Source organism: Sebastes fasciatus, chromosome 21 (genome assembly GCF_043250625.1).
Source record: "Sebastes fasciatus isolate fSebFas1 chromosome 21, fSebFas1.pri, whole genome shotgun sequence".
Classification (NCBI taxonomy): Eukaryota; Metazoa; Chordata; class Actinopteri; order Perciformes; family Sebastidae; genus Sebastes; species Sebastes fasciatus.
Genome location: NC_133815.1, coordinates 1,558,876 through 1,816,375, shown reverse-complemented (window position 1 = coordinate 1,816,375; position 257,500 = coordinate 1,558,876). Strand labels below are relative to the sequence as shown.

The following is a 257,500-nucleotide window of genomic DNA, read 5'->3' as shown; positions in this document are numbered from 1 at the left end:
CCTCTCCTCTTGTTTTGTTTTATAATTATACAAATTACAAAATGTCTGAAGGCCCTTTAAAGGGACTGTTTGTGACTTTCAGAAATGCTTGTTAACAGCGACACCTGTGGCCGTTAAGCCAACGAAAGTCAACGTCGGGCTCGCGCTTGCTCGCTCTACATAGACATGAAGGAGCATCGCTCAACACAGTGAGGCGACACACGTCAGCTAAAACCACAACATCACTCTATATTTCAGCTGCTTGGCAGTAATGTTAGCTGACCAGACCAAGGTCTCTCCATGAATCAATGCTGATCCTAGTGTTGGCTTTTCCTGCCTCAGCAGCGAGTAAAGTTATTGTCTCCACCCGCAGCCGGAGGGAAGAGAATATCTAGTGAATGCACAGTGGACGTTTGTGCAGAAATAACTGCTGCAGCTCCTCCAGACCAACAGAGGTTTCTCGTGTCTTGTGAAGTGACGGGGCTCCGCAGAGAGAAACATTATCGTCTCCGACCAAAACACCGGCGTCTCCCCCGTTCCCTCCGGCCGCGGTCGGGAGGCTGAGGCGGGAAAAGCCAACACTAGGATCAGCATTGATTCATGGAGAGACCTTGGTCTGGTCAGCTAACATTACTGCCAAGCAGCTGAAATATAGAGTGATGTTGTGCTTTTAGCTGACGTGTGTCTCCTCACTGTGTTGAGCGATGCTCCTTCATGTCTATGTAGAGCGAGCACAAGCGCGAACCCGACGCTGTCTTCCGTTGACTTAACGGCCACAGGTGTTGCTGTTAACAAGACATTTCTGATTCTTACAAACATGCTTTTAATGTGAAGAATGGGAGACATTTTTCATTTTTTTCTGTAAATGTAACGGATGTGACGCCATGCACGCTCACGAGTGCCTTTTAATTTTTCAGCTCCGCTTACAGGGCTAACGGTGTGCAACGATAGCTAATGTTTGGTTAGAAATGGAGTCCGTTAACACCAACAAACGACCAGCCTCCAACACAAACTGCATGGATATACGTGTAAAAACGTACATACAGTCCCTTTAAATTAATTTATAACTAAAAGAGTAATGTTAGCGGTTCATGAAACTGTCAGAAACAGTGAGAAAAAAATAATTAATTTATGAGTTTTGGTTTAATAATCATCAATAATTGTCTGCAGCTCGTCCGTCCTCAGTCTGCGTGGAATCGTGACTTCAGCTCAGCCGTTTCCTTCCTCCCAGCTTCCTCCTCTCACAGCTAAACTCTCAACTTTCAGTCCTCTCACTCTGCTTCATCCATCATGTTGAATGCCTCTTGTCTCTCCTCTCTTTGATCCTCTTCATCCTCTGTCATCTGCATACGTTACAGGCCGGCAGGTCTTTCATCCCTCCTCCTCCTCTCCTCCCTTTCCTCTCCCATCAGACCATCCTCTCACCCTGCTGGCTCTTTACCTTCCCTCACTCTCTCTGCATCTGCCTCATTTTCACCGTGTGTATTCGCGGGGCAGCTGACAACATCTGGGCTGGCACACTTTCTCCGTGGTTCCCCTCGGCAGCATCTGTCAGCGCTCCCCACCTGCAGACACGGAGAGCATTAGATGGTTAAAAGATGAGGCGTGTAATCAGCGGCTGCTCAACATCACAAGTCGCTGGCCGTTAAATATACTCTCTCTCTCTCTCTCTCCAGTCTGTCAACATCTGGATCTGCTCTCTGCCTCTGCTGACAGATGTGCAAGAGAGACGAGAAGACTTTATAGATACGAGAACAACAGTAAAGTCTGTTTCTAATGGTGGAGATTAACGGCAACTTCAGCTTTTATTTGGTGACAGAAGTAGAGTTTTAGTGAAAACAGATCTGGGCTCCATTTCAGTTAATCTTTCACTGCAATCGTTTAAGAGGGCTTCAACTCACGCTCTTAAATTTCTACTTACGTTTATATATTCAATTTAACAATGAAAAATGTTTGGCTCCGGCAGGTTCTTAAGATGCCCCTCGCCTCCTACGATCATCTACTGTCATTTCTAAAAGCATCTTAAATTACGATGCTTTGAATTTTTGGAAAATATACTTATTTACTTTCTTGCTCATAGTTAGATGAGAAGATTGATACCATTTTCATATATGAAAATGGTATCAATCTTCTCATTTAAAGCTGAAGTAGGCGAGATTGGAGCAAATATGATTAATATTTCACAGACCGGAGGAGAACAAGCAGTCAGAGCTGATCTGAGGTCTGCTGTCCATCTGCCGTCTATGTGAGCCGGCTGTCAATCACTCGCGAACTCCGACCAAACGGTCAAACTAGGCAGCGCTGATCAAATATGAATCAATATTCTGTTATGTTAATGCCTATTTCTCTCCTCAGATGTTCTCAGAATCATCTTGTAGTGCACTGTTTAGCTGTAAAATGAGAAAGTTTGTGACGTCGTCACCATTGTGAAATCTGGTGAAGGAACGCCAAGTTCTGGTCACATGACCGGAGCACAGCCAATAGGAACGCTCTCTCTCTGAAATGACCTGTGATTGGTCAAAGTCTCCCGTCACGGGCTAGATGTTCTAAAGCCTGTAAACAGAGCCATGAGGAGGAGCAGAAGTCTAGTTCTCTCTCAGAACACTTGAATTACAATATGCTGAAAGGTTATTATGGGATTTTTGCCCAATGATGCCAAAAAGATACTGACTACTGAAGCTTTAATTCTCAGCAAGAAAACAGTCAAAACAGTTTGGCGACACAAACAAGACCGAATCCAACTCCCCGTGCTGATCTGGCTGGTTAATCAGCCAGCTTTCCATTTGCAAATGACTTCATCAGCTGACGTTACGAAACAACCAACACCAGGTTCGTGCAGTTTAGCGTATTTTGCAAAAGGAACGCTAACTGATTTACCGACCACATCCGCCCAGAGAGTCTGTAATAACTAGTGGAAGTTATCCACTCAACTCAATATTAGTAGTATTAGCAACATTAGCCAGCTAAAACCATAATGTCACTGTATATTTCACATGCTTGGCAGTAATGTTAGCTGACCTGTCAACATTTCTGTTCGCTGGACGGGCTTCACTACATATAACTTTGTTTTGTTGTGCGTCCGTGGAGTCTGAGTTGTGGTGGCGGCTGGTTGTTCGTTAGCGTTAGCAGTTAGTTGCACACTGTTGGCCCTGTAGTGGAGCTGAAGAGCGTAAAGGCGCTCACAAGCGTCCGTGACGTCGCATCCGTTGGGTTTTCCTTGATGGACTTCAGTGTTTTAAAGTCCAGTTTATCTCTCGATGTGAATGGGAGCATCATTAAGACAAACAGCTGTCAGTTTGTACTAATATAAAAACTTTATTTAAACGTGTTAACACTCCAGAGCAGGTACCTCTCAGAAGTGTGTCACATGCACTAAATAAATAAATAACAATAATAAAGTGCAGATGTTTGCAGTGTGTTGGGTCCCTCTTGGCCACCGTACCCGTCCGCTGAGAGGAGTTCAGCTCAGTTAACGTGAACAAACTGCAGCCTCTTTAACGAACACGCTGCTGTGGAGCACAAATCAACTGTTATTTACAATGAGACAGTTTAGAAGCACAATCTGCTGTGACTGCTGCCAACAGCCGAGGACCTCCAATATGACCGACCTTTTCCAGTCCGCTGCTGCTTTGCTTTTATTTAATAAGTCCAGTATCAGACATGTAGTGACATACAGTTAACATGACGACACGGAGACACTGAGAAAGTCAACTAAAACTAAAAACGCTGTGTGTCTCAGGTAACATCAGCAGGAACTGCACAGAGAGAGGTTGGTCTGACGTCTACCCCGCCGTCACCATCGCCTGCTGGTCCGACATCACCGATGAACCCGGCGAGGTGAGTTCAGAGTCTGTTCACTTTCTGTGTGACGTTCTGTTTGTGCTGCATGGGTACAGTTAGTTACCGATGATGATGGTGAGTGTGTGCACGGTGCAGATTACCATCTGATCTGAGCTCTGTGTGTTCGGTTTCATCTCTGCTGTGAAGCTGCTGCAGAAACTTCAAGTTTCATGTCTGGTTGTGCAACAATACAAGCAGAGAACGTTTTAATAAGCTGCCTTTTTTATTAAGAGTTTGCAATTTTACAATACAGATAAAAAAACAGTTGATACAAAATGACCCATTAGTTTAGACCCAGTTTAGACCCCTACAAATCCAGTTTAATCATCATAAACCCAGTTAGGACTCCTACAAATCCAGTTTAATCATCATAAACCCAGTTAGGACTCCTACAAATCCAGTTTAATCATCATAAACCCAGTTAGGACTCCTACAAATCCAGTTTAATCATCATAAACCCAGTTAGGACTCCTACAAATCCAGTTTAATCATCATAAACCCAGTTAGGACTCCTACAAATCCAGTTAAATCATCATAAACCCAGTTAGGACTCCTACAAATCCAGTTAAATCATCATAAACCCAGTTTAGACCCCTACAAATCCAGTTTAATCATCATAAACCCAGTTTAGACCCCTACAAATCCAGTTTAATCATCATAAACCCAGTTAGGACTCCTACAAATCCAGTTTAATCATCATAAACCCAGTTAGGACTCCTACAAATCCAGTTTAATCATCATAAACCCAGTTAGGACTCCTACAAATCCAGTTAAATCATCATAAACCCAGTTAGGACTCCTACAAATCCAGTTTAATCATCATAAACCCAGTTTAGACCCCTACAAATCCAGTTAAATCATCATAAACCCAGTTTAGACCCCTACAAATCCAGTTAAACCATCATAAACCCAGTTTAGACCCCTACAAATCCAGTTAAATCATCATAAACCCAGTTTAGACCCCTACAAATCCAGTTAAATCATCATAAACCCAGTTAGGACCCCTACAAATCCAGTTTAATCATCATAAACCCAGTTTAGACCCCTACAAATCCAGTTTAATCATCATAAACCCAGTTAGGACTCCTACAAATCCAGTTTAATCATCATAAACCCAGTTAGGACTCCTACAAATCCAGTTTAATCATCATAAACCCAGTTAAGACCCCTACAAATCCAGTTTAATCATCATAAACCCAGTTTAGACCCCTACAAATCCAGTTTAATCATCATAAACCCAGTTAGGACTCCTACAAATCCAGTTTAATCATCATAAACCCAGTTAGGACTCCTACAAATCCAGTTTAATCATCATAAACCCAGTTAGGACTCCTACAAATCCAGTTAAATCATCATAAACCCAGTTAGGACTCCTACAAATCCAGTTTAATCATCATAAACCCAGTTAAGACCCCTACAAATCCAGTTTAATCATCATAAACCCAGTTTAGACCCCTACAAATCCAGTTTAATCATCATAAACCCAGTTAGGACTCCTACAAATCCAGTTTAATCATCATAAACCCAGTTAGGACTCCTACAAATCCAGTTTAATCATCATAAACCCAGTTAGGACTCCTACAAATCCAGTTAAATCATCATAAACCCAGTTAGGACTCCTACAAATCCAGTTTAATCATCATAAACCCAGTTTAGACCCCTACAAATCCAGTTAAATCATCATAAACCCAGTTTAGACCCCTACAAATCCAGTTAAACCATCATAAACCCAGTTAAGACCCCTACAAATCCAGTTAAACCATCATAAACCCAGTTTAGACCCCTACAAATCCAGTTTAATCATCATAAACCCAGTTTAGACCCCTACAAATCCAGTTTAATCATCATAAACCCAGTTAAGACTCCTACAAATCCAGTTTAATCATCATAAACCCAGTTAAGACTCCTTCAAGTCCAGTTAAACCATCATAAACCCAGTTAAGACCCCTACAAATCCAGTTAAACCATCATAAACCCAGTTTAGACCCCTACAAATCCAGTTTAATCATCATAAACCCAGTTAAGACTCCTTCAAGTCCAGTTAAATCTTCAGAAACCCAGTTAAAACTCCTATAAATCCAGTTTAATCATATTAAACACAGTTAAGAACCCTACAAATCCAGTTTAATCATCATAATCCCAGTTTAGACCCCTACAAATACAGTTAAATCATCAGAAACTGTGTTCAGGGTTTAATACCACGACGGTTTCCTTTCGTGTTTTCAATCAGAACAAGTGTACGTGCGAAGTCCCACGCAGCAGAGCAGGAAGTGCTCGCCTCCATATTCAGTCTGTGGTGTCGACACATCACCGGATCATATCTCTGTTTTGACCCACTTTAATCGCTTTGTTCAACAGAAACAACCACAGACCCAGATTAGATGATCTGATTTTAAAAAGTCAGTTTCAGAGAGTTTTTCTCAGTATTCTGCATTTATCAACACATTTTTTGCAACTTCATTTGAACTTTAAAAGAGGTCACAGGACTTTGAACTATTAAAGTTGTGTTGCCGTTAGCGGACGTCACATCTGTTGGATTTATCCGAAACTGGCCCGGCTTCTTCACACTAAAAGCCGTCTACAGGCTGATAGAAGAAACACAGACATTCGCGCAAGGTATCATTTTTTAGGTTCGGTTACAACCTGTTCACACGTTGGCAGTAAAAAGACGATTTATACGTGTAAAAAGTTACATACAGTCCCTTTTTAAATGTGAACATGTCCTTTAAAACTGAAGCTTTTACCATTTCAGCCTAGTGTGTCAGCATCTCTCAGCGTCTGTTTATCTGTTCAAAGAAGGCGCTCTGACAGAGATAAACGAAGAGGAAGGTCGGGGTTGAGAGAGGAGATCAGATGTGAGGAGAGAGAGAGAAGGAGAGTTTTTGGCTGACAGATCTCTGACCTCCAGCTGATCGCTCGGCTCGGCTCCTCTTTCTCTCCTCGGACCACCGTGAAATCGGTCTTTTCCTTCGTCGTGTCCTCGTTGTGTTTGTGTGTGTTTCTGCACTCAGAAGGACCGGCTTCTTGCATCTTTAAAGGGCCGGAGAAGACTCCTTTTATATCTGGCCTTGCAGATATTTTTGGTTTTATTTGTTTTAAGATGAGATTTCTGATTCTTACCCAAAACAACGGGAGTGGACTGAATGTAGTTTATGGCAGTCACAACTCATACCTAGTTCCAGCCCGGTTGCACCAAACGGAGTGTGAATGAAAGTAATTTGCAAGTAATTTTGCGTGCAATAAGAACGCCGCTCTTGCTTTTGGCGTGTCATTTGTAACCATTTACTGCAATGTAAGCACATCATAAATATGCTATGCTTAGAGCTAGTGACGTAGATGGGTCCAACAAACACAGGACTTTCAACCAGGAGATCGGTGTTCATGTCCCAAAGTGTTGTTGAGTTATTTTGAAGTACTTTCATGTAGTTTCCGTACATATTTGACCTAGTTTACGTACTTATTTTAAGCCCAGCCGTGATGTTTTCCTAAACCTAAGTAAGTGGTTTTGTGGCCGTTTCCGTAGTTTTTTTGCGTGGCGTAAAAATAACACGCGAAAAGGCTAAAAAGCGTTCTCATGACCCACGTTATGTCCTTGTAATGCGTGCTATTTATTCACCTTCCCATGAGATTGAGTTGTTAGTTCACACTACACAACGTTAGCCCTGATTGAACTGATGAATCGTGGACACATCCCAGATATCTAGCACGATAGACTAAATATAGAGCTGCAGGAATGAGTCCTAAAACCCCGAAATGAGTTAGCATTTTAGCACTTCCTGTTCCCTTGTCTGGAAGTCAATGGGTTTTTAGTTAGATGCCTGAAATAATGTCTGTGGTGAACACAAGCTGAAGAGATTTTAACGTTTTTCAAAAAGACGTCATCCCTGGAGCACTCTACACTCACCGGCCACTTTATTAGGCACACCTGTTCAATTGTTTGTTAACACAAATAGCTAATCAGCCAATCACATGGCAGCAACTCAATGCATTACGTCATCTAGACGTGGTGAAGACGACTTGCTGAAGTTCAAACCGAGCATCAGAATGGGGAAGAAAGGGGATTTAAGTGACTTTGAACGTGGCATGGTTGTTGGTGCCAGACGGGCTGGTCTGAGTATTTCAAAAACTGCTGATCTACTGGGATTTTCACGCACAACCATCTCTAGGGTTTACAGAGAATGGTCCCAACAAGAGAACAGATCCAGTGAGCGGCAGTTGTGTGGACGGAAATGCCTTGTTGATGTCAGAGGTCAGAGGAGAATGGGCAGAGTGGTTGGAGATGATAGAAAGGCAACAGTAACTCAAATAACCACTCGTTACAACCAAGGTATGCAGAATACCATCTCTGAACGCACAACACGTCCAACCTTGAAGCAGATGGGCTACAGCAGCAGAAGACCACCCGGTACTAGCACCGGCCACTTTATTAGGTACACCTTGTACCTAATAAAGTGGCCGGTGAGTGTATATCTGGTTAGGCTATAAACGAACTACACCACGGTCACATGAGCACGAGTATTCACAACGAGGCGGTAAAGGAGGACGAGTCGCCGTGATGACGTTTAGTCGTCTCATTTAGCCGCTTGTCAGCAACCGCCTTTTTTAATACAGGAGTATTTTCACAGTGTGGTATTAGTACTTGTTACTGCAGTAAAGGATCTGAATACTTCCTCCACCGCTGGAGAGCAGCTGAGTGTTCACAGTCTTGAACACAGCATCTTGTTGTGGCGAGACACCGGCTTAAACTCTCAGCTCCTCCAGCTGAGTTTTGGGGTTCAGCTGCTGGTCTTGGCGCTCTCTGCTCTCTAATCCGCCCTCGTCTGAAGGTAAACTGGAGGAATGTATTTCCCCTCGTCACAGGATCAGGAAGCAGAATGACAGAATAGTTAACCCTGTGAATGTTTCAACCACCAGACGGTCTTTTCTCTTTACAGTGAGCCTGTGTCGGTGTGTTTGTATCTGTGTGTGTTTTAACCCGAGGCGGCGTCCTCTGTGATGCCACGGAGCTTATACCTTCTGACCTTCCCAGTTATTGCTTGTAGTCGCGGCTGCATTCCAGGATCGGTTTATACTGATCTTTAAACAAGCAGGTAATATCCAGGTTTAAGAGAATATCCGGAACCATTATTGTGTCCACGCTGAATTCATGCCACACACTCCTCTGGAAGAAGAAGGGACCATTTTACTCTTGTATAAATGATAATTGTGATCATGTTTCCCAACCCAAGCAATAGCACTGTGTTCCCAGCCTGTGTTGAAAAGACATATTTAGTTAATTTAGTTGACTAATTGTTGTGATTGTTTTTATTTAATTGTATAGAAGTCTATGAGAAAATGAGCTTCTACTTCTCACTTGACTTATTATCTCAGTAAACATTGTAAACATGAGTTTATGGTCTCAGTCGCTAGTTTCAAGTCTTCTTCAATACAGCATGATGTTCATTTAGTAAATGATGGTCCCATTTAGAGTCAGATAGACCATAAAGCAGGGGATGCTTTAGGGCTTGGCAGTTCACTACCACGGCGTTGTCCGGTCTGGAAGTTGTCCGTGTTTTCACTTCATCAAAGTTAATTATAACATTTTGGTCGCCTAAAAATGTCTTATTCAGCGTTTGTTTGCACTTATCTCCACCCTCTCATGTCACTTCTCGTTGCAAAAAAAATAAATGACGACAGCCAAAACGTCAACGGCAAAAATGTCGAACTCAAGGCTTCAAAACCGTTGTCCACAAACTAAATCGGTGACGTCACCGTGACTACGTCCACTTCTTATATACAGTGTGTGGTTGAAGCACCAACCTGAGGGGCTGAGTAAGTTAACCTAACAGTAATTAAATAGTGCAGAAGCTAATAAATCATGTGCTGTACACTCATCTGAGCAGCTCGACAGAAAACAGCAGAACATAAAGATTTATGTTAACAGCACACACACACACACACACACACACACACACACACACACACACACACACACACACACACACACAGCTGGATTGTGATCCTCTCCAGAGCCCCTCAGGTGTGGGATCCCGCTCTCCGACTCCCAGTGAAGCTTCTATTTGTTTCCTGTGGAAGCGACGGAGGTTTTCCGTCTGGGAAACATTCAGCGGAGACCAGACGTCACCGCTGGCACTCGCACAGATACTCACACTTCACACACAGCTGATCGTCCTCTCTGAACGATGACCCTGTGACGACAGAACAGACCTTTGAATCAACAAACTTGAATGTCCCCGGTCACACATGTTGACTCAGGACATTTATTGTGAATTTAACCTCAAAAATGGACTCAAACGTGTCCTACGATCGATGTGGGGAAGTTGAGAAAGCTTTATGCAAATGTCCGTTAACACATGGAAGCGATAGACAAATCACATTTTATTTTGATTCGCTCGACAAGAGGCAGCGACTTGTTGAAACACATCGCTCAGAAAGTAATTTATTATGCACCAGTACGGTGTGGCAACATGAGAAACTGCCCAGTTTGAGCTGAAAAGAATGTAAATGATGCCAAACACACAGACAAGAGAGTCCCTGAACACATCGTTTGTCTTTTCTTCTTTACACAGCACATCTGTTAACACAACGAAACCTCTGTCGAATGTCTATGACACCCCGGAAAATCCACCTGGAGCAGTGTGGTTTATGAAAATACTGATAAAGGGAAAAACCTCTCAGGTAGCCAAACTGAGTCGGCCAAACATCTGCGTAAATCCAGCCAGACTTTTTTTTAACGTGAATTATTTTAGGTTGCTCACTCTAATTCACACACTTCGGCTGCAGTGAAATAAACCGCTGAAAGCACAACATTAAGAACCAAAATCAGGGCGCCGCTGAGATTAAGACGTCGACTATGAACCACAAGCCAAGGCTGTGTTACATCTCTCATCTCCCTCGTTTCCTGTCGTCTCTTCGCCATCTATCAGAATCAGAATCTGCTTTATTGGCTCAGTATGTGAACACATACCAGGAATCTGACTCCGGTTTTTCATTGCTCTAAATGTACTAACACAGAAATAGACATAGAGCTACAAACAAGGACAACAAAGCTGAGAAAAGATAACTATTATGTTCATACAAGTAAGTAAAAAATAAGATATATATATATAAAGCAACAATGAATAACAACATACCTTGTGTATATTCAACTGTTTCTGTAAATAGTAAACAAGAATAAAAATAGTGCAAAGAGTGCTGGACTAGATAATGAATTAATATAATATAACTATATAATATCTACTAAGCTGAAGCATAAAATAAAATGCACAAATCTAATTACTTTTTGCCAGGGCTAACACGATAATAAAGCGTTAACGCAAATTCGTTTTAACGCCACTAATTTCTTCAACGCATTAACGCAATCGATCTTCCAGATGTCATACTAGCTTGTTGAGAAAGGAGGTTAAATAACGCTCCAAACATACGCTACATTTTGGCGAGGAAAAACTGTCATGTCCATTTCCAAAGGGCTCCCTTGACCTCTGACCTCCAGATGTGTGAATGTAAATGGGTTCTATGGGTACCCACGAGTCTCCCCTTTACAGACAAGCCCACTTTATGATAATCACATGCAGTTTGGGGCAAGTCATAGTCAAGTCAGCACACTGACACACTGACAGCTGTTGTTGCCTGTTGGGCTGCAGTTTGCCATGTTATGATTGGAGCATATTGTTTTATGCTAAATGCAGTACCTGTGAGGGTTTCTGGATCAATATCTGTCATTGTTCTGTGTTGTTAATTGATTTCTAATAATAAATATATACATACATTTGCATAAAGCAGCAGATTTGTCCACTCCCATGTTGATAAGAGGATTAAATACTTGACAAATCTCCCTTTAAGGTTCATTTAGAACAGATAAAAAACTGTGTGATCAGTTTGTGATTAATCATTACTGACTATGGACAATCCTGGGATTAATTGTGATTAAATATTTGTATTGATATTGATTGTGCATCTACTTGTATTTGAATTTAAATTTGTGAATAATTTAGTCTTTCTTTTAAAATATTGGCAGATAAAAATTGTGTATTTTTAGCATTTTCAATCAATCAAGAACTTTATAGTCATTATGCAAGAATAACAAAGCTGCAGTTGCATCAACCTCAAATGGTGCATTATATTAAAAGACTTCACGCATATTTACAAGGAATAAATAAGACATGAATGAGATAAAAGATAATGATAAATATGAGCGATGAAAATACAGAATCTAAGACGCAGCACACGTGAGCATAAGATAAAGACAGTCCGCCAGATTTAGCCTTCTATCGTAGCCAGGAAGCCGTTCAGCCTAAAGTTCAGCATGGCTTTAATTCCCCGGTGTCAGAGAGGAAGACGGAAAGGGGCGAGCGAGCCACGAGTTTGTGGACGGAGATGCGTTTGGACATAGAAGGCAATGTGGCTGCAGCAGACCAGAGCCAGCAGGTCATCAGCTCCAGAAGGCCTGAGAGTCAAACTCAGGAATGACACTCTGATGCCAGGCTGTGACTGTCTGTGTATCCTCACATATTTGTCCTTGTGTATTTAGAGTGGACGGAGAGCGGTAGAAGAAGTACTCAAACACTTTACTGAAGTAAAAGTAGTAATTCTACAACGGAAAACTACTCAGGGAAAGTCCTGCATTCTGAAATCTCCAAACAGTTTGGGTTATTTTCCTTCTCTGCAGGATTTCTCAACGTCTGAATTAAAACTGTCAAGTCTGGTGAAACCACAGACACTCCTGATGTTTTAAACTCTAAATGATTAACAACTTCAAACTTTAACTTTCATTGTTGGGCATGTGGTGATGAATATTTCATATTATGGAGAATTATCTCAGCAAGATGGCGACGTGCAAAAAACAAGATGGCGTCGGCCAAAAACCAAGATGGCGATGGCCCAAAATCAAAAACCAAGATGGCTACGGCCAAAAAAACACGATGGCGACAGCCAACAACCACGATCGTGTCGGCCAAATACCAAGATGGTGACGGCCCAAAACCAAAAACCAAGATGGTGACGGCCCAAAACCAAAAACCAAGATGGCGACGGCCCAAAACCAAAAACCAAGATGGCGACGGCCCAAAACCAAAAACCAAATTGGCGACGGCCCAAAACCAAAAACCAAATTGGCGACGGCCCAAAACCAAAAACCAAAATGGTGATGGCCAAAAACCAAAAACCAAGATGGTGATGGCCAAAAACCAAGATGGCGACGGCCAAAAACAAAGACAGCAACGGGTTAAAACAAAGATGGCTACAGCCAAAAACCAAGATGGAAATGGCCAAAAACCAAAAACCAAGATGGCGATGGCAAAAAAAACAAGATGGCGACGGCCAACAACCACGATCGCATCGGCCAAAAACCAGGGTGGTGACGGCCAAAAACCAAGATGGTTTCACATTAAAGAGAATTATCTCAGATTTTAAACTTTGTTTTCAGAGACTTTAAGTAAAGAAATATACAGAAGTACAAAAACTCTTGTTACTTTTTGAGTGTCAATACACATGAAGAGCTTAAAACATCAATAAGGAAAATTAATTTGAAAACGTTGCTGTCAGAAGGAAAGAAAAGACGGAAGCAGGAAAAGACAGGAAAAAGGGAAAAAAGGACGGATAGAAGAATGGAACATGTGAAGAAAAGGAGAGAAAGATGAAAAGTAGGAACGAGAACAAAAAAGGAGGAAAGGTCGGAACTAAAGGGAGAAATGAGGGAAAATGAAGGAGAAAGTGAAGGATGAAAAAATAAATATGGAAAGAAGGACGGAGAGGAGAACGTCTCCAGAAATGGAAATCTTTAAGTAAAAGTGTGTCATTATAATGCTGAAGTACGGCAGCTGCACGAGTGACGTACAGCACTTTGCACGCCTGGATTATGCATTAGCATTATGTCAATTAGGGTCCTCACAAGTATAGCATTTGTAATGCGTACGTGCTCATTAGATGTATGTGTTGGTGTCCAAACCCCTACAGTATGTTATATATATATATAAACTGAGAGAGAGTGTGTGAATGTCCGGTTTATTACCAGATGGTATGTCAGACACGGGGAATGTTGTTTATAGATGACGAGAGAACGATGAACGCCAGGCACCGACGTGCACACACACACACACACACACACACACACACGCACACATAGTGGGCAGATCATCCCTGTCTGTCCAGAGTTTTTTGGAGAGTTTGTGTTGTTTTGAAACGAACCAGAGTCTCATCCTGACCCTGCTTTTATTGTGAAAGAGCCTCTCCACACTGTAAAAACACACTCAATGAGTGCTGTGTGTGTGTGGGGGGGACAACCTGGAAATAATAATAAACCTGAACCATCATCCTATCCACCTATCATCCAAAAATCTAACCAAACATACAAAGAAACACCGAAAAAAATCTTTATTATTAAGAGAATAAAGTCAGAAGTTTACGAGAAAAAAAGTCTTAATATTATGACTTTATTCTCGAAATCTCCGATTTTTTCCCCCCACAAAAATATAAAACTTTTGGGTCCAAACAATATACAAAACAAATAACTAAATATAATATACACAGTAAACCCATTAGTGAAAATAAATAACTATATTTTGGTAACTAAAGGTATTTTGTTGTGTGTTTGTGTGTCCAGCTGGTCTTCTACAGGGTGGTGAGGATCCTGTCCACTCTGGGCCACAGTCTGTCCCTCATCACTCTGCTCACCAGCACCATCATCATCTGTTTGTTCAGGTAAACACACACACACACACACACACACACACTCATCTGTCCACCAGTCACACAACCACACCAGTTAAACCAGTTAGACAAAACCTCTTAAGCATCTTCAGGTATCACAGTTTGATTTATTTAACCGACATAAGATGTTCAAAGCAACATGTGGGAGAGTTGATATTATGAATATAATATTATATAAATACCTGTTTATACCTGATACTTTTGTTTTTAGAATATTTTGTTTATTTTTGCATGTTTTTCAGTCAATGTGGATACATTTCTGACTAATATTTTGAGCTTTATGTCAAATAAATAAGCATGACGTGCACACTCAAAACATCTCTTTTGCCATGAAAGCAAGCTATAACTCTTTATATAACTAAATAAAACTTGAATTTCTGTGAATATGTATTTTACAAAAAATGAAAAACAGTCCACACATTTTTTTTTAAAGTTCATTTAAGTCTGACAAAGAATATTTACAGCTGTTAAACGGATGTGTTCAGGCCTCCATGGTTGTTCCAAAGTCTGCAAAATCTGACGTTTTATTGCAAATATCTGACCCACAACAAATGGTTGAATGTTGATGGATCTTTTTTAGTGAAATATACAGCTCAGAAAGTCAAAGTCACAGTTTTTCTACGTTAAAACTTCCGGCGGTGACGATTCTGTCGCTCCTGATGCGGGAAAAGAAAGAGTCAAAGAATGTATTTAAATGTCTTTTTTTATGTCAGTTCTGATTTAGTTTACTATAAATCATCTTGTGGAAGCGTTATCTTAAGCTCACGTATGTTTGAAGTCATAAATACGATCGCGGCAAAGAACTTCAGATTATTTTAATAGACATTTATGATGATGGTCGACAGTTTAGAGTCAAGAATGTGTGCGAGGCTCCAACATTTACTTTAACCTTCATAACCCTGGAACTTTAATCTCTCTATACATATATTAAGGATTACTGTCAGGATATATAATATAAACCTACAGTCTTAAACACACGTTTCCTAACACACAGAGCACTCAGGGTGATAACAGTATGTTGTAGAGAACGTGTGAGACCGATGAACGCTGGATCAACTCCAGCTGTTCACTCGGCTGCTATCAGCGTGTTTAGATACCACATCCTTCACTGGCTTCACACCACGACTCCCTCCATAAACACACTTCTCAACATTCCTCTGTGATTGTATATGTATATATATATATAAATATATATATGTGTGTGTATTTATATATGCATGCAGGAGGCTCCACTGCACGAGGAACTACATCCATCTGAACTTGTTTTTGTCGTTCATGCTGCGAGCCGCCGCCGTGCTGATCAAAGATGAGCTGCTCTTCTCAGACGACCAAAACACCGACTGCAGCACGCAACCCTCACTGGTGACTACATTTCTGTTTTTCTGTACTTAAAAGACCCCTTTTACATTTTGCAAACAATGATGACGTACGTAAGTGTAAGCATGAAAGTTTGGCAACGGAGGCAAAGAACGTATATTGATTAGAAGTGAAAGCCAATTGTTCGTCCAACTACCAAGATGGTGACGGGCAAAAACCAAGATGGCCGCAGGCAAAAACCAAGAAGGCGACGGGCAAAAACCAAGAAGACAACGGGCAAAGGCGACGGGCAAATACCAAGAAGGCGATTGCCAACTACCAAGATGGCAACGGCCATAAACCAATATGGCGAATGGCAAAAAAACCAAGATGGCAACGGGTAAAAACCAAGATGGAGACGGCCAACTACCAAGATAGCGATTGGCAAAAACCAAGATGGCAACGGGCAAAAACCAAGAAGGCGATGGCCAACTACCAAGATGGCAACGGCCATAAACCAATATGGCAACGGCCATAAACCAAGATGGCAACGGGCAAAAACCAAGATGGCAACGGGCTTAAACCAAGATGGCAACGGGCAAACACTAAGATGGCGATTGGCAAAAACCAAGATGGCGACGGCCAAACAACCAAGATGGCGACAGGCTATAACTGCACTTCATTGTGCGTTCCTGTATTGTGTGATGCCATTAAAGCTGAAACTTCAACTATATGTTTAAGGTTTCAGTTGCGTTGTAGTCGGACTATTTCTTTATATTTTTTAAACGGTATTCTTTCTGAAACCGATGTATTAGTACTTGCATTACATGTTTACGATACTGGTAGTACTGGTCAATTAGTTCTAGGAGATTTAATCTGTAAAATTACCTTTTTGTTTACTCTAATTGTTGTCTACATGTCTGTAATAAGGTGTGTTGTTGTAGGTGGGCTGTAAGGCCAGCCTGGTGTTCTTCAACTACTTCATCATGGCCAACTTCTTCTGGCTGCTGGTGGAGGGTCTTTACCTGCACACGCTGCTGCTCGTCATCCACATCTACTCCCCCCGCCTCTCCGCCTACATGCTCATCGGCTGGGGTACGCTGCACTACGACACCAGCACTTGTTGTATGTATTACTGCCGCGTTCTGTGAGGTAAAATTACTGTTTTTATGAATGTAGTCTGGTGGCTTTGAAGAGAGCGATATAACTGCTTCAGTTCCCCGTCAGAAAGCGGCTGGGTGCGAGAGCAGCAGAAAAACACGTTTTAGCCCCCTGAAAAAAAATCAATATCAGTTTGTGTGTACGCTATATTTAGAATATTTTCACTGCTTTACTTCGCCGTCAGACAGCCCGTTCTGACGGCGAACTGAAGCCGTTATAACGCTGTCTTCAAAGCCACCAGACTCCATTCACAAAAACAGCAATTGTACCTCTCAGAACACAGGAGTTGCTGGTCTACCACTGCATCCATCGCTTTGTTTGAGTTATTGTGTGACTTTCTGATCTGAACTAACGTGGCGTAAGTCCGCCCTTTAAAACTAGTCTCTGAAGACCAAACCTATTGCCTTTCTGCAGAAATTGTCTTGCAAAAACACAGACAGACATGCTGGTGAGGCGGACCAGTGTGCTTCATGAAAGGTCGGGTGGTAAACAGTCTCCTGGCTCCTCTCCTGTTGGCTCAGATCCGTTCTGCTGCCATGCAACACCTCCTTCCACCATCCATCACCACTTTACCAACACTTCCTCCCTAATGCATTAACATTTAGCCCCAGCTGTTTCATGTACATCTGTGTGTCTGTGTGTGTAGACGTCATGTTTCCTGCGTGGCACCTCGTGAATCTAAACAGACTTCCTGTCTCCTCTCGTCTCTCAGGAATCCCTTTTGTCTTCATGGTAGCGTGGATTATATGTCGGATAAACCTGGAGGACACCAGGTGAGTGTTTGTGTAGCATCTTAAAGGTCCCATATCGTGCTCATTTTCAGGTTCATACTTGTATTTTGTGTTTACATGCTGTAATGTTAAAAAAAAACTTTATTTTCCTCATACTGTCTGCCTGAATATACCTGTATTCACCCTCCGTCTGAAACGCTCCGTTTCAGCTCATTTCAACAGAATTGTGTTGCTAGGCAACAGTTTGGGTCCATGTTTACTTCCTGTCAGCTGATGTCATTCACATACACTGCAACAGGAAATAAACTGGGACACATTTAGAATGTTTACGTTTAAAACCGTGAAATGGTCTAAATATATTGTATATTTGTGACATCACAAATGGACAGAAATCCTAACGGCTTGTTTCAAACGCACAATTTCTGAATACGGGCTGTGTGTGTATTTCTCCGTATATTGAGCGTTTTGATAGTTTAACAGTATTTATATAGCACTTAAACCTGCCAAAAGACATGAAAATCTCACTTTTTTACAATATGGGACCTTTAATAAAATAAGACGACTGTCGGCCTCTAGTGGCGTCTACCAGCACCGCAGCAGTATTAACAGCAAAATGTAGTAAATCGAATTAGAAGAAATTACATAAAGTTAAATAATTAAATACAGGTTGGTTTTATTATGTCAAAAACAAGATATTTATTCTAATATTATTATTTATTTTTTATATATTTAATACTTTTATAATATGCATTGATTCTGGATTTTTGAATGATTTTTAATTTAATTTAAAAAAATATTTTTTTATGCTTTTTCATTGAACTTTTTTAGACACAAAGTATTATTCAAAGTAAAAAAAAATATTTTCATTTGTCTTAAAATATGCATAATATGTTTCTTGTAATATTATCTTGACTTCAGTGCCTTTCTTTTAGTTTGAAAAGAATCTCAACAGCTTTATTAGCATGAAAGCGTTCCTATTTGTTTGTTTGTTGTTCCCACATGAATCAGATTCCCAGTTTGAGAACCACAACTTTAACCATGAGGAACATTTATTTCCAAAAAAATAACATTCTGGTGAATGAGGTGGTCCTTTAGAGCAGCAGGTTTAGTAGCTCTGGTTTTAAAAATATATATTTTTCAAAAACTATAGAAACGTGACTGATTTATGTTCTTATTTTCAGTTGTTGGGAGATGAATGAAAACCCCATCCCAGAAAGAGTGATGAACTGGCCCATCATGGCGTCTGTCATTGTGAGTTCTGCACCAACAAGTTATTATAATGAGCTTTAACTTTTGTTTAGACCAGGGGTCAGCAACCTTTACTCTCTAAAGAGACATTTTAGGAAAAAAAAAAAATCTGTCTGGAGCCGCAAAACATTTGTTCATTGTGATGAAGGTAACACAGTTTATAGTCTAAGTATATCGTATATAAGTCTAATGCAATGATTGTGAATGTACTAAAGTGTAAATTTACTACGGAGTATTAGGGTCACATTGAGGGAAAAAACATCTGAGATTTCCAGAAAAAAGTCGTAATATTACGAGAATAAAGTCATAACTTAACGAGAAAAAAAGTCGTAACATTACGAGAATAAAGTCATAACTTAACGAGAAAAAAAGTCATATTACAAGAATAAAGTCATAATATTACGAGAAAAAAAGTTGTAATATAACGAGAATAAAGTCAAAACTTTACGAGAAAAAAAGTCGTAATATTACAAGAATAAAGGCATAACTTTACAAGAAAAAAAGTCGTAATATAACAAGAATAAAGTCATAATATTACGAGAAAAAAAGTTGTAATATAACGAGAATAAAGTCAAAACTTAACGAGAAAAAAAGTTGTAATATAACGAGAATAAAGTCAAAACTTTACGAGAAAAAAAGTCGTAATATTACAAGAATAAAGGCATAACTTTACGAGAAAAAAAGTTGTAATATAACGAGAATAAAGTCAAAACTTAACGAGAAAAAAAGTTGTAATATAACGAGAATAAAGTCATAACTATATGAGAAAAAAAGTCATAATATTACGAGTTACCACCACTGGAAACTACTGCCCACTATAGATACATGGTCAGTAGTAAACAGCCGCAAGTTCAGGTATTGGAATCGGTGTCGGGAAGTAAAAAATAGTATCGTAACATGTCTAGTTCGTAGCCGTACTGCTCTGCGATTTCACAGATTCTGATTTTGATTCTTTGTGGTTTTGAAGAACAAGCTTTATTCATCACCAGGTTCTCTGTGTCTTTGTGTTTCTCTAAAGATCAACTTCATCCTGTTCATCAGCATCATCCGCATCCTGGTGCAGAAACTGCGCTGCACTGACGTCGGAGGAAATGAGCAGTCGCAGTACAGGTACAGATTTTTACCTCTGACCTCTTACAGATTTAGATTTGTACATTTTAGAGAGCTTTCAGGTGACATAATGACTGCTATATTTTAGGTAACCTTAATTTTGAAGACAACAGAGCCAGTCCTGACCAATCTGGTGCCGTGGGCCAGATTTTAGCTGGTCCTCACCTCTTTTGGCCGTGTTATTTTTGTGCATACAGATGACATATAGCGTCTTAACCTGCTTATAATATAGCTAACATATTGACCTGGATTGTGAGACACCCCCCTTTCTTTCAAGGCTCCTTTTTTAAAAAGATTTGTTGACTTGTTTTGATAAAAAAAGAATTAAATCCGACCAGGATTCACCAGAACAAGGTAAACTAATATACAGTATATATTTTAAATGCTTCAATTTAAATCTTAGTTGAATTGGCCAAAAACTAAACCTATTGGTTGGCCTGTTTCTGACATAATTTAACCATCTAAAATTAGTTTATATTTTAATTAGACTTTTCCTGTCTCATTGATCACCGTGATCTTAAAATGGGAATTATTCTCCTCCTCAGTTCTTGGTTTACTTGGCCTAATGTTAACCCTCGGAAAATGATCTGACTAGCATTAACATTACTGTCAAGTAATGTCGTAAAAAAATCTTAATATTTTGAGAATAAAGTCAGAAGTTTACGAGAAAAAATGTCGTAATATTATGAGAATAAAATCAGAAGTTTAAGAGAAAAATGTCGTAATATTACGAGAATAAAGTCATTTTATTCTCGTAATATTAAGATTTTTTTCTCATAATATTATGACTTTATTCTCAAAATCTCAGACTTTTTTTTCCCTCAATGTGGCCCTAATACTCCATCGTGTAATAATGTAATGTTGCTGGTAGCGAAACGTTAATTCTCTTATAGCTATGTAGCAGGATTTTAAAGGCGCTATATATTAAAGGTATTGAGTGTGTGACTGTGTGCCCTCCAGACGTCTGGCTAAGTCCACCCTCCTGCTGATCCCTCTGTTTGGAATAAACTACGTGGTGTTCGTCTACCTGATGGAGCCGGCCGACAAAAACATGAAGCACATCAAGATCTTCTTTGAACTCGGCCTCGGGTCCTTCCAGGTGACATTTTATAACACATAAATATATTGTATACACGTGCACATTGTTGGATAAACGTCATACCGTGAATATTATTTTCATAATATTACGACTTTTTATGTTTGTTTGTTTTTCCTAAATTGGCTCTTTTGATAGTAAAGGTTGCTGACCCCTGAACTAAACCAACCAAATTGTTATATATCATACTTAAATTATACATAAATGTGGCTGCAGCCCTCTCTCTTTCTCTCATATATACACGTGTGTATGTGTTGATTTATATGATTAAGTTGTTATTTGTTTGTGTCTTCATCGTCCTTAAAACTTGGTCTTAACTCAAATTTGGTATTTTGTCTTGTATTCGATTTAAGGCTTTACTTCAGACCTAATCTCAAGCGCCGATGCCTAAAACACACAGCTTATGTCAGAAACCTTTTTGCTTGTACGGTACGCTAAATGCTGCTAATGCTAAATCAGTAACAGTTGTGTGTGTGTGTGTGTGTGTGTGTGTGTGTTTCAGGGTCTGATCGTGGCGGTCCTCTATTGTTTCCTTAACAGCGAGGTGAGTCTATACACACACACATGTTTCCACACATTAAATGAAATCATCCGCTCCACAGACACTGAATTCTTCCATGTTGGTGTATGAAAAGGTCCAGAGCGAGCTGAGGAGGACGTGGAGGAGTTTATCTCTCAAGCGTTACGTGGGGCGGGACTACCGGCTGCACGCCATGTCGGTCAGCCGCAACGGCGCCGAGTTCCCCAGAAACTCCCGAGCCCAGTCCATCCTGCAGACTGAGACCACCGTGCTCTGACAGAACTGATGCTCGTATTTACCCGGTACAGTCGTAAAGTCTTAAAGGACACTTTTACAGACATATCGTTTGCTCCTGCAGGGACTGAACCTGCAGAAGGTGAACGGCTGCTCGTTGAACCGTGTTTGCCTCTGGAAGCGTTTTATGAATTCATGACACACATGAAACAGAACAGAGACCTGCATCAACTAACTGAAACATTAAAGGCAGGGTTGACGATGTTCTCCAGGCTCCACTATTTGTTATATTGGTTGAAATGGTCTTTACACCTCGACAGCGATCCGTTACTGATGAGCTCTGAGAAAGGACCGGAAAAGAGCCGTCATCTGTAGCTGCTGTAATCCTCGCAGTCCGCTTGGAAAGAACCAATCAGATGCCTCCCTGCCTCCCTGCTCGTACTCTACCCTTGACGTACACCAGCCTGAACTCAAAGCGTGTCGCCGCCGCACGTTTCCTGGAGAATGGAAGAGAAAACTCAGCCCTGCAGTAGCACCGCTGCGGTTACTGGTCATGAGGTAGCGTTGTTGAGTTGAGGTCCTCTCTCCGCTCTGTGTCTGTGAAGTAGTTACGATGCGGCGGTGCTCGTGCATGTGTGTGTGTGTGGGGGGGGGGGGGCGTTGCCTTGGAAGGAGCCCCGAGGGGAGGGGGGCGGGGTTTAGACCAGGGGTCAGCAACCTGCGGCTCCGGAGCCTCATGCGGCTCTTCAGCTCCTCTCCAGCGGCTCCCGGTGGATTTTTTCAAAAATTAGTGGAAATGAATAACTGTTTTTTGTTTCCATTTTAATTTTTATGTATCATTGTTGTAGGTCTATGGTACGACGGTACGACGGAGTATTAGGGCCACATTGAGGAAAAAAAAAAAATCTGAGATTTCGAGAATAAAGTCATAATATTATAAAGTAGTAATTTTATGTGTTATTTTCTTTTTTCTCGTAAAGTTATGACTTTATTCTCGTAATATTATGACTATTCTCGTAAAGTTATGACTTTATTCTCGTAATATTACGACTTTTTTTTCTCGTTAAGTTATGACTTTATTCTCGTAATATTATGACTATTCTCGTAAAGTTATGACTTTATTCTCGTAATATTACGACTTTTTTTATCGTAATATTATGACTTTATTGTGTAAATCTCAGATGTTCTTTCCCTCAATGTGGCCCTAATACTCCGTAGTACATTGTCTCTTTGGCCCTCACTGCATTAGACTTATATACTATATACTTAGACTATAAACTGTGTTACCTTCATCACAATGATCACATGTTTTGCGGCTCCAGACAGATATCTAAAATGGATCTTTTGATAGTAAAGGTTGCTGACCACTGGTGTAGACGGAGCTCCTGAGGCTTTCCAACATCGTCGACCTTTAAGTCCTCCTTTCATGATTACACAAAATAAAGACCAAAATACTGCGTCAATAAATAAAAACACACTTCAATTCGACTGTTTTCAGCTCATTAAATGTGCGCCATCAGCTCAGACTGTCTATAGAGATGGATGACGCGTCTCTACTTCCTCCCGCTGTACAGACGTGAAGCCAAAATATCCCGGATACGGGAGATACCATCTTGATTTTTTGACGACATTTGATCAGGCGCTTTGGAGCCGCGGTATCGAGGTCACCCAGCCAGCCGAACCAGTCGTGAGCCGAGCACGGCTAACAGTAAAATAACTATTAACTAAGTTTAATTAACTATTAATTTACCATCTATAAATGATGGTTATTATAAAGTGTTACCTTTTATTTTTCATGTGTATTTTACTGCCAAAATGCAATCTTCAGAGTTTCCCACCAGAATTGTACTCTTCAGGATGGAACAGGATCCATCATCAGACACCAAAAACTATTCAATAAAAGAGAATTACTGCCTTTAAATGAAGTCAAATCTGCAGGAAAAAAAGGGGGTTAAGTTCTACTTGCCAAAAACATACTTTGCCTCTTACTGAGAACGACTGTTTTGTATTTTCTGTCTTTATGTCGAGTGTATTAATGTTGGTTATGTGCATGAGGTCGAGGGACATTTATAAGCTCTTGAACGCAACCTGTGACTCCGTATGTTTTATGTATAAAAGCTTTTTATCATTTAGGCTGAGTCATGTTTGCTCTTTTATCCCAGCACTCACATACACATTGTACGTATGTTCTAAAATATTATGTATATATTATAAAATACAGTTTTTTTTTTGCTGTTTTGTTAAGAACTAAAGCTCCGTCTAAACCCGGGGTCAGCAACATCGTCTCTTCAGCTCCTCTCCAGTGGCTCCCTGTGGAATTTTAAATATGGAAATGAATAACTGTTTTTTTGTTTACATTTTCATTTTTATTGATCATTGTAGTAGGTCTATGGTACGACGGTACGACGGAGTATTAGGGCCACATTGAGGAAAAAGTTATGACTTTATTCTCGTAATATTATGACTTTATTGTGTAAATCTCAGATGTTTTTTCCCTCAATGTGGCCCTTATACTCCGTAGTACATTGTCTCTTTGGCCCTCACTGCATTAGACTTATATACTATATACTTAGACTATAAACTGTGTTACCTTCATCACAATGATCACATGTTTTGTGGCTCCAGACAGATTTTTTTTTTTTTTTTTGCCTAAAATGTCTCTTTTGATAGTAAAGGTTGCTGAGCCCTGGTCTAGCCCTTTATTTTGTCCTCAATTTCTATCACTGAGAGTAGAAAAATATGGCATTCTGAGAAACACAAATACTTTTGTCTAATATTATTATTTATGGACACATTTTACTAAAAAAGGAAAATGTTTTGACTTTGTCATTTTATTTTTACTGGAGTCATTTCTACCACGAACTAAGAAAAGCACTCTATATGTGTGCTTATCTGGTGTGTATGTTTCCATCGGCGGTGGCGTAAAACCATCACCGCTGTGTGTTTATCTGCACTTGACAGCTCACGCTGACCCCTGCCGTCAGAGGTCGGAGGTCAACGAGGAAGAGAGCACGTTGCTCCACAGTGGTAAATAGAAGAAAACAAACTTGAGTGTGAGTCTAGTTTATTGTTGGGAGACTTTCTGTTTCTCCTGGGAGCGGTCATGTTTACTTTTCTGAGAGTTAGATGTTATCTCGTTGGTTAAAAGGTAAAACTTAAACACAGCCGAAGAAAAGAAAGACTCAAACCCGGCAAACCTGAATGGCAAGGAAGTTAACTGGAAATAAAAAAGGTTGGAGGAGAATTCATCCCGAGTCCTGCGGAAGAGTTTAACTGAGATTATTTCAGTTTCACTTCTATGAGATAAGAGAAGATGTTGAGCTGGATCTGTCGGGCCGAGCTTCCTCCTCTTTTACTCCTCGCCAGCGATTGTTCTTTGGCTCTATTCTTGCCTTATAGGCCTACAGAAAGGTTTACTTGGCTTGTAGTTGTGCTTACGTTTTGATAGAGTAGACTATTAAAGGGTGTGAGAGTTTATAAACGGATGTTTTGTAATAAATTTACTTCAATTCATCAAGATTTTTCTACGTTTTGGGATTCTCCGTTCACGGTGGAGGCATGCGAGGAAAAAACTAATTTCAATTATTATTTTTTATTTAATCATCCCAAAACATCAAGTCAAATAGCAAAAGAAGTCTCTTTATGTAATACACAAATCATTGGCTAAGTACTACAAGTTAAAGTATATAAAGTATACTTTCATAAACTAAACAGTGGGCTACAAATATATAATAACAATAGTTCATAATATAGTTGCAGTACAAAATACAACTTGGATGTAAGTTGTTTACTCGAAGTTTACTATTCTTACCCTTAAAAGTGTACTTAGAATTATACTTTTATAAACTAAAAAGTGGGCCAATTTAGTCCCAAGAAGTACTGACGTAGTACACTTACAAGTACACTACTAGTACATTGATATGACTTTATTCTCGTAATATTACGACTTTTTTTTTCTCGGAAAGTTATGACTTTATTGTGTAAATCTCAGATGTTTTTTCCCTCAATGTGGCCCTAATACTCCGTAGTACATTGTCTCTTTGGCCCTCACTGCATTAGACTTATATACTATATACTTAGACTATAAACTGTGTTACCTTCATCACAATGCTCAAATGTTTTGCAGCTCCAGACAGATTTTATTTTTTTCCCCTAAAATGTCTCTTTTGATAGTAAAGGTTGCAGACCCCTGATGTATGTGGTGTTTGGACTGTAACTGGAGTTAAATGTAATCATGGGTTAATATTGGTGCTCCAGGTTTTATATACACTCTTTGGTTTAATGCCTTTGCACTCGCAGCATCTGATTGGTTTGTAGCATGTGAGAAGTCCCGCCTACAAGACACCTGATTGGACAAGCCCCAACCAACTGCCGTCCTGTCAGCCAATCAGCTCGCAGCATTGGGAGCTCTGATGAAGGTCACCCTGAATTCAAACTTTCCCACTTCGACCACTGAGGTAAGAAACAACCGCGTAAATCACCATTTATACGAGTTAAAGTGAATATTACGACCATATTTTAATGGTGGTAAAACAACCTTGAACTCTAAAACCGGTTTACTTGAAGAATAGTTTTAATAACGGTTGCAAAATGTTAGCTAGCTAGCGAGCTAACGTTAGCCACTAGCTTGCTAGCTAGCTAGCATTTTGGAAATTAACACCAGAGACAGTTATTAATATATATGGTATATATATATGTATATATATGTATATATATATGGTATATATATACATATATACCATATATATAACATATTAATATATATTACTATATATGGTATATATATGGTATATATATACCATATATATAACATATTAATATATATTACTATATATGGTATATATGTATATATATACCATATATATTAATGTATGTTATATACATATATATATGGTATATATACATATATATGGTGTATATATATATATATATATACCATATATATATGTATATAACATATATATTAATATATATGTTATATATATATATATACCATATATATATATATATAACATATATTAATATATATATATCAATATATATATATTAATATATATGGTATATATGGCAAGCCGTTCAGGAAATTATTATATATATAATGTGAAATTTGAGAATATTGAATGAAACTCTGAATATATTGAATGAACTCTGAATATATGGAATGAAATCCTGAATATATTGAATGAACTCTGAATATATGGAATGAAATCCTGAATATATTGAATGAAATCCTGAATATATGGAATGAAATCCTGAATATATTGAATGAAATCCTGAATATATGGAATGAAATCCTGAATATATTGAATGAAATCCTGAATATATTGAATGAACTCTGAATATATGGAATGAAATCCTGAATATATTGAATGAAATCCTGAATATATTGAATGAAATCCTGAATATATTGAATGAACTCTGAATATATGGAATGAAATCCTGAATATATTGAATGAACTCTGAATATATGGAATGAAATCCTGAATATATTGAATGAAATCCTGAATATATTGAATGAAATCCTGAATATATTGAATGAACTCTGAATATATTGAATGAACTCTGAATATATGGAATGAAATCCTGAATATATTGAATGAACTCTGAATATATGGAATGAAATCCTGAATATATTGAATGAAATCCTGAATATATGGAATGAAATCCTGAATATATTGAATGAAATCCTGAATATATGGAATGAAATCCTGAATATATTGAATGAAATCCTGAATATATTGAATGAACTCTGAATATATGGAATGAAATCCTGAATATATTGAATGAAATCCTGAATATATTGAATGAAATCCTGAATATATTGAATGAACTCTGAATATATTGAATGAACTCTGAATATATGGAATGAAATCCTGAATATATTGAATGAACTCTGAATATATGGAATGAATCCTGAATATATTGAATGAATCCTGAATATATTGAATGAATCCTGAATATATTGAATGAAACTCTGAGAATATGGAATGAATCCTGAATATATTGAATGAATTCTGAATATATGGAATGAAACTCTGAGAATATGGAATGAAACTCTGAGAATATTGAATAAAATCCTGAATATATTGAATGAACCCTGAATATATTGAATGAAACTCTGAGAATATGGAATGAAACTCTGAGAATATGGAATGAAAGTCATGATATATTGACGGAAATTTGAGAATAATGAATGAAGTCTTGAGAAACCATAATCTATAGTCATATCCTGACATCAAAATAGATTTCAATAAATGAATGAAGATTGAATGAATTACAATCTAGTGGATGTTAAATTTTAGTTCAGTTGGCGAGTTATTACCATTGGCAGTAATTACGTTGTATTTGTTTTATTGTTTATTATTGTTTCAGTGATTTAAAGATGACTTCGGAGAGAATAATGGAACGGATTGGCTCTAGAGTAAATACTGACAGCACTGTACGCTTCAATATCATAAGAAGAAATGTGTGGGATGGAGCATGCAGAGCCATGGCCAGATCCAATTTTTCACCTGAGAAGAAGGTAGATGTCAAGTTTACTGATGACTATGGAATATCTGAGGGGGCTGTGGACAATGGAGGACCCACTCGGGAGTTTTTTCGACTCTGTCTACATGAAATCAAGGACAAAATTGGCATCTTTGAGGGTCCACCTAATGCTAAAGTCCTCACATGCAACTCCAAAGGTACTTATGGTTGGATTAATTAATATTGCTGTAAGAAGCCACTATTTGGATCAATACATTTTGTATCTACAATACTTTTTTGGAAAGGGAATTTTGCATAACAAATTAACCTGAGTTCTCTATTCTCACACAGATTGATGGCATTGTGACATAAACATTCTTTTTGATGTAACCATTTGACATGTGATGTGATGTGTGTTTAATTTCATTTGATAACAGCGATGAAAGACAATGGATACTTCTATGCTGGCCAGATCATGGCAATGTCAATTGCCCATGGGGGACAGAGTCCATGTTTCCTGTCTGAACTCTTGTATGAGTGTCTCCAAAAGGGTCCAGACAATGTGAAGGTCACAACTGAACATATTACTGATGAAGAAACAAGATCACAGGTGCAATCGGTGAGCATATTTTCCTTTGATTCTATCGTATTTAGAAACTTTTCATTTTGCATGCACCCATTAACACACAAGTTAAACAGTAAAGCTAACAATTGTATATCTTAATTCTAAATAATAGTCAGTAAAGATTTACTATCTTCATATCCTAATGTTATTTTGATATGTTTAGATCTTACAGGCTGAGACTGAATCACAACTGCAAGATGCAGTTGCACAGGCAGCCAGCTTGATCAGTCTGGCGGGTCACAATGTTCACATAACACTGGGAAACAAACAAGAGACTGCTTTGGACTTGGCTCACTGGTATGTCCTCCAGCGGACCCGAGCAGCTTTTGAAAGGTATGTTTATGTCCGAGCACATACCATAATTTTACCTTTGCATACAAACAAATGCTAGTTTTGTGGTGGTAACATGGTGGATATACAAGAGATGAAAGAGGAAAACGGATACAAGAAAAAAAGCTTAGTTTTGAGTTGCTACCACACAAACTATGTTACCACAGTATACGATCACATTTTATGATGGATGTAGAGTTCCATTTTTTAGTGCACCAGTGTAAGTGAAAGTATAATTTATTTTGTCTGGAATTCATTGTGGGTCCTCACTATATTAAACAAGGAAAAAACACCACAGTTTCTAATTCACTTGACCTACATATTACAATTTGTTTCCTTTTTACTAGGTTCAGAGATGGCTTAACGTCTCTAGGTGTCCTAGATGCTCTTCAGAGATACCCTCTACAGTTGAAGTGCCTTTTCGTGACTTCGTAGACGGTCCCTGACCACTCGTCTCACAGCCGGCCGTGCATACAGACCATGGATGTATTTGTTATGTGTCCTGCTCAGAGGACGGCTCATTATGATTAATATAATGACCTAAAACACAAGAAAGCAGAAGCGCCGTGATGACGTCAGATTCCATTCCATATTCTCAGAGTTTCATTCCATATATTCAGAGTTTCATTACATATATTCAGGATTTCATTCCATATATTCAAAGTTCATTCAATATATTCAGGATTTCATTCCATATATTCAAAGTTCATTCAATATATTCAGGATTTCATTCCATATTCTCAGAGTTTCATTCAATATATTCAGGATTTCATTCAATATATTCAAAGTTCATTCAATATATTCAGGATTTCATTCCATATATTCAAAGTTCATTCAATATATTCAGAGTTTCATTCAATATATTCAGGATTTCATTCCATATTCTCAAATTTCACATTATATATATAATAATTTCCTGAACGGCTTGCCATACATATATATACCATATATATATATATACCATATATATACCATATATATTAATGTATGTTATATACATATATATATGGTATATATATGTATACCATATATATACCATATATATATGTATATAACATATATATATTAATATATATGGTATATATATACCATATATATACACCATATATATATATAACATATATTAATATATATATATGGTATATATATAACATATATATATAACATATATATATATATATATAACATATTAATATATATATATAACATTAATATATATATATATATAACATATTAATATATATATATATAACATATTAATATATATATTAATATATATATGGTATATATATATACCATATATATATGTATATAACATATTAATATATATGGTGTATATATATGTTATATATATATGTTATATATATTAATATATATGGTATATACATATATATATGTATATACCATATATATATGTATATAACATTAATATATATATATTAATATATATATTATTGATATATATTAATATATATGTTATATATAAATATATTAATATATAGTAATATATATATTATATATATATATGTTATATATATATATTAATATATATGGTATATATATATATATATATATAACACATATATATAACATATATATATGTTATATATATACATATATAACATATATGTTTATTAATATATATAACATATATTAATATATATATTAATATATAACATATATTAATATATATGTATGTTATATATATTAATATAGATGATAGATAGATAGATACAGTAGATGGATAGATAGATATGTAGATATGTAGATTTATAGATAGATAGATACAATAGATAGATAGATAGATAGAAGCACCGAGATGCTAATTGCTTGGCAGCTCAGTTAAGGGTTCATTTCACCCTTTCTTTTAGTCTTGTTTGTGAAGTTTTAGCTGCCGCAGAAGCCGCACAATCCTTTTGTGAATTTGCCTCTCTGTGTATAAACATAGGGAGCATTACAGTTCTGTTTTTCACAGTTGCTTCACACCTGAAATTGCCACTAGATGGCACTGAAGTCCAGTTGAAAATTCAAGTTCAACCTGAGGCGGTGCTTCACAATTTCCCCATTTACTCTGGCAGCCTACTCTCTCAAAGTGTATTTACACGGTTCCCTTAAACCTAATTTAATGTTCACATTTTTGTGAAGTTTTTGTGCAACTGTGCCGCAGTGGTGAAGGAACTTTTGAGAACAAACAAAGAACTTTTAAAGCAACATTGTGCACCGTGGGGCAGATGTCAGGGAAGTTAGTTTACTGAGAGATAATTAGTTTTTTGACCCTCTGGAACCCACAATAGACCCATTTTTGTATTTTTTTATGGGGGACAGGGGATCCTTAGGGGGGGATGGCAGGAATTAATTAATTAAAATAAATAGTGAAAGTGTATAAGGGTTTAGAACATTATGATAGAAGTATATGATGGACATTCCCATGCTCTATTATGTCTCATAAGTTGTTGCAGCAAGTTTTGGGTTGATACCATTTGTGACACAGCTTTGGTGCTAAATTTAAAAAAATTTTACCACTGGAGAATTGATCAAAATTATCAATTATCCCCCATTCATAAGAAAATACCACTAATTTGTGAGGGAAATGTATTAATAAATAATTCAAACATTTCTATTGTATTAATTTTGAGATTTTCCAAATTAAAATTCCTTAGAAGTGTATGATTCAACTTTTTCCCATGGTCTAGTGTTAAAAAAGTAACAAAAAAATCACGATAAATTGTAATATCGTATCGCAATACTTAATAATCACAATACATATCGAATCGTCAAAAGATAGGCGAATCGCCCCAGCCCTAAAAGCTGGAGATATTTTAGGTTTTTGTTTGTAAAATCAACTGTGCTTTATTTCATCTCTCAATACTTTGACTTCTTGACCTTATTTGTGTCTCTCAGCCCCAGGCCCATCATTGGTTCGTACTGAAGTTTTAAGATTGGGTTGTGACTTAAGTCAATTAGCTTACCCTTCTCATCTCTGTTGCTTATGCAGGTTTCTGAAGTCAGTGTAAGTTGCAGATATAATGGCGTCATTTATCCTTTAAAGAACTCATTTACTTCCATAGAACAAGATAAAATGTATCACAGTTGGCATAAAATTTAAGTTTAACCCCATTTCATAGAGTCTGTATTGAGTTTTTTTGGTATTGTAGTTTCCGTTTTGCTTCCAGTCAGGAAGAAGTTAAATACCCCTCCAAAAACTCACAATATTCACATCGTCACATCCATCTCCTCTTTTTTATTTGCAGTGTCAGATAGCAGTTGATTTCAAACTTATAAGTTTGATATTAAGCAAAGTGACATGACCTTTAAGAAGACCGCGATAAGCAAAATATCTTGTTATGAATTAAGCATTAATTCAGAAGACAAACAGAAATGGTGTGGTATACTAAGTATATTAATTGCTACATGTTACATGTTCTGCAGATATATATGTTTGAGCTCGGTTGCAAGCATCCAGGTGTGCAGGTGTTTTCCTCAGACAGACGGCTTCGTCATTCTGGCAGTGACTTGAGAGAGAGAGAGACAAAAAAAGAGTATCAGTAAAATCTTTGTTTTTCTACATTACCTTAAACAGAGATTTGTCAAGTATTTAATACTCTTATCAACATGGTAGTGGACAAATATGCTGCTTTATGCCAATGTATGTATATATTTACTATTGTAAATCAATTAACAACACAAAACGATGACAGATATTGTCAAGAAACCCTCACAGGTACAGCTGTCAGTGTGTCAGTGTGCTGACTTGACTAGGACCTGTCCCCAAACTGCATGTGATTATCTTAAAGTGGGCATGTCTGTAAAGAGGAGACTCGTGGGTACCCATAGAACCCATTTACATTCACATATCTGGAGGTCAGAGGTCAAGGGACCCCTTTGAAAATGGACATGACAGTTTTTCCTCGCCAAAATTTAGCACAAGTTTGGAGCGTTATTTATCCTCCTTCATGACATGCTAGTATGACATGGTTGGTACCGATGGATTCATTAGGTTTTATAGTTCCATATGATACCAGTATCTTCACTCTAGGTTTAAAACTAAAAATCGCAAGTTGCGTTTTTGTGTTAAAGAAATTAGTGGCGTTAAAACAAATTTGCGTTAAGGCGTTATTTTCACGTTAACTTTGATGGCACTATTAAAATCTTTCAAAGTGATTTTTTAACATAAATAAAACATTAAAAGGGATTTGTTTATTTTATTTTAAAAAGTTTGAAATTGTATATGTTTGTTATTTATAATTTGCATGTCTTGTATGTATTGATTTTGATGTTAACAATGCAGCTAAGTTCAATGAAAATATATTTTTTTCTGTGTAAAAAGTAGCATTTGGTAAAAAAAAAAAAAAAAGCTAGACCCGGCCCTGCTATCTGGTACAGTCAGCATTAATACTAGCAAGGTTACGTCGTTGACTGCGGCTGTGGTGAGGTTAGAGGCCAGCGGTATGTGCTGTGTGTGTGTGTTTATGTCATGAGGGAGCTTTAATAAAAACTAATGTGCAGTCATTTTCATCGCCGTTCATTGTAACGTTAGCAGGGTATTTTTCTTTTAACGCTCGTCCCAATTTCATCCCCAAATCAATGTGTGTGTGTGTGTGCGTGTGCGTGTGCGTGCGTGTGTGTGTGCGCGCGCGCGTGTGTGTGTGTTGTTACAACTTACGTTTCTGGACCCATTTAGCGTTGGGATCAGCACATACTTTCCCTTGTGCTGTGGTGAAACTGGGGGGAAAAAAGGAAAATAATAGAGAATCTATGTGTGTAGTATGTTGGTGTGTCGGACAACATGTATAAACTTACATTATAGCCTCCACACAGCTGTTTTTGGCAGATTGTGCATGATATGTGTTCCGAGTCACGTCCTTGCTGATATCTTTAGTGGTGACGGCAGTGCAGCATTCAAAATATCTGGCAGGGTAGCGACCTGAGAAGGGCAGAGAGGACATGACAGATTGAGCATAATGTATTTTGTCTAAGCACAAAGTCCCATCAGAAGGAAAAAACATAAATCATTAGATTTGTAGCTAGAATCCTTTTTGGTTGTATTTATATCCCTCTGTATATTCTGGTAAAACCATGGTGGGAGCAGGTTGAGTGTCACTCTGTAACCATGTTTACACTCTGAAGAAGTAAAAGAGAGTTATCTAGATGATCTAAGTATATTAGAATATAGTGAGTTTATAGAAATATATGTGGTTAGTGAAGCAAGAAAAGTCTGTAATGTTCCCCAGAGGAGACCTGATCCAGGTGTTGCAGCGGCACAAGGTTGAATGATAGCAGAAATGCATAAAAAAATGTAAAAGAAAAATATGTAAAGAAAAGAATACAGAAAAGAATACAGAAATAATTACGTTTAGGGAATTAAGTACGGGGTGAAATGCAAAGGGAAAATTGTGCATGAATAAATAAATGCATAAATAGATCCGTACATTTAAAAATAAAGAGAAAATAAATAGAAAAATAAGTGCAAAAATAAATGTATACATTTTTAAATTAATACAAACTAAATAAATGCATAAATAGATAATATATTTAAAATTAATTAAATAAAAAATAGGTGCAAAAATAAATACATAAATTAATAAATTTTAAGATTAATAAAAAATAAATACATAAATAAATAAAAGGGAAAATTAAACAGAAAAGTCAATAAATAAGGGAATTTATACAAAGATAAATAAATAAAGAAGTAAATTAAAACAGAAATATCACATTATTTCACATTTTATCAATTCATTAATGGTTACATTTATTTTTTATATTATTTTTTGCTACATTCAATGACATATTTAATTATTTATCGAGTCATTTATTTATTTATTCAATAATTTTTGGCAGGTTCCGTCCTCCATATTTTAATGCATGTTGAATTGAGCTCAAATGAAGTTGGAAGAAGGTACTTTTTGAGCAGATAAAAAAATTAATGAATCGAGGTTAACTATGGACAATAATGTGATTAATCGTGATTCAATATTATTGACAGCCCTCATTAAAACAATGTAGGATAAACAGATCACATAGTTTGTCTTCCTCCACAAACAACTGGGAGCAACAATTACACAATGTTTTAATATCTGTTTGACGTAAATAAGAGATGAAAACGTTGGCTCAATATAATGAGTTAATGTGGTAATCATTTGGTACTTGCCTGCAGCGGAACTGAAGTACAGACACCCTGAAATCAGGAGGAGAGTGATGGACACGATCCTCAGGGACATTTTGACAGATGGACTCGCTGCTGGACGGGTTTACTGATCAACTACACGAGCTGACTGGACATTTATTGGTAAGTGCAGAACGATCACATCCTTGGGGGGAGGGGGGGGGGGCTTGGTTGAGATCAGTACTGATGACGTGTATATGTATTTGTGTATGTACTTGTGTGGTCGTCGTATTTTCACACCCCCGCCCTTCATCAGAGGATCTTTTTTACATCTTTCTGAGAAACAATCTGACACATGTTTGCACACACACACGCACACACTTATAAAGTGTGAAAAAGATTCACACAGTGGGGGTGGTTGACGTGACCTGTTTTGCACTGTCATGAGTGACATATTTACACAGCAGATGATTTTTGTTTTTTCCGTTATCTGGCTGATTTTCTTTAGTAATTTAAAAAAAAAAAAGACCCTGAAACCACACAAAGGCAGAACTACTTCTCTGGAAGTAATTAGATCATAATCATCGGAATCATTTCTCCACTCAGGTTGACCGTGGCTCAAATTCTGCAGTACTGTGATATATTTAACTCTCAGGGTGTTTTCACGAGCCAACATTTAGTCCGTTTTAATCGAACTCTGGTGTGGTTTGTTTGTTGTGAATGCAGTAACCGTACTATAATTCTGCTTGACATCTGGAGCAAAGAGAACATACAGAACACGCTAAATAAGTCCACAAAAATAGTGACGTTTATTGGAGATAAACTGGAGGAGAAGCGATTTGTGTGCACAGCCGATCAGTGCAGAGTCAAAGTGAAAACACTTCCACACAGACGTGGCAGCTCTCGAGACGAAAAAGATACATTTTCTCCTTTCTACACGCCCCTCAGCATCTTATCTTTTTATTTGGTCCTCTTCAATTTGTGCACTGTGAAACTGAACCAGACTAAATAGAAAACAAACCAAAATAATCAATTTCACTCTGATTCGGACTAGACAAAGCGCTCTTAAATACCTTAAACTTCACTTAAAGCTACTATGAGGAACCAGAGTCCCTTTAGAAAACCTCATTTGTCCCGCTCAGTCCTGGTTCTGGTTCTCCCATGCCTCCCTTCCCTCCAGCGGGCCAAGCAATACGGCCTGGGCCTCCAGCAGCGGAGTGTCGGTGTTGGTTTCCAGCGGGGACCGGCGGAGCAGCGAGGTCTGTCCACGGTGGGCTGGTCGCTGCTGGAGGCCCCGCTGGAAGCCCCGCTGGAGGCCCCGCTGGAGGCCCCGCTGAAGGAGTTTCTGGTCATTTTGTCTGATTTTTGTCCGACCCGCTGGCGCCGATGACGAGCATTAAGAATAACTATATGGAAATACCCTCACTGATGGTCTCATTTACTGATCTAGGTCATATGGAGGCATCAGTATTAAACTGAGACTGTTTCATAACCAGTTAAAAGTTCCTCACAGTAACTGTAAAGTGTAATGTTCATGGATTTAGTAGCTTTGACAGACAGAACACCATCATTATGGTGTGAATGTTTCTCTTCAATCTGAATTTACATTGATGATTTTCCTTCTTATTTGAGAGTATTTAAAGGGACTGTTTGTAACTTCTTACACGTATAAATCAATCCGGGTCGGTGTCTCATGTACGCTCGCGTGTGGCTACGCTGTTCAGACTCAGACTCCAACACAAATTATACGGAAGCACCAAAACCGCAAAGTTCTATCTAGTGAAGCCCGTCTGTTAAACAGTGTTGGAGGCGGTCGGAGGAGGCGGGGGAGACCGTAGCTTTGGTCTCCAGGACCCGAGTATCTGCTGTACTCTGCTCCTCTGCCTGCTTGCCTTCACTCACACACCGCGCTCGTATCGCTATTTCGCTCCACCTCATGTGCATGCGCGTCGGGAGGCTGAGGCAGGAAAAGCCAACGCTAGGATCAGCATTGATTCATGGAGAGACCTTCGTCTGGTCAGCTAACATTACTGCCAAGCAGCTGAAATATAGAGTGATATTGTGCTTTTAGCTGACGTGTGTCTCCTCACTGTTTTGACCGATGCTCGTTCATGTCTATGTAGAGCGAGCACAAGCGTGAGCCCAACGCTGACTTTCGTTGACTTAACGGCCACAGGTGTCGCTGTTAACAAGCATTTCTGATTCTTACTAACAGTCCCTTTAAGCAACCAATACGCTAACCCTGGAAAGTACTGGGTAATGAAACCATGAAATGAAATGATCCTGAGTTTATATTACGCTGTCTGCTGCTGAAAGCTAAAAATAAATTCTTTTTTGGGGGATTCTTGTTGCTGGATATAAGAGTCATTTACAGTCACAGCTCGTCTCATTCAGTCTTGTATTTCCTCTCTCACACTATTTAGTGCATTGAAGTTCAATTTGGTTTACCAGATGATCATATCAGATAAGTTTACCACACTTATCACGCATTATAGCTTCTTGCTTTTGCAGAGAAAATGTCAGAAAGAAGTCAGATAAGAAGCAGATAAACAGTCAAACAGATAAACACTGGATGCAGGATCACATGTGCAACGTTTATTTCAGACCAATTTCATGTTCTCACAAGTTTTCAAATAAATAAATAGCTCAAACTAATAATCATGAAGTTGTATACATTAACTTAAATACGCTTGGTAATAAATACATTAAATTAACTAATAAATAATTTCACTCCATTGAAATTTCACTTTCTTTCCTGTGAGGAAGAAAATAGAAGACAAAAAATATATGAGACCATACGTTTGGGAGTGAATGAATGAATGAAAGTGTAAATTAGAGCTGTCAAAGTTAACGCGATAATAATTTGTTTAAACGCCACTAATTTATTTTTTCGTTGCCTGTTGGGCTGCAGTTTGCCACGTTATGATGTGAGCATATTGTTTTATGCTAAATGCAGTACCTGTGAGGGTTTCTGGACAATATCTGTCATTGTTTTGTGTTAATTGATTTACAATAATAAATATATACATACATTTGCATAGAGCAGCATATTTGTCCACTCCCATGTTGATAAGAATATTAAATACTTGACAAGTCTCCCTTTTAAGGTTCATTTAGAACAGATAAAAAATGTGTGATTAATTTGCGATTAATCACGATTAAATATTTGAATCGATTGACAGCCCTAGTTTAGAATAAACAAATCTAAAAATTAAAAAAAACCAAATCTAAACCTTAATCTATGTGGAAATAATCAGTGATGTTTAACAATACCAAGGATATTTAAACCTGCGAAAACGTATCTTTTTGGCTACTTTGGGGCTGGACAAACACTCTTCTCCAGTGTATGATTAATTCTTGTAAACGTTGGGTTATAAGATACTTCAGGGTAAGAAAGGGAATATCCACAGCTTTAGTAATTCATGTAATGACACCATTGATAAAACACAAGTTTGTAAGTACAAGTAGGGCTGGGCGATATGGCCTAAAAATAATATTGCGATATTTTTAGGTAATATCGCGATACACAATATATATCGCGATATTTAATAATAATAATATCCTTTAAGCACTTCATAAATCCCTGATTTAACCCTTTGATGCATACAATCACACCAATATGATGATTCTTCCAGTCCCTGCAGTATATGTCTTCATTAAAACCTTCTTGTTTATATTTATTAGTGGTTTCTGTTGGAGCAATTTTAATCTTGCATGCAAAAAGGGAAATCACAAGTTAAATTTTAACAAAACAGTATTCAACAGTATTCACTTTAACCAAATAGTTATCTGGCAATAAATGCTTTCTATATTTAGATAAATACATAACACACTGGGGATATCACGAGGACCGATACGTTGGTACCAAGTCGATGCCCAAATTCTAAAAACGTGACGGTACTCTTTTTCTACAATACCGAAGGTAAGAAAAGAAAGACTCAAACCCGGCAAACCTGAATGGCAAGGAAGTTAACTGGAAATAAAAAAGGTTGGAGGAGAATTCATCCCGAGTCCTGCGGAAGAGTTTAACTGAGATTATTTCAGTTTCACTTCTATGAGATAAGAGAAGATGTTGAGCTGGATCTGTCGGGCCGAGCTTCCTCCTCTTTTACTCCTCGCCAGCGATTGTTCTTTGGCTCTATTCTTGCCTTATAGGCCTACAGAAAGGTTTACTTGGCTTGTAGTTGTGCTTACGTTTTGATAGAGTAGACTATTAAAGGGTGTGAGAGTTTATAAACGGATGTTTCGTAATAAATTTACTTCAATTCATCAAGATTTTTCTACGTTTTTGAATTCTCCGTTCACGGTGGAGGCATGCGAGGAAAAAACTAATTTCAATTATTATTTTTTATTTAATCATCCCAAAACATCAAGTCAAATAGCAAAAGAAGTCTCTTTATGTAATACACAAATCATTGGCTAAGTACTACAAGTTAAAGTATATAAAGTATACTTTCATAAACTAAAAAGTGGGCTACAAATATATAATAACTATAGTTCATAATATAGTTGCAGTACAAAATACAACTTGGATGTAAACTAGTTGTTTACTCGAAGTTTACTATTCTTACCCTTAAAAGTGTACTTAGAATTATACTTTTATAAACTAAAAAGTGGGCCAATTTAGTCCCAAGAAGTACTGACGTAGTACACTTACAAGTACACTACTAGTACATTGATATGACTTTATTCTCGTAATATTATGACTTTTTTTCCCGTTAAGTTATGACTTTATTCTCGTAATATTATGACTTTTTCTTGGAAAGTTATGACTTTATTCCCGTAATATTATGACTTTTTCTTCTCATAATATTATGACTTTTATGACTTTATTCTCGTAGTATTACAACTTTTTTTCTTGTAATATTATGACTTTATTCTCATAATATTACGACTTTTTTTTTCTCGGAAAGTTATGACTTTATTCTTGTAATATTATGACTTTTTTTCTCATAATATTATGACTTTTATGACTTTATTCTTGTAATATTATGACTTTTTTTCTCATAATATTATGACTTTTATGACTTTATTCTCGTAATATTACGACTTTTTTTTCTCATAATATTATGACTTTTACGACTTTATTGTGTAAATCTCAGATGTTTTTTCCCTCAATGTGGCCTTAATACTCCGTAGTACATTGTCTCTTTGGCCCTCACTGCATTAGACTTATATACTATATACTTAGACTATAAACTGTGTTACCTTCATCACAATGCTCAAATGTTTTGCAGCTCCAGACAGATTTTATTTTATTTTTTTCCCCTAAAATGTCTCTTTTGATAGTAAAGGTTGCAGACCCCTGATGTATGTGGTGTTTGGACTGTAACTGGAGTTAAATGTAATCATGGGTTAATATTGGTGCTCCAGGTTTTATATACACTCTTTGGTTTAATGCCTTTGCACTCGCAGCATCTGATTGGTTTGTAGCATGTGAGAAGTCCCGCCTACAAGACACCTGATTGGACAAGCCCCAACCAACTGCCGTCCTGTCAGCCAATCAGCTCGCAGCATTGGGAGCTCTGATGAAGGTCACCCTGAATTCAAACTTTCCCACTTCGACCACTGAGGTAAGAAACAACCGAGTAAATCACCATTTATACGAGTTAAAGTGAATATTACGACCATATTTTAATGGTGGTAAAACAACCTTGAACTCTAAAACCGGTTTACTTGAAGAATAGTTTTAATAACGGTTGCAAAATGTTAGCTAGCTAGCGAGCTAACGTTAGCCACTAGCTTGCTAGCTAGCTAGCATTTTGGAAATTAACACCAGAGACAGTTATTAATATATATGGTATATATATATGTATATATATGTATATATATATACCATATATATAACATATTAATATATATTACTATATATGGTATATATATACATATATACCATATATATAACATTAATATATATTACTATATATGGTGTATATATATAACATATATGTATATAACATATTAATATATATAACATATATGTTATATATATATATTAATATATGTTATATACATATATATATATATACCATATATATATATGTATATAACATTAATATATATATATTAATATATATGTATGTTATATATATTAATATAGATGATAGATAGATAGATACAGTAGATGGATAGATGGATATGTAGATATATAGATAGATAGATAGATAGATAGAAGCACCGAGATGCTAATTGCTTGGCAGCTCAGTTAGGGGTTCATTTCACCCTTTCTTTTAGTCTTGTTTGTGCAGTTTTAGCTGCCGCAGAAGCCGCACAATCCTTTTGTGAATTTGCCTCTCTGTGTATAAACATAGGGAGCATTACAGTTCTGTTTTTCACAGTTGCTTCACACCTGAAATTGCCACTAGATGGCACTGAAGTCCAGTTGAAAATTCAAGTTCAACCTGAGGCGGTGCTTCACAATTTCCCCATTTACTCTGGCAGCCTACTCTCTCAAAGTGTATTTACACGGTTCCCTTAAACCTAATTTAATGTTCACATTTTTGTGAAGTTTTTGTGCAACTGCCGCAGTGGTGAAGGAACTTTTGAGAACAAACAAAGAACTTTTAAAGCAACATTGTGCACCGTGGGGCAGATGTCAAGGAAGTTAGTTTACTGAGAGATAATTAGTTTTTTGACCCTCTGGAACCCACAATAGACCCATTTTTGTATTTTTTTATGGGGGACAGGGGATCCTTAGGGGGGGATGGCAGGAATTCATTAATTAAAATACATAGTTAAAGTGCATAAGGGTTTAGAACATTATGATAGAAGTATATGATGGACATTCCCATGCTCTATTATGTCTCATAAGTTGTTGCAGCAAGTTTTGGGTTGATACCATTTGTGACACAGCTTTGGTGCTAAATTTAAACATTTTTTACCACTGGAGAATTGATCAAAATTATCAATTATCCCCCATTCATAAGAAAATACCACTAATTTCTTTGGGAAATGTATTAATAAATAATTCAAACATTTCTATTGTATTAATTTAGATATTTTCCAAATTAAAAGTCCCTAGAAGTGTATGATTCAACTTTTTCCCATGGTCTAGTGTTAAAAAAGTTAACAAAAAAATCAAGATAAATTAATCGCAATACTTAATAATCACAATACATATCGAATCGTCAAAAGATAGGCGAATCGCCCCAGCCCTAAAAGCTGGAGATATTTTAGGTTTTTGTTTGTAAAATCAACTGTGCTTTATTTCATCTCTCAATACTTTGACTTCTTGACCTTATTTGTGTCTCTCAGCCCCAGGCCCATCATTGGTTCGCACTGAAGTTTTAAGATTGGGTTGTGACTTAAGTCAATTAGCTTACCCTTCTCATCTCTGTTGCTTATGCAGGTTTCTGAAGTCAGTGTAAGTTGCAGATATAATGGCGTCATTTATCCTTTAAAGAACTCATTTACTTCCATAGAACAAGATAAAATGTATCACAGTTGGCATAAAATTTAAGTTTAACCCCATTTCATAGAGTCTGTATTGAGTTTCTTTTGGTATTGTAGTTTCCGTTTTGCTTCCAGTCAGGAAGAAGTTAAATACCCCTCCAAAAACTCACAATATTCACATCGTCACATCCATCTCCTCTTTTTTATTTGCAGTGTCAGATAGCAGTTGATTTCAAACTTTTAGGTTTGATATTAAGCAAAGTGACATGACCTTTAAGAAGACCGCGATAAGCAAAATATCTTGTTATGAATTAAGCATTAATTCAGAAAACGAACAGAAATGGTGTGGTATACTAAGTATATTAATTGCTACATGTTACATGTTCTGCAGATATATATGTTTGAGCTCGGTTGCAAGCATCCAGGTGTGCAGGTGTTTTCCTCAGACAGACTTCCTCATATTGGCAGTGACTTGAGAGAGAGAGAGACAAAAAAAGAGTATCAGTATCAGTAAAATCTTTATTTTTCTAGATTATCATTAGTTCAAAAGGGCTGTCAATCGATTCAAATATTTAATCGTGATTAATCGCAAATTAATCGCACATTTTGTATCTGTTCAAAATGAACCGTAACGAGAGATTTGTCAAGTATTTAATACTCTTATCAACATGGTAGTGGACAAATATGCTGCTTTATGCAAATGTATGTGTATATTTACTAATGTAAATCAATTAACAACACAAAACGATGACAGATATTGTCCAGAAACCCTCACAGGTACTGCATTTAGCATAAAATATAATATGCTCCAATCATAACATGGCAAACTGCAGCCCAACAGGCAACAACAGCTGTCAGTGTGTCAGTGTGCTGACTTGACTATGACTTGCCCCAAACTGCATGTGATTATCATAAAGTGGGCATGTCTGTAAAGAGGAGACTCGTGGGTACCCATAGAACCCATTTACATTCACATATCTGGAGGTCAGAGGTCAAGGGACCCCTTTGAAAATGGACATGACAGTTTTTCCTCGCCAAAATTTAGCGCAAGTTTGGAGCGTTATTTAACCTCCTTCATGACGAGCTAGTATGACATGGTTGGTACCGATGGATTCATTAGGTTTTCTAGTTCCATATGATACCAGTATCTTCACTCCTAGCTTTAAAACTAAAACTCGCGAGTTGCGTTTTTGTGTTAAAGAAATTAGTGGCGTTAAAACAAATTTGCGTTAAGGCGTTATTTTCACGTTAACTTTGACGGCACTATTAAAATCTTTCAAAGTGATTTTTTAAGGGATTTGTTTATTTTATTTTAAAAAGTTTGAAATTGTACGTGTTTGTTATTTATAATTTGCATGTTTTGTATGTATTGATTTTGATGTTAACAATTCAGCATTAACACTAGCAAGGTTACGTCGTTGACTGCGGCTGTGGTGAGGTCAGAGGCCAGCGGTATGTGCTGTGTGTGTGTGTGTTTATGTCGTGAGGGAGCTTTAATAAAAACTAATGTGCAGTCATTTTCATCGCCGTTCATTGTAACGTTAGCAGGGTATTTTTCTTTTAACGCTCGTCCCAATTTCATCCCCAAATCAACGTGTGTGTGTGTGTGTGTTTTTACAACTTACGTGTCTGGACCCATTCAGTGTTGGGATCAACACAGACCTTCCCTTGTGCTGTGGTGAAACTGGAGGGAAAAAAGAAAAATAATAGAGAATCTATGTGTGTAGTATGTTGGTGCGTTGGACAACATGTATAAACTTACATTATAGCCTCCATACAGCGGTTTTTGGCAGATTGTGCACGATATGTGTTCCCAATCACGTCGTGGCTGATATCTTTAGTGGTGACGGCAGTGCAGCATGGAAAATATCTGTCAGGGTAGCGACCTGAGAAGGGCAGAGAGGACATGACAGATTGAGCATAATGTATTTTGTCTAAGCACAAAGTCCCATCAGAAGGAAAAAACATAAATCATTAGATTTGTAGCTAGAATCCTTTTTGGTTGTATTTATATCCCTTTATATATTCTGGTAAAACCATGGTGCATGGAGCAGGTTGAATGTCACTCTGTAACCATGTTTACACTCTGAAGAAGTAAAAGAGAGTTATCTAGATGATCTAAGTATATTAGAATATAGTGAGTTTATAGAAATATATGTGGTTAGTGAAGCAAGAAAAGTCTGTAATGATTAATTAAAATTAATAAAAAATATAAATGCATAAATAGATACATAAATTTAAAAATTAATATGAAATAAATTAAAAAATAAGTGCAAAAATAAATGAATACATTTTTAAATTAATAAAAAAATAAATGCATAAATAGATTCATACATTTAAAAATAAATAAAAATAAGTGCAAAAATTAATAAATTAATAAATTTAAAAAATAATAAAAATAAATAAATGCATAAATAGATAGATACATTTAAAAATAATTGTAAAAAAAAATCAATCAATTTTAAAATTAATTAAATATAAAATAAATAAAAAAAGGTGCAAAAATAAATACATAAATTAATACATTTTAAGATTATTAAAAAATAAATACATAAATAAATAAAAGGGAAAATTAAACAGAAGAGTAAATAAATAAGAGAATTAATACAAAGATAAATAAATAAAGAAGTAAATTAAAACAGAAATATCACATTATTTCACATTTTATCAATTCATTAATGGTTACATTTATCTTTTATATTATTTTTTGCTACATTCAATGACATATTTAATTATTTATCGAGTCATTTATTTATTTATTCAATAATTTTTGGCAGGTTCCTTCCTCCATATTTTAAAGCATGTTGAATTGAGCTCAAATGAAGTTGGAAGAAGGTACTTTTTGAGCAGATAAAATTTTTTTATTAATCGAGGTTAACTATGGACAATAATGTGATTAATCGCGATTCAATATGAGTTAATGTGGTAATCATTTGGTACTTGCCTGCAGCGGAACTGAAGTACAGACACCCTGAAATCAGGAGGAGAGTGATGGACACGATCCTCAGGGACATTTTGACAGATGGACTCGCTGCTGGACGGGTTTACTGATCAACTACACGAGCTGACTGGACATTTATTGGTAAGTGCAGAACGATCACATCCTTGGGGGGAGGGGGGGGGGCTTGGTTGAGATCAGTACTGATGACGTGTATATGTATTTGTGTATGTACTTGTGTGGTCGTCGTATTTTCACACCCCCGCCCTTCATCAGAGGATCTTTTTTACATCTTTCTGAGAAACAATCTGACACATGTTTGCACACACACACACACACACACACACACACACACTTATAAAGTGTGAAAAAGATTCACACAGTGGGGGTGGTTGACGTGACCTGTTTTGCACTGTCATGAGTGACATATTTACACAGCAGATGATTTTTGTTTTTTCCGTTATCTGGCTGATTTTCTTTAGTAATTAAAAAAAAAAAAAGACCCTGAAACCACACAAAGGCAGAACTACTTCTCTGGAAGTAATTAGATCATAATCATCGGAATCATTTCTCCACTCAGGTTGACCGTGGCTCAAATTCTGCAGTACTGTGATATATTTAACTCTCAGGGTGTTTTCACGAGCCAACATTTAGTCCGTTTTAATCGAACTCTGGTGTGGTTTGTTTGTTGTGAATGCAGTAACCGTACTCTGGTGCAGACCAAAACAACCGGACCGAGACCACCTCTCGCAAGAGAACATACAGAATGCACTAAATAAAATCCACAAAAATAGTGACGTTTATTGGAGATAAACTGGAGGAAGGGATTCGTGTGCACAGTCAATCAGCACTGAATCAAAGTGAAAACACTTCCACACAGAAGTGGTAGCTCTCGAGACGAAAAAGATAAATTTTCTCCTTCCTACACGCCTCTCAGCATCTTATCTTTTTATTTGGTCCTTTTTAATTTGTGCACTATGAATTCGGACTAGCCAAAGCACCCTTAAATACCTTAAACTTCACTTAAAGTTACTATGAGGAACTTTAATTTTGAGTTGATTTTGGTTCCTGTGGACAAAAGCGGTGTTTCCTTCCAATTCAATTCAATTCAATTTATTTTTATATAGCGTCAAATCATAACAGAAGTTATCTCGGGACGCTTTATATATAGAGCAGGTCAAGACCGTACTCGAGACCCAACAAGAGATCCCACCAAGAGCATTGCATTGAAGTGCGCTGTGGACAGGAAAAACTCCCCGTTTAGCCGGTAAAGAGAGAGAGAGCAACCACAATAATAGCACAGCAGCTGTAAGAACTAATACAAGTAGGACTAATAACAAAAATCAACAGCAGTGGATGTAAAAGAGTGATAATACAACTATCAGAATTAATAGCTGACTCTGGAGACTCTAGGAACCTCAAGTATCCCTGCTGCATTCTGGGAGCGCAGTGCTCTAGTGGGGTAGTAGGGTACTATGAGCTCTTTAAGATATGATGGGGCCTGACCGTTGAGCGCTTTGTAGGTGAGGAGGACGATTTTAAAATCTATTCTGGATTTTACAGGGAGCCAGTGTAGAGAAGCTAATACAGGAGTAATATGATCTCTTTTTCTAGTTCTTGTCAGTACACGTGCTGCAGCATTCTGGATCAACTGGAGAGTCTGTAGAGACTTATTGGAGCAGCCTGATAATAAGGAGTTGCAGTAATCTAGTCTAGAAGTAACGAATGCATGGACTAATTTTTCTGCATCGTTTTGAGACAGGATGTGCCTGATCTTTGCAATGTTACGTAGATGAAAGAAGGCTGTCCTTGAAGTTAAAGGACATATCCTGATCAAAGATAACTCCCAGATTCCTTACGATGGGGCTGGAGGCCAGGGCTATGCCATCTAGAGTAACTATGTCATTAGATAATGTGTTTCGGAGGCGAAGCACCAGATTCCCTTTAGAAAACATCTCATTTTACTGCAGCAGGCTCTGACAGTCTGTCCCGCTCAGTCCTGGTTCTGGTTCTCCCGTGCCTCCCTTCCCTCCAGCGGGACCAGCAATACGGCCTGGGCCTCCAGCAGCGGGGTGTCGGTGTTGACTCCCACCGGGGATCAGCAGAGCAACGAGGTCTGTCCACGGTGGGCTGGTCGCTGCTGGAGGCCCCGCTGAAGGAGTTTCTGGTAATTTTGTCTGATTTCGTGTGAAATCCGACCCGCTGGCGCCGATGCCGAGCATTAAGAATAACTATATGGAAATACCCTCACTGATGGTCTTGCTTTTGCAGAGAAAATGTCAGAAAGAAGTCAGATAAGAAGCAGATAAACAGTCAAACAGATAAACACTGGATGCAGGATCACATGTGCAACGTTTATTTCAGACCAATTTCATGTTCTCACAAGTTTTCAAATAAATAAATAGCTCAAACTAATAATCATGAAGTTGTATACATTAACTTAAATACGCTTGGTAATAAATACATGAGTACTTCTCTCAGCACTGGTCCATTAAATTAACTAATAAATTATTTCACTCCATTGAAAGAAACTAAATATTCAACATAATAATAATTTAACATAATACTGTTCTTTAAGTGCTTTTTCAAACATTAGTTGGTATCGCTGTCGAGGCCGTCATCGTGAACTTCTTGACAAATTCAGTGTTTTCATCGGCTGGAGGTGGAGAAGGTTTCACCAGCAGGCGTCTCGGATGTGGAGGAGGAGGAGGAGGAGGAGGAGGAAGGAGGGAGAGAAGAGGAGGAAGGAGTGAAAGAGGAGGAGGAGGAAGGAGTGAGAGAGGAGGAGGAAGGAGTGAAAGAGGAGGAGGAGGAGGAAGGAGTGAGAGAGGAGGAGGAGGAGGAAGGAGGGGAGGCAGTGGATGTGATGATGGAGAGGAGGGAGACGGGAGATGAAGGGAGCACAGATGAAGCAGCAGCGGCCTGAGCTCTTTCTTTCCTGTGAGGAAGAAAATAGAAGACAATATATGAGACCATACGTTTGGGAGTGAATGAATGAATGAAAATGTAAATTAGAGCTGTCAAAGTTAACGCGATAATAATTTGTTTAAACGCCACTAATTTCTTTTTCGTATCCTGTTGGGCTGCAGTTTGCCACGTTATGCTTTGAGCATATTGTTTTATGCTAAATGCAGTACCTGTGAGGGTTTCTGGACAATATCTGTCATTGTTTTGTGTTGTTAATTGATTTACAATAATAAATATATATATACATTTGCATAAAGCAGCATGTTTGTCCACTCCCATGTTGATAAGAATATTAAATACTTGACAAATCTCCCTTTAAGGTACATTTAGAACACATAAAAAATGTGTAATTAATTTGCGATTAATCACGATTAAATATGTTTAATTGATTGACAGCCCTGGTGTAAAGACATATGAGTAAATCAATAATATACTCACTGGATGGCAATGACCTTGCTGCGAACCCAGCGATCTCTCCCATACATGCAGAAAAGGCCCGACTTTGTTTGAAAGCTGCAGAAATGACAAACAAATGCAACATTAGTACCATCCATACTCTTTCTCCTAGAATACAAGCTGGCTTGGTTTAGTATTAATAGGCTAAGAAATTGATTAATAGATTGTTTTATCAAGTTAATTCAAAAGAACTGGAAATGGGTCTTTCTTTTCTCTACTTTGCCTATATTTGCAACAAACTTTACAAAGAAATAAAGTTGAAAAGCAAAGCTATTAATTAATTACATTAAATTAATTATTAAACATGTAAAAGAGCATTTCTTTAACACTTTTCAGACTGTATTCCTGTTATAGAAATTGTTATTTTATTTGCTTTTTGTACTTACATGACAGCATCGACACACGGAAGATCTTTTCGCTGGATCATGTAATCCAAGATTGGCTCGGTTATCTTCTGTCTGCTGACTGTCGTACAGCAGGATGCCAGCTTTTCTGCTAACGATGAATAGAAATAGATGAGAGTTAATTAAAAAAAATAAAATATGATTTTCTTTTTTTTAAATGGCTCACAGGAGGAAAAGCAATATCTTGTATTAATCTGAATCTTACCTGCCGATCCAGACTGAATCACAGCCATGATGACGATGACGACCAGCGCACTCTTCAACATGCTTCCACAGTTTTCCATCTTCATAAAAGGATGCTGGATATGAGATTAAATGGATAAATACTGAATGAATTAATCTCTGCTGGTCTTTCTTTTCCCTTTCGTCTCCAGAGAGCTTGGTGAACTGACAGACGTCTGTGAAGCGTCGGATACTTAAGGCCTGAAAAGCAGAAGCGGTCCCTCCGGTTAGTCATCTTCCTACTTTTTTCTTTCTCCATCCTCTCTATTCGTCTGAATGAATGACCCGCTCATGTGCGGGGGTTTCCATGAAATGACATCCTTCCAACAGGAAGCACTTTCATCATAGTGTTTAGTTTGGAAAAATTAAGTCATGGGTTTTCCTGATTATCTGTGTTAGGAATCCCTCTCAGGCCTAAGGTCATCCTAATGCTGCAGCTTCTTTTATCAGTACATTTATTAAAGCATTAGCAAAGAAAAAAGTTCTGAATTAATCGGCAAACTTAATATAAACTGGCCACTGTTTAGTGTAAATCTGCGTCGTGAAGAATTGAAGCTACCAAAAAATGGCTTCATTTTATCCTCCTCTGGTCAAATTAGGGCTGTCAAAGTTAACAACTTGCAATTTTCAGGTTGTAGAGGGCTCAGTTCTAAAGCTAGAGTGAAGATACTGGTATGGTATGAAACTAGAAAACCTAATAAACCAATTGGTACCAACCATGTCATACTAGCTTGTCATGAAGGAGGTTAAATAACGCTCCAAACTTACACTAAATGTTAACGAGGAAAAACTGTCATGTCTATTTTCAAAGGGGTCCCTTGACCTCTGACCTCCAGATCAGTGAATGTAAATGGGTTCTATGGGTACCCACGAGTCTTCCCTTTACAGGCATGCCCACTTTATGATAATCACATGCAGTTTGGGGCAAGTCATAGTCAAGTCAGCACACTGACACACTGACAGCTTTGCCACGTTATGATTGGAGCATATTGTTTTATGCTAAATGCAGTACCTGTGAGGGTTTCTGGACAATATCTGTCATTGTTTTGTGTTGTTAATTGATTTACAATAATAAATATATACATACATTTACATAAAGCAGCATATTTGTCCACTCCCATGTTGATAAGAGTATTAAATACTTGACAAATCTCCCTTTAAGGTACATTTTGAACAGATAAAAAATGTGAGATTAATTTGCGATTAATCGCTATTGACAGCCTTAGTTAAAATAAATGATAGATGAAAGATAAAAAGTCACTTTTGTGACATTTATGTCGTAAGGACTGTGGCAATAACTCTGGGCAGGACTTGCTTGTGACACTCAGACATGTCTCAACATGGACTGCTGAGCTCTACACGTAATATACTGTACAACATGCAGAAATAGTCACTATTCATATTAAGGGTGGGAAGAAATGATTCACCTATGTATCATGATTTTTTTTTTTTTTTACAATTTTGAAATTGATTCTTTAATGCCAGAATCGATTTAATTGCTTCATTTGAGTCTATGTGGAGGTAGAAGGAAGTTACCGCTTTTATTGTTGTAGTCTGAGTAACGTAACGTCAGATCCGTTCCGTATACGTCAACCAAAACAAACCTCAGCGAGCCGAAACGAGAAAGTATAAAACGTTGGAGGGTCGTCGTGGATACGACCTGCACCCTCCCATGTTAAATCCAGCGTGGTAAACACTACACATCCAGTAAAGGATGGAAACACTTTGGGTTTCACACATTGACAGGAAAAGCAGAGCTAGACAGAGCAGAGATAAAGCTGCATGCTAACTCTGTCACGGACAGGAAACGTTATCATATCGCGGTAACGTGGCGGTCGGGCCGGCCGTCGCTCTCGTCTCCGTGGTCAAATGGGCCGACGCCACGACTGTAGAGCACCCAGATACTGACATTTATGTTCTCTGCATTGAAACGGCCCCGATGGAGCTGACCATGGATGGATAAAGAGAACGGAGCTGACTGGAGAGCTAGAGACCACCTTGTAGAAGACACGTGGGATTACGTCCGCTTTTCAAAATAAAGTGTTAACAAAGGGAACTGTATATACAAAATACATCTATGGAAATAAGATTGATAGGATTATATTCACCAGAAGTATAAAACATTACATGTCTCTTATAGATTAAAAAGAAAATACCACTAATCTGTGAGGGAAATGTCTTTATTCTTTGATTTTTGGGTTGCTGGAAATAATAATTAATTCCTGACAATGACTGATATATTTGACTTCAAGACATCTCTTACTACATACATGCTGAAACTTAAACATTTTTACTGCATCAATTTAGATATTTTCCAAAGTAAAAGTCCCCAGAAGTGTGTGATTCAACTTTCCCCCATGGTCCAGTGTTAAAAAAGTTAACAAAAATCACAATAAATCTCAATATCAAATCGCAATACATATTGAAACGGCACCCAAGTATCGTGTTGGTATCGAATCAGGAGATAGACGTATCATTCCAGACCTAAACGCATATGTATGGACTTGTTTAAACTTGCAGCTTTTACTATTACAGCTGTAAAACTATGAAGCAGAGCAGCGGATGCAAACATCCAGACGCACACAAAACCGACACCCACATTTACTGAAACAGAACGTTCCACTCTCAGCAAACTTTCACTTTATTGTATTCTCGTAAGATCTAAATGTGAAAGTAAAAGCATGTTTGGGCTCACTGCTGTTACTAGAAAACTAAACCTAAAAGCCATGCAGCTCATTTAAAGTAGCATCAACCAAGTAACTAACTGAATTATATCCTTCAAGGTGCTTTAATGTTTCTGTTGTATTTGGTGTATCAGAAGATCAACTGGATAGTTGGTATGAGCCAAAGCGTTCACCCTGCTGACCATAGCTTTTTCTCGGTCATGACGTTGGTGATTAACATACGGATCTTGGTGACGGGACCTTTCTGAGAAACAAGTGTTGAGGGGGGGAGAGTTGGGTGGTGTTGCACTTACTGAAGCTGATAGCACTTTGGTGAGCTAATCATGTCAGCATGGAAAAAGTTAAGATTTAACAGTTTCATTTGAAGCTGTGAGCAGGCAGAGAAACAGGCTGAGGATATGAGTTTGAGGATATGAGATAAGTGTCTCTACATGCCCAAGCAGCAGCTCTCACTTAGCTCGGTGTTGACGGTAAAGAAGATGAAAATAAACCAAACTTCCTTCCTACTTTCCTTTCTCCCCACTTCTCATTCTTGGTTGCAACACGTGGGGTGTTTTTCACATGGCTTTACATGCAGAATGGAGTATTTATTCTTACCTGCAGAGAGTTTCCGACTTAAAAAAAAACATAATCTGGAAGGAAAATGTAGCTTTATTTCTCAGTGCGTGACTAAAACAAATTTATCTCAAAAATCTTAGTATTGTGTAAGCAATGAGCTGATAACAGAGGAGGAGTTGCATTTTTCAAACAGTGTCCTTTTTAAATGATGTGTGCTTATTAGGGATCGAATGGTTCGGGTAAAAAGTCCGAACCGTTCGGTTCACTAGTCACGGTTCGGGTCGTGTATGAATTGTTCGGTTCATTTGAAATAAGTTATGAGGCCTATTGTGTATTTTTCTGTAGAAATCAAGGCCTATTGAAGGAGGCTGGGACACGGGTGGACATGGGTCTTCAGGTATGGGGTTTAACATATGCGCAGTGTAACTGAAGCTGCGGTCGTGCGTTGCTATTGGCTCAATTTCGGCGAGTGCAGACCAGATTTTAGTTTAGGAAATGGCGAGTAGACACGATAAAGTCCAGTTAGAGGATCCACCAGCATCGTTTGGCTCTGCTGTATGGGAGCATTACAGATTTAGTGTTACCTATGAAAATGATGGAAAAAGTGGTGGATAAAACGTTGACTGTGTGTGAGCACTGTGCAACACGTGTGGTTTAAGCTAGCGGCAACACTTCGGGTAGGAAAGAGCAGCGGTGCCTTCTCCCCGCAGCATTTAAACAGCCTCTATATGCAGACTCAGACAGGGCAAAAAACACAACTACAGCATCGGGGAGGTTTATAGTGAAAGATATGCAGCCTTATGCAGTCGCGGAGGAAGTTGGATTTCAGCATATGATTAACGCAACGTTACTTGAGCCACGCTATACACTTAAGCAACACAGTAATTCCAGCAGCACAATCCCTGTAATGTGTTTTAGATCTATTAATTATTTTTAAATAACACAGTGGTACATAAATCCAACCGTATTCCTTTCCAAACACTGCACTTTTTGAGTGGAAAAACGAATCTTCAATTAAGAGCTGATAATCAGGGAATTGAGACATATGTTAAACTGTATAGTTCTGGTTGAGCTTATGCTTCAATTTATGTTGATGGCCTTAGTCGATATTACATCATATTTATATGAAAATTAAAAAGCAAGGCATGTTGAAATCAGAACATGATCTCCTCGCTGTAACATAAATGTACCAAACCTAACCGAAAACCGTGACCCCAAAACCGTGATATGAAACGAACCGTGAATTTTGTGAACCGTTCCACCCCTAGTGCTTATGTCAATATTAGGTACGGCTGTGGCTACTTTATCCTTAACTTACATTCAATTCAGGACATATTTTGACATAAGCAGCATGGAAGGAATGTGAAGCATTTGTTTGACACAGTTTCAAAAACTTATGTCGTTTGGACACAAAGGAATGCAATAAATATGAGTTAGAATCAGTTCATAGGCTGAAATTAGCACAAGAATGATATTTACTGATTATTTTTCATTGTCTTTGAAATCCACATTTCACTGCAGTGTCTCAACTAAGAAGATATACAGCTGCTTTTTTGCCTTTCTGAGTGAAACATGAGTTTGGAACATAGACTGTATATAAGAAGTGGACGTAGTCACCGTGACGTCACCCATTGGTTTGTGGACTGTTGTTTTGGAGCCTCCAGTTCGGCATCGTGGCCGTTGCCATCTTGGTTTTTGGCCGTCGCCATCTTGATTTTTGGCCGTTGCAATCTTGGTTTTTGGCTGTTGCCATCTTGGTTGGTTTTTGGCCTTCACCATCTTGGTTTTTAGCCGTTGTCATCTTGGTTTTTGGCCGTTGCCATCTTGGTTGGTTTTTGGCCGTTGCCATCTTGGTTTTTGTCTGTCGCCATCTTGGTTGGTTTTTGGCTGTTGCCATCTTGGCATTTGGCAGTTGCCATCTTGGTTGGTTTTTGGCCGTTGCCATCTTGGTATTTGGCAGTTGCCATCTTGGTTGGTTTTTGGCTGTTGCCATCTTGGTTGGTTTTTGGCTGTTGCCATCTTGGTTGGTTTTTGGCTGTTGCCATCTTGGCATTTGGCAGTTGCCATCTTGGTTGGTTTTTGGCCGTTGCCATCTTGGTATTTGGCAGTTGCCATCTTGGTTGGTATTTGGCAGTTGCCATCTTGGTTGGTTTTTGGCCGTTGCCATCTTGGTTGGTTTTTGGACGTTGCCATCTTGGTATTTGGCCGTTGCCATCTTGGTATTTGGCCGTTGCCATCTTGGTATTTGGCTGTTGCCATCTTGGTTGGTTTTTGGCCATTGCCATCTTGGTTTTTGGCTGTCGCCATCTTGGTATTTAGCCGTTGCCATCTTGGTAGGTTTTTGGCCATTGCCATCTTGGTATTTGGCCGCTGCCATCTTGGTTTTTGGCTGTTGCCATCTTGGTATTTGGACGTTGCCATCTTGGTTTTTGGCCGTCACCATCTTGGTTTTTGGCTGTTGCCATCTTGGTTGAGTTTTGGCCTTCGCCATCTTGGTTTTTGGCGTTGTCATCTTGGTATTTAGCCGTCGCCATCTTGGTTGGTCTTTGGCCATCGCCTTCTTGTTTCTTTTTTGCAACCAGAAGTGACAGGAGAGGATGGAGATAAGTTCAACCGAACACTGAATGGTGGTGACCAAAAGGTTCTACTTAACTTTCATGAAGTGAAAACACACTGTGAAAGGGTTAAAGTTGTAAGACGAAAACACGGACAACTCCCAGACCGGACAACGCCGTGGTAGCGACCTGTCAATCACAAGGTAGCCCCGCCCTAAAGCATCCCCTGCTTTATGGTCTATCTGGCTCTAAATGGGACCATAATTTACAAAATGAATATCATGCTGTATTGAAGAAGACTTGAAACTAGCGATTGAGACCATAAACTCATGTTTACAATGTTTACTGCGGTAATAAATCAAGAGAGAAGTAGGCTCATTTCCTCAGAGACTTCTATACAATCAGCATTTCTTTCCTCTTTTCAACAGCTTACATCCTCTGCAGGAAACCATCAACCACTTCCCCTTCTCTTCTTTAATCAATGCAGAGTGAATAACTGTAGCTGTCTGGCAAGACTTTGAGAAGCAAAACTGATTGCAACTATCAGAGCGACTATTTTAAACTGATACTTGACCAATTTTACATTTGTATATCCAGAATGGCAGCATTGACTTGGCATGAAACATTGTTTATTGATCTCATTAGTTTGCATAGACGAAATAGGAAGCATTACGAGCGGGTTGCATTTACTGTGTATACTGCTGACATTATTTCCTTTCCCGTCACATTCAGTATATTCACACATTTAGCATCCTCCATAGCTTGTGGTTTACCACGAGTGCAGAGTTGATACAAGAAGACGTTTGTAACGTGTTTTTTATTGACGTTTGTGTCGTGTTTTCTGCAGTTGTGTTACGTTGTTTCTGTACGTGTTTTACTTATTTTACTTACTTAATTTAGGTACAACCATGACGTTTTCCCTTACCCTAACGAAGTGGTTTTCTTGCCTAAACGGAACTGCGGTGTACAAATGACACGCGAAAAGTGGCATACCAAAAGACACTGGACTTTTAACCAAGAGACCCGTGTTCGAGACCGTTGACGGGTGTTTTGTTTTGTAATTTAGTGACTTTAGTGTTATTTGTCACAATTGTCACGTGACGTTTGTCACGTTTTTATTGACGTTTCTGACGTGTTTTCCGTAGTTGGGTTACGTTGTTTGCGATCTGAAAATGAGGCTTCTTTTATGAGACCTGTTAGATCATATTAACATCCAATTGTATGAAAGTGTTTCATAGATTAACAGTTAGACTACAGGAATTATGAATATAAATGGTTTTAGATGGAAGGTTTTGAAGAAAAAAAAGTCATTCTACAGTGGAAAATATGTGATTTCATGGTTTCCACATGAAAGGAATGACAATATTTCCTTGGAAACCCTCAATTGCTTCCTGCCCTCCTCCAATATCTGCTTTAAGCCGCATAAAATATAGAAAAGGGGAAGTGTTTATGCCACAAAAGAATGAGTTTCGGAAGGATGACTGGGTCATGTGCCAAACTGATCATACCTAGGTTAACGTTGATATCAGCATTCAGTGTCTTACTAATACTTTCGGTACAGAAGAAAGATGCTGTTTCATGCTCACACCTCTTTATCACAGGATGTGAGGAAATTTTGGTCAGTTTCTTGCTGCAACATGTCAGCAAATCACCATAACAACCAGACATAGTGTCTGCAGCAGGTTGAGCTGTGAAAGTAGCTACTGGATGTGGTCAGTAGACTAGTTTCCAGAACAAATAATACTGAACACATCAGCATGTTTCACATTTTTACAGTTTCTGCCGGTTGATCACATGTCTGATTCACACAATGGAAAAGAATATTTATGTCTTTTACAAAGATTTGCCTCTGTATCAGGGTTATTATATTAATCTAATACTGAAATGAAAATAAGCAGTGAAAAATATTTTTAGTAAACTGAAACTAAATCCTTTAAGAAAACCTAAACTGAAACGATATTGCCTGGGTAAAAAAAAAAATAGGATTAATAATAATTAAATAATTATTAATTAATAAAATAATAAAATAAAATAAAGTTAAATAAAATAAAATAATGTTTTATGCCTTCCGTTCTTGTTAAAGTGATATCTCACGAACACCTGGAGGGAATCTCTTCAAATTTAGCACAATTTAGCACAATTTCACACATGTGATGACATTTTGCACAGACATGGATGTAAACTGACACTTGACAGGTTGGTGGAGGCGTACAACCATGAGTCGGTAATTCTAGTTTAGCGCTAATACATCTACCAAAAAAAAGGAGACGGCATGAATTTTGGTAAACTCTTGTGACATTGAACCACAGACGTTTAACAGACTTGACCTTACAGGAGGTGGCGCTGCGCTGCAATTGTTTGACAGACACTAAAGTAGCTAAAAGGTTAAACATTAAACATTATGGCTATTCCTACACAGTTCTCCAACCATGAATTTTGTATGTACATACATGTAGCTACATCGCGGGCGATTGTGGAGCTTTTCAACTCCAAAAAGGCAGATAACCACAGGTTCCTGTTAATTTTATTATGGACATTTGTGTTGTGATATTTTAACAAACCATCCGTCAACAAGGAAATAAAAGCCTCTCATCTACAGACCGGTCTCTAGAGAGCTTCAGCTCATAGCGGTCTGTGAGCGTGACCGCCCTGCTGGCGAGGTAGTGACCCCGACAGGCGCTAGCTAGCTGTAACAGCAGTTTGTGGAGCTTCTAAACTCTGAAAATGTTGGAGCAAATGTTCAATTCACCATCCAATATCGTAAAACTGTCAATATTCAAAATCTATACAGTTGATTTCTTGCCTCAAAAATGTTCAGAAGTGAATTTAGTGATGAAATAGCGAAATATGTAAAAAAAAAACGAACTGTTTTGGGTGCTGTTGTTATTGTGACCATAGACTGTGCTGTTCCAGCGCTTTGCATTGTGGGATACAGTAGGCGAGGTAGACTGGTCCGATGCAAACTGGAGATTTTTTCCAAATCAGTAAGAGATCCGGGTATTTTTGGCATACTGGAGATTTTGCTTTTGTTTGCATACTGAATACTACATACTACATTTTGGCCAAATCAGTACGTACTACTAGTATAGTATGAGGTTGTACTACTAGTATAGTATGAGGTTGTACTACTAGTATAGTATGAGGTTGTACTGCTAGTATAGTATGAGGTTGTACTACTAGTATAGTATGAGGTTGTACTAGTATAGTATGAGGTTGTACTACTAGTATAGTATACGGTTGTACTACTAGTATAGTATGAGGCTGTTCTACTAGTATAGTATGAGGTTGTACTACTAGTATAGTATGAGGTTGTGCTACTAGTTTAGTATGAGGTTGTACTTCTAGTATAGTATGAGGTTGTACTGCTAGTATAGTATGAGGTTGTGCTACTAGTTTAGTATGAGGTTGTACTTCTAGTATAGTATGAGGTTGTACTACTAGTATAGTATGAGGTTGTACTACTAGTATAGTATGAGGTTGAAGCACTAGTATAGTATGAGGTTGTACTACTAATATAGTATGAGGTTGTACTACTAGTATAGTATGAGGTTGAAGCACTAGTATAGTATGAGGTTGTACTACTAATATAGTATGAGGTTGTACTACTAGTATAGTATGAGGTTGAAGCACTAGTATAGTATGAGGTTGAAGCACTAGTATAGTATGAGGTTGTACTACTAGTATAGTATGAGGTTGTACTACTAGTATAGTATGAGGTTGTGCTACTAGTATAGTATGAGGTTGTGCTACTAGTTTAGTATGAGGTTGTGCTACTAGTATAGTATGAGGTTGTACTACTAGTATAGTATGAGGTTGTACTACTAGTATAGTATGAGGTTGAAGCACTAGTATAGTATGAGGTTGTACTACTAATATAGTATGAGGTTGTACTACTAGTATAGTATGAGGTTGAAGCACTAGTATAGTAGGAGGTTGTACTACTAATATAGTATGAGGTTGTACTACTAGTATAGTATGAGGTTGAAGCACTAGTATAGTAGGAGGTTTTGAATACAGCCACTGACACGCTATCCTCTGGTGGATAGGCGGGTCTGAATTCTTTGTGGGTTAAACATGTTTTCTGTAAATCAACAAATAATTTCCAAGATGTCATTATGAATAACATGGTGGGTTTGAGCTGCAGTAGCTGTTACAGTATGTTCACACCTGCTGCTGTTGTCTCTTTCTGACTGTGATGACATGACAGTAAGTGACGAATGATAAGAATCAAACTGAAAACACTTCGACCACAACCACAGCTCCCCCCTCAGTAGTGATGCTGTGGCTGTAAGCAGCTTCCGATAAAGATCTCAGACTCTTATTTTGTAGTTTGTTTGTTTTGTGGCATTAATAGTTTGGATTCAGCCTTGTGATTGGCTGGTCCCCATCTAGGCCTGGGTATCAGTACTCAATACCTTTTAAGGTATTGAACCAAAATGACCAAGTACTAAGTAGTATCAAAACCTCTCCAAACGGTACCTGCATTTGATCCTTTTTGTACCCAGATCTATAAAAGCCCCTTGACTCTACGGTGCAGCCTTATAAATAAAGACCTGCTGACATTTGTGACAGTTTTATCTACAACTGTCTCGTGGAAGAAGCTAAAAAAACAATCAAGAAAAACGTCTTTTGAATCTTAACGGCACTTTTTATGAAATCTGATAGCACTCGTGTGGGTATTGTTTAGGATTTCAAGTCTCTCAAGGCCAGGCATGATATTTTTGTATTGCTGAATTACCAATTTTCTTGCCAAAACTTCCAAGTGTTGAGTGTTTCCCTCACACTTTCTCTTCTCCTCAGGAAGGAAAAACCTCTGAAGTTTCAGGTAACAACTAGACCGATGAGAATCAGCAGCTGAAACAGCACCTACACCGACCGTATACACCACCAATCTGGAGACCACAGGCAGCAGCGATGGTGCTCACAGGTCAGTGTTTATCACAACTTTGTCGCCATCAAGTGGGGAAAATACAACCTGCAGCCAAAATGTTCTAATTCAGAAAAAGGAGGGGGTTATAAGGACATTACGTCAAGCCAGCCAGTTGTTTCTGCTTTGCACAGAATGCATGCTGGGATACCATATAAGTGGAGATCTGCTTTGGGACCCCAGATTCAAGTCAATCGGTTTTGGTAATTTGATGAATTACAAGTTTGTGGCCCTGTTTTGTGAAGAAGACGTTTATTATTTTGATATTAAATTCTGCTCCCATGTAAGGCAAGGCAAGTTCCTAAAACATATTATTTAAAAAAGTTTAATCAAACTTGTGTCTTAAAAGGCATTGAATTCATTCATTCATCTAAAAATAAGGCCTTAATTGGTAATAAAACGCCTTAATTCAATATTTTAAAAGTCTTAAAAGCGCTAAGACATGGGAAGAAAGATTTTATGAATGTTTTTTTATGAGGTTGTACTACTAGTATAGTATGAGGTTGTATTACTAGTATAATATAGTATAGTACTACTAGTATAGTATGAGGTTGTATTACTAATATAATATAGTATAGTACTACTAGTATAGTATGAGGTTGTACTACTAGTATAGTATAGTACTACTAGTATAGTATGAGGTTGTACTACTAGTATAGTATGAGGTTGTACTGCTAGTATAGTATGAGGTTGTACTACTAGTATAGTATGAGGTTGTACTACTAGTATAGTATGAGGTTGTACTACTAGTATAGTATGAGGTTGTACTGCTAGTATAGTATGAGGTTGTACTACTAGTATAGTATGAGGTTGTACTACTAGTATAGTATGAGGTTGTACTACTAGTATAGTATGAGGTTGTACTACTAGTATAGTATGAGGTTGTACTGCTAGTATAGTATGAGGTTGTACTAGTAGTATAGTATGAGGTACTACTAGTATAGTATGAGGTTGTACTACTAGTATAGTATGAGGTTGTACTAGTAGTATAGTATGAGGTTGTACTACTAGTATAGTATGAGGTTGTACTAGTAGTATAGTATGAGGTTGAAGTACTAGTATAGTATGAGTTTGAATTACTAGTATAGTATGAGGTTGTACTACTAGTATAGTATGAGGTTGTACTACTAGTATAGTATGAGGTTGTACTACTAGTATAGTATGAGGTTGTACTACTAGTATAGTATGAGGTTGTATTACTAGTATAGTATGAGGTTGTACTACTAGTATAGTATGAGGTTGTACTACTAGTATAGTATGAGGTTGAACTACTCTACTACCCGCCCCTTCCGTTAGACCACCATGGGACCTTACTTCGTGGAAAAAACGGTAGTCAACGGCGACAAAAGTTGGTGTAACTTCGTAGCGTTAGTGAGCGTTCTTCCCAACAAGCTAGTATGACATGGTTGGTACCGATGGATTCATCAGGTTTTGTAGTTTCATATGATATCAGGTACTTCACTCTAGCTCTAAAACTGAGCCTCTGAAAAAAGTAAAGTCGGCCGAGAGCGCCGGCGCCATCGAGGAGTGGAAGAGGTTAACTATCTTAAAGAGGTTTATGGTTCACCGTATGGTCGGGGCAGCTGCTAATCGTGACATGACACAGTTAGTTGAAAGCAAAACAACTCATTGAATGCATACATGAACAGATGGAGACTTGTGTTTCTCAGATTTTAACATAAAACCAAGATATTATTATTTGGATTCTTACATTCTGAACACCTTTTCCCTTTGTCTTCCTTTAGGTTCAGTAAGATGCAGATTATAGATTATGATTCTGTGTTGACAACACGTTCATGCAAACAAACGTTAACATGAAGCAACTAGTTTTTGCAACACCTCTTCCTCTTTCTCGTTGCTTCATCTGTCCCGTAACCGTGACACAGTGTTTCTGTGGCTTCTCAGTTAACCTGTTTTTAGTGTTTGGGCATAGAAAGGCTCATATCATTCTGTAGCAATAACGGTTGATTAATACTTTTATCAGGTAGTTTTATCTGGCAGTTTGAAGACGGATCAACTGACAGGCGTCCCACCCCGATCAGAACCACCGATAAACAAACTGGAATGAGATGTCATTTTACATCGCTGCATTGCTTCACATCACGTTGCACAGTATCTTATGTTGTTATATTTTTCTAATGAACCTGGAAGAGCCTCGTCATTCTGTGTGTACAGATGGCCTGATGTGAAAACCACAGAAAACTTAAGAGAGATAATGAAATAATATAATAAACATGCTGTTTCAAATTCGTTTAACGCCACTAATTTCTTTAACGCATTAATGAAATCGATCTTCCGGAGGTTGTAGCAAGCTCAGTTTTACAGCTAGAGTGAATGAAAGCTACTATATAGAGTGAAGATTAAATGATTTGTTAATTAATCAATTAGTGAACTGATAGAAAACTATTTGTTTCAGTGATTTTCAAGCTAAAATGGCAAATATTCGCTGGCTCCAGGTTCTTCAATGCGAGAATTTGCTGCTTTTCTTCGTCGTATATGATGATAAACTGAGTATTTGGGGGTTTTTGGACTGTTCATCAGACAAAATAAGGAATTTTAAAATGTCCCATTGGGCTCTGAAAAATTATGACAAACATTTTTTTACAGTTTTCTGACATATAATCAGCAGATTAAATTCATGAAAATAAGCATTAGCTGCTAATTACAGACTGCAAATACACAGAATAACAAAAAAACAAAAAAAAGGGTTTGATATAATGACTTAAGTGGTAACAGTTGCATCAGTACTATATGAATGAAAGTCAACTTTTAACTACCTTTTATTTCGTACAATTTCAGTCTAGTTTATCTGGAATTTGTAAAATAAAAGAAAACAGAAAAGCGTCCTTAGTTTGTGACAGGCCGCCGTCTAGCCCGGCTGCTATTTGGTCTTTCGGAGGTTATAGCGGTCTCAGTTTTAAAGTTAGAGTGAAGATACTGGTATCATATGAAACTATAAAACCTGATGAATCCATCGGTACCAACCATGTCATACTAGCTTGTTGTGAAGGAGGTTAAATAACGCTCCACACTTGTGCTAAAGCAGCATATTTGGCCACTCCCATATTGATAGGAGTATTAAATACTTGACAAATCTCCCTTTAAGGTAAATTGAGAACAGATAAAAAGTGTGTGATTAATTTGGATAATAATAAATATGGTTAATAGATGAAAACCAAAGAACCATAATCTAATTATATGTGACTAAACTCAAAACATGAAATAAATGTACTGGAGATGATTAAACCAAACAAACAACAAAAAAAGTGAGATTTTCACAGTCTGATACTTTAAACAGTTTTACATCAAACTGAGACTTTCTTGACTTGAAAAATTATGTTTTAAATTGACAAACATCATGTGTGTGATTCATGGAGCAATGCATATATGTATATATATATGTATATATATATATATATATACATATATATATGTAACCGCATGTATAGTTTAGAATAGGGCTGTCAAAGTTAACGTGATAATAACATGTTAACGCAAATTCGTTTTAACACCACTAATTTCTTTAACGCATTAATGCAACTTGTAATTTTTAGGTTGTAGCGGCTCAGTTTTAAAGCTAGAGTGAAGATGCTGGTATCATAGTAAACTATAAAACCTGATGAATCCATCGGTACCAACCATGTCATACTAGCTTGTTATGAAGGAGGTTAAATAACGCTCCACTCTTAAATTTTGGCGATGAAAAATTGTCATGGCCATTTTCAAAGGGGTCCCTTGACCTCTGACCTCCAGATCAGTGAATGTAAATGTGTTCTATGGGTACCCACGAGTCTCCCCTTTACAGACATGCCCACTTTATGATAATCACATGCAGTTTGGGGCAAGTCATAGTCAAGTCAGCACACTGACACACTGACAGCTGTTGTTGCCTGTTGGGCTGCAGTTTGCCATGTTATGATTGGAGCATATTGTTTTATGCTAAATGCAGTACCTGTGAGGGTTTATGGATCAATATCTGTCATTGATTTGTGTTGTTAATTGATTTCCAATAATAAATATATACATACATTTGCATAAAGCAGCATATTTGTCCTCTCCCATGTTGATAAAAGTATTAAATACTTGACAAATCTCCCTTGAAGGTTCATTTTGAACTGATAAAAAAATTTGTGATTAATCGTGATTAAATATTTTAATTGATTGACATCTGTAGTTTAGAATAAAACAAATCCAAATATTAGAGAAAAAAAATAATATTTATATAATAAATTATCTTTTTGGCCACTTGGGGGCAGAACAAACACTCTTCTTCAGTGTAAAATGAATTCTTAAGTTATAAGATACTTCAGGGTAAGAAAGGGAATATCCACAGCGTTAGTAATTCATATAATGACACCATTGATGTATATCAGGACAAGTACACCCAGATGCATTCAGAGCGGATGTGGCCACTGCGGTCCAGACGTCTAGGAATAACCCTCAATGACTGATCACACATTTATTCATAGATTCACTGTTTCTATTTTGACTGCACAGAAATCCCCATTCATGCAGTTCCAGTATTACAGTATAGACCTTAAACATGAAGAAAATCAACATTCAGTCACATTTAAAATGTTTTATTTTTGCTTCATTTCCAAAAAAAAGATACAAACTCTCCCATAACTGTTTTTACCACTTTTCAAAAAGAATGCCAAAGATTGAAAGCCGTAGAAAATAATAGCAAAATAACTGACATTTTTAATAGATGTCTCAGTAAAAGCAATAAGTAGTAAATTATCAGAAGCTGTTCTCAGTCGCTGCTTCGCTGCATCAGTTCTTGCTATTCCAGATCATCTTCATCCAGGACTTCAAATCTCTTTCTCAGCTTTGTGATGGTGTATTCTGGAGGACACTGTAATGCTCCCTGTGGTGCAGAGGGAGCGAGAGAAAGGAAAATAAATTCATTATATCCTTGTGAATGTGTTTTAGTTGTGCTGCTAGACTTTTTAATGCTTCATGTGTGATCCTCAAAGAGACACCTGTACCTGAGCATTATTCAACAGATGTGCTGTAAGCATAAACTCACTTAAAGGGCGGGTCTATTATTATTTTGTTTAGGTTTTTATATTCTGTAGCTTATTTCTGCATGATGACGCTGCTACATGTACAGTATATATACATCCTTATAGTCAGTGTACTAATACAGTATATATACATCCTTATAGTCAGTGTATTAATACAGTATATATACATCCTTATAGTCAGTGTATTAATACAGTATATGTACATCCTTATAGTCAGTGTATTAATACAGTATATGTACATCCTTATAGTCAGTGTATTAATACAGTATATATACATCCTTATAGTCAGTGTATTAATACAGTATATATACATCCTTATAGTCAGTGTATTAATACAGTATATATACATCCTTATAGTCAGTGTATCAATACAGTATATATACATCCTTATAGTCAGTGTATTAATACAGTATATGTACATCCTTATAGGCAGTGTATCAATACAGTATATATACATCCTTATAGTCAGTGTATCAATACAGTATATGTACATCCTTATAGTCAGTGTATCAATACAGTATATATACATCCTTATAGTCAGTGTATCAATACAGTATATATACATCCTTATAGTCAGTGTATCAATACAGTATATGTACATCCTTATAGTCAGTGTATTAATACAGTATATATACATCCTTATAGTCAGTGTATCAATACAGTATATATACATCCTTATAGTCAGTGTATTAATACAGTATATATACATCCTTATAGTCAGTGTATTAATACAGTATATATACATCCTTATAGTCAGTGTATCAATACAGTATATATACATCCTTATAGTCAGTGTATTAATACAGTATATATACATCCTTATAGTCAGTGTATTAATACAGTATATATACATCCTTATAGTCAGTGTATCAATACAGTATATATACATCCTTATAGTCAGTGTATCAATACAGTATATATACATCCTTATAGTCAGTGTATCAATACATTGACTCAGATGGCGGTCGGCATGCTTCCAGTTTGGAGAAGCTGAGCAGACATTAACACTATCGGTTAAAACGGTTAAAAGAAATGTTAATAATTAATTTAAAAGCTGAGAAAAACTTGACAGGAGTACCGGCAGGAAGCTAAGCTAATGTCCTGCTGTGGACGCCACGTTAGTTCAGATCAGAAAGTCACACAACAACACAAACGATAGATGCAGAGGTAGACCAGCAACTCTCGTGTGTTCTGAGATGGAAAATTAAATTTTTTTTTAGTGGAGTCTGGTGGCTTTGAAGACAGAGTGATTTTCAGTTTTATTTCACTCTCAATTAGCATTGAAATGCTAAAACCTTATTGATTAGCTTACTGTGGTGTGCTTTTTGCAACGGCTGAGAAAAAAACCCCAGAACAGAACGCAGATGGACTCGCCCTTTAAATAGATCTTTTATCTCACGGAAATTGTTATTTTTCCCTAAATTTGGTACCAAGTTGCATCGTTCTCTCCAGGAAACTACCTGGGAAATCAATATGAAATTATCAGGAGCCTTTCCTCTTCATTACAGTATTTTGTCGTGTTCTCAGATCAAATTCACTAAAATCTACACCAGGTATGTTAATTATTAACCCTTTAACCATTAACCGACATTGAGCATATTAACCGATTAACACTATCGGTTAAAAGAAATGTTAATAATTAATTAAAAAGCGGAGAAAAACTCATCACTTTAAGGAGAAAAGCTGGTCCACCTTAAGAGAGTCTGAGCCGGCGTTACTGATACAGAAAGACGGCTCCCGTCTATAGCTCGCTTGAGCGGAGGAGTTGTAGCCTCGTAGCATTTATTCACCGACAAATAAAGTGTACACACACGGTCTGATACAGCTACGATCACAGCTAGAACGCCACCGACACACACACTGTCTGCTACAGCTACGATCACAGCTAGAACGCCACCGACACACACACTGTCTGCTACAGCTACGATCACAGCTAGAACGCCACCGACACACACACGGTCTGCTACAGCTACGATCACAGCTAGAACGCCACCGACACACACACTGTCTGCTACAGCTACGATCACAGCTAGAACGCCACCGACACACACACTGTCTGCTACAGCTACGATCACAGCTAGAACGCCACCGACACACACACTGTCTGCTACAGCTACGATCACAGCTAGAACGCCACCGACACACACACGGTCTGCTACAGCTACGATCACAGCTAGAACGCCACCGACACACACACTGTCTGCTACAGCTACGATCACAGCTAGAACGCCACCGACAACACACACTGTCTGCTACAGCTACGATCACAGCTAGAACGCCACCGACACACACACTGTCTGCTACAGCTACGATCACAGCTAGAACGCCACCGACAACACACACTGTCTGCTACAGCTACGATCACAGCTAGAACGCCACCGACAACACACACACAGTCTGTCGGAGACTCGTTGAAGTTACGCCGCGCTGACAGACCGTATGTGTGTGACTACGGGGAGCACGAAGCTACCAGCAGAGCTACAGATGCTCACGTAGCACAAACACACACAGTTTGTAGGTCGATCGCTATCGTTGATCCGGACAGACACACAGCTAACAACCTGCTAAACTAAACTAAACTAAGTGCGGTGGAGACTTTTACCGGGAACGTGGCTGCATGTCCGCGACAGTAACAGCAGCATCGTAGCTGCTAAGTTAACGCTCCCGAACGGTGAACTGGAGACTCAGCTGTCTGTTGTGTTCATACACTGCATCTTAATAATCGATTAACGAGGGTCGGTTATCGGTTATGAATCCCTAATCTACACACAAGCAAAACAGCAAAGTAATCAAAAGCATCTTCGGAAAGTCACAATCAGTTTTAATCGGACACATTTTGGAAAGCTGTCATTCTGCAGAGTTAGAAACTCTTTTCACTCTTCAAACCTCCTAACTGCTGCACATCATGTTAGTCAACCCAGACTGGTTTTTAACGGCTAATTCTCACCGTCTTTATAAGTTCTTTGAGCCACGGGGGAGTTGGTTTGACACAAAACGTCTTATGGCTGTTCGTCTTGATCCTAAAAACAGGAAACAGGGAAATAAAACAATTAGACATTTTCATTAATACCTGAGTGTTTTGTAATCTGGCTGACGTCGCAGAGGTTGCCCAGAGGTACGTCTACTCTAGTTTGATGTTTGATGACATCAGAGAGAGACGAATGCAGATATTTATTTCAGATTTATGTATGCTGAAAGACATTTTCAAAACTAGTTGCTGTACTTACACGAAGGCGTGGTGATGGCAGCCGGGTCGCGCTTTCTGTTCATAGCACTGCTTGATGTCCTCAATAGGCCCATGACCTTTGATTTTATTACAGCAGAACTCCGGTATAGTTATATGTGAATCAACTGTAACAGACAGAGAGAGAGATACTGTCATTATTCAATAATATTATTACATTTCGTCTCTATTCTTATTTCTGTTTTTCTTATAACTTATCTATGTTTATATATATTTTTATTCTAAAAATGGAACAACAGTTATATTGTTTTATGCTAAATGCAGTACCTGTGAGGGTTTCTGGACAATATCTGTCATTGTTTTGTGTTGTTAATTGATTAACAATAATAAACATATACATACATTTGCATAAAGCAGCATATTTGTCCACTCCCATGTTGATAAGAGGATTAAATACTGGACAAATCTCCCTTTAAGGTTCATTTCAACAGATAAAAAATGTGCGATTATTCTTGATTAAATATTTTAGTCGATTGACAGCCCTAATTAATACATTCTTACTCTATATTCAGAACAAAGCAAACACCTTGAATTTAAGAGCTTTACCTTCTGCTGCGGTGAAGAGCATCACAACAGTCAGGGTGAGCACACCGATCTTCACAGAGGGAGTCGTCCACATCTTCAGATCTTCAACCGGATTCAGGATCTCAGCTCTAAACTGCTTCTTTATTCAGTTCAACTCACCAACGTCTAATGAGGAGTGAACCACAGAGGTGTTGATCTTATATTTACTGCAGCTTCACGCTAAAAAGAGGAACCGTTGTTGTCATGCGCAGAGTTTCAGGAGTGTCGATCATGTCCATATATGTTCAGGTTCGTTGTGTACCAGGGTTCATCCTCTTCTGCACTACGCTCTCCAGCAGAATAATATATATTTCAACATCATCATCATTAAAAGCCAACTCTAGGAAAAAATGTGAAAGTTACAGGTGTTCATCCCTGAGAGGCTCCTCCCACCAGGTTATTTTGTCATTTCAAATTTCTTAGGTTGCACGATAGAAAAACTACATTAGACTTTTTTCCACTCAACAAATGAGATTATTTCTGCAGAGCAGTTTCACCTGTTGAGATTTTTTTTTATAAAAGGGACTGTTTGTAAGAATCAGAAAAGCTTGTTAACAGCGACACCTGTGGCCGTTAAATAAACGAAAGTCAGCGTCCTGTTGCTGGCGCTTGTGATCGCACTACGTAGACATGAACGAGCATCGCTCAACACAGTGAGGAGACACACGTCAGCTAAAAGCACAATATCACTCTATATTTCAGCTGCTTGGCAGTAATGTTAGCTGACCAGACCAAGGTCTCTCCATGAATCAATGCTGATCCTAGTGTTGGCTTTTCCTGCCTCAGCCTCCCGACCGCGGCCGGAGGGAACGGGGGAGACGCCGGAGTTTTGGTCAGAGACGATAACGTTTCTCTCTGCGGAGCCCCGTCACTTCACAAGACACGGGAAACCTCTGTTGGTCTGGAGGAGCTGCAGCAGTTATTTCTGCACAAACGTCCACTGTACATTCACTAGATATTCTCAGAGCTAAACTAACTCTTCTGCAGTGTGGAGTGAGCAGCATGCACGTGAGAGTGGAGCGAAAGAGAGAGAAGGAGCGCGGTGTGTGAGTGAAGGCAGGCAGAGGAGCAGAGGAGCAGAGGAGCAGAGGAGCAGAGACTCCGGTCCTGGAGACCAAAGCTACGGTCTCCTCCGCGTCCTCCGACCGCGGCCAACACTGTTTAACAGACGGGCTTCACTAGATACAACCAAGAGGTTTTGGTGCTTCACTGTAGTTTGTGTTGGAGTCTGAGTCTGAACAGCGTAGGACACCGACCCGCAATGTAAGAAGTTACAAACAGTCCCTTTAAACTAAATGCCAAGTCTTCCTTTGTCTTTAGAATGATTTGATCTGATAAGAAAAAGCTTTATGAACAAACATTGGACAGATTTTGTTTTCCAACTAATTAATAATAGAACATTTTCCTAGTGATTAACAGCCGTACCGTATACTGCGATAGCAACATCCCTGCTTTTATTACAGCTTGGGGATCTTTGTTGCATATAATTCCACAAATTTTTTTTTTTTCAATGTTCTTCTTTCCACTATTAAAGAAATACAAAAAAGCCTCCCAAAAATGTTTAAAAATAAGATAAATTGATGAATTATCTAATATTGACTTAATGTAGATTTTCCAACTCCCTGCAAAACATCCAGATCAATGAATGGAATTGATTTAAAGTAGTGTGTCAAAGTTAGAGACAATATCTGTCATTGTTTTGTGTTGTTAATTGATTTCCAATAATAAATATATACATACATTTCCATAAAGCAGCATATTTGTCCACGCCCATGTTCATAAGAGTATTAAATACTTGACTAATCTCCCTTTAAGGTACATTTTGAACAGGTAAAAAAATGTGTGATTCATTTGCGATTAAATATTTAAATGGATTGACACCCGTAGTTTTTATCTAACAAAATATTCTGTTTCTGTCCATATTTGTTGCCGTTTATCTTTTCAAAAACGTCTCTTTCACTGTTTACTCTCCATCATGCACCTGTATTAACGGGGCCGTCTAGTATAACAGACGTTCGAAGCATTTGATCGAGCAGTCGACTAATCACGCACATCCCGTTCACAAAGCCAGCTCCATAAAGACATGGTTGACCCAGTCTGGTGTGGAAGAACTTAACTGGCCTTCAGAGGACTCCTCCTGTGAGCCAGACCTTCATTCATGCACCATCTGACTGTCGTAATATCTGTATTTTAGCCCCTTTATTTATAGGGTAATATTTCCCAATTGATGCATTGAATCCCTGCTACACAACCAGGCATATGTGTGAAAAAACACGAGTCATTCATAAATCCATTCAACATGATTTATTTTAGGGTTCCAGGTTCAACTCCAAAAAAAGAACACTGTGACATCATTTTGTCAAAATGACTATAACAATAATAGCAAATATTAGAACATTTTAAATGGATGTTTTTATGAATGGGATAAATCAGCAGAACGTGTTCCAAGTAGCTCCTTTTGTCTTGACGTTTTGGTTACGCTGCAACATCTTCATCCAGGACTTCAAATCTGCGTTTTGCAGGCTGAAGAGCTGGAGGACATTTTAGTCCCTGTGAGGGAGGACAGAGAGAAAAGACACGTTAACTTGTTAGTGTGTTGTTAGTAGGGCTGTCAATAGATCACATGATCGTACATAGGTAATTATGATTAATCACACATGTTTTTTATCTGTTCTAAATGAACCTTAAAGGGAGATTTGTCAAGTATTTAATCCTCTTATCAACATGGGAGTGGACAAATATGCTGCTTTATGCAAATGTATGTATATATTTATTATTGTAAATCAATTAACAACACAAAACAATGACAGATGTTGATCCAGAAACCCTCACAGGTACTGCATTTAACATAAAACAATATGCTTTAATCACAACATGGCAAACTCAAATGGCAGCCCCAAACTGCATGTGATTATCATAAAGTGGGCATGTCTGTAAAGGGGAGACTCGTGGGTTCCCATAGAACTCATTTACATTCACACATCTGGAGGTCAGAGGTCAAGGGACCCCTTTGAATATGGCATGGACCAATTCTTTGGTTTATGTCTAAATCCCTGCAGAACTAATGACAATCCCATAACATTAGCACGTTAGCATTGTCTTTGTGAGCATGTTAGCGTGCTGGTGTCAGCATGAACTGAATGAAGTGCAGCCTCACAGAGCTGCTAGCACGGCTGCAGACCTCTCACCTTCTCCCGCTTCTTTTTGAGCCACCCGGAGTTTAGGTTGATACACTTCCAGTTTTTCCATCCAGTTCTAACCCTGGAAACAGGAAACAGAGGAATGAAACAATTAGACGTTTAATTACCTGGGCATCATTTGGCTGATGATCTTTTCCCAGAGCACCTCTAATTAAACATTTCAATTAGAGCGCAGCTCAGATTTCCTCTGTTGTTGTTGTCGTTAGCAAGATCTTAACATCGATCCTTTCAGATTATAACCAAGTGAAGGATCCAGTAGTGTACTGTGTTTGTATTTAATCAGCAATAATACTTTTATTTTCAATTTCAGGATGAAGGCTTCAGTGGAGGAAGAAGAAGGTCGTCACGGAGTGGTGTTCTGCTGTCATGAGGTAATCATCAAACAGTTCTTTAGCAGATTAAATGACACTGGAGAGAGGTTTTATTTGATCAGATTTAGTATTAAGTGAACATGTTCTTACAGGTAGCAATGTGTGCGGCAGTCCCATCTTGGTTTCTGTTCACGACACTCTGCGATTGTCCCTTTTGTCCTGTTGCTGCCTGTTTTACAGCATTTTAGATGTTTAAATGCATCCCCTGTGACGGACCAACACACAGACATAAAGAGAGAGAGATGCTGTCGTTAGTCAGCAATAATATTAGATTTTGATTTAACTTACTAGAAATCACGTTGAGTTTCTAATGTAATAAATATTGCTAACCCTTTACTATAATCTTTACTATTAAAGGTACTGGTCTTTACTGCTGTATCTTTAATGAATGTGTACTTATTTTAGGAGAACATTAACTGTAAATAAAAGCATGGATTCAGTTATTTTTCAAGTCTTCCAACCCGTAAAAAAACACCATAAATAAGACAGAGCAGCTTGTTTGTTACAAAGAGACACAAACGCCGGGCAAAACAGTATTGTTTTCATTTAATTTTTAATAATAATTATTATAATAATTATAATACAAGAGAAGTAATAATAAATATGGTAAATTAATGATAATGTTATCATAAAAGATTAAAACTTGGTTTAATTTCTTTACTACGGTTTAGATATCATATCTACGACGGAGTATTAGGGCCACATTGAGGGGGGAAAAAATCTGAGATTTTGAGAATAAAGTCAGAAGTTTAAGAGAAAAAAGTCGTAATATTACGAGAATAAAGTCATAACTTTATGAGAAAAAAATCGTAATATAACGAGACTAAAGTCATAACTTTACGAGAAAAACCTGTTACCTTATTCTCATAATAATACAACTTTTTTTCTCGTAAACCTATGACTTTATTCTGGTAATATGACTTTATTCTGGTAATATTATGACTTTATTCTGGTAATATTATGACTTTATTCTGGTAATATTATGACTTTATTCTGGTAATATTATGACTTTATTCTGGTAATATTATGACTTTATTCTGGTAATATTATGACTTTATTCTGGTAATATTATGACTTTATTCTCATAATATTATGACTTTATTCTGGTAATATTATGACTTTATTCTCATAATATTATGACTTTATTCTGGTAATATTATGACTTTATTCTCATAATATTATGACTTTATTCTGGTAATATTATGACTTTATTCTGGTAATATTATGACTTTATTCTCATAATATTATGACTTTATTCTCGAAATCTCAGATTTATTTATTTTTCCTCAATGTGGCCCTAACACTCCGTCGTACATGTCACCTAATCTTAATACTATTAAATGAAATGTAGGATACATGGTGTGTTGGACGGTTTAAACTAACTTCATGTATTAGTTATTAAACCGCACAAAACCAGAGATATTGTGCCTCATACTTTAAGGCCTGAGCTACAATCCCAATAAAGAACATCCCTCTATTGGCTGTTATTACTTTCTTACTCTATATTCAAAAAACCATGAATGAAGAGCTTTACCTTCTGCTGCGGAGAAGAGCATCACAACAGTCAGGCTGAGCACACTGAGAATCGTCCACATCTTCAAAACGCTGACTCAGTTACTAACAGCTCAACTCACCAACGTCTAATGAGGAGTGAGCCACAGAGGTGTTGATCTTATATGTTCTGCAGCTTCACGCTAAAAAAGAAGAACTGTTGTTATCACGTGCAGTGTTCCTGTATGTGAAATAATCCTGCTGAGGCGATGACGGTGCACAGCATGCACACTTTCACTCAGCCACAAGATAGCGGAGTCGATCATGTCCATATATGTTCAAGTTTGTGTATCTAGCGTTCATCCTCTTTTTCACCAGCTTGATAATGAACTCAAAAGTATGTCAACACCCAATTCAAATTCAGGGATATGTCAGACAATAGTGTGCTTCCAGCCTGGTGACAACAGTTTGTCCATAAAGAAATGGTTTTCCCAGTTTGGTGTGGAAGACTGTCCTGCAGCCTGGGAATCAAAGATCTGGTGGAAAGACTGAAACCAGACCAAGTAGAGGCTGTTAGAGCAGCACGTTAATGAACATGGCGTCTTCATCAACTATCACATATAGATGTAATGTTCCAGTGTCCACATACTTTTGGCCACATAGTGTTTGTATAGTGTAGGGATGTTCATAATTAACCGTTAACCGACATTAAGCATTTTAACCGATTAACGCTATCAGTTAAAACGGTTAAAAGAAATATTTAATTCTGTTATGTGTAAGGCAACATCAGGCTTGACTTAATCATTGCTTTCCTAACCTTGTAAAACTAAATGTGACCAATAAATACATAAATATACATTTAATTATTTATTTATTATTTAAAATAATAAATCGTACATCAGCAACTTGGTGAAAAGAAATTCAAAATGAACAGGAATTACAATTCAAGTGTTTATAATGCAGCAACAAATTGGACAAAACTTAAACAGGAATCCACATTTCAGTATATAATGTATATAATATATAAACATAGAGTTGAGTTGAATAGATCGGCCCCATTGTCACTGATATCCAATCCAGCTGTTTGAGTCAGTATCGGTCCGATATCTGATCCGGTATCGGTGCATCCAGACAAATTAGTATGATTGTGAGTAACACGTTCATACAACAGTTTTAATGAAGCTTTTATCATCTTATTTTTTGTTATTTATACTGTTTTTGTGTCTGTATTGTAATGTCACTGTTCTATTTATTACAATTTTTACAGTCTGGTTTGAAAGAAACTCAAACTACCAGACATCATCCATGTAGAAAAACAAGAGTCAGTCACATTTTAAATCCGTTTAACATGATTTATTCAACTCTGTCGTTACAACTTTACAAAATAATGCCACACAATTCTGTTTTTACAGCTGTATAAAGTTAAATACAAAAATAACTTACATTTTAAATAGATATCTATACGTTAAAGGAATAAATAGTAAACCAGCAGAAAATGTTCTGAGTAGCTGCTTCGCTGGGACGTTTCATCGTCACATCAACATCCGGGACTTGTTTTAAAACGTCAGATCAGGAGGACAGCGTAGCTTTCCCTGCAGTGTGGAGAAGGAGATATACAATTAGACAAGTATATAAAAGAAACAGGAAGCACTTACTCAAGTAAAGTAAGAAGTAAACTACCTCAAAATTAAAATAGAACTCTTCGTTCCAGACCTTTGTGTGAAAGATTTTGCTTTGTTTTGTTTTTAGATTTTGTTTGTTCACAAAAATTCACATTGCGCAGGTGCAAGTATCCTGCAAAGCTAGAACTGTTCTGATATTTAACACATGAAGCCAGACTTTATTTTGTTTGCTAGATAATGAACTCGTGGCTTTGTGTGATGTCTGATTCTCACCGTCTGTATCTTCTCTTGGAGCCACGCAACATCTGGTTTGATGCACCACTGACCCCTCTTGTTCTTAATCCTGGAAACAGAACAAATCATTACTTGGATGTTTGGTCTTTTGGCCCAAAATGAGTTAAAAGTATTATTAAAAGTATCTATTTTTCTATTTCAGGATGAAGTCCAACAGTGGAGAAAGCGGACATAGAACCCCCTGGAGATGAGGTTTGTCACTGAGTGTTTTTCCCGTGATCAGATGTAATGCTTACACAAAGGCGTGGCCGCAGTTCGTTCGTGGTTGCTGTTCGAAACATTCTTTGATGATGTGGATCTTCCTGGAGGTGAAGTTGTTCAAACAGGGACATGGTACAGCCAAGGAATCCGCTGCAACACCACACACACAAAGAGAGGAAATACTCATTATCCAGCATTACGTCACTAGTTTCTAGTCGTCCGTGTAGTAAGAGAGGCCTGTTACACACTGGGAGGTACCCATGAAACAGTCACAGTTCTCTGAATCACTGCTAGGACTGCTGTATTTATATATTATATTTTATTTGCCACACACAAGGCGGGAGAGGTCAAGAAGACACAGACTTATATACTGGACCTCAAACAAACAATAACAAAAAAGGAGAAAACAACAAAAAGAAAGAAAACTAAGCTAAAATAATTTAGAAAAAATACAACAGAAGATAATGACAACAAGAAGCACTCAAAATGAGCAGAAAAAAACAACCAATCTATAGACAACAATCCAATAAAAACAAAACAAATCTAGGGCTGTCAATCGATTAAAATAGTTATAATCGCACATTTTTTATCTGTTCTAAATGTACCTTAAAGGGAGATTTGTCAAGTATTTAATACTCTTATCAACATGGGAGTGGACAAATATGCTGCAGGTCAGAGGTCAAGGGACCCCTTTGAAAATGGACATGACAGTTTTTCCTCGCCAAAATCTAGCGTAAGTTTGGAGCGTTATTCATCCTCCTTTTTCAACAAGCTATAACATGGTTGGTACCGATGGATTCTTCAGGTTTTCTAGTTTCATATGATACCAGTATCTTCACTCTAGCTTTAAAACTGAGCCCACTACAACCTCCGAAATTATCGAATAGTGGCCGGGCTCGACGGGCCCAAACTGATGACGCTTTTCTGTTTTATTTTACAAATTCCAGATCAACTAGACTGAAATTTTATGAAATAAAAGGTAGTTAAAAGTTGACTTTCATTCATATAATTCTCATGCAACTGTTACCACTTAAGTCATTATATCAAAACCCTTTTTTTTTATTAGTTATTCGGTGTATTTGCAGTCCGTAATTAGCAGCTAATGCTTATTTTCATGAATTTAATCGGCTGATATGTCAGAAAATTGTAAAAAAAAATTTTGTCATATTTTTTCAGAGCCCAATGTGACATTTTAAAATTCCTTATTTTTTATAAATACTCAGTTTATCATCATATACGACAGAGAAAGACAACATTGGATCATGAGTTCAGTTTTACCTTGTGATGCAGAGAAGAGCATCAGCAGCATGGTCAGCGTGAGCAGACAAATCCAACGACACATCTTCAAATCTTCACTCTGGATGTTTAAGCTGCTTCGTTGCTGAGTTCAAAGGCTAATGATGAATGAAGCAGACAGTTGGGATTCTTTATATACTGGAGCTGCATGCAGAAAGAGGAACCATCGTTGTCATACTGAATGTTCCTCGGAAAGATTCGTGCTGCAGTGATGACCGGACGTTGGGGATTCTCACGCACTCACAAGTTAGTAGAGTTTGTCCGTTATGTCCATATATGTTCAGGATCCGTGTGGCGTTGCAGCAGGATTCGTCATCTTACTGTTACCTGACATTCACGTGGCACAGATGCTCGAATCCAAACTGAACTGCAAACAGAATTGTATACAGTGTGTGTCGTATATTTGTTTCATTTGAGTCGATGTGGAGGTAGAAGGAAGTTACCGCTTTTATTGTTGTAGTCTGAGTAACGTGACGTGGCGAGCCGAAACTAGAAAGTATAAAACGTTGGAGAGTCTGCGTTGATACGACCTGCACCCTCACATGTTAAATCCAGCGTGGTAAACACTACACATCCAGTAAAGGATGGAAACACTTTGGGTTTCACACATTGACAGGAAAAGCAGAGCTAGACATCACGGCTAAAGCTGCATGCTAACTCTGTCACGGACAGGAAACGTTATCGTATGGCGGTAACGTGGTGGTCGAGCCGGCCGTCGCTCTCATCTCCATCATCATACTGTAGAGCACCCAGATACTGACATTTGTGTTCTCTGCATTGAAACGGCCCCGATGGAGCTGACCATGGATGGATAAAGAGAACGGAGCTGACGGGAGAGCTAGAGACCACCTTGGAGAAGATAGAGGAAGTAGTAACTACGTCTGCTTTTGAAAATAAGGTGTTAACAAAGGGAACTGTATATACAAAATACATCTATGGAAATCAGATTGATGGATTATATTCACCAGAAATATAAAACATTACATGTCCCTTATAAATTAAAAAGAAAATGCCACTAATCTGTGAGGGAAATGTCTTTATTCTTCGATCTTTGGGTTAGTACATCACTGCTTTTTGCTAACAGCTGAACCTAAAACCTCCCCAGTTCATAAGCTACGTAATACCACGCCTCCTACTGTATAACGTCTTCCTGTTAGATCATGCACACTATCTATTAGGATGAGTATGGTGACAGAAATATGTTTCCAATGACTTCATTGCCACAGCTGATTTCATTCATTATCTCACCAACAGACATTAAAACAGCTTTAAGTGTTCTTGGTATTCTATGTGAGCAAGAAAAGGGGAATCACCCAAACTCACAAGCCTGTTCAGAGACTAATAATAACTCCCATAGACTCACAAACCAACTATATTTAAACCTCTACTGTTACCATAATAAGCTAGAAAACCAGTCATAACGGCATGAGACGCTACTGAGAACCCTAAAAGAGGAATTACTACTCACATATATGGAATGGAGCTGCATCCGAGATATTTAAAATTAAATCATATGCCTGTGAAGTTGTGTTACGGCGTGTGACCGAGTAGTCTCCATTCAAGGGTCCGCTTCCTGAACTTTCAACCACATCTCACAGTCTTTGATGTTGCTTCCCTGATGTCATTTTGTACCACCACTCATTATTTTAACCATCATAACTTTATTTTAAATTCTAGTCAAGATCCCTTTTATGTCTAAACTAGAAACATTGGCTGCAAGAAAAGTGATAAAAAATGACAGCACTCCTAAAATACAAGCTTTAATTACATTAATTGAACATATAAAAAAAAAAAAAAAGTCTAAAAAAAAGTTTGAAAAATGCTGAAAAAAACAATGTCTGAAAAAGGTTAAAAACAAAAAAATGTCGGGAAAAAAAGTCTGAAAAATGTCCGAAAAAGGTTTAAAAAAAAAAAAAGTTTGAAAAATGCTGGAAAAGAAGTCTGAAAATTCCTCAAAAAAAGTCTGAAAAATATCTGACAAAAATGTCTAAAAAAAACATTTGAAAAATGCTGGAAAAAAAGTCTGAAAAAACTGTCTGAAAAAAAGTCTAAAAAAAAGTTTGAAAAATGCTGGAAAAGAAAAGGCTGAATGTCTGGAAAAGGTAAAAAAAAAAAAAGGATCTGAAAAATATGTCTAAAAAATGTCTGAAAAAAACTATTTGAAAAGTGCTGGAAAAAAAAGACTGAAAAATGTCCGTGAAATTGTTTTTTAAAAAAATGCTGAAAAACAAGACTGAAAAATATCTGGAAAAAAAGTTTGAAAAATGTCCCAAAAAATGTCTCTTTTTTTTTTTACCTTTTTCAGACATTGTTTAGACCTTTCTTTTCCAGCATTTTTTCAAACGTTTTTTTAGACTTTTTTTTATTTAGTCCATACTTGACAAATCTCCCTTTAAGGTACATTTAGAACAAATAACATTCTTTGATGAATCGGGATTTACCATGGACAATCATGTGATTAATGGTGATTAAACATTTTTAGTGTTTGACCGCCCTAATAGTAGATATTGTGAGGTATTTTTACCCTCACCACAACCCTCAAAGTGGAAACTCCCTGCTTGGTCAGCAGCCACAAGTCTCCATGTGTGAACAGAGTAATTCAAGAAAAAGAAAAAAAGAAAAGAGGAAGATGAGACTGAGGCGGGCGTATCGATAGATACTATCATACAAGTGTGTCAACTTTCCCATCAGTATGTCTTTGCGGGGGTGTGGCTTTCTAGCTATTTTTTTTTATAGATAAACAGATATTGCTAAACTCTTCCATGATGAGTTCTCTCTTCCTCTTTTCGCCTCGTCTTTGTTCTCCCTGTTCGTTCTCAGACAGCACCTCACAGCGTCTTCATCTCTGAACTGCACGACGTTACCACCACACAATCAAACATATCGTGGAATAAACTATTCGATCGATAAACAGGGCCGTCGTTGCCACTAAAGATCGATCAACAGATCAATCAATCAAACTGTATTTGTCTAGCACCTGACTGATAAGCTGACAATATGACAGAAAATGTGTAGAAAACAACAGAAAAGACTAAAACAATTTAACAATTTGAGACCAACGCATGTGAGAAAATAAAAATTATTATTATTATTATTACTAATTATTATCAATTAAAAAACTTTAATAACAGTCATAGTAGTAAGATTAATAAAATAACAATAAAATAGAATAAATTGTTACAACTTTAATACAATAAAGTGAATTAAATAATGTAAATAATACTATTGTCAATCAAGATCATGTCCAAGATATTTCTTGAAATTTTGGGGGTTTATAATGACATGAAGATGATAACGCATCAGAAATATTGGTTTATAAGTCTGATTCAACAGATCAAATTTGACTGTTTTTAGTAAAAAAAACTTTTCTAAAAAAATTTAGATTTTTGATAAATAGACATAAACATAGTATAATTCTCTTAAACTTGGTTTGTTGTTTAAATTATGTGTATTCAAAATAAATAATGTAACTTTATCTCTCAGACTGTGGTTACATTATTTATTTTAATAATTAAATAATGTAGCTACATTATGCTATATATCTCTCAGACTGTTGGTGTAAATTGTTACATTATTTATTTATTAAAATAAATAAATAAATAATGTTACTACATTATGCTATATATCTCTCAGACTGGTGATGTAAATAGTTACATTATTAATTTATTTTTAAAAAATAAATAAATAATGTAACTATCTCTCAGACTATTGGTGTAAATAGTGACTAAATTATTATTTTTTTAAATAAATAATGGAACTATATTAAATTATATATCTCTATTAGACTGTTGGTGTAAATAGTAACATTATTTATTAATTTATTTTAAAAAACAAAAATAATAATTTAACTATATCTCTCAGACTGTTGGTGTAAATAGTTAATAAATAAATAAAATAATTTAACTACATTATATTATATATATCTCTCAGGCTGTTGGTGTAAATAGCTACATTATTTATTTAAAATAAATAAATAATTTAACTACATTATATTATATATCTCTCAGACTGTTGGTGTACATAGTTAATCAATAAATAAATAATTTAACTACATTATATTATATTATATCATATATCTCTGACTGTTGGTGTAAATAGTTACATTATTTATTTATTTATTTAAAATAAATAAATAATTTAACTACATTATATTATATTATATATCTCTCAGACTGTTGGTGTAAATAGTTACATTATTTATTTATTTATTTTAAATAAATAAATAATTTAACTACATTATATTATATTATATATCTCTCAGACTGTTGGTGTAAATAGTTACATTATTTATTTATTTATTTAAAATAAATAAATAATTTAACTACATTATATTATATTACATATCTCTCAGACTGTTGGTGTAAATAGTTACATTATTTATTTATTTATTTAAAATAAATAAATAATTTAACTACATTATATTATATTACATATCTCTCAGACTGTTGGTGTAAATAGTTACATTATTTATTTATAATAAATAAATAAATAATTTAACTACATTATATTATATTACATATCTCTCAGACTGTTGGTGTAAATAGTTACATTATTTATTTATTTAAAATAAATAAATAATTGAACTACATTATATTATATTATATTATATTATATCATATATCTCTGACTGTTGGTGTAAATAGTTACATTATTTATTTATTTATTTTAAATAAATAAATAATTTAACCACATTATATTATATTATATTGTATTATATTATATATCTCTCAGACTGTTGGTGTAAATAGTTAATAAATAAATAAATAATTTAACTACATTATATTATATTATATTATATTATATCATATTATATTATATTATATTATATTATATTATTTTATATTATATTATATTATATCATATATCTCTCAGGCTGTATATATCTCTCTGGTGTAAATAGTTTCCATTGTTTTTAATTAATTTAAATTAACCGCCTTCCGCGTGTTCTCGCGAGATTTGATCAACAGCGCCCCCTTGTTTGTGTGTGGCCAGCGGACGGGATGTAATGAGCGATCCTGCGCTGCTAACGATAACGAGCCAAAAGGTACACAAACAGGGATTTAATTCACTTTCTCTCTTCACCGACACTCTGCGGGGCTCTACCGACAGCCACAGGAGGACATAGTGTTGGCTAAACACTCTTGTTTTCCTGCTACACTCTCCAGCGAGGCGAGCAGCGAGAACGAGAGTCTCCCGCTAATCCCGTAGAAGAGCAGCGAGGAGCGGGAGCGGCCTGCTGCTGTAGCCGGCTCTCGGTGCACCTCAGGCGGCTAGCGCTGTCACCAGAGCCCGAGGCTTCAACACAATAACACAACCACACCGAGCCTGCTGGGGCTGAACCACCCGAGCCGAATAGCAGCCCAGAAGCCTCTGTGTGTGATCATCAATGCATTTTGTGGAAAACCCCTGGGACGAGCATGCATGTGGACTATGGAAAACCACTGCAAAATGGAGCGTTTTCTCACCAAACTCCCTGTTTAAATTTGGTAGTTTCTGCTGCAAGTAAGTCACGTTAAAAGAGAGAGAGAGAGGCCACTCAAGTGCCTGGCTTTGAGGATGGATTGCTTTATAACTTGGGATGAGTAACCTCGGCTGCTCCCTGCGCAGACTGCTGTATATGTGGGGATTTACCGACCCGGTGGAAGCCGTTAACATCTATGCGCTCTGCAGAAAAGCCACACCAGACTCCATTGAGAAAACACGCAATTTAAGCTCGCTGCGGGAAAACACGCTGGAACTTCCGGCTGGTTTGTTTGTGTGACTTGTTTTTTTTTGTTAAATTACATCTTAACATCTTATCGGCCCCGGTAGCGGAGATGAACCCGGTGAATGCGACCTCTCTCTACGTGTCCGTGAGCCGGTCGGTGCTGCAGTGCGACCCCCGAGACCCCCGGGCCCTGGCCGAGCTCTGCAAGCTGCTGCCCTTCTTCCGACAGTCTCTGTCCTGCCTGGTCTGCGGTAAGAGTCTGAGTGTGTGTCTGTGTGTCTAATGCATTCATATTTATTATCTTAATGTGGTGGTATAGCTGTGTAAATGAGGGTTTCTCTGCAACATGCGTTGTTGTCAACTGTGGGACCTTTTAAATAACGCTGCGTTCACCTACAGTCGGAAATATCAGCATCCTCACCCAGTAATGAGCCAAGATTCAAGAGATTGGGTTTTTGAAAAGTGATTTTAAAACGTAATTAATTAAACATATATAATTAAAATATAACATATAATAAGATTAATAAAAAGTTACAACATTTCAGCACAATTAAATAAAATAAGTAAAATAAAAGTACAGAGAATGAAATTGAATAAAAAGATATATTATAAGTTAGTGAAATTACGAAATGAATTTAGAACTAGAACTTGGAAATATAGCCCAGGGGGTAACATTGATTTATTTATTATAAAAGATTGTTTTTTGGGAAAGTGATTTAGAATGTAATTAATAAAATATATATATAATTAAAATATAATATAATTATAGTGATAATATATGATACCTAATATTTAAGGAAAGTATTGTTTGCTGCTTAAATGTTATGCATCAATAATAATAACATATAAATAAGATTTTAAAAGGTTACAATATTTCAACACAGTTAAATAAAATAAGTCAAATAAAAGTACAGAGAAATTGGGTATTTATTTTTAAAGACTGGTTTTGAGAAGTGATTTGAAATGTAATTAATTAAATATATATAATTAAAATATAATTTTAATTATAATGATTTATTATATTACTCAAAATAAGATGTATTATTAAAGAGTAACTGTTTATCCAACATTATACTATTACAGCTTATCTAATATATAAATAAATATAAAATTAAAAAAAAGTTACAACATTTCAGCACGATTAAATAAAATAAGTCAAAAGTACAGAGAATGAAATGGAATAAAAAATATATATAAATAAGGTAGTGAAATTAATAAATAAAACATAACTTGGAAATAAAACCCAGGGGGTAACATTGATTTATTTGTTTTTTAAGATTGGTTTTGAGAAGCGATTTAAGATGTAATTAATTAAATATATATAATTAAAATATTATATATTAAAATATTATAATATATTATAAAATAATACCATTATAGTGATTTAATATATTACTCAAAATAAGATGTATTGTTAAAGAATAACTGCTTTAACATTTTACTATTACAGCTTACCTAATACCTAATATATAATGTAAATATTATTTGCTACTTATATGTTATGCATCAATAATAACATAAATAAAATAATAAATAACTTTTACTTTTGATACTCAAGTACATATCACTTTTAATACTTCTCAATGTTTACATAAGTAAAAGATCTGTAAACTTCCTCCACCACTGTTCAGCAATAACTTGTAGTAAGAAATTAAAAAATGAAAGCAGATTGGTTTAAATTCATGCTTAGTTGTGTTTATGTGAATGTGAATGTGAAAGCGCCGTTTCCGAGGCGCAGTGAACACATCATAGTTCTCAGCAACACCCATCATGACACACCCCCCTCTGTGTGCTGTTTGGCAGCATCGGGGCGTTTCTCTGTTTATCTGTGGGTGAATAACACACATACTGAATATAATGCACCTAATCTCTTTCGCACCCACCTCATCCCCACATACACAACGGAGTCAAATATATGCACAGAACAAACAAAAAAGATAATAAGTGTAGTACTTTTTTTTTTTAAACTTTTTTTTTTAATTGTGTTATAAAGTGATTACAAAACAAGTGAAGACATGTGCAGGGACATATTTAAAAAAAAAAAAAGACCAAAATATATTATACAGAGAAAGACAAATGACAACAAAATATATTATACAGAGAAAGACAAATGACAACAAAATATATTATACAGAGAAAGACAAATAACAAAGTACAAAAACAAAACAAAACAAAACTAAGACAATTAAAGGGGATAAAAGCAGGTTGAAGAATCAGAATCGTGTTTATTGCCAGGTGTAAGAGGTATACACTAGCAATTTGCTTTGGTTTTGTTGGTGCAAGTTAAACAGTATAATAACAAAAGAATAGATAAAAACTACCAATATACAATATAAAAATAAGCTATAAACATGATATGAGAATGTGTGTGTGTGTGTGATATGGATAATGGGTGTGTGTTTGGCATTGAATGAGGCTAGATGGTCATATATGAAATATATTTACTCAAATACAGACATCCTTCCTTTTATGTGTAGAGCATAGGGGGAGCAAAAAGAAAATAAATGTGTAATATATATATATATATATAATATAGTATATACACATACACATATATATTAATAATATAAATAATAATAAAGATGATGATAGATGATGGTCATGATAATAACATAAATAACAATAATACCAACACTTACAATAATAAGTGAGATAAATAAGTAAATAATAACAATAATAAAGAAAAAACAAAGTGTAAGTAGTAGTACTTTACAGTAACTGTAAAATAGGGAGGTGTTTGGGGCGAATAAGCATATTCTTCTTTTGTTTTTTACTTCTGTGATTATGAGTTGTTCTACAGTATTGTTATAATAAATGCTACAAGAGTCTGTCCGCTACTTTAAAGTCAAAACTGCTTCACCAAATGAAAATCTGCTCAAAGATTGTAGGTCAACCCTTTGAGAAACTCTATGAATCAGCCTATCATGATAACATCTTAAGGCTGGCTAACACCGTCGTCTCTGACCCCAACCATGTTTTGAACAGTGGATATGAATTGTTACCATCAAATCAGGGAGATACAGGGTTCCACGATTTAATAACGTTAGACTGAAGCACTCTTTTTGTCCACCAGTCAATCCTAAAACTAAATATGGAGCCTAATGATCAAATGTACGTTAAAGGGCCTTGAATATCGTCTTCTGTGATCGTAATGTTTAAATGTACGTATCCTTGTTTCTTGTCTTTGTCCTTTCTGTGATGTTGCAAATGGAGCTGCTGTGACGCAAAACAAATGTCAGACCTGTCTGACAATAAAGTGTTATCGTATGTTCGTCTGCTCGTGTCAGGCTGTAAATAAACCTCATCTTTTGATATATTTTGGTGGTATATTTAATGCATGGTGTTTCACTGCTCATACATAATGCAGTAACTCTTTCTTAGCCGTAGTGAGTGCATGTACAGCCAGGGAATATCTCCTGAGGTAAAGGAGATGTTTGTGTTAATAGCAGCTTTATTAACTGCCTCCAATGTTGGGAGGATGAATAAATGAAAATTTGCAATACATTTGGAAAGGTGGGAAAAGTTTACTGAAGCTGACGGCTGATAAGAAGTTTGGATTTAATTAAAAAGAACAAAATAATTGCTTTTTGTAATTACCCCGAGACAGTCAATGCTTTTCCGTACAATAATTAAATTAATTTGTAGCCTATATACGAAATTGGATCGAGCCTTTTTTAAATTGTATTTAGTTATCCTTCTTTTGTTTTATTATATCTTTAATGTTTTGTTATTTAATTAAGGCCTGATATATGTTGTGTGTTTATCAGGATGCCTCGGTTTCAGTGTTGTGGTTTGTTTTTTGTGACTTATGTTTTTGTTAATAAAATAAACAAATAGATAACCACCTCTCATGTATGAATAATAAATCAATATGAAGGCAGTCCATGCTTTGTGTTAAATATAGATTTCCTGCAGTTACGTGGGATTTATCAGTCAGTCGGGCAGTGCAGAGTGTGTAAGGTTGGTTGTTTCTCATGAATGGACCTTCATGCTTTTTCCCCCGCTATCTGCAGCTGCACTCCCTAGTGAGCGAGCAGCGTTGCTAAGGAAGCTCCTCTCAAAGAGCGGTTGTCATCCAGTCGGGCAGGTTGCCAGGCACCGCTCAGGTTTACAAATACACATCAGTTTAGGAAGTAAAAACACAGCAAATCCTAAACATGAAGCTACACTGACAGTTTGTATAGCTAGGGTCATGATTTATCAGATCACAGGTTTGTTGGGATGTATTTGTTGGTTAGATAAGAATCTTGTGTTGCATTTATCTGGTTCCTGTGAATGAATCATCAGTGTGAGCGGTTCTGCTCTGTTCCTGTGAAATGTGGGATGCATTAACGTTTTCTCCTCTCATCTTCAGGTAACCTGCTGCAGGACCCCATCGCTCCCACCGACTCATCATGTCAGCACTACGTCTGTCGAGGCTGTAAGGGTCAGAGGATGCAGCTGAAGCCGTCCTGTAGTTGGTGTAAGGACTATTCCCGCTTTGAGGAAAACCGGCAGCTCTCCTTGCTTGTCCACTGTTACAGGAAGCTCTGTCTCTACATCACGCAGTCGCCGCTCGCCCCGCACATAGCCAGCGCCGCCAGCGACTCGCCGGACCTCCAGGCCATCCTCAACGAGGGCCTCACGTTAGCTGAGAGCGAGCCGGAGGCCGAGGACGTTTCGGATTGCCCCTCGCAGACGGCGTCCACCTCGGATGTGGTCCAGCCCGATGAAGCTCCGCCCCCGAAGGAGCTCAAGGTGGAGGAGCCGAGCCCCGTCAGTGTGAACGGGCTGCACGATTGTAACGGTCTGGTCAGTTCGGACACGCTGCAACCCATCACCATAGAAACGGGTGGAGGTGTTGCGAAGCAGGAGAGCTTTTCGGAGGAGATCCCGGTGTGTGTGAGCGTCACGGGGACGGGGGAGGCGGGGCTCTGTGACATCAGCACTTTTGGGGATGACCTGAAACATGGCGGGGGGGCGTTATTGTTGAGTGTTGAGGAGGTGCTCAGGACTCTGGAGACGGACTCTGATCCTGATCCCACCCCCCAGCCGGACTGCCCCCTCTCTGTACCTCAGTCCAGCCTCAACGGGCCTCACTGTCCACCTGGCCCCGACTCCCCGCGCCTCATCCCCTCCCTCCCCCGAGGGAACAGCCCCCGCCCCCTCCAACCTCACCCGCAGCCCTCGCTGCAGCCTCCCCCTCAGCCCTCAACAGTCACCCCCCACGTCCTCCCTCGGTACCACCGCAAGCGCTCCCGCTCAGAAAGCGACAGCGAGAAGGTGCAGCCCCTCCCCATCACCAGCCTCTTACGAGGGCCCCCCCTCGGTGCCAACAGCTCCCCCCATCACCCCAACCCCGGTGCCACCACCAAACAGGAGCCTAAGTTCCCGTCAGTCACGCCCCACCCACACCTGGCCCCGGTGCCTAATGGCGGCCCCCCCAAAGTGGGCAAGACTGTGCTCGTCTCCAACAAGGCGCTGAAAAAGACTGTGGAGCACCACGGGGGCCCCAAGAAGGCTTACACCAAGGCCAGGCAAGGGACCCCCAAGCCCCGCACACAACCCCGTGACAGGGTACCCCCACACCCCCATGCTCACCCTCTGACACACCCGCCCAGCCCCTCGAAGCCACTGTATAAAAAGCCTGTGGAGAAGAAGGGCTGCAAGTGCGGCCGAGCCACACAGAACCCGTCGGTGTTGACCTGTAGGGGGCAGCGCTGCCCCTGCTACTCCAACCGCAAGGTGAGAATACCACTGACGCTGCTCCCAGCCTCTGGAACTACAACACAGTGCTGTCACCGCCACTCACAACCACTAATGTTTATAAATATATATATCTATCTTTATGACTAACAACATCTATGCCAACTAAGTGAATTTCCACCTGGGGGCTCATTATAGTTAACGATGCTGGTGTTTGTTTACATTGCACTATAGTTTTATGACTAATTTGTTTCCCAGGGAGTCATACATGGGGATGAAATATTGTTGACAAAAGAGCTTTGGCTGTTCGGGAAGTTAGGCCAAGGTGGTTCCCAAACTTTTTAAAACCACAGCACCCTCTCATGTTCAACCTTTTCAACTACAAATGACACCATGAATATCTGTTATAGAATTTATTTTAACAAACTTAACAAAACAAATTAAACTAATATACTATTTATTAACTAACAGGCCTGCTCTAAATATTCTGAGAGAAAGAAGTCAGTAGGGCTTATTATTTTTATTTATAGATTAATCTACTGATTATTTTCTAGATTAATTGATTAATCGTTTGGTCTATAAAATGTCTGAAAATAGTGAAAAATGTCCATCCCAGTTTCTCAAAGTCCAAGGTGATGTCTTTAAATGTCTTGTTTTGAATTAAACCCAAAGTATGGAGGACGGAACCTGCCAAAATCAAAATGAAATAAATGACTCGATAAATAAATAAATATTATTAATATAAATTAAATGAACCAAAAATAATATTTAAAATAAATGAAGGCTGTTAATTGAAATTGTTTCTGTTTTAATTTGCTTGTTTATTTATTCATCTTTGTATTATTTCCCCTAGCTATTTATTCTTATATTTTATTTTCCCTTTTATTTATTTTGTATTAACTTTTAAATACATTTATTTATTTATGAATTTATTTATTTTTTATTTTAGTATTATTTTAAAATGTATTTATTCATTAATAAATTAAATGTGTTTATTTATTTCTGCATGATTTTCCCTTTGCATTTCCCTCCTATTTATTTCCCCAAACTGTATTCTATATTTCTGTATTCTTTTCTTTATACATTTCCTTTTACATTTCTTTATGTTAGTGTATAAAGAAAATAATTCAGAAATAAATAAGTTTGGGGAAATGCAAAGGGAAAATAATGCAGAAATAAATACAATTTAATAATGAATAAATACATTTTAAAAAATTTATTTATTTATTTATTTTTGTCAGATTCCTACCTCGATACCAAAGATGTTCAGTTTCAGATGATATAAAACGGAGAAAAGCAGGAAATCACCGTATTTGAGAGGCTGAAAACAGCATTTAAAAAATAAGTACGCTGTCGGTTAAAAGTACTTTTTGACGCCTTGTTTTTTTATGTGTGAAAATTGTTAAAAATGTCAATGAACAAGGTTCATAATTAATGATGAAATCTGCTTTACAACAGCTGATAAAGGTAAGATACGGTGGTTTGAAAAAATTTAATCTATCCTGCTTACAGTATCGCAATATATAGAATCGGAACCCCTGTGTCAAGATGCGTATTTTTTTTTTTAGCCCTTATATTTTAACCCTGCGGTTTGAAACGGGAGCTCACCTAAGGTCCGCTGACTTGCTTGTTCTGGAGCTTTCAACCATATCACACTGTCCTCATCAGCAGCAGATGTCGTTTGCTCTTTTGTCACGGGACTGTAGATGTTCAAATTAATTTTGACGTCTGTTTGTTTTGGCTTAATTGAGGTTGACGTTTCATTCCTGACCTTTTGAAACATCAGATTATGAAACAGCCTTTCTGTTATGTTGTTGTAATCGTGTTGTTATTAATTACGGTTGTTTTTCGTAGGCGTGTCTGGACTGTATCTGCCGCGGCTGCCAGAATTCCTACATGGCCAACGGAGAGAAGAAGCTGGAGGCCTTCGCCGTGCCGGAGAAAGCTCTGGAACAGACTCGCCTCACGCTGGGCATCAACCTCACCAGTATCACCGCGGCGGCCCTCCGTAGCCCGGCCACCAGCTCCCCCGGAAACACCCTTCTCAACGTCACCACGGCTACGGGGGCGCCCGTCACGGCCACCTTCTTATCGGGGGCGGGGCACGACAACAGGGGCTTTGACGATTCACTGGAGATGCGGTTTGACTGCTGAGGTCTCGCCCCTCCTCCGGTCAGTCGTTACGCACATTCCCCCCCCGCCAGCTGGACGTTATCCATCTGGGCGTGCCAGGGACCTGCGTTGGCGGAGCCAGAACAAGGCAGCTACAGTGACAGGCGATAGCTAGGGGTCACCAGCTGAACCTCCGTCCATCGCCCGAAACTGCACCATGCTTGTGGTCTTGCATACAGATACAGTGTGGAAGAAGAAGAAGAAGATGTAGCGTTACTGTATGTGCAGAGATTTCCTTTCAGTGGGGATAGTTTCTTCTTTGTTTTCTTCTCTACTGTGGGTAACGTGTAGAGCATGTTGTGTAGCTACGTTGGGAGTGTCGACCGCGGTCGCACGCCGCAGTGTGTGTGTGTGTGCGTGTATGTGTGCGAGCATGTGAGAGTGTGTATGTGTGAGGGGAAGGGTTTGTTTTGGCGACCTGTTCTCCCGACTCGTCAAATACCGCCGTTTGGTTAGCGCCCCTCGGCATCGGAGACCGACGCACGGATGCACCCTTTAACAACAGTATGTGACGAACCGGGCTTTCAACTAACTCTGATGTAAACCCACCCGTGGCGTTATTCGACGGTCGGAGCAGCGACGTATTAATAGCGTGAGAGTCTGCTCAGACACAAGGAGGAGATCGGCGGCGTTGAAAGAAGCCTGTCCTTTCAAAACTACTCGCAGAATAAACAGCAATCCACTTCCGTGTTTCGGTACGGTTGGTTTTCGCACCTGAGGCGAACCGTACCCGAGTACACATGAACCGTACTCCAGGTGGACGGGATCGAAGAACCGTGCCCAAGTACAGTACGGAGCGTTCACGCTGGACTTGGGGGTCAAGTGTACTCTGATCCGGTCCCCGGTCCCCGGTCCCCGGTCCCCGGTCCCCGGTCCCTGGTGTGAAAGCACCCGAAAATTATTTATTTTGTGACGTCAGTGTTTGGTCACTTGAGTCGTTAGTAACGTTAACATCAACCACGACTAACCCTAACTGAGTGTGAAGTTTATTTTGAAAGGACACGGCGTCCCTGGTAACGCAAGAGGTGTACCTCCGTGCGTCGGTCTCCGATGCCGAGGAGCACCGACCAAGCGGTGGTATTTAACAAGTCGGGAGTGAGAGTGAGTTGGTTTTGGAGAGGAACGGAGACATCATCATCATCATCATCAGAGACTGGTGTAATTTATATAAAAGAAATAACTTTTTGTACGTGGACGTTTCAGTTTCAAAGACATTTTAAGGTATATTTTCTAAGTTACATTAAAAACCAATGGAGGATGGTGCAGGGGGCCGACCTGCATTCAACCAGAATATTTTCACACAGGTAAATTGTATTTTTGTCAAGACCTCCTAGAAACCCTTGAAGAACAACCTGAACATAAAAACCTCTACAATAATAATAACATTTATGGATATTTTTCGCTGCGAGAACCAGGATGTGAATTTAACACCACCAGCCAAATGTAAGTTTCCGTTTGTGTCTGAATGTTTATACTCTGTGAGCCGCCGTCAGACACCCGAACATTCATCTAACATGTTATTGTATGCTACAAAACGTATATATAAAATAGTGAATTTTGGAGTCTGAGGACAAAGCTTCAGTCTTCGCTGTTTGATATGTGGAGGAGTTAACCTGTTTAATCATTTGCGTGTTCTTGCATCAAGCACTTTTCCACCACGTTTCTGATCTTGTGTTAAAGACTCTGGTTGATTGCAGGCCCCGCACGTTGTTTTTGGTTTCTGGAAGCTACACACATGCTGCTAAATACCACAAAGGACACTAGAAGGAGAGCTCACCTGTTTTCCTCGTCTTTTGTTCTGTTTTTTTTTTTTAATAAGTTGCGTTAACAATGTTTGCAGTATTTATTGGACGTCTCCTAACAAAGGTCACGTGTCGGGCGTCTGTTCCGCCGCCCGCTCTGCCTGTCGAGTCTGTCGATCCAGACTGTTTCTGTCTCAGTTCGGTTGCCGTCTCCTTCTTAGTGTTAGTCTCCAAAACAGTTTTTTTTGTTCTCCCTCGGGGCATTTAAATACCTGTAATATAACTGTAACATATCTCCACAAAAAAGAAAGAAAATCAAAAACTTACAAAGGTGTTGTGTGATTATTGTCTGTCGTCTGAAGCCACATGGTTCTGCAGAGGAGCTGCAAGGTGTTGCACTGCTTCAGAGAGACACCAGAGGGCAGCATCGTATGGAGGACTGAACCTGCAACAATCTAAAATATATAAATACATGTAGTGATAAATGTTATTAAATGTAGCAAAAATAATATTAAAAATAAATGTAGCTATTAATTAATAGTGTGACAGCCCCCTCATTTGCATAATGAGGCAGAAATGAATAAAGAAAATAATACATAAATAAATAAGCTGCATAAATACATACATTTAAAAATAAATATATAATAAATAAATAAGTATGTACATTTAATTAAATAATAAAATAAACAATTAAATGAATTTGAAAAATAAATACATAAATGGGAAAATTAAACGAGTAATTAAAGGAATTAATACAAAGAAATAAATAACATTTATTTATCTAATGTATTTATTCATTGATTTTATTTAAAAGAATGTTTAAAATAAATGTATTTTAAAAATAATAAAAATAAAAACATAGGGGAAATTAAACAATAGTAAATAATTATAATTATATTATTAAATAATTAATACAAATAATATAAGTAATTTGTGGCTGCATTTATTTTTAATATGTTTGCTACATTTAATGACATTTATTTATTAATTCATTTATTTTTGATAGCATTGAGCTTCATGTTGCACATTTAATAAGCACCAGCAGGTGGCAGAACATCCTTTAAAAATAACGTCTAATCATTAAAAATAACGTCTAATCAATAAACCATATCAAGAGGACTAATCAGGGGAAAGGTTGCTTTTAATCTGTCCACCCCTTCTAACTCACCTTTTGTTTTCTTGCAACCAAACCTTTATTATATTTAATGATTTACCCATTAGGAGTACTACTGAGTTTTAATGGTGATCCATTCGTGGCATCAGTGGACTGTATATAAGAAAGCTGAAATCAAAGGTGTGGTAAGTTTACAGTGTCTTTATTTCACATATTTACAGACAAAACCACCTGCTTATTTACATTCACATTTAGTTTTGGTCTATCTGGCAAACAACTCAGATTTTATTTAACTGTCTATAACTTGATTAGTGCACAGTTGTGTGTCTTTCTTCTCTTCTTTTATGCCTTTCAGGTGTCCGAGGTCCAGCTGACTGCAGGTGGATGATTCCAGTTATTCCACATGGAGGCCGAATATGAAGGTAGACCGCTCCGTTAACATCCACCTCACAATTAGTCAACTCAAAAGTACACATTTATGTCATTACATTCACATCAAGGAGCACAAATATCATCATTTTACATCATGTTTGGTCCCGGAGTATAAATGTTCCCATTTTTGTAATCTTTGATACAAAACACACAAAAAGTCTAAACATTCGTTGCAAAAACAAGAAATTAAAAAGGTCTTGTGATATTTACATAAGTGCTACAGTAAATGCTGCATTCATGTCATATTGGAAAAACGAGAACTTTTTTTTTTTGCTCTTCTCAATTAGAGTTGAATGAATCAGTGAATTTAACTTGGAAATAGTAGTTTGAGCCTTAAGAGATTTCTTCTGGAGCTTACAGCCTCCTCTCATGGCTTTCATCAGCCGTTGGCACTATGGGGTCTTATGGTACCTTCAAATGGTGTCGTGTTTACCGCGTTCACGAGAAGAGTCCATATGAACGCCCCCCTCATGTCGTATTCACGACCTCGTAAGTAGAAAGTTTCTAAAAAGCTCTGATTTGTGCCGTGTTTGTTGACGTTGTCAGAAATGGCATAATAAGTTGATAAATTGTAATTTTAGTTGTGTATTGTTTTTCTTTGTAATTTTATAACATATCTGAGGAAAATGTTGATATAACGGCGTCATCTTTTCCATTATGTCTTTGCATTTACTGCATTATGTTACCCGCTTGCTTGCTTGTTAAATTGTTAGCCTCTGTGGCTTCTAGACGCCGACAGTAACGTTAATATTGCTGCTATGGACTTACACGACTTCTCATGTTGTAAACACGAGCTCACAAGTTTCATTTGAAGGCACCATATAGACACTCACCGGCCACTTTATTAGGCACACCTGTTCAATTGCTTGTTAACACAAATAGCTAATCAGCCAATCACATGGCAGCAACTCAATGCATTTAGGCATCTAGACGTGGTGAAGACGACTTGCTGAAGTTCAAACCGAGCATCAGAATGGGGAAGAAAGGGGATTTAAGTGACTTTGAACGTGGCATGGTTGTTGGTGCCAGACGGGCTGGTCTGAGTATTAAACTGCTGATCTACTGGGATTTTCACGCACAACCATCTCTAGGGTTTACAGAGAATGGTCCCAACAAGAGAACAGATCCAGTGAGCGGCAGTTGTGTGGACGAAAATGCCTTGTTGATGTCAGAGGTCAGAGGAGAATGGGCAGAGTGGTTGGAGATGATAGAAAGGCAACAGTAACTCAAATAACCACTCGTTACAACCAAGGTATGCAGAATACCATCTCTGAACACACAACACGTCCAACCTTGAAGCAGATGAAGACCACCCGGTACTAGCAAGGTGTACCTAATAAAGTGGCCGGTGAGTGTATATATCATAACTCGGCTGATGAAGGCCACGAGATCCCAGGAGAAATCTAGTAATTAGACCTTAAAGGGATAGTTCAGGTGTTTTTAAGTGGGGTTGTATGAGGTACTTTACGTTGGTGTTTTAAAGAGTTAGTTCGGATTCACCAAAGTCACATAATAGCACAATAAACTAACTGATCGAGGGCAGCGGTAGACGAGCAAATCACATGTTCTGCGAGGTAAAATTACTGTTTTTTTCAATGGAGTCTGGTGGCTTTGAAGAAAGCATAAATAACGGCTTCAATTTCACGTGTTCATGTTCCATTGCTTTGGTCCCGTGCTGGTACTCCTGTCTGTTTCTCCAAACTCCATCTACTGACTACGGAGAAGTACCTCATACAACCCGACTACAAAACACCCAAACTATCCCTTTAAGTTAGGAATGTTTTGTCAAACTTCTACTTCTTAAATCAAGAATGAAACGTCAGACTCGATCGGTTATATTCCCCGATTACATCCAGCTCTCCTTCAGTCGTGTATAACTGATCATTTTGGTTTATATGTCCTTGAGCTTCGGTGGATTTGCTGCAGTGTTCATTACAAACAGTTCACGTGGAAGACAGAGGAGCTACAGTTAAAACCAAAAATCCCACATTTGCGCTGTTTGGATGCCGATGTGCAGGATTGTTTCCCGGGTCACATCTGCAGCTAATCCAACATGACACGAATACCCGAGAATAACAACCATTTTAGGGAGAGTTTTATTGCACCGTTTGGAGGACGGTTAAGACGGACGAGCCAACGGCAGAAAGAGAGAAACTGTGCTGCTGCCAACAGAAACACAAAGCCTGATATGTAAGGAGCAGTGCTTTAAAATGGTATTCTGTAAAACCTCTGAAAGAAAAGGTGATCTTACACCTTTAATCTTAACAACATGGCCGTCAACTAACTGTGTGAAAGGCCCATAGACATAGATACATAGACGCCGCATTGGACGCTTGCAGTGATGCGTCAACGTGGGCGCCATATTGGACAGGGCAAAACTGGCCTGTAACCCTATACAAGTGAACGGGGGTGCTGCCGTCGACATTTCTCAACCGATTTCAACGAGTGGTTATTTTATTAAAGGGTTTATGATCTACGCGGAGTAGAAAAATAAAGTCCACTAGTCAATGCGGCGTCTACGTCTATACTGTATGTCTATGGAGAGGCCTGTAGTGGTAGCAGTAGCACATGATCAGTAAAGAGTTCGTTGAGGGCTCCAGACCCAGGCGTATTAGAACAATTAAAAAAATATATAGCACAGTATTTACATCTTTACACGAACACACATCCCGGGACTCAGAACATCGCTAACCTTCAGCTGATACCAGTTTAGTACAAACAAATCTTAAAGGCAGACCCCAGATTTTCAGGCATGTGCTATAAAATCAACATTGAGTGTAATGTATGTCCAAAGGTCTGAACTGCTACAACTTTCCTTTCCTGTAGGGGGCGCAGGTCGACGTGTATATCTGAGCTTTTAATGAGAACGAACTGCTCTCCCTTCTGGAGAATCTGAGCTGTTAAAGGAGTGCTTCGCATCTCAAAGAGTGTAGCTATGGTCGATTATCACTAGATATTACACACTGTAGGGAAACCTGACCAAAGAACGTATATCAATAAGAAGTGAAAGTCAATAGTTCGTTCCATTGCAACGTCAGCGGCCAGCAGCAGAGCTACGCTTCCGCCATTTTGGACTGAAAGTGACTACCGGACGCCAGTAAAACGTCCGCCTACAAAGTGCCGCACTAAAAAACTAAATTATTCAAGTGTTCCTACTGGGAAGTGGATTTAACTCGAAAAAAATTATTATCCTTTACATCCGTTGACACAGAGTCATTGGTGTTTTCAGTCCAAAATGGCGACAGCGCTATCGCAGTTTCATCTAGCAGCTGTTGTTAAAAAACTAGCAGAGTTTCGTCTCTTTGCTTCTAGACTCTTTGGGACCCTCTCACAATATTATGAATCCTACTGTAGGGAATGCATAATCCTCTGATTGGCTTATTCTTACCCTAACCCTAACCAATCCAACCAACTAACGCAGCGAGAACTAGCCAATCGGAGGCCGAGTAGAGCGGGTCATGCCTTCGCTATAGCAGGATTCGTAATTTAGCGACTCGCTCCCAATGTAGATATAAACGGCTCATTCTAAAGTAACGAAAACACGATGATTCGATCAGGTGATTAAACAATAAAGAAAACATACTTATTAATATTATGTCTGCCAATAGAACCCCCTAAATGTTACCCACTGGTCCTTTAAAGAAATGTTTGTACGAACTCTAATCTCTGTTGAGTCCGAGCCCCGTTAACTTCAACACACTCAAATATTTGTTGATTGATTAGCTCCGTCTCTTCTCCACACACGAAACCAGCATTTCTTTCCGTTTGTGATTCTGAAAAGAAAAAAAGAGAGACGGACTTCTTCCCGTGACTCGCTGCTGCAGTTTTTCATCTGGCTTTATTTCCAGGAGAAGTCTGGACGCTGAGACGAGACAGATGCACTAAAAAAAAAAAAAAACGTGTCCCGCATCTGATCGTCTTAGCTGATGAGAAACGCCCCGAAGAAGCTGCTCTTCTCGTCCATGTCCACGGCCGAGGCGTTGGTCACCGTGACGAAGAGGCGGTCCCCGGAGTTGAGCGGGAACAGCCCCCCCTGGTGGGCGGAGTGCAGCGAAAACTGGGAGCCCCGGGACCAGCAGGAGGTTCGGCTCGTCTTCATCAGCAGGATGGGAACCGGGTAGGAGCTCACCTGGCGGGGAGACGGAGAGGTGAGTGAGAGGCCCGGAGGTGTGTGCTATGTGGTGGATAGAGGGAGGCGTTCATGATGCGTTGATGAATCGCAGCTAGACAATCTTTTACAACCTGTTCCATCAACTAAGATCGGCCTCCACCCGCAGGATCAATCTGTCAAATAGCTGATTGATTAGGAACGTTGTTGGATCGATAGTTACGTAACGTAACGTAATGTTACGTTAAGTTACGTTAAGCTGTTTTTTTTTCAGGTCGCCGAGAGTTGAAAAATGTTCAGCTTTGGGTAAAACACTGCGCTCGTCACTCTCACTTATTACCCCGCCGTCCAATCACAGTGGAGGAGGGGCGGGACAAATACCACAAAGACCAACCGGTGAAATGACGGATCTGAGACCAGAGACTTTAGTACCGCTGTAGTTAATATCTGGACAGTTTGCTTCATGAAAACATCCCATTTGGTCTTTGTTTAAATTCTGTGAAGGCACATCTGTGAACCAAATGTAAAGGAAATTCAAAACACGCTGACTTCCAACTTGATTAAGACGTCCTTTAATACACGAACACGAGAAAACAACTCGGATTAAATTCCTCAACCTCCTTCAGTATTCATCTTTATAATGAACTGGTTCATTCTGATTATAATCTGTTCGATCTACAGCTGTTCGTTTAGGGACTCTAGTTTTATCTGACAGAGCAGATTATCATTGGATGTTCGCCACGCTGTGATGCGACGCATACTCACTGTCTGGATTCACGTTAGTCACAAGATCTGATTTAAGTTACTCCTCCTCCGCTGTGAATCAGTGCAACAAAAACTGAGAGATTAAAATTTAATTTGCAGACGGTCAAGTTGCATACTACGTAAACACAACGTCCTTCAATTCACTGAACTATGACTTTCATTTTTACGTTTTTTACATGCTGTTCTGTCCAGCACTCATGTTCCCCGTCTGTCTCTCTACTGTCTGGCATCAAATTAAACAAAAAACATCTAATAATTTGAGTGTGATGAAGGAATCTGCAGAATAAGCATTTGATTATCTAGACGAGGGAAAGAGAAGTTTAAATATGTTTAATCACGCTTTTTATTGTTTCTTTGAGAAAAAAAGTCTATAACACCCTAAACCACAACAAATAAAATAATATGTACATATAACAGATATTTACTGTAAATTGAAAAACAAACTATTCAAAAAAAGAGGAAAAAAAGGTAATAATAATAAAATAAATATAAAGAAATAAATATCATAAAATAAAAAGTATAATCTTTTTTTTAATTTATGAATAAAAATAAATACATAAATAATAATAATATTAAATAAATTTAATAATTAAAAAACATAAAATAAAAAATATAAATTATTTTTTTTAATTTATGAATAAAATATATAAGTTCATAAATAAATAGTAATGATAATAATAATAAATAAATAAAAAACATAAAATAATATATATTTTTTTAAATGTATGAATAAAAATACATAAATAAATAAATAGTAATGATAATAGTAAATAAATAAATAAAAACCATAAAATAAAAGAAATATAATAAATTATCTTTTAAAATGTATGAATAAAAATAAATAAATAAATAAATAGTAATGATAATAATAAATAAATAAAAATAAATAAAATAATAAAATAAATTCACACCAGATTATGCACCTACTTAGATCCCTGTGTTCCCGCCACCCGCAGAGTACATACTGTGTGTTTAAGGCACAGGTTTAGTATTATATAAATAAATATTATATATAAGTATTATATATTAAATATATATAAATGTTATATATAATATGTATATATTAATATTAAAATCAAATATTATATATTTGATAATATATTTATTAAAATGAGGTGAGTCAGAAAATCCACCAGCGGATGAGTCAAATCCAGGTCAAGACAAATAATTAAAAATCAGATGTGTGTAGAAACAGCAGCAGAACAGGATGAAGCAGCAGAATCCCAGAGCCAATAGAGATATAAAGTAAAGTCTCTCACCTTTTTATAGACGTACTGCAGCAGGGGTCTCCCTCTGTCCTCCCCCGCCTCCTCGCCGTCCTCGCCCTCCTCCTCCAGGGAGTGGGTGTGTCTGAAGTACGTCTGGGCGTAGACGTAGTAGAGGCCGGGCTGCGGCACCACCAGCTCCCCGTCCACCAGCTGGACGTCCTGGAGGAAGGCCAGCCCCTTCCGCCCCTCCCACCAGGAGATCTTCTGGCCCTGAACGCGGCGGCCGGCGGACACCGGAGCTATGGAGGACAAACAAAATAATTATTATTACTATTTTGATAATCGATTAATCGCTTTAAGTATTTTTTTTAAAGAAAAAAAAGTCGAAATTCTGTGCAGTGTGTGTGCAGTTAGTTCCTGCAGGACTCACCTCCTTCCTCTCGCTCCAGTTTGGGCACGAAGCTTCCAGTGACATGAGCTGCCACTTTGGGGCGAGGTGAAGCCCGGTCCACCATCACAAGTGAGGGCAGCACCCGAGATACTTCATCTAATGTGGAAAAAAAAGGAACGAAACAACGTGAAAATGAATCCACGAACAAATAACACACACGAGTTATTAACTAACTAATGCATTCATGTATTTGATCTGCACCAGCAAGATGCTGCAACTACGACATCCTGCACAGCAGCAGGTCATCTAGAGAATACTGGGGATGCACCGATTTATCAGCCAAACATCGGCCGCCAAATAAGACGACATTCACCGATGGCAGTGGCCGATGTTTATCTGTTGAGTCTCATCAATTTTTGCGCCTTCTAAATGTTATGTTGGAGGACACACGTGGCTGGTTTACAAATAAAATCGAAAGAAAACAAAGTGTCTCGGAGAAAGATCAGCGACAACAACGTTGTTTTCTGTAAAAAAAACTATTTTAATTTAATTGAATATTTAATTTATGTTTCACAAAAAGAATATTTTTGTTAGTACTGAATTTTTCTTCTCATTCAGTAGTAGTTGTATAGTAGCTAAAAAGGCTTTAAAGCAGTTATTGTTCAAATTAAATCTTTTTCATTGAAGCCTGGTCGTGCACGGTGAGCCGGTCGTTCTTTAACCACAAGGTTGGCGGTTCGATCCCCGGCTCCTTCTGTCTGCATGTTAAAGTGTCCTTCAGCGAGACACTGACCCTCCGGGTGCTTCACAGCAACCTGCTGGGTTAAATACAGAAGTCTGTCTGTATATGATGAATCTAATAAAGTTTAAGTTTAAAGTAGGACTGTCAACCGATTCAAATAGTTAATTGTCTACCTTAAAGGGAGATTAGTCCAGTATTTAATACTCTTATCAACATGGGAGTGGACAAATCTGCTGCTTTATGCAAATGTATGCATATATTTATTATTGTAAATCAATTAACAACACAAAACAATGACAGATGTTGATCCAGAAACCCTCACAGGTACTGCATTTAGCATAAAACAATATGCTCCAATCATAACATGGCAAACTGCAGCCCAACAGGCAACAACAGCTGTCAGTGTGTCAGTGTGCTGACTTGACTATGACTTGCCCCAAACTGCATGTGATTATCATAAAGTGGGCATGTCTGTAAAGGGGAGACTCGTGGGTACCCATAGAACCCATTTACATTCACTGATCTGGAGGTCAGAGGTCAAGGGACCCCTTTGAAAATGGACATGACAGTTTTTCCTCACCAAAATTCAGCGCAAGTTTGGAGCGTTATTTAACCTCCTTCTTAACGAGCTAGTATGACATGGTTGGTACCGATGGATTCATCAGGTTTTCTAGTTTCATATGATACCAGTATCTTCACTCTAGCTTACTCACTCGAGCCTGCTACATCCTAAAGAACACAAGTTGTATTAATGCGTTGAAGAAATTAGTGGCGTTAAAACCAATTAGCGTTATTATCACGTTAACTTTGACAGCTCTAATTAAAACAGTAAATTTTTTTAATGATGAAGAAAATAAATAACAACAAAAATAAATCGGTATCGGCCAACAATTTCACAATCAGTGCATCCCTAAAAAAATACACAACTTCAACATAGAGAAGGTCAAAGGTCAGTTTAGTTTTCTCACCTCTGACGACCGAGGAAATCTGCTTCTGGTAACGCTGAGACAGAGACTGCAGAGAGAGGACAGCAGAAAACATCTATTAAAGCTGCAGTAGGCAACAATATGTTTGGCATCATTGGTCAAAAATCCCATAATAACCTTTCTGCATATTGTAATTCAAGTGTTCTGAGAGAAAACTAGACTTCTGCTCCTCCTCATGGCTCTGTTTTCAGGCTTTAGAACATCTAGCCTGTGACGGGAGACTTTGACCAATCACAGGTAATTTCAGAGAGAGAGAGCGTTCCTATTGGCTGTGCTCCGGTCATGTGACCAGAACTTGGCGTTCCTTCACCAGATTTCAACCTGATTTCATAATGGCGATGGCGTCACAAACTTTCTCATTTTACAGCTAAACCGTGCACTACAAGATGATTCTGAGAACATGTGAGGAGAGAAATAGGCATTAACGTAACAGAATATTGATTCATATTTGATCAGCGCTGCCTAGTTTGACCGTTTGGTCAGAGTTTGCGAGTGATTGACAGCCGGCTCTCATAGACGGCAGCTGGACAGCAGACCTCAGGTCAGCTCTTACTGCTCGTTTTCCTCCGGTCTATGAAATCTTACAGATGCCGTTAGGAGCACCGGAGGACACAGAGGCATGTGATTTTTTTCAGGTTACCTGTTTCATGTACTACTGTCACGGTATAGCAACCGTTTTATAAACATAACTTTTTTTAATCTTATTTGCTCCAATCTGCCTACTGCTGCTTTAAAGCCTTAAAACAAAAACCCAGAACGTAACACTGATGTATAAATAAAATAAACATATGTATATATATATACTGTATAACACAGGTCTACCCAGCTGCCTTTTGTTTGACTTTAACCCTGAACTCCTGCTGACATCAGGATCAGGAATAAAACAGAAAAAGGGAGCCTGGGTGTTTTCGGGTCGGTAACAGATCCGTCCCCGGTAATCGACCCCTCGCCCACTTCCTGATGTTTTACGTTCCTTCGCTCCAACAGAATTGGCTCGAAAACAACGCAGCGGCTGCCAAACTGATGAAAACGATTTTCTAAGCTGTCGTGGATTCTGGACGTGTTTATTTCAGTTTCCAGAAACGTAAAGGAAATTGAAACAACATGATGAGAGATGCATTAGAGACAAAGAGAAAAAACACAAGACACAACGGGGATGTTTTCCCATAATAGAACACGGTAATTAGAATAAATAACTTGTGCAGAAGGAGGCATGTTTTGTTGTGGTTGCCAGTAGAGGTTGCAGAGGTTAGTGATTTCCCCTTTAAAAAGAGTTTTTACAGCTTGAGCAGAGCGAGGTGAAGGAAAAGCTGCAGCCAGTCAGTCAGCGTGCAGCAGGATTTATGGGTAATAATGCCTCTCAGACAGTTATTTTCTCTTGAAGTTTGCAAGACTTCATTTGAAGGAAGACCTGCAGGTTTTATACCCAAATGCTCAACTAAAAAAAAAAAAAATCTAATCCACATGTCCTGACATACAGCTCAAATAATGTGTATTTATAACACCACATTCCTTCAAAATAAAACGACACAAGTCTGTGATAGACGCCGGTCCTTTAAGGTTTTATGTGGGAAATGCAGTTTTACAGATATTAATAGCAGAACACAAGATAACAAAATGTACTTTTGAACTTCACGGGAGACTTCAAACTGTCCCAGCATCATGTTTACATTCTCAGCTAAATTTAATCTGACTGGCAGCCGAGTCAGAAAATACCCGCCGACGTTTTATTCAGTCGCAGGAGAAAAGAAAAGAAAAAACAAACAATACAGATAGCACAAATAGAAAGAGAATACTCTGTGTGTGTGTGTGTGTGTTTTCGTGTGCGTGTGCGTGTGCGTGTGCGTGTGTGAGAGAGAGCAGCGCAGGTGAACACATTCCTGTGCTGATTAAACCTCTCAGGATCACATCACATCTCCAGCTATGAAGGAGCTCATTGTGCGTCTGCAGACAGAAATCTGGATCATTTCAGCCGTTCAGTTCAAAACTTCTGCTGCTGATGTTCAGATGTTCAGATGTTCAGACAACCACAGCACAGGAAGAGCCTAGGAATTATATTATTATAATAATGGTAATAATGGTAATAATCATCCTAATAATAATAATAATAATAATGATAATGATGATAATAATAATTCTGGTAATAATAATAGTGATGATGATGATGATAATAATAATAATAAAGGTAATTATAATAATAATAGTAATAATAAGGATAATAATGATGATAATAATAATTATAGTTATAATAAAGATAATAAAAATGATGATACTAATACTGATGATAATAATAATAATAACAATGACAGTGCTAATGATAATAATAATGGTAATAATAATAATAATAAATAGTGATAAAATAATGATAATAACTTTTATTTACCTTTATATACTTAGCATACTGTTTCACCTCAGTATGTATACTTTTTAGTACTTCTCATTGTTACATACTACATCCTGTTTACGTTCAGTTTTCCCATCTGAAATACCGTCAACAAAATTACAATCTACATTTACATTACTATTTTATATTTACTTATGTTTATAATTATTTTAACTGCACTATTGTATGCCTCAGATTATTTGCTTTTACATTTACTTGTGTGATGAACCTTAATAATAATGATAATAATTATGATGATAAAATAATAATAATAATAAAATAATAATAATAGTGTACTTACACTAACATGCTATTTAAAACACTAAAATAATATGTGAGATTTTTTAGTATGTCTGAAAACTTAGTATGAAACTAATATTGCAAATTATTTCCAGTTTAATATTACAGTATGCAAACACTATAAATATATAAATGTCCCAAAATGCAACGCGGTGGTGACGACAACGTTCATAACGGACATTGACGGACAGCTCTGTAACGTCTACATAACGCTTCAGTTTAAGTCTAAGTCAGTATTAGATTTTACTTTTCTGTGCGTAACAGACGACCGGTAGATGGATTAGGCTGCAAGTTCCAGATGTTTTTACTGAGCTTGAAAATCCAGTTTTCCTCACTCTTATCCGTTATTTTTGTTTTAATTGATTAATTTTTCCTTAAATCATGACGGCTTTATTTATTATTAAGTTTCTTATTTGTGCCTAATTTTATTTGTTCATAATTATTTTTACTCTGCTATTATATATTTGTAAATGAGGTCTCTACTTCAGTGTATTTCTGACTTAAAATTAAGGTTGTATTAATTAATATATATTTTTTAGATTAGTCAGACTTCATGATTCTCACAGACCATCTTCTGGTCTGTGTTACCATGGTTACGCGTCTGCAACCGGGCAACGAGGCTCTCAGGAAGTCACGATGTAAATTACTGCTCAGTGTGTCCGAAAAGATCCGTACTACTTCGGACGCAGCCCTAAACGTCCTCACGAGTCACTTCGTTGCTCCTCTTTTACTTCTTGTCAACAAATCCCACGAAAAGACCAAAAACCAACAACGTGTTAGTCCGTCTCTCAGTACCGTCTGACTTCCTGTCTGTGGCCCGTTGGTTCCTACTGAAGACGTACATCTTTAAAACATCACAAATCTATAGTTTCATGTTTAAAACAGCTGCTCGCCGTAGTTTCTATCAAACAATCAGGAGCATTTGTAAGGGACTATTTTCAGCGGCGGATTAATCCACATTTGTAGGAGTTGTTGTTGGTTTTGCTCTTTTCATGGGGATTTAACGACAATAAGAAAAGTGATAAATCACCTGGGCGTGAACTGCAGGCATACCTCTTCTCAGCATGTGTGGAAGTTCACATTGTTCCAGGCAGGGAGGTGGAGAGAAAACCCTCCTGTCAGTGTGAAAAACAATCCTTCCACCGTATACGATAAAGCCAATTCTTAAGCAGTTTCACATGATGCAACTCTGTGATGTCAACAAGAAATACGGCAACGTCTTGCTCATGTTGTGTGATGCAAGAAAACGTGTTATTTATTACGCACAAGAATGTAAAATGAAAGAAATCGTGATTGAAGGGGAATTCCACCAGTTTGACACATCAAAGTGTGAGTTGATGCGTATTTCTGCTGCGTAGATGTGTGTAGAAAGATGCATGAAGTCTTCTTTTTTTCTTAAAAGTCAAATCAGTCATGTCTCTTGAGCAAAAAGCATCAAATACTCCCATTAGAGAAGCTGGAACCGGAGGATTTCTGCTATTTTTGTTTGGAAAAAACGACTGAAACAACGGATCGATTATCAAACTAGTCGCAGATTAACTTTCTGTTTCAGCTCTAAATTAGTTTAAACTCTTGGACGCATTATGAGACACAGACTTTAGATTTGTTCAGCCTCTTTTTGTGTCTCTTTGTAGGCGTTTTGCATCCGTTTGCAGTCATGTTGAGTCTCTTTGTAGTTGCTTTGTGTCTTTGTAGTCATTTTGTGTCTCTTTGTAGTCATGCTGAGTCTCTTTGTTGTCATTTTGTGTCACTTTGTAATTAGTTTGCGTCTCTTTGTAGTTGCTTTATGTCTCTTTGTGGTCAATTTGTGTCTGTAGCTGCTTTTGCATCTCTTTGTAGTCATTCTGTGTCTCTTTATAGTTGCTTTGTGTCTCTTTGTAGTCATTCTGTGTCTCTTTGTAGTTGCTTTGTGTCTCTTTGTAGTCATTCTGTCTCTTTGTAGTCATTCTGTCTCTTTGTAGTCATTCTGTGTCTCTTTGTAGTTAGTTTGTGTCTCTTTGTAGTCATTCTGTGTCTCTTTGTAGTTGCTTTGCTTCTTTTTGTAGTCATTATGTGTCTCTTTGAAGTCATTCTGTGTCTCTTTGTAGTCATTCTGTGTTTACTTGTAATTGTTTTGCCCCTTTTCATAGTCGTTGCGAGTCATTTTGTGTCTTTTTGCAGCTGTTTTGCATCTCTTTGTAGTCATTCTGAGTCTCTTGGTAGTTTCTCTGTGTCTCTTTGTAGTTGCTTTGTGTCTCTTTGTAGTCATTCTGAGTCTCTTTGTAGTCATTCTGAGTCTCTTTGTAGTCATTCTGTGTCTCTTTGTAGTTGTTTTGCTCCTTTTCATAGTCGTGAGTCATTTAGTGTCTTTTTGCAGCTGTTTTGTGTCTCTTTGTAGTCATTTAGTGTCTCTTTGTAGTTGCTTTATGTTTCTTCGTGGTCAGTCGAGTCTCTTCCTGGTTGGTACGTGTCTCTTTGAGTGACATAGGTGAAGGCCAGGGGGGGATTTCTGAAATATCTCCGTTAATAAATACATCAGCATTGAGTGTACTGAAACCTCAACTCAGAACTCCCAGTTGTAAAACGTGTGACCAATAATAAAACCCTGTAGTAATCATAATAATGCTAATAACATCAAAGCTGTTTTATCATTTGCTTCGTTGGCCTTTGCAGCTGAAGTGTGTAGATTAGTAACGCTCGGAGCTCCAGTGGGTGGGGAGGTTTTGATCTGCAGCAGGCCGGCCGGGGGAAAGAAAAACTGAGCTTTGAAAGCCATAAATCTGAGCAGCTGGCCAAATAACCACTGAGCCCTTAATACTGATCAACAAATACTGCTACGTAAAGGTCACTCTGTGCTGTACAGCGGTGACGTCACACTTCATACAGCTTGTATGAAGTGTGACGTCACCGCCGAAAGGGAGAATTACAATCAGGTTTTTGAGATGATGTTTTGGGGTATTGTTGCTTCAGCGTACCTTCTCGATGAGCAGGTGGAGCTGCTGAGTGACCTGCCAGCACGGATCCCCCCGGACAGCCGTGATGCTCTGCAGGTCGCCGCCCGTCAGACAGGAAACGCTGCTCCTGGCGAACGTCTCCTTCATCTGCAACAAAGAGAATCAGAACAAATATCTCTTAATCTACTTCTCGTCAAACACGCCTGATGAAGGTATTCCTTTTGTTTAATGCAAAACTGATTTCTACCATGTTTTATAAACTTTAGGACGTGAATTTGTAGCATAATTAGATGCTTTTTGGAGAGGAAAATGATGCATAAACCACCTTTTACACCTTGACAATTAAAGTCTGCTTGTAACCTGAGTCAACATATCATTTCTTCTTTGCTTGTCATCTGTTTAGGTTTCATTTCCTCCTGTACTCCTCCTGCTGCATCTCATCTGGGTTAATGATTAATCCTTGTAAACACCGACTGAGAGCTGAGCTGGACTGAATCCAGGTAACCAAAGGAATCACCAAAACAAGCAGGGTGAGTCCAACACACGCACACACACACACACACACACACACACACACAACTCTTCCCGATAATCACAGCTAATCATAAAACTAGCTGCAGTCTGCTGCTGCCAGAGCTCTTTACTTCCTTCTCCTCTTTTGTTTCTCTGTTTGCAACTGCAGAGAAACAAAAACTGTTTCATTGCATGAAGCTTCATTAGCAAAGCAAGTTTATTTATAGAGCACATTTCATACACAAAGGCAATTCAAAGTGCTTTACATATATAAAAGAGCACAAAGTGCAATAAGATAAAAAACGAATAAAAGAATATAAAAGTACAAGTTAAAAGAAAAAACATTAAAAGGATAATAAAACCAATCAAAAGACAGTAAAGTGCAGCATTTGATCAATTAAAGAAAAGCTTCTGAGAACAGTTTGGTCTTGAGTTTAGATCTGAAAGAGGCCACTTGTTGGTGCATCTTTGATCTCATCTGGAAGTTTGTTCCACAGTTGAGCAGCTAAAACAGCTAAAAGCATCTAAAGCAGCTAAAAGCAGTTAAAAGCAGTTAAAGCAGCTAAAAGCAGTTAAAAGCAGTTAAAGCAGCTAAAAGCAGTTAAAAGCAGTTAAAAGCAGTTAAAGCAGCTAAAAGCAGTTAAAAGCAGTTAAAATCAGCCTCAGCATTGTGCAAAACTCTATTATTTTACTGTGAAAGCGATCAAAGTGGCCTGCGTTGGGTTGCATTGTGCAAAATCCATATCCATATCCATATTTAAAACACAAATATTGACAATTTGTCAGCAACAGAACCACAGTTCCCTCAATACTTTAGTGAACAGTGGTGACCGGCCAATAGAGGGTGCACAAAAAAACATTACTACTACTACTAATAATAATAATAATAAAAAGAATTATACAAATTGTCAATATTTGTGTTTTAAATATGGAATGCACCCAGTAATATGTGTAATTTGATTGTAATGTGATTATATTTTGTATTAATAATCTGAATCTGTAAAGTAACTAAAGTTGTCATATGTATATACAGTATGTATATATATATATACATATATATATATATATGTATATATATACATATATATATTTATATATATGTATATATATATGTATATACATATATATATACATGTATATATACATGTATATATATACATATACATATATATATGTATATATATACATATGTATATATACATATATATATGTATATATATATATGCGATGGAGGAACTGTGTGTGTTTGACCAGCGTGTGTAACATTTTAAGACGGGGACGAGGGAGAGCAACAAGAAGTCCCACAAACTGCAACAAACAGGACTCCCCCATCAAACGGACAATTGTGTATATATATATATGTATATATATACATATACATATGTATATGTATACATATACATATGTATATATATATACACATATATATATATGTATATATATATATATATATACATATATGTATATATATATATATATATTCATATATATATATATATATGTATATATATATACATATGTATATGTATACATATACATATGTATATATATATACATATATATATATATATATATGTATACATATATATATATATATACACATATATATGTATATATATACATATATATATTCATGTATATATATGTATATATATATACATATGTATATGTATATATATATACATATATATATATATATATATGTATACATATACATATATATATATATATAAACATATATATATATGTATATATATATATATATATACATATATGTATATATATATATATATATATATATATATACATATATATATATATATATATATGAATATGAACTTATCTCTTGACACTGCACTATTACAACGGGTAGTACTTGTTGTTATGTTTCTTTTTTTTGTTTTATACATGTTGTTGCTGCTGTCTGTACATCCCTTTTACAATTATGTGTATATATTCCTTTAACCTTAAATAAAAATAAATAAATAAAAAATAAAAAAGAAGTTGTCAGATAAATGTAGTGGAGTAAAAAGTCTAATATTTCCCTCTGAGATGTAGTTGAGTAGAAAGTAGAAAGTATCAGAACATGGAAATACTCAAGTAAAGTAGAAGTACCTCAAAATTGTATTTAAGTACTTAGTTACATTCCACCACTGAGTACATTTTATACTGTTGTGTTTTTAAAAGCATTACTTACTCTTCCTGTTGGAATAAAATAATTGTTAATTATTTAACTGTAAAGTAGTAATGTGTTTCTGATGCCTTCACTTTTTTTGCATTAAATCATTAAATCACAGCAGGATGTTTTGCTGAAGTTCACTGAAGTATTGAGTGAACTGTGGTTCTGTTGCTGCTCCAGGACACGTCTAATTTAGCTTTTTGCACAATGCAACCCAACGCAGGCCACTTTTATCTCTTTCACAGTAAAATAATCAAGTTTTGCACAATGCTGAGGCTGCTTTTAACTGCTTTTAACTGCTTTTAACTGCTTTTAACTGCGTTTAACTGCTTTTAGATGCTTTTAACTGCTTTTAACTGCTTTTAACTGCTTTTAACTGCGTTTAGCTGCTTTTAGTTGCTTTTAACTGCTTTTAGATGCTTTTAACTGCTTTTAACTGCTTTTAACTGCGTTTAGCTGCTTTTAGTTGCTTTTAACTGCTTTTAGATGCTTTTAACTGCTTTTAACTGCGTTTAGCTGCTTTTAGCTGCTTTTAGATGCTTTTAACTGCTTTTAGCTGTTTTAGCTGCTTTTAGTTGCTCAACTGTGGAACAAACTTCCAGATGAGATCAAAGATGCACCAACAAGTGGCTTCTTTCAGATCTAAACTCAAGACCAAACTGTTCTCAGAGGCTTTTCTTTAATTGATCAAATGCTGCACTTTACTGTCTTTTGATTGTTTTTATTATCCTTTTAACTTTTTTTTTCTTTTAACTTGTACTTTTATTCGTTTTTTATCTTATGCACTTTGTGCTCTTTTATATATGTAAAGCATATGTGTATGAAATGTGCCCTATAAATAAACTTGCTTTGCTAATGAAGCTTCATGCAATGCAACAGTTTTTGTTTCTCTGCAGTTGCAAACAGAGAAACAAAAGAGGAGAAGGAAGTGAAGAGCTGTGGCAGCAGCAGCCTGCAGCTCGTCCTCCTCTGCTGATCCATAAAGAACAAACTAAAGTCTGTAAAGTTGTTGAAGGTCAGCAGAAGGTTCTGTTAAAGCAGCAGCAGCAGCTTGTTGGAGCTCTCTCTGGTTCTCTGGTTCTTACCGAGTTGAGAGCTGTGGTGAAGTGCAGCACGGTGATGGTGACGACCACAGTCTGCAGCAGGACGGCCAGCAGCAGCAGAACTCCGAGCTTCGGACCGGAGCCCGTCATGACGACAGACCGCCGTCCGGTACCGGAACCCAGACCAGCACCGTGATGGTACCCAGACCCGGTCTGCAGACCTCCAGACCTCCAGAACCAGAAGCAGAACTAGAACAATGGCAGAGAGTGCTGACTCTGACTCCTTCACTTCTACCCTCCCAGTCCTCTGCAGGAGGAGGAAGAGGAGGAGGAGGAAGAGGAGGGAGAGCTCTCTCTCTCTTTCTATTTCTCCTGGAGAGATGATTGTTTTATTTCTGAGCTGTAAAAACACAGATAAGCGTGTAGTTTATTGTGAGCGCTCATATCTGCGCTGTAGATCTCAGTGCTGAGCTTTACTGAGAGGAAAACACGTTTAACTTCAGCATGACATATATATAACATAACAATGTGTTGTATGAATCAGAGGCAGAGGAGTGCGTCTCTTTGTAGTTGCTTTGTGTCTCTTTGTAGTCCTTTTGCATCTTATAGTGATCCTTTTATGAATCTTTGTAGTAACTTTGTGTCTCTTTGCAGTCATTTTGTATCTTTGTAGTCATTTTGAGTATCTTATAGTCACTTTGTATCTTTGTAGTCATTTTGAGTATCTTATAGTCACTTTGTATCTTTGTAGTCATTTTGAGTATCTTATAGTCACTTTGTATCTTTGTAGTCATTTTGAGTATCTTATAGTTGCTTTGTATCTTTGTAGTCATTTTGTGTCTCTTATAGTTGCTTTGTAGTCATTTTGAGTATCTTTGTAGTTGCTTTGTATCTTTGTAGTCATTTTGTGTCTCTTTGCAGTTGCTTTGTATCTTTGTAGTCATTTTGAGTATCTTATAGTCACTTTGTATCTTTGTAGTCATTTTGAGTATCTTATAGTCACTTTGTATCTTTGTAGTCATTTTGAGTATCTTATAGTCACTTTGTATCTTTGTAGTCATTTTGAGTATCTTATAGTTGCTTTGTAGTCATTTTGAGTATCTTTGTAGTTGCTTTGTATCTTTGTAGTCATTTTGTGTCTCTTTGCAGTTGCTTTGTATCTTTGTAGTCATTTTGAGTATCTTATAGTCACTTTGTATCTTTGTAGTCATTTTGAGTATCTTATAGTCACTTTGTATCTTTGTAGTCATTTTGAGTATCTTATAGTTGCTTTGTAGTCATTTTGAGTATCTTTGTAGTTGCTTTGTATCTTTGTAGTCATTTTGTGTCTCTTTGCAGTTGCTTTGTATCTTTGTAGTCATTTTGAGTATCTTTGTAGTTGCTTTGTATCTTTGTAGTCATTTTGTGTCTCTTTGCAGTTGCTTTTTGTCGTTTTGTAGTTGCCTTGTGTCTCTTGTAGTCATTGTATGTATCTTTCTTGCTTTGTGTGTCTTTGTAGACATTTTGCATCTCATCGTGATCCTTTTATGTCTCTTCGTAGTCATTTTGTGTCTCTTTGTAGTCATTTTGTGTCTTTTAGTAGTTGCTCTAATTCCTCTTTTGAGTAGTTGGTCCAATTTCTCCTGGAGAGATGATTGTTTCATTTCTGCGCTGGAGAAACACAGATAACCGTGTGGTTTATTGTGGGGGCTCATATCTGCGGTGTAGATCTCAGTGCTGAGCTTTACTGAGAGGAAAACACATGACTTTTTGAAGTCATTTAGCATCTCATCGTGATCATTTTGTGTCTCTTTGTAGTCATGTTATGTACCTTTGTTGCTTTGTGTGTCTTTGTAGTTGCTTTATGTCTCTTTGTAGTTGCTTTGTGTCTCTGCAGTCATTTTGCATCTTATAATGATCCTTTTATGACTCTTTGTAGTCATTTTGTGACTATGATGTTTTGTGTCTCTTTGTAGTTGTTCTGTGTCTCTTTGTAGTCATTTTGCATCTTACAGTGATCCTTTTATGACTCTTTGTAGTAACTTTGTGTGTCTTTGCAGTCATTTTGTGTCTCTTTGTAGTTGCTTTGTGTCTCTTTGTAGTTGTTTTGTGTCTCTTCGTGGTTGTTGTGTCTCTTTGTTGTCATTTTGAGTCTCTTTAGTCATTTTATGTCTCTTTGTAGTCATTTTGTGTCTCTGTAGTAATTTTGAGTCTCTTTGTAGTTGCTTTTGTGTCTCTTTGTGGTTGTTTTGTCTCTTTGTTGTCATTTTGAGTCTCTGTAGTTGCTTTGAGTCTCTTTGTAGTCGTTTTGCATCTCATAGTGATCCTTTTATGTCTCTTTGTAGTCATTTTGTGTCTCTTTGTGGTTGTTTTGTGTTTTGTTGTAGACACAAGTTAGTTGCATTAATTCCTCTCTTTAGTAGTTGCTCTAATTTCTCCTGGAGAGATTATTGTTTTATTTCTGCGCTGGAGAAACACAGATAGCCGTATAGTTTATTGTGAGCGTTGTAGATCTCTGTACTGAGCTTTACTGAGAGAAAACACATCATCATATGATCATAAACAACGAGTGGCACAGCAGCATGACTGTTATGAAGATGTTATGGAGTTTAAACTCACATAAACAAAAGTTTGAGTCACTTATAATAAATCCTTTTGACATAAATTCATCTATTCTGCCTCGCTGAGGAGCAGCAGCTGATTTATAGGTTTTTATTACTAAGGGGTTTTTTTTCTCGGGGAAACCCATAAATTAAGCTTTTCTTCAAAGGCTTTGTCTTATTTGCTACTGTACGCTGACTCGCTCCACATGTAGCTGAGCTGTCAAGTTGTTTAGATCAAAAAAAGGTCTGACGGACATTCCTGGCATTTCTGTCTTAGCTCCAGATCTGTCTCCACATTTATCCAACACTGCATCCATCCTGTGTCTCTTTGAGGTGAGGAAGACGGGTTTTAAGGACACACATATTTCAGATCTAAAAAATCTAATCACTTTTGTGTTCATATCAGGGATAGGAGGTGTGAATCTGGTTGTAATAACTGTATATCTTTGAACAGATATCTAATGAGAGGACTATTTGATGAAGCTTTTATCAGACTGCATAACAAAAACATGATCTCTTTCACTCAACATCGCCGCCGCCCTGTTGAAGGACGAAGTGCGCTGGAAAAAGAAAAGAAACTCAGATGAGATGATGAAGTGTCAAAGACAAAACATTTGTTACCCAATTTTTCACATTGTCTCACCGCGTCGACCTTTTTATCCGTAATGTAGATTACAACGTTATCGTTATTCTTTCTTTGTTGCTTTGTGTGTCTCTGTAGTCATTTTTCATCTCAAAGTGATTATTTTGAGTGTGTTTGTAGTTGCTTGGTGTGTCTTTGTAATAATTTTGAGTCTCTGTAGTCATTTTGTGTCTCTTTGTAGTCGTTCTGTGTCTCTTTGTGGTTGTTTTATGTCTCTTTGTAGTCATTTTGCATCTCATAGTGATTATTTTGAGTCTCTTTGTAGTTGTTTTATGTCTCTTTGTGGTTGTTGTGTCTCTTTGTAGTTACTTTTTTTGTCTTTGTTGTCATTTTGCATCTCATTGTAAATTACAACGTTATTATGATGCGTTCAGATGTAATCTTGAAACCTGCATAAATCCAGTTGTTTGAAGGAGATGTTTTCACATCAATATAAAATAGATATTAGAGAGATAATTATGAGCTGTTTAACTTCCTAACAACTTACCAAGGTTTTTTAATTAAAGCAAATATTTAAATAATCATTTGAATTGTGTGTTTCTATACAAATAACCACCATAGATGACAATAACAAAGTACAGTACAGTATACAGCAGCCTCGCTCCCCTGGAAGCTACGGTGTAATTCAAACACTGTAATTTAACATGTATATAATGTTTTTTATGTAAAATATATCAAACATTGATTCCTTCTTTATTTCATTTATTTCCGGGTGGCAGACAAAAAAAATACTTAACCTGCCACAGTGACAGGAAGTGAGAAAAAGTTAATTTCAGACCCTGCATCAGTGCTTTGAGCAGCTTTGGTCGCGTCGTTATCGCCGTATTGTTGTGCAGTGAGGCGGGCTGAGCCTATAAATGGATCCTGGTCCTGTTGGCTCGTTCCTGCATCTGCAACATCTGGCCTCAATCTGGCTCCCTACGCCCCGCCGTCCCCCTCCGGGGAGACGCTCGCCCGCTTAGGTTTCACTCCGCAACGCCTGCAAAGGCCTGCTGGGGGTAACGGGAGGCTGTGGGCTGTGTGTGTGTGTGTGTGTGTGTGTGAGGGTCAACAGCGTCTGTTGAGATCATCCTCGGGACGAGCTGGAGAGAGACGTAAATATTCAAATGAAATCTTTAACTTCTGAGCTTTTTGTCCAGAAGTCTCCACAACGTGAGCAGATTGTTTTAGTCCCCACATCGTGATAAATACCAACACACACACACACACACACACACACACACACACACACACACACACACACACACACTCTGAGTGTATTTCTGAACGGCAGCCAAGTTTTGATAGGGATACGAAGACGAGAACTGACCGACTCCCCCGCAAAGTCGACTCCCTCCCTCCTCAGTCGCCTCCTAAACTTCGTCTTCCACTCCCCTCTGCCCTCGTTCTCCTTCTCCCTCACTTTCTTTGTGTCCGTCTGTCGTTTCTCTTTGTTTTTTTACTCTTTCATTTGCCATCTCTTTCCATTTGTCCCCCGCTTTGTTCTCTCCCCCTTCTCTTGCTGTATTGACGATAAGCATTGTAAGGCGTCTTGTAAAAGGTTTACAGTGTGCTTAGTAATAATTCACAAAGTAAGAATCATAATTTTTCATGGGGCTTTGGCAACAGACGGTTTACTGGCCCAGCTGGATCCCAGGTGCACCTCTCGTAGCGGAGCGATACCGTGATGTAGACCTGGATTCCCCGCTGTAGTTGTTTATTTGAATACAGCGCACAGAAAATACCACCTACGGCGTTGATTACCTCGCTGACTGGACTCGCTAAGTTGTTTATGTGGAGGGCAAGGTGTTGGCAGAACTGCTTGTAGCTCGCGTCAGGGTGGACTTTAATAGTTTTTGGAGAATAGTTTGGATGCTTTTAGAGACAGGTGGTGCATATAAGCGAGCGCTGTGTTCAAAGTAACGTGTTAGCGCGAGTTAAAAACTTGTTTACTGATGTATTCGCCTTATGCTGACAATATAACATCCATCAGCCATCACTGACTGGGAGGACGACATACGGACATGTCCTGAAATCACATATGAGGACATTTGTAGTGTCTCATGGTTTAGATGGCTACGTACACTATGCTGTACACTACTATGTTCACTACGTACACTATGCTGCAGATTACGTACACTATGCTGGACACTATGTAAACTATGCTGTACACTAATATGTACATTACGTACACTATGCTGTACACTACTATGTACACTATGCTGTACACTACTATGTACACGATGCTATACACTACTATGTACACTACTATGTACACTATGCTGTACACTACTATGTACACGATGCTATACACTACTATGTACACTATGCTGCAGATTACGTACACTATGCTGCACACTACTATGTACACTACGCTGTACACTACTATGTACACTACTATGTACACTATGCTGTACACTACTATGTTCACTACGTACACTATGCCGCACATTACGTACACTATGCTGGACACTACATACACTATGCCGTACACTACGGTGTACATTACTACGTACTACGTACACTTGATATAGAGCAACATAATGCACGTTAGGGCGGGTCCTCAAGCGCCACATAGCGGACACAGGAAGAGGCGAAACATTTTCGTCATTTCCTGTGCCACTCAATCCACGCAGGATATAACGTCTAACTTGTGCGTGTCCTGTCCGACATTTGATTCAACCGGCGTCCCGCCAGTACCCCCCGACATTGCGACATTGATCAGCAGGCTCATTACTATGCATTATGAGGTGCTTTGCATCGACCAGTTATGATTGCATGTGGGCGTGTAGAGGGCGTGACATGAGGCTGATCCACGTGCGCACATCTCCAGGTGGACTGTGATTTATAAAGGGAACATTGCCTGCAGGTGTGCGTGGGCACAGGTTTAAAAATCTGATCATTTTTTGGCGCACGCCATTTTCTGCTTTTGTGCACACGTAGACTTTCAGTACGGATCCTACCTCCAAGATCCTAAAGTGAGTTTAGTCAAGTCGAACCATGCAGTGGAAATGAGGCCAAGGTAAACACCCTCTCAACACACACTGTTCATTTTATCCCTCCTATTATAGAGAACACAGTACAGAGAACTGAACAATATCACTGATATCTGGCATCAGGCACACACACTCACACACACACACACTTACACACACACACACACACCTCGGGAAGGGAGAGGTGGGACAACTGAGGTGGCCAATGGGCACGCCAGAAACCTGAGAGCTGACCAATGAGCAAACAGGAAACTTTTGGGGACTTTCCAAAGTTTCCAAACTTTTTTTTTTGGCTCCACTTGCTTTTGTCAGATTCTTGGTTTTTTTTATGTTGACGTGTGTGTGTGTGTGTGTGTGTGTGTGTGTGTGTGTGTGTGTGTGTGTGTGTGTGTGTGTGTGTGTGTGTGTGTGTGTGTGTGTGTGTGTGTGTGTGTGTGTGCGTGTGGGAAAGTGATTTTGAGTGTGTAGATTCATGTCAGGTTCTAAGTATGGGCCAAAGATATGTGGACACCAACCCCGTCGCCACGTGAGAACGTCGATATTGATTTATTCCTGCGTTGGTACTGAACGTCGGCGCTGCATGAAGATCGTCCAATATGGACATGCTGTACGTAGCGTCTTGGGAGACTGCCGTAAGCTTGTATGAAAACATACAGAGCCCTGGATGCGTCATGGAGGGAACACGACTTAGTATTTCGTGGTGTCTAATTGCCATTACTAATCACCTTCATGCCATTAGTCTCGTCTTGCTTGGATTTGATACAGCTTCATTTTGATCTTGGCCTGAGAGATGTAGATATACTCCGGACTTTTGATGTTACACACAATGTTGTGTTATCTTTGAGATCCCTTTAGTTCTGAGACGTGAAGCCAATGCTGAAGCGCCTTAAACTTCACATTAACAGCCAGCAGGGGGCGACTCCTCTGGCTGCTAAAAGAAGTCTGATTGTATAGAAGTCTATGAGAAAATGAGCCTACTTCTCTCTTGATTTATTACCTCAGTAAACATTGTAAACATGAGTTTATGGTCTCAATCACTAGTTTCAAGTCTTCTTCAATACAAACATGATGTTGTTGAAGCAATTGCGGCATAGCGCCATCTCCTGGAAGCTCAGGTCTGTTCAGTTTGTGTGGTTCGATGTCATGAGAGCTGAAGGAAATTCATGCGGTCTCTTTTTTGGGTACTGATATGTTAGAGCTAAAAAAACTAGGGCTGTCAAAGTTAAATCGATAATAATGTGTTTTAAATTGGATGCAAATTACTTTTAACGCCACTAATTTCTCTAAACTATGAATGTAACTTGAGATTTTTAGGTTGTAGCGCACTCAGTTTTAAAGCTAGAGTGAAGATACTGGCATCATATGAAACTACATAATCTGATGAATCCATCGGTACCAACCATGTCATACTAGCTTGTCATGAAGGAGGTTAGATAACGCTCCAAACTTGAGCTACATTTTGACGTCATGGCCATTTTCAAAGGGGTCCCTTGACCACCCAAATGTGTTTCTGAAAACATTTTATGCGAGAGATACGCCATGAAGTTGCTGAATCTGTCTTTATTCTGCATCGGCAATGCTTAGTTTAAAAGTTTCTAGGGATGCGGCGAGTCACGTCGATAAAAGTAGCCTAGATCTCGACTTAAAGCAAACGAGGAGCGGCCAACGTGACGCCCCGTCTCGCGAATCGCGCCGCCACAATACCAGAATGCATCGCTGCACGGCTGCTTACATAGACAATGAATGGAAAGCGTGGAAAGGACGGAGGCTGTGGACACGTACGCAACACAATTCTACTCTGTTTTGACCGAGTCTTGTTTCTTAAAGGATATCATTTTTATTTAGTTTCAGTTTACTAAACATATTTAGTGTCAGCTTTAGTTTACTATAATACCCCTGGTGTCCACATACTTTTGGCCGTGTGTGTGTGGTTTTGTATCCGTGCCTTTGTCCGTGTGAAACATGCAGAATGTGTCCTTGTTCAGTTTGAGGCCCACATTGTGGTTTTCTCTTCCTCCCTACCAATCTTTCTCTGTCCTCCCTCCCTCCCTCCACCTCTTTCCAAATTGCCTTACACTCCCTTCTCTCTCTCTCTCTCTCTCTCTCTCTCTCTCTCTCTCTCTGCCTGTCAGGAAGAAGTGAACAATATGACCTTTAGTCGCAGCGATAACATTCTCCCTCATGAATTCCCCGCCGCTCCGGCTTTCCTTTCACATTCTCACCGGTTTGTTTTCGCTCCCGGCGCCTCTGTTTTTCTTAGAAATGATCACTCAGTGATTAACGAGCAGCACCGGGGGGAGGGGGATGAAGTCGGGCCTACACGGGGTCCCACTCAGACATACATGCACTATATGGTCACACTGCAGCTGAGAGTGACTCATCACTGTTCGTGTCACAGTCATACCTGATGCATGTTTTTATTCCCATGTGAGTCTGCAGATGAGCCCCTGAAGGACGGATGGATTATCCTCACTATACTATATATCCTGTCATTCTCAAATCAGCTTTCTAAGTACAGTGGACACAGCTCCCAACATGTGGCACCTTAATTATTAGTTACTTACATCCTGCAGGTACTTTTTAATGACGACCACCTCGGTGCAAACACCTCGTAAATGGTTTGTGGTCCGGTGATGTTTTTAAAGAGGACCTATTGTGCTTATTTTCAGATGCATCCATGTATTTTGGGTTTCTAGTAGAACATGTTTATGTGATTTAATGTTAAAAAAACCGCTTTATTTTTCTCATAGCAGCTGTGCTGCAGCACCTCTTTTCACCGTCTGTCTGAAACGCTCTGTTTGAGCTCCCGAAAGCCCAGTCTGCTCTGATTGGCCTACCAAACCAAACTCTTCGGACTCCAGCTCCGCTCTAACTAGCTTTGTTTGAGGGCGTTCCAAACTAGCCGCTAGGCAGGTATTATGCAAATGTGTTACTTGGTGACATCACCACGTTACGGAAGAAAAGGCGGGACTTAAAGAAAGTAACACATGTGCATAATACCTGCCTAGCGGCTAGTTTGGCACGCCCTCAAACAAAGTTAGTTAGAGCGGAGCTGGAGCGTAGTAGTTTTGTTGCATAAACCTAAAGCAGTTGTAGTTTTGTTGCCTAAACCTAAAGCAGTTGTAGTTTTGTTGCCTTAACCTAAAGCAGTTGTAGTTTTGTTGCATAAACTTAAAGCAGTTGTAGTTTTGTTGCCTAAACCTAAAGCAATTGTAGTTTTGTTGCCTAAACCTTAAGAAGTTGTAATTTTGTTGCATAAACCTAAAGCAGTTGTAGTTTTGTTGCCTCAAACTAACGAAGTTGTAGTTTTGTTGCATAAACCTAAAGAAGTTGTAATTTTGTTGCCGAAACCTAAAGAAGTTGTAGTTTTGTTGCCTAAACCTAAAGAAGTTGTAGTTTTGTTGCCTAAACCTAAAGAAGTTGTAGATGTATTGTCTAAATCTAAAGAAGTTGTAGTTTTATTGTCTAAACCTAAAGAAGTTGTAGTTTTGTTGCCTAAACCTAAAGAAGTTGTAGTTTTGTTGCCTAAACCTAAAGAAGTTATAGATGTATTGTCTAAATCTAAAGAAGTTGTAGTTTTATTGTCTAAACCTAAAGAAGTTGTAGTTTTGTTGCCTAAACCTAAAGAAGTTGTAGATGTATTGTCTAAACCTAAAGAAGTTGTAGATGTATTGTCTAAACCTAAAGAAGTTGTAGTTTTATTGTCTAAATCTAAAGAAGTTGTAGTTTTATTGTCTAAATCTAAAGAAGTTGTAGTTTTGTTGTCTAAATCTAAAGAAGTTGTAGTTTTGTTGTCTAAATCTAAAGAAGTTGTAGTTCAAAAGTGTTTTTTGAACATTAAATCATGTAAAAATGTTCTCGTAGAAACCCAAAATATAAGGATGCACCTGAAAATTAGCATATTAGGTCCTCTTTAGCATACTCACAATCGTAGGTGCTTGGCTGTACTGAATTGGGACACAGCTTGTGCGTTGAACGTGATCTCCTTGAACGCACCCTTTAAGAATGAACCGGTGCACTGGTGGATTATGGGATACCGAGGCCTGCAAAGGATAAACCAGGTGTTTCCTCTAAATTTGCATGTCTCAGACGTGTTTGAGACGTGACCTGTTGACCTGTTATGACTTATTTCATCTTGAATTGTGGTTCAAGTGCATGCTGGGATGCCGTGAGTCAACTTGCACTCAGTTTGGCAGCAGGCAGGCTGTTGCTTCACTGATCCACCACCCACACCCACACACACATTTTCAGGGTAATGAAGTCCTGATGGGTAATCATACACTAATCAAGTGTGATAGATGTGAGGAGGCGGACACTGAGCGTGCCCGGTGGCGCTCCAGATGCAGGGCTGACGATGCAGGTTTGGCCACTAATGGCAAACAAACAGACCTGTCTGTCAGGAGGAGCATGTTCCTGCTCACCTCCCTGATCACATGACCTCACAGGCATGTTGCATTCTGTCACGCAGCTATCTGACGGGTTTGGTTTCTGTTTCTGTGCAGGCTTTGACTTGAAGGATGAACTCAAGACGGACAGAAACAGAAAAGCCAAGTCTTTGATATCATTCTGAACCAGCTCTTCAGACAGATGGAGAAAGTTTGGAGTAAAATCTTCTGCTCCGCGAGTGTTTTTATGACCCTCCAATATATATGGCAGGACGTCAGATCGCAGGTGTAAATCAAAAGCAAAAGGCTTTTGTCCAGGGGTTAAAATAAACTATTGAAGTAAATCCATCACAGAAAAACCGTTAAATGTTATGATGTTCATAAATCTTTGAGATAAAATGAAAAGAAAGGGAATAAAAGACATGATTCATGTGATAAATAATATATTTACACTCATTTATAACAGCTGATGTTCTGATTGGAGGCTGGTGTTCAGGAGCAGGATCTGGCGCCATCTCCTGTGTCAGACTTTTATTCTGAAATTAACCATAAAAAAAACAAAATAAGAAATGACACCTGTAATTTATAACTGTGCATGTATTTAAATGGATTACTGTGTTATTAATACCAATTTGAATTAATAACTATAATAATTTAATAACTAATCATTGTGTTTTATTTATATTTAACAGCTATGATAACAAATAATTCTAAATATGAACATAATAAACTATACTTAATAAATAATAACTGTTTTAAATGGAATTAGCTATATTTGTAATATTTGTAATAATGATTAAGTTAGTAATTTATCCTTTAAACTACAACTTTATAATTGATAACTTAATAATATAATATATAATATTAAAGGCATTAGTGTTATTAATTCCAATGGGAACTTAGGAAACTATAATAATTGAATAACTAATTATTATGTTTAATTTATTTTTAATAGCTATGATAACAAATAATAATAAATATGAACATAATAAACTATACTTTAATAAATAATAACTGTTTTAAATGGAATTTGCTATAGTTGTAATAATGATTAAGTTAGTAATTTATCCTTTAAACTACAACTTAATAATTGAAAACTTAATAATATAATATCTAATTTTATAGGCATTAGTGTTATTAATACCAATGGGAATTAATAACTTAGTGAACTATAATAATTGAATAACTAATCATTGGGTTTTATTTAATTTTAACAGCTATGATAACACATGTTCATAAATATAAACACAATAAACTATAATTTAATAAATAATACCTGTTTTAAATGCAATTTGCTATATTTGTAATATTTCGAATACGTTTATATATGATTAACCTTTAAACTACAGCTTAATAATTAATAACTATAATTGTAAAGGATGTATTTTTTAATTCCTATAATGATCAACCATAATAAACAACTTAAATAAGATTTAGTGACTAATAACAATAAGAAATACAATATTATCATAACTAATAACAGTTCTGTATTTGAATACCTATTATAACTAATTATAAATAGTAACATAATAAATTATAATTTAATAACAAATAAGGAATTACTTATATTATTATTTATGTAATACTTATTTAAATTAAATTAAATTTTGATTATGATGAATAACACTTTACAACCCAATAAACATGTATATAAAGGAACCACAACATAATACAATATAATAATAATCATAATAATATTATATATACTGTAGGCTATAAATACCGTAATAAACTATAATACAAAATAATAACTATTTTGGAGAGATCTGTAATAATGTATCTGTAATAACTAATAACGTAATAATATATGTCATAACTAATAAGTAAAATTAATGATTTAATAAACTATACCGGTTATTAGTTTTTCAGAAAAATACACTTACAAACTGTTTATTAGTGACATTATCTTCAGTTTATTTCCTTAAAAAGAAACAAAAACATCTCAATATGTGCCATTATAATCTGCTTTCTTCCATAAATAAATCACAAAATAGTAAATTGTGAACATTTTACACCGTGTACAGATTCAGTAGCCGACCTCTTAAACCCCGTTACATCACAGTTATCTATTATTAATTATTAATTATAGACATGAAGAGGAATTTAGTTTCTGTGATCACAAGTTCAAACCGCCAAACAACCACATCTGGAGCCACTCTGGAGGTCAGCCGGTGACCCGAGTGAACTCTCAGGTTGAACGCCGTCGTCACATCATAAACACGGCGACCCCGACAGGAAGTCAACGAGCTCCACTGGCGGAGGAAAACACAACAACCACACAGAGAGAGAACCAGCAGGACGGAGCGTTTACTCCCAACACAACAATAGTCTCCTCTGTTCTTCACACTTTATAATAACATCCTTTATAAAGAGTTATTTTACTGTTAACAAACAATGAAATGATAATTCATAATGTTTCATTTACTGTTATTTTATCATTAGTTTGTGTATTATGAAATAATAAGAGATAAGAGACGATAACAATTACATTCTGATTACATTGGTAAAGTATTGATTATAACATTTTATATACTATATTAAGTATTCATTAATAATTACCAAATGATTTTTAAACCTTTAAGAAATCGTTAATAAAACATTACATCGATAGATGGACTAGACACCAGTTATTAACCATTAATAAAGTGTTAACTATCTTTCTAAATAATATTTATAGATGCTTTACAAAGTATTTATTAAATATTTAACAATATATTATAGTCATCAGTTGTAACTTTATAATAGACATCAAAAAATAATGTTTATAGATGTAAACAAATCCATTATTAACCATTAACAAAGTGTCACAAATATCTATTTATGTAATGTTTATAGATGTTTTACAAACAATTTCTTTAAGGTTTATAAATAATATCTTTAAAAATAATAAAATATATTAATAATAAAATATAAAAAATATCTTAAATATAATAATAATAATAATATAATATCTTTAATCATTAACAAATATTTATATATATAGTGTATAAAATGTTATGTGTGCAACAATAATTACTAATAATTAGTAAACTTTAATTATAATTTAATGGTTTGTTAACAGTAAAATAACTATTAATTAAGTTTATGAATTTACCATTTATAAATGATGTTTATTATAAAGTGTTGCATTGTATTGCATATGTATAAATAATAAAACTAAACATTTTAGTTATTTAGTAACTCAGTGAAGTTTGTTGACTTTCTGTCTTACACGTGAAAACAAGTTTAAATGGGAATTTATCAGCTGATTTTATTGCACATTAAATGTTCATGTTCACAATCTGAAAATCACTTATATATAGTATAAATATACAGTATGTGAAATAGTGTTTCTTGTGTGATCAGGGCTGCAACTAACGTCAACATCTGAACATCAACAACAGCTGCTGATCGTAGCTCCAGAACCGCGACTAAACGGACCTCATGGTGAGGCTGGTTTCATTCATTGTTTTCTCAATTAATCAATTAATCATTTTAGTCTACAAAATGACAGAAATCCCCCAAAATATTCAGTTTACAATGATTTTAAAACAGAAAAGTGGACAATTCTTCGTGAAAAGTGACTCAGACATTGAATACTTAATTTCCTCTCAATCAACTAATCAATTAATCATCTCAGCTCCCCATGTGACTAATCTACATGTGCCAACAATAAAACATGGTTTCATTTGCAGAACAAATAAGATTTTGTTGGATAATATTTCACCGTATATTTTATACAAATATTCATATTTTGATTTGTTTTCTTTCTGAGTCATGTGGACAGGTGATTAATGGGTTTATAAATGCTGTAGCATATTTAATTCAGCTTATTGCGACTAAACAAACACTCTTGCTTTAATCAAACTCTCTGTTTAAATCTGAGGAGCTCCTATATGGCCACCAGAGCTCGCCCTCCACACACTGTCTCTCCTGCAGCGCTTCTTGTCCTCATAATCACAGTAAAAACACAGACAGTACATTACTTTAAGAGAAAGAAACATAAATAAAATAATGTGATCCCGCTCCCTACATACAAACCAGTAATGTTGTCAAAGAATAAAACTTTATGGGATGTATTATCGCTGCAGGAGTATATATCTGAGGCAGAAGCAACCTGTTGCGTAACCCTTATTTATAGAGAGGTGAAGTCCCGCCCCTCCGGTTGACCTCCATGGGACCTTATCTCAGAAAACAATATGAACGGTAGTCAACGGAGAGAGACGAATAATATTGTTACTATCACGTTGACTTTGACGGCCCTAGGTTTTACTTAGATGTCTGAAATAAGGTCTGTTATACATAGCAACGGTCTGTTATACATAGCAACGGGTTGCTATACATAGCAACGGTCTGTTATACATAGCAACGGTCTGTTATACATAGCAACGGTCTGTTATACAAAGCAACGGGTTGCTATACATAGCAATGGGCTGCTATACATAGCAACGGGCTGCTATACATAGCAACAGTCTGTTATACATAGCAACGGGCTGCTATACATAGCAACGGTCTGTTATACGTAGCAACGGTCTGTTGTACATAGTAACGGTCTGCTGTACATAGCAACGGGCTGCTATACATAGCAACGGGCTGTTATACATGGCAATGGGCTGCTATACATAGCAACGGTCTGTTATACATGGCAACAGTCTGCTATACATAGCAACGGTCTGTTATACATAGCAACGGGCTGCTATACATAGCAACAGTCTGCTATACGTAGCAACGGTCTGTTATACATAGCAACGGTCTGCTGTACATAGCAACGGTCTGTTATACATAGCAACGGTCTGCTGTACATAGCAACGGGCTGTTATACATAGAAACGGTCTGCTATACATAGCAACGGTCTGCTATTAAGAAATAACAGACCGTAGAACGCTGTGTTTGACCAATCAGAATCGAGTATTCAACACAGCTGTGTAATAAAAGGTCCCATGGAGGTCCATCGGAAGGCGGCGAGTCTTCGCCTCTCTATTAAAACCTTATTTATACAGTATGAAACTATTTAACGTGACATCTCACATTCAGCATTAAAATTAGAAACATTCAAAAGTCCTTCTCTGTAGTCAAATTTCTTCTTTATAAATGATAAGCTCTGACTAAACGTGCTCATCAAACACAGTCGCTCTTTACTAGAGAGCGTACAGAACGTGTGCGTAGGTACGGAGCGGTAGAAATCCACACGTTAGGAATCATTTCCCTTTAAGAGAAGAAGAAAACCCACAGTCGTCTGATAGCCAGTGTTACAACTAGTCTTAAATAAATCTGGATAAGGTGAAGTAATGACGGCTCAGTGTTTCTGCTACACTCTTGGCTCGCTGTCGTTTTGGGCCGAACGCCAAAAACCGAGTCCGTCTGACGCTCGCTGTCGTCGCTTCATTATGTCAGTTTGGGGCCAACGGCGGCGGCGGGGGGGAAACATGATAGTCCACATGGGATCTCTTCTCTCGTGGCGATACAGTGATTCTTGCATACATTTCACAGCTATCATCATCATCATCATCATCATCATTATTATCATTATCATTGCGTTGGCGCTGCAGTACAGTGGTCATCAGAGGGAAACGTCCAAACATACAGTATTGCACAATCCAGTGAGTACACACAGCTGTGAACTCTGGCATACTTTTACACCACACACACACACACACACACACACACACACACACACACACACACACACACACACACACACACACACACACACACACACACACACACACACTAACCTAGACTTGTGTGTGTTTTAGTGCACCATAAAAGAATAACAGATCAACTTGTGAGTGACTTTGGCCTCTAGAAGTCGTCAGATTAGGAGCTCGTTGGGCAGAATACTCAAGGCTCTTCATTTTCAGTTCTTACACAAAGAGGTTTTTTTAAAAGGAGCAGATTTATTTTATATATTTTATTTATATATCTTAAATCTACGAATATAAATATTAAGACTGTCAATCGATTAAAATATTTAATCACGCGTTTTTTGTTTGATTAATTATTTCATATAAAAATAAATGACACAAGAATATACTATTTTTATATTCTTCTTTAGCTTAATACAAATATTTGAAACAGAAATAACATTTCAGGAAAATAAATCATTTTAATCACTGATAGCAACATATTTGTTTTTAGCCTGCCTTTAAATTGAGGTTCCTTGTCATTTATTGCCTTCATTTTTAAAGTCTTAATCATTGGTTTTCAAACCAAAGCCTATTTATTCTAGTGACTTTTATTTATTTTAACATTTTATTGTTTATTGTTGTAATTCTATTTATTGTTGTCAGTTTTAATCCCGCTCTGTGGAGCACTTTGGGCTGCATGATTGTATGAAAGGTGCTTTATAGATAAAGTTGAATATGAATAATAGTATTGCAGGAGAGAGCACCCCGTGGTGCACGTACCAGTGACACATGTATGTAGTTCTACATGTTGTCTCGAGTGTTTTAATAATGTTTTACCGTGCAAAGGTAAAGTCAAAGTTGTGTTTCTCTTGAAAATAATGAGCCTTGAGTCGACTGTCATTCTCCAGAAGGTTGCATTGGATTTATGACCTTTGACATGAGCGTCACCTGCTTTGGTTTCATTTGATTGGAAGTGTTTTGGTGTCATGGTTCAGTGATGTTCAGCTACACTGAGTTGATTTACCTGCGTATTTGGATGCACACGGTGGCAGCAGAATCTCTGATTTGCCTCCTAGTGGATGGAAGTTTGAATCCTCACGAGGCGATCATGAGCCTTTGACTTTGATTTCTAATCACGCAGATGCTTTGATCCAAAGCAGCTGATGTTTTGTCTCGTCTGGCTCAGCAGATCAAACCTGTGACCTTCTGGGTTAAAGGACAGTATTATTTAACCACCACCACCGCCACTGCCACCGTTTTGCCACCACATGGATCCCATGTGTGATAATCAAAGCCGTGTCTCCTCTCAGCAGATCCAACAGGAGCTCTCCAGTGCCAGACTTTCTGCTCCAGAACATCTTTGGTTCCGTTTCTCCCGGTTCTTACAGGTTCTGGTCCAGCCAGTTGATGTAGTTGTTCATGCTCCTCCGTCCGACGCTGGACCTCATCGGCAGGAACGCGAACACCATGCAGCCGTGGAAACCGTCCTCGTAGTGATCGCTGGTCACCGTGACGCCGGCGTCCTGCAGCCGCCTGACGTACATCAACCCGTCGTCCCTCAGCACGTCAAACTCGCAGGTCATCACGTATGCTTTAGGCGTCCTACCCAGAACCCCCTGCTCCGCCAGCAGCGGCGCCGCCCTCGCGTCCATCAGCTCCGGTACCTCGCCCATTACCCCCGGCGAGCCCGTTTCTTTCACGACGGGCCGGAAGTGCTTCCTGCGTTCGGCCGGGAGCAACGCGGTCCAGTCCAGCTTGGAGCGCGTGCTGCCGCTGATGGCCGGCTGGTCCAGGGAGCTGTGGTTGTTGGCGAGCAGGAGGGGCTCCAGGGACGTGTCGGCGCCCAGGTACTGCAGCCAGAAACGAGCCATGATGGGCCTGTAGAGGATGGGCACGGCCCGGTTCTGCTGGTAGGACGGGGTGTAGAAGTCGAGCGCCTGCAGCACGGGGTAGATCAGCGCCTGGACCTTGAACTTCACTTTCAGACTGTCATCGGAGCCGAGCTGAGGACGCAGTCAGGGATCAGATCACAGCTCAGCTTCAACAGGTAGTTTAAACTGAAAGAGCTGACTGATGGTTAATATTTAATATACTCAATTTATGTTTCTGCTTTTTTTATTATTAGACAAAGTGGTGCCGTTCAACTCAGTGTCCCTTGGATCGATGAAGGGAGGCTAGCAAAGTAAACATGTTTAAAGGGGCCACATCGGGCTCTTTTCTAGATTCATACTTGTATTTTGGTAGTGTGATGTGTGTGTGTGTGTGTGTGTTGTGTGTGTGTTTGTACCTCCTGCGCCACAGCAGCAGCCAGGTTCGCTCCGGCGCTGTCGCCAGACACACACACCCTCTCCGGGTCGACGCCGTAGCGCTCTAAAACCTGAGCTGTCAGGAAGGCCCGCGACGCCGCCAGCGTGTCGTGGTACTGATCCGGGAACACCGCCTCTGGAGCGAGACGGTAACTATAGCAACAGGACATCACAGGAAGACAACGTTATTATGTTACATGATGCTTTGAAACATGACTTTGAAACAGCCGTTAGGGCAGTGGTTCAGTCCTGCAGGAGCTAAACGGTTCACTTTTTACTGAGTCATTTTAGAGAAACTCGTCAGTTTAAATGTATTTTCTTCCAGATTGTAAGTCCCCCAAGCTTCTCATTTAAATTCTGATGGAAGAAGATAGTTTAGTTTACTGTAAACATGCTCTTTCAATCATGCTTCATATAATAAAAAGTGAAAATTGACAAAGAGAAAATGAATCTGGACTGCCAGACCCCATTAAAGTAATTTATAGAATTAAAATGTTTAAATTCTTTCACAAAAACAATCTCATCAAAAGGTCCAATTACTTGTTTTTTGCTGCTCAACAGTTTTATAATCACCGATTCCCTTTAGGCCTGCACCATATGAGGAAAATCGGTGATATCATTGTTCAATATTGCGATGTGCAATATGACTCGGGATAAATAAATAAATATTGCAGTGTGCATATTAGCTATATGTCAGCCTGGTTGTCTTTTAAATTCAGAACCGCATTAGAATTGAATACTTTAAATATAACGAGGCTACATGTTGTTTCTAGAGCAGCAACAGTGATGTTTACAACAGTAAAGTCACCATATGAACTCCATAATATCTCACTGGATGCAGCGTGATAACGAATACTAACGTTACGGTCTTTAGCCCTGAGGCCCGTTTAATACCGGATTATAGAGACCGTCCCTAAATAATATAAATGTTCTTAATCATCATGTTTCAGGCCGTCTTTTGATGAAAATACAATTTATCAGTCAGCACTAATTCCCTTTTTTTTAAACGAATGAGCCACCTTTGGGAAGAGTTTTAATAGACGTGTTTTCCAACACGCTGTTTTAAGAACTCTTCGTCTATTTTGGAATCATTTTTGGCGTTACATAATAAACTAAATATATCGACAACTAATAGATTAACCCTGCTGTAATGTGACAGAGACTTACTCCACAGACACGACGACAGCGTCCAGGTCCTCCGCCATTTTCCGACAAAGACGGTCGTACGATCGCATCCCTGTGAAGCAGTCGACTCAGTAAGTGATGCTGATATCATGTAAAGTATTATATTTCATATTGGTTTACCACAGTAATGAACTTTTTTTATTAGTTTTTTTATTGAGAATCATTCCTTTATTTTCTATACAAGAGGAATATTTGAGAATAAAATAGTTAAATAAAAATCCACACTCACGTCCGCTGCCGAGCGCCCATCCTCCCCCGTGGAAATATATGACTCCCCTCTTCAGCTGCTGCTTCCCCCCCTTCGGCTGGAAGACGCGGGCGGGCACGCCGCCCAGCGTGGAGTCGGTCACGTGCACGGCGGGGCAGGAGCGAGGCTCGATGTCCTCCACCCAGGACACCACCTGGTTCAACAGGTGGACCCGATGGCACACGCCCAGCGCGTGAGCCACGTCACTCTGCAAGTACAAACACACAAACAATTATTTCATGGTTTAATTGCGATTAATCACATGATTGTCCATAGCTAATTAATCGCTAATTAATCCCACATTTTTTTATCTGTTCAAAATGTACCTTAAAGGGAGATTTAATTGATTGACAGAAAAATAATTGCCAACTATTTTGATAATCGATTAATCATTAAAAGTAAGTTTTTCATCCAAAAACGGCATCCCTTATACAAAGTAGTTAAATTAGGTCGACCTCAACCTACTTTTACTGTTGATATTTTGAGTTTATTTTGCAGATAATACATTTCTACTCTTATTTTTTTTTTTATATACTTTATTTTTTCCCCTGTTTTTCGAGGTGTTTTCGTATATATGCAAAATACAGTTCGTAATTACAATAGTTTATAAACCAATTTTTAAGTAGTTGAGTTTAGAAACAAACACAGTAAGTACACTAGAGAAAACAACATCAGCATTTAAAATTTTAATTAAAAAGAATAGAATAAAATAATAATAATAATAATAATACATTTGTCCTCTTATTTAAGTAAAATTGCAAAATAACAGTATTTTCACACTGTGGTATGTATTACTACTTGTAGTTAAAGTTACAATCTCAAAGATGTCGTTTTGTTCTCTTTGGCGGCACCTGTGGTGATAAGCTGTAACTGCAGGCAGATAAAAAAGTAAACATTTTTTAACTTTGACTTTATATAAATGGTGGTGAGTTCTTTATATGACAGTTTTCCTAAAATTAGATTAAAAAAAAATAAAAAAAATGTTATCTGTTCAAAATGTACCTTAAAGGGAGATTTGTCAAGTATTTAATACTCTTATCAACATGGGAGTGGACAAATATGCTGCGTTATGTAAATGTACATATGTGTGTGTGTTTTAGTGCACCATAAAAGAATAACAGATCAACTTGTGAGTGACTTTGGCCTCTAGAAGTCGTCAGATTAGGAGCTCGTTGGGCAGAATACTCAAGGCTCTTCATTTTCAGTTCTTACACAAAGAGGTTTTTTTAAAAGGAGCAGATTTATTTTATATATTTTATTTATATATCTTAAATCTACGAATATAAATATTAAGACTGTCAATCGATTAAAATATTTAATCACGCATTTTTTTTATCTGTTCTAAATGTACCTTAAAGGGAGATTAGTCAAGTATTTAATCCTCTTATCAACATGGGAGTGGACAAATATACTGCTTTATGCAAATATATGTATATATTTATTATTGTAAATCAATTAACAACACAAAACAATGACAGATATTGATCCAGAAACCCTCACAGGTACTGCATTTAGCATAAAACAATATGCTCCAATCATAACATGGCAAACTGCAGCCCAACAGGCAACAACAGCTGTCAGTGTGTCAGTGTGCTGACTTGACTATGACTTGCCCCAAACTGCATGTGATTATCATAACGTGTGCATGTCTGTAAAGAGGAGACTCGTGGGTACCCAGAGAACCCATTTACATTCACTGATCTGGAGGTCAGAGGTCAAGGGACCCCTTTGGAAATGGACATGACAGTTTACTATGATACCAGATACTTGTATCTTGATGTTTATTTGTTAGTGAATCAGATGTGGTGTCTCTCTGTGGAGCCTCTCCCTGCTATAGAAAGAGCATTTAAATAAGGTGGAACAGAGAAGTCCCCTGCGGTGCTGCAGGGAGCGACGGAGCAGAGCAGGGCGTGTAAACCTGTACACCTGTAAACCTGTAAACCTGTAAACCTGTAAACCTGTAAACCTGTACACCTGTAAACCTGTAAACCTGTAAACCTGTCCTCCACACTGAGTGTCTGTAGAAACTTGTTGTCCCACAGTGACGCAGTAGATTATATGTTTACAGTGTTTTGGGTGTGAAGAGCAGCTTCACTTCATACTAACATACTAACATGTTACACAGCAGGCACAGTGTTCAGTGTTCAGTGTTCAGCAGGTCAAAGGTCATTTTACAATGTGTGTTATTAAAAGGTTAATTTAGCTTCAGAGGGAAAAAGGAACAATCGATCTCAAAAGGTCAAAACCAAAAATGGTTTTCACTCAACATATACAGTGTGTATATTTATATATATAAATTTATATTAGTATTTATATATATAAATATACACATCACATCAACCCCTCTCCTCCTCACATCAACCCGTCTTCCTCACATCAACCTGTCCTCCTCACATCAACCTGTCCTCCTCACATCAACCCCTCTCCTCCTCACATCAACCCGTCTTCCTCACATCAACCTGTCTTCCTCACATCAACCTGTCTTCCTCACATCAACCTGTCTTCCTCACATCAACCTGTCTTCCTCACATCAACCTGTCTTCCTCACATCAACCTGTCTTCCTCACATCAACCCCTGTCCTCCTCACATCAACCCCTCTCCTCCTCACATCAACCTGTCTTCCTCACATCAACCCCTCTCCTCCTCACATCAACTCCTCTCCTCCTCACATCAACCTGTCTTCCTCACATCAACCCCTCTCCTCCTCACATCAACCTGTCTTCCTCACATCAACCCCTCTCCTCCTCACATCAACCTGTCTTCCTCACATCAACCCCTGTCCTCCTCACATCAACCTGTCCTCCTCACATCAACCCCTCTCCTCCTCACATCAACCTGTCTTCCTCACATCAACCTGTCCTCCTCACATCAACCCCTCTCCTCCTCACATCAACCTGTCTTCCTCACATCAACCCCTCTCCTCCTCCAGCTCTTCTGTCCCCCTCAGATCAACCCCTCTCCTCCTCCAGCTCTCCTGTCCCCCTCAGATCAACCCCTCTCCTCCTCCAGCTCTCCTGTCCCAATCAGATCAACCTCTCCTCCTCACATCAACCTGTCCCCCTCACATCAACTCCTCTCCTCCTCACATCAACCGCTCTCCTCCTCACATCAACCCCTCTCCTCCTCACATCAACCTGTCCCCCTCACATCAACTCCTCTCCTCCTCACATCAACCCCTCTCCTCCTCACATCAACTCCTCTCCTCCTCACATCAACCTCTCCTCCTCACATCAACCCCTCTCCTCCTCACATCAACCGCTCTCCTCCTCACATCAACTCCTCTCCTCCTCACATCAACCGCTCTCCTCCTCACATCAACCCCTCTCCTCCTCACATCAACCTGTCCCCCTCACATCAACTCCTCTCCTCCTCACATCAACCCCTCTCCTCCTCACATCAACTCCTCTCCTCCTCACATCAACCTCTCCTCCTCACATCAACCCCTCTCCTCCTCACATCAACCGCTCTCCTCCTCACATCAACCCCTCTCCTCCTCACATCAACCCCTCTCCTCCTCCAGCTCTCCTGTCCCCCTCAGATCAACCCCTCTCCTCCTCCAGCTCTCCTGTCCCCATCAGATCAACCCCTCTCCTCCTCCAGCTCTCCTGTCCCCATCAGATCAACCTGTCCCCCTCACATCAACCCCTCTCCTCCTCACATCAACCCCTCTCCTCCTCACATCAACCCCTCTCCTCCTCACATCAACCGCTCTCCTCCTCACATCAACCTCTCCTCCTCACATCAACCCCTCTCCTCCTCACATCAACCCCTCTCCTCCTCACATCAACTCCTCTCCTCCTCACATCAACCTCTCCTCCTCACATCAACCCCTCTCCTCCTCACATCAACCGCTCTCCTCCTCACATCAACTCCTCTCCTCCTCACATCAACCGCTCTCCTCCTCACATCAACCTCTCCTCCTCACATCAACCCCTCTCCTCCTCCGGCTCTCACCGCCTGCAGGAAGCTCCTGAACAGCGCGTCCAGCAGCATCAGCTTCCACGGTTCGCTCACGCCGCTCGGTAACGGCAGGTAGACGTAGTAGGCGGCCGCCGACAGCAGCACGGCTCCGGCCACACGGAGCCTCATCGCGGGGGACTGTTACCTGCCCGTTAAGGCCACCGTTCATGTGGGATTACACCCCCCGGTTCCAGGCGGTCGGTGGCTCCGTCAGGGATCGACTACAACACGGACGAACGACCGTGATTTCAAAATAAAAGCCGGGTATAAGATTTGCTGTCTATCTCACAGCGGCGATGGGAAATAACATGCGAATATTCTCTTATTTTGAAGTTTCGTTTCAGGAAGTAGTGTAACCATTGTGTAATGTGGTTGCTGATGGGAAATGTAGTTTTTTATGATAGTAGTAATAAAAATCCATGAATATATAAATAAAAACAACTTGTATCTGAATTTTATATTTTGAAAAAAGATAGTTATTATTATTAACAATTAATTATTGGAAATTTTAATATTTAGGGATATTCTTTTAAATACATTTTACATTAAAAATATGCTTTTCTGACCTTATAGTACTACTACTACTACTACTAATAATAATAATAATAATAATAATAATAATAATAATAATAATAATAATAATAATAATTGGTCATTTGAAAAAATAATAAATTACTATTTATCATGAATTATTATAATAATAATATTTTAAATACATTTTACATAAAAATATGCTTTTCTGACCTTATACTACTACTACTACTACTAATAATAATAATAATAATAATAATAATAATAATAATAATAATAATAATAATAACAGTAATTGGTAATTACTATTTATCATTAATTATTATATATTATTATTATTATATTATTTTGAATACATTTTACATAAAAAATATACTTTTCTAACCTTATACTACTACTACTACTACTTAATAATAATAATAATAATAATAATAATAATAATAATTGGTCATTTGAATTTTTTTTAATTATTTATCATAAATTATTATAATTATAATAATTTTTAAATACATTTTACATTAAAAAATATGCTTTTCTGACCTTTTTTTGTAATTATAACATGTAGGGATATTATTTTAAATACATTTTACTTTAAAAAATATGCTTTTCTGACCTTATACTACTACTTCTACTACTACTACTAATAATAATAATAATAATAATAATAATAATAATAATTGGTCATTTGAAAAAATAATTATTATTATTTATAATTCATTATTATAATTATTATATTTTAAATACATTTAAAATATAATAATTCAAAACTATGCTTTTCTGACCTTATACCACTACTACTACTAATAATAATAATAATAATAATAATAATAATAATAATAATAATAATAATAATAATAATAATTGGTCGTTTGAAAAATAATAATTATTTATCATTAATTATTATAATACTATGGAATATTATTTTAAATACATTTTACAATGAAAATATCATTTTTTGAACTTATAATAATAATAATATTGATAATAATTGGTCATAAATATGTTCATGTGTTTGATTCATTAAATATTCACCAAATATAACTGTGAAATTAAAGTCTTTGTGAATCAAATTTTTAATTAAATTTCAAGTTTTAAAAGCCAGTATCTGGCTGAATTATCATGCATATGTATGAAACCTGATATGAGACTCTAAATTAGTCAAGCCAAAAGCAACATTTTACCATTGAAGAAAAATTATGTGAGTGTATTCTGCCCTCTCCTGGATATTTGCTTAACCAAATATTTTAGGTCATGATATATTAAGTATGGCTGAAATAATACATAATGATGAAGCTGACCAGAAAGTCCTTTCTGCTTTTCTCAAATATCTATTTAGGCGAACTATAGTTCCCATAATGCAGTGGTGCTTCCCTGTCAGATAATTAGTCACACCTGCCTTCAACTACTCACACCTGTGTTCAGTTAATCATCAAGGTAAGAAAGGTGCTCTTATAAAGAGCTCCAGGTTGTCTTCAGTCACTTGTTGTGTTCAGACTGGTTCAGTTGTTTGGTTTGGTAGGACCTGACAGACGTGACTGCTGCTTCACTGGACTACAACTGTGGCTGAAGCCATGAGGTTCCTCTTGAGGTAAGTTTTATTTTTTATTGTTTAAATTGTTCAACTCATTATTAAAACATACTAACTCTGGGATGTCTTCTCTAGATGGTTGCTGTTGTCCTTGCTAGCTGTTGGAGGACATCCTGCAAATGGTGAGGTTATTATTAATGTTGTGAAGCTACTTAATGGACTGCATGCATGGACTAAAATGTTTGCTCTACAGCTGACCATATTGGATCTGCTGAGAAGTATGGAGATAATGAAGTGCCAGTTGCAGGCCATCAACCAGATTCAAGTGGCTTTAACACTGTTGGCAGAACTTCATGGAGCACTTGGCCACTTGGTGGTGGTGATTCAACCTCCAATGCATATAAGGCAAGTAGCTACAATACACCACTAACTCCAAGTTACCAGCCTGAAGCTGAATCACCGCAACAAAACGATCAATCTGACATCCAGTTTTTATCAAATTATCCTCAACAGTCACAGGTAGCGGAGTCTGGTTCTCAGCCCCGGGACCCCCAGCAGCCACGCTACCCGCCCAACCAGCAGCCTCGGCCGCAGTTGCCCCAGCAGCCTAGCTACCCTTCCAAGCCTCAACCGCAGCCTCGGCCGCAGTTGCCCCAGCAGCCTAGCTACCCGCCTCGGCCGCAGTTGCCCCAGCAACCTAGCTACCCGCCTCAGCCGCAGTTGCCCCAGCAGCCTAGCTACCCGCCTCGGCCGCAGTTGCCCCAGCAACCTAGCTACCCGCCTCAGCCGCAGTTGCCCCAGCAGCCTAGCTACCCGCCCAAGCCTCGGCCGCAGTTGCCCCAGCAGCCTAGCTATCCGCCGCAGCCTCGGCCGCAGTTGCCCCAGCAGCCTAGCTATCCGCCCAAGCCTCAACCGCAGCCGCAGTTGCCCCAGCAGCCTAGCTACCCGCCCAAGCCTCAACCGCAGCCTCGGCCGCAGTTGCCCCAGCAGCCTAGCTACCCGCCCAAGCCTCAACCGCAGCCTCGGCCGCAGTTGCCCCAGCAGCCTAGCTACCCGCCCAAGCCTCAACCGCAACCTCGGCCGCAGTTGCCCCAGCAGCCTAGCTATCCGCCGCAGCCTCGGCCGCAGTTGCCCCAGCAGCCTAGCTATCCGCCCAAGCCTCGGCCGCAGTTGCCCCAGCAGCCTAGCTATCCGCCCAAGCCTCGGCCACAGTTGCCCCAGCAGCCTAGCTACCCGCCTCGGCCGCAGTTGCCCCAGCAGCCTAGCTACCCGCCTCGGCCGCAGTTGCCCCAGCAGCCTAGCTACCCGCCTCGGCCGCAGTTGCCCCAGCCTCGGCCGCAGTTGCCCCAACAGCCTAGCTACCCGCCCAAGCCTCAACCGCAGCCTCGGCCGCAGTTGCCCCAGCAGCTTAGCTACCCGCCCAACCGGCAGCCTCGGCTGCAGTTGCCCCAGCAGCCTAGCTACCCGCCCAACCGGCAGCCTCGGCCACAGTTGCCCCAGCAACCTAGCTACCTGCCTCAGCCTCGGCCGCAGTTGCCCCAGCAGCTTAGCTACCCGCCCAACCGGCAGCCTCGGCAACAGTTGCCCCAGCAACCTAGCTACCTGCCTCAGCCTCGGCCGCAGTTGCCCCAGCAGCTTAGCTACCCGCCCAACCGGCAGCCTCGGCCGCAGTTGCCCCAGCAACCTAGCTATCTGCCTCAGCCTCGGCCGCAGTTGCCCCAGCAGCCTAGCTACCCGCACAAGCCTCGGCCGCAGTTGCCCCAGCAGCCTAGCTACCCGCCCAAGCCTCAATCGCAGCCTCGGCCGCAGTTGCCCCAGCAGCCTAGCTACCCGCCCAAGCCTCAACCGCAGCCTCGGCCTCAGTTGCCTCGGCCGCAGTTGCCCCAACAGCCTAGCTACCTGCCCAAGCCTCAACCGCAGCCTCGGCCGCAGTTGCCCCAGCAGCTTAGCTACCCGCCCAACCGGCAGCCTCGGCTGCAGTTGCCCCAGCAGCCTAGCTACCCGCCTCAGCCTCAACCGCAGCCGCAGTTGCCCCAGCAGCCTAGCTACCCGCCCAAGCCTCAATCGCAGCCTCGGCCGCAGTTGCCCCAGCAGCCTAGCTACCCGCCCAAGCCTCAACCTCGGCCTCAGTTGCCTCGACCGCTTAGCTACCCGCCCAACCGGCAGCCTCGGCTGCAGTTGCCCCAGCAACCTAGCTACCTGCCTCAGCCTCGGCCGCAGTTGCCTCAGCAGCCTAGCTACCCGCCGAAGCCTCAGCCACAGTTGCCTCAGCAGCCTAGCTACCCACCCAAGCCGCAACCTCGGCCGCAGTTGCCCCAGCAGCCTAGCTACCCGCTGCAGCCTGGAACGCAGTTGCCCCAGCAGCCTAGCTACCCGCCCAAGCGGCAGCCTCAACCACAGTTGCCTCGGCCACAGTTGCCTCAGCAGCCTAGCTACCCACCCAAGCCGCAACCTCGGCCGCAGTTGCCCCAGCAGCCGCAGCTTCGGCCGCAGTTGCCCCAGCAGCCTAGCTACCCGCCCAAGCCGCAGCCTCAACGGCCTTTCTACCGGCCCCAGATGCAACGCTACCAGCCCGAGCTACCTCAGGTTTCTCAGCAGCAACGCTACAATAAGTATCCAAGTTTTGCCCAACGAGCCGCTCCCCAAATGGGTAAGCTGTGATCATTTATTACTGGCAAAATCTGCAGCATCAGTGAGTAATCAGAAAGTGGATGATTCAGGTTTTCAAACACTGATTTTTTCTTAAATCCATGTTTTGTGTTTTTTAGGCACCGCCAACACTGGAGGTTCCTCAAAGACTGCCTTCAACTGAGCCTTTGTATTGACTGGTCAAATCTAAATAAACTCCTTGTATCAAGTAGTGATCGGTTTATGGGTCTTTTAATTTAATCATGAAAGTAAAATGTCTGTAATAGGACAGCACATTCAGTACATCACGTTGTACACTAATGCTATAGTTTCATACCTGCTGTGAGGGCGTAATTAAACCTGAAATGTGTCATTGCTGAGGAACAGTAAGTATTTTAATTCAGGAAATCTTAGTCTTTCCTATGGTTGGACCCAGCTACAAGAGTTTTACCTGACCTGAACACAGTGGATCCTGAGACTGCCAGGTTCCAGGTCAGGTTTTGGTGATGTCACCTGAAACATGAGGTTTAGTTAGCTGGTTCAGTATTCAGATAACTTTTAAATGTGTCATTAGCTTGGCTAACTGGCAGTAATGGATAGAAGCAAGATCTTGGCCAGAGCCAAGATCGGATAATGTAAATATAAAATGTTCTGCCTTCAAATTTGGTTTTACAGCTTTATTTTCCTTAAATTATTCAGAAATGAAAGAATCTGCATTTACGTAACGGCTCTAACTGTAACGCAAAGCAGGGACTGTATAAAACAAGTTTAAAGAATTGACAAGTCAAATATTTTTTTGTGCAAAGTCTACTGCAAGTTTATCGTTCTTTTTTATAAGAATGCATAAAAGCATTTTAGGGCTTTTTTTTTTTTTTTGCATTAATTGAGAAGTTAGAAATATTAATCCAAAAATTATATATAATGGTAAAACACTGCACTTTTCACTGCACAATCAATACTTTGAATACTTCCACCACAGTTATAATATAACTGTGTGTATATATATATATGATGTATTTATTATACATGTATATTATATCTATATATTTGTATCCCTTGCACAGAGCTCCTATTCCAGGCTCATCCTGTCCAGTAGAGGGCGCACTCCTGTAGAACATGAGCTTCACGCAGCTGAAGAAGGCTGGGAAAAAATGATTGACACCTTTTTGCTCCAATTGGATTACAATCCAAAATGTCGACCAATCAGATAAATGGATCTAACTGTTGTGGGCGGGACCGGAAGTAGTTACCCCATATAAGTAGAATACCGGAAGTAGTTGCTGACGCTGTTTTGAATGAGCAGTGACGCGGAGAGGTTAGCTGTCTCAGCTCCGGTAAAACGGTAAAAACGGTTAAAAACAACCAATTTAACCGATATATTTGAAAACCGGAAAGTACGCGTTAGTTTGTTGAAGCTGCTCTGATATTATTATATCTGATATCTCTTAAGGTAAGAGTTAATTAAGCTCTGATTGGTGTGCTAGGATGCTAATGCTAACACCTAGCTGGTTCAGTGAGCTAACCTTACATTAGAAACACAACCTGGGGGTTCAGCCTGAGATTCGAGATCTGGAGATCTGGAGATCTGGAGATCTGAGATCTGGGGTCAAAATGTTGACTGCTGGTTCTTCTGTTTGTGACAATCCTCGTCGTTCACATGTGATGTCAACGCACTGTTTTATTTATTTCCATTTCTATTTTAAAGGTTGTTTTCATTGCAATTTACAGATGGATAGATACTAGATAGATAGATAGATAGATAGATACGATAGATAGATAGATAGATAGATAGATATGTAGATGGAAAGATAGTTAGATAGATAGATACTAGATAGATAGATAGATATGTAGATAGAAAGATAGTTAGATAGATACTAGATAAATAGATACAGTAGGTAGATGGATAGATACAGTAGATAAATACATAGATAGATACAGTAGATGGATAGATAGATTGATACAGTAGATAGATACAGTAGATGGATAGATACAGTAGATACAGTAGATGGATAGATAGATTGATACAGTAGATGGATAGATACAGTAGATGGATGGATAGATAGATTGATACAGTAGATAGATAGATACAGTAGATGGATAGATACAGTAGATGGATAGATAGATAGATTGATACAGTAGATGGATAGATAGATTGATACAGTAGATAGATAGATACAGTAGATGGATAGATACAGTAGATAGATAGATAGATTGATACAGTAGATAGATAGATAGATTGATACAGTAGATAGATAGATACAGTAGATGGATAGATACAGTAGATGGATAGATAGATTGATACAGTAGATAGATAGATAGATAGATACAGTAGATGGATAGAGTAGATGGATAGATAGATAGATAGATAGATTGATACAGTAGATAGATAGATACAGTAGATGGATAGATAGATAGATAGATACAGTAGATGGATAGATAGATAGATACAGTAGATGGATAGATAGATTGATACAGTAGATAGATAGATAGATAGATACAGTAGATGGATAGATAGATTGATACAGTAGATAGATAGATACAGTAGATGGATAGATAGATAGATTGATACAGTAGATAGATAGATACAGTAGATGGATAGATACAGTAGATGGATAGATACAGTAGATGGATAGATAGATTGATAGATAGACAGATAAAAAGTTAGATAGATAAAAAGTAACTTTATTGATCCACAGGGACATTCAAGTTTCCAGCATCACAGTTCCATAGTGCAAAACATGTTAGTAAAAAGGGCACACACATGCATCCTCCTTAACGTCAGGTCACCTCCAGGCATATGTATATGTGCATGCGTGTTAACCCATGTAACTATATTTTTCCTTCTGTTAGACTCCATCTTTTCTCAAAAACATCCTCCATATTCCTTATTTTGTGAGTTCCCTTTTCCATAACCTTTACTTCTTGAATTACACTTTTCCATTTTATAAAATCTGGGGGTTTAGTTTTGTTATTTGTTTCAGTGCTGTGATTCTGAATATTCTAAATAAGTAACGTTCATCTTTACCGAGACCAATTGGAGGTTTCCCGAGTATGATATGCTCTGCTAAAACGTACTGTTTTAGGGGTGTTTTGAGCCAGTGTTTTTGTCTCTGTGTCTGTCCTCTCAGTAAGTCATCATGGGCGAGGTGGAGCTGTCCTGTCGGGCTTATGTGAAGATGTACCTGCACGCCTGTCTGTTTCCTCGCTGCAGCATCAACGGGCTGCTGTTGTCGTCCAGCTCGCCAGGTGGCGCTGTCTGTGTGACGGACTGTGTACCGCTGCTTCACTCACACCTGTCTCTGGCTCCCATCACCCAGCTGGCCCTCACACAGGTAGGACACCTGCTGAGAGGTGTGGTGCAACTAGTATTCAGATCCTTTACTTCAGTTAAAGTACTAATACCACACTGAATTTATTGAATTAGGATAGTGCACATTAATCAACTTATCAGCATCAATGTAAACACGCTGGAATTAGCACACAGATTTTACAATTACAGGACACCTCGCAGCACACAGAGAAGCTCACAAACATTTGTTATATTACAAATAACAGACCCCCATACAACATAGGGCTGTGTATTGGCAAGAATCTGGCGATATGTATCATGATACAGGGGTTGCGATTCAGTTTGTTGCGATACTGTAAGCAAGCAATATATTGCAATTTTTTTTATTTAATTTTAGGAAAACTATCATAGTATAAAGAACACACCAGAAATAAACACTGCATGCAAGAAAAATGCATGGTTGTTGCCCCAAACTGCATGTGACTATCATAAAGTGGGCATGTCTGTAAAGGGGAGACTCGTGGGTACCCATAGAACCCATTTACATTCACTGATCTGGAGGTCAGAGGTCAAGGGACCCCTTTGAAAATGGACATGACAGTTTTTCCTCACCAACATTTAGCGTAGGTTTGGAGTGTTATTTAACCTTTATTTTTACAAGCTAGTATGACATGGTTGGTACCGATGGGCTCATTAGGTTTTCTAGCTTGATATGATACCAGTATCTTCACTCTAGCTTCGGGGGGAAGAGAGGAGGAAACGGATATCATGCATGACGAGTATTTTGGTTTGTTTTTAGCCAATGTTTGAGTTTCTTTTTTAACGGTTAAGTAGTGGTCACAGTCCCTGAGATGTGCTGGTAATTTGTTCCAGGAATAAAAATAAAAAATGCTCTGATTGCAGCTTCTTAAATGTGAATATTTTCTGGTGTCTTTATTCCTCTATGATAGTAAACTGAATATCTTTGAGTTGTGAACAAAATGAGACATTTGAGGACGTCATCTTGGGCTTTGGGAAACACTGACCCACATTTTTCACCATTTTCTGACATTATAGACCAAACAACTGAAAAGACAATGAAAATAGTCGTTAGTTGCAGTCCTACATTGTACTTTGCCTTTAATTTATGAAAATAGAGCATTTTGCCGCACAGTTTGTGTTTTTTTGCATTTAAGGAAAACAGGAAACTAACTGAATCTGCCCAAATATCAGCCTAAATTGAGACGGACCAGTTCCCTCATAGTTCAGACTGTTCCATGATGAGGAGAGGGATCTAAATCTTTGCTGTTGCTGGAAGAGATCCCAGTTTTGCATTTGCAAAATGAAGTGTGTTGTGTTGTTTCAGGTGGATGTGTGGTGTTCACAGACTCAGCAGAGGATAGTGGGATACTACCAAGCCAACGCCTGCGTATCAGATAGCAGGTGAGTTTCCTGCTGATGATGTTTGTCTCTCCATGACAGCGACTTGTGTTGATTTCCATTGCTTATCGTTTAAGTAAACTATTTATGAGATGTTTTAAGATGTCTGTTGGTAAATTCAGTATTTTAGTAAAATGTAAACCTTTCTAACTTTTTGTTAAATCTATGTTTATCTTTTGAACCCGACAGCCCGACTCCGTGTGCCCTGAAGATAGCCGATAAGATTTCTGAGCAGTTTGACAACGCAGTTTTGTTAATGGTAAGAATAATGAAACACCTTCCCTTTTACCTGTTGGCTTGTAGAGATGATAAATAATGATAATTAGCGGTGAAACAATATGGTGATCAGTCAGTTTAGTAAGTGTAAGATACTCTTACATTCCTCTTTTAATGACACTCCATAAGAAATCTTGTTTTTGTCACTTTTGATATTTCATGAATGAAAATCAGTTTATTAAATATGAGTTTGTCTGTTTCGCTCCACAGCTTGACGGCAGTAAGATGTCTCCAGACTATCGGGTTCCTCCCATCGTGATGTACGAGCGCAAAGATACAAGATGGATTCTCAAAGACAAACACACGTAAGTGACAGCCGGCGGGGAAGGGGGACGTTTCTGGTCGTGAGTTTAGCCTCTCGGGCTTATAGACACAATTGAATTAATTATACAAATACTGATTCCATCTCTGATGTGGTTGGGACCTGGGGCCGGGCAATATGACGATATATATCGTCAAAACAATATAAAAATGTGTATCGTTTTTATTTTTCTATATTGTTTCTATCACGACATGGGCCAGAACTATATTTATTTAATTTTTCTCTATAATTTCACTTGAAACTGTTGCGTTCATTTTGCACTCAAGTTCTTAAAATGAGAAAATACTTTTAATTTATAAAGTATACAAAAATAGGCTTTACCATGTGGTTATTTCATATAGACTATTTATTTATGGAAGAACCAGAAAACATGCTATATATATATATATATATATATATATATATATATAGCTATATATATATATATATATATATAGCTATATATATATATATATAGCTATATATATATATATATATATATATATATATAGCTATATATATATATATATATATATATAGCTATATATATATATATATATATATAGCAATATATATATATATATATATATATATATAGCAATATATATATATATATATATATAGCTATATATATATATTATAATATATATATATATATATATATATATATATATATATTATAATATATATAATAATATATATATTATATATATATTATATATATATAATATAATAATATATGTATATATTATAATATATATACAGTATATATATTATTATTATAATATATATTATAATCATAATTTTGCTTTTAGATTTTTCCCCAAAATGGTTAAATGCTTCTACTTTTATGCTACATAAAAAATGAGTCAACATCAAGCATAATTAATTTATTTATTTAAAATAAACATTAATCACACACACACTGACCTGTGCCATTGTTTTTGTGGCTGTGTCCAGGATAATGCTGAGACAGTGGGAGGAGACTCGGGAGATAGCCAGTCAGATGCTGGAGTCGGGCGATCACGGGCTATTGGTGGATTTTGACAGCCACCTGGACGACATTTCAAAGGACTGGACCAATCAGAAACTGAATACCAAGATAGCCGAGCTCGCCTCGCCGGCCAACGGGAACATCTAAACGTAGACGACGAAGTAGCATCACATCTATTTATGTTCTCCTGACCCATCGTTATGTGATTTTCTTTTTTTATATAACACGACTCAACCACACAAGAGTTCAGGTTTATTTTTAATGCAGTTTATTGACAACTTGGACGTAACATAGGACATGCATAAATAACTAAATATGTACAGCTTGGTAGCCCCCCCACCCCCCTCTCAGAGTGTGCCTTGTGGTCCAGCCCAACACCCCTCTGGTTTAAAGGAAAAAAATCACCTTAAAAACACCTTTAACACGTGATATTTTTGGTCCTGTTTTATCTTTTGTTGCCTTTGATTGTTATCCCTATGTATATTACAAGCTCTGGGGGGGTGGACAGAATAACAGAAACACCTTACAATACTAAACATCTGCAGTAAAAAACAATTTGTTGAAGCTCAAAATGTTAGTTTTGATTCAGGTTGATGGTCATGACGGAGGCGGTAGTTTATGTTGTTAATAAGCGGATGCTGCCTTTTAAATAAAGAAACCAGAAAACAAAAGTAATTGATAAAAAAACACACAAACGCTTCACTGAACTGCCCCTAGTTAGTATTTATAGCTTTTTTTTTAAATAGTAAACATTTAATAAATGGTTTATAACACACTATAATGTAGTTTTAAGTGTTTAATAATGTATGTCAACAACTATGACTCCTCCAATAATGAAACACAATATATGTAATAATATGAAATAAGTTTATATAATTGCTGACAAATACTGTATATTAATAAACACTTAAAAATGTCCTTTATAGCTGCTACATTATATATTCTTGACAATATTATGTTTTTCCCAAGAGGAAATGTCTCGTAAATGATGTTTGCTAAAAGCCGTTAACTGTATAAAGAAAGAGGAACACATCTGCTACCTTTTAAATAATGACCAACCAAACGCGTCTGACGGCCTCAATAAGAACATTTTGAGCTTCAGCAGACTGTATTTGCTGACTTTTGTTCTGTAATGTAGGATGTTTTGTTTCTTTTATTTTGCCCCGGCTCTTCCCCTAACCCGTAACGACTACAGAAAAACACTTTAAACGTGTAAATCAGAAGTGTCAGAATTTGGTGCAACTCTAATCCCAAGTCTTAACTGGGTGCACTCTTGTACATTTTTCTCACATGATAATAAAAAAATGCACTAACAGGAGTATAGAAGGTCGGATTTTTCCTTTAAAAGACTCATAAACAGAGTAAAATCTATCAAAATACAACCGTCAACCCACATTTGTAAAAGTATAAATGTCTTAACTACAAAAGCTTAAAAATAACTACACCCTTAGAGTCGGATTTGACTAACAGTGATTAAAAAAAGTGAAAATTATTACACGTGTTCTCACTACTCTACTGAACTATTTGTGTTTCAACATCTTGAATCATGTGTTTCCTTTTATTTCACTGAGATTAAAGGGACTCTATGTGCTTGTTGACACCTGTGGCCGTTAAGTCAACGACAGTCGGCGTCCTGTTGCTCGCGCTTGTGCTCGCACTGCGTAGCCGCGAACGAGCATGTTGATTAACGTTAGTAAAACGGACCCTTTTAGTGTGGGCGTCATGATGAGGTCATGATGAGGTCATGATGAGGTCACGGTGTTAGCTGGAGGCTAAACAAAGGAAAGACTGGAGGCTAGCAGTGGGCTAAAGTTACACATCTAAAATGTCATCTTGCCGTGTTGTTGAGATGACAAACTGTGATTCGAGGCTTTAGCGAGCTACAATATCAGAGAAACGTCTCAGAGATGGAGAGCTAATGTCTGCTGCTGTTCGCATTAGACTAAACTCTTAGCAACCCTTTCTCTCCGTCTCTGAAACGCTTCTCCGATATTGTACGACTCTCTTTTTGACTGACTTTACTGAAGGATAGTTAACTATAGACATCAGAAGATTTATACGCCCTCAGTTTATCTTCAATAATAAAACGATTAAAACACGTTTATACGTGTAAAAACGTTACACACAGTCCCTTTAATATTGGACGTGTGAAGGCGTAACAAGGCTATCAGAGTAAAGGTTTATATAGTGCTGTAGTATAAACACAATGGCATCAGTTGCTAAGAGCAGTGGTTCCCAACCTTTTGATCTCGTGACCCCCTGAAATAAAGCAATGCCCGCTGATTTTTCTTCATTTGAATAAAAAACCCTTCAGTTATTCAGTAATTCACAAGAAAAAACAAAAAGGTTAGTTAAAATTGGGAAGCTTTCTGTTAATCTTCCTGGAAACCACTGGCTTAGAGGAAAAACAGATGTTGCAGCAGTGATCGGTTTCACATTTTCAACATTTCTAGATAACCTAAAGAAACAAAACTGCATTATTTTCAGTACTAACTACTTATTTAGTCTATGAAATGTAAGAAAAAAAACAAAAAACAAACAGATATAAGAGGGAATGAACAGTCTAAAATGACTGCAGCTCCGAGGACGACTCCTCAGTGTTGGTTTACATGTAGTGCTTCCAGTACACCAACTAATCTCTACGACGACATGAGGGGGCCGAAGTCCGTCCCAAAAGAGTTCAATATCCATTTTCAGGGTAAAAAAAAATTAAATCCAGATCCAGTCTTAAAAAGTGTTTTCATGAATGCTGTATGATTTGTTCTATGCTACCCGTTAGGGCTGAGCGATACGAGAAAATATAACAAACTCTTATTTTGAAATCTTTCCGGGAGAATTCAGACGGTAATTAATCATCCGTGGGTTTAATTTGACATGATTCACTGTAAGGTGATAAATATGTCGACATATCGCTCAGCCTGTATACTCTTATTTTGAAAGAATGGTTTGCCTCCCCCTTCACCTTCGGGTGCTCACGGATGATGGTTCAGGAGGCGGGTCAAGGCACCGTGACCACGTTCAGAGTTATTTCTGTAAGTGGAGACTCGCTGGCCAGAGACTGGAGGACGGTGATGGATTGGAAGAAGGACAGGGCGTCCTGGACTTGCTGCTCCGCCCACGGGAAGGAGATCTGCAGTGCAAAGAGAAGAGCAGGTAACACTATTATTATTATTACGCTATTATTATTATTATTATTATTATTATTATTATTTACTGGGATTTAATTGGGTTGTGTTGTCACTTCTCACTCACAAGTTTTGTCCTGTTACTTTAATCCCACATTTAATTTTTTTTAATCTTAAATCAAAAATTTAAAAAAATACTAGTTTTGGGATAAATCACTAATTAATTCAGAGCAAAACGTGTTTAACTAAAGTAAAGTTATTTGTAAACAAAATTAAAAAAAATGCATGAATGTTTGTAATGCAAAGTTCTGATTTCAACCAATTGATATTTGACCTACAAACTTTTTTGCCTGAAATGCAAATAGTTTTAAGTGAGTAATAATTCATTAAAAATAGTTTTAAGTAAGAAAAATAATAATTGTTTTAAGTTAGTAATGTAGTAATAGTTTTAATAAGTAATAATGAATTAATAATAGTTTTTAGTCAGAAAAAAATGGTTTTAAATATGTAATGAATTAATAGATTTAAGTAATAATGAATAAATCATTTGAAGTACAAGTATTAATTAATTAATAATAGTTTTAAGTCGTTTTAAGTAATGCACTAATAGTTTTAAACAAGTAATAATGAATTAATAACAGTTTTAACTAAATAGAAATTAGTAATAGTTTAAAGTCAGAAAAAAATAATGGTTTTAAATTAGTAAAAAATTGTTTTAAGCATGTAATAATTAATAATTTTAGGTAAGCAGAAATGAATAGTTTTAAATAAGAAAAAATAATTAACAATAGTTTTAAATAAATACTAATTAAAAGTTAAATAAGTAGTTTTAAGTAATGATTAAGTACGTAATAATTTATTAAAATTATAAATTATTACCTAAAAATATTATTAAGTAAGTTATAATTACTAATAGTTTTAAATAATAATTAATAAAAATAGTTTTAAGTAAGTCCTAATTAATTTATCGTTTAAACAAATATAGTTTTAATAATTAATAAAAATAGTTTTAAGTAAGTCCTAATTAATTAATCATTTAAAAAAATAATCATAGTTTTAATAATGAATAAATAATAGTTTTAAGTAATAATTATTCATGGTTTTAAGTAATAAGTACTGCTATAAATTCGAGAACCGTGCAATAGGAATCCATTATTAGTAGAATTTTAATGTAATTATATTATCTTAATAATTATTCTGATGGTATTTGACTTTAGTACCAAACTCTTAATCAGAAAATATCAAATTATACAAATATCGTGTTTAAAGACACAATTTATCCCCCGCCTGTTTAAAGCCAGTAAGTGATTTCAAATTTCAAACCTCATTACCAGTTATGAGCGCAAATGATTAAATATAAAAGTCAATAAACCACCAAGCCGGTCACTACGGTGTGGAGCGCGTAAACACGTACATTTACCTGAACTATGATGAGTTTTTCAGACGGGTCTTCGGTGTTGCTCAGCTCTTCTCCGAAACACAGAGTGACGCCGCACTGAGGAGGCTCGCCGCCGTTTAAACGGAAGTGGTCCAGTTCTGATTATTAAGGGAAAAAAATTAGTTAAATACATAATCAATGTTACTGTACTGAGATTTAGTTAGTTACTTAGTTTAAGGCCACATATAAATTCACTGGTTTGAGTCTGGACTCTGGATGTAGACGAGCTATTCAGGGTTTGCAACTGAATATTATTTAATTATTGTTTAATATCTCAGTTATTTTGTCTGAGAAATGCCAGAAAACAGAGAACAATAGCTGCTGTAATTGAAGGTGGGGTTGTTAAATTCCTTATTTTATATAACTAACAGTCCAAATGCACAAATACATTTAGTTTGTGACCATATCTGACAAACAATTCTTTGGAAAAATGACTGAAAATAGTGGCCGATTAATTTTCTGTCCATAAACCAATAGATTAAATGAACCAATCCTTTTGTTTGTAGTTGAAATATGTGAAATAATTTATAATAAATTGTTTTGTTTTTACTTTTCTTTGAAATCTAATTCAAACTGCAAAATTTATGGCTTTAATTACAATTTAATTAATCAAATAAACGGGTTTTAAACTTAATTTAATCCAGACTAAATCCCACACATCCAGTCAGGTGAAGGTTCAGTGAGCCGGGGATCGAACTCACGTTGCTTGAAGGCGTCTTTACTGAAGAGCATCACCGGCTGCGTGTTTCTCTCCAGCTTGTGCAGGTCCGGCGTGGTGTTGTGCGGCCCCGTCCAGAAGACCCGCCCCTGGCAGAACCGCTTGCCGTAGACTCCCTGCGCCGTGGCGGTCAGCAGCACCCCTTTCTCCATGAAGGGCAGCAGGGTGAACAGGGCCTGCAGCTCCCCGCCGGCCGGCAGCGCTGAGGGCGGCTCCGGCAGCGGGACGCGCGTGAACGAGCCCTTGAGGACGGCCGGCATCGGCGGAACGGGAGAGGAGGGCAAGTACATTATCCTGACGTCGCTGCTCTGGATTTGACGTTTTAGAACCTCCTGTCCTAAATAATGAACCACCACATTGAAGGAGTCCTGATCTGGAGAGACAGAGACACAGACGAGGGAGGATTAAAACACGAGGAGACAAGTTTAGTCAAAAACATTCAAAATAAAATGCATTAACTTGGGATTTTTAGGTTGTAGCGGCTCAGTTATAAAGCTAGAGTGAAGATACTGGTATCATATGAAACTATACAACCTGATGAATCCATCGGTACCAACCATGTCATACTAGCTCGTCAAGAAGGAGGTTAAATAATGCTCCAAACTAGCACTATATTTTGGCGAGGAAAAACTATCATGTCCATTTTCAAATGTCAGAAAAATGTCCAAAACAAATTTGAAAAATGTTGAAAAAAAGTCCCAAAAATGTTAAAAAAAGTTCCAAATAGTCTACAAAAATGTCTGAAAAATGTCCAAAAAAAAAAAAAAAATAGTCTGAAAAAAATCTGAATAATATCCAATAAAAAGTCTGAAAATCGTAAAAAGAAAAAAGTCAGAAAAATACTAGCTCGTCATGAAGGAGGTTAAATAACGCTCCAAACTTACGCTAAATTTTAGCGAGGAAAAACTGTCATGTCCATTTTCAAAGGGGTCCCTTGACCTCTGACCTCCAGATCAGTGAATGTAAATGTGTTCTATGGGTACCCACGAGTCTCCCCTTTACAGACATGCCCACTTTATGATAATCACATGCAGTTTGGGGCAAGTCATAGTCAAGTCAGCACACTGACACACTGACAGCTGTTGTTGCCTGTTGGGCTGCAGTTTGCCATGTTGTGATTTGAGCATATTGTTTTATGCTAAATGCAGTACCTGTGAGGGTTTCTGGATCAATATCTGTCATTGATTTGTGTTGTTAATTGATTTACAATAATAAATATATACATGCATTTGCATAAAGCAGCATATTTGTCCACTCCCATGTTGATAAGAGGATTAAATACTTGATGAATCTCCCTTTAAGGAGAATGGTGATGAATATTTGAATGGATTGACAGCCCTGTTTTCAGTTTATTACCTGCTGTCGGAACAGTAACGCTCTCCTCGATCCGCACGTCCAACCTGAACTCATCGACCACTGCAGAGCGAGAGAGAGGGAGACATAAAGAGTGATGGATCAGCTGGTTGTTTTAGATTAATGGGATAAATACTGGATGTAAACAAGGAAACAATATCATGCAATCAAGATACCGTAACTGATTTGAACTGCAGCGGTGATGCAATAAGCTTTCCTGGTTTGTCGAAGGGCTGATGGCGCAACTTTGTGTGAGTTTCAGTTTTAGTCAGATTTTGGATGGGCGTAATTGAGAAACTGGCGTTCTCCAGGAGAACTCTAGCTGGTGAAATCATCGAATCGTCTCTTTGCTTCTTTACTCTTTGAGAGGGAGCGGGTCCTCTTCACGGAGTCCGTCATGTTTCTACAGTAGCCCAGAACGGACAAACCAAACTCTGGTTCTAGAGAGACATTCATGTTTTTACTTGAAGGCCACCGTAGTTCTCTGACACACGTGTGAATCTGAGGTAACGTGAGCCGCAGAGTGTTAAACCGTGGTACCGCCAGCCGCCGTCTGACTTCTGTTGCTCCTAAAGTAGTGTTATTATGGTATGGATGGCCTCTGAGTGAGGTCAACGCCGTTACCATGGTTTTGCTCTCTTTGGCTCACGTTACCTCAGTCTCAGCTGGTTGCAATCTGCAACCACACCACTAGATGTCACTAAATCCTCACACTGTTCCTTTAAGTTGTCCTGATGGACTCTGTTCTGGACTCTGTGACTGCTGTAGTGTAACAACAGAAGAAGTCAACTCACCCTCCGTCTGTATGGCGGTGGTGTGCTGACCGGGTTCTTCTGTCTGGGCGGGGATGTCACTCCACCTCAGAGCGTCTTCAACACACTGACAATCACAAAGTTTGTTTGTTTAAAGTCAAGATTGATTTAAAGTTGATTTAATGTTCAATAGTAAATATTACTGGATACGTCGCCACTACATTTTGTTGCAGACGTTCACGTTCCTCACGAGTGATGTCACAATACCAGACATTTAGCAGTCGATACCAACACCAGTGAAATTCCACAGTTCTCGATACCAGTTTGTTACTACGGTGAAAAACTAAATTAAACAATAAACACCATCTACTTCAAGATCCACTCCTTTATTATCGTTTGCAGACTGTTTTTTGTTCAGAAGTTAAACGTGTCATAATTCTCTCTCTATTATCTATTTTATATTGATGTGAAAACATCTTAAAAACATCTGGATTAAATCAAGTTTCTCACCAAAAACTATATTTTTTACGAGCAGCTGCACGTTTCTACTCTGAGTCTAAAAAATATAAAGAAAAAATATAAAAGCAATATAAAAATATAAACTTGAGTGAATAAATCTCTGTTTTCTCAATTATTATAAACCAATTTTTAATTATTGTTAATCTAAAATAAAAATATAAATTCAGTGAGTGACTTTAGGTCAAGTTGTTTCCATTAATATAGAAAACTTTAGAGCTGTCAATCAATTAAAATAATTTATTTATTCATTTATCACATTTTGTATCTGTTCAAAATGTACCTTAAAGGGAGATTTATCAAGTATTTAATCCTCTTATCATCATGGGAGAGGACAAATATGCTGCTTTATGCAAATGTTTGTATATATTTATTATTGTAAATCAATTAACACAAAACAATGACAGATATTGATCCAGAAACCCTCACAGGTACTGCATTTAGCATCAAACAATATGCTCCAATCATAACATGTCAAACTGCAGCCCAACTGAATTGCGTTAAAGAAATTAGTGCTGTTGAAATGAATTTGCATTAATGCATTATTATCGTGTTAACTTAACCGATAACGTTAAAATTGACCTTTGCCCAAAAAATATTTTTTACTGAATAGAGCCTGAACACATCATAGTGTAAATCAATTACACCTCCTGTTAATTGTAGTATCTTAATCTGTGAAGTATCTCCAGCTGTCAGACACATGTGGTGCATTAAAAAGTACTTTATTTCCCTCTGAGATGTGGTGGAGCAGAAGAAGACAGTAACAGAAAATAGAAATATTCATGTAAAGTAAAAACTCACCAGCTGTGAGGAGACGTCTTCCGTCTTTATCTGTTTGACCGGAACGACATCGCTGCTGTCCGAATCACTGCTGCTGCTGCTCATCCTCCTCCTCCTCCTCTTCATCCTCTTGGCGACTTTAACTTTGCATTTCTTTTCTGGAACCACCACACCTAAACGGAGAATACAAAACGTCAATTATGTGATCAATAAAACACTAAATAACCGATCCCTGTAGGTTTAGGATGCACACACGGATGAAGAAAGAGAGTAGTCATTTGGTCATTGTGCCAGTTAACCAGGTTGACGTTGGCTGAACTTCCCCAGCATCAACTCACTGCCCTGCTGACTTGTTAGAACAGTCGAGTCACTTGATCTGTTATTGCCTTTTGGTCCTGTGACTTTAATTAACCGTCAGTGCAGATACAGTTCAGGAAACAAGCGAGTAGATCTCCCCTCGAATTAAAGATTTAAAGCCAGAATAATTAATAAGGAAGGTAAAAAGAATGCACCTAATTAACACCAGTCAGAATCGTACTTTGGCCTTTTCTCACCGGGTCACCATGTTCAGTAAAACATGGTTATGTTTGCAGCTATAAACACACAAAAGTGCCTTATGTAAGTCTTAGACACACAACAGAGAGGAGTTAGAGCTCTGTGATGATTTAAAGGGCGGTGCCATCTGCGTTCTTATAATATTATCTTTTATAGTGTTATGAAATGAATGGAAACCACTCAGGTGTCAGCAGAAAGCAGTGACGTAGGTCTAATCAATAAGGTTATGAATAATGGGAACGTTAGCTGTGTTTGGAAATAACTGAAAGGGTTAGTTCAGATTTCTTTTTTTTTTTTACTTAGTTTTTATTGCAGTTTTAGCAACTTATACGATCATCACATTCTTTCCTGCAGTATTTTAATTTTACAGCTGTCTCTTTGTTTTTACAAGAGGAGAGAGAGGAAACACAAAAACAAAACAAGACTTCATCTTAAACTATCATTTCAATTGAATTCAGAGAAAAAGGGAGAATACATACTTAAACAATCCAAAGAATTAAAATAAAATAAGTAAATAAATAAATAAAAATTAAAATAAATGAGGTGAAGGGTCGGAGGTCAGGGAGGGTGTGTGTTGTATGGGTGTGTGTTGTATGGGTGTGTGTATGTACTACTTCACATTTTTTGAAGTAGGGTTGTATGTATACTTCTGCGCAAAATTACTGTTTTTGTGAATGGAGTCTGGTGGCTTTGAGGAGAGCGATATAACGGCTTCAGTTACTGTCTGACGGCGAGGTAAAGCGGCTGTCTGACGGCGAGGTAAAGCGGCTGTCTGACGGCGAGGTAAAGCGGCTGTCTGACGGCGAGGTAAAGCGGCTGTCTGACGGCGAGGTAAAGCGGCTGTGGACGGGAGCAGCAGAAATATGTATTTTTGCCACCTAAAAAAACGTTATCTCGCCGTCAGACAGCCCTTTCTGACGGGGAACTGAAGCCGTTATATTGCTCTCTTCAAAGCCACCAGACTCCATTCACAAAAACAGTAATTTTACCTGGTAGAACACGGGAGTTGCTGGTCTACCGCTGCATCCATCGGGTAGTTTGTTTGTGTTATTGCGTGACTTTCTGATCTGAACTAACGTGCAGGTACTCGACCGTCATCCTTGTTACTCTATGTAACAATAATCCACTGACTATAAGGACGTATATATATATATATAAACTGTACATGTAGCAGCGTCATCATGCAGAAACCTACATCAGGTCACCATGTGGGAACAAGTTTTTAGAAGGGCTTGAAGGGAAAATAGCATTTTGATGCTAAAACATACTTTGACCAAAAGTTAGACTTTGAATACATAATAGTGGACCCACCCTTTAATATTAAAGTGCAGTAGAGAAACTGAATCAATAATGTCGATAGATTTAAATGTGATGATTCACAAGTATCCAAAGTTTTTAAACACCTTTCAGCTTCTTTTGACTTTAAATGAGCAAAATAAAAAGTGTTGAAATCAGTGAAAACAAAAGGAAGCAACCGGGTGAAGAGGTCAAAATCACGCCGGCTTTACTCATGAAGCTGCAGACAGATCGTATAATCGAGACGTGCAACTAAAACAAAAAGAGGTTTGAGTGTTTTAGAGCACAAAAGAAGAAGAAGAAGAAAAAGAGTGGATGTGATTCAGCGTGGAAAAAAGGAGACGAGGCGTTTTCATAAGTCTAATAACACCAGATGGGGAGTGACGGGGAGGAAAGTCCGTTGCAACACGAGCAGGAGAGGTTTCTAAAGGCACATTGTGTAACCGTTTAATCAGTGTACTTTAACAACAGGCCGGGGTGTGAGTCTGTGTGCTGCATGCAAATATCTCCTCTTTTAGACACACAAGTGACTAAATCTCTGTTTTCTCAATCACTATAACACATTTTAATTATTATTATTAATCTAAAATATGAATTCAGTGAGATGACTTTAGGTCAAGTTGTTTCCATTAATGTTGAAAACTTAGTAACTTCATATGGAAGTGTATCATGTAGAGTATTTTATTTATTCATTTTTTATCTGTTCAAAATGAACCTTCAAGGGAGATTTGTCAAGTATTTAATCCTCTTATCAACATGGGAGTGGACAAATATGCTGCTTTATGCAAATGTATGTATATATTTATTATTTTAAATCAATGAACAACACAAAACAATAACATATTGTCCAGAAACCCTCACAGGTACTGCATTTAGCATAAAACAATATGCTCCAATCATAACATGGCAAACTGCAGCCCAACAGGCAACAACAGCTGTCAGTGTGTCAGTGTGCTGACTTGACTATGACTTGCCCCAAACTGCATGTGATTATCATAAAGTGGGCATGTCTGTAAAGGGGAGACTCGTGGGTACCCATAGAACCCATTTACATTCACTGATCTGGAGGTCAGAGGTCAAGGGACCCCTTTGAACATGGACATGACCGTTTTTCCTCACCAAAATGTAACTTTTGAGCGTTATTTAACCTCCTTCACTACAAGCTAGTATGACATGGTTGGTACCGATGGATTCTTTAGGTTTTGTAGTTTCATATGATACCAGGATCTTCACTCTAGCTTTAAGACTGAGCTGCTACAACCTCTGAAATCGATTGCATTAATGCAACTAATTGATCATTTAGTCTACGAGACACAAAGAAACTGTGGAACAACTTTGCGGCTTAGAGGGTGGCGTCTAAACAGACGGTTTAAAACCTATTCAGTTGGCAAATCATTACTTCATCTCTAAAGGTCTTTACACATAGACAGTGTTTTTTGTGTGATTTATTCACGTCAACATATCTTTTGTTGTTTTTGTCATGAGTACTAAGGGCACGGTCACACATACACGGATACAGGTGAGTGACCGTCACCTGCCGAGGCAATATTCGCCTGAAAGTTCACCAGAGTTGAACTCCAAAACAATTAGAAGACGCAAATGTTTCTTCACCTTTTCGCTCCCATAGAATGGAAGTTTTAATTTCACACGTGTGACCGTCTCCGTGCCTTAACACGTCTTCCTAACTGGACGCGAGGTTTTCTCAAAGACGTCCTAACCTGCTCCGTGCGTCAGCAAACGGGCTGAGCGGCGTGCCGCTTGTTTGAAAAAACGCTCGCCCTGGCTCTGTTTCTGTGAAGTTTCGTGCACCTCCACTCAAACCTGTTTTCAAACACAACTGGAATCTTAATTCAATATTCCCTCAAAATATTTCACATCAGATTTTAGTCAGTATGTGTTTGTTAATTGTGTATCACGATATATAATATATAAATGTCCGGAAAAAAAAGATTAAAAAAAGTCTGAAAAAAAAGATCTGAAAAATGTCCCAAAAAAAAGATTAAAATAAGTCTGGAAAAAAAGATCTGAAAAATGTCTGAAAAAAAAGTCTGAAAAAATGTCCGAAAAAAAAGATTAAAAAAAGTCTGAAAACAAAAGATCTGAAAAATGTCCTGAAAAAATGTCCCAAAAAACAGTCTGAAAAAAAGATCTGAAAAATGTCTGAAAAACTGTCCCAAAAAAAAAGATCTGAAAAATGTCATATTGAATTATCGCCCAGCGCGACTTAAAACCACTGATTTGTGGACTTTGATTGTCTTTATACAGTTTGCACGCCTGCTCTGGCCATGGTCTGGATCTGGACGGTGCTTGGACGAAGGGGACGTTGACATCAACTGAAAGGTAAGTTTACTTTCTCATCACGCGATGCTGCTGTGTGACATTTACGTTTCATTATAAATGAATCTGTCTAGTTGTGAAATCACACTTTCTCAAAGCTTCAAGCGTCTTGTTTTGTTCGACCAACAGTCAACAAACTCTGATGGTGCGTTCACACGCGGAGCGATTACATACAAAGTTGATGCAAAGAGGCGAAGAAAAGGAGTCTATATTTGCATATTCTGTTCGTGATGATGTTTTGAGTTTACTCAAACGACCTCATGTTTGAGCAACAGTGGAGAGTCTGTTTGGAGCAGATCAACTGACTGAAACACTTAATATGTAACTCACCACAAGCCAAATTAAACCAGCGTTCTCCTTTATTGCTCGCCTGAAATCTTAATTTCCACCCCCCCCCCCGGTGTAGCAGGAAGTCTGTAAATCTAAGTAGTGTGTGTGAGGTGTGTTTGAGGCTCACCCTGCTCGCTGATGGGCACCAGGCGGTAGACCTTGTAGGGCTCCGAGATGTCCAGCTGGGCTCGCTCCATCACCTCCGTGAACTCTGGACTCTTGTTGAGGGCGCAGCGCAGACGGGTCTTCCAGGAGGCCGGGTTGTCCAGATCCCCGTCCGTCAGCTTGCCTTTATACTCGGCCCACGCCTGCGGAGGACAGGAGAGGTCATGAAAAAGGTCAACCTCCGCTTCAGTTTTTATGCCGTTTCAGAGACTCTAAAAACGCATCCTGACCTTGAAGATGGCGCCGTCCTCGTCTTTACGGAAGTCCTGTTTCCCTGCGTGTTTCCACGGGATGCGGAACATGGTTTTGGCGTCGTCGTCCCACATCAGCCCCGCGTATTTCCCACTGCTGACCTGCAGCAGCCAAACACACACAACAACAGAGTTTAATTACAATTAATACAATTTATATTTAATTATAATACTCCCCTTAACAAATCTATTTATACTATATTTAATTACAATTAATACAATTTATACTTAATTATAATACTCCCCTTAACAAATCTATTTATACTATAAGGCAGTAAAGATGCAAATATAACATTATCAATAAATATCAGGTCTAACTTGCTGATTAATTTATCAACAGAAAATTAATCCATTTTGATAATTAGTTATTTAATTGTTCTTGTTTCTCAGATGTGAGGATTTGCTGCTGTTTGCATTGTAAACTGAATATTTTACTGTATTTTTAAAAAATATATAATTTCACATTTTATACACCAATAAACTAATCCGGAAAATAATTTGGCAGATTAATTGATGATGAAATGAATCAACCCTTCAGGTTTTATATCAATAAAACTACTTAGTTACTTTAGAAATCAACATTTTCTGCACACAAAAACATGAAAACATAAAATCACAGCTGAAACCGTTAATTAGATGACAATTAATATTCTGTCAATCGAATCATAAAAGTAATTTTTTCATACAGAAATATTTCATGGTTGCTGATTTTCCATCTAATAATATTAATGTATTAGTAATAATATTAATAATGTTAATGTATTAATAATAATGTTAATGATGTTAATGTATTAATAATAATATTAATAATGTTAATGTATTAATAATAATATTAATAATGTTAATGTATTAATAATAATATTAATAATGTTAATGTATTAATAATAATATTAATAATGTTAATGTATTAATAATAATATTAATAATGTTAATGTATTAATAATAACGTTAATGATGTTAATGTTTTTGTAATAATGTAGAGGTTTGTTTAATGTCACTAGAGAGCATGTTGTGACTCTCTTTCCCTTTCCTTTCTCCTCCCTCCCTTCTTTCCTCTCTTCCTCAACCCCTCCCTCATCCCCTCCCTCACACACACACACACACACACACACACACACACACACACACACACACACACACACACACACACACACACACACACACACACCTGTTCGACGATCCACGAGCGCAGTCTGCGCGTGGAGCGTATTCTCCCTGCAGCCATGACTCCTGAAAGACTGAAAACACCAGAGACACACACAGAGACACACAGACAGACACACACACACAGAGACACACACAGACAATAAACAAGCATCAGATCCATGTTACAACACGCCTCCTCCTCGGACACTTCAATAACACTTTATTCATAACAAGTATCTGCACAAACAACAACAATAAACAACATCATAAACAACACACACACACACACACACACAATAAACAACATCATAAACAACACACACACACACACACACACACACACAACAACAACAATAAACAACATCATAAACAACACACACACACACACACACACACACACAACAACAACAATAAACAACATCATAAACAACACACACACACACACACAATAAACAACATCATAAACAACACACACACACACACACACACACACACACACACACACAACAACACAATAAACAACATCATAAACAATACACATACACACATCATAAACAACACACAAACACACACACACACACACACACACACACACATACACACATCATAAACAACACACACACACACACACACACACATACACACATCATAAACAACACACACACACACACATCAAATACAACACACACACACACACACACACACACACACACACTCATAAACAACACACACACACACACATCATATACAAAACACACACACACACACACACACACACACAATAAACAACATCATATACAACACACACACACACACACACACATCATGTACAACACACACACACACACACACACACACATCATATACAACACACACACATCATGTACAACACACACACACACACACACACACACACACACACATCATATACAACACACACACATCGTATACAACACACACACACACACACACATCATATACAACACACACACATCATGTACAACACACACACACACACACACACTGCAGATAAAGCAGCATCAGATATCAGCTCCATGTCGCAACAGGCTCCTCCTCCTCTGACACGTCAATAACACTTTATTCATAATCAATATCTGCACAAACAACAACACAATAAAATAAAACATAACATTTAAATGTCTAAACGTTTATTTGATTAAATGAATATATCGATTTCAGACTCGTGTTCAGTTTCATCTCCAGTCGAGACGATAATCAAGATATCTCTAAACAGAACCTGTCATCAGTCTCTCATCCTGAGTTTAGTGAGTGTGGTCTGAGGAACAGAGTCACAGTGAGCTGTTACAGTACAGGTTGGTATTATCGTATTTAAACATAGACGTTAAGGTGTTAGTTTAAGGAAGTAGAGTTTAGTAGCTGTTACTGTCTAAAGGTTGGTAATATCGTATTTAAATATAGACGTTAAGGTGTTAGTTTAAGGAAGCAGAGTTTAGTAGCTGTTACTGTCTAAAGGTTGGTATTATCGTATTTAAATATAGACGTTAAGGTGTTAGTTTAAGGAAGTAGAGTTGAGTTTCGTTTACCTCGGTTCTGTTTCCTCCGCGGCGGCTGCAGACTGAGTGTGTTGTATATGAGTGTGTGTGTGTGTGCGTGTTTCTGCCTCCTCTCAGCAGACGAGCCTTTTCCCAGAAGTCACGTGACTTTAAGGAAGTGATGTGAGTGTTGGCCGCCAGGGGGCGACAACGGACACGCACGCACACGCACGCACGCACACACACACACACACACACACACACACACACGCACACACATCATAATAATATTAATAATTTAAATGTATTAGTATCAATATTAATAATTTAAATGTATTAGTATTAATGTTAATAATGTTAATTTATTAATCATAATGTTAACGTAGCAGTAATAATGTTAATAATAATGTATTAGTATTAATGTTAATAATTTAAATGTATTAGTATCAATGTTAATAATGTTAATTTATTAATCATAATGTTAACGTAGCAGTAATAATGTTAATAATAATGTATTAGTAATAATGTCAATAATGTTAAGATATTAGTAATAATTTAAATGTATTAGTATTAATGTTAATAATTTAAATGTATTAGTATCAATGTTAATAATTTTAATGTATTAGTATTAATGTTAATAATGTTAAATTATTAATGATAATGTAAATGCATTAGTAATAATAATGTTAATGTTTTAGTAATAATGTTGAATGTTGAGGTTTTGACTAACATTGTGAAGGTGTCACTTTGGGCTCTGGGTCATTGTGACGAACATTTCTCACTACTTTTACAAAGTACAGTACTTGAGTAAATGTACTTAGTTACATTCCACCACTGCTCTTAATGTCTTTATTTTCTGTGATGGAATAATTGATATACAAGTTATCTTTGGAAGGAAGAGGTCCGGAGCTGATGATGTCTTACAAAAGAAGGTTTATTGAAGCTTGATCAAGGAGAATTGTCAGGTCTCCACAATAGATGCTCTCTGCGTGAAGGCCTCACAACTCTGTCCTTCCTCCCCGGTGCTCAGTGTCTTACCCCTTATCATGTTATGACTTACTTCGTTCCTCTGGCATCTCTGACCCTGGTTGCCCTAGCGACTGGCTCTACGGTCTCCACTACAGGCACAGCTGTACAGATAACGGTGGCTCCTCTAGACAGGACTCCAACCCAAGCATGTCAACAGAGGGACACTCTGACAAACACTCTGACCTTTCTACCAATAAGAGAGGAATTGATGGAAAATTCCATCACATTTTCCATATTTATTTATTAATTAAATTATGCCATAGCTTATCTCTTTTATGTTATTGGGCTGTAGTGGTGGAAAGTACATTTACTTTGTACTTTTGTACAATTTTGAGGTACTTGTACTTCACTTGAGTATTTTCATTTTGGTTATTTAGTGTTTTACTGATCACATAATTGACGTTTAGTATTTTTTGTTTTGGTGTGGTGGTTCCTGAAAAGAAATGCAGAGTTAAAGTCACCAAGAGGAGGATGAGGAAGTGGAAGAGGAAGAGGAGCAGCGATGTCATTCAGGTCAAGCTGATAAAGACGGAAGACGCCGCCTCACAGCTGGTGAGTTTTTACTTTACTTGAATATTTCTACGTCTACTCCACTACATCTCAGAGGGAAATAATGTACTTTTTACTGCTTACTTTGCAGCTTTAGATCATTAAAACTAATAAATGATGTATTATTATAGATTAAACTACCCAGCAGTATATAAAGTCATTAAAATGAGCTCCACCTTTAAAGTGATTAACACATTAATGCATCAATAATTATAATCCAATATTCTGATATGGGACATTCTGCATCATGAATAATTTTACTTTTTGTACTTTAATATTTTCAATGCAGGACTTTTTAAAAAAATATATATATATTTAATCTCAGTGAGGCCTTTCCAGTTAAATATTGAATAAATACAATATAATAAATGTTTTTGCGAGATAAAATAAGATCAGGAAGTTCTTGTGCCAGAGATTACTCAAAATTACAACAAGTCAAGTGTATAAAATAAAAAGTACTATTTCTAGCACTAGTGCCGAGTAGAATAACAATAAATCAGTATACATTTAGTAAAATTAAATAAGTAAAATCAAAAAGTTAATAAAAATTACATAAATAAAATTAAATTTAAGTTAAATAAAAAACAGAAAAGGAATATTCCTGTAATCTCTAATATTCAAAGGATTTTCAATATAAAAATAATACCCATTAATTCATCCTATTACATTCAGTCTGTTAAGTAATTACTTTGTCGTGTTTCTGATAATTAAAGTTCCTCAACTACTATTTTTTTCTTTAATATTAACGCCCACGATCCTCCTAATATTCCCTTAAAGGAGTTTTCCTGTAATTAAAATAGCTGATATTATTATATAATATTGATATAATATATATTTTGTGATATTTTTAAGGATAAAGTAATAAATAATTATATAGTAACTTTAAAACAAATGTAGATGAGTACAAAGTACATTTCATTCTGAATTGTATCAGAGTTTAAGTATTAAGTAGTAGAACATGTAAATACTCAAATACAAGCACCACACAATCCTTAAGTACAGTACTTAATAGTTAATATTAATGCATTCCAACACTGCTCCATGCAGTGTAAAAGTATTTAACAAACTGTATTAGCAATAATGTTGATATATTAGGGATAATGTTAATGTTAACACATTAGCAATATAAAATGTTATTAATGTAAATGTATATAATGTTAATGTATTAGTATTAGTAATGTTATTAATGTTAATGCATTAGCAATATAACGTTAATTATTAGTAATATTGTAAATGTATTAGTAAAATGTTAATCATTTTAACATAGTAATAATGTTGATGTATCAGGAATATAACATTAATTATTAATAATGTTAATAATTTTAACAATAATGTTAATGTACTGGTAATATAACGCAAATGTATTAGTAATAATATTAATAATGTTAACATATTAGTAATAATATTAATATTTTAACATATTAGTAATAATGTTAATAAAGTTAATGTATTAGTAATAATGTAAAAAATTTAACATATTAGCAATAATAATGTTAAGGTGTTAGTAATAATGTTAATGTATTAGTAATATTAATGTTAATATATTAGTAATAAACTGTGTTAAGTGTTACATAAAATAATAAAAGACATCAAATGATTTTAGAGAAAAATATAACGGGTTGATTTAATGGACTTTAATAATGAGTTCATCCACGTTTCAGAATAATCAGATTATTTATTGATTCATCCATCATATATATATAAAGCCAAACTGACAGCAGAAAATCTAAACAGTCTGATAAAATATCTTTACTTTTAACCCCTTAAACTTAATTTCTCTGTATTTATTTATATCATTTGACCCCATATTGCTACATTCCTGTGAGATACACATTATAAAACATACATTTCCAAAGAGAAGCTTTTTTTTCAATCAATGATCGATCGATCATAAAACTGAGATGAGAATCACAAATAAACCAACAGAATCATTCCTTCATGATCAGTTTATCAGTTTATCAAGATGATCAATGAGGACAGAAGACGTTGAACCTTCAACTGTGAGAACTAAAAAACAGACAGAAATCAACTTGAGTGAACTTCAGTGTTCGATGAAGCGACTTTAAGATGATTTCTGGAGGCCGCTGACGTTCTATCAGGAACCTTTCATTTGTTTCGAGGAACTTTCTCTCCAAGAGGGACCTCCATTAGTTTCTGTAGGTTAAAAAACAAACAGACGTCAAGTCCTTAATCTTAAACATTACAGAAAAAAACAACATACATGAACGTATGTATAAAGACATTGCACTGAAATTCACAAGAAAATCTACATATTAGGGAGGTCAGAGGTCAGAGGTCAAGGGACCCCTTTGAAAGTGACCATGACAGTTTTTCTTCGACAAAATTTAGCGTAAATGTGAGCGTTATTTAACCTCCTTCACTACAAGCTAGTATTTTTCTGACTTTTTTCTTTTTACAATTTTCAGACTTTTTATTGGACATTATTATGACTTTTTTTTTTTTTTTACATTTTCTGACTTTTTTCAGACTTTTTGGAACTTTTTTTAAAAATGTTGGGACCTTCTTTCAAAATTTTTCAGATTTTTTTTTCCTGAAATTTTTCAGACATTTTTCAAATTTTTGGAAATATTTCTGACTTTTGTTCAGATATTTTTCAAATTTTTTTGGATATTTTTCAGACTTTTCTTTAGACTATTTGGAACTTTTTAAAACATTTTTGGGACTTTCTTTCGACATTTTTCAGATTTAGTTTTCTGACTTTTGTTCTGACATTTTTCTGACAAAAGTCCTCACACATTCACATATCTGGAGGTCAGAGGACCCCTTTGAAAATGGACGTGACAGTTTTTCCTCACCAAATTTTAGCGTAAGTTTGGAGCGTTATTTAACCTCCTTCACTACAAGCTAGTCTGACATGGTAGCCTGTTCATTGTGTTAATGCGTTATCGCATTCACTTTGACAGTCCTAATAGATACACAGAACAGTAGTTACACATTAAGACAAAAAAATGTGTGGTAGTAAGTGAAGTAAATCTAATATGTATAGTGTGACCTGACATTACTGTTTTGTTGACTGCTTTCTTCGTTGCATTTAACATTTCTGCTTTCTTTTGAAGGTACCGTGAAAAGAGACAGAAGAGAAGCTGCAAAGATCGTCGGCTGCAATAAACCAGATTTGTGGCTTGCTGAAGAGCATCTTGCCAGTGTGGCGAGAGAGAGGGGGGAGGGAAGGGGCCAGGATCCCTGCAGCCCCCAGAGCCGCACAATCAAAACCAAATGTATCTGACCTTGAGAAGTCGAGCGTGGTAAACGTTGTCGTCCTCGCTCTCTCCTCTCTGCGTGTCCACCTGGTACCTCTCAGAGGCCCGGGTCAGCTCGTTGGCCTCGTAGAGGGGAGAGGGGTCCAGAGAGTGGGCGTTTATCAGACTCACCAGGTACTCCCTGTAGTGCTTCCTGCACAAACACAGACCCTTTGTTAAAGACTACACTTAGAAATGTGTTAGTGTTAGCAGGCACACTGTCTCCTGACTTTCTTTCGACATACTATTCCATGACTTTTTTTCCATGAAAGATTTGGACATGACTTTTTTTAACATACTATTTACGTTATTTTATTTATTTTTACCATACTATGAGAATGAGAGAATGAACTATTAGAATATCTACAGCAGTCAGACACTCACTCGCAGAGTCCAGCTTGTCCCGGCTGTGTTTGGAGGCCACACGGTGAATCAATCTGCTGACCTGCTTCATCTTTCTGCTCCATCACACAACAAGCTTCTGTGTTACAGAGGAGAGAACAAAGTCAAATGATCGGCAAAATCCACACTTTTAAAGAACAAAAAGAAAATACATACTCATGGACTTAGAGATTAAAATGTTTACTTTCATGTTAAATTGTTTTAGAAAAGTTTCTCAAAAACTTTGCCATCAAATCTAGATTTCAACTTTATGAATTCAGTTAACTAAATCTTATTCAACTTTTCTCTGGATTCCAGGTTTTTCCAGGATGTGTTTGAAGCCTGAGGCAATAAAAGGAAGTATTTAAATATCATATTTTCTATTTCTTTTCTTCCTGAACGTGATGAGACAGAGTTAGATGAGTTTTACCAGATTGAGTTCCATTAGAAGGATCTGTGTTGAACTCCACACCGCTCCTCTGAGGAGAGAAAAACAAAATGAAGAACAGTTACATTAATTTACCATTACGCAATCGATCTTACGGAGGTCGTAGCGGGTTCAGCTTCAAAGTTAGAGTGAAGATACTGGTATCATATGAAACTAGAAAACCTGATGAATCCATCGGTACCAACCATGTCATACTAGCTTGTTGCAAAGGAGGTTAAATAACGCTCCAAACTTACACTAAATTGACATGCACACGTTATGATAATCACATGCAGTTTGGGGCAAGTCATAGTCAAGTCAGCACACTGACACACTGACAGCTGTTGTTGCCTGTTGGGCTGCAGTTTGACATGTTATGATTGGAGCATATTGTTTATGCTAAATGCAGTACCTGTGAGGGTTTCTGGATCAATATCTGTCATTGTTTTGTGTTAATTGATTTACAATAATAAATATATACATACATTTACATAAAGCAGTATATTTGTCCACTCCCATGTTGATAAGAGGATTAAATACTTGACAAATCTCCCTTTAAGGTTCATTTAGAACAGATAAAAACTGTGCGATTAATCACGATTAAATATTTGAATCGATTGACAGCCATAATTCAAAGCATAATCTACCGTAAAGGTATTTGATGACTGTACATTCACAATAGTGGTGGTCTTTCTAATCACAAAATAATCAACAATCCAACTTTGTCCTTATTATTATTAACCATTCCAACAATAAAAAAATACACCGATTATGACAAAACATGAGACAAAACAAACCTGTAGCAGGGCCTGTAATCTGGGCGGCTCCCAGTCTCTGAGGTAGAAGAGACAGTCCCGGGGGTGATGAGCATGTAGACCGGTGTAACCGCACTGAGGCGTCTTACAAACCGTCTGCAAGAGAGAACAAAACAAATACAGCAAATACAACAAATACAAGTCGTAGTCAAGTCAGCACGTTGACACACTGACACACTGACAGCTGTTAGGCTGCAGTCTGATATGTTGTACCTTGTGGTAGGGGTTGTTGCAGCCGCTGCAGAACTGGTACCGGCACTGGGAGCAGCTGAAGTGCATGCAGCCGCCTTTCGTCAGAGCGTACTGGAACCTGCAGCTAGGACAGGCTGCAAGAGGACACCACATACTGGTAAATCTATTTATTCCAAACTATTTAACCAGTGATAACTAAGAACATTTACTCAAGTACTGTACTTAAAGTTTGGATTTGGAAAGAGAGATAGCTGGTTGCTCTGTGAATTCAACTGTAAGGCAAAAAGGTATCGAGTGCTCTTCGGAAAACAGAAAAAAAATCAATCCAGGCACTCAAAAATACTAAAAGTGTGGCAACGAGGAAGGAAATATATTAAAAAGTTTGTAAACACTTCATTTCACAGGTCCGCGAATTTCATGGTAATTAGGTGATAATTAGCAAGTAACCTTTTTGGAATTTGTTTACCAAATTACCCCGATATTTACCTCAAAAGTTATTACTTTATTATAAACATTATTTAATAATTATATGCTGAAATAGCATATAATGGTTAAAATAGGGCCCTTAGGCTTGAGAAGTGGCTGCTCTTCATCGGAGGTGGAAAACTAATAGAAGACTCTTCTGATCAGACACAAATCGCACCATAGTGTGAATCAGGCGCTGTTCAGACAGCTCTAAGTGCGTCTGTTCACACCTGGTATTAACATGTGTCCTCAGTGATCGGATCACAAGTGGACAGCTCTAAGTGCGTCTGTTCACACCTGGCATTAGAATGCGTCTCCAGTGACCACTCATAATCCAATCTCACTTCCCCGCTCCATATGCAAATAAACACGTAGTAAACACACGGATAATAGAGCAGACGTTGTGACGTAACATTACATGAATGTCAGTAGTAATATCCTACATATTTGTGAATTCTGGTACATTGTATTAAAATCAAAATCAAAGGTTATTGTCCCGGCGGTCCCCGGGGACCTCCGCGCCACCAGCAACGCTGCTTTTGCCAGACAACAGCCTGTAGGGGTACAGAGCTCCAGAGAGCGGGGAGGACAGAGAACAGGCGAGTGGTCGGGTGTCAACTCCGTGCAAAGCAGTAGAACAAAAACAGCGACACATCTCCGGCAGTATGATAATAATTCACTTCCTGTTCCTAGTCTGATAGTCTGTAGATATGTAGCCTATAAACAAGATATATTTTAATAAAATACAGTTGTACTGACAGGATCCAGTCGTGCACAGAGGCCGTTTCCATGCTGACAAGCGCCCGTTCTGCCTGTTTATTCACCTTAGGGGCGCGGTGATCCCGCGGATCCCAGCTGGACATCACCACCTCTGAATGTGGTCTGAAAGATCCGATCTCAATGAGGACGCATGTTAATACCAGGTCTGAACAGGGCCTTACTGTCTACACAAATGTAACCTGGTAGCTAATCAATTCAGGGAGTTACCCTGGACTTCTAACCCCCAAAAGGCTCAACTACACCACGCTGTCAACCAGCATTTTAAGTTCCTAGGTTAAATAGATTTTGAGTTCTGCTACGGAAACGAAAGTGTGAAATGCAAACGGACGGACACGCGGAGCATTGTATACGCCCGACTACGTTGTCGTGGGGGTTTAATAATAATAAAAGGAAAGTGTTTTAAACTCAGTGACAACAATGAGAAAAGGACATAAATAAACAGCGTGGCGGTCGAGCGGTGAGGTAAGAAAGCAGAAATGAAACTTGTGGTTAAAGTTCGTGTCCTCACTGATGCCGTTGTCTCTCAGGAAGCCGGCCAGGCCCTGCCTCTGGTACTCTGGGTCGTTCTCCCTCTTCCACTGCTGGAACTGCTCGCAGGACAGATCCTGGTGCTGGGCCTCCCACTGAGACCAGAGGGGAGCGAGTTAACAAGAGAGGACCTCCCGCACAGTTCACTCAAGTCTCTCAAGGCTGAATTCCTAAACCGTGTGAGGCCTTTCATCATCTGTTATCAAATGTAAGAGAACGTGGCGACTTGTACTCACAGGCTTCTTGCACTGAGCACAGAAACTCCTGCGGCAAGACGGGCAGGTGACCTTCAGCTGGTCTCCATCGTTGATAAACCCGGAGGTGCACTGAGGAAGATAGAAAGATTATCTACGTCTCGTCCTTTAGACCAGACTTCATGTAAATATGAATATGCATGGTTAGTCTCTTAGTGTTTATGTACAGCATGGTGTGTGCTGTTCACACTGTTGATAATAATAGGAAGTATTAATAGATTTTTACAAAAGAACTTTACAAAAAGACACAATAAATAATATAATAAACATCATAAGGAATGAAGGAAGAAGGGCCTCAGTTAGTTTCCTTTAAACATCAGTAAATTAATCCTGCTGTAGAAGTGCTAAAATATATAATGTATTTAGTTTGGGTGCTTTTAAGTGTGGTTGTATGAGGTACTTCTCCATAGTCAGTGTCTGGTGTCATATGAAACTAGAGAACCTGATGAATCCATCGGTACCAACCATGTTATACTAGCTTTTAGTGAAGGAGGTTAAATAACGCTCCAAACTTGCGATAACTTTTGTTGAGGAAAAACTGGCATGTCCATTTTCAAAGGGGTCCCTTGACCTCTGACCTCCAGATCAGTGAATGTAAATGGGTTCTATGGGTACCCACGAGATTCCCCTTTACAGACATGCCCACTCTGTAAAACTATACTGAGCTCAAACAGCCCAACAGAGCTAAAGATAACCAATAACTGATTATTGATGATATATATGATATGATATATGAACTCACGTGGCAGCACCAGAGGAACTTTGGGTCTTTCATCAGAGCGTGCTCCGTCAGCTTCTTATGAAACAGCTCGTACACGTCCAGCTCCAGGCAGTCCCGCAGCTGGAAAAACAAAACATGAACAACATTTATTACATCTCTTAACCATTTGCAGTTGATTTCATCCGTCAGCTATTTTAGATTTAGTCTTAAAACGAAAATGCTTTTTAGTTTTTATCCTTCATATTTTTAATCACCGAAGTCGTTCGATTTTAGTCAAAATGTTTTCTCTCAATTTTGTCAGCTATTTTTTTTTGTATTTAATCTTAGTCCTGTTTAGTCATCACATTATATTATATATATTATATATATAAGCATTTCTGTCATTTTAGTCAAACTTATTTCACATAAAACTTTATCTTATCATTATCTGATGAAAAACAGGTTGGATGATTAAAACATGTAAAAAACATATGCGTTACTCAAACACCCGAACCAGACCAGACTCGCTAACTTTATGCATTATAGTAGCACAGTTGTTAAGACTGAGACGAGAAGGACGGAGACTCACTGAGCGCTGCTGCCGCAGACATTTTGGTAACGTTTTTTGACGATATTGCATGTTTGATATCGTCACCGTTGGTGTTTAATGACGTCGTTATCGTCTCGTCTCAGTCGTGGAAAAAAAGGTCGTTGATGAAAATATTGCGTCATAGTTTCCGTTAACAAAATGAACACTGATCTATGTTTTGATACTAGTTCCCTGTAACTGAAGTTGTTTAATAGAAGTGATTTGGTTTACATTGAACTCTTTAGCTTTCTCTGTGAGTACTGACTTCATATGAGGGTCAACAGAATATACTCATCTATATCACCTCCCTCTGAGTCATTTAAGATGCTTTGAGACCGTAGTAGATATGCAGAAAGTTCACTATCATGTTCACAGCAGGTAAAAAACACTTTCAAAAAACAAAACAAAACATATTGCATTTGATTTAAGACTCAATTAACACAAATGTAAAAGCTAATCATATCGTATCATTTAAAGCAGATTAAATAGATTAGTAAATTAATTTATTAATTAGTTATTAATTAAATCAAACATTGTATTAAATCAATAAGATACTTTGCGTGTAGTGATATGTAGCAATCATAATTTGTATAATTTAATATTTTACATTAAAGTTTTTTTTCTTTTATCCTTAACTTTAAAGTGAGTTTGTGTAACTTTTGAAAGAAGAATTAACACAACGTTATAATCTGACAAATGAAAAGTTTAAATACTGTATGTCTGACATCACCTAATCAATATGTTGACGTTATGAGTGTTAAATAAAGTCTGTACTGTATGTAACAACTTCACAAATAAAAAGGAAAATGAAAATAAAAACATGTGAAAAGGTTTCATGACATTATATGTGAAAGAAATGATCAGAATTAATCCTCGTCTGAAGCTAACTCTTCAGAGGGACACTTCACAACTCTCGTTGTAAACAGTGACTACGTCGTGTTTCCGTACCTGGATGTCCAGCGTGGAGAAGTAGCTGTCCAGTTGTTCGGGGTCGTTGATGTCCGGCTCGCCGCAGACGGGACACACCATGTCTCGGATGTGTTTGTCTCTCACGGCGATGGTGAAGTGCTGCCCGAAGCACTCGTGGCACACTGAGCACTGACAGGAAGTCAGGGACTGCATCTGAAACACGGAGAGGAGGAGAAGAACTATAATACTACTCTACTACTAATGATGGAGGGTCAATTTATAAGAATCTACAGTTTTATTAAATAGAAACACAGTAGATACAACATATCTTGTGTACTTGTTTGTGTTTGGTGAATTAGTATGATGTCCTCATTGCCGTCTCATGTGTCTGCCGTGTTCTTTAACCTCTTTTAACAATCTGCCCCGCCGCTATTCTGTCTTTAAGAGGTTGTAGCGGGCTTTTAAAGCTAGAGTGAAGATACTGGTATCATATGAAACTATAAAACCTGATGAATCCATCGGTACCAGCCATGTCATACTAGCTCGTCAGGAAGAAGGTTAAATAATGCTCCAAACTTACACTACATTATGGCAAGGAAAAATTGTCATTTTCACAAGGGTCCCTTGACCTCTGACCTCAAGATATGTGAATGAAAATGGGTTCTATGGGTTTATTATATTTATATTTATATTAATTACGTTATTTATTTAATGTTCTGTTTAATTTTCCCTTTTATTTATTTATGTATTTATTTTTAATAACTTTTAAATGTATTTATTTTTGCATTTATTTTTTATTTATTTATTGCATAAAGAAATATAAATACAAATGTTTAAAGAAATGTATTAAGAAAAGAATAAATAAAAGTTTGGGGAAATAAATAAGGGGTGACATGCACAGGGAATAAATAAACATTTTAACAGAAAAAAAATAAATAAATACATCAATAAATACACACATTTAAAAATAAATATAAAATAAATAAAAAATGAATGCAAAAATAAATACATTAAAAATGAATAAAATAAAGATATCAATAAATAAAAGGGAATTAATATAAAGTTAAATAAATAAAGAAGCAATTTAAAACAGAAATATCAATTTGTCACATTTTATCAATTCATTAATGGCTACATTTATTTTTAAATATTATTTTTGCTACATTTAATTTATTTATTTATTCATGTATTTTCTATTTTGGCAGTTTCAGTCCTCCATATAAACTGAGCCGTCACTGACCCACCTTGCTGCGGGGGAAGATGCTCAGACAGCAGGGACACTCGTTGTTGAGGAGACGCCTGATGAAGTCCTTGTCGTGCGACTCCTTCACGGCTTGCACTACGTCCTCCAGAGAGTAGGTGACGTCTGGCTCTTGCAGCAACGAGAGGACGAGCTCGCAGCGCCCCCAGCTGGGCAGGTCGTACAGCGCCAGCAGACGCCTGCACATCCTCTGCGGAGAGCACAAACAAGGAGTTAATGTAAAAAAAAGCATCTTCTTTTCACTACATAAAGACGTGAGGTATGTACAGGGAAAGCCCTCAGGTAGTTCGCCGTGCAGCCTAACCTGTTTGTCCGGGTGTTTGGGATCGATCGGCGGCTCGGGTTGATCGGTCCAGATTCGCCGGTGGAAGGGCTCCAGGAGAGGACGCTGCAGCAGAGACAAAGCCCCCTTCACCTCTCCTCCGCTCAGCCGCAGGGCCTCCTCACACTGAAACACATCTCTGAAGCCCAGAGAGTGAAGCTCCTTCATCTGCACACACAGGGAGTGAAAATACAGCTACATGTATAGAAACCTGATAACAAGGGGTGGAAGAAGCTGTCAGATATTTTACTTAAAGTCAAACACTAGGGCTGTCAATCCATTCAAATATTCAATTACGATCAATCGCATGATTGTCTTTAGTTAATCACAAATGAACCCCGTATTGTAGAGTGTATAAGCCTATAAGAAAAGCATCTGCTGTTCTGTTTCCTGTTCCTCAAAGCAGTTTCTACTCATTAACCAGAGTCCGGAGGGCCGTGAAACACTCCTACGTATCACTCCCAGAACACCACAGACCCCTTTTGTTCCAAGTTATCTTTCAAGGTCGGAACACCGGGAGACACTCGAGAGACGTCCTGTTTTCTCATGTCTTTCTTTCGCCTGTAGAAAGCTGCTCTTCATCCTCCCTGCAGTCACTTGTTGAGACTCTGCTCCCCCTTGTGTAGCCTACAGTCTCGTGTCCAATAACAGATTCAAACACATTGTTATCACATTGTGATAAAAGTGTTTTTAGGACATTTTATTTTTGTACTCCTTGAAAATAAAGTTGTAGAGGACATAAGCCCAATCTGTATTTAATTGGGTGCATTGTATTGTGTTTGATAAGATGTAATATCTTCAGGATTTTTAACTGTTTTTATGAGAATTTTTCATAATTTTCTCACATTTTATAGATAAAACGATTAATCGGTTTTACAAGAAAATAACCAGCAAACTGTGTTTTCGTTGCAGCCTGAATCACGTTTGCATATTCTTTGATCAGTTCCAGATTTCAATAATTAATTGTAGATGATTTAATTTAGCTTGTGTTTAAACAACAGGTGTGAACTTCTGCGGGTAAAATGAAAATAAGGGTTTTGTAGAAAAACATCCTGTATTCAGGTGATTCAGTAGATTTACCCATGTTTTTGTGTCTAATGCCGGGATCAGACTACACGATATTATTGACTGTTACGATGGTCACTATGTCAGATTAGACGATTGAGAGTCATAAATTCTTGTCGTGACTCGGCCACAACAGACTACACGTCGGTCCCCTGTTCCGACAACACACACACTCCCGGCAACGCCGTCTCTAATATACGGGCTTACCGGCGCTCAAACCCCCCCCGGGCCCGACCATGTAAAGGGGCCCCGCAATAAACAATAAAAATATAATTCACAGGGAGAAGCGAAAGCGGGCGCTCAACAGGATGCTCCATGCGCTGGTGTTTTTTTACTCTGACACAACCTAGGTTGAATATCCTACTGCGAGGTCCGGCAGCAGTTGAAGGTCCGATGACATCATTCTGCATAATAAGTAGCCTTCTGTTTACAGCTGTGTGCGTCTGTGCTTAGCCGGTCAGATTCACGGCCGTGACGGAACACGTCGTGGAAAGCAAAAAAAATTAAAAATAAAACATGCTAGACTTTCTGTCGGGACGTTGTGAGGCGTCCCAGACGCGGCGTCGGTTGTCGTGTACTACGACAAACCACACGAGATAAAACAATGGACTGTCGCACACGACGCTCATTTATCGTTCCCGATCCGAGTGGACACCCTACGACGGCCGGGTCGGGCTGTAATCGGGCTGATATCGTGTAGTCTGAACCGGCCATAAGTGACTAATGGGGACAACAACTTCTGAAGCTGGTCCAGTATTGAGGGATAGCGATGTAGCTGTGAAACGAGAAGGGCGTAGGGAGAGAGGACGAACCCGCCGGTCTATGTGTATTCATTTTTAAGTTGTTGTTCAGCACTTGTAGTCTACACGTAGGATGGTCTTTGTGGTATTTGTCCCGCCCCTCCTCCACTGTGATTGGACAGCTGGGTAAAAAGTGACAGTGATGAGCGCAGCGTTTTACCCAAAGTTGAACGGAACAGAATAGACGCTCAGCGCCTCGTCACGCTGCTGGTGTAGCAGAGCGTGAATACGCTGCTGGTGTCGCAGAGCGTAAATACGCTGCTGGTGTGGCAGAGCGTGAATACGCTGCTGGTGTCGCAGAGCGTAAATACGCTGCTGGTGTGGCAGAGCGTGAATACGCTGCTGGTGTGGCAGAGCGTGAATACGCTGCTGGTGTCGCAGAGCGTGAATACGCTGCTGGTGTGGCAGAGCGTGAATACGCTGCTGGTGTCGCAGAGCGTGAATACGCTGCTGGTGTGGCAGAGCGTGAATACGCTGCTGGTGTGGCAGAGCGTGAATACGCTGCTGGTGTGGCAGAGCGTGAATACGCTGCTGGTGTGGCAGAGCGTGAATACGCTGCTGGTGTGGCAGAGCGTGAATACGCTGCTGGTGTGGCAGAGCGTGAATACGCTGCTGGTGTGGCAGAGCGTGAATACGCTGCTGGTGTCGCAGAGCGTAAATACGCTGCTGGTGTGGCAGAGCGTAAATACGCTGCTGGTGTGGCAGAGCGTGAATACGCTGCTGGTGTGGCAGAGCGTGAATACGCTGCTGGTGTGGCAGAGCGTGAATACGCTGCTGGTGTCGCAGAGCGTAAATACGCTGCTGGTGTGGCAGAGCGTGAATACGCTGCTGGTGTGGCAGAGCGTGAATACGCTGCTGGTGTGGCAGAGCGTGAATACGCTGCTGGTGTCGCAGAGCGTGAATACGCTGCTGGTGTGGCAGAGCGTAAATACGCTGCTGGTGTGGCAGAGCGTGAATACGCTGCTGGTGTGGCAGAGCGTGAATACGCTGCTGGTGTGGCAGAGCGTAAATACGCTGCTGGTGTGGCAGAGCGTGAATACGCTGCTGGTGTCGCAGAGCGTGAATACGCTGCTGGTGTCGCAGAGCGTAAATACGCTGCTGGTGTCGCAGAGCGTGAATACGCTGCTGGTGTGGCAGAGCGTGAATACGCTGCTGGTGTCGCAGAGCGTAAATACGCTGCTGGTGTGGCAGAGCGTGAATACGCTGCTGGTGTGGCAGAGCGTGAATACGCTGCTGGTGTGGCAGAGCGTGAATACGCTGCTGGTGTCGCAGAGCGTGAATACGCTGCTGGTGTGGCAGAGCGTGAATACGCTGCTGGTGTCGCAGAGCGTGAATACGCTGCTGGTGTCGCAGAGCGTGAATACGCTGCTGGTGTGGCAGAGCGTGAATACGCTGCTGGTGTGGCAGAGCGTGAATACGCTGCTGGTGTGGCAGAGCGTGAATACGCTGCTGGTGTGGCAGAGCGTGAATACGCTGCTGGTGTGGCAGAGCGTGAATACGCTGCTGGTGTGGCAGAGCGTGAATACGCTGCTGGTGTGGCAGAGCGTGAATACGCTGCTGGTGTGGCAGAGCGTAAATACGCTGCTGGTGTGGCAGAGCGTGAATACGCTGCTGGTGTGGCAGAGCGTGAATACGCTGCTGGTGTGGCAGAGCGTGAATACGCTGCTGGTGTGGCAGAGCGTGAATACGCTGCTGGTGTCGCAGAGCGTGAATACGCTGCTGGTGTGGCAGAGCGTGAATACGCTGCTGGTGTGGCAGAGCGTGAATACGCTGCTGGTGTGGCAGAGCGTGAATACGCTGCTGGTGTGGCAGAGCGTGAATACGCTGCTGGTGTCGCAGAGCGTGAATACGCTGCTGGTGTCGCAGAGCGTAAATACGCTGCTGGTGTCGCAGAGCGTGAATACGCTGCTGGTGTGGCAGAGCGTGAATACGCTGCTGGTGTCGCAGAGCGTAAATACGCTGCTGGTGTGGCAGAGCGTGAATACGCTGCTGGTGTGGCAGAGCGTGAATACGCTGCTGGTGTGGCAGAGCGTGAATACGCTGCTGGTGTGGCAGAGCGTGAATACGCTGCTGGTGTGGCAGAGCGTGAATACGCTGCTGGTGTGGCAGAGCGTGAATACGCTGCTGGTGTCGCAGAGCGTGAATACGCTGCTGGTGTGGCAGAGCGTGAATACGCTGCTGGTGTGGCAGAGCGTGAATACGCTGCTGGTGTGGCAGAGCGTGAATACGCTGCTGGTGTGGCAGAGCGTGAATACGCTGCTGGTGTCGCAGAGCGTGAATACGCTGCTGGTGTCGCAGAGCGTAAATACGCTGCTGGTGTCGCAGAGCGTGAATACGCTGCTGGTGTGGCAGAGCGTGAATACGCTGCTGGTGTCGCAGAGCGTAAATACGCTGCTGGTGTGGCAGAGCGTGAATACGCTGCTGGTGTGGCAGAGCGTGAATACGCTGCTGGTGTGGCAGAGCGTGAATACGCTGCTGGTGTGGCAGAGCGTGAATACGCTGCTGGTGTCGCAGAGCGTGAATACGCTGCTGGTGTGGCAGAGCGTGAATACGCTGCTGGTGTAGCAGAGCGTGAATACGCTGCTGGTGTGGCAGAGCGTGAATACGCTGCTGGTGTCGCAGAGCGTGAATACGCTGCTGGTGTGGCAGAGCGTGAATACGCTGCTGGTGTGGCAGAGCGTGAATACGCTGCTGGTGTGGCAGAGCGTGAATACGCTGCTGGTGTGGCAGAGCGTGAATACGCTGCTGGTGTGGCAGAGCGTGAATACGCTGCTGGTGTGGCAGAGCGTGAATACGCTGCTGGTGTGGCAGAGCGTGAATACGCTGCTGGTGTGGCAGAGCGTAAATACGCTGCTGGTGTGGCAGAGCGTAAATACGCTGCTGGTGTGGCAGAGCGTAAATACGCTGCTGGTGTAGCAGAGCGTAAATACGCTGCTGGTGTGGCAGAGCGTGAATACGCGGCGCTCCCATTACAAAGAACTCAAAAAAAGAAAGAAACATGGCGGTTGCTTGCCATTCCCTTGGCAGATGGCTTGTCAATAACGCGGTTTTGCAATATTGCAGTTATTGCGACAGCCCCACACCTCGCCAGAGTTCAGAACGACACGTCTCCTCGAGCGAGAATCTTTCCATAATGTTGTCAGACACTAATAATAACCGGCACTTTGAGTGGACGTAAATGACCCAATAGAATTACCATTTCAGAAATTGTTGTCGCTACTCGTCAGTTACATACAAAGACACAAAATAGGGTCCAGGTTGAAAAACACCACCTTTAAGCAGTAAGTTTTAATTCCCTACCTTGATCTGTCTGTCTCTCAGCACCTGTCTCACGGCTCTGTCGGTGTCTCCTCCCGCCGACAACCAGGCCAGCTTGGCCTCAGCTCTGGACAGCTTCACACCTCCAGCTGTGGTGACACCGGGACCGCTCTGCTCCGCCTCCTCTCCGTCTCGCTCCACCACGGGATGTATCCCAGAATCCCCTGCTTTGTAGTTCAGCTGGACAGAGGCCGCCATGGCGCAGATTTCATCCAGCAGGTGAGGCAGCTCTGACGTCAGCCAATCGCAGGGGTTCGTGTTGCTGCTGCCGCCGCACATGCAGATGGCCGCGTACACCTCCTCGGCGCTGACGCCGCGCTTTTCTGCTTCCTACGACAGAGAAACGGGGTGAATCTCCATGTTGGTTCATATTATAATACTGTGATGTTGTTACTTTCAGACAGAGCTGGAGCAATCAGGCCATTAATTGGCAACTATTTTGAATACTTGATTGATCGTTTAATTCATTATTTAAGCAAAAACACCAAACATTCATTTTATTGTGAGGACTGCATTTTTTTAGTTTTATGTGATGGTAAACTTTTGGACATTTGCAGACTTCACCTGGCTTTTGGTAAATTTTATGGCCATTCTTCCACAACTTTCTGACATTTTATAAATCCATTAATCAAGAAACTAACCAGCAGATTAATCGATAATGAAAATAATTGTTAGTTGGAGCTCTACTTCTAGCAGCTTTAGAGTCAGGTTGGTGCTTAAATGAAGTTGTTTAAGTGAGAAGATAACTATATAATAGGTTTATTATTTAGCCTTTAAAATGTCAGAAAATTGTGAAAAAAGAAAATCCAAAGATTCAATTTACAATATTATAAACCTGAAATTGTTTTTTTGGGGCATTTTTGCATCTTTTTAAATAAATAAAAACAATTATTTGATTATCAACCTTGATGACAATTAACTTTGTTGATTGATTTTTCAATTAATCAATTGGTCAATCAGCAGAAAATGAAGGTGCAGATATATTGATATATTGTTTAAAAGGAGCAGTGTGTAGGATTTGGCAGCATCTAGTGGTGTGGTTGCAGATTGCAACCAACTGAGTCCCCCTCCGCTCACTCCTCCCTTTCCAAGACCGCGGTAATGTGAGCCGCCGAGTGCAAAACCGTGGACGACGGCGGCTGGTGGTACTCGCACTCGGCGACTCACGTTACCGCAGTTTCACAAGCGTGTCGGAGAACTACGGTGGCCTTCAGGTCTCTCTCTAGAGAGTCAGAGTTTGGTTTGTTCGTTCTGGGCTACTGTAAAAACATGGTACTGGCTCCCTATGTAGATATGAACGGCTCATTCTAAGCTAACGAAAACACAACGATTCTTAGTTTTAGGTGATTATACACTAATAAAAACACAGTAATGGATATTATATTACATTTCTGCTAATAGATCCCCCAAAACGTTACACAATCTGTTCTTTTAAGTCACAACATATCATGATTCAACCTTCTCAGGTGTGAGGATTTGCTCTGCTTTTCATCGTCTTACATTTCATAGTAAACTAAAATCTTTAAAGGTTCTGACTTCTGGTTGAGCAAAAAGACAAATCTTTTCTAATGTGACCACATCACAGCGATCCTTACTGCCCTCCACTGGTTACCTGTGAGTTTTACAATTGATTTTAAGAGTTCACCGTTTGTTTTTAAAGCCTTGAATGGTCTGGCTCCTGCCTATATATCGGTGATTTGCTGACTCCCTGTGAGTCTGATCGATGCTTGAGATCCTCTGGCAGGAGATCCTACTAACGGTTCCAAAAATCCAAACTTGTCAACAAAGGTGACCGACCGGGCTTTTGCCGTCCGGGGCCCTCAGCTGTGGAACTCCCTCCCTGAGGATCTCAGGCAGGCAAACTCAGTATCGTCTTTTAAATCTCTTCTTAAGACTCACTTTTATATTATGGCTTTTTCTTAACTGATGGTGCACTGTTGTAACTATTTATGTGATTTTATTTTGTATTTATGTGATTTTATTTTATATGATTTTATTTTATATTTATGTGATTTTATTTTGTATTTATGTGATTTTATGTGATTTTATTTTGTATTTGTGATTTTATTTTGTATTTATGTGATTTTATTTTATATTTATGTGATTTTATTTTGTATTTATGTGATTTTATTTTGTATTTATGTGATTTTATGTGATTTTATTTTGTATTTATGTGATTTTATTTTGTATTTATGTGATTTTACTTTGTATTTATGTGATTTTATTTTGTATTTATGTGATTTTATTTTGTTTCGATTTTAAGTTCTGGGTGTTAATTATTTTTTATCATGCTTTTATTGGAAAGCACTTCGTAACCTTGTTTTGAAAGGTACTATAAAAATACAATTATTATTATTAATGTTTCATAGACCAAACAATTAATAAATTATTTGAGCAGATCTGCAGAGTTCATTCTTTTTCACACACACACAGTTTCCCTGCTAATTCCTTTAAAAAGAAACCCGTAACGTTCCAATGTATCCTGGCTTAAGGTTGAGATGTATTCCGCGTTGACCTACTCTGATCTGGTGGACGAGATAGAGGCCGTCCTCCCTCATCGTGTTCTGTCTCTTCGCCTCCATGTTGACTCTGGGCTTCGGTTGGGGCCTCACAGCCAGCTGGGGTTGATCGTTAGCGCTGGACGGAGTCTGCTGGAGAGACAGGGGCAGAGAGACTCCAGCAGAGTCTTTACACGCCAGGTTACACATCTCACACACCACAGTGGGACTGGTGTTTACGTAGGTGCAGAACTGGCACATCCACTGTGATTGATGAAGAAAAGACAAAGACAGAATGATACATGTTAAAGGTGCAGTGTGTAGGATCTGGCAGCTTCCAGCGGTGAGGTTGCAGATTACGAACTGAAACTTCTCCCGTGCGCCAAGACGCAAAAACGTGAAAGGCTCCCTCTAAAGCCAGCGTTTGGTTCGTTCATTCTGGGCTACTGTAGAAACATGCAATGCCTCTTCACTCGCCGCTCAGTGAAGAGATATAAACATCTCCTTCTACCGTAACGAAAACACAACGATTCTTATTTTCAGGTGATTACACACTAAAGAAAACATGCTTATTAATATTATATTACATTTCTGCCAATAGATCCCCTTAAATGTTACAAACAGTTCCTTTAAATAGACAAAACTAGACACACAGGTTTCTCTGTGTCAGGTTGGCTGACCTTTCAACCGGGTGTTGTGACGTTCTTGGACAGAAAGAGCGAAGCCAGTAAAATAGTCCGTGGGACGGCTCGTAAAGCTCTGGGTAGTCGGCGGATGCCTCTCTCATTCAGCAGCCTTGATATGTCTGTATAACGTTGCACTACGTTGTCTCTCATCCCGTCATCCACCGTTTTTTTCTTTCTCACCGCGGACGGCCAGCAGCTCCCGCCGTACCGCGGAATCTCGCCACACATCCACACACGTATCTCTCTGCTCTCAGAAGGAGGCGGGGTCACGCGTCATCATTACATCATCAGCTACACTGCGCATGTGTTATACCCTGTGGTCTTAATGCTCAGGCTGATCGGAGTCTTAAATAAATTCCTGAATTCGGATCATGATCCGGATCGCCACCAAAATCTAATGGATTGTTCATTATGCCACACCCCACCCCTCCGAAAAATGTCATTCAAATCCATGACGAACTTTTGGAGTAATCCTGCTAACAGACAAACCAACGCCGGTGAAAACATAACCCCCTTCCTAGGCATTTGGCCTTGGCGGCATGTGTCCGGCCCCCTAACGGTGTCTGTCTGCTGTTTGCTGCTGAGCAGGTAGCGTACAGAGGCTTTTTACAGCTTTTTCTCTGAGAACGACGCTATGAGAGCGGTGAGAGTGAACCAGAACAGTAAAGATGTGGGTCGGACAGATAAACAATGAGCTGAAACTCACTGTAGCGCTCCGTAAAAGCCAAGAGGAGCTGCAGATTCAGCTGATCATTCTCTGTAAGTTCATCACTATGAGTGACCTCTTCCACATTTAAAGGATTGTTGTTATAAAAAATACTTTAACTCAACGCAGAAATGTTCAGTATGAACCCCAAAACCCCCACCGTGTTAACCTCTGGACAAAGAAAGATTAAATGGGACATGAAAGCTTCGTCAGCCAACAGTGAGACAAACCTTTGCTCCAGAGTCAGTCAGAGATCCTGGACTGGACATGACTGGTGCGACAGGTGGACGAGTGGCCAGACGAGGGCGCTCGCACACCTCACAGAGGATGCTGCTGCCTTGATTCACCACCGTACAGCTCTTACACTGCCACTCTGAGGGATCGAGCACAGACGCAACAAACAACTTCAAACTGCTGCTTCATGCTATAACTTTCCTTATGTCATACACCATACCTTCATTTTTCAGGGGTAATTTTGGGGGGATTTATTGCTCATAGTTTAGAACTGCTATATTTTTAAATACACACAAGAGAATAGGCAGCGCAGCTTTGTTTAACTATGCTCCAAAATTATGGATTACCCGATCAAAAGGTGTAAGAGATGCAAGCTCTGAACATTTTTAAACGACAGCTGAAAACCTATTTATTTAATTTATCTTATAATTAATGTCATTCAAAATATTATAATATTTTTCTAACTCTCTCATTTGTATTATTCTTAATGGTCTCTATTTTGAATTTCACTTATATATTTTAGCATATACCGTCCTCTTATTGTCTAATTGTATTGTCTATCTGCTCTTATTTGAATGTGTTGCATCTTGATTTTCTTTTGTAAACCACTTTGAGTTACATCTCTTGTATGAAATGTATGAAAAGTGCTCTATAAATAAAGCTATTAAAAATACAGTGATGTGCTAAACAACATGCCAAATGTAATTTGTTCTTGTTAGTACTTCTAAATTTAGTGCAAAGTTTTATTTTTCTGTTTCTCTCATGTCTGTTTATTTCACTGTTATCTTTTTTGTGGTGTACTTTATTTCATCTTTATTTAATTTTCACCTTTTAAAGCAACTTGAAAAGTGCACAGCATAAATAAAGTTTATCATTATATATATATAAATACTGATATATGTATATGTCTCACCTGTGTTGGGAGATGTAGGAATGGATATCAGGCTTTCTTGAACAGCGGATGCAGCCGTAGCGAGTCGAGGCCGTTCGCAGGTCGTGCAGAGGACGGCTCGCATCTCATTCACCGTAGTGCAATGAGCACACTCCCACGGTGACAGAGACGGACTGGAAAACGATAGAAGAACAATACAATTATACGTAAGGGACAATGTACAGCGAGCCGGTCATTGCAGGTACAGGAAGGACTGTAGTCAAGTCCAATTTAATCGAGTCCAAGACCAGGTCCAGTCGAGTCTGAGTCAAGACCAAGACCGAGCAAAATGATGAGGCTAGATCTGTGAAGAACTTTGTGCTCTGGTAAACAACTTAATCAGAAACACATTAGTTACCTCCTTCAAGGCCGGTAACTGATGTGTTTCACCGGCGTTGTTTTTTTTTGTTGTTGGTTTGTCTGTTAGCAGGATTACTCCAAAAGTCTACGATGGATTTGAATGACGTTTTTGGAGGGGTGGGGTGTAGCACAATGAACAATCCGTTCCATTTTGGTGGCGATCCGGATCATGATCAGGACTCCCCATCCTGCCGTGTGTCGCTCACACCCTCCAGCTGGCTGTTAACGAGGGTCTTCTGGCACAGAGAAGTACTCATATCGGTACTCGGTATCGGCGAGTACCCAAATGCAAGTACTTGTACTCGGTCTGAAAAAAAGTGGTATCGGTGCATCCCTAGAGAGAGGGCAGTAGGGGTGCTGTAAAGCGCCGCCTTCACCACAGGCCTTTCCAAGCCGAACTAGAGCCGGTAGCGGTTCAGCACTATGGAGGAAAATACGCCTGGCGAGGGCCAGTCAGCGCCGGGGAGATTTTCCACGAGGGGATCCTCCCACACAGGTGCTGCCAAGCAATTATCGCTGTGCACTGGATTTATAACATAGGACAAAATGAGAGCATCACTGCGAAACCAAATGCAGCACAATAATCGTTTTATGTTGATTATCTTGTTTTCATAATCGTTGGAAGCCAAAATCATGATTGTAATGTGATTAATTGCCCAGCACTACTGGATACTGTTCATTACTGCAAGTGTTCAGTATCGACTTTGACCGAGCAGGATGGCAAACAAACCAAACCTGTGACCGTATTAACATTAACCACTGCTCCGATCATTAGACCACACTATTGCCAAATGAAGAAGTGGACCTGACAGTAGGTTTGAAGTTCCTGTTCTCCTCACCTGGATGTTTTGGCTGGTGTAACAATAGTTCTGTTGTGTCCTTTGCGGTCGGGGTGAGAGTGGAAAAGCTTGTCACAGTTCTCACACAATCTCTGGACGCAGGTGGAGCACTGAGCGTGCACAGCAGAAATCCCACAGATGGTGCAGGTCACTAACAAAAAAACACAAAAAAAACAAGTTAAAAAAAAAACAAGCTAAAAAAACAATGCTGTATTCCTGCTTTAAAGCCGGTTGTAATCTGACATACGTTTGGTTTTCTGTATTTTGTCTCTCTTGTGATTGGCTCGGGAGGGGTGGCGGTGAAAGAGGTCATCACATGCGTCGCAGAAAGGTTGATTGTCACAAGACGGGCAAACCAGAGACGAAGAGGCACCACACAAATTACAGTCAGTCGCTGCAGGAGAGCCTGGAGAGGAAGAACAAAAGTAAGACAGTATTTGTATTTAGGCTTCTAGGTGCACTAGAGACACATTCAACGCACAATAAACTTATAAACTCCAACCTAATAATATGTAGGGCTGCAAGTAACAAGTATTTTCATTATTGATTAATCTGCCGATGGTTTTCTACATTAATCGATTAATCCTTTGGACATTAAAATGTCAGAAAATTCTTTTAATGTCTTGTTTTATCCAAAAACTATATTCAGTTTAATATGATAAAAAATCTCCATATTTGAGAGGCTGAACCTACAACCTAAAAATCACAAGATGCGTTTATAGCAGCCCTAAATATTATATATAAAACTGACATTCATACAAATTCTGTTAACTGTTTATATCGCACACTGACGAAGAAAGAGTTCAAGAGACCTGTAGAGACTGTTTAATCTCTTGGTGTCTTTCTAAAGCAGGTGGTGAGGTGTGGTGGCAGCTCACCTGTTGATGGTTTCAAAGGTTGTCCTCCGGGGCTCTGAGTGGGTTTAGGTGGAAGAGACGGAACCTGAGGTTTGTCTGCTGGCTGCTGCTCCTCTCCAGGCAGGGTGACCACAGGGTCACTCACCAGCTTATCCTGAAGAAACCAACATCACATCAAACACTCTTTACACTTTTAACATGCAGCAGACAGAAAAAAATAAATAATGACTGAATGAAGACAGATGATCAAAGGTATGGAGGATGGAACCTGCCAAAATCAAAAATAAATGAAATATTTATATTATATTTATTATAATCAATAAATAAATAAATAAATGACTCGATAGATAAATAAATATGTCATTTTATGTAGCAAAAATAATATTAAAAATAAATATAGCCATTAATTAACTGATAAAATGTGACATAAATTGATATTTCTGTTTTAATTTGCTTCTTTATTTATTTATCTTTGTATTAATTTCCCTATTTATTTACTCTTCTGTTTAATTTTACGTTTTATTCATTTATGTATTTATTTTTATTATTTTTGCTTTTATTTATTTATTTTTGCATTTACCGTTTTTTATTTTTGCATTTATTTTATATTTATTTTTAAATGTATGTTATTATTTATAATCAATCTATGCAGTCTGACCCCATGATGACACACATATAATAATAAGTCAGAAATAAAAAAATGTATAAAGAAAAGAATACAGAATAAATAAGTTTGGGAAAATAAGTAACGAGTGAAATGCAAAGGGAAAATTGTGCAGAAATAAATAAATACAAACATTTATTTATATATATGAGGAGATATATTAAATAAAAAATAAAGCAAAAATAAATAAATAACAAATTCTAAATAAAATTCATAAAAATAAATACATAAATAAAAGGGAAAATTAAACAGAAGAGTAAATAGATAAGGGAATTAATACAAAGATAAATAAATAAAGAAGTAAATTAAAAACAGAAATATCAATTTGTCACATTTTATAACTTAATTAATGGCTACATTTATTTTTTGCAGCATTTAATGACATATTTATCGAGTAATTTATTTATTTATTCATTTATTTTAGATTTTGGCAGGTTCCGTCCTCCATATCATAGTACATCGATGCTGAAAGACTTATAATTACTTATATTTAAGGATTTGTTTTATCTAGTTTTTCTACTGTTCATTATTTAACAATTTTTCATTTTTCATTTTTCCCAGAAGACATTAACACACAACTTTATTGTCTTAGATTAAATTCACTATTGGCACTTCATATAAAATCCACATTTCATTAATACTAATGCATATAAACAGCTGATTATACGTTCATATATATATGTAATTTCTGTTCCTGTATCAGATTTTACAGTTTAATAATACATTTCGACACAGATACGAGCGTACAGCCACTGGAAACGTTTGTACGGACCTGCTGGGTGATGAATGGGATGACATCTTTGAAGTTTTCTGGGTGAGGATGTGTGCCCTAAACAAACAGAGATATGAGACATGGAACACAGTGGATGTCTTACACAAAAACAGCTAAAGTATTCAGATCAGATGACTGCTTACAAACAAATACGAACCTTAATGAGCATGTCCATCTCTGTGCGTAAGGTCATGACCTCCAGCGTCACTGCAGCAACTTTTGCAACGTCTGGTTCGGTGACTTCGTCGGGGAAACTGAGGCCATCTATCTGCTGATTGGTGTAACCGTACAGAAACAAGACTCTCCGGCCTCCCTGTGGACGGAAATGAGGATAGAAATATTTACTCTCGATTGGTCGAGTACATGGATGACCTTCAGACACAAAATCCTTATTCTCACCAAGAAACTTGAAAGTTCAACCAAAGTTTTACAGTAAAATCCACATGAAAAAGGGAAGATCTGCACCAAATGACTGTTTAAGGCAGAACTATGTAACTTTAGCTCACTTTCACGGCATCCACAGTGGTTCTGAAGACGGGGTTGTTGTGCTTGACGCTCCTCCAGTATCTGGGCCTGGCGGGACTGGTCAGGTTGCAGCCGTACTTCTCCAGGATACTCAAGGCCTTGACCAGTCTACTCAAAGACTCCAGGACCTGAAGTAGAGACAAAATTAATGTGAGCAGTTAGTAATGTCATTCGTTGCTACCAGGCTGCAACCTACAGGTTTGAAAAGTGAAGCCAATGTTGAAGTGCATTAAACTTGCATTCTTTCTATCAGCCAGCAGGGGGCGACTCCTCTGGTTGTATAGAAGTCTATGAGAAAATGAGCCTACTTCTCTCTTGATTTATTACCTCAGTAAACATTGTAAACATGAGTTTATGGTCTCGATCACTAGTTTCAAGTCTTCTTCAATACAGCATGATGTTCATTTAGTAAATGATGGTCCCATTTAGAGTCAGATAGACCATAAAGCAGGGATGCTTTAGGGCGGGGCTACCTTGAGATTGACAGGTCGCTACCACGGCGTCGTCCGGTCTGGGAGTTGTCCCCGTTTTTGTGTTATAACTTTAACCCTTTCACAGTGGCGAAGAAAAACGTTACCTCCTGTCTGTTGCGGCAGGCCGTGTTCTCCCTCAACACGGCCTCCACTCCAATGTGTTCGTACTTCTCTGACAGAGGCAGGAGGATGCCGGCCATGGTCTGGACCTCCGCCTTCACATCCTGGGCTAAACCCGAGGAGGAGAGGAGGGACTGGGATCTCCTCAGGACTTCGTCCATCTGGACAGATGCAGGGCTGCTGCTCATTGCTGTCAGAAAGAGGAAGTTGATCAATGAATTGTTTAAATCATAGCAGAACTTTCACTGCTAGAAGGCCGACAAGCTGCTGTACGGAGCTGGGAAAAGAAGACTGGAGTTGATAAACAGCTAGCTAGCTAGCATATAGTCGATCTATGCACTTTGACCCCATAACACATGTTGAATGACAGCCCACTCATTTACATAATGAGACAGAAATGCATAAAGAAATGTACAAAGTTTGAGGAAATAAATAGGGGGCAAACCATGCATAAATAAATAAATACATACAATTTAATCATTAATAAATACATTTAAAAATAAATCTAAAATTATCCAATTAATTTAATAAATGTATTAACTCTTGTTTAATTTTCCCTTATTTATTTATGTATTTATTTTTATTAATTTCAAAATGTATTTATTTTTGAATTTGTTTTTTATACATGTATTTATTTTGCATTTGAATGCAAAGGAGAAACCATGCAGGAATAAATAAAATAAATGCACAAATAAATAAATAAATTTAAAAGTTACTAAAAATAAATAAATAAAAGGGAAAAATAGAAGAGTAGATAGAGGAAGTAATAAATAAAGAAGCAAATTAAAACATACATATCAATTAATTTCACATTTTATCAATTAATTAATGCCTACATTTATTTTAAACAATTTTTGGTTCATTAATGGCATATTTATTTATTTATTGAGTCATTTATTTATTTTTTATTTTGGCAGGTTCTGTCCTCCATACACCTTGTTGTAAAATAAGAGCACATCAAATGTGTCGTTTTGATGAGCCAAGTTATTCTACACAGTTTGTTCTGCACATCAACAGGCATGTAGGGGGTGAATAATGATTTATTTCTATTAACTTTTACATGTATTTATTTATTTTAGATTTATTTTTCAATGTATTTATTCATTATTAAATTGTATGTATTTATTTATGTCTGCATGATTTCCCCTTTGCATTCTCCCCCCCCTATTTATTTCCCCAATTTTTATATTCTGCTTTTTTTTAATACATTACTTTATGCATTAATGCATGCAAGTTGCTGGAAGGCCGACAACCCGCTGTACAGAGCTGGTAATGAAGAGGCAAACCAAGGCAGAAATAAATAAATAAATACATACAATTTAATTATTAATAAATACATTTAAAAATGAATCTAAAATGATCCCCTTAAAATAAAATGAATCAACCTTTGACCCCATGAAACATTTGAATAACAGCCCACAGTCAGAAATGCATAAAGAAATGTAACAACAACAAAAAAATTATATATATATATTATAAATTATAAATGTATAAAGAAAATAATACAGAAATAAATAAGTTTGGAGAAATAAATAGGGGGCAAACCATGTAGAAAAAAATTAATAAATACAATTTAATAAATAAAAAAATAAAGAAATCTAAAATATTGAAAAATAATGCAAAAATAAATACATTCTAAAAGTTTATAAAAATAAATAAATAATAAATAAATGCGTTTAAAATAAGAAACATTTTGTAGGAAATATTTTATTTTCTCTCAGAATAAATAAATTATTATTGTTGTTGTTATTATTATTGTTAGTATTATTATTATCTTTTATTTACTTATCATGCTTATTTTTACATGTGAGCCCTTAAAATAAATTGTTATTATTATTATTATCTTTTATTTACTTATTATGCTTTTTTGTTTTTTACTTGTGACCCCTTAAAATAAATTATTATTATTATTATTATTATTATTATTATTATTATTATTAAACCTATAATATCTAGCATTTATTTTAGGAATAAGCAAAGCAAAATACATACTGATTAGGATAAAGTCTCCTCAACAGTTTCGCTTTTAATTCTTCATTATGACGACAGTCGGAAAGTCCGGGCTAATCACAGTTTACAGTTTACAACATCCACCAGACAACGCTCTTTAGTGAGGTTTCTTAACGATAGCATGATATTTAACAGGAGTTAACAGGTGTCAGTGGTTAGTTTAGGAGCAGCAGCAGCTAGCAGGATAGCTTGAAAGTTGAAACTTTAAGTCCCTAAAACAAACATATTATTATTATTATCTTTTATTTGCTTATTATGCTTTTTTTTTTTTTTTTTTAATTGTGACCCCTTAAAATAAATTAATTATTATTATTATTATTATCTTTTATTTGCTTATTATGCTTCTTTTTTTTTTTTTACTTGTGATCCCTTAAAATAAATTATTATTATTATTATTATTATTATTATTATTATTATTATTATTAAACCTATAATATCCAGCATTTATTTTAGGAATAAGCAAAGCAAAGTACATTTAGGATAAAGTCTCCTCAACAGTTTCGCTTTTAATTCTTCATTATGACGACAGTCGGAAAGTCCGGGCTAATCACAGTTTACAGTTAACAACATCAACCAGACAACGCTCTTTAGTGAGGTTTCTTAACGATAGCATGATATTTAACAGGAGTTAACAGGTGTCAGCTTTACTTGTAGTGGAATATTTCCACAGTGTGGATCTAAATACTTCTTTCAGCACTGATTCATTTTATTTTAAGGGGTCACAAGTAAAAAAAAAAGAAAAAAAAAAAGAAGCATAATAAGTAAATAAAAGATAATAACAATAATAATAATATTAAAAATAATAACAATAATAATAATATTAAAATAATAATAATAATAATAATTTATTTTAAGGGGTCACAAGTAAATTAAAAAAGCTTTATAAGTAAAAAAAAAAAAAAAAAAAGATAATAATAATAATAATAATAATTTCTTTTAAGGGGTCACAAGTAAAAAAAAAGAAAAAAGAAAAAAGAAGCATAATAAGTAAATAAAAGATAATAACAATAATAATAATATTAAAAATAATAATAATAATAATAATAATAATAATAATAATAATTTCTTTTAAGGGGTCACAAGTAAATTAAAAAAGCTTTATAAGTAAAAAAAAAAAAAAAAAAAAAGATAATAATAATAATAATTTCTTTTAAGGGGTCACAAGTAAAAAAAAAAAAAAGAAGCATAATTAAATAAAAGATAATAATAATAATAATAATAATAATAATAATAATATTTTATTTTAAGGGGTCACAAGTAAAATTAAAAAAAAGAAGCATAATAAGTAAATAAAAGATAAAAGATAATAATAATAATAATAATAATAATAATAATATTTTATTTTAAGGGGTCACAAGTAAAATTAAAAAAAAGAAGCATAATAAGTAAATAAAAGATAAAAGATAATAATAATAATAATAATAATAATAATAATATTTTATTTTAAGGGGTCACAAGTAAAATAAAAAGCATAGTAAGTAAATAAAAGATTTATTATTTTCTTTATATTTTTCTGAGTGAAGTATTTTTCTGTTGAGGCTTCAGTAAAGATAATAATATAATAATAAAGATAGTAAAACACAGCAGGCTAACAGGCTAACAGGCTAGCAGGTTAACTTTAAACTTTAAGTCACTAAAACAAACCTACCTGCTCGATCACGAGCTGCGACGGTTCTTCTGAGCTCCGGCGTGAACGTGGACAGTATTAATGTTTAGATAGGGTGTTTTAAATCCGTATCAGCGGAGTGTTTACCTGCTCTGTGTTCCTGTCTGCTCTCTGAAGCAGCATTAGCTCCTCCACTGCTAACAGCTCTGAATGCGGAACTACAGTTTGACGGTTCATCTTCCGGCTATACTTCCGGTACAGATTTTATTTTTCAAAATAAAAGCCGGATTTTTTCATTTTTTTTTATTGTGTTATAAAGTGATTACAAAAACAAGACATGTGTAGGGACATTTATAAAAAAAAGGCCAAAATATATTATATATATTTATAAATAAATAAATAAACAAACAAATAAATAAATAAGATATATACATATTTTTTCACATATGGAAAATGCCTCAACAGAAAATTATTTTCTCTCAGAAAACGAAAAATAAAATAAATAAATAAATAATAGTGTGCTACATGATCATTATTATTATTATTACTATTATTATTATTATTATTATTATTATTATTATTATTATTATTATTATTTACTTAAAGCTATAACATCATATATTTTCGGTATGCTTACTACAAGAATACATGTCTGAATAGAAAATTATTTTCTTTCAGAAAATGAAAAATAAAATAAAAAAATAAATAATAGTGTGCTACAATATTATTATTATTATTATTATTATTATTATTATTATTTACTTATAAAGCAATAACATCATATATTTTCTGTATGCTTACTACAAAAATAAATGCCTTAACAGAAAATTATTTTCTCTCAAAAAATGAAAAATAAAATTAATAAATAAATAATAGTGTGCTACATGATCATTATTATTATTATTATTATTATTTACTTATAAAGCAATAACATCATATATTTCCTTTATGCTTACTACAAAAATAAATGCCTTAACAGAAAATTATTTTCTCTCAGAAAATGAAAAATAAAATAAATAATCGTGTGCTACATTATTATTATTATTATTATTATTATTATTATTATTATTATTATTATTATTATCATAATTATTATTATCATTATTATTATTATTATTATCATCATTATTATTATCATTATTATTATTATTATTATTATTATTATTATTATTATTATTATTATTATTATTATTATTATTATCTTTTATTTACTTATAAAGCTCTAACATCTCCTCTGCTCTATTTTAAACACGCACACTAAAGTTGTAAGACTCACGCCCTACTTTCAGTGGCGTAGGGAGACAGTGGGAGGCGCAAACTGCATCATGCGACATGAAATCGAAAGCAAACTTGTTGAGGAAATAACTAAAATCTTACTTGGTAGCCATATTGTCCTCACCAGCTACCTGCAAACTTCTTCGTCTGACTTCATCTGAACACTTGTGTTTCTTTACTTGTGCTGTACTTGTAGAGTCTGCTCAGCCATGTCTAAGACTTCTGCCCTGAAGATCAGCAAAGCGAATGCGGAGAAGGTGAGTGGATGTCCTGTTTTAATGCAAAAGTACAGAAGGCTACATGCGATAGCTATGTGCTAAAACACTTTTAAATAACTGGTTGTTTTAATGCAGATAGTTTTTCTGACAAACACGTTGGTAAAGCAGAGTCAGCTGTAGGTGGTGAAGCAGCAGAAAGTCTCCTCCTAAGAGGGGAAAAAACGAAAGTAACTCTTTTGTAGCATGACTCAGCAGCTTAAATAACATAATCATACACTTCATTCCAAACTTATTTATTTCTGTATTATTTTTCATTTTCTGAGAGGAAATCACTTTCTGTTTAGGCTTCAATAAAAATTTACAATAATACACAACAATAATAATAATAATAATAATAATAATGTAGCACACAATAATTTATTAAATTTTCATTTTTTGAGAGAAAATAATTTTCTGTTGAGGCATTTATTTTTGTAGTAAGCATACAGAAAATATATGATGCTATAGCTTTAAGTAAATAATAATAATAGTAATAATAACAATAATAATAATAATGATCATGTAGCACACTGTTATTTATTTATTTTATTTTTATTTTCTGAGAGAAAATCATTTTCTGTTGAGGCTTCAATAAAAATTGACAATAATACACAATTTTTCTACAATTATATTATTAAAAATATTTATATATCTTATTTATTTATTTATATTAACTTTGAAAATGTATTTATTTTTGCATTATTTTTTATTTATTTTTAAATGTTTTGATTCATTATTAAATTGTATATATTTATTTATTTCTGCATGGTTTGCCCCCTATTTATTTCGCCAAACCTATTTATTTGTGTATTATTTTAAATTTTCTGAGAGAAAATAATTTTCTGTTGAGGCTCCAATAAAAATTGACAATAATACACAATTTTTCTACACATTTTCCATATGTGAAAAAAATATGTATATATATATGTATATATATATATCTTATCTATTTATTTATTTATATTAACTTTGAAAATGTCTTTATTTTTGCATTATTTTTAAATGTTTTTATTCATTATTAAATTGTATGTATTTATTTATTTCTGCATGGTTTGCCCCCTATTTATTTCTCCAAACTTATTTATTTCTGTATTATTTTCTTTATACATTTGGTATAAAAACAAAACTCTTTTAAATAACTGGTTGTTTTATGCAGATTGTTTTTGACAAACACGTTGGTAAAACAGAGTCAGCTATAGGTGGTGAAGCCTCCTGAGAGGAAAACGAAAGCAACTCTTTTGTAGCATGAATCAGCAGCTTAAATAACATAATGATACACTTCATTCCCATTTTCCACAGGTGGAAAGCTTCCGCCAGTCCCTGTATCATGAGGTTTGTTGACATTTATTCTGCTGTGTTTGTTTTTTATATATATAAATATATTATGTTGAATTACATTATTAAGTGATCCGTTTCATTCTGAAAAAGTCAGCTTTTTCAAAAACCAACATGGCTCTGTTCAAAAATTTTGTTTCACAACAAAACTCCTCATCTCTCCTCTGACATCAGATGATTTTCTGCCACTTACACTTCATAGTGTTCAAACACAGAGAGAGAGACTGAAGGCTCATCTGTCACTGGATTTAAATTAATGCAGACTGCAGTAAAATGCAGAAAAAATAAAATAGTGTCCAGCTCCTAACATCTGTCATTAAAGGAATGTATAAAGATAAGACGCGTCTTCTGATTAATCTAAAAGATCTGACTTTTACAGAGAAATTTGTAGCTTTGTGTAGTATAACTTTTTGGGGGGTTTCTCGCCTTTTAAACATGCTCAAAATGTCAAATAACTTTAACCTTAAAGCTAAAAACAGTGTTGCTTTATGATGCTTTAGAATATAAAAATGTAAAACTTTCATTAGCCCCCAAAAAAAGGTCTAATAATCTAAGTGTTTATTTTTTGTCTGTTTGCAGGCAGATAATCTGTTCTCCCACTACATCCCCCGGAAGATTGTGCTGCTGGATGCTCTGCTGAAGGTCAGCAAGTTCAGTGTTTTAACACACAACCTCAATAACGCCTCACCTGTGAATTCTCTTCATCGTGTGTGTGTGTGTGTGTTTTCAGGATGATGCCCTCAGTATCACGGACATGTCCTCACTCCAGGCTCCCCTGGACATCCCCATACCAGACCCTCCTTCCCCAGAGGACGAGGTGACCTCTCTCATTAACGGGTTTTACACAAGTTTGTGCTTTCATAGCTTTTAAAATAATCCACAAACAGGAATACTTTCCAAAGAGGGCTCGAACCAACCTGTTGCATTCAGCTCTCTTGAGAATAAAGTCCTAACTTTACGAGGAAAAAAGTCGGAATATGAGAATAAAGTCACAACTTTACAAAAAAAAGTCGTAATATTACGAGAATAAAGTCATAACTTTACAAGAAAAAAAGTTGTAATATTGCAAGAATGAAGTCATAACTTTACAGGTCCGCGTGGTTCTTTCTTCAGAATAAACTCAGTTTCTTGCACAATCTTTTCCAGGTCCTGATACTGATGATAATGTGGTGCTGATGTGCCAAAAGATGAAGTATTTGGTTATTTGTGAAACCTAAACTAAAGTAGAACTTCACAAGATGCTCCACGTTCCTCATTTTCACACTATTTCCCCTCTAAAATAACACGTAAATAATATAATATGACTTTTTTTCTTGTAAACTTCTGACTTTATTCTCGTAATATTATGACTTTATTCTCGCAATCTCAGATTTTTTTTCCCCTCAATGTGGCCCTAATACTCCGTCGTACCTATAGTAGAATGAGTTAGTAGAAACAGACAGGAGTACCAGCATGGGAGCAAAGAAATGTACTGCTGTGGACGGGTTCAATGTCACCGCTGTACCTCGCTGTCAGACGGCCCTTTCTGTGGGGAACTGAAGCCGTTATCAATGCTCTTCAAACCCACCAGACTCCATTGACAAAAACAGCAATTTTACTTTGCAGAACAGGGGAGTTGCTGATCCACCGCTGCCTCGATTCGTTAGTTCGTTTGTGTTATATGGTGAGTTCGGTGAATTCGAAACAACCAAAGTCACACAATAACACAAACAAACTAACCGATCGAGGCAGCAGTGGATCAGCAGCTCCCCTGTTCTGCAAGGTAAAATCACTGCTTTTGTCAATGGAGTCTGGTGACTTTGAGAGCATAGATAACGGCTTCAGTTCCCTGTCGGAAACATAGACTGTATAGCTGTCTTACTGCAAGGTCACGCTGCGAAAATATCCTAAATATAGTGTACACTTAAACTGATATTTATAAATACACTCAGTTGCCAGTTTATTAGGTACACTCGGCTAAAACTGCTGCAGTCTAATACAACAGTCTGGCAATAAATCCTCCCTTCATGAAGGTCTTAATGTTCAGACGTTGTTGAAGCTCTTTTTTAGGCCCAACCGTCATTACAAACACTCATTATTTAACTATTTATCAGTTACTTAAAAGAAACACCTGTCCGTATAAAGATGTCTCACATATGCGACAAAAAATGTCCTGCAACGATTGTTGATGTTTGACCATGTTAAACGGATCTCACAGGAAATGGAGACGGATAAGAATGAAGATGATGAGAAGAAGAAGAAGAAAGGTAAACATATTGTTTTGTATCTGCACACAATGTACGTGACAGGTAATATAATAACGGTAATATCTCCTCACTGTCCAACAGCTCCTAAATGTGGCTTCATCAAGGGGAATGAGAAGATTACGACGCTTCTAGAGAGGGTGAAACCAGAGATCGTCGCTCTCAGAGAGACCATCATCACTGTAAGTGAATCACTCTCACAGTGACGATGAATGCTGAGCTTGTTTCCTCTAAAACACGGAACTATGTTGAAGTGTTGGTGTTCATTAAACTTCTGTTGTGTTACTGAAGGTCACCTGCTGGATTCAGCACCTCATCCCAAAAATAGAAGATGGAAATGACTTTGGGGTCGCCATCCAGGTACATGTGCATCCTGTCCGTGCACAGTGACACAATTTGGTCGAATTTGGTGACGTATTTATGAAATATTATTTTGTATTTCACCACAGGAGAAAATCTTGGAGAGAATCGGTGCAGTGAAAACCAAAGTGGACGGTTTTCAGACCAACATCAACAAGTGGGTTTGATATAAATGTTGCTTTCTAGCATAGAGTGTGTGTAAGAAGTGGACGTAGTCTCAGCAACGTCACCCGCTGGTTTGTGGACAGTTTTGAAGCCTCGAGTTTGGCATTTTGACCATCACCATCTTTGTTTTTGGCAATTGCCATTTCGTTTTTTGGCCATCGCCATCTTGTTTTTTGTCTGTTTCCATCTTGTTTTTTTGGTCGTCTCTGTCTCTTCAGCGTTGGCTTCACTTCTCAGACCTGCAGGTTGACCACTGTTTACCAGTAGATTGTGTTTAGTTCACCAGCTGTTTTGGCAGACAAATAATTAACATCACTTTAATTAGTAATGCAGATTTTTAGACTCTTTCTAAAATCAGAAAACGTATCATTTTTATGTTAATTTTGGACACAGATTGACATTTCCTGATTTTGCTTAAAACCATTTCTGTTGACTTGTTTAGGTACTTCTTAGAGAGGGGAGATGCTGTTGGAAAAGCTTCCAAAGAGACTCATGTGGTGAGTGTTCACGATGTATCTACGAACAAGTATTGATATCTCTTCTTCCTCTGTGCCACAGAGCTCCATTAAAACACATCAATCATTCTGTTGATAATATTATTTTATTGAATATTTTTAACTAGAATTCTGGCCAGATGTTACACATTGCACCTTTAAAGCTTTTATAAAACTCCTGGAAATACCTTTAACTTCGCTTTCTCTCCCTCCAGATGGACTACCGCACGCTGGTCCACGAGAAGGACGAGGCCATCTACTCTGAGATCAGAGTCATTGTTCTCGACATTCGCGGCTTCTACGTAAGTCGGACATGTCCTCAGTAAGTAGTATTTACCGCCATGCTGTCATGGAAGAAGAGAATTTAAACCGTTCTTTCTACCCGTTTGGTGCAGGCCGAGCTTTATGACATCATCAACAAGAATCTGGAGAAGGTGACCAATCCAAAAGGAGAGGAGAAACCTTCCATGTACTGAAGCTGGAGGACGGACCGATTCACTTTCTATTCAATACTTCTCTCTCTGGTCAGTGATGCTGCATGTGCATTACTCATTTTTGCGTATTCCTCTCAAAAATAACTGGATGAAAGCTACTAATCTCTGCTGTTGTACGATGACACTCTGGTTTCGGTACCGACACTTGCACTAAATTTAAGTTGTACAACTATGAATTTAAAAAAATTAATAAAGAAAGGCTTGTTTTTGTTTCAAACTCTGCAATTCTCATTTATTTCATAATTTAACCTTTTTTATATTTAACAAATTAATTTCCACAACTGAGCAGAAGTTTCTAAAAAAAATTGTTTCACTTGTGCCCCCTTTAAAATGAAGCACTGGTGGGACACTCTGAAAATACTCCACTACAAGTTAAAGAAGTGGTAACTAAGTACAATTTTGAGGCACTTTGAAGTGCTACGATGAAGGTCTTAAATGACCCGAATTGACGACTTGAAAGAATACTGTGCTGCACTATTCTTAGACCTATAACATTATAAATGATGAAATCTGTGTGGGTTACATTTTCCTTGACAAGTGAGCACATGAGGAATGTTATATCAAATGTCCAGTAGGTGGTGATATCATACCAGTTATAGTATAGTTTACTGTTCGGCTAGCGGTGTTGATCCTCCAGAGTCAAAATACAGAAGAATAAAAAGTTATGAGGGCAGAAACATTCAGGATTTTGAACAATTACTACCAGAAAAATGACTCATATGATAACAAAGACTTCAAATATGGAGGGAGGGAGAGGCAGACACATTTTGTTCTATGCTAAAAAAAAGTTTAAACCAGATTCAGTCTAAATGTCATATTTTTTAGTTACTAGTGATATTGAATATTGTACTATTAAAATTAGTTTTCCATTTACATATTCCTGTATTTTTAAGCTTTTTAAAAGGGACAATTTGTATGGAGGACAACACCTAGAAAAATAATAAAATATAATAATAATTATTATTATAATAAATAATAAAAATGGTGAGATAAAAGATTAATATGCCATTAAATGTACCAAAGATAATATTAAAAATAAATATAGGCATTAATTAAATGATAAATTGTGACATGAATTGATGTTTGTTTTAATTTGTTTCTTTATTTAAGAAGAAGAAGAAGAAACCTTTATTTGTTATAGTACATACAGGTACATACATGACATTTTAACTCTGCATTTAACCCATCCTAAGTATTCCCCTATTTATCTACTGTGTATTAATTTTCCCTTTTAATAATTTAATTCTTTTTAGATTAAATTTATTTTTGTATTTAATTTTTATCCATTTAAAATGTATTCTTTAATTTATTTGTTAATTATTAAAGGTATTATGTATTTATTTGTGTATTTATTTCCATGAATAAATACATTTAATGATGAATAAATACATTTAAAAATAAATTTTAAGTGAATAAAAAAATAAAAGGAAAAATAAATAAATAAATTTAAGTTAATAAAATAGATAAATAAGTAAAAGGGAAAATTGAATAAAAGTAGATAAATAAGGGAATTAATACAAAGGTAAATAAAGAAGCAAATCAAAAAATCAATTTGTCACATGTTATCAGTTAAATAATGCACACATATATTTGTAATATTATTTTTAGTACATTTAATGTCATATTCATTTATTTATTGAATAATTTATTAATTTATTTTAGATTTCGGCAGTTTCTGTCCTCCATAAATTTGACCCTAAATGTAATAAGGGGGGGATAAATTAAGCAAACCACGTTTTGTGTCACACAGATAAATAGAAATGTATTCATCTTCCACTTATTTTTAGTTTCAGAGGATTTTGGGGAAACAAGGCGGCTCTATTATAACATTAAAAACAACATTTCCCTCATGTCCTCTAAACCTATTCAAGTACCATTTCATAACCTCGGTGTCGGTGCAGGTGAAGCCCTGAGAAGTGTGTAGGATAAGTATTTAAATCACTGTGTCCGACTGGATCTGTGTGGTGGAGTTATCAGAGACCACAGAGACACAGAGTTTACAACACAACTGGGTTTTATTGGTAAATGTACAGCCATCATGCCATCACAGTTTACAACAATCGCTTCATTTGACAGAATTCATGCAGCAATTTAAAAAACAACATGATATAAAAACATAGAAATCCTCGATTAAATGCTTCATAACAAACAATCAAGTTCACGGTATTGAATTTTATATTAATTAGTAAATAAATCACATTCCAGCCCTTTATTGATCTGGTCTGATACGTGCACTGTGCTGTTATTTTAATATCTTGACCACTGTCTGCATTAGCCTTTCCACTTGTCGATGTGAAGGTGAGGCATTGTTCTCAAAAAGAACACACCTATTGCCGCACATTGAAACTATTTTCTTGAGATCAGAGCTGGAGTTATGCAAAAACTCCTCAAAGCTCGTGCCTCCTTGCTTCAGGTCTTGCCCACGAGTAAACAGGATGACTGTTTGTTCATGAACTCTGTTGCCAAAAGCTGCTGCCAACTTATTCAGTATGTTTCTCTCACCGTCTGTAAATCTGCTAATATGTATCACAAGTAAGAACACACAAGGCTCCTGCTCACACAACTCTCTGCACTTCCTCACATGTTGTTCTCTAATATCTGGTTTAATGTCATCATCAAAGATGTCTGGGGTATCAATGACACGTACACGTCTACCGCCTATCACAGTGTCTTTGGCGTGGCACTCTCTGGTGATCAGATCTGAACTGGCTCTTGACGTGAAGATTGGCTCTCCGAGGATTGTGTTTCCACTTGCACTCTTTCCAGTCCCGGCCATTCCCAGCAGAACAAGGTTCACTCTGGTCGCAGGGTGATTTCCTGCATTGATGTAGAACAAAAATAACTTCAGGGAACTTTACAATTATGTTTTCATAATTACAAACAGCTGCTTTCTTTTTTTTTTTTATTCTTTGAAAAGAAGTGTGTTTGCTTGCATTGTCACGGCTACAATGAAGGTCTTAAATGACTGAAATTGACTGGCACTACTGTGCTGCACTATTCCTAGACCTATAAAATAAAATGAATTGCAAAAGATTAAAGCTGTGCGGGATACCAGTTATAGTGCGGTTTACTGTTAAACCATATCATAACCATATGATAACAAAGACTTAAAATGTGATGTTTGGGAGAGGCAGACATTCTGTAAAAATTTAGACCAGATTCAGTATAAATGTATAAATATTACTATTTTTTTAAACTTTATAAATTGAACAAATTGTATGGAGGACAGAACCTGCCAAAATCCAAAATAAATACATAAAGTTCTTACATAAATTAGTATGCCATTAAATGTACCAAAATTGAATAATGAATCATATGGAGGACAAAACCTGCCAAAAATAAATAAATAAACCATTAAAAGAAAAAAAAAAATTTAAAATAAATGTAGGCATTAATTAAATTATAAAATGTGACATACATTGATATTTCTGTTTAAGTTTTCTTCTTTATTTGTTTATCTTTGTAAATAAATAAGTTTGGGGAAATATATAGAGGGGAAATGCAAAGGGAAAAAAATTACGCAGAAATAAATAAATGTATACAATTTAATAGTGAATGAATACATTTAAAATAAATTAAAAAAAATGAATCTAAAATAATTAAAAATATATGCAAAAATAAAGAAATCAATTTAAAAGTTAATAAAAATAAGTCAATAAATAAATAAAAGGGAAAATAAAATAGAAGAGTAGATGGATAGGGGAAGTACTACAAAGATAAATCAATAAAGAAGCAAATTAAAACAGAAATTCAGATTTTTGTCACATTTTTTCAATTAATTAATGCCTACATTTATTTTAAATATTAAATATTAAATTTTGGTTAATTAAATGGCATATTTATTTATTTATCGAGTAATTTATTTATGTTTGATTTTGGCAGTTTCCGTCCTCCATACATAACTACATATTTTTGTAATAATATACAGTCTGGATTCAGACACATCTTGAGAACACAGCTCTCACCTTTGGGAGTCTTCTTGGGGGCAGTGGAGCGCTCGTTGTTATATCCGACACCTGGTCAAAAAAGGTCAAATAAGAGTTTCTGTAAGGTGCTATAGAACCTTTCGGTTCCGTTTCCCTTCAATAAACACCACACATTTGACTATAAGTTAGCAAAATGCCGCTGACAGAGATTGTTGCTTACCTGCTGTCTCCATTGAAGTGTATGATGTTGACTCAGCATAACTATAATATAGAGGCAGAACCATGTTAACTCACCAATAGGTTTGCTTTTATAGAGTTGATACTGTAGACGTATGCAAACTATTACAGCAATCCCCTATTAATTGTACATGCACCAGTGTACACCAGTATTTTTTTTTTTTACATGAAATTATGATCCTAAATCTACTGTGCTTCCACCTTTACCTCGTGTTGGCTGGCATCAGAAATCTGTCTTTAGCCAGTCTGATCAGCTCGCTGTAAAGCTGCTCCATGGTGCAGAATCTGAACAGGTAAGGCTCTGGGTGTTTGTAGCTGAGGGGCAGCACCACTATGAAGTCCTCTGTGGGTTTTCCAGTTATTCTGCTAAGCTCCTCTATCTGCTTCCACACTTCTTCTGGTGAAAACCCTTCCTTTACTATCAACAAAGACATGTCAGGGTATGGACTAATGGCATATAGTTCTTTTATGTCCTCACGTGCTGAGGACAAGTTTGGTGTATACATGACACGATATCTCTCATTTTCATGTATCTCAGTTTTCTTCAGAACATTTCTTTTGCGTGGCGAATCGTTTGCTAGGATGTTTGTTATTAGAGCTCTCTTCAAGGACTCTTCACTTCCCAGGACAACGACTGAAATCTTCCTTTCTGTGAAAACAACAAATACATACATACAATAAAAAAAAAAATCTTATATGTGGTTCCACTTGATTATACAAAAGAGGTTCCTTTTACTTCAACACCAAATCTTATTGCTTCCCAAAAATAAGTTTATTAAAGTGTGCTATTAGTATACTTCTTTTAAACTAAAAATAAGAGTGCATACTTTCAGTTTACTTTTTATGTACTCATCAGAGATATACTTAACAAGAACATACTTAAGTATACTGACAAGTACACAGAAAAGTATAAGTATATCTGGCTTATAGGCCTACTTGTACTTACTCTTTTGATCGAGATATACTTAGTGTAATTAAGTATTCTTGAGTCGCAGACTCAAGTCCCCATCTCTGGGCTACAAGTATACTTGCAGTATAAAAACTATTAAACTAGTATTTTACTGAGAGTATACTTTAAAGTGCACTTTCATAAGCTAAAAAGTGGACTACAAGTATAAAACTAGTAAACTATCAGTATACTCATAGTATAGTTGCAGTACAAAATAAAACTTAGGTGTAAACTAGTTGTGTACTTAAAGTTTACTATTCTTAGACTTAAAGTACACTTAATAGTATACTTTTATAAACTAAAAAGTGGGCCAATTTAGTGCCAAGAAGTATTAATGTAGTACATTTAAAAGTATACTACTAGTACATTGATATTAGTATACTTACTACATAAAGTATACTTGTGAAATATATACTTGAACTTTACTTCAGTATACTTCATAAATACTACTTTTTCGTAAGGGAAGCAGAGATAAAAAAAAAGACATACCGTGAGACATGGTCTTCAGATCGAGGGCAGCAAAATACGGAGGAGCTGTGTGGTATCTGCAGAATGTGCTGGCCTGTTTTATACTGTTATGCAGATGTTATGGGCGGGACAGCTGTGTGGCTACCATATAAATCAGCCCCAAATGCCTTACTGTAATATTCATCTTTGCTGAGACAACGCTGCTGAGAAAAGATGGCTTCAATTCCTGCTGGTAAGACTTAAAACTACAGACTTGGTTTTTTTTTTTGCTGATTTGATATGTATTGTGATTTTTAAGTATTGCGATGCGATATTGCGATTTTGTATAACTTGTTTAACACTAGACCAGGGGAACAAGTTGAATCATTCACTTCTAATGACTTTTACTTTGGAAAATCTCTAAATGAATCCAGTAAAAATGTTTGATTTTCAGCATGTCTGTAGTCAGAGATGTCCTGAAGTCAAATATATCAGTCATTGTCAGGAATGAATTATTATTTCCAGCAACCCAAAAATCAAAGAATAAAGACATTTCCCTCACAGATTAGTGGGATTTTCTCTTTTAATTTATAATGGACATGTAATGTTTTATACTTCTGGTGAATAAAATCCAATCAATATTATTTCCATAGATGTATTTTGTACATCAGCTCCGTTCTCTTTATCCATCCATGGTCAGCTCCATCGGGGCCGTTTCAATGCATAACGTTTCCTGTCCGTGACAGAGTGAGCATGCAGCTTTAGCCGTGATGTCTAGCTCTGCTTTTCCTGCAACGTGTGAAACCCAAAGTGTTTCCATCCTTTACTAGATGTGTAGTGTTTACCACGCTGGATTTATCATGTGATGGTGCAGGTCGTACCCTCCAACGTTTTCTACTTTTTCGTTTCGGCTCGCTGCGGTTTGTTTTGGTTGACAGATGTGACGTCACGTTACTCAGACTACAACAATAAAACTTCCTTCTACCTCCACATACACTCAAATGAAGAAAATATATCGATTCTGGCATTAAAGAATCAACTTCAAAATCGTAAAAAATTGTGATACATAGGTGAATAAATTTTTTCCCCACTCCTACTAAACAGAGTTGATGAATTGTGTTGCAGGTCCTGACTTGAGAATCGTGATGATTGGAAAAACTGGTGTGGGCAAGAGTGCAGTTGGAAACACCATTCTGGAGAAGAAACATTTCAAATCCCGTCCCAGCTCAGAGTCCGTGACTGAGACCTGTGAGAAAGGTGTGACACAATGGGGCAACCGAGTGGTTAGTGTGGTGGACACACCAGGGATCCTGGACACCAAGAAATCCCAAGAATTCATGAAAAAAGAGATCGTGAGGTGTGTCGAGGTGTCATGTCCCGGCCCTCACGTGTTCCTGCTGGTCATCCAAGTCGGTCGGTTCACCACCGAAGAGAAGAACTCTGTGGAAGCCCTGCAAGAGCTGTTTGGTAAAAACGCTAACCAGTACATGATCGTGCTGTTTACCCGTGGCGGCGATCTCGGAGACACGACCATACAAGAGTACGTACGTGAGGGCAAGCCGGAGCTACGAAAAGTCGTCCAAAGCTGTGGAAACAGGTTCCTCGTCTTTGACAACACCAGTAAAGACAGAAGTCAAGTGGTGGAGCTGATCAAGAAGATCGATGACATGTTTGCAGGAAACGGGGGGAATTACTACACAGACGCCATGTATAAGGAAGTCACGGAAAAACAAGCAACCTTAAAAAGAGATGGAAGTGTTAGTGTCTTCTATGGCGGATATAGCTTCATGGGTTTACTGATGTCACGTTTATTACTGTTTGATCTCATTCTTGGAAGAGACTAAATGAACATAATCAGTAGCCTCTTTTTCTTGCATGTAGTTTAATGTCCTTGAAAGGCGCTTTGTGACTAATGTCTGTGAAAAGCAAATCAATTCTACTAAACACATCATCAATATCCAGTCGTAACAGGACAGCTTCTGTACCCATGTGTGAAAATATGGAATATATTTAGAGGCACCGACACACACACTTACAGTGTAGACAGACAGTGTGCTGTTATTCTGTGTTGCTTCAGTAAAAAAAAGGTTTTAAAGAAAAGATTAAGTCAATTTTATTTAAATAGCCTAATATCACAAATCACAAACGTGCCATAAGGGGCTTTATGTTGATTAAATGTTGTAAGAATGTCAAAATGAGTTTTAAAGATAAACAGTAGAGATAATGTACGCTGTATTTCTTGCTTCTGCTACACATAAACCTAATCTTGATTTTGCAGTATGTATAATCATTTTGAAAAATGACTTATTGATTTAAAATGTAAAGTTTTATTCTGTAAAATGGTGAAATAAAAAGATGAACTAACTAAAGAAATCTGATTTTCATTGTTTCATGTTATTGTAATATGAATTGAGGGTAACACTTCATTTTACAGGTCCACAAATTTCATGGTAATTAGGTGATAATTAGCAAGTAACCTATTGAAAGTTCTTTGACAAATTACCCCAATATTTACCTCAAAATTGGTCGAAAATTACTTTGTTATAAACATTATTTAATAATTATATTCCGCTTTTTCCCAATAGCTGGTAATTTATTTAATACATTTCCAGGAAAGGAATACAAAGTTAATTGATATGCTTTAATTTCATGTCTGCTGATAAATAGATAATAATTAGCAAATAACTTCTTTGAAATGTCTTAAAAACCTCCCTGAATCATGACATCAGCTTCCAGGTTATATTTGTGGAGACAATAAGTCACAATGGTGAGATTTGTGCCTGATCAGAAGTGTCATCTAATAGTTTTGGTTTTCCACCTCCGATGGAGAGCAACTGCTTCTCAAGGACCCTATTTTACCATGATATGCTATTTCATAGCTTATAATTATTAAATAATGTTTATAATAAAGACATTTTTTATACATTTCAAGGTACATATTGGGGTAATCAGAATCAGAATCAGAATCAGAATGGTGTTTATTGCCAGGTGTAAGAGGTATACACTAGGAATTTTCTTTGGCATTATTGGTGCGAGACAAACTGTATAATAACAAAAGAATAGATAAAAACAGAAGAATAGATAAAAACAGAAGAATAAAATAATAAAAATGTACAATTTACAAATTACAAATAAGCTATAAACATGATATAAAGATAGTGCAAATATTGAGAGAGGGGGGAGAGTCAGTGTCGGCAGGGGGGGCAGTAGTGTGTGTGTGAGGGAGAGACAGTCACAGGGGGGCAGAGGGGCTGTTGGAGAGCCCCACTGCCATGGGGAAGAAACTGTTTTTGTGACGTGAGGTTTTGGTCCTGATGGACCTTAACCTCCTGCCAGATGGCAGAGTCTGAAAGAGATGGTGTCCAGGATGGGAGGGGTCGGCCACAATCTTCCCTGCCCTCCTTAAGGTCCTGGAGGTGTACAGCTCCTGGAGGGAGGGAAGGTTGCAGCCGATCGCCTTCTCTGCAGCACGGATGACCCGCTGCAGCCTGGCCTTGTCCCTGGCGGTGGCAGCGGCGAACCAGACGGTGATGGAGGAGGTGAGGATGGACTCGATGATGGCCGAGTAAAAGTGCACCATCATGGTCTGTGGCAGGTTGAATTTCTTCAACTGCCTCAGGAAGTACATCCTCTGCTGGGCCTTACTGGTGAGGGAGCTGATGTTTAGCTCCCACTTGAGGTCCTGGGCGATGGTCGTGCCCAGGAAACGGAACGACTCCGCCGTGTTGACTGGGGAGCCGCGCAGGATGAGGGGGGGGAGCGGGGCTGAGTTCCTCCTGAAGTCCACTGCCATCTCCACTGTCTTCAGGGCGTTCAGCTCCATGTGGTTCTGGCTGCACCAGGATGCCAGATGGTCAACCTCCCATCTGTAGGCAGACTCGTCACCCTCGGAGATGAGGCCGATGAGGGTGGTGTCGTCTGCAAACTTAAGGAGCTTGACAGATTGGTGTCTGGAGGTGCAGCCGTTGGTGTACAGGGAGAAGAGCAGTGGGGAGAGAACGCAGCCTTGGGGGGCACCGGTGCTGATGGTCTGGGTGTCGGAGACTTGCTTCCCCAGCCTTACGTGCTGACTCCTGTCAGTTAGAAAGTCTGTGATCCACCTGCAGGTGGAGTCAGGCACGCTCAGCAGGGAAAGCTTGTCCTGTAGCAGAGCTGGGCTGATGGTGTTGAATGCGGAACTGAAGTCCACAAACAGGATCCTGGCATAGGAGCCAGGGGAGTCCAGATGCTGGAGAATGTAATGAAGGGCTAAATTTACTGCGTCGTCTACAGATCTGTTAGGTCTGTAGGCGAACTGCAGTGGGTCCAGCAGGGGGTTGGTTATTGTCTTTAGGTGTTGGAGCACAAGTCGTTCAAAGGTCTTCATTATCACAGAGGTCAGAGCGACGGGTCTGTAGTCCTGAAGACCTGTGATCCTTGGCATGATTCCAATTACTTGCTAATTATCACCTAATTACCATGAAATTTGCAGACCTGTAAAATGAAGTATTATTATTATTATAATTACTGCTGTTGGTATTATATAAGTTACATTTATCATCCATTCAGTATTTAAAGCAATAGAGCATTTTTCACAGCAAACATATTGACTTGTCATAGCAGGAATATCTCAGTTCTATCAAGTATCCCAGTAAACCATGACACCATGAATACCAGGAGCCTGGAACTAGCTCACCTTTTGCTTATAAATTGACCAACCATCTACATAACCCATTTAGTGACGCAGCATCATTTGTTTATTAATACTTTTATGACCTGTATCCCTGGTCAAGAGAGGTTTCTGCAATATTCTCTCTTTCTGATTTACATTTTATTTTCAGGAGTAATTTGCAGTGTAATATAGCAGTGCAGCGTAGTATAATCTGACTTTGGAAAATCTGCCTTTTCCTTTAGTGCTCCTGATTCTTGGAACAACCTTCAAAACACTTGGGAATGATGGTGGTCATGGTTAAAACTTGGATAAGGCTAGGGAACGATGGTGGTCATGGATACAACTTGGATAAGGCTAGGGAACGATGGTGGTCATGGATACAACTTGGATAAGGTTGGGAAACGATGGTGGTCATTGTTACTGAAGGAGAGAAATAAGACCATGGAGAAAATTGATTTGCATGAAAGACCTGAGTTGTATGCATCTCTGCAGAGCTCACCCCAAATGACACTCCTTTAGTCGGCTACCTCAATCATTGAAATGATGCCCCCCCCCCCACACCCTCACACCCCTCACTCTGCTAGTGTTTCTCGTAAGTTACCACACTTTCCATTTATGACGCACGTTCTGTTTTAGTACAAACAACAAGATAGCTAGATGCAATAACAGGATATATGTGGTGCGATAACATCTGTGGAATGAAGGGCTGTTATTTCCTGTGTGTGACCAAATTGTGAAGACATGCACAAAATAAATGTGTGAGAGACTTTTACTTTCGCTCAGTGGCGGCTGGTGGAAAATTTTCTAGGTAGGGCTGTGCCACATCCAATCAATTTCAACAAACATCCCGGTATGATTTAATGCAAAAAAAGTGAAGGTATCAAAAACACAAGATAGGTAAGGTAAAGATCAGGGTAAGTAAACATGAAGTGCAATTAGGAATACTGCTGTTAAGTCCTGAAGCTATTCAGACATCTGAATGTACATAAGCATGGGACTAAAGTGCTCTGAGGTGTAGATATAGTAAACTCCAGCAAAACATCTGCTTTAAAACTCTCTCACCTTACTCAAAAGGCACAGCCACAACACATCCACAGATATCAATACTACATAAAATACAGTTAACAAGAACAATACAACTAATTTACCGGTCTCAATTAAATTGTGATGCCTCCATGACCAATTTAAGCAAATGAGACTGAGGTCAACTATGTATAAGAAAAGTCAATGTGGTGAGAAAGCCTGGGCATATTTTTGACAGCTTATTTGTAGAGGAATTTTACTCTTCTTTTCTATCATGTAGTTTAATGTCCTTGAAAGGCACTTTGTGACTAATGTCTGTGAAAAGCAAATACATTCTACTAAACACATCATCAATATCCAGTCGTAACAGGACAGCTTCTGTACCCATGTGTGAAAATATGGAATATATTAAGAAGCACCGACACACACACTTACAGTGTAGACAGACAGTGTGCTGTTATTCTGTGTTGCTTCTGTAAAAAAAAGGTTTTAAAGAAAAGATTAAGTCGATTTTATTTAAATAGCCTATTATCACAAATTACAAACGTGCCATGAGGGGCTTTATGTTGATTAAATGTTGTAAGAATGTCAAAATGAGTTTTAAAGATAAACAGGAGAGATAATGTACGCTGTATTTCTTGCATCTGCTACACATAAACCTAATCTTGATTTTGCAGTATGTATAATCATGGTAATTTGGTATGCTATTTTTGAAAAATTACTAAGTGATTTAAAATGTAAAGTTTTATTCTGTAAAATGGTGAAATAAAAAGATGAACTAACTAAAGAAATCTGATTTTCATTGTTTCATGTTATTGTAATATGAATTGAGGGTAACACTTCATTTTACAGGTCCACAAATTTCATGGTAATTAGGTGATAATTAGCAAGTAACCTATTGAAAGTTCTTTGACAAATTACCCCAATATTTACCTCAAAATTGGTCGAAAATTACTTTGTTATAAACATTATTTAATAATTATATTCCGCTTTTTCCCAATAGCTGGTAATTTATTTAATACATTTCCAGGAAAGGAATACAAAGTTAATTGATATGCTTTAATTTCATGTCTGCTGATAAATAGATAATAATTAGCAAATAACTTCTTTGAAATGTCTTAAAAACCTCCCTGAATCATGACATCAGCTTCCAGGTTATATTTGTGGAGACAATAAGTCACAATGGTGAGATTTGTGCCTGATCAGAAGTGTCATCTAATAGTTTTGGTTTTCCACCTCCGATGGAGAGCAACTGCTTCTCAAGGACCCTATTTTACCATGATATGCTATTTCATAGCTTTTAATTATTAAATAATGTTTATAATAAAGACATTTTTTATACATTTCAAGGTACATATTAGGGTAATTTGGCAGGAATTCCAATTACTTGCTAATTATCACCTAATTACCATGAAATTTGCAGACCTGTAAAATGAAGTATTATTCCAGTGTGCCTAGAAGCACAAGGCAAAGCCTATACTACAAAAGTGTTATTATTATTAAAATTACTGCTGTTGGTATTATATAAGTTACATTTATCATCCATTCAGCATTTAAAGCAATAGAGCATTTTTCACAGCAAACATATTGACTTGTCATAGCAGGAATATCTCAGTTCTATCAAGTATCCCAGTAAACCATGACACCATGAATACCAGGAGCCTGGAACTAGCTCACCTTTTGCTTATAAATTGATCAACCATCTTCATAACTGATTTAGTGACGCAGCATCATTTGTTTATTAATACTTTTATGACCTGTATCCCTGGTCAAGAGAGGTTTCTGCAATATTCTCTCTTTCTGATTTACATTTTAGGAGTAATTTGCAGTGTAATATAGCAGTGCAGTGTAGTATAATCTGACTTTGGAAAATCTGCCTTTTCCTTTAGTGCTCCTGATTCTTGGAACAACCTTCAACACACTTGGGAATGATGGTGGTCATGGTTAAAACTTGGATAAGGGTAGGGAACGATGGTGGTCATGGATACAACTTGGATAAGGTTGGGAAACGATGGTGGTCATTGTTACTGAAGGAGAGAAATAAGACCATGGAGAAAATTGATTTGCATGAAAGACCTGAGTTGTATGCATCTCTGCAGAGCTCACCCCAAATGACACTCCTTTAGTCGGCTACCTCAATCATTGAAATGATGCCCCCCCCCCCCACACCCTCACACCCCTCACTCTGCTAGTGTTTCTCGTAAGTTACCACACTTTCCATTTATGACGCACGTTCTGTTTTAGTACAAACAACAAGATCGCTAGATGCAATAACAGAATATATGTGGTGCGATAACATCTGTGGAATGAAGGGCTGTTATTTCCTGTGTGTGACCAAATTGTGAAGACATGCACAAAATAAATGTGTGAGAGACTTTTACTTTCGCTCAGTGGCGGCTGGTGGAAAATTTTCTAGGTAGGGCTGTGCCACATCCAATCAATTTCAACAAACATCCCGGTATGATTTAATGCAAAAAAAGTGAAGGTATCAAAAACACAAGATAGGTAAGGTAAAGATCAGGGTAAGTAAACATGAAGTGCAATTAGGAATACTGCTGTTAAGTCCTGAAGCTATTCAGACATCTGAATGTACATAAGCATGGGACTAAAGTGCTCTGAGGTGTAGATATAGTAAACTCCAGCAAAACATCTGCTTTAAAACTCTCTCACCTTACTCAAAAGGCACAGCCACAACACATCCACAGATATCAATACTACATAAAATACAGTTAACAAGAACAATACAACTAATTTACCGGTCTCAATTAAATTGTGATGCCTCCATGACCAATTTAAGCAAATGAGACTGAGGTCAACTATGTATAAGAAAAGTCAATGTGGTGAGAAAGCCTGGGCATATTTTTGACAGCTTATTTGTAGAGGAATTTTACTCTTCTTTTCTATCATGTAGTTTAATGTCCTTGAAAGGCACTTTGTGACTAATGTCTGTGAAAAGCAAATACATTCTACTAAACACATCATCAATATCCAGTCGTAACAGGACAGCTTCTGTACCCATGTGTGAAAATATGGAATATATTAAGAAGCACCGACACACACACTTACAGTGTAGACAGACAGTGTGCTGTTATTCTGTGTTGCTTCTGTAAAAAAAAGGTTTTAAAGAAAAGATTAAGTCGATTTTATTTAAATAGCCTATTATCACAAATTACAAACGTGCCATGAGGGGCTTTATGTTGATTAAATGTTGTAAGAATGTCAAAATGAGTTTTAAAGATAAACAGGAGAGATAATGTACGCTGTATTTCTTGCATCTGCTACACATAAACCTAATCTTGATTTTGCAGTATGTATAATCATGGTAATTTGGTATGCTATTTTTGAAAAATTACTAAGTGATTTAAAATGTAAAGTTTTATTCTGTAAAATGGTGAAATAAAAAGATGAACTAACTAAAGAAATCTGATTTTCATTGTTTCATGTTATTGTAATATGAATTGAGGGTAACACTTCATTTTACAGGTCCACAAATTTCATGGTAATTAGGTGATAATTAGCAAGTAACCTATTGAAAGTTCTTTGACAAATTACCCCAATATTTACCTCAAAATTGGTCGAAAATTACTTTGTTATAAACATTATTTAATAATTATATTCCGCTTTTTCCCAATAGCTGGTAATTTATTTAATACATTTCCAGGAAAGGAATACAAAGTTAATTGATATGCTTTAATTTCATGTCTGCTGATAAATAGATAATAATTAGCAAATAACTTCTTTGAAATGTCTTAAAAACCTCCCTGAATCATGACATCAGCTTCCAGGTTATATTTGTGGAGACAATAAGTCACAATGGTGAGATTTGTGCCTGATCAGAAGTGTCATCTAATAGTTTTGGTTTTCCACCTCCGATGGAGAGCAACTGCTTCTCAAGGACCCTATTTTACCATGATATGCTATTTCATAGCTTTTAATTATTAAATAATGTTTATAATAAAGACATTTTTTATACATTTCAAGGTACATATTAGGGTAATTTGGCAGGAATTCCAATTACTTGCTAATTATCACCTAATTACCATGAAATTTGCAGACCTGTAAAATGAAGTATTATTCCAGTGTGCCTAGAAGCACAAGGCAAAGCCTATACTACAAAAGTGTTATTATTATTAAAATTACTGCTGTTGGTATTATATAAGTTACATTTATCATCCATTCAGCATTTAAAGCAATAGAGCATTTTTCACAGCAAACATATTGACTTGTCATAGCAGGAATATCTCAGTTCTATCAAGTATCCCAGTAAACCATGACACCATGAATACCAGGAGCCTGGAACTAGCTCACCTTTTGCTTATAAATTGATCAACCATCTTCATAACTGATTTAGTGACGCAGCATCATTTGTTTATTAATACTTTTATGACCTGTATCCCTGGTCAAGAGAGGTTTCTGCAATATTCTCTCTTTCTGATTTACATTTTAGGAGTAATTTGCAGTGTAATATAGCAGTGCAGTGTAGTATAATCTGACTTTGGAAAATCTGCCTTTTCCTTTAGTGCTCCTGATTCTTGGAACAACCTTCAACACACTTGGGAATGATGGTGGTCATGGTTAAAACTTGGATAAGGGTAGGGAACGATGGTGGTCATGGATACAACTTGGATAAGGTTGGGAAACGATGGTGGTCATTGTTACTGAAGGAGAGAAATAAGACCATGGAGAAAATTGATTTGCATGAAAGACCTGAGTTGTATGCATCTCTGCAGAGCTCACCCCAAATGACACTCCTTTAGTCGGCTACCTCAATCATTGAAATGATGCCCCCCCCCCCCACACCCTCACACCCCTCACTCTGCTAGTGTTTCTCGTAAGTTACCACACTTTCCATTTATGACGCACGTTCTGTTTTAGTACAAACAACAAGATCGCTAGATGCAATAACAGAATATATGTGGTGCGATAACATCTGTGGAATGAAGGGCTGTTATTTCCTGTGTGTGACCAAATTGTGAAGACATGCACAAAATAAATGTGTGAGAGACTTTTACTTTCGCTCAGTGGCGGCTGGTGGAAAATTTTCTAGGTAGGGCTGTGCCACATCCAATCAATTTCAACAAACATCCCGGTATGATTTAATGCAAAAAAAGTGAAGGTATCAAAAACACAAGATAGGTAAGGTAAAGATCAGGGTAAGTAAACATGAAGTGCAATTAGGAATACTGCTGTTAAGTCCTGAAGCTATTCAGACATCTGAATGTACATAAGCATGGGACTAAAGTGCTCTGAGGTGTAGATATAGTAAACTCCAGCAAAACATCTGCTTTAAAACTCTCTCACCTTACTCAAAAGGCACAGCCACAACACATCCACAGATATCAATACTACATAAAATACAGTTAACAAGAACAATACAACTAATTTACCGGTCTCAATTAAATTGTGATGCCTCCATGACCAATTTAAGCAAATGAGACTGAGGTCAACTATGTATAAGAAAAGTCAATGTGGTGAGAAAGCCTGGGCATATTTTTGACAGCTTATTTGTAGAGGAATTTTACTCTTCTTTTCTATCATGTAGTTTAATGTCCTTGAAAGGCACTTTGTGACTAATGTCTGTGAAAAGCAAATACATTCTACTAAACACATCATCAATATCCAGTCGTAACAGGACAGCTTCTGTACCCATGTGTGAAAATATGGAATATATTAAGAAGCACCGACACACACACTTACAGTGTAGACAGACAGTGTGCTGTTATTCTGTGTTGCTTCTGTAAAAAAAAGGTTTTAAAGAAAAGATTAAGTCGATTTTATTTAAATAGCCTATTATCACAAATTACAAACGTGCCATGAGGGGCTTTATGTTGATTAAATGTTGTAAGAATGTCAAAATGAGTTTTAAAGATAAACAGGAGAGATAATGTACGCTGTATTTCTTGCATCTGCTACACATAAACCTAATCTTGATTTTGCAGTATGTATAATCATGGTAATTTGGTATGCTATTTTTGAAAAATTACTAAGTGATTTAAAATGTAAAGTTTTATTCTGTAAAATGGTGAAATAAAAAGATGAACTAACTAAAGAAATCTGATTTTCATTGTTTCATGTTATTGTAATATGAATTGAGGGTAACACTTCATTTTACAGGTCCACAAATTTCATGGTAATTAGGTGATAATTAGCAAGTAACCTATTGAAAGTTCTTTGACAAATTACCCCAATATTTACCTCAAAATTGGTCGAAAATTACTTTGTTATAAACATTATTTAATAATTATATTCCGCTTTTTCCCAATAGCTGGTAATTTATTTAATACATTTCCAGGAAAGGAATACAAAGTTAATTGATATGCTTTAATTTCATGTCTGCTGATAAATAGATAATAATTAGCAAATAACTTCTTTGAAATGTCTTAAAAACCTCCCTGAATCATGACATCAGCTTCCAGGTTATATTTGTGGAGACAATAAGTCACAATGGTGAGATTTGTGCCTGATCAGAAGTGTCATCTAATAGTTTTGGTTTTCCACCTCCGATGGAGAGCAACTGCTTCTCAAGGACCCTATTTTACCATGATATGCTATTTCATAGCTTTTAATTATTAAATAATGTTTATAATAAAGACATTTTTTATACATTTCAAGGTACATATTAGGGTAATTTGGCAGGAATTCCAATTACTTGCTAATTATCACCTAATTACCATGAAATTTGCAGACCTGTAAAATGAAGTATTATTCCAGTGTGCCTAGAAGCACAAGGCAAAGCCTATACTACAAAAGTGTTATTATTATTAAAATTACTGCTGTTGGTATTATATAAGTTACATTTATCATCCATTCAGCATTTAAAGCAATAGAGCATTTTTCACAGCAAACATATTGACTTGTCATAGCAGGAATATCTCAGTTCTATCAAGTATCCCAGTAAACCATGACACCATGAATACCAGGAGCCTGGAACTAGCTCACCTTTTGCTTATAAATTGATCAACCATCTTCATAACTGATTTAGTGACGCAGCATCATTTGTTTATTAATACTTTTATGACCTGTATCCCTGGTCAAGAGAGGTTTCTGCAATATTCTCTCTTTCTGATTTACATTTTAGGAGTAATTTGCAGTGTAATATAGCAGTGCAGTGTAGTATAATCTGACTTTGGAAAATCTGCCTTTTCCTTTAGTGCTCCTGATTCTTGGAACAACCTTCAACACACTTGGGAATGATGGTGGTCATGGTTAAAACTTGGATAAGGGTAGGGAACGATGGTGGTCATGGATACAACTTGGATAAGGTTGGGAAACGATGGTGGTCATTGTTACTGAAGGAGAGAAATAAGACCATGGAGAAAATTGATTTGCATGAAAGACCTGAGTTGTATGCATCTCTGCAGAGCTCACCCCAAATGACACTCCTTTAGTCGGCTACCTCAATCATTGAAATGATGCCCCCCCCCCCCACACCCTCACACCCCTCACTCTGCTAGTGTTTCTCGTAAGTTACCACACTTTCCATTTATGACGCACGTTCTGTTTTAGTACAAACAACAAGATCGCTAGATGCAATAACAGAATATATGTGGTGCGATAACATCTGTGGAATGAAGGGCTGTTATTTCCTGTGTGTGACCAAATTGTGAAGACATGCACAAAATAAATGTGTGAGAGACTTTTACTTTCGCTCAGTGGCGGCTGGTGGAAAATTTTCTAGGTAGGGCTGTGCCACATCCAATCAATTTCAACAAACATCCCGGTATGATTTAATGCAAAAAAAGTGAAGGTATCAAAAACACAAGATAGGTAAGGTAAAGATCAGGGTAAGTAAACATGAAGTGCAATTAGGAATACTGCTGTTAAGTCCTGAAGCTATTCAGACATCTGAATGTACATAAGCATGGGACTAAAGTGCTCTGAGGTGTAGATATAGTAAACTCCAGCAAAACATCTGCTTTAAAACTCTCTCACCTTACTCAAAAGGCACAGCCACAACACATCCACAGATATCAATACTACATAAAATACAGTTAACAAGAACAATACAACTAATTTACCGGTCTCAATTAAATTGTGATGCCTCCATGACCAATTTAAGCAAATGAGACTGAGGTCAACTATGTATAAGAAAAGTCAATGTGGTGAGAAAGCCTGGGCATATTTTTGACAGCTTATTTGTAGAGGAATTTTACTCTTCTTTTCTATCATGTAGTTTAATGTCCTTGAAAGGCACTTTGTGACTAATGTCTGTGAAAAGCAAATACATTCTACTAAACACATCATCAATATCCAGTCGTAACAGGACAGCTTCTGTACCCATGTGTGAAAATATGGAATATATTAAGAAGCACCGACACACACACTTACAGTGTAGACAGACAGTGTGCTGTTATTCTGTGTTGCTTCTGTAAAAAAAAGGTTTTAAAGAAAAGATTAAGTCGATTTTATTTAAATAGCCTATTATCACAAATTACAAACGTGCCATGAGGGGCTTTATGTTGATTAAATGTTGTAAGAATGTCAAAATGAGTTTTAAAGATAAACAGGAGAGATAATGTACGCTGTATTTCTTGCATCTGCTACACATAAACCTAATCTTGATTTTGCAGTATGTATAATCATGGTAATTTGGTATGCTATTTTTGAAAAATTACTAAGTGATTTAAAATGTAAAGTTTTATTCTGTAAAATGGTGAAATAAAAAGATGAACTAACTAAAGAAATCTGATTTTCATTGTTTCATGTTATTGTAATATGAATTGAGGGTAACACTTCATTTTACAGGTCCACAAATTTCATGGTAATTAGGTGATAATTAGCAAGTAACCTATTGAAAGTTCTTTGACAAATTACCCCAATATTTACCTCAAAATTGGTCGAAAATTACTTTGTTATAAACATTATTTAATAATTATATTCCGCTTTTTCCCAATAGCTGGTAATTTATTTAATACATTTCCAGGAAAGGAATACAAAGTTAATTGATATGCTTTAATTTCATGTCTGCTGATAAATAGATAATAATTAGCAAATAACTTCTTTGAAATGTCTTAAAAACCTCCCTGAATCATGACATCAGCTTCCAGGTTATATTTGTGGAGACAATAAGTCACAATGGTGAGATTTGTGCCTGATCAGAAGTGTCATCTAATAGTTTTGGTTTTCCACCTCCGATGGAGAGCAACTGCTTCTCAAGGACCCTATTTTACCATGATATGCTATTTCATAGCTTTTAATTATTAAATAATGTTTATAATAAAGACATTTTTTATACATTTCAAGGTACATATTAGGGTAATTTGGCAGGAATTCCAATTACTTGCTAATTATCACCTAATTACCATGAAATTTGCAGACCTGTAAAATGAAGTATTATTCCAGTGTGCCTAGAAGCACAAGGCAAAGCCTATACTACAAAAGTGTTATTATTATTAAAATTACTGCTGTTGGTATTATATAAGTTACATTTATCATCCATTCAGCATTTAAAGCAATAGAGCATTTTTCACAGCAAACATATTGACTTGTCATAGCAGGAATATCTCAGTTCTATCAAGTATCCCAGTAAACCATGACACCATGAATACCAGGAGCCTGGAACTAGCTCACCTTTTGCTTATAAATTGATCAACCATCTTCATAACTGATTTAGTGACGCAGCATCATTTGTTTATTAATACTTTTATGACCTGTATCCCTGGTCAAGAGAGGTTTCTGCAATATTCTCTCTTTCTGATTTACATTTTAGGAGTAATTTGCAGTGTAATATAGCAGTGCAGTGTAGTATAATCTGACTTTGGAAAATCTGCCTTTTCCTTTAGTGCTCCTGATTCTTGGAACAACCTTCAACACACTTGGGAATGATGGTGGTCATGGTTAAAACTTGGATAAGGGTAGGGAACGATGGTGGTCATGGATACAACTTGGATAAGGTTGGGAAACGATGGTGGTCATTGTTACTGAAGGAGAGAAATAAGACCATGGAGAAAATTGATTTGCATGAAAGACCTGAGTTGTATGCATCTCTGCAGAGCTCACCCCAAATGACACTCCTTTAGTCGGCTACCTCAATCATTGAAATGATGCCCCCCCCCCCCACACCCTCACACCCCTCACTCTGCTAGTGTTTCTCGTAAGTTACCACACTTTCCATTTATGACGCACGTTCTGTTTTAGTACAAACAACAAGATCGCTAGATGCAATAACAGAATATATGTGGTGCGATAACATCTGTGGAATGAAGGGCTGTTATTTCCTGTGTGTGACCAAATTGTGAAGACATGCACAAAATAAATGTGTGAGAGACTTTTACTTTCGCTCAGTGGCGGCTGGTGGAAAATTTTCTAGGTAGGGCTGTGCCACATCCAATCAATTTCAACAAACATCCCGGTATGATTTAATGCAAAAAAAGTGAAGGTATCAAAAACACAAGATAGGTAAGGTAAAGATCAGGGTAAGTAAACATGAAGTGCAATTAGGAATACTGCTGTTAAGTCCTGAAGCTATTCAGACATCTGAATGTACATAAGCATGGGACTAAAGTGCTCTGAGGTGTAGATATAGTAAACTCCAGCAAAACATCTGCTTTAAAACTCTCTCACCTTACTCAAAAGGCACAGCCACAACACATCCACAGATATCAATACTACATAAAATACAGTTAACAAGAACAATACAACTAATTTACCGGTCTCAATTAAATTGTGATGCCTCCATGACCAATTTAAGCAAATGAGACTGAGGTCAACTATGTATAAGAAAAGTCAATGTGGTGAGAAAGCCTGGGCATATTTTGTAGAGGAATTTTGCTGTTCTCTCCTTCTGAGTGGCAAACCTCTCAATGACCTTCTTATTAAAGTCAGGAATGTCTGACGAGTTTCTTCTCCATGGAGAGCATGGACAGAGCATTAAGGCGATCCTGTGTCATGGTGTTTCTCAGGAAGGTCTTGATCCTCTTCAAAGTGGAGAAGCACCTCTCAGATTCAGCTGATGTCATGGGTGTGGTGATGAGGATCTTGAGAAATCTGACAGTCTCTGTGAAAGTGCTCCGAAGGTTGTTCTCCATGAAGAACTAGTACAGAGGCACCGCACCACTGCAAGTCTTAAACTTGCTGTTCTCATAGATGAGGGACAGTTCTGTTTTGAGCTTGGCCTTGTTCAACATGGGGTACGCCTCCACTGTAGTTTAAAGTGCTGTGTCAGGGAACATCACACTGTGTTGTGGGAACAACTCTCCACCAACCCCCTGAAAAAGCCAGGGTTGACTGACAAATCAGTCTCGTCATGTCTGCGCGAGGCCAACTCAAAAGCACCACAGAACTTCAAATTATCGATTATTTTGGATAAAATGTGCAGTTTTTTATCCACCTCCTCATTGTGTTTCCTGACCGCAATCCTGTGGCCGTCATCCAGCTGCGTAGCGATATTCACTCGGCCTAACACGGCTAGCTTGACAGAGTTTTCCATGTGTTTCCTGGTGTTCTCGTGTTTCCTTACTTTTTCCAACAGATGCTTCATATCCCTCACTCCCGTTGTTGTCCATGCTGGATCCGTCCCCGTCATTTATAGAGCAAGCACGGAAAGCAAGAACGCATGACCGCAACCAGCTAGCCAGGTCTTTCTGGTGTAGCAGCTACGACAGAAGCCTCGCATATACTTCTTCCCTTTTTACATATACTAGACTTGCTGACTCTCTGCTATTAACCACACCACTTACAACACAACTGAGTTTTATTGGTAACTAAATAGATAGAGTTTATGCCATCACAAAGGTTAATAAAGGGAGACAGGATGAGCTCTTGCACCAGTAAAGAAACAAGTTTGGTTTATTTGACAGAATCAGACAGCACTAATTTTAAAACAAACATTATATGAAAATATACCTGATTAAATGCTGCTAATTAAGAATAAAAACCACAATGAAATTCATAATTGTGTAATCTGCCATTTCAAGATATTGAACATTTCAGTGTACAATATTTATATGTACATACAAAGGCATCACATTCCAGCCCTTTATTGATCTGGTCTGATACGTGCACTGTGCAGTTAGTTTAATATCTCGTCCACTGTCTGCATTAGCCTTTCCACTTGATGTGAACGTGAGGCAGTGTTCTCAAAAAGAACACACCTATTGCCGCACTTTGCAACTATTTTCTTGAGATCAGGGTTGCAGTTACGCAAAAACTCCTCAAAGCTCATGTCTCCTTGCTTCAAGTCTTCCTCACGAGTAAACAGGATGACTGTTTGTTCATGAACTCTGTTGCCAAAAGCTGCTTCCAACTTTTTCAGTATGTTTCTCTCACCGTCTGTAAATCTGCTAATATGCATCACAAGTAAGAACACACGAGGCTCCTTCTCACACAACTCTCTGCACTTCCTCACATGTTGGTCTTTAAGTGTTTGTTGAATGTCATCATCAAACATGTCTGGGGTATCAATGACACGTACACGTCTACGGCCTATCACAGCGTCTTTGGCGTGGCACTCTTTGGTGACCAGATCTGAACTGGCTCTTGACAGGAACTCTTTGTCTCCGAGGATTGTGTTTCCACTTGCACTCTTTCCAGTCCCGGCCATTCCCAGCAGAACAAGGTTCACTCTGGTCGCAGGGTGCTTTCCTGCATTGATGTAGAACAAAAATAACTTCAACTTTACAATTATGTTTTCATAATTACAAGCAGCTGCTTTAAAAAAAAAAAGTGTGATTGCTTGCATTAAAATACATACACAAAACTAAATAACGCTCCAAACTTGCGCTAAAATTTGGCAAGGCCCTTTTCAAAGGGGTCCCTTGACCTCTGACCTCCAGATGTGTGAATGTAAATGGGTTCTCTGGGTACCCACGAGTCTCCCCTTTACAGACATGCCCACTTTATGATAATCACATGCAGTTTGGGGCAAGTCATAGTCAAGTCAGCACACTGACACACTGACAGCTGTTGTTGCCTGTTGGGCTGCAGTTTGCCATGTTATGATTTGAGCATATTGTTTGATGCTAAATGCAGTACCTGTGAGGGTTTCTGGATCAATATCTGTCATTGTTTTGTGTTGTTCATTAATTTCCAATAGGGCTGTCAAACAATTAAAATATTTAATCGCACTTATTCACACGTTTTTTTATCTGTTCAAAATGTACCTTAAAGGGAGATTAGTCAAGTATTTAATCCTCTTATCAACATGGGAGTGGGCAAATATGCTGCTTTATGCAAATGCATGTATATATTTATTATTAGAAATCAATCTCCCATAGCAAATCAAATCTCCCTTTAAGGTACATTTTGAACAGATAAAATAATGTGCGATTAAGGAGTCTGGAGTCTTGTTGATACACGAGCTTCAAGTTTTCAGAATTGTGCGCATAGTTGCAACGGAGAAAAACTGTAATCACCCTTCAATAAACACCACACCTTTGACTATAAATCATAAGGTGCCTCGAGAGGTTGTTGCTTACCTGCTGTCTCCACTGGAGTGTGTGAAGTTGACTCAGGAGGACCAGCAAAACTATAATATAGAGGCAGAACCATGTTAACTCACCAACATGTTTCCTTTTATAGAGTTAGTTCATTGACAGTGTAAAAGTATGCAAACAATTACAGCAGTCAGGGGGACTAAAGTTACTATTGCACCAATATTTTTTACCGATTAAAAAATAACAAAAATAAATGAAATCTAGTGTTATAAGATTATATTACATAGCGGCAGATCTGTACAACTAGTTTCATCCAAGAGGCTACCAATACTAATGTTAGCCATCTGCGGTGCAGACAGAAAGATCATTATTATCAATGTGTGACAAATGTCACATCATAGTTACTAAATATGTCTTTTTGCATGTTGTTGAACCCATTCATTCTTTACTTTTTAAATATACAGTAAGAAGCACACATCGTTTGAAATATATTCCTTCTGCAAATCAGAGATATGGATAAAGTCCAATCTTAAACATGTCTCTCCTTACAGCTTTACCTTGTGTTGGTTGGCATTGTAGGTCCATCTTTATCCTTTTTGCTCCATATTGTTCCCATGGTGCAGAATCTGAATGGTTTGTAGCTGAGGGACAGCAGCACTACGAACTCCTCTGTGGGTGTTCCAGTTGTCGTTTGCAGCTTTTCTAGCTGCTGCTGTGGTTACATTTCCACTTGATTATCCAGAAGAGGTTCCTTTTACTCCAACGCTAAACCTTACTGATGCAAAGCAAAGACAGCATTAAAAACAGACGTACTTGATAAAAAAATGATTATTGCAAAACTTCCTGTGAGACGAGCTCCTCAGATCGAGGGCAGCAAAATACAGACAAGCTGTGTGGTAACTGCAGAATGTGCTGGTCTGTTTTATATGGACCTGTTGTGCAAATACTATGGGGTGTGTCAGCTGTGCAGCTACCATGTAAAGTCTTAAAAAACAGTCTTAAACAAATGCCTTAATATTCATCTTTCTGCTGAGAGAGATGGCTTCATTTCCTGCTGGTAAGAGTCAAAACAACAGTTGTTTTTATCTACTGTATGTATGTAACTCTTTTGCTTTAAAGGGAACATATCATGCTCATTATCAGGTTCATACATGAACATAAAAATGAGCATATGTTCAAAAAAGACATTGTTTTTTCTCATACTGTCTGAATATATCTGTCTTCACCCTCTGTCTGAAACGCTCCGTGTTAGCGCCTGTCTCTTTAAGACCTCCTCCCCTCAGATTTATCTATCAGTAAAGAAATAAATATGTTGTGGAGTGTAAGAATGTCTCTAAGAGTCATAAAAGATTTAAATATAATCAGTAGAGATAGTACAGGCCGAGATGTGCTACTGACTGTACTACTACTGCTACTAATACTACTACTCTTTTACACATCATCCTGTGCTTGATTTTGCAGTATAATCATGGAGGTTTGTTATGTATTTCAAGCTCAGTTGTACAGCAGTTAGTGAAACAGTCACGAAATTTAATCTATTGATTTGTGTACATAGACACAAATTAAAAAAAAATGTATGATGGTCAGCACAAAATTAATTCATATGTAATCCACCGAATTGGACTTTCGCCCAGGAAACTGTGTTCGTGTCCTGTGTGAAACCACAGGTCAAAGTTGATTTATTTATCACGTAACTTTCAGTTTCAGCACTTGCGGAGTTATTTTAACCAAACCTAACTAAGTTGTTTTTGTCATGTAACTTCCGTATTTAAGTTACACCACTTCCGGTGTTATTTTAACCCAAATCGCGATCTTTTCCTAAACCTAACTAAGTAGTTTTATATCACGTAACTTACACAATTAAGTTACAGCACTTCCTGAGTTATTTTAACCCAAACCGCAATCTTTTCCTAAACTTAAGGAAGTAGTTTTATGTCACATAACTTCCGTACTTAAGTTACGCCATTTTCTGCGTTATTTTAACCCAAATCTCGATCTTTTCCTAAACTTATCTAAGTAGTTTTATGTCACGTAACTTCTGTACTTAAGTTACGGCACTTCTGGTGTTTTTTTAAACCAAATTGCGATCTTTTCCTAAACCTATTTAAATAGCTTTGGTCACGTAACTTCCGTACTTAAGTTACGTCACTTACAGTGTTATTTTAAGCCAAATCACGATCTTTTCCTAAACCTTACTAAGTAGTTTTTGTCACGTAACTTTCGTATTTAAGTTACAGCACTTCTGGAGTTATTTTAACCCAAATCGCGATCTTTTCCTAAACTTAAGTAAGTAGTTTTATGTCACATAACTTCCGTACTTAAGTTACGCCATTTTCTGTGTTATTTTAACCCAAATCGCGATCTTTTCCTAAACTTAACTAAGTAGTTTTATGTCACGTAACTTCTTTACTTAAGTTACGTCACTTACGGTGTTATTTTAAACCAAATTGCGATCTTTTCCTAAACCTAACTAAGTAGTTTTATGTCACGTAACTTCCGTACTTAAGTAACGCCACTTCCGATGTTATTTTAACCCAAACCGCGATCTTTTCCTAAAACTAAGTAGTTTTGTTGCCTAAGCCTAACCAAGTCGATTTTTTCCTAAACCTAACTAAGTAGTTTTATTTTGAAAAGACTGGAGCGGAAATTGACACGTGCATCACGTGTTCCTGGACATTCGTAGGAAAACGCACAAAAAGGTACGTTGTTGAAAGTCGTGCTGAGCGTCACGAAAAAAAGTGTCTATGTACACAAATAGAACAGATTAAATTAAGTGAATTATTTAATAAATAAATAATTAAATTAAATTAAATTAAATAGATTAAATTTCGTGACTATTTCACAAGCTGCTGTGAGACTGTGTTGGTATTTCTGGTGCATTGTGTTATGTTTTGTTGTTGTTTTGATTCCTTTTGGAGCAGATGGGCGACGCAGGAAGTAATATATGTTGGAGATGAACAGCTTTCCTCCTGACATGTTGATGTCCATCTGTCCTAAAAAGATGCCTGTGGTCCAAGGGAAAGTTAAAATTGTCAGTAAAGGGCATTGTAGAGTTGAAAGCCAGGTGTTCAGACACACTATTTAGAGTCTTTTACAAAGAAAAGCATGCAACAATCCTCAGTTGTATTAAAGGTAACGGACCGCCTGTCAGTGACGACATATCCACGTTGCCTCTTCTAGTTCGGTAGGGAAACACCGGATGATACGTCAGAGAGCGAGGAAGGAAGCCGTCGATCCAGCTACGTATGTAGCTAGTCGCCCTTTTGTCTACAATAGGCTTTTTTGGACTCTCGTGACGTAGCAGGATTATTCATCGCCGTTTGCTGCAGCCACCAAGCTAATGTGTAACGTTATGACGTCACAGCAACGTTCAACACGCTCACACAAAGTTATATATAGTATGACTGTTTGACCACGGATCACAGCGCTGGGCTAACCCACGATGAAATACTGAAACGTCACAGTAACATTAGCTGTCTGGCAAGTCGAACTCATTTAATGGTAAATTAGAAAATGAACGTTACCTGCAGTTATTTCATTAGAATGAAATGACATAACATGACTGAACGTAACATAAATAAAACTTTTATACATTACCTCGTCCGTGAACATGACTTCTGCCTGAGTCACAGCAATGGTGAGGACGCCAACTCCCATGATCCCACGCTACTTCACGACGTCATCAATCTACTCCTTTTGTTATTGTTTTGATTGAGAGCCCCCAAGTGGCAGAAATGACATAGTGTGCGTTTAAGGTTTAAAATTAAAAAAATTAAAAAAATATAGGGCTGTCAAAGTTAACGTGATAATAACGCGTTAACGCAAATTTGTTTTTAACGCCACTCATTTCTTTAACGCATTAACACAACTTGTGATTTTTAGGTTGTAGCGGGCTACGGAGGTTAAATAATGCTCCAAAGTTATGAAACATTTTGGCGAGGAAAAACTGTCATGTCCATTTTCAAAGGGGTCCCTTGACCTCTGACCTCCAGATCAGTGAATGTAAATGGGTTCTATGGGTACCCACGAGTCTCCCCTTTACAGACATGCCCACTTTATGATAATCACATGCAGTTTGGGGCAAGTCATAGTCAAGTCAGCACACTGACACACTGACAGCTGTTGTTGCCTGTTGGGCTGCAGTTTGCCATGTTATGATTGGAGCATATTGTTTTATGCTAAATGCAGTACCTGTGAGGGTTTCTGGATCAATATCTGTCATTGTTTTGTGTTGTTGATTGATTTACAATAATAAATATATACATACATTTGCATAAAGCAGCGTATTTGCCCACTCCCATGTTGATAAAAGTATTAAATACTTAAATACAGAATACTCTTCTCACCTCTTACGCCAGCATGAGTCTTATTCCAACACAAATTAGGATTAAATATCACAGCACACAACAACGTATCATCTGGCTGAAAAAGACAAATCAGCACTTTTCTGAGCGTGATATGGATCGTTGTTGATCTTGCATCTGTGTTAATGTTCAGTAGAAATGTTCTACTTTAAAGGTGTGTGTGTGATCACGTTGTGAGGACAAGCACAAAATAAATGTGTGAGGGACTTTTAAACACACCACTATTACATTATTCAATAGAGAAACCGGCAAATAAAAAGCTGTTTTAAAGGTGCTATATATGACATTCAGAGCATTAATATAGCATCAAACAACTATTGTCTATGTAAAGATATAGAGGAGTAATGACTACCAGAGTCTATGATATCACAACATTAATATCTCATCAGAGTAATGTCTCTCTAAGCAGAGAATGAAGTCACTCTCCCTCTGTGTAATCTGAGTTTCTCTGTTCTTTGTTAGTGAATGTTAAGGCTTTAGCTCCCTCTAGCTGTGGTTTTGCTTCCACCAACTAACTCTGAAGTGGTCACTTTAGTTGGGCTCTAGGCTATTTAGAGGCCACTAAATCACTGGTATTACAACGGTTATTCTGATCCAAACAATTATCAACAAGTGAACATGAGGAAAAGCTTCCAGCATTGGCACCCGACCAAAACAACTCAGCTAAGTACAGTAAGGCTTCAGTGCAGGAAAAACTGTCATGGCCATCTTCAAAGGGGTCCCTTGACCTCTGACCTCCAGATCAGTGAATGTAAATGGGTTCTGTGGGTACCCACGAGTCTCCCCTTTACAGACATGCCCACTTTATGATAATCACATGCAGTTTTTTGAATAAATGTGTAATTTTCTCCTATTCTAAAATGGTGTATCTGAATATTTCTGCATACTGGGGTCCCTAAACAGTCTCTGAATTACATAAATTGGGTTTCACTGTAAAGCGGAGACTCTGGTGGATCCAATGAGCCCAACTGTATTCATGTGTGATGATGTTAGTCTCCATAGGAGACATTTCATTGTAGTGAGACCATTTATTAAAACGTGACTTCACTGTGTGAAATGACCTGTGGTGACCTCTAGGATAATCACAGCCTCATGAAACTTTACAGCTACAAACTAGAGACCTAGAGCATTCAGAGGATGGATGGATCAAACTAGAGACCTAGAGCATTCAGAGGATGGATGGATCAGACTAGAGACCTAGAGCATTCAGAGGATGGATGGATCAAACTAGAGACCTAGAGCATTCAGAGGATGGATGGATCAGACTAGAGACCTAGAGCATTCAGAGGATGGATGGATCAGACTATAGACCTAGAGCATTCAGAGGATGGATGGATCAGACTAAAGACCTAGAGCATTCAGAGGATGGATGGATCAAACTAGAGACGTAGAGCATTCAGAGGATGGATGGATCAGACTAGAGACCTAGAGCATTCAGAGGATGGATGGATCAAACTAGAGACCTAGAGCATTCAGAGGATGGATGGATCAAACTAGAGACCTAGAGCATTCAGAGGATGGATGGATCAGACTAGAGACCTAGAGCATTCAGAGGATGGATGGATCAGACTAGAGTCCTAGAGCATTCAGAGGATGGATGGCTTTCCTAGCTAGATTGATCAATAAGGGGTTTTCTGAGCAGTTTACACAACAGAAAGTACTGGCCATACAAAAAAATGCAAATTCTTGCAGAAATCTCCAAAATGTCAAAAGTTTTTGATCCTAAATCACAGCATGTCTTCTTCTATGGTGTTCCTCAAGGTCTTGGTGTCTTAATGTGGTGTTTTGGAGGGATTATTGATCATTTTTTATCAATTCTCCAGTGGTAAAAAAAAATGGTTAAATTTAGCACCAAATCTGTGTAACAAATGGAATCAACCCAAAAAATGCTGCAACAATTTATGAGACATAATAGAGCATGGGGATGGACATCATATACTAGATTTATGACTAGAAGAAGTTGACACACAGTGTTGAGCTGCATCTCAAATTAATCTTCAGGTTCCCAGCTTTCAGATGATGTTCACCACTTCTATGTGACATCTACTGTTGACCTGCTATCTGCCCCTAAAGACCCCCTTTCTCCTCCCAACCCCTCTAAAACAAGAGGGCAGAATATTAAGGGGTTAATGACAATGATTTTCTGCAAGTTACACATAGAACCTTTGAGGAGCCCATAAGAACACACCTTACTTTCTTTCATACATTTAATATAACTGTCTTTTCTTTACTGATTCCAAACACTGTAAGGTAAAAATGTTAACATGATGCAGTGGGTTATGTATCTGCAGTTATCCTGTACGGTACCACACCCCCCCCCCCCCGTGACAACTGATGAAACTTGGGAAAAGAAGTCTTTTAACAATTATCAGTTTTTATTGTCAAGTAGGTATAATAAGAATTGTGCTTCGGTATTTTGGTGCGTAACAATAAACATAGCAAGAGAAGAACTAACAGTAAAAATATTGTAAAAACAATATGTACAATACATAGGGCAGATACCTCGAGGCCAGTTACTCATGACCGTCTTAGACAAGAACAATGTCCCTTTCTTCACTAACACTCATACAGATGCACTGCTCGTGACCTCCATGGTCAACCGTAGTCTCTTGGGGCAAAAACCGTGGCCACTAAAGGTTGGGGAATGTTTTGTGGACCATTAGAGCGAGCTATAGAGCTGCTCGTTGGAGATAATAAAGTGAATTGCAAAAGATTTGCAGAGCAGGAAACATGAACTTGTCCTTGATAAGTGAGCACATGAGGAACTTGATCAAATGTCCAGTAGATGGTGATATTTCACCAGTTACAGTTTACTGTTTGGTTGAGGCTGACAGTGTTGATCCTCCAGAGTCAAAATACAGAAGGAGAATAAATAGTTGTGAGTGGAGAAACATTCAGGATTTTGAACAACTGACCCTTCGCTAAGTCACGCCGCTCAGACGACTGGCCAATCACAGCGTAGCAACGCCCATCTCTGATTAGGGTCCCACATCTATACGTCTCTGCTTCATAGACTCTCATGCAATCATTTCAGATTTTCTTCATTTCCGGGCTGGTTTTGAGGATTTCGAGCTAGTCGTGGTTAAACGTTGTGTAATAGAGATACCCGTTACCCGGATCATGGATGTATGAAGAGAACTGGATACAGCGTTGGAGGCGGGGTCCCGTTCATTCCTATGAGAGTGTCTCAGCGGCTCATGAAGCCTAAATGGCTCGACTTCCGCCTGGAAAAGTACCCAGATCTTGGGCACGTGGTGGAACATGAGCAGTAGCGTCCGCTCGGTCACATGACTCGGTCACGGGGTCACAACGTCACGCCGTCGTCACGGTCTGGGTCTCATTCACATGAACGGAGGAAGGGAAATAACTCTGGATTCAGCTATTAGTGCGTTTTACAACTTTTAGGACTTTTAGGATTAGAGTGTTCGTACTGGGGAGTTGATTCACCGAAAAATAAATAATCCTCTGAGTTACAGACGTCTCTTCCCCAACGTGAGTCTACGAGAAAAAGTCTTTTTGGACCCAATGGCATCACGTGACGGACACGGAAGTTGCAGTACCGCCGTTTGGCCACTACGAAAGTTGGGATCGACAACCGGCGCTCTTCCTTGGGGCTTGACTCGGAGAGGTTGGAAGGAGATATACGTTTCTAAAACGTTACGTTTCTACAACATTAGCAGAATACATTAGCCCATCATTAAATAGCGTTAGCACTATGCTACGCTAGATACTGAATGTATATACATGCTGCTTTTGCTTTGTAATAATTGTAACAGTGAATAAAGACCTACCCGGCTTTACAGGACGGTGTTCTTCCTTAATTTCATTGTTGGTCTTAGACCACATTCAGTCTAAATGTCATATTGAATGTTTTTCTAGTAAGCAGTGATATTGAACCATGAAATTAGTTTTCCATTTAAATACTCCAGCAGAAAAACATCATACTTAAAATAAAAGGTATCTTTCCTGTATATAAATGTAAATAGATAAATAGTTTTGGGGTACATAAATCAGCTCTATCACCACATTAAGGATAACATTTCCCTCACTAAATCCATACATGTATTCATAACCTCGGTGTCGGTGCAGGTGAAGCCCTGAGAAGTGGAGGATAAGTATTTAAGTCACTGTGTCTGACGGGATCTGTGCGGTGGAGTTACCAGAGACCATAGAGAGTTTACAACACAACTCCACTGCATGCATCAGCTGTTCATTTAGCCTCAGGTCAACCCCAGATGTTCACAGAGGAAGGGGTCGGCCTCACAGAGGAACTCGATCATCTCTGAACTGGCAGCTTCGCCTTTCTTCCTCACCGTGTCGATAACAAAACGAGCTTTGTCGCTATTGTTTTGAATCACGTCTGCCGACCCCCACTCAGAATCACCAATCACCTTTTTCTCTAACAGTTTGTCCAGCAGACTTTTGAGAACAGGTCCTGATATTGAATCGACGAAGCTGCTCCGGATGTCCATCAGCCCCTCAGGAAGAGGCAGATTCAGAGCGCTCCTTCGTCCTCCGGTGGATGAAAGACAAACCTCCCTTTCCCAGACGACGTAGGAGCTGTTGGTGTCTCTCAAAAACAGCTTAATATCTGTCAGGATGGTTTTTAATCTCACCTGGAATGACGGGAAGTAGTTGTCATAGTTGTCACAATCAAACTCTGCTTCTTTTGGTTGGACCAGAACCGAGTCGTCTTCAGGACGAGTGGACAGAGAGTATTCCTGCTTTGGGTGCAGTTTACAGTGTGGAGATGTCTCTATGTAGCGCTCATCTCCAACTAACTTCTTCCTGATACGCAGCACATCCCGGAGCACCACGTTCCTCGGTAGCAACAACACATTGAGGAGGGACGTGAGAACAGGATCAGCTGGAGGCTTGTAGAACAGCAGCACCAGCGCTCGGACCGGGTCAGCTGGCGAGTCTTCATCCTTGACGTTACCGAAACCAGAAAACCCTGTGATGTTTATAATAACGTGAGTTTCTGTTATCTCATGAGGGCTGATGAACTCAACGTCCTCATCGGTCAGATGAGCAACGGACAAGAAGTGACCTCCACCTGTGGAGCGGATCTCACAGTGCGGCAGATGAAGCCGACACACCGACTGCTGCACACATTTGATGTCAAACAGGGGTCCTGCAGGCCTCTTGTGATGCTGGACCAGGAGCCTCCTGCTCCAAGGGACAGTCCTGTAAACCAGGACCCCTTCTCCCTCCATGTGAAACACCAGGCCTGTCACACTGCACTGGTACAGGCCTGGGCCGGAACACTGGAACCTGTAGGTTTCATCGTGTTCATCAGCAGTGATATCAGGTGTGAACTCCTCAAAGCTGGTATTTAACAGCATGTTAGGTAAGCTTCCAGCTCCTCTACAGATGTTTGGAGAGGTTATTTGACTCAATGAAGGCATGCTGTAAGAGCGAGGCAGGCCGCTGGAGTCTCTCCTGCTCCAACGAGGATCTGATGAGAAGATTTGGAGGTGAGATCGGGCTGGCAGGGTGTTTGTGACGGAGCAGTTCGCAGCTGTAACAGGTACATCCATGTCCGGCAGGGCACCACTGTCTCCTCCTGGCTCAGACTGCTCAGACAGCTCATATACATCTTGTGTTCTGCTTCCTTCAGAGCAGACAGTTGAGTCCTGGTCACTAGAGGCACTTGATTCACTACATGCGCAACCAGACAGTTCATCATTAAAGTCATAAACATCTTCTTCAGAGGAGCTGGTGGAGAGTTGAAAGCTGGAAGGACCAGCTGCTGCAGAGGAGTGTTTTTTTCTCATTCCTGCTTCTGTGAGTGTACCAGGTGGAGGTTGATCTAACAGGTAGTCAGAGGAATCAGTGGTAGAAATTATAGCGCTGTGTTTTTTCTTGAGGGTAGGTTTGAGCTGCCAACATACACCTAACGAAGGTTTATGTGCTTTACATACTTTACTTGCTTCACGTAAAGCACGTGCTTCAAGTGCTTCACGTGCTTCAAGTGCTTCAAGTGCTTCAAGTGCTTTAAGTGCTTCAAGTGCTTCACGTGCTCCAAGTGCATCACCTAAAGCACGTGCTTCAAGTGCTTCACGTGTTTCACGTGAAGCACGCGCTTCAAGTGCTTCACGTAAAGCACGTGCTTCACGTGCTTCAGGTAAAGCACGTGCTTCAAGTGCTTCACGTGAAACACGTGCTTCAAGTGCATCACCTAAAGCACGTAATTGAAGTGAAGCACGTGAAACACTTGAAGCACGTGCTTTAGGTGATGCACTTGGAGCACGTGCTTCACGTGAAACACGTGAAGCACTTGAAGCACGTGCTTTAGGTGATGCACTTGGAGCACGTGCTTCACGTGAAGCACGTGATGCACTTGGAGCACGTGCTTCACGTGCATCACCTAAAAAACGTAATTGAAGTAAAGCACGTGCTCTTAATTTGTAGACTCTATCACTGCAGTACACTCTTCGACCATCCAGAGGGCCTGGGGCCGGTTGATGGTCAGAAACATCTGTGGGCCCGGATGAACTTACCCAAGGTCCTGGTCGACTAGTTCCAGATTGTGATTGCAAGAGAGAAATGCAGTCGGATAATTTGGTGTCTTTTAGTTGTTCTCCAGCACTGTAGGTCACGCTCCGACCATCCAGAGCGCCTTTTTCTGCATCAATTGTGGATAACTTTCTCTGGGCAGGTTGATGGTCAGAAACATATGTGGGCCTGGATAAACCAAACCGAGGTCCTGGTTGACTCAGTTCAGATGGTGTTTCCAAGAGAGAACTGCAGCCGGATAATTCTTTGTCTTTTAGTTGTTCTCCAGCTTTTCCCTTTTGTTGTTCCATCTTTTCTTTTTTCTCACACAGAAACTTTTAAAACATCTTCTTCATGTTGGTTACTGTGTTTTTCACCCGGTCCTAAAAATGAAGCAGAGAACGGAGAATAAAAATGTATTTTTAAACATAAACTTGTTTTTAGATTTTCAAATATAATTCTACATTGGTGTTAACCACATGTAACACAGTTGATAATCTAATATAAGTAAACATTAACAACTCTTGTCCATCTTTATAATACAGGCTACAACCTTGTCACAGTGTAGGAAAGCACATTGCTATCGCCAGATAATCTGCCAATTAAAATAAAATATATTAAAAATAAATGTGACCATTGATTGAAAATGTGGCATAAATTGATATTTCTGTTTTAATTAGCTTCTTTATTTATCGTTGTATTAATTCCCTTTTTTATTTACTGCATTTAGTTTTATTATTTTTTAATTTAATTATTTTTTGCATTATTACTTTATTCTCATATTACAATTTTCTTTCTCTTAAATTTATGACTTTATTCTCATAATACGACTTTTTTCTCATATGACTTTTGTTCTCTTAAAATTAAGACTTTATTCTCATAATATTATTACTTTTTTCTCATATTATGTCCTTTTTCTCGTAAACTTGTGACTTTATTCTCATAATATTTCGACTTTATTCTCATAATATTACAACTTTTTTCTCTTAAACTTATGACTTTATTCTCATACATCTCTTTGGTTTGAAAGAAACCCTCTGATCCCTTCATTTCTACAGTCAAACAGCCAGTTTAGGGTGTCTGTGTGTGTTGACATCAGCGTTGTACTTACCAGGAAAAGGCCGGTTAAAGGCCGGTCTACAGGCCGGCCTCTGGGTCGCTGTGTGGGCTTGAACAGATGAGGTCCCTCGGTGGAGTCTGATGAAGTCGGACTGACGGACTTTATTACTTCATCAGCGCGGATATTTGTCCACCACAGTTGTTTGTGTGTACCGTGAACTCTCAGTTCACGTCAGGCTTCTGTGTCAGCGAGCTGAAAGTCTAAGGAAGTTCATATTTTACTTTCGTTTTCGGAAGCTATCGCGATACTTTGTTGTGGAGAGAAATAACACCCGCTGACTATCAACCACATCCCCATGCTCTGTTTGAGAAAGAACGGTAACCAAAAAAACAGGAAGTAGAACTGTCTGGGAGGAGATAGAGATGACTTGTTTACCCCAAAACCTTTGAAAAAGAAATAACTTTAAGATCAATAAAGGTGTATTTATCTGTGTGTCATAATGTAACGTGTACTGTGGTTTCCCCCCTTATTAGGGTCAAACTGACCAGTTTATTCAATGACACAAACCTGACTGTTACCTCTGTGTACAGAGACAAAGAGACAATCTGGGCACAAAGACATCCGACTTTTCTAATGTAATAAAACAGAAATATTAAAAGAGAATTCTGCAGTGTTGCAGAAATAGAAATATTAAACACCTGATTCCTGCTCCAACACAGGAAGGATGATACAAATAACACCAACAGACAAATCAAATAAAAGCTGATATTATAGACTAATAATAATAATAATAATAATAATAATAACTGTGACTGAGCAGCTGTATGGGACAAATATCTGGACCGGATTTTTCCTCAAATCCAAACTTGGGGCAGAAAATGAGAAAAGAGGAAGAAAACAAAAAACCTTTTGGCCAATTAATAAAAAGCAAAGTTGCACAAATGTTTTTATGATTCATTCGTGAGTGAGTGTCAGTCATCAGTCATCTGTACTCATGTGGCTCTATGGATGATCCACCACTTTGGTCCAGACAGAGATGAACAAGAGAAAACTTCATTTACTCAGAGGGGGAATAGTTGTAGCAGCAGTCGCAGCTCAAAGAGGGAACGAGTGCAAATAAAACTAAATATCAGTACGGTGTCATAGTGTCATAAATATAACTGGTTTACAGTAAGAAGGAAAGGAAGCGAGGAGATAGGAGGAGGAAAGAGTGAAGGAGGTTCCTCACCTGAAGGTGAAACAGCCATCATCAGGTGTGTGGAGTCATGCTGCCTCCTGCTGGAGGACAGAGGTCCTGCAGGAGGACAGAGGTCCTGCAGGAGGACAGAGGTCCTGTTTGAGGACAGAGGTCCTGCTGGAGGACAGAGGTCCTGCTGGAGGACAGAGGTCCTGCAGGAGGACAGAGGTCCTGCAGGAGGACAGAGGTCCTGCAGGAGGACAGAGGTCCTGCTGGAGGACAGAGGTCCTGCAGGAGGACAGAGGTCCTGCAGGAGGACAGAGGTCCTGCAGGAGGACAGAGGTCCTGCTGGAGGACAGAGGTCCTGCAGGAGGACAGAGGTCCTGCTGGAGGACAGAGGTCCTGCTGGAGGACAGAGGTCCTGCAGGAGGACACAGGTCCTGCAGGAGGACAGAGGTCCTGCTGGAGGACAGAGGTCCTGCAGGAGGACAGAGGTCCTGCAGGAGAGGAGAGGAAGGGATGAGAGAAACTCACACTGACGGAGTGAAACGACTCATTTCTGCTTCCCACCTGCTCCACACACTCACAGGAGGCAGGAGATGCCGGACGGTCGTCAGGCTGACTGCTTCCTTCCTGGAGGCTGGCAGCCCTCCACCGTCTGGTCCACATCAGCTTCAGTCTGCAACACACGTTATACATTTTACATTTATTATTCAGGGATGAAGATGAGGACGTGTTTAAAGAACTGCTCTGATATCAATGGACTCGTTTTAGGCTGATAAATGTTTGAAGTCCACGTCTTTAACTGTCATAAGAACAGTTACAGCGGAGGCTCCCTCCAACTCTTACTACAATATCAATAAACAGAAAAAATGAGAATTCAAGACATAAAATAGTGCAGAAGTTAAAATATAGGAATACATTTATAATAAAATAAAATAAAAACATACAGACTGCTGTACAGCAGTGATGAAATTATTGAATTGTAATATAGACAGTATAAAATAAATACATATGTGAACTACAGTGTACCAGTGTGGTGCAGTAAATGTGACATTAGGCCTGTCATGATAACTACTTCTGTTGGACGATATATCGTCCCAGAAGTAAGTGTGATAAACGATATTATTGTCATTTTAAGACCATTTTCTGAAACTGATATGATGATAATATAATAGCATAATAATTACGTTTGTCAATCGATTGAAATAATTAATCGTGATTAATCGCAAATTAATCACATTTTTTCTTAAGAGTTTTTCCTCGCCAAAATTTAGTGTAGGTTACTTCTTCTTCTTGCTTATTATGTTTGAGACGAATAATGAATCTATAATCAACTTATAATGTGATAACTGATTATTTGAGTTAATAAATAATGGAAACAAATGTAGATTTAGTATTTTTATACCTTTATTCTACAGTCTTCTCATACGATGGCAATAAAAAAACAGAAAACACCACAACTAGTTAATTATTTATGCTTTTCTTAATGCCAGTAAAAAAACCTTCTCAGCTCTGCAAAGAAACACAAAGTGAAACCAATCAAATCAGATTTTAAAAACTTTATTGCTTCACAGTAGAGGACAGGAGCTGAAACAGACTCCATTAAAGACAAACATGCACAGTTAGCAGCGCTAATAAAACATTCATATAAAACAAAACAATATTTATTATTATTATGTATTTCATTCATATTTAATATATTTATTATACATTATAAAGCTTATTCAGGACATTGAAGGCCAATGCAACACTTTATAATAACCATCATTTATAAATAGTAAATTGATAGTTTATTAAACTTAGTTAATAGTTATGTTTTTACTAATTAATATTTATTATTAGTTATTTTACCAGTAGTTTGTGTAATATGAAATAATTCATTTTTTAATTATATGTTGTATTATAGCGGATAAGAGACGATAACAATTACATTCTGATTAGTAAACTATTTATTATCAGTATTTATTAATGATTACTAAATGACTTGTAAACTTTTAAGAAATCATTTGTAAAACATCTAAAAAGCATTACGTAGACAGACGGACCAGTTATTAACCATTAACAAAGTATTAACTATTTATTTATAGAATGTTTATAGCTTTACAAACTATTTATTAACCATTAAAGTGTTACAAATATCTGTCTGTTTAATGTTTATAGATGTTTTACAAACAATTTCATTTTGTAATCATTAACAAATACTTATATATTAAATATATAAAATGGCATAATGTGTGCAACAATAAACCGTTAACTGTTAAAATTATAGCATTACTAATAATAATTATAATTATAATTATTAATTATAATTTTATGGTTTGTTAACAGTAAAATAATTATCAATTTACCATTTATAAATTATGGTTATTATAAAGTGTCACCAAATAAAATCTTAGAACAACAAACAACGTGAGAACAATACAATATTCACCATTCTTTACAATATATTAACAAAACTTTAACGGAAAAATAGATTGTGATGACTGAGGCTGGATAATGCAGCCATTTCTTTTATTGCAATATATATTTATATAATATACGTAAGGGATAATTCTGTCGTAGATACGCATAAAGTGCATAAAAGTATAATTTAATCTCTAAATATAACGGTATGCATCGTTGTTGTGGTTTTACATCTAATGTTTAACAAACCAAATAACTGATGAATATAAAAAACTAAATCTAAATTAGCCATTTATTTTATTGTAATATACTGTATATATATATATATATATATATATATATATATATATACATATAGCTTTTAATGCTGTTTTAGATATGCACTTTCTGTATAATAGTATAATTTAATCTCTAAATATAACGGTATACTTCATGGTTGTTGTGATTTTACAGCTAATTTTTAACGAACCAAACTGATCAACAACATGACAAATATAAAAAGAAAGAAAAAATCTAAATCAGCTATTTCTTTTACTGTAATATATATATATATATATATACAGTATATATATATACATATCTATAATATAATATATATATAAGTTTTAATTCTGTTGTGGATATGCACGTACATTAGCCATACCAATGTAAACTAACCAATGTGTAATCGTCCGTCTGGCTTTGCATCATGATTTGCACTATTACAACATACGCAAAAATATGAAAATCAATATAATATCATCAAAAATTCAGACATGATTACAATTTATTGATTGATTTTCATTTCCGGAGTTGAAACAACCTTCATCACATGAAGTGCTGCTGATGTCCAACTTGTAGGAGAGATTTCTCACCTCACGACTGGAATAATGAGGTCTGCGGTTTCCATCTAGAGGTCACTCCACAGGGGTTCATTCCTCTAGACGGCATCATAACCTTTGGAATATATTGCCATCATTTGGTGAATGATTGATGAAGAGCACAGCCTGGTGTAACATGAACAATGAGACATGAACTTACTGTAACAGTCAGGCTGGAGTCTAGAAACATGGAGGGATATCCTTACTGCTCGTCCTCACGCACACAAGTCTGAAATCACATTTAAAGATCAGTACACGTGATGTCTGCTCTGCAGGTAAACTCATCACACGGACTGTATATGAGAAGTGGATGTAGTCACGGTGACGTCACCCATTAGTTTGTGGACTAGAGTTTTTTTGGGGGGATTTTGGCCGTCACAGTATTGGTTTTTGGCAATCGCCATCTTGGTTTTTGGCAATCGCCATCTTGGTTTTTGGCAATCGCCATCTTGGTTTTTGGCAATCGCCATCTTGGTTTTTGGTCATCGCCTTATTGGTATTTGGCTGTCACCATCTTGGTTTTTGGCCGTCACCATTTTGTTTTTTGGCCGTCACCATTTTGGTTTTTGGCCGTCACCATTTTGGTTTTTGGTCATCACCGTATTGGTTTTTGGCCATTGCCATCTTGGTTTTTGGCCATCGCCATTTTGGTTTTTGGCCATCGTCATCTTGGTTTTTGGCCATAGTCATCTTGGTTTTTGGCCATTATCATCTTGGTTTTTGGCCATCGCCATCTTGGTTTTTGTCCATCGCCATCTTGGTTTTTGGCCATTGCCATTTTGGTTTTTGGCCGTCACCATTTTGGTTTTTGGCCGTCACCATTTTGGTTTTTGGTCATCACCGTATTGGTTTTTGGCCATTGCCATCTTGGTTTTTGACCGTCACCATCTTGGTTTTTGGCCATCGCCATTTTGTTTTTTGGCCGTCACCATTTTGGTTTTTGACCGTCACCATTTTGGTTTTTGACCGTCACCATTTTGGTTTTTGGCCTTTGCCGTCTTGGTTTTTGGCCATCACCATCTTGGTTTTTGGTCATTGCCTTATTGGTATTTGGCTGTCACCGTCTTGGTTTTTGGCCATCGTCATCTTGGTTTTTGGCCATTATCATCTTGGTTTTTGGCCATCACCATCTTTGTTTTTTGGCCATCGTCATCTTGGTTTTTGGCCATTATCATCTTGGTTTTTGGCCATCACCATCTTTGTTTTTTGGCCATCGTCATCTTGGTTTTTGGCCATAGTCATCTTGGTTTTTGGCCATCACCATCTTTGTTTTTTGGCCATCGTCATCTTGGTTTTTGGCCATCACCATCTTTGTTTTTTGGCCATCGTCATCTTGGTTTTTGGCCATCACCATCTTTGTTTTTTGGCCATCGTCATCTTGGTTTTTGGCCATCACCATCTTTGTTTTTTGGCCATAGTCATCTTGGTTTTTGGCCATCACCATCTTTGTTTTTTGGCCATCGTCATCTTGGTTTTTGGCCATCACCATCTTTGTTTTTTGGCCATCGTCATCTTGGTTTTTGGCCATCACCATCTTTGTTTTTTGGCCATCGTCATCTTGGTTTTTGGCCATCACCATCTTTGTTTTTTGGCCATCGTCATCTTGGTTTTTGGCCATCACCATCTTTGTTTTTTGGCCATAGTCATCTTGGTTTTTGGCCATCACCATCTTTGTTTTTTGGCCATCGTCATCTTGGTTTTTGGCCATCGTCATCTTGGTTTTTGGCCATCACCATATTGGTTTTTGGCCATAGTCATCTTGGTTTTTGGCCATTATCATCTTGGTTTTTGGCCATCGCCATCTTGGTTTTTGTCCATCGCCATTTTGGTTTTTGGCCATCGCCATTTTGGTTTTTGGCCGTCACCATTTTGGTTTTTGGTCATCACCGTATTGGTTTTTGGCCATTGCCATCTTGGTTTTTGACCGTCACCATCTTGGTTTTTGGCCATCGCCATTTTGTTTTTTGGCCGTCACCATTTTGGTTTTTGACCGTCACCATTTTGGTTTTTGACCGTCACCATTTTGGTTTTTGGCCTTTGCCGTCTTGGTTTTTGGCCATCACCATCTTGGTTTTTGGTCATTGCCTTATTGGTATTTGGCTGTCACCGTCTTGGTTTTTGGCCATCGTCTTCTTGGTTTTTGGCCATTATCATCTTGGTTTTTGGCCATCACCATCTTTGTTTTTTGGCCATCGTCATCTTGGTTTTTGGCCATAGTCATCTTGGTTTTTGGCCATCACCATCTTGGTTTTTGGTCATTGCCTTATTGGTATTTGGCTGTCACCGTCTTGGTTTTTGGCCATCGTCATCTTGGTTTTTGGCCATTATCATCTTGGTTTTTGGCCATCACCATCTTTGTTTTTTGGCCATCGTCATCTTGGTTTTTGGCCATAGTCATCTTGGTTTTTGGCCATCACCATCTTTGTTTTTTGGCCATCGTCATCTTGGTTTTTGGCCATCGTCATCTTGGTTTTTGGCCATCACCATATTGGTTTTTGGCCATAGTCATCTTGGTTTTTGGCCATTATCATCTTGGTTTTTGGCCATCGCCATCTTGGTTTTTGTCCATCGCCATCTTGGTTTTTGGCCATCGCCATTTTGGTTTTTGCCCATCACCATATTGTTTTTTGGCCATCACCATCTTGTTTTTTCGCAACCACAAGTGGCACGAGCGGTGGAGCTAAGTACAACCGAATGCTGAATAAAACATATTCAGGCGACCAAAAAGGTTATAATTGACTTTGATGAAGTGAAAACACACTGTGAAAGGGTTAGAGTTCTACGATGAAAACACGGACAACTCCCAGACCGGATGCTGTGGTGGCGACCTGTCAATCACAAGGAAGGCCCGCCCTGAAGCATGACTGTATGCTATATATACAACAATTCTGCTTTTGAATCTGATTCACTGTGCAGTGTTTTGTGTTATCTGTTGACAGTAAACAGCCAGCAGATGACACTCTTACCCTCCAAACATGTCGGACTTGCTGTCGGTGACGTCACATTCCCTATTGTTGTTTTTTTAGGTGTTATTTTTGAACGTCGGACAGAGAGGCCAGGCTAGCTGTTTCCCCCTGCTTCCAGTGTTTATGCTAAGCTAAGCTAACTGCCTCCTTACCCTAGCTTTACATCTAGCGTACAGACATGAGAAACTCTCCGTCAAACAATGTCCTTAATGAAAAGCTTTCAACACATTTATAGAAGTGACCTTACTTTGTGACGGAAGGTTCCAGGTTGAGGTTGAAATCGATCAGCTGTTGATTCTGTTGCATCAGCAGGTAAATGGCTGTTGGGAACTCCACTCGGCTGGTCTGTTTGTCATCACTGAAATAGTAAAAAAGAAGAGTCATAAAGTCAGGGGACTGACTCAGTGATGTCCAGTATAAAGATATATCCATCTAAAGTTTGTTAACATTTAGTAAAATTAGCTACCATGAGCTACTGGTCATACCAGACCAAGAAAGGCAGCAATACAGTGCACTGTATTTTAACATGCTCGTCCCCAACTATTATAACCAATTATTACAGGCTGTGTTGAATACTCGATTAGGATTGGTCAAGCATGGCATTCTATGGTCTGTTATTTCTTTATAACAGGACACTTTAGGACACTTTTTTTGGACATTTCTCTGACTTTTTTCTGACTTTTTCAAAACAATTCAGACATTTCTGGGATTTTTTTTTTTTTAACTTTTTTTCTGATTTAATTTTTAAAAAATAATTTACTTTTATTTATTGGACATATTTGGACATTTTTCCAAACATTTTTTCGGACTTTTTCAGATATTTTGAGGAAATTTTGTTAGAAATTAAAAAAAAAAATTCAGACATTTTCAAATAAATTTCAGACATTTTCAAAAAAATTTCAGACATTTTCAAAAAGATTTCAGACATTTTTTGGATTTATTTTTACTTTTTTTCTGATATTTTAATTTTTTTTTTATTTCAGATTTTTAAAAATACATTTCTCTGACTTTTTTCAGATATTGTTCAGACATTTTTTTGGACATTTTTCCGAACATTTTTTCGGATATTTTTCAGATATTTTAGGAGACTATTTTTTGGACATTTCTGACTTTTTTCTGACATATTTTCTGAAAATGTTCTGACATTTTTCTGACTTTTTTAAAAACATTTTTTTCGGACCTTTTCAGATATTTTTTGGTGATGGTGATTTTTTTTTTTAATTTTTAGAAACATTTCAGACATTTAAAAAAAAAAATCAGACATTTTTCGAAAAATTTCAGACATTTTCAAAAAAAATTCTGACATTTAAAAAAAAAAATCTGACATTTTCAAAAGATTTCAGATTTCTCTGAATTTTTTCAGACATTTTTCTGAAAGTTTATGGAAATTATTCTGACTTTAACTTTTTTTTCGGATCTTTTTTTAAAGTGCTATCTTGTCTTATCGTATTATGTGTGTCTGTCACGTCTGTGTAAAATGTGTCTCACTGTGCAGGCCGGTGTCGGAGGCTGAAGCTGATCCTGGAGCAGCTGGAGGCCACAGACTTTGCCGTCCGCTTGACCTCCCGTTCATCACAGAGCCTCATGTTGAGTTTCACACCAACAAACCTGAATGAGAGTCACAAACACAAACAGAGGTGTGTCAGTAACCAGTAAGTGGTTCAGGGGTGGAGGAAGTAAAAGTGGCAATACCACAATTTAGAAATACTTTCCACTGTCAGTGCTGGCTGTCTATAACAAGTCTATAACAGCAGCAACCTGCACATGCAGCTGCAGCAAAAGCTGCTAATTTCTAAAATAAAAGACATTGAGGTGTTATTTCTGACAGAAATGTTTGTCCTATTTACTCCAGGAGAGAAGACGTCATTACCTGTTTGCATTTGACCCCAAAGACAGATCAGAAATCAATGAAGAGCTTTCAAAAACAGCCCTTTTCTTTAAGAGTAGTTGTCTGTAGATCCGTCAGTACAACACACACTGCACATAAAACATTCATCTCAACTCTGCTGTACTTTGAGCCTCTGGCCTCAAGTTTCTAAAAATAAAGTCAGAGGACATTTATTTCCTTCTTGCAGGATGTCGTCATATAAACACTCATTAACCATTTAAACACGCAGAGGATTCCAGGAAGTTTCATATTAACTGGACCAACAGATTTCCTATTCAAGTGATGCATTCAGGTGGAAACTGGAAGAAGCAGCTTCTTGTTAAGTGAGCACATTTTAATGGGAATATAATGGCTTCCTACTGTTTATATTATAGGGTTGATTTTAAAGTTCTATTATCTACTTTTAAGGACCGGCCCCAGAATGTTTATCATAGATCTGATCATAGTCTTAGATCCTCAAATCGGGGGGCACACATCAGACCGGCACATACGGGTACTTCGCAAAAAGTCAAGGCCACGCCCCCTTTTGGGGGAAAGAAAACCCGAAGATCTCATAGACTTCAATGTAATTTAATATATGTTTGGATAATAATTTTAACAAGTTCATATCCATTCATCTCGTTATACAAACGTTTGTTTTATACACGTCTAATAATTATTTTGTGCCTGAGGAAACTTTTTTCTGACATTTTTGGCTTCTTTTTTTAACGTTTGTCCTGATATTTTTTAGAATTTTTTTTTTTCACTTTTTTTCTGATATTTTTTAGACATTTTTTATTTTTGTTTTACTTTTTTTGGACTTTTTTTAAAAAAAATTTTTTATTTTATCATACTTTTTTAAAATGTATTAAATTAATTTCGGATTTTTTTAAAGACATTTCTGCGATTTTTCTTTTATGAAATTTTTTATGAAAATTTCAGATATTTTTCGGATTTTTTTTATACTTTTTTTTATACTTTTTTTTTTTTTTAATTAACATCAGATTTTTTTAAAGACATTTCTTTGATTTTTTTCTGATATTTTTTCTGAAAATCGGACATTTTTTTATTCTTCTGCAATATTTTAAATCAATGCATTGTGAATTTCTTCGCACACATTTGTAATGCAAAGAAAAAGGTAATGCCTGCACACTACTCCATGCCACAATATTTAAAAAAAAAAAAAAAACCTGACGAAGATCCAAGCAGGATCAAAACGTAGTCAATAAAAACCTGAGCGCTGGCGACACCTTAATAAATGAAGGTTGATCGCCGCCATGTCTCTTCAGTCTTCCCCCGTCCAACACAGTGACGTTAGGCTGAGTGTTGTCTGTAAATAACCAACGTGTTAATAACCAACTGTTTGATCTATAGGCTGAGATTTAGTTGGAGACGACAGTCTGATGCTGCTTTAACGTTAATGTATGACTGTATTACTCAGGCTAACGTGAGCTAGCCATGCTGGTCACTGTCACCAGCATCATTGAGCCTTTTAGCACACTGACAGTGAATATGCATGACCTTTACAGCCTCGTTGTGTTTATACTCGCGCTCATGTGACCATGGTGTAGTTTGTTTATAGCCTAACGTTAGCTGGTGATTGCATTCACACTTCAAAAATCATAAAAGTGGTGTTCATTTGTGGAGATTATCTCACTGAACAAAACGTGTAAGTATCATAAACTTTTGTTTGTTTGCCACAGAGCTGATTTTCTGCATTAATCCAAAACCCAATGGAACAATCCCATTGGCTGTTAGTGGAGGGAACCAGGGAGATGCTAACATCCTGGTTGGCCTACAAAAATACATCATCCCTGCAGCGCTCTATACTGCATGTTTATGTATGCATACATGTGCTTATGAGTTATAATGTGCTTTAATTCTGGTCTGAGTAATACTTTATTAAAGGCCCTTTCTTCTTGTATTTATCCTTTTTTTTATGTTGCCCTTTGAGTCTTTTGCCTTTCTTATAAAGCACTTTGAATGTCCTTGTTGTTGAAACGTCTGTCAAAAAACACTTCTTCACATAGTTTCCATTCCAACGCATCTTGTGCACACACCTATTTTCCAAACGTGCAAGAGGAACCTGAAGACTTCAGGTGTCATAGTTGCTTTATGAAAGTCTTTTGCACAAAACAGTAATGAAGAGTAACAGTAACGCTGTCGTTTTATTGGAGAAATTATGAATGCATTGCATGAATAAATTGGTTTAGCAAGAAAATCCCATTGAAATAATAAATGAACTCTCAATGCAACAGGTGCAGCAGCCCCTCACTGAATGACAGCTTTGGTTCCTTCCCAACAACAAGCATTTCCACCTAAAGATCCTCCGAGTGAACTGGATCATAGCAGCTTCATCAACACTCACCTTCTGCTGCAGTTTGGACCCGAGCTTCTCCTCCGTCATCTCACACTGAAATCAGAAACGTGTCCTCATTCAGCACTTTGCTCTTTTCAGCTCGACTGGATAAAAACCGGTTTGTCTTGACGCCACACCTGCAACCGATTTGATCGGAGAGCAGCATAGTGTACACAACCCGTCCCACTGGGGTCAGAAAGGTGAAGCTGGAAGTCACCTCTTCATCCTCCAACTGTCTCAACAAAAGGAGAGGACGTTATGTGTCATCATCACTTTCCCTCTTTCATAAGACTTTCATACCTTTCATGTATATTGTCGGACAGAACTGCTGCTGTTGCGTCACGATTCTGTCGTGGAACAAATAAACTGATGTGAACACTACGTCACATTAAAAGAGGACACCTTTAATATTTTGCTTAATTCAACTGTAATCTAATTTAAGATTTTTTTAAAGACACTTCTCTGACTTTTTTCTGACGATTTTCAGATATTTTTCGGACTTTTTTTAAACCTTTTTTTCTGACCATTTTTGGTACTTTTTTTTATTTTTTTGAATTAACTTTGGATATTTTTTTAATACATTTCTGATTTTCTTCTGACATTTTTCCTGAAAATGTTCATACTTTTTTCATTCATTTTTCGGACTTTTAACTTTTTTTACTGTGATTATCTTTGCAAACCTTTGTAATGCAAAGAAAAAGGTAACGCCTGCACACTACTATATGCCACAATATAAAAAAAAAAAAAAGACCAGATCCAAGCAGGATCGAAACGTAGTCAATAAAAACATTGTGGCATGGAGTAGTGTGCAGGCGTTACCTTTCTGTTCTGAAGCCTCGCACCAATAAAACCACAGCATCGCAATTACACGTAATTACACTTTTACACACTTCCATAATGACCTTTGGAATACTGTAACAATCACATCTTGCGTCATCAAACCACATTATGTAAGAGCTGTCATTTTCTCACACATGCTGCTTAATTCAAACGTAATCTAACTGACTTTCTTAAAGCCATTTCTCAAACTTTTTTCTGTCATTTTTTTGGATATTTTGTAAAAACAATTGAGATATTTTAGAACACTTGTTTGGACATTTTTCAGATATTTTTCGAACATTTTGTTCGGAAAATGTTCTGACATTTTTAAGACTTTTTTTTTAATCAACTGTAATCTAACTTCTGACTTTTTTCTTAAAATGTTTGGACATTTTTCTGACTTTCTTTTTTTTAACTTTTTTCTGACTTTTAAATTTTTTTTTTTTTTTAACTTTTTTGGGGAATTTTTTAGAAATTTTTCAGACAATTTTTTCGGACATATTTCAGACATTCTTCTGATGCTGTTGCATCATGATTCTCTGCAATATTTTAAATCAATGCATTGTGATTTTCTTCGCACACATTTGTAATGCAAAGAAAAAGGTAACGCCTGCACACTTCTCCAAGCCACAATATTTTAAAAAAAAAGAAGACCTGAAGATCCAAGCAGGATCGAAACGTAGTCAATAAAAACATTGTGGCATGGAGTAGTGTGCAGGCGTTACCTTTCTGTTCTCAGCCCCACACCAATAAAACCATTACAGTTAGACTTAATTACACTTTAATGCTTCAGACTTCCACAATGGCCTTTGGAATACTGTCACAATCACATCTTGCGTCATCAAACCACATTTTGTAAGAGATGCTGTTGGTTGAACATTTCATGTAGCTAAAAATAAAAAGTTGGCCAACTTTTATTTTTCCTGAACATGACAGGAGGTATTGAGCTGCGTGTCATTTCGTGGAACAAATAAACTGGTTTAAACAATACGTCACATTAAAAGAGGACATCTTTAATATGCTGCTTAATTCAAACGTCATCTAACTGAAGACTTTTTAGACATTTCTCTGAATTTTTTTAACATTTTTTCCGACTTTTTTTGTTAATTTTTTCTGACTTTCTTTGGACATTTTAGAGCAATTTTTTCTGACATTTTAAAACTTTTTTGCTGACATTTTTCATACTTTTTTTCTGACTCAACCTAACCGAGTTTTTTTTTTAAAGACATTTCTATGACTTCTGACAATTTTTAGAAATTTTATGGTCAATTTTTGAAAAAATTCTAAATTGACTGGAATTTTTTAAAGACATCTCAGATTTTTTTCCTGACATCTTTTCTGAAAAATTTCGGCCATTTTCTTTAATTTTATTGTTTTGGATTTTCTTCAAAAACTTTCCAGACATTTTTCAAAACTTTTTTTTCTGAATTTTTCCGACATTTAAAAAAAAATTATTTAAACTTTTTTTGGGATATTTTTCAGACATTTTTTGTAGTGTGATCTGTTTTACAAGAGGCTCTTTCTACAGCATTTCATAACAAACTATATCGAGTCCCAGTGAAATTATCGTTTTAAATGATTTTAGAGCAGAAAAAAAAGAGGCACCGAGCCGACAGCAAATCATCAAAGTTTATTTCCTGCACATTTAAAAACAAATAACAGTAGAAGTTTGTATCTATGAATAACAGAAAAAAAACATCAGCTCAGTCCTGTGTGGGTGAACGAGTGGCATCGACAAGCCTCGGCAGTGTATTCGGGTTTGGATCGTCTGCTGGAGGATCTGCAGGACCTTCAGAGTCCAACGTGCAGCTACAGTTCACGTCCAAACTCAGAACCACAAAGCTCTAAAAGACTAAACTCTGCAGAGGGAGTCAACGTCGTCCCCTAGTGGTCAAATCAAAAACAACAACAACACAGTGCACAACCCCCCCCCCTCCCCCTTTAAGCCCAAATCTGTCACTCAAATAAATTAGCTCAGTAATTTTCGCTCTCATCCGTCAGCCAGTATTTACACCAGTGCTTCAACATTTTTTACAATCCAAAAGAAAAACAAACAAATACAAATCGGGTAAGTTGTGATTTTGAACGAGCTGCTTGAGGAGAGAAGCCAGAAGTAAAACACAATTTACAGACAGCGAAGTAGAAAACAGGCACACGGCGAGGGTTTGGAGATTTCACATCTCGCTGCTCTTTAAGAGGAGAAGCTTGTTCCACAACCTCTGGGGGTTTGAGTTCAGGGTGTCGGGGTTAAAGGGCACGCTCAACTCTCTCTGCTTCCTGTCCACAGACCTGATGAAGGAACCACCTGATCCACCTGCTAATGTCATATTCACCACTAGCTCCCAGCTCACATCACTGATTGACCTGCTGACTGTTTTCTCAATGAATCGCCGTCAGAAACATCAGAGCCCAAATCTTCAAATTACTCGTTTTCCTTCAGCGGTGAAGGAATCCCCCCTGCGGTGATGATGATCGGCTCAACGGCGTGCAAACTACTTCATTTATCCTGATTTCAGTGCTGTATAAATAAGCTTCATTGTTAGGTATATAGTTACTTTAGAAACAACAAAGATGACAGCTTTAAACTAATTAAATACTTGATTATTGTGAAATGCAAAACTCGCTCCGGATGATTGTAGCTACATGTACGATGTGACGGTTGGTCTTTGTGGAGTTTTACCCAAAAGTTGAACTTATTCAACTCTCGACGACCAGAAGGAAACACCATCCGTGCAGCGCTGAGCGCAGAATAGACGCTCAGCGCCTCGTCACGCTGCTGCAGTTTGTAGCAGGGTGTAAATACGCCGCGTTCCCGTTGCAAAGAATTCAAAAAAGAAAGAGCAGTTGTGGCGGTTGCTTGCCATCTCCTGCAACTAACGGTTATTTCCCACCATCGAGTCAGCGGTGCTCCTCGTTCCTAAATGTGACGTTTAAATGTAAAACAAAACCCGGCAATGTCCGTCTGTTTGACGGTGGTTCAGCTGCAGATCTCACACGACTTCAACCGCGTTAATGTGACCTGTACAATTTCCAAATATAAAATGTTCCCTAATGCCGTCTGCAGGGTTGTGTTCTTGCACAAAGAGTCTGTAAGAGGTCGACGGCACCGAGTCCTGGCAGACCGTTTGAGCCGACCAGGATCAGATAGTTCCTACAGGATCGAAGCAGTGAAATGAGCGACGCAAACGCAGGAGAGCAGAAACTATCTACAAAACTACATTTGTTACCGTCACGGTGGCTCCGTTACTCACCAGAGAGGAGCTGCAACTAACGGCTACCAGAGTGGGAGGTAACAAACTAAGAAAAACCAACGACCTTCAGAGAGAGATGTGCCCTTTAAACCCAACGCACCTGTTTTAGGATGATCCTTTCCACTTCTCTCCGTCATGTGACAGCTTCACTGTAACCGCTAAACAAAATGGGCTGTTTGTTTGTGTGTGTGTTTGTGTGTGTGTGTCTGTGTGTGTGTGTGTGTGTGTGTGTGTGTGTGTGTGTGTGTGTGTGTGTGTGAGACAGTTTTTAAGCTGAAAGTAGAGAGCCAGCCATCGCTGTGCTTGGCACTGGTTAAAGTTCCTCAGTAGAGAGGGCAGAGTGCGCTCAGCGTGGCGCTCACAGCCTCCTCCTCCTCCTCTTCCTCCTGCGTAGACCGGTGGTTGAAGTTTTGCCGCCGTGGTCGTCACGGCGCCCGTCACTCGTCCGAGCCGGCCGAGCGTTTCTGGCTCCTTTTGCGAGGAGATCTTTTGGGAGACGCTTTGTCTGGAGAAGAAGAAGAAGCAGAAACGCTGAGTAAGATAACACAGTTAGACACATCTGACCTCTGAGCTTTCTTGGAGTTAATAGAGGTGGAGAAATACATCGATACAGAACCGTATGGCGTTATTTAGCGTGACAATATTGTATCAATACACGGACGTCAAGTATTGATCTTTTATTATATAAACTATTAAGCTCTTAACAATCCGACGGCCGCTATTCTGTCTGTCAGAGGTTTTAGCTGCTCAGTTTTAGAGCTAGAGTGAAGATACTGATATAGTAAACTAGAGAACCTGATGATCCATCAGCTCGTCGAGAAGAACGTTAAATAACGCTCCAAAGTTACTCAATTTTGGGGAGGAAAAACTGGTCACTGGCCATTTTCAAAGAGGTCCCTTGACCTCTGACCTCCAGATATGTGAATGAAAACTGAGATGAGTGAAAACTGTACTTTATTTATTTCGGATTTTTTTAAAAACATCTCTCACTTTTTGAAATTTATTTCAGAAATTTGTCGGACTTTAACTTTTTTTTCAGACCTTTTCCGAACAATTCAGACATTTTTGGGATTTCTTTTATATAACTTTTTTCTGATATTTTTTTTCTTTTTTAATTAACTTCAGATTTTTTTAAAGACATTTGACAAATTTCAGACTTTTTTTTTTTTTTTACCTTTCTGTTTTTGTTTTTACTTTTCCTGACATTTTTTGTTCTTTTTTTTTTTTAAATTAACTTCAAATTTTAAGACATTTTTTTCTGAAATTTCTTTACATTTTTCGACAAATTTCAGACTTTTTTTATTTTTTAACTTTTTTTCAGAATTTTTTTTTTTTTTTTTACTTTTTCTGACTTTTTTTTAAGTTGAAAAAAGGTAATAAGGTGTATATATTATCGCAATACTCAGCATATCGCACAATGTTTAAAATCGCAATAAGATCGTATCGTGAGACCCCCTAGGAATTAGGTTAAAGGATGGGTTCACAATTTTTCAACTTTATCTTACTTAAAAAAAGTCAGGTGTCTCTATAAATACGGACACAGGTTTAGATTGCTGTTGTAATAATAATATTAATGTCTCCTGTTCATACTGACCCTGAGGAGATCCTTCATGAGCTTTCAATCTAAGTGATCTCCAGTCCTTCTATGCAAGAATGTGTTTATCTGCAGCTAATGGGACGCCGAATTCACACCAGGCAGCGGCAAACTGCGGCTCGCTGCAATAATTAGATTTTTCTGCAGCCGGGATGCGTGTTCATGTGTTTCAGGCATGAACACATCAACATGTCTCAGGAGCCGTTTACTGGCCACACTTTGCCGCTGCTCTGGTGTGAATTCGGCGTTAGTCGGACAAATGGAGTGGACGGATATCCTTCCAAGTTACGGTCTTTTCAGTACAAAGTTCCCTCTGTGTTAATATTCCTCCTCTGCAGCTCAGCAGAGAAACACCGTCAACAGACACACAAACAACATTTCACAAACACATGCAGCTGATTCCACTGAGCCACTTTCTGGTGTGACCGGACCATCAGAGAGATTCAACAAAACCTCCAGAAGAATCAGACTCAGTCCACGGCTGAGCAGCGGCTTTAAAGCACATGTTAAAGCTCTTTACTGTTACTCGGTTTGTTTTACAGTTCAGATGCTCTGAATGCTTTCTCTCAAACTGAAGCAGATTTGTTGAAGTCATTACTCGACTGATCTCACGTTGTGTTGAAATGTCAGTATTTTGTCATTAGGGATGCACCGGTACCTTTTATCAGACCGAGTACAAGTACCTACATTTGGGTACTCTCCGGTACATCCCTAATTGTCATTGATAGATCAGAGCATCTGCACCTTTAAGGAGACACTCCAACATCAGCACCACATTTAGATTTTAGTCAACTTAAAGACACACTCTCACTCACACACACACACACACAGGACATAAAGCAGACCTCACCTCTGCGACTCTGCACTGAAGACGCAGGGAAACATGACAGCGAGGAAGGCAGAGAGAGAAAAACAGAAAAGAGTGAGTGACCCTCATGCACAAGTGGAGGTTAAAGGTCAAACAGGAGCAGGTGAAGCAGGAAGAGAACAGAACACATCGGCTGATTCTGTGAGGAGAGAAACATCCCGAGTGTCTGAGCGCCAACGTCCAGCTCTGTCGGGAGGAACGCCATTTCAATCAGTACGTCACCTTTTCTGGTAAAAAGCTTTAAACAATATATTCTTCTGTTCGGCTCCAAACTAAAAACACTTTATTCAAAATTACAACTTTTTGTGTTTGAATCTACTTTATGTTGAACTGCCTGGTCAATGCATCAAAATATACACGTGCATACTGTTTGTTTACTGTTTTGATTTTCTGACAGTTTATTCTGATTTTGATGTTTTCTGGCTGCAGACACTCAAATCAAGTGAGTGCAACATCTGAGTTTCAGACCAAATACCAAATAAATACCACAAATCTTAACCACTTTGTGCATTCATAAGATGTGCCAAAACACTCCAATGCATCAGTATCTACTTACAAATATGGTCTGAAGATAGATCAGGAAATATGTATGCAGCCCTCGAGGTCAATAATAGAGGATTGTCTTGTGCACACAAGATGAAATAAAGCTCCGTAAATATCTGATGGAAATGAGGATCAGAGCAGACATTCACCGCCTGCTTTCCATAATTTACATTTTGTATAATCTACAATAAAAATACACAATTTTGTAGTTTCTGAAGTAATAAAAAGTTTAAAAAATTCCGAAAAAAGTTATAAAAATGTCTAAAACAGATCAGAAAAAAAAATATATATATATATACATATATATATTTTAAAAAATCGAAAAAGTCGGAATTTTCAGGAAATTTTTTAGAGAAATGTTTAAAAAAAAAAAATCTGAAGTAAAAAAAAAAAAGTCTAAAAAATATCAGAAAAAAAGTTAAAAAAAATAAATAAATCCTCAAATTGTCTGTAATTTTCTTTTAAATGTACAAAAGATGTAAAAAAAAATCAAATCAGAATTTTCCGAAAAAAAAGTCGGTTTGTATCTAATAAGATACAGATTTCACTCTACTGAGGTTCAATATGCAGACCTACCGGCTGGAAAGACTTCTTCACTACCACCAGACATTTAAAGACCGTTATAAAAAAAACCTCCGGTGTATTTCTATGATATATTTCATATATATTGGAATCATTTCCTGACTAAGTTGATTAAACACACTGTTGGTTTTTCTGACAAATAACTTCATTTTGTGCTCAAAGTTTAAAAAAAGAAGATTGTTGCTAAAACAGGAATTTGATGTCTGACTATAGTAGAAGCTGCAGGTCAAAGGTCATCCTCCAAGCTTGCGCCTAAAAAAGGTGCAGAGAGCATAAGCTGCTGTGTGTGAGCTGACGAGTGAGTGCAGGATGTGACCTACTGATCTGGTTGAGTGTTTCCTGAGGGATCCAGCTCAGGTCGACGTCATTGTGGCTCGAAGTTCCCATTTCCACCTTCGCAGCTGGACGCCTCCTCTGTACACAAACACACACAAACAAACACAAAGTAAGAGACCTGCCGGGGAAATGCAACGTTGCTGCTGTTGATGCAACCCCTCCTCCATGTTGACCTGCTGTCACGGTGGTTAACTCTGACTAGTTGTTGATTTACTGATTGGTCTGACACTAATACAGCAGCGTTTTTTTTTTTGTTTTGTTTTTTTAATACCTTCCTGGACTCCATCAGCTGGTGAAGGCCAACGACGACCAGCAGCCCGAGGCCTGACAGGAAGACGTACATGAAGATCCTGGGAGAGCCGGAGGGAAGAGGAACGAGTTAAAGGAAGGCTGAGGAGGT

At 37.9% G+C, this 257,500-nt stretch overlaps 15 protein-coding genes and 1 long non-coding RNA gene across 26 annotated transcripts in view; 7 read left to right on the top strand and 9 right to left on the bottom strand.

Annotated features, from left to right (window-relative positions):
- The window catches only part of LOC141759653 (vasoactive intestinal polypeptide receptor 2-like), a 32,266-nt gene extending 9,962 nt beyond the window's left edge, over positions 1–22,304 (top strand). Inside the window, exons 5-14 of the mRNA XM_074621887.1 lie at positions 3,719–3,816; positions 14,420–14,517; positions 15,750–15,888; positions 16,767–16,917; positions 17,696–17,756; positions 18,896–18,965; positions 19,981–20,072; positions 21,033–21,171; positions 21,671–21,712; positions 21,804–22,304. Coding sequence (XP_074477988.1) covers positions 3,719–3,816; positions 14,420–14,517; positions 15,750–15,888; positions 16,767–16,917; positions 17,696–17,756; positions 18,896–18,965; positions 19,981–20,072; positions 21,033–21,171; positions 21,671–21,712; positions 21,804–21,965 — 1,052 coding nt within the window. The 3' untranslated portion in view covers positions 21,966–22,304. The remainder of the gene's footprint in view (positions 1–3,718; positions 3,817–14,419; positions 14,518–15,749; positions 15,889–16,766; positions 16,918–17,695; positions 17,757–18,895; positions 18,966–19,980; positions 20,073–21,032; positions 21,172–21,670; positions 21,713–21,803) is intronic.
- Positions 22,305–28,245: 5,941 nt separating this feature from the next.
- Positions 28,246–29,780, top strand: LOC141760070 (G2/M phase-specific E3 ubiquitin-protein ligase-like). The gene is made up of 4 exons (XM_074622716.1): positions 28,246–28,608; positions 28,828–29,009; positions 29,179–29,348; positions 29,693–29,780. Exons 1-4 carry the CDS (start codon positions 28,305–28,307, stop codon positions 29,778–29,780), a joined length of 744 nt encoding a protein of 247 aa, XP_074478817.1. The 5' UTR covers positions 28,246–28,304.
- Positions 29,781–82,828: 53,048 nt separating this feature from the next.
- On the top strand, positions 82,829–92,279 carry LOC141759301 (E3 ubiquitin-protein ligase MSL2-like). The gene is made up of 4 exons (XM_074621265.1): positions 82,829–82,905; positions 83,673–83,819; positions 87,923–89,292; positions 91,108–92,279. Exons 2-4 carry the CDS (start codon positions 83,678–83,680, stop codon positions 91,405–91,407), a joined length of 1,812 nt encoding a protein of 603 aa, XP_074477366.1. The 5' UTR covers positions 82,829–82,905; positions 83,673–83,677; the 3' UTR covers positions 91,408–92,279.
- Positions 92,280–94,467: 2,188 nt separating this feature from the next.
- Positions 94,468–112,583, bottom strand: tnfsf10 (TNF superfamily member 10). Its single transcript, XM_074621337.1, has 6 exons — positions 112,307–112,583; positions 108,551–108,676; positions 102,896–102,941; positions 101,225–101,341; positions 100,846–101,093; positions 94,468–98,842 (listed from the first exon to the last, which is right to left on the bottom strand). Exons 1-6 carry the CDS (start codon positions 112,412–112,414, stop codon positions 98,633–98,635), a joined length of 855 nt encoding a protein of 284 aa, XP_074477438.1. The 5' UTR covers positions 112,415–112,583; the 3' UTR covers positions 94,468–98,632.
- Positions 112,584–125,815: 13,232 nt separating this feature from the next.
- On the bottom strand, positions 125,816–136,384 carry LOC141759404 (neutral cholesterol ester hydrolase 1-like). Of its 3 annotated transcripts, none has more exons than XR_012592115.1 (6): positions 136,149–136,382; positions 132,176–132,401; positions 131,929–131,998; positions 130,743–130,914; positions 127,666–130,458; positions 125,816–127,584 (listed from the first exon to the last, which is right to left on the bottom strand). XR_012592115.1 is itself a non-coding variant. In XM_074621446.1 (5 exons), the coding sequence occupies exons 1-5, from the start codon at positions 136,281–136,283 to the stop codon at positions 129,838–129,840; spliced, it is 1,224 nt and encodes a 407-aa protein (XP_074477547.1). In that variant the 5' UTR covers positions 136,284–136,384; the 3' UTR covers positions 125,816–129,837. The 3 variants fall into 3 exon arrangements, 1 of the variants encoding a protein (XP_074477547.1); XR_012592116.1 differs by having other exon boundaries at positions 125,816–128,459; positions 128,522–130,458; XM_074621446.1 differs by having other exon boundaries at positions 125,816–130,458; positions 136,149–136,384.
- A 1,733-nt stretch (positions 136,385–138,117) lies between these two features.
- Positions 138,118–141,075, top strand: LOC141759519 (uncharacterized). The gene is made up of 7 exons (XM_074621657.1): positions 138,118–138,273; positions 138,349–138,395; positions 138,467–138,618; positions 138,727–138,896; positions 138,951–140,112; positions 140,728–140,863; positions 140,982–141,075. Exons 1-7 carry the CDS (start codon positions 138,257–138,259, stop codon positions 141,023–141,025), a joined length of 1,728 nt encoding a protein of 575 aa, XP_074477758.1. The 5' UTR covers positions 138,118–138,256; the 3' UTR covers positions 141,026–141,075.
- Positions 139,452–140,684, bottom strand: LOC141759520 (uncharacterized). 2 transcript variants are annotated; one of them, XR_012592131.1, is made up of 5 exons: positions 140,471–140,684; positions 140,081–140,224; positions 139,858–140,011; positions 139,592–139,815; positions 139,452–139,522 (listed from the first exon to the last, which is right to left on the bottom strand). It is a non-coding gene; the product is annotated as an uncharacterized LOC141759520 (long non-coding RNA). The 2 variants fall into 2 exon arrangements; XR_012592132.1 differs by having other exon boundaries at positions 139,485–139,567; positions 139,718–139,815.
- Positions 141,076–142,147: 1,072 nt separating the features above from the next.
- Positions 142,148–147,857, top strand: emc9 (ER membrane protein complex subunit 9). Of its 2 annotated transcripts, XM_074622451.1 has the most exons (7): positions 142,149–142,291; positions 143,692–143,733; positions 143,970–144,173; positions 145,476–145,552; positions 145,739–145,808; positions 146,036–146,130; positions 147,087–147,857. In XM_074622451.1, the coding sequence occupies exons 3-7, from the start codon at positions 143,979–143,981 to the stop codon at positions 147,265–147,267; spliced, it is 618 nt and encodes a 205-aa protein (XP_074478552.1). In that variant the 5' UTR covers positions 142,149–142,291; positions 143,692–143,733; positions 143,970–143,978; the 3' UTR covers positions 147,268–147,857. The 2 variants fall into 2 exon arrangements, with proteins under 2 accessions (XP_074478551.1, XP_074478552.1); XM_074622450.1 differs by lacking the exon at positions 143,692–143,733 and having other exon boundaries at positions 142,148–142,291.
- Positions 147,370–163,532, bottom strand: irf9 (interferon regulatory factor 9). Of its 2 annotated transcripts, none has more exons than XM_074622448.1 (10): positions 163,448–163,532; positions 161,905–161,974; positions 160,716–160,838; positions 160,448–160,628; positions 155,824–155,975; positions 154,549–154,633; positions 153,758–153,817; positions 152,385–152,774; positions 151,660–151,781; positions 147,370–150,250 (listed from the first exon to the last, which is right to left on the bottom strand). In XM_074622448.1, the coding sequence occupies exons 2-10, from the start codon at positions 161,959–161,961 to the stop codon at positions 150,119–150,121; spliced, it is 1,302 nt and encodes a 433-aa protein (XP_074478549.1). In that variant the 5' UTR covers positions 161,962–161,974; positions 163,448–163,532; the 3' UTR covers positions 147,370–150,118. The 2 variants fall into 2 exon arrangements, with proteins under 2 accessions (XP_074478549.1, XP_074478550.1); XM_074622449.1 differs by having other exon boundaries at positions 151,666–151,781.
- A 3,097-nt stretch (positions 163,533–166,629) lies between these two features.
- LOC141759934 (E3 ubiquitin-protein ligase RNF31-like) lies at positions 166,630–194,533 on the bottom strand. Of its 2 annotated transcripts, none has more exons than XM_074622446.1 (24): positions 194,364–194,533; positions 190,690–190,895; positions 190,094–190,240; positions 189,745–189,900; positions 189,588–189,644; positions 188,173–188,305; positions 187,542–187,700; positions 187,295–187,445; positions 186,078–186,229; positions 185,161–185,303; positions 183,560–183,802; positions 181,023–181,370; positions 175,840–176,025; positions 175,519–175,725; positions 174,314–174,487; positions 172,819–172,917; positions 172,059–172,148; positions 171,803–171,917; positions 170,071–170,183; positions 169,840–169,953; positions 169,046–169,094; positions 168,619–168,715; positions 168,223–168,388; positions 166,630–167,128 (listed from the first exon to the last, which is right to left on the bottom strand). In XM_074622446.1, exons 2-24 carry the CDS (start codon positions 190,891–190,893, stop codon positions 167,081–167,083), a joined length of 3,351 nt encoding a protein of 1,116 aa, XP_074478547.1. In that variant the 5' UTR covers positions 190,894–190,895; positions 194,364–194,533; the 3' UTR covers positions 166,630–167,080. The 2 variants fall into 2 exon arrangements, with proteins under 2 accessions (XP_074478547.1, XP_074478548.1); XM_074622447.1 differs by having other exon boundaries at positions 187,542–187,688.
- A 1,092-nt stretch (positions 194,534–195,625) lies between these two features.
- psme2 (proteasome activator subunit 2) lies at positions 195,626–201,161 on the top strand. 2 transcript variants are annotated; one of them, XM_074622325.1, is made up of 11 exons: positions 195,626–195,853; positions 197,153–197,185; positions 197,768–197,830; positions 197,919–198,005; positions 199,386–199,434; positions 199,516–199,613; positions 199,723–199,791; positions 199,881–199,948; positions 200,399–200,453; positions 200,666–200,752; positions 200,846–201,161. In XM_074622325.1, the coding sequence occupies exons 1-11, from the start codon at positions 195,806–195,808 to the stop codon at positions 200,924–200,926; spliced, it is 738 nt and encodes a 245-aa protein (XP_074478426.1). In that variant the 5' UTR covers positions 195,626–195,805; the 3' UTR covers positions 200,927–201,161. The 2 variants fall into 2 exon arrangements, with proteins under 2 accessions (XP_074478426.1, XP_074478425.1); XM_074622324.1 differs by having other exon boundaries at positions 195,639–195,853; positions 199,513–199,613.
- A 1,779-nt stretch (positions 201,162–202,940) lies between these two features.
- Positions 202,941–206,688, bottom strand: LOC141759853 (GTPase IMAP family member 4-like). The gene is made up of 5 exons (XM_074622316.1): positions 206,546–206,688; positions 205,315–205,756; positions 205,091–205,131; positions 204,910–204,960; positions 202,941–203,761 (listed from the first exon to the last, which is right to left on the bottom strand). The coding sequence occupies exons 1-5, from the start codon at positions 206,553–206,555 to the stop codon at positions 203,187–203,189; spliced, it is 1,119 nt and encodes a 372-aa protein (XP_074478417.1). The 5' UTR covers positions 206,556–206,688; the 3' UTR covers positions 202,941–203,186.
- LOC141759857 (GTPase IMAP family member 7-like) lies at positions 206,619–208,876 on the top strand. The gene is made up of 2 exons (XM_074622326.1): positions 206,619–206,756; positions 207,629–208,876. The coding sequence occupies exons 1-2, from the start codon at positions 206,738–206,740 to the stop codon at positions 208,345–208,347; spliced, it is 738 nt and encodes a 245-aa protein (XP_074478427.1). The 5' UTR covers positions 206,619–206,737; the 3' UTR covers positions 208,348–208,876.
- Positions 208,877–223,940: 15,064 nt separating this feature from the next.
- LOC141759859 (GTPase IMAP family member 7-like) lies at positions 223,941–227,315 on the bottom strand. Its single transcript, XM_074622328.1, has 3 exons — positions 226,108–227,315; positions 225,593–225,642; positions 223,941–224,759 (listed from the first exon to the last, which is right to left on the bottom strand). Exons 1-3 carry the CDS (start codon positions 226,164–226,166, stop codon positions 224,188–224,190), a joined length of 681 nt encoding a protein of 226 aa, XP_074478429.1. The 5' UTR covers positions 226,167–227,315; the 3' UTR covers positions 223,941–224,187.
- Positions 227,316–232,276: 4,961 nt separating this feature from the next.
- Positions 232,277–235,817, bottom strand: LOC141759845 (NACHT, LRR and PYD domains-containing protein 1b allele 3-like). The gene has a single exon (XM_074622302.1). It carries the CDS (start codon positions 235,689–235,691, stop codon positions 234,135–234,137), a length of 1,557 nt encoding a protein of 518 aa, XP_074478403.1. The 5' UTR covers positions 235,692–235,817; the 3' UTR covers positions 232,277–234,134.
- Positions 235,818–251,541: 15,724 nt separating this feature from the next.
- The window catches only part of ssr1 (signal sequence receptor, alpha), a 10,847-nt gene continuing 4,888 nt past the window's right edge, over positions 251,542–257,500 (bottom strand). For 2 of the 4 annotated variants that reach the window (XM_074622321.1, XM_074622319.1), the window contains exons 7-9: positions 257,372–257,450; positions 257,068–257,178; positions 251,542–253,680 (exon numbers count right to left, since the gene is read on the bottom strand). In XM_074622321.1, the coding sequence (XP_074478422.1) occupies positions 253,615–253,680; positions 257,068–257,178; positions 257,372–257,450 (256 nt within the window). In that variant the 3' untranslated portion in view covers positions 251,542–253,614. Of the gene's footprint in view, positions 253,683–257,067; positions 257,179–257,371; positions 257,451–257,500 lie in introns of all 4 variants that reach the window. The other 2 variants (XM_074622323.1, XM_074622322.1) reach the window with 1 other exon arrangement.

Bases quoted from the DNA above. Each gene is read 5' to 3' on its own strand.
- LOC141760070 (XM_074622716.1), top strand. From the start codon at position 28,305: ATGACTTCGGAGAGAATAATGGAACGGATTGGCTCTAGAGTAAATACT. The intron at 28,609-28,827 runs GTACTTATGGTT...ATTTGATAACAG, and splicing joins CCTCACATGCAACTCCAAAG to CGATGAAAGACAATGGATAC. The intron at 29,010-29,178 runs GTGAGCATATTT...TGATATGTTTAG, and splicing joins CAAGATCACAGGTGCAATCG to ATCTTACAGGCTGAGACTGA.
- LOC141759301 (XM_074621265.1), top strand. From the start codon at position 83,678: ATGAACCCGGTGAATGCGACCTCTCTCTACGTGTCCGTGAGCCGGTCG. The intron at 83,820-87,922 runs GTAAGAGTCTGA...TCTCATCTTCAG, and splicing joins TCTGTCCTGCCTGGTCTGCG to GTAACCTGCTGCAGGACCCC. The intron at 89,293-91,107 runs GTGAGAATACCA...TGTTTTTCGTAG, and splicing joins CCTGCTACTCCAACCGCAAG to GCGTGTCTGGACTGTATCTG.
- tnfsf10 (XM_074621337.1), bottom strand. From the start codon at position 112,414: ATGACGGGCTCCGGTCCGAAGCTCGGAGTTCTGCTGCTGCTGGCCGTC. The intron at 108,677-112,306 runs GTAAGAACCAGA...TCTTTGTTGCAG, and splicing joins TCACCACAGCTCTCAACTCG to ATGAAGGAGACGTTCGCCAG. The intron at 101,094-101,224 runs GTGAGTCCTGCA...TGTCCTCCATAG, and splicing joins ACTGGAGCGAGAGGAAGGAG to CTCCGGTGTCCGCCGGCCGC.
- LOC141759404 (XM_074621446.1), bottom strand. From the start codon at position 136,283: ATGAGGCTCCGTGTGGCCGGAGCCGTGCTGCTGTCGGCGGCCGCCTAC. The intron at 131,999-132,175 runs GTGAGTGTGGAT...ACTGCTTCACAG, and splicing joins ATGGGCGCTCGGCAGCGGAC to GGATGCGATCGTACGACCGT. The intron at 130,915-131,928 runs GTAAGTCTCTGT...CTGTTGCTATAG, and splicing joins GCTGTCGTCGTGTCTGTGGA to TTACCGTCTCGCTCCAGAGG.
- LOC141759519 (XM_074621657.1), top strand. The intron at 138,396-138,466 runs GTGAGGTTATTA...TTTGCTCTACAG, and splicing joins TGGAGGACATCCTGCAAATG to CTGACCATATTGGATCTGCT. The intron at 140,864-140,981 runs GTAAGCTGTGAT...TGTGTTTTTTAG, and splicing joins ACGAGCCGCTCCCCAAATGG to GCACCGCCAACACTGGAGGT.
- emc9 (XM_074622450.1), top strand. From the start codon at position 143,979: ATGGGCGAGGTGGAGCTGTCCTGTCGGGCTTATGTGAAGATGTACCTG. The intron at 144,174-145,475 runs GTAGGACACCTG...GTGTTGTTTCAG, and splicing joins CCCAGCTGGCCCTCACACAG to GTGGATGTGTGGTGTTCACA. The intron at 145,553-145,738 runs GTGAGTTTCCTG...TGAACCCGACAG, and splicing joins GCCTGCGTATCAGATAGCAG to CCCGACTCCGTGTGCCCTGA.
- irf9 (XM_074622448.1), bottom strand. From the start codon at position 161,961: ATGGCTGCAGGGAGAATACGCTCCACGCGCAGACTGCGCTCGTGGATC. The intron at 154,634-155,823 runs GTGAGTTTTTAC...TGTGATTGTCAG, and splicing joins AAGACGTCTCCTCACAGCTG to TGTGTTGAAGACGCTCTGAG. The intron at 153,818-154,548 runs GTGAGTTGACTT...CTCGCTCTGCAG, and splicing joins CACCGCCATACAGACGGAGG to TGGTCGATGAGTTCAGGTTG.
- LOC141759934 (XM_074622446.1), bottom strand. From the start codon at position 190,893: ATGAGCAGCAGCCCTGCATCTGTCCAGATGGACGAAGTCCTGAGGAGA. The intron at 187,446-187,541 runs GTATGTCAGATT...TTTTTTTGTTAG, and splicing joins CAAAATACAGAAAACCAAAC to TGACCTGCACCATCTGTGGG. The intron at 171,918-172,058 runs GTGAGTACAAGT...CTCTGGTCTCAG, and splicing joins GTGCTCAGTGCAAGAAGCCT to TGGGAGGCCCAGCACCAGGA.
- psme2 (XM_074622324.1), top strand. From the start codon at position 195,806: ATGTCTAAGACTTCTGCCCTGAAGATCAGCAAAGCGAATGCGGAGAAG. The intron at 199,435-199,512 runs GTAAACATATTG...CTCACTGTCCAA, and splicing joins TGAGAAGAAGAAGAAGAAAG to CAGCTCCTAAATGTGGCTTC. The intron at 199,949-200,398 runs GTGGGTTTGATA...TGACTTGTTTAG, and splicing joins TTTCAGACCAACATCAACAA to GTACTTCTTAGAGAGGGGAG.
- LOC141759853 (XM_074622316.1), bottom strand. The intron at 205,132-205,314 runs GTAAAGGTGGAA...TCTATATTATAG, and splicing joins CTGATGCCAGCCAACACGAG to TTATGCTGAGTCAACATCAT. The intron at 203,762-204,909 runs GTGAGAGCTGTG...ACATCAATGCAG, and splicing joins CCCCAAGAAGACTCCCAAAG to GAAATCACCCTGCGACCAGA.
- LOC141759859 (XM_074622328.1), bottom strand. From the start codon at position 226,166: ATGGGAACAATATGGAGCAAAAAGGATAAAGATGGACCTACAATGCCA. The intron at 225,643-226,107 runs GTAAAGCTGTAA...TCTATATTATAG, and splicing joins ACAATGCCAACCAACACAAG to TTTTGCTGGTCCTCCTGAGT. The intron at 224,760-225,592 runs GTAAGCAACAAC...ACATCAATGCAG, and splicing joins CACTCCAGTGGAGACAGCAG to GAAAGCACCCTGCGACCAGA.
- LOC141759845 (XM_074622302.1), bottom strand. From the start codon at position 235,691: ATGAGAAAAAAACACTCCTCTGCAGCAGCTGGTCCTTCCAGCTTTCAA.